We start from the raw sequence: 279,999 nt of genomic DNA on the forward strand, positions 1-279,999 counted from the left end.
GTTTAAGTAAGTTCTGGGGCTCTGAGGACAACCTCAGTTCCAGGGGGACAGACCAAAACACGCTGTGGGGGGGGTGGCTGTCGCTGGGGGGGGGTTGGCTGTCACTTGGGGGGGGTGGCTGTCGCTGGGGATGGGTGGCTGTCACTTGGGGGGGTGGCTGTCGCTGGGGGGGCGTGGCTGTCGCTGGGGGGGGGGTGGCTGTCACTTGGGGGTGTGGCTGTCTTACTGGACTGGAAACATGGGGTCCTTCATCCCCAGGCAGGACCCTGAGAGGTGGAGGGTGGGTTTCACAGGAACCGGGGTGGTTTTCTCACCTCCAGCCTCAATTGCTCGCTCAGCTTCCCTGCCGGCCTGGGGGCGGGGGGCTCCACGTGTGACAGCCCGCGCGGCGAGCCTACGCCACCCACACCAGGCCGACAGCCGGCCGGGTCGCTTCCTCCTCGCGGGGAGGGCGGCCGTGCTGATGACCCCACAGGCAGGTGACACAACCACGACCCAGCTACCTGTCGCCCAAGGGCAGGCGGTGACAGGCCAGGGCACCTGGCCCTTTGCACGTCGCCGTGAGGGCCCGCTGGCACAGCCCTCAGACCCCGGAACACCGACCCGAGCCTGGATCAGCCGTTGCCGCCCAGGCCACTCTGCCCCTCTGAGCGTCAGTCTCCCCCTCTGTAAAATGGGACCATTAACCCACTCCGCATGGGAGGGTCCTGGCAAGGAGGGAACCAGCCGGCACGAGGGAGGATACCAAACCGCACCCCCGGGCAGCCCTAAGCCCAGAGCCCCGCTCCAGGACCCCCAAGGTGGAAGCCGTGTGGGCCTCGAGTCCCGCCCAAGCGTGACGCGCCCTGCGCGACTCTTCACCAAACTCGAACACATCAACGAGGAACAAGTGCGCTGTCATCCCAGAACGGCCCCTAAGGCGCCAGGCGACCTCGGGCGAGTTCCGTGAGCGCTCCGAGCCTCGACCGCCCCACGGGTGACGTGGGCACGGTGAGGGACCCAGCTCGGCGGGCTGGTGTGCAGGGGGAGCGAGAGCACAGGCGGGGTCAGGATCAGCCTTCGCGAAGCCCCACGGGACCGTCACTGCCCCGGACGCGCGGCATCAGCTTGAGACACAAACTGCAAGTCGTCTACGCAGTGGACGTTCTGCCTCCTTCCGTAGTAACGAAAGGCTCCCTGTATTCCAGACAGCTGTGCACCCAGGGAAACACCTACGTTCCCCACCCTCCCTCGCGTTTAGGTATGGCCAAGTGACTAAGATCTGACCAATGAGACGGAAAAGCAACTTCTGGCAAGCCTCCCCGGGAAGTCGCAGCCCGAGGTTCTCCTTTCACCTTCCCCTCCTTCCTACTGCTGCTTGGAACTTGGACATGACGGCTGGAGCTACCGCAGCCATCTTGTGCCATGCGACGGTCTCGAGAAAGCAAGCTATGGACTAAAATAGCATAATGGGAAGTTACAAGGAGTGTGAATTCCCGATGGCTCTGGACTGCCTGCCTCAGTTATCTTTTACGTGGGGAAAAATTAACTTGTAACTAGCTAAGAACCACTATCATTTTGCGCTCGTCTATTGAATGCCACTCAATCTAATTTTTCTTCTTTTTTTTACGTTAATTTACTTATCTTGAGACAGGGAGGGGGAAGGGGTAGAAAGAGAGGGGGAGACAGAATCCCAAGCAGACTCCACGCTATCAACGCAGAGATCTCATGAACCGTGAGATCGCGACCTGGGCCGAAACCAGGGGTCAGACGCTTAACTGACTGAGCCAACCAGGCACCCCTTGACCTAAGTGGACATTGCGTATGTGGAGGTTACATACGTCCAGAGTCTTCGTTGCAAGGGACAGAAGAACAAAATTAACATGCAAAAGGGGGAATTTATTAGCTCTTGTAACAGAAAGGCCCAGGAATTAGCTTCAGGCATAGCTGGATCAAGGGGCCCCCAAAGGTGTCACCAACACCCTGTCTCTTCTTCAGTCCTCAGCTCTACTTGTCCTTGGGCTGCTTTCCTTCTCAGGCAGTGTCTCCATAAGGCACAGGTCGTCCCTCCCCATCCCCATCCCCAACAGCTCCAGGCTTATCTGCTCCCAGCCTGGCTTCCCAGCAGAAAGAGCTTCCTTCCCCAAGAGTTCAATCCAGGACTGACTCGCATTGACCCCAGCTGGGTCACATGCCTATCCCTGGGAACCGATCGCTGGGGCCAGGGGACTAGAATACGCCCACCCTGTCTGCACCGTGGAGCTGAGCTGGGGGGTGGCCCCAGGCTGAGGCCGTCCAGCTCCTCAAGGGACAAAAGCAGGTGCTACTCACCCAGGAAGGCAGTGGGTCCTGGTGCCACCCAGCGATCACCTCAGCTGTGCAAGAGACTGGGGACCAGAGAGGGCAGGGGCTGGGCAAGCCCCACCTCCACCCCAGGTGTAGGGGGCAGAGTAGCACGGAGGTGACCTCGTCTGGCCCCAAACCCAGCCCGCCCCTTCGTGATTACACCCCCAGAGCGGGAGCAACAACCCAGTGGTCTCAGAGGAGCCCTCTTCTCCTCTTTGGCCCTCGGTTTTACTCATCTGGAAAGTGGGATAACGAGGCTCCCAAGCAGTAAAGGAAGTGCCTCCCTGAGGCCCGCGTGGCTCACACCGAGCCTCTCCCTCCCTGGGCACCCTCCCCCGGCCCCGGCCCCCCACCAGCTCAGAGGGTAACAGCTGGGAGACCTGCAGGCGAACTGGCTGGGGGAGGCTGTCTGCCCCTGCCTCTGCTGGGTGCCGAGGGGAGAAACAGGTCCCGCCTGAAGGACCCCTGAGGAGCAAGGGGGCCACAGGATTCCCAGCACAGCCCAGTGTGTGCTGATCCCCACGGCGGGGCTTAGGCTCCCCCCCTCCCCCGGCTTGTCTAGGCAGGTGCCCCCCAAGCGGTGGCTTCCTGGGGAACGGGATCCCCGGAAGCGCAGCACAGAGGGGGCACGAGGTGGGAGGGAGGCGTGTGTTATGAGCCAATCATCACGTGGGCAACGGGAGTTCCATCCCACCGGGGAACACGCACCCCAAGTCGTCCCCAACTCCCAGGGGTGAGGGGGCGGGGGTGCTCGCCCAGCCCCACCCGGCCCTGCTCCCATGGGGCCGCTTCCGGGGGCTCATCCCCCGAGGCTGGAGGAAGTGAGCCGGGCGGCGGGCGGTGGCCCTTGGCAGCCTTCCGGCGTGCCAGGAGAACGTGGGTGCCCGCGACGTCCCGTGTCTGCGGCCACAGCCCTGGGCACGTCCCGCCCTGCCCTTTCTGCCCCCTTCTTCTCTCTGCCCCGCTGGCCAGGGCCCGGCCCCGGGGGCCAGGCGTCCAGGGTCACAGCCCTGCCATCCCTGACCCCTGACCCCAGGCCCCCTGGGGCCTCCCCCTTCCCCAGCCCCCGCCCCGTGCCCTCCGAGCCACCAGGCCCGGCTCAGTGCCTACTTCCCTCTTCCCTGGTGGGTCACAAGCGTGAGCCCTTCAACACACTGGCTGCTTCTGACACGCTTCACATGGACCCCAGACCACGGTGGCGGCTCTGGGCTTGTCACCAGCACGTGTGCGAGTGAACACGTGTGTGCGTGCCTGGGAGTCAACATATTTGTGTGCCCACGTGTGCACCTGTGTGTCTCGTACACGTGTCCGTATGTGTGTGTGTGTGTGTGTGCATCCGTGAGTGTGTGTGTATGTCTGGGGGGTGGGGAGAAGAGGGGACAGGGTGCTGTGTGTGCATAAACGTACACGTGTGTGTGCCCGGCCCACTGGGCGTGCGGGACCAGGGACGGCCTTACCGATGGGGACGAGGAAGGAGCCGGGGGGCCCCCGGGCCCCTCCCTGAGCCCGCGCCCCAGGCTGGCTGCGGGGGAGACAGCTAAGAAGGGACAGGGAGCCGTGCCCTCGGAGGACGGTCAGAGCCCGTTTCTCAAAGCGTCAGGCCCGCGTCCCTCGCCTCCCAGGCAGGTCACCTCCGGGGCCACGGGGACCCTCGGAACGTCCGCGAGAAGCGCCTGGCGCTGTGCCCGAGCCGGGTCAGCCCCGCAGACGTCCGCAGCTGTGCCCACCATCACTACTGACGATGACGGTGGCCGAGACTGGCGGCCACGGCCCCGGCCCCCCCAGCGCCACCGCGGTTCGCCCTGCTTCCCGCTTGGGGCGGGAAGTCCACTGGGACTTTGGCAACTCTGCCTGCCCTCCGGTTGCCACCATCCAGAGCCTCAGTCCTGGGACCCAGGAGGGTGTTTTCGGGGCTCCGAGGCCGGTCCCCGAGGCTGCCACCGGCTGATTAGCGACAGGAAATGGGCTGGCAGCGGATGGCCCTCCAGATAAGCCTGGCAGCGCCCGCAACCCCCTCCCGGCCCCCAAGCCCTTATCAGCTGCAGCAAGTGTCTCTGAGCTGGGAGCCCCACGCTGACCTCCCCGACCCCTAGCCAGTGTTGGCAAAGCAAGACCCGGCAGGCCGGGGGAGGGGAAGGCCCGGGTCCCCGGTAAGAAAAGCCAACACGCCCGGCAGGATCGCACCTGACTCGACCCTGGGAACCCCGACTCTTCCCTGGGCAGAGGCCGGGGTCCCGCACCACAGACAAAGGGAATTTGTAAATCTCCAAGTCAAAGTAGCTGGAAAAGGCCCCAGGAGGCCCCTGGGGGACCACCAGGGATGGTGCAGAGGGGGTGGCCCTGGCCAAGCCCCCTCCTCCTGTCGGGGTGACCCCATCTCACTTCAAAGCCAAGGGCGACCAGGGGAGCAGTCGGTGGGTTCTGGGGCCAGATCCAGCCTCGAGCAACTTCTCAGCTCACCACGCTTCCTCCTGCCCCACTCCCTGTGAGCACTGCCGTGACTGGTCTCCGTCCCTCCCTCTGTTCCCCTCCTGGTCCGGCCTCTCCTGGCTCAGGACCACCCCAGACACTCCACCCCGAATGGACGGTCCCAAAACTCCTGCCAGAAATCTCTGATGCCCACTCATCACCAGCCGGATCAGGTGATGCTTGCAAGCTTCAGTTTCCCTGAACTTAAACTTTTGGGGTGAGAGCTGGAGGAGGGACTTGGCCGGTAGAAGCTGCAGGACTCAACAGCACGTGCAAAGGGCCCGTGGTACGCTGTGACTGGTGTGTCCGGCGAACAGCGAGGAGGCCAGTATGGGCCTCACAGCACCGGCTTTTACTCCCAGGGTAAGGGGAGCCACAGAGGGCTCTGAGCTGGGAGACGTGACCTCTCTTTTGGTGACCGGGACCCCTGCGGCTGCATGTGGAACACGGACCGCGGGAAGACGAGGACAGAAGCAGCCAAGGGCCCACGGCGAGGGTCCAGGACAAGAGGGGATGGTGCCTGGGTTGGGGGCAGTTTCCTGATAGGCTTTGCTGGTGGAAACGTCGGACCCGGCAACGGGTGAGACGTGAAGGTGAGGGAGAGAGAGGAGTTGACAGCAGCTGGAATCTCTGGCCAGAGGGGGAGGTGACGTCTGGGCCAGATGACAGGATGGGGACGGATTGCACGTTATGGGGCCCGACTCTGCTCTGCGGGATCCGGGGAGGATAAGCCTGGTGCCTGGAGTGCATCCGGCCCAAAGGAGGCCCCACCCGAGACCTCCAAGCCTTAGCTCAAACCGGCCCCCTCACCAGGGTGCCCATTCCCTTCCCACTAGCTCCCCAGGAGCCCCTCCATCCCGCGCAGCCCAGCTGTGGTGTCCACCCCCTCCCAGGCTCAGGGGCCTCTCCGCTGACAGCATCGATCAGACAACACCGTGCTAAGCTTGTCGGGTCACGTGTGCACGCTGCTATCCCTCCCCAGACGGCAGGCCAGAGCAGGACCGCCCCTGGGTTTCCCCAGTTTCCTCAGTTCGGGTTCCATCACTACCCTAAACTTCGTCTCGTCCAGCCACACTGGCCTTCTTTTCCATACATCCTACCCCAGGGCCTTTGCACTTGCTGCTGTCTGCCTAGAACCCAGCCATTCTCCAGCACCCTGTGACACCTGCTTCACAGGGCTCAGCGGTATCCAAAATTATCCCATTTGTAGGCTTGTTAGGTCACCCTCACTAGATTATAAACCCCAATGGGATAGCATCGTGTCTGCTTTAGGACTCTCTTCAGTGCTTTGCCTCTGACCGGCACAGGTTTCTTGGAGTGAATGACTTCATCCTCTTTCCAGGCGGAACGCTTCCTCCGTGAGTCCCCCGTGATTTCTCCAGCATGGAGCTGTGGCTCCAGCAGAGTTCTGGGAAATGCCAGAACTAGCCCTGGGCTGGGCCCCCTCAGCCCCAGACCAAGACTTCCCTTCCTTGACCTCGCACCCTGCCTGCCTCCCAGCATCCCCTAGGGCAGCTGGCCCACACACCTGCTGTTCTCTCCTCTCAGCAGTCCTCACTCAGGTTCGTCTAGAAGCACTTCCCTTCTCCTGGGGACAGGTCCCCCCATCCCACGGGGTTCCGGGGAGCCACCACTCAAACCACCACGCCGGCCCCTGACCCCATTCCCAGGACGCTGCACACAGCTCGTCACCTATGCGGAACCAGTCAGCCCTCCCCTGGGTTTTAAGCAGACTGCAGGGGAGCAGACACCCAGGGCATGGGGGGGGGGGGCATCAGCTCCTTCCCTAGTTCGTGGAAAGGGGGGTGGTAACAGGACTCCGTGTGTCCGGTCACTCTGGATGCCCAGAGGCCAGTGCGGGCAGGTGCTCAGCAAACACTTGACTAAAATGCCCGGCTCCCAAGCTGTGACACCAAGTGATCACCGTGGCAGGGAGGGGGGGGGGGGGAGGGCGGTGGAGGGAGGGGGGGGAGGGCGGTGGGGGGAGGGGGGGGGCAGCGATGCCGGAGGCTCCCGTGCAAGAGAAAAATTACAGACCAAGTTTTTCTTTAAAGAAAACAAGTTTTATTTTTATAATCAGAACGTTCTAATAAAAATATTATTATAATATTAGCTACCTTTATTTTCTGGGCTTTGACTCTGTACCAGGCGCGCCGCAAAGTGCTTGCCCACGTCGGTCAGCCCCCTGAGGCCACCACTTCCCTGAGGTAGGTCCGAAGGAATACCCCCAGCGCCCCCCAACTTGGCGGCCCGCCCTCCCCAAACCCTCCCACGGGTCTCCTCCGCGAGGCTGCCCCTCGGCTCACTGCCCCCTCCTCTGAGTGGGGGCCACCGCACGGCCCACGGTGCTGTGTCCGGGAGCCCCCCCCCCCCCCCCCGCCTGGGGGCACCTCTCTCGCCCCACCCCCCACCCCGCCCCCAGACCGAGGCCCCCGCCAGGAGGCGGGACGTGTCTCTGCTCAATCCCAGGGCCCCAGCTGGTACACAGCAGGTGACGCCACGAGGGAGGGGGCGGGCAAGGCCGGGTGGTCCTGCACTCGGAGCCCCGCCCACTCGCGGGCCGGGAAGGTCGGTGCGCTCCGGCCCCGCCCCTCGGCCAGCATCACCTCGGGCCACACTCCCTCCTGCCCTTGGTGGCTGCCCGTCGCCCAGAGAGACCTGCCTGGAGACGCCCACCCTCCGAGGGGCTCCCGGGGCTGGCAGATGCTTCGCCGCGCGCGGAAATACCGCCACCGTCGCCTTGGGCGGAGCCAAAAAGTGAGTCTCTCAAAGTCAAAAATAGGTTCTGGATTCTTGGTGGTGGGAGTTCCCGTTGAAAAAATAGACTACGCTTCTGAAATCATCTTAGTAGCAAAACAAGGACGATAAGAAAAACGTTGCAGCCCGACAGAAGGGGATGTCGGCCGGCTCCCCGTCGCCAGCGTGGGGCGGGCTGTGGTCTAGAAAGTGCGAGTCCGGGGGGCAGACGGGCCCCCCGCACCTTCCGCCACGGCTCACCGCCCGCTTCGGCGGCCCTCTCGGGCTTCCCCGGAGTAAGGCATCTCCGAGCGGGGCGAAGGGCAGCCGGTCCGCGGGGAGGGGTGGGGGTGGGGGTGGGGGAGGGGGAGGGGGGGAGGGCCCCGGCCAGGCGCGGTGGGCACAGGGCCGTGGGCGCCTGGGGTGCGGGGAGGGGCAGGAGAAGGGGAAGGCGGAAGGCTGGCGGTGTGTGCGAGGTCTGGATTGTGTCTTCGAAGAGCGCTCGGCCGTCCCTTTTCCCCGAAGTCCTCCCTCAAGACGCGGCGGGTCCTGGATTTCCAGAGAAGCGGTCTCCGGCCCATCCGGGGCCAGGCGGGGCTCCCGCGGGGTCTCCGGAGGTACGTGTGCGGGCGCGCACCCCGAAGCCCGGCCGGCCGCTTGCCCGGCGTGTGGCCGACGGGGCCGTGACGCCAGGGGCGGGAACGGCCCTCACTGCATCCTGTCGGGCTGCAGCTGCGGAGGCTGGTACTGCACGAACGTGGCGCCCGCGGGGGCCGCGGCCGAGAGGGCCTGGGGCACGGTGGCCGGGTAGCCGTAGCCCACGAAGCTGGCGGCCGTGGCGGGCGAGGCGGCGTAAGGGTACTGGTCAAAAGTGGCCGGCGGGTACTGGGCGTAGGCCGGGCTGGCTGGCGTGTATTCGATGTAGGGGGAGGACAGCGACGGGACCGGGGCGGCCGGGATCACCACGCTGGGCTGGACGATGGCTTGTGGATAGATGTAGTGGGGGGTCAGCCTGCGGGGCCAAACACAGAAGGTCTGGGTCAGGGGACGGGGCGGTGGAAAGCTGGCTCCGGAGTGGAGGGGCTGGGTGATGCTGCGTCCCCGCTCCCGAGGACCGCTCGTCGGTCAGATGGGTATGGCAACAACGCATCTTCCTGGAACACACCAGCCGTGCTCCTACCACAGGGCCTTTGCACTGACTGTTTGCCCTGACTGTTCCCACTGCCCATAACACACGTTCTCCGGCTCTCCAGAGCCCCCCTTCCCAGTGAGCCCTTCCCAGGCACCCCCCCCCCAGCCCAACGCAACGCTCTGCACTCCAGCCATCCCCCCACGAGGCCCCCCACAGGGCCAGTGATTTGGGGGGCCCAGGTTTAAAAAGGATTTATAAGTTTCAGACGGTGACAGCAGAGCATCAAGTCTAGCGTGGGCCTTCTGAGCTCAGGTCCCCGTGTGACTGCCAGGTCACACCCCGGCCCTCCGCCTCCCTGTTCGTCTCCCCAGCAAGCCGCCACCACCGGGGGACACGCTGCGCTGTCCCGTCCTCCTCCCCAGCTCCGGAGCTTTGCCCTGGGCACCGACAGCGCAGAGCCCGGCCCACGGCAGCTCGGCGAGCCTCACCGAGTGAGGACTGCAGGAGTGAGGCACGAAGGACAGCAGTGAAGACAAAGAGGAGGAGAAGCCCTGGGAGCAAGGCCACCAACCACGCCCGGCACCCACGGAGCCGGGTCCGAAACCGAAACACCTTCACGCGGTGCCTGGTCGGACGCGCGCTCAGGCTGCCCTTCACGTCACCATCTTGTTTCACGACAGAGAATGGAGCCCAGAGGGTCAGTGGCTCGGCCAAGGCCCCACGGCGATAAAGTGAGGGGACCCTCCTGACCCACGCGTCTGTCCCATGCCGCAGGCTAATGTGCAAAGCCGTCCCCGCACGCCCGGGATGAGTCCCACGTGTCACGGGTGGGGAGACGGGGGCACAGAAAGGCGGTATCGGCGTGGGCCCGCTCGGCCAACCAGGCGCCGGGCGGCCCCGGGCAAGTGGCTGGGCCTCTCGGGGCCTCGCGGCCTGTCTGCTCCACGTCAGGTACCCGGCAGCCCCGTCGGGGCAGACGGCCCGGCCACGGGCATCAGTCTCTCCTCCGCCTCTTCTCGCACCAGCACGGGGCACGCGGGACCCAACTCCCTCCTGCACCTGTGGGGTGGGGCCCTGCTCCAAAGAGAAGCTGCTCGGAAAGAACAGGGCGCCCCGTTCTCCGACACTCAGCCGGGGCGGACACCGCGGCAGCACCCACAGGATCGGCGACAAGCCCGAGAACGCCAGAGGGTCACCTGCAGGGGCCGCAGCGGCATGCGATGTCCCTCCAGACGCACCACACGCGGTGGCAGTGAGACCAGGCGAATTGAGCTCGACCCCACGCCACTGCCCTCCACGCTGCCGGGAGGAAACCGAGCAGCGGACCCGAGATGCTGTTTATGCTGGGATATCACTGATGCTAAAGCAGCCAGATGCGTATTTCCACGCGGGCCAAGGTGGCTGAGGATGGGCGAGGCGGGCCGTAGGACGTAGGAAGCTGCCGTTTTTTACGGGTCCGAGAACAGACGTCCTACGCACGACGTCCTACGCACGACGTCCTGAGCGCACAGGCAGGGGCAGGGGCCGGGGGCCGGTGGAGGGCTCCGCGGGTCGTTACAGGGCAGATGGGTTCCCGCGCATAACCAGGAAGAAGGGGCGATATTCACGGGGGCCAAGCGCCCCCCACGGTGGGACAAACCAAGGGGGTCTCGCCACGCGGCGAACGGGAACTGACACGGGCCACGGCGTGGATGAGCCCCGAGGACGTGCTGGGCAAAGGACGCCAGACCCAGAAGGCCACTCCCCCGACAGGAAACGACGGGCAAGCCCGGAGGAAGCTGGGGCGAAGCGCCAGGGGCTCCGGCAGGGGGCGGGGCCGGGCCGGGCTGATGGACAAGTTCTGGGTCAGGCAGAGCGCGCGTCTGCACACGGCTGTGAACACACTTAAGGTCTGAAAACAGCTGTTCGGTTTCAGATGTTCAGATGTTCGGTGACCCGTCGTTTGCGAGAGACAAATCCCGCTGCGGAGTGAGCCGCCCGCGAGGGCACGGCGCGCAGGGCTGCGACGATCTGGCAGCAAAGCGGGCGGGAGTCTGGGGCACACCTGCCGGTGCCTGCGGGGGCCCCCAGCGCCGACCGCGCCGCCCTCCCCGCGGCAGCGCCCCAGTGTTCCCGCAGCAACACACGCAGGCCGGCGGCGGCCGTGCCTCCCCACCCCCACCCTCTGCCGCGTGTGCCCGGGCAGCTTCCGCCGGGATCCCCGTGCTCTGGCTCCGGGCCACAGCGCCCATCGCCCTCCACCGCCCCCATTCCAGGAGCCTCCGCCGACCACCTCCTTCCTCCCCCCATGGAAACCAGAGCCTTGAACAGAGCCAGGCCTGGGTTCGAATCCTGCTCGGTCTCCTGAAAAGGGCAACAGCGATCTCCCGTCTGCCGGGGCCAGGATACGGCCCCCGCAGCTCAGATTCCAGCGGGGCGGACAGACACACAAACATACCAACCCATGACCCGGAGGCGGGACTGCGGGGAGTGATCAGGGTAGGCTTCTCGGAGGAGAGAGCAGCTGCCCTGAGCCCCGAGGGTAAGACAGAGCTGGCCGTGGGGGACCAGCCAAGGCAAAGACTGAGGCTGGAGCCAGCGTGTGCGCGGAGGAGCCGGGCAAGGGTGCCAGGCTGTTGCTTTGAGACCACATCCCTGGGGGCTGCTGTCCCACCTCAGCTGCTGTCCCGTCCCAGCCGTGCCCTGCAGCACCTCCGACGCTCAAGGCCATCCCTACCCGGGTCTGTACCTGCCAGTGAGCCCTCACCTCCCCTGCATCTCCTGTGAGCCATGGGGAGGGCTCTGCCCCCACCCCCAGGGCCTCGCCCGAGGCCTAGCTCTGGAACGAGCCGGGCACACAGCGTGTTGATGGAACAACAGCTCACGGGGAACAGGTTCTCCGCTGAGAAGGTCAAGGGGCTCCCGCAGTCAGGACGCTGCCCGGGAAAGGAGCAAAACGGGGGCACGATGAAGCGTGCCTTGGTGCAGCACCCACCGGGACGTCCCTGGCACCACGAGAGCCCCCACCCGGCTCCTGGAGCCTCGGGAACATCTCTCACTTTGAGGCTCTGGAAGCCTGCAGCCCAGAACTTCTCCAAACATGGGCAGGGACGCCCCTGCCTTAGACACCCCCGAAGCATTTGCCAAAAAGGCAGATCCCCTGCAGACAGAGGGGTCAGAAGGGGTGACAGGCCCCCAGGGATCCTGATACACACCCACACTCAGAGCCACTGCCTAGACCCGGGCCTCACCCTGTCCACACAGCAGAAGGATCCAGGGCCACAAAAATGACAGGTTTCGGGCGCCTGGGTGGCTCAGTCGATTGAGCGTCCGACTCTTGACTTCGGCTCAGATCGTGATCTCACGGTTCGTGAGACTGAGACCCCGGGTCAGAGTGCAGAGCCTGCTTGGAATCCTCTCCCTCTCTCTGCCCCTCCCCGCTCTCGAGCGCGTATCCTCTCTCTCAAAATAAACTTAATAAATACACACGTAAGTAGGTAAGACAGACAAACAGGGCTCTGGCCGTATTTCCCCAAGGTCCAGCCGGATGAGGCAGTGGTCACATCTATCAGGTTCTGCACTCTCCGCTGTCAGGACCAGACCTCTGTCCCAGCCTCCACGGGTGAGGGAGTAACTGTCTCAGGCTGGGGAGGAAGGGAGACACCCGGTCCCTGACACCCCAGGATACCGCCCACCTGCGTCCACTCACCTGCTTCCCTTGAGCGCTCTGCCCCGCCCCCACTCTATGCAAAAAGTCCGAGATCACCCACAACGCATTTTAAAGCCACAAGAGGTACTGTGTCACCCGCAGTGGCAGAGTCTTGCCTCCTTGTCCATACGCTGCCTGCTACCTGAGCCCACAAGGACTGGCTGCTGGCTGGAGCCTGTGACCGGGGGCCCCCGTTGGGGGCCAGCTTGGGTCTCAAGAGGCCATCCAGGTGGCAGGGCAGTCCCAGTCCAAGGCCCAGCATCCACGCTGCTCAGTGGATCCACAGAGACTGGACCCCCAACAGGTGTGTGCACCCCAGACTGCGATCAAAAGGAAAAGAAGGAACGGGGGGGGGGGGGGGGGGGTCCTGCCGCACAGTGGGGCCAAGAGTCAGAGGGAGCCACAAAGCCCCAGGAGGCAGGGCACGCGCCCCAGGCAGTTTCCCTGCAGCACGGCCGCCCCTCGGCTCTGCATGTGGATTTGCAGAGGCTGACCTCAGGGCCTGCAGGGAGGACCAGGACCCCCCGCCAGAACGGCGACCTCAGCCAGGGCGACTCTGCCCCTCCGAGGGACACCGGGCCACGCCTGGGACATTTCTGGGTGCCACCCTGGTGGGTGGAGTCCAGGGAGGCCACCAATCCCCCACAAGGCACGGGACGGCCCACCGTGGAGACTCCTCCAGAGTCACACCCCTCACGTGCGGACCCTGCCGCAGGGCAGACTACAAAGCGAAGGGCACGCGCGCTCGGCTCTTGACCGCCCTCGGGGCCCGATGCCCCGGCCCGGCGGGCGCCGGGAAGGAGGCCGGGTGGGGACGGAGGGGCAGAGCTGCAGGGGTGTGTGCACATGCGCCCACGGGGACCCCACTGAGCTGCCGGGGGAGAAAGCAAGCCCAGCCAAACCCGCCTGAGCACAGCCCAGCGCCCCCCTCCCCAGGCCCGCACACACGGCAGGAACAGGAGGCCCTGGCCAGGGGGCAACGGGGGCAGGGCCCGCGTGCCCCGCACGTTCCTTGCCACCCCACCCCCTCCCCAGAAAGGCTGGGGCGCCACCAGCCTCCGCGTGCTCGACCTTCAGACCTCTGAAAAGGCCACAGGCCGCACAACACTCTGCGGGCGAAGGCTGGTCTGCCACCAGGGCAGGAGCCCCCGGGAGGACGGTCCTGCCCACTCTCCCTCCGCTGCGGCCCAGGCCCCCCCCCCGCTCCCCCCCCCCCAGTCCCCCAACTGTGTCTGTTCTCCACACCCCGCCCACCTCCCCCGGTCAGTCAAGCCTCCATCTACCACACCCCGTCGAAGCAGGTCCTCTGTGCCTGCTTCTGCCCCCATCCGGTGACCAGAGGGTCATCTTAAAAACATCCAAGACGGGGCTCCTTGGCTAAGTGTCTGACTCTTGATCCTGGCTCAGGTCGTGATCTCCTGGTTTCAGAGGTCGAGCCCTGTGTCAGGCTCTGCGCTCTCTCGCTCTCTCTCTCCTTCCCAAAATACGTAAACTTAAAAAAAAAAAAAAAAAAAAAAAGAATCCAAGAGACCAGCCCACCCCCAGGATCAGAACCCTCCAGCGGCCTCCACCCTCCCCAGAACCACACCGCTCCCCCTATGGCTTCCCACACAGCCAAGCCTCAACTCCCCCTGCAACTCCTCTCTACCCACTGTCCCTACTCTCACCACCCTGCTCCCCGGACGCAACGGGCACCTCCACCAACGGGCCCTTACAGCGGCTATTCCCTCTGCGTGCAGGCTTCTTCCCCAACCTCCAGCCTCACCTCCTCAGAGGCCTTCCCCGACCAACCCCCAGGTCAACGCCACCACATCCCACCCACCCCCGGCTTTATTTCCTTCTTACGACCTGAGACCCGTCATTTACTTTCCGTTCTGTTTTCTCGATGAAAATGTAAGCCCCCCGAGGGCGGGCACTTGGTGCCGACCGCCGGGTCCCGAGCACCTGGCACACCATCTGTCGAGTGCGGAGGGCCTCGGGCAGGCCGCGGGATCGCCGGCACCCGGAGAGCAAAGGAGCCTCCCTTGGGCATGCTGCCTGGGTCCTGGGATAGAAGCTGCAGCCCTTTAGAAGGCAAAGGAAGCAGCCCAGCTGGAAACAGCTATTGCCGGACGGGGCCCTGCTCGCAAGTGGGGGGGGGGCGGAACCTGGCGGCTCGGTTCAAGGCTGGCTCTGGTCCTCGCCAGGTGCCGGGCTGTGTCAGCGCTGCCTCTGTCGGGTGAGTGAGGTCACCCTCACCGCTAGGGCTGCGTGAGGATTTAACGCTCTGCGCGCCCCAGAGAGCGTGGCAGCACCAATGACCTCCTCGGGCCTGAGGGACGACAAGGGAGAGCCCCCAAGCCGGCCGGGACGCACAGAAGGTCCTCCCTCTCACGGCCACCTGGCCCCAGCCCCAGGGAGAGCAGACCAGGAACCCTGGAGGGAAAACCGGACCAGCCAGCAGGACAGCTGGGCCCACGGTCAGAACCTAAAGGTCAGGTGGCCCGATGCTCACCAGGCTTGCTCCGACCAGGCGTGACCATGACCTGCAGGACCGGGGGCTCGTGGCTTCCTGACGGCACATGGGGGAGCCGCGAAGTCTGCCGGGACCCAAGGCACGGCCAAGGGCACCCCAGCGGACTTGGCCCAGCGGAGGTTCAGGGGCAAGAGCCCTGAGTCTGGACCCTGGCCATGCCTGTCCAAGTCCCTCAGCCCTCTCTGGCCTCAGTTTCCCCATCTGTAAACTAACAGTGCCAGCCACAGAGCCCAACAGGGCCTCTGCTGCGTTCCCAGAGGCCCCTTCAGGAGACAGAGGTCTCGGGAGCCTGAGTGGCCCAGTTGGAGAGGCGGCTGACTGCTGCACACACTCAAAGCAAAACTCCGCTAAAAGGAATCACTACAGCCTCGGGGGACTCATTTTCTGAAAGCAAAGCCACCCCCAAAAGTAAGAACAAAAAAGGCAAATGAGCCCGTTTCACTTTTTCTGCTCCCTGGAGGTTTTCGCCAGCCGTGCTGGGGACCCAGGCAGCCACCGGGGGCGCAACTGCAGGCTTCTGGAAGGAAGGGGCGCGGAGTGGGACGCCAGCGCAGGCAGAAAAGCAGGTCCGGGGCTGGGAATCCCCGGAGGGGGGACGTGAATGCTCCCTGGGGCCGCCAGACAGCAGGCAGGAGTGGGGCGGCGGCACAAAGCAGGTAAGACGTGCCTCGGTGGGACGCTGCCAGGCCTCCCCCGAACTTGTCCAAACCTCGACGCACACCTGCGCCCTCTCCTCCAGGCCTATCCGGCCTTCCACGTGCTCAGCCCAAACCTCTGGAATCTTCTCAGGCTCCTCCGTCACACATTCTTTAAAATGTATCGTATTCGGGATCCCACAGCTGCTCACCCTGGCCCGAGCCAGCGGCCACCCCAGCTGCGTGGGGACCACGGCCTCCACCGCACGGGCCACGCAGCAGCCAAGGGGATGCTGCAAAGACACCAGTGACCCGGCCCTCAGCCACGCAGGGCCCACCTCAGTCCCGCGTCACTCGGAATACGATCTAAATGCGCCCCTGGGCCCCCCAACCCCCCCACTTCCTCCCCCGGCTCACGCTGGCGTCCCCGGCCCGGCCGCCCCTCCCCCCACAGCGCCTACCGCCACCGGGCCTGCCCATGCTGCCGCCAGGCTGCAGGCCACTCTGCAGCTACGATCCGGGACGGCGTGCGCGGCCTGCCACAGAGCTGGCAAACATCTGCTGAACAAACGGGCCGAACGAATGCCCAGCTTCCTGCTTCCACCCACGTGGGAAGGGTCGGGAGCACGAATGCTCTGCTGAGCCCTCGTCGCGTTCACATGGGAGGTGGGGAAACTGAGGCTCAAGGAGGAGAAGTCACGACGACAAGGGATCACACACACACACACAGGCCACGGAAAAGCGCCTCCGGGCTCTCGGCCCAGTGCTCTGGCCACGGCAACGCGAGGGGGCCGGCTGGGCCACCCGGGAGCCCTCCCGCCCCGTTCCCCCTGCTCCTCCCGCCCCAGGGCACACCCTTGGGGGTGGTTCAGACACCCGCAGGCCCGTCTGTGGCCAGGCCTCTGTCCCTCGGCTCCGGGCTTCTGGACGAGGCTCTCCGGCCCTCAGGCTGCCAGGGCAGCGGGCCGGAGCGAGGAGCTCATCCTTGAGAGGAACCCAAGAGCCACCCCGGAGGCTGGTTTCTGTTACGGCAGACGGGGACAAACAACAGGTGTGCACGGGCGGCCCACCGGGAGGGCCACGCGCCGGCCCACGCCTCGCTCCAGTGCCAAACAGGAAGCTACGGTGTGGGGAGCAGGGCCACCCCAGGCACCCTGAAAGTAAAAACAAGCCACGTGATGCCACAGCGGGGAGCAGGCACCAGCTTCCTCCCAGCCCCCACGGCCTCCCGCTCTGACCTCACTTCCTGCTGTGCCCCCCCCAAAGGTGCTGATCCCACGCCCGCCCCCCCCCAGCCCCCGAAGCCAAGCTCTGCGACACACCACCCCTGCCCCGCCCAGCCTTTAATCTACTTCGTATCAGGAAACAGCGGGAGAATCCCGAGGAGTTGCAAAAACAGCACAGGGAGGTCCTGGGTGCCCTCCTGCCGCGTCCCCCAGTGGGTGACGTCTTACACAACCCAGCGTGCGACCAAAACCAGGCACCTGATGCTGGCACGGTGCTATTAACCAGGCTGGAGGTCCTGGTCAGGTTTCGGCGGTTTTTGGGGGTGTGTCCCAGTGTGTCGTCTGATGGCCTTCCCACGGCTGCGGTCCCCATGGAAACCGCCCCCCCCACCCCCACCCCTGGTGACCCAGGTACTGGGCTCAGGCCCCTCGGCGTGCACACACCTGGGGCCTGGTGATGGCGGGGACAGCGGGGGCCTGCCCAGAGAGCGTAGGCGTCCCTGGACCCACAAGGCATGTACCGCCCCAAGAGGGTCCCATAGTGGGTGTCAGTCCTGGGGTGTCTGGCTCGGATTTGTTCAAGAGCTGGCCAGAGAGAGGTGTTGGGGCCTCGCGGAAGGAAGGAGAGTACTGGAGCCACCAAATCGGGCCCCCGGCCCCACACTGCGTGAGCTCAGACAAGTTTCTCCTCACCCGGTGCCTGCACGGGCAGCTCGGGCAACAGGCCTTGTCGGAGGGCTGCTAGGAGCTGGGTCCCTGACAAATACAAGTCTCTCTGTGGGCCGGGCCCCCGACCCACCGGCTCTGCACAAAGGCACCCACTCAGTGCTCAAGTCAGCCCCGCATCCTGGTCTCCATCCTGGTCCTCTCCGGGGAGATGAGCCCAGGCAGACCCTGGGATCCTGGCTCCAACACAGGATGAAGGATGACCCTGCTGTGTGGGACCTGGGGCCCGGTCTCACCCTGGCCACAGAACAGGACTTGCGGTGAATGGATGCGAAGGCCCCAGCAAGGCCCCCTTAAGAAAAGGGACGGGGGCTGTGCCCAGAGAAGCAGCTGGCCCTTCAAAAATAACCCAAGGAGAGGTTCCAAGTACAGCCAGGCCCAGGACAAACCTCAGACCCTGGCAGGTCTTAGGTCTAGCCCTGGACATATACCCTCTGACACCAGGAGGTCCCTTCCAGACAAGGCTCAAAGCTCTGCCCGGACATGTGCCCTCTCCAGACCACTTGGAACTTTCCTGCCTGCAGGCTGCTGACTGTCCCACCCGGGGGGGTCGGCCAAGAGATGCTCAACTGGATGGTCTAAGGCCTTGGTCATGTCCTCTCATGGTTAAGTCACTGGTCACCTGCCAAGGAAGGATTCTCCAAACCTCAGGCCTTGGCCCCACACATAGTTACATGACAGGAATGCACAGCCCAAGTTAGGTCCTGAAAGACCCCAACCCCCTTTAAAAAAAAAAAAAAACAAAAACCGAGAGCCAGGGAATCCAAGCAAAAAGTGTAACTTGTTAAGAAATTCTTTGGCGAATCTCCCACGCCGATGCTTATGGCCCCACAGGCGAGGATTCCGCAGTGGCCTTGCCCAAAGGTGGGGCCGTGCAACCTTTAGACCTGTGCAAGGCATAGGATCGGAGCCAGGAAGTCCAGGGGAAGTTCGGCCAGGCAGGAGAGGGGTTAACTGGTTGAAAAGGCCGAGCTGCCCAGCCCTGGCTCCCACCGTGCCCTCGGCCGGCGCAGGCCCAGCCTCACTGCCAGCCCGCAGCACACAACACTGACTGCTGAGTCAGGCCAGCCGCGCTCCCGCCCGATTGTTCTCGTTTGCAGAGACAAAAGACAAAAGGGACGCTGACGGCCCAACTCTCCCAACCGAGGGGCACTGGGGGAAGGCAGCTGACCCGGGGCCAGCCCGGCCCTGCCTCGCTGGGAGAGCACCCCCAGGGGCCCCTCCCGCCACCCCGGACCTCAGCGAGGCCTGGTGGGAGGCGGCGGGACCCTGAGAAGCTTTGGGCCACCGGCCGCTGGCAACGAAGACCTGGACGCTCCCTCTGACCCCTTGTCCCCGCCTGGGTCTCCGCCCCCTGGCAACCAACAAGAAGAGCCCGAGGCCTCTTCGTCGTCACAGGTATTAGATGCCAGCCAGAGATTTAGTTACAAGACACGGTCACCTGAAGTCGGGAACGCACGGCGGTAAGATCTGCGCCGACCCCCAACCACCCTCACGTGGGTGGCACTCAAGGGACCGTGAGGGGAAAGGCTGGGGCACCCTTCCTACCCGCCCACCCCAGAGAGCGGCGGCTGAGTGTGGGCTCGGAGCCAGTGGCCCGGTTTAAGTCACGTCACTTAGGTCACCCCGACGGACTGTTAACCGCTCTTCGCCTCAGTTTCTTCATCTAGGAAGTGAAGGTAACATCAGCGCCAACCTCAGAAGGCTGCTGCGAGGACAGGAGAGGATGGGGGGCAGGGGCACAGAGCACCCGGTCCCGCGTGCCGGCACCGTATGTGAAGAGGTCATTATTTTCGTCAAGGAAGTCACAGACGAGGAAACCGAACGCTCAGGAAGAAGACGCCACCTGCCATCTGCCAAGCGGACCCGGCTGGAATGTGGCAGAACCAGGGTTTGAACCCAGGTCTGCAGGCTCCAGGGGCCAAGTCCTGACAGTGACTGGAGTCCTGGAGGCAGCTGCGGCAGATCCGAAAAGAGCTCAAACGTGCTCGGGGTAGGAGCTGCTACATGGTAAGCAGGACAGAGCCGCTGATGCCCGCCCCCCTCCACCCCCGGTTCTGTGCAGCTGGCCCCTGCTCCAGGCCCTGCCCCTGGCCGCCTGGGACACACCTGGGGAACAGCGCCAAGGCTGTGGAAAATGAGGAATGCCCTCCTCACATGACCTGGACCCCAAGCAGGAAGAACTTCGGATGACGGCAGATGTCCCCAAATACCTCCCAAGACGGCTCCAGACATTTATGAAGCAGATGCCAGGGCGAGAAGGAAACCCAGAAGCACCAGCTCCCGGCCGCCCCCGGGCTCCCTCCCAGGAGAACAGACTGAGAGCTGGGCTCCCACGCATGCCAATCCACGCCAAGGCCACCAAGCAGACACAGACGCTGCGTGTCCGGGCGAACACCCCCAGATCGTGGGCACGCAACAACTCCTCAGCCATCTGTGTGACCTGCCCGGTCCACCCGAGCCCAGCTCCCAGCCCTGCCAGGGAAGCCAGGTGGTTCCTCGAACTGTGCCTCTTTCTAGGGCAGACACATGCACGTGAGACACACACACACACGCACACACGCACACACGCAGCTTGAAGCACAAAATCCAGAGCCTGGGATTTGGTTCTGACAGCTTGAGAAGCACCAACGTTCTAAAAGGGGCTGTCTGTGTTCTCACCGCCCTCGCCACCCCCAGGAGCACACCCCACCCCCGTCGACACGCTGCCGGCACTGGGACGCACAGCCAGCATCGATCACGGGGCTGGGAAGTCACACTGCATGGCAGGCTCCTTTGTGCCCCTGAAGTGTGTGTGTCCTTCCACAAGCAGCTGCCGGGACTTATTAGAACTTTAAAAAAAAAAAAAAAAAAAAAAAGCCAGGCAAGGGTGGGATGCGCTGAACCACAGCACGTCGGACAAAAGGCCCACAGGCCGGGCCCACTGGGGCTGGACAGCTGGCCCCGGTCCCATCTCACCTGCTGCAGCTTTCCTAAATACCAGACCCCGGATGGCAGTGGCCTGCTGGCACCATCTGTCAGGCACCAGAGCGGGTCACCCGGCACCCTGAGAAGAACGCAGCCGCCGGGCCCACAGAGCACGGGCAGCACTTCCGCAGCGTTCCCTGCCCTCCCTCCCCACAGGCCCCTCCCGAGGTCTCCGCTCACAGAGCTCAGAGAGGCCGCTACCATCCCCATTCCACAGAGGGAGCTGGGGAAACTGAGGGACAGACGGCTGTGTAGGCTGCCAGAGGTCACGCAACTGGTCACAGGGAAGCCAAGACTTGAAACCAGGCTCCGGCAGCCTCCGTGGTCTCTGGCAGGACCGGAGGAACGCTCTCGGCCTTCTCTCCGTCCTCCCGGCTGGCCCTGCCTCCCCGCCCTCCGAAGGCAATCAGGTTTATGGAAGATCGGAGAAGGCGACGGTTCGCAGACACGGAAAGGTAGATGCAAAGGGCATCCCGTGGGGCTGGTGGTCCTCGGATGAAAGACTCCCTCGGGCCAAGGGGCGCCCGGGGCCTGCTTGGCCAGGTCTGCTCACCCCCCCGGCCCCCCCAGCCAACAGTGTCCACTCACCCGTAAGTCCGTTGGATCAAAGTGGGGTGCAGCTGCTGTACTCCAATGGCAAAGCCTGAAACGAGAGGCCACGTAGGGGCTCAGCCTCACCCAAGGGAGCAGAAGCACACAGCCGTGCCCTCCCCCATCGGAAGGGATAGATAACTGGCTTCCTCTACACTCCCAGGCCACCTTCCCACAAATCCCGAAGCTCCCTGCCTAAGAAAGCCAACGGAGAAGGGTAACAGCGGCCTCTGGGTGTCTGTCCCCCTGATCGCCAGCCCCGGGGAACAACTTCCTCCTTCCCTGGCGGACGGCTGACAACTGGCTGATGCGCCCTCCTCGCCCTGTCCCGCTGGCACATGCACCTGGACGACGGGGTCCAGCTCCCAGGCTAGGGGATGACTGCCCAGGGACAGCTCTGCAAGCACATGATAGCTGACGGCCACTCCTGGGGCAGGGCTGGGGAAGGGGGGGGCCCTTTCCACCCCACAGATACCAACACTGAATATAGCAATCAAGACGAGCCAGGAAAGGAAAACACAGGCTCTCACCCGTCTGGAGGCTCCTCGGCTTGGCACCCAGATACGCCAGGTTCACGTTGGCCTTGCGGCCATCGATGTTGGGGTTCGGGTCTTTGCAAGCTCTCTCTGCCGCCGCCCGGTCGGCCATGGTCACCTAGAGGAACACAGATGCATCAGGGGTTTCCCTTACCGGTGGGAGGAGCAGAGCCCTCTGCTCCCGCAAGAGGCACTCATTTCCCCCTCCCTGGGGGGCCAGTTATTCAGAACCTCTGACCCAGTCCCCACCCCCCACCCCCACCATGGGGCCCTCCTGCAAAGGTGCCCCTGGATTCCAGTTCCTCCATCCAAGTTCATGTGCTGGGAAACCTAGCTTTACCGACAGAAATGATCCCCAGGGGAGACAAGGAACTTCCCCCTTTCCTCCCCAAGGAAGGCAGGGGCCCCGAGCTTGTCCTGCCTGCCTGTGGGGGTGCGAATTTCCTCGTGGGAGGGTTTGGGGGACACCGGTTAGAAGGAAAGTAGGAGACGTGCCTTCAAACCGTTTTTTTTCTTTTTTTACTTAAGCCGTTTGTTCTGGGCGTTTAAAGGAACTCTTGTAAAATCCTGGAGGGGAGGGGGTGCTAAAGGCCTCCAAAGCGCCCGGAGGTGAAGCCCCTTCTGCTCGCTTGTTGCTCCAGGAAGTCCTGGGAGTAAGCCGACTGTCCCCAGAATCTCGCCACAAACTCCGAAGCGCTAATTGAACACAGCGGCTCTCCCTTTTAACCAAGGAGTGGGGTGGGGGCAGGGAGCCGCGGCCGAGTAGCGGCGGCGGCGGGACGGGCTGGAGCGTGAACCTCCGCCCCCGAGCCCAGGAGGGGGCAGCAGGTGCCGGGGCAGCTGGGCGTGCGCCCGCCGGTGGACTCGGCGCCCCCGGCGCGGTAAGTGCGGGGCGGGGTGCGCGCCCGGCCGCGGGGCCACTTACGAAGCCGTAGCCGCGAGACTTGCCCGTCTGGCGGTCGGTGATGACCACGGCCTCCTCGATGTCCCCGAAGCCCTCGAAATACTTCCTGAGCGAGGCGTCGGTGGTGTGGTAGGGCAGGCCGCCCACGAAGATCTTGGTGAACGTGGTGTCCTTCTGCGAGCCGTGCATGGCGCCGGAGGCGGCCGGGGGCCGCGGGAAGCCCGCGCTCGGGGCGCACGGCGCGGGCTGCAGCAGCATGGGGGGGGGCGCCCCGCCGCCTACGGACCCGGGCCGCGCGGCGCCGCGCTCATGGGCGGCGGCGGAGAGCGAGCAGGACAGCAGCGGCACCGGTCCAGCCGCCGGGCCCGTCCACTGGCGGGCCGCCCCCACCGAGTGCGCCTCGCCGCGCTGCGCTGCGCTGCGCTCCGCTCCTGCCGGCGCTGCGGGCACTCTGCGCCCCGGCGCCCGCCCCCGGGCTTTGTAAGCGGCTCCGCCCCTAGTCCGCCGCAGCCACGCCCCAGCCGCGGCCCCGCCCCGCCCCGGGCGCGCGGGGCCTGCCGGGAAGCGTAGTCCCGGCCGCGCCCCGCGGCGCCGGGCGGGCGGGGAAGACTTGGGGCGGGGCGCGCACGCGAGCCTGAGTGAGCAGGGTCGTGTCCCCGCCGGCCCTGCCGGCCCCGGGGGGGGGCCCTCTGCGTGCCCGCAGGGGTCTAGTGAGTTAGAGTCAGCGACGATCAGCATGTTTATTGAGCCAGGGTGAGATGGGATACAGCAACATGTATTAAAAGCTGAAATGATTCTTGTTTTACATGCACATATGATTCACTCGATGAATATTTTTCAGGGCGTTTCATGCGACACTCCAGGATGGGGGCTGCAGGGACGCACAGAACTTACGCCCTAGCTCCGTGGAGCCTCTACGAATAAGACAAGTCAGCGCTAAAAATACAGTGGACAACCCGGAGGGACATAAGCCAGGGATCTGCAATCCGGGAGGGTCCAGAGTGGTCCCAGAGACCCCCCTGGAGGAGGTGACTGGGCAGAGGAAGTTGTTCTGGCCTCTTCCAGCTGATAGCAGGGATTCCTCCCTGTAGGTGGGCGACCCTGGGGGAAATGCAAGCTGAGGGCAGTCCTGTCTCTCTGTCCTTGTCCCCAGCCATGGAAACAGGCCATCCCGGAGCCTCTGTGTGCTCCACACCAGGCAGGACGGGCTACAAGAACTTGTTCAGAGTTGTGAGGAATTTCAACGAACAGGAGAGCAGTAAACCAAGCGTGGGGCCTTTCTGAGCTTGGGGCCCTGGAAGCTGGCCCTGGCACCAACATCCCCCACTGGTGGGTCACACCTTGGTGCAGAGGCCGACTCTGGGCACCTCAGATCCTCTGCTGTCCCAGCACAGCTGTGGTGACAGCTCCAAGTGAGGTCACTCCTGGCCCTGACCCTATGGCCTCCTCTGGGACAGTGGGATACAGGTGGGGCCTGGGGGGCTGGGAGTGGCACCTGGTGGGCTGGGGGGCGGGGCGAGTCGTGTTCCCTAATTTTTTCACCGGGCGCCTAGGGTGCTTGACTCCAGGCCCAGACAGACTGTCTCAAGTCCCTGGACCCTGACCTCGCCTTCTTCCCTCAAGCCTCTCTGCTCCAGGCCCCTTAAGCTGGGAGGGGAGCCCTCAATTTTCAGCAGGTCTCCCCGAAACACACACTTCTCCGTCCCAACTAATTCCTCCCTTGTCCTTTCGCACACGTTCCTGCAGCACCTGAGACACACTCCTGCCTCCTTTGGGGCCTTTGCCTCATCACTTGCCCTTTATCTTGCCCGTGTGTGTGTGTGTGTGTGTGTGTTGTGTGTGTGTTTTAACGTTTTATTTTCTGAGAGACAGAGCATAAGCAGGGGAGGGGCAGAGAAAGAGGGAGACACAGACTCAAAAGCAGGCTCCAGGCTCCGAGCTGTCAGCACAGAGACCAGCGCGGGGCTGGAACCCACACTTGAGATCATGACCTGAGCCGAAATGGGACCCTCACCCGACTAACTCACGCAAGCACCCCTATCCTGTTTTTTTTTAATTCGTTCAATGTACTCCTGTTTCCCGAACCCCTGCCCACCTGCTCATTTACAGCCTCTTTCTCCTGCTAGGTGGGCGGAACCCTGGATGTTTTGCTCCAGCTGTAAGGCCTGGCAAGCAGAGGGCCCTCGGGAAATGTTTGTTGACTGAATGCACGACGGAATGGAGGTGAGGAGAATTCTCCACCAGACAAGGGGCACTTTTAAGAGAGCCCTTTGGAAACTTTGATTCAAGGGTGGCCTAGATTTTTTCCTGGAGGCCAGGGAAGGCGGCCACTGCCCGGCCACGTGGTCTCGGGCAAGCTGAGTCCCTTCCCCGGGTCTCAGTTTCCCCTTCCGTGACGGACAAGGCCTCTCTGAGGCCGCCCTGGCAGTGGCCACGAGGGGCTCCGGCGGGGTGGGCGGTGCCTTTCCCAGCGGCGCAAGCCGCCCGGGCGTCCCGCCTACAAGTCCCAGAGCCGCCCGCGCGCGGCCCCGCCCCCCCCGCCCCCCCCCCCACCCCCCGCGCTCGCGGAGCCCCGCCGGACAAAACCGGGAGGACGCAGGACGGGAGCGCAGTTGCACGCGGGGCGGCTGGCGTCTGTCTAGCACGTGCTGGCTCTGCGGGGGCCTGGGGTCCCGAGCCAGGGCGGGGACACAGGCTCCGAAAAGGGGAAAGCGCGGGGCTCCGGCGGGGCGTTTGTGCACCCCGGGCCAGGCGGGCTGGCTGCGTGCACCTCGCGCTCCTGCCCGGCCCCGGAAGGGGCCGGGGGGCCGGGGGGCCATGTGTGTCTTACCGGGCGCTTGCCCGGGTGGGGTTTCGTTCGCTCGTTCATCCTGTGCCCCCTTATGCTTCCGCATCCCCGACCTCTCTGCCCATGGGGCGGCCGCACTTTCCCACTGCAAATAGGAGCCCAACCTAACGACCCACCACCGCCCTAAGAGCTTACATTTCAGGCGGAGTAGAGAGAGGGCGAATGAATGAATGGTGAATATTAGGTTTTATATTCAGGTAAATTTTTCTGGTTAGGCTGTGAGAAGGGAGCAAAGAGCAGGCGAGAGATGGCCAAGAGATAACCGTTCTTTAGAGTCAGGGAAGGCCTGTGGGAATTGGTAAAAGCCAGAGCCACTGGAGGACAGGGAACAGAGAGAACAGAATGAAAAGGCTCAGAGCGACTAACGTTTATCCAATATGTATTTTTTTGTTTAGTTTTTATTTATTTTTGAGACAGCAAGAGAGAGAGAGAGAGACAGAGGGTGAGCAGGGGAGGGGCCGAGAGAGAGGGAGACACAGAATCCAAAGCAGGCTCCAGGCTCCGAGCTGTCAGCACAGGACAGGACAAGGGGCTTGAACTCACGAATGGTGAGATCATGACCTGAGCTGAAATCGGCCGCTTAACCAACTGAGCCACCAAGGCGCCCCCCCCCCATATGTTTTCTAAAAAATTTTTAATGTTTATTTTTGAGACAGAGAGCACAGTGGGGGAGGGACAAAGAGAGAAGGGACAGAGGATCCAAAGTGGGCTCTGTGCTGACAACCCGATGCAGGGCTTGAACTCATGAACTGTGAGATTCCGATCTGAGCCAAAGTCAGACTCAACCAACTGAGCCACCCAGGTGCCCCATACCTAATGAGTACTGGGCACTTTTTTATGTGGTCGATCCTCACACACCACGAATGATAAAGATCATTTGTCCTGGCATACCTGTTTGGGGTCAGGTCCTTGGCTAGGTGACTTCCTATTAGATGATTTAACCTTGGGGTGCCTGGGTGGCTCAGTCAGTGAGACGTCTGACTTCGGCTCAGGTCACAATCTCATGGTTCGTGGGTTCAAGCCCCATGTCGGGCTCTGCACTGACAGCTCAGAGCCTAGGGCCTGCTTTGGATTCTGTCTCTCTCTCTCTCTCTCTCTCTCTCTCTCTGCCCCTCCCTTGCTCTCACTCTCTCTCTCTCTCTCTCTCAAAAATAAATTTTTAAAAATGTAGATGATTTAACCTCAAAACAGCCTTTGTCATATGTAGGTACACCCAGTTTCAAGGCAGTGGGCACTGAGGCTCAGAGTGGCTTCCCCAGGGCCACCAAGTGAACGATGGCCAATCCATGATGCCCTTTTATTCCCCCCACAGCATTTAAGGAAGATTTGTCCCCCCACTTTGAGGGCTGGGCAGGTGAGACCTCAGAGAGGTTAAGGGAAGTGATTATGTGGAAGTCTTAGGGGGAAGGCCCAGACTTTCAGGTCTGGAAACACTGGCCCTTGTCTGAGACCGTGCCTGGGTGTGTGCGCTTGTCACGGGTTGAATTGTGTCTCCCCCAAAATATGTCCAAGTCCTAACCCCTCTTGCCCACGAGTGTGACCTGATTTGGAGGGAAGGTTTTCGCAATCTAATCGATGTAAGAGACAGTCACATCGGATTCGTATGGGGCCTAATACCGTGACTACTGTCCTTACAGGAAGCCCATGTGAAGGCGCAGGGAGAAGGCCGTGTGACAACAGTGGCGGAGAATGAAGAGATATACGCACAGGCTAAGGAGCGCCATGATCCCTGGAAGCACCAGAAGTGACGAGAAAGGCACGTGTGGAACCGATTCTCCCTTCTTCGTGCACTCGGAGGGAGTACAAGTCCTGCCGCCACCTTGAGTCTGGACCTCTGGCTCCAGAACCACGAGAGAATAACCTTCTATTGTCCTCAGCCACCCAGCGTGTGCTCCTTTGCTGCGGCAGCCCTGGGACACTAACGCGATTGGAGAGAGGAGGAGGACAGAGCCCTGAGCAGGTGGAATCACACAGTTTGTCACGCTCGGGTCTCAGAACCGTCTTCAGAGCCACGCGGGGGTCCTGGGACTCCTGGGTGTCATTCCAGGCCCCAGGCCTGAGAGGCCGCCCTGTGCCTCCCTGGGCTTCAGCTGCTCAGCCGGGAAAGGTGGGGATCCAAGAAAGGATTCTTCTGCTTAAAACACCACCGGTTTATGTCCATTCCCGTCCTCACTGCCCAACCCCTACTGGGAACAGAACCGGCAGCCGCCTTCCCTGCGCCCCTCCCAGGTGTCGCCGGAGCCTGGGCTCTTTTCCACAGCGACAGCCAGGCTAGGACCTCACCATCCCCACCTGCGTCTCGGAGACACCATCTGGATGCAGCCCGGGGATCGACTCAGATCTATCTTTAGTTTTCTGTCCATCCCGGAACGCGGTCATCCCGGCGTTTGGATCAGTGGCCACTGAGCTGGATGCTCCCAGAGCCTGGGACTCAGGCTGCATCCAGGCCTCTCTTCTAGAATCCCTCAGAAGCCCGTGTCCCTGCCCCACGCCATCCTACACCTGCATTTGCCTCTCTATGGACTGGCGGTCTCCCCACTAGAGGTCACCTCCAAGAGGCTGCTGGCTGCTTTGTTCACTGCCACGTGCCCAGGGCCCGGCACATGGAAAGCACATGATAAATGTGTGCTGAGGGGGGCGCCTGGCTGGCTCAGTCAGTTGAGCGTCTGACTCCTGATTTCAGATCAGGTCATGATCTCAGGGTTCATGAGTTCGAGCCCCGCGTCAGGCTCCGCCCTGAGCGCCCGGAGCCTGCTCATTCGTTCTCTCTCTCTCTCTCTCTCTCTCTCAAAATAAGTTTATTTACTTAAAAAAAAAAAATCCTTTAATAAATGTATGCCTACTGAGTGAGCAAACACACGAATGAGTGAGCAAACACACGAATGAATGAACAGAAGACTGGGATTGGAGGTGTTGGGGGGGGGGAACCCCGAAGCCTGTCTATTCTAATGGAGACCCAAGCAACTCAGGCTTTCTGCGGATCCAAGCCAAGGTTGCCCCTCGTCTCAATGCCAGGCTGCAAGGTAGAAGCGTGCGGGCCACCTGCACCCACCCCACCCCCAACCAGAGGCCTGAGGAACCCTGAAAGAAAACATCAACACAGCAAATCGAAAAGGAAGCGCGGGCGACTTGAGGCCCGCAGACTTTGACGCGTTAGCGGAGCCCCATCTACCTGCCGTTTTCAGGTTTGCAAGGCTCCTTTCTGCTTCTCCTCGTCAGGTGGTAAAAAGCCACCCCGTGTTCTTCGCAAAGGCAGTGGCAGGGCTGTGAGGAGAGAGCAGAGGGCAGGCCAGGAGGAGCCGGCCCTACGTTCGTGAGCGGAGCCCATCGCACCCATCGCAAGCCTGCCGGCAGCCACCTCCCCGGGCCTCAGTTTCCTCGGCTATGAAATGGACGTGATGGTAGCAGCTTCCTCGTGGGGCTCCTGCGGGGCCGGGACACACAGAAAGTGCTGAGGTCAAACTCATACCGAGTAGGCGCTCAGTAAACGCAAACTCCTGCAGTTTTCGGTTTTTTACCAGCACCCCTCAGTTTCCAGCCGACACAGCAGCAGTCTGGGCCAGGTGGGGAGGTGGGGACCTTGTCAGCCCTCCCACACGTGCTCCTTCGGCGACTCCCGTTGCCTGTGGGACAGAGTCCCAAATCCCTTTGTTCGAGATGCCCTCCCGCCCCACCCCCCCAGTACAGAAAGGCCCCCCTCCCCGCTTCCCCCAGCCGTGTCCCCTCTCAGGGGCCCTCCCTTCTGTGTGGGCCTGGGCCTCCCCCCTCCCCCTGCAGTCTGCCAGGACCTGAGGCCTCTCCTCCGATAGATGGTTCCAAACGACAAAATGGCTAGAAATGTCACAGAAAACAAGCACATTCAAAAAACGCTATTAACGTGTTTACAAATGAGCAGTGATACACGAACGTGTGTGCCCTTCCGTTGATGCGCAAAGTACCAAGAACGAGCGGTGGCTTGGACGCTGCCAACGTTGTGGACGACCCGGCAAAATGGCCGGGACACCCGTGCTGTGCGTGTGGCTCAGAGCCGCTCAGGTTCGGGGTCACGGTGGCTGCTGAGGCTGCACGGCCTGTGGCCTGCGTCCACGGCTCGTCCGCGTCGGTCGGACTCTGCCGAGGAAGACTTCTTCCCTCGCCAAGTTCACGGGCCCTGAATTCTGTCCACGGGCCGGGTGGGTGTGGGGGCCCCAGGGAAGAGCTGCTCTGCGTCAGTTCCTTCGGTCGTGGGAACGAGTTCCGCACACTTCGTGGCTTCGGGTGACACAGATTTATTCTCGCATTCTGCTTACTCTGGAGGTCGGAGCCCAAGAGGGGTCTCATGGGCCAGAGTCGAGGTGTCGGCAGGTCTGGCTCCTTCCGGAGGCTGTAGGGGATACATCCGTCTCCTTGCCCCTTTTCGGCTTCTGGAGGCTGCCGCCTTCCTTGGCCGGTGACCCCTTCCCTCATCTTCCAAGCCGGCTGCCGGGTGGGCTCTCCCATGCTGCATCACGGTGACACGCTCTCCCTCTGCCCCCGTCTTCCAGCTGCTGAGTGGAAGATGGTCCCCCCATCACCGGCATAATCGCCCATCTCAAGGCCCAGAGCCCTGGTCACAGCGGCAAAGCCCCTTTTGCCACGTGCGGTAGCTCGGAAAGCAGCGGCCATCTGTGGGGCTAATGAGGGTGTTTCATCAGTAGACAACCTGGGGCACTGCCTCCGTCCACCTTGGAAAAGTGGCCACTGCTGATCTGGAAACGTGGATTATAAGCAGGGCAATTCCCCCGCTGGAGGCTGCACGCTTTTTACTTTTTGGCACTCTGCAGGCGAGCAGGTGTGTGTGCCGGGAATTTGCAGGAAGTCGCGTCCTGTAAATGGAAGCCTCTTTCCCCACCCCCCCACCCCCCACCCTGTGCGGCTAATCCCGGAGCTGCGAGAAACCCGTGAGAGCCAGTGCTCGGGAGAGGGCTGAGCCTCTCTGCAGTGGGAGTGAGGTGCCTGCCCGGGGGCCGGGTTTTCCCGGTGAGCACTGGTCCCGGGACCCTGCCCCAGCAGGTGCAGCCCGGCAGGTGCATCAGAGGCTGGCTCTAGGAGCTGGGGGGTGGGGGGTGGCGGTGAAGGTACGGCACGGACGTGGAGTCTATTCCGGGGCGGTGGTGGGGGCAGGGGGCGCCGTGTCACACAGCTGGAAGGCAAAAGGCTCCCTGGGAACACTGCCCTAGTCAGCTCGGGCTGCTGTGACTAAGGACCACAGACTGGGGGGCACGGATGACAGACAGTTATTTCCTCACAGTTCTGGAGGCCAGAAGTCCAAGATGGAGGTGCTGGGGGGCTGGCAGGGTGATTTTTCGGGGGAGGCCCCTGTCCTTGGCTTGCAGATGACTGTCTCCTCCCTGTGTCCTCACATAGTCTCTCCCGGGTGTCTGTGTCCTAATTTCTTCTTAGAAGGACAGCAGCCATATTGGATTAGGGTCCACCCCGGTGATCTTATTTATTTACTTTTAATTTTTAATGTTTATTTATTGAGAGAGAGGGAGACAGTGCGTGAGCAGGGGAGGGGCAGAGAGAGAGGGAGACACAGAACCCGAAGCAGGCTCCGGGCTCCGAGCTGTCGGCACAGAGCCCGACGCGGGGCTCGAACTCACGGACCACAAGATCATGACCTGAGCCGAAGTTGGACGTTCAACCGACTGAGCCACCCAGGCAGCCCCGTGGTGACCTCATTTAACTTCATCACCTCTGTAAAGACCCGGTACAGTCGCCTTTGATGCTCTGGGGGTTGGGACTAAACATAGGAATTTGGTGGTGGTAGGAGGAGGGGACACAGCTCAGGCCATAACAGGCACCTACTCTGCTTTTGCAGGCAACTCTCAATCGAACAGAATCATGCTTGGGGCCTCCCACGCTGGTCAAGGGGCCCCTGCTAAGTCCCACTGAGGCGGCCAAGAACTGGGGTCCTTGTCACACGAAGTCCCAGGAGATAAAGCGACCCCTGGCACCGCGAAACATGTGACAAATCCGAAGACAAGGGGAAAGCCATGCACGTAGTTCTCTCAGGAAAGTCCACTTCCATGGCACTTTGGCTTTAAAGGTCACCCCAGAATCAGAGGCGATGGCGGACGGGGGCGCTGGAGGAAGGGGTGGGGCGCAGCCCTGCAGAGACGTGCGGCAGGGGCAGGCAGGAGCCCTCGGGCACAGTGTCACGGCCAGCCCCTCCGGGCCCCAGAGCAACGGTGACACCAGGGGGCATCTGTGCTGAGACTCCAAAGCCGGGGAGTGTGGCCTCTTGCTTCTGACCCGCGGTGGAGAAGAACCGGGGACGGGACGCAGGAAGCGATGCCCAGATGACCCAGAGGGCAGTGTGGGCTGGGCCCCCGGCAGTGCCGGTGGATGAGTGTCTTCTAAGCACGTTTGTTCTCTCCCCTCCGCTACCTTCCCCCATCCCTCCCCCCCGGGGAGAAACTCAAACTGGTAAAATAGCTACTTTTCTTGAGGGGCTGACTCATGTGTTAAGGAAGTATGCAACCAGCGTTTTATTTGCTTTGGAAACAGCCCTTCCCTTCGAGAGTCTTTGTCCGTATTAGTGACACAAAATTCACGACGACTTACACACGCCAGGCTGTAGAATGGTTCACTCTGCTCATGTGAGCCTCGTGGTGATGAAAAACTCTCAAAACAAAAAACAAAAAACAAAAAACAAAAAAAAACAAAAAAACCCCCCAAAACTCTCAAAACTACAGCTGCCCGGCTCTCCTGCCTCCTCCCGCCTTCTGCTGCTTGAGCTGCATGAAATCGGGGTACCCTCGCTTTGCAGGCGAGCCCGCTGGCCGGTCTCGGGGGGCTCAACCCAGCCCCTCTCTAGGGAACAGGGTGCTCTTACTGAAACTGCTCCCGATAGCCTGCCGCCAGGAGGCATTTCCCACCCACTAGCCCAGGTAGGTGGAGAGGGTTCAAAGGCACCACAGTTCGTCTCCAAATGGCCCTTTTGGCCACCAGGGTCCACCTGGGAAGGAGATTTGCATTTCCTACTCTTTCCTTCCCAAACCAGGGCAGAGGGATGCATGCCAAAGGGTGAGTGGGTTCTCAGGATCGCCCACACCGACAGGCAACAAAACTCCAATGTCCCGTAAGGGAACCACGGCGCGGGGGGTGGGGGTGGGGGAGGCATTGAATTTTAAAGTAGAGGAGTCAGGAATCGGCCCTCTGAAAAAACATTGACTCCAGGATTTCCTACGGAGGCCATCACTCTCGGTAAAGATAAAGCGTATAGTTTTAAAGAACATTTTTCTAACGGGGCACATACTCCTTCAACCCCACTGACAAGCTTCACGACACCACCAAGCGGAGAGCCAACCCTCCCTTCCCGGAACAAGTGCGAGGAGAACACAGAACCGCCCCGCCCCCAACACAGGCGCCGGAGTCGCTGGCGCCATCTGCCGGCCGCTTTGAAACCCGCACCGGAGAGCCCAAGACGGCCCGGCGTGTGACTTCCGTCCCTGTAGGGCCCCAGGGGGGAAGGGAAGCGTCCCACGGATGTCATCCCACCTGGAAGTTCCAGCGGGGGCAGCAAGAGTCTGAGCACGTGCCGTGGGCCGGCCGGCCCCGGAAACACTTCGCGGGCCCTCACTCCGAATCCTCAGCGCCGGTCTTCCGCGAGCGCTGTTTTTTTTTTTTTTTTTTTTTTAACGTTTATTTACTTTTGAGACAGAGAGAGACAGAGCATGGACGGGGGAGGGTCAGAGAGAGAGGCAGACACAGAATCCGAAACAGGCTCCAGGTTCTGAGCTGTCAGCACAGAGCCCGACGCGGGGCTCGAACCCACGGACCGCGAGATCGTGACCTGAGCTGAAGTCGGACGCCCAACCGACTGAGCCACCCAGGCGCCCCGAGCGCTGCTTTCAACGTGTCCCCTTCCGCAGATGCGGTCGCCGGGGCTCAGGGAAGTAGGGATGACACGCTCGGGGCGCCAGCGCTGGGATTCGTCGCTGGGCAGCCCACGTTCCTCACGACGTACAACGCTGTGCGGACACTTCAAACGCCCCGTTTTAGTCGCTAGTCCCTCTCCCGTTTCGGGGGCAAAATGCAAGAAGGAAACCATTACGGCTGGTGCTCATGGCGGGTGGTGCTTGGAGTTACTGAGCCCCAAGGACTCGTCCTAAACCATGTAAGACGCAGCAGGGAGAACAACCCCAGTCCGGGACGCGATGACCGTGCAGAACGTGCCTGTGCGTAGACACGCGCGCACACGTGTGACGGTGGCACAAGTTACGCCGAACGATACTGACCGTCACTGCGAACGACGCAGCGGAAAATAGAAAATAAATATATTTTAACACGGCTCCGCTACACAAACGCCAGTAGCAACGACTCCAGTCACTTCACAACCTGCGCATGGATGTTTCATTTGGAAAATGCTGGCTCACACGTTCCCTAATGTGTTTGGCTCGTTTCTCACAGAACCCCCTCCTTTCAAAGGAAAACCAAACTCCGGGGGCCGCTGGGCGGCTCAGTCGGTTCAGCGTCCGACTTCGGCTGGGGTCACGATCTCCCGGTCCGTGGGTTCGAGCCCCGCGTCGGGCTCCGTGCTGACGGCTGGGAGCCTGGAGTCTGCTTCCGGTTCTGGGTCTCCCTCTGCCTCGTGCTCTCTCTGCCCCGCCCCTGCTTGTGCGCCGTCCCTGAAAAATAAATAAATGTTGGGGCGCCTGGGTGGCTCAGTCGTTTAAGCGTCCGACTTCGGCTCAGGTCACGATCTCCCGGTCGGTGGGTTCGAGCCCCGCGTCGGGCTCTGTGCTGACCGCTCGGAGCCTGGAGCCTGCTTCCGATTCTGTGTCTCCCTCTCTCTCTCACCCTCCCCCGTTCATGCTGTGTCTCTCTCTGTCTCAAAAATAAATAAACGTTAAAAAAAAAAAATTAAAAAAAAAATAAAATAAATGTTTAAACAAAATCAAATTTGGGTTGAATGAAAAAAAAAAAAAATGGTTTCCCAGGTGACTCCAAAAATGGCAGAGTTCCTACCAAACAGCCTAGAACATACGGAATAACGTCCCCTTGAGAGAATTTTCCAGAGCTGTACCTCGTCCCTTGAAGATGGCTTTGCGCGGTACGTCTTCCCTTCTGTCGTATTAGTTCATGGCTCGTTTTTACTGCTTTGTTTTCACTGTGTTAATTTTTATGGTTACCTCGGGCAAAAGAGAATCGCTTTCCATAGACTTCCTTTCTTTCTTGCAACTGATGGCGGTGGCTAATTTTTTTGCAAGGCAACCGTGTTGTTCAAAAGCGGATCCACTGAAAGAAGCGAGCAACAGTGCAAGCGGTGACCAGAGCGGTGTGCGCCTGGGACACCGCGTGACGACCGACCCCTTCGCACACGACCAGGCACTCGAGCAGCTTCTCGCTTGGCAGAACCCCCCTGCTCCAGAAGAGCAGCCGCGACGCGACGTCGTAAGCAGGGGGTTCACCTCGACCTACCGGATCCCACCCACGGCATCCGTTCGTCCAGGCGCACGGCGGACGAAGCCACCCCGAACACGGGCTGGGCAGGCAGGGGTCAGGAGACCCCCTTGGCCGCAGAGGGCTCTGAGGAGGCTCCCGGACGCGGGACACAAAGCAGGCCCGTTTTGCGGGCCCCTCCCGGCGTCTGTGCCCCCGCAGGACGCGGCGTCAGACCAACCGCCGCAGGAGCAGGGAGGGGTGTGGCCACCCTGTGCCTGCAGGACCCCACCTCGGACCCCCGGCCCCTCTCGTGCAAGGTCTCGCCGCCAGGCCGCGTCCGCGGCTCCCGCCAAGCGCGGGGTCACGCGCAGAGAGGAGAAAAGGCCCAGCGAGAGCAGGGGGGAACATTCGTGAAAGCAACGTGCCACCTTCGGAATCTACGTGGCAGGCCCGCGCTCCCGGGGAAGCCCTCACCTCCGTTTGGGACTTTGTGACGATCCAATGCCGGAAAACGTTAGGTGAGCGAGACGACGGGTCCTACTCTCTCCTCGCTCAACGAAGCCGGGACCTCTGGCTCGAGCCGCGTGCGCGCAGCGGCCTGACACTGGTTACAAGAGTCACGATCACACGCGTGGCTTTCTGGACTAGAAGATGCCAGCAAATCTCTTCCGCGTACCTACCGCATGCAACGCGCAGCTCGGGCGCCTGCAGCGATGACGTCTAAGGTGCGGACTTTCTCAAATACTCCGTGTGCCTTTTAGGAACCGTGAAAGCAAGCATCTTAAGTCCAGTGATTCAACAACTATTTCCTGGTGCATCGGCGAACCCCAAGCAGGCTTTAAGGCTCTAGGTTCTGGGCCCCGCCCCGGCTGCCAGGGCTCACATGTCTGTGGGCCCCAGGGAGCCCCCCTCACTCCTGGTTCCGCCACCCCACAGTAATTTCGGTAAATGGACCTTGGTAACAATGTCTTAAGTTGGACAGTGACTAAAACTACCTAGCCCCTTGGTCACGTGACAAGGCCCAGTCTTGGAAAAGAACGCTCTAGGAAGCTCAGCACTCGGGCCGTTTCGAGGTCCTTTTCAAGCATCGCCAGTCACGGACATACAGAGAATGAAGAAACTCCGGGTAAACGAACACTGATAAATCTTGCCCACCTGCCGTGAGGGTCAGCCACCGAGATAACCAAGCTGGACCTGGCAGAGCCGGCTACTTGCTGTCTCCCCCCGCAGGCACAGATCATAAAGCCCCACGGCTGATTCGTGCAGCAGGGAGAGAAGGGAGGTGGAAACGATTAACTTGAAGATTCAGACTTTTTCCCCCGTGCACCTGCCTTTCTCCCTCAAAAAACGCATCTTTCAATGCAGAGAGAGCTGAAGAGTTAAAGGGCCTGAATTTGCTTGGGATCTGACTACCAAAGAATTCAAACCATTGAGTGCAGGCGATCTCTTTCAGTAGAAAACTTTATTTTCATTGCTTTTTACGAGTAGGCAGACAAGTCTTACAATATTATGAAAGCCAGATTTCCGAACTCAGCAAGCCAGTTTACATCCCAGTCCCAGACAGTAAAGCATAAGATGCATTTGGGATCGCAGGGTAGGAACACAACAGTGGACTCAAAGGTCAAATGTCGAAGTTCAATTTCATTTCAGATACTTACCAACCAAGAATTTTCAAATACGAGAAATAAATAAAATAAAATAAAAATAAAAAAGCCACGCCTGAAAAGAAAACAGTTACCGGGCGTGAGTTCAGAGCATGTCTCATGCAGGGGGCTCGCTCCTAACTTGAGGGCCACACAAACATCACCCGCTTGGGTCTGCACACGGAACAGGCCCCGTCCCAGCCACCAGGACGTCCGCCCGCAGAGCCAAACGACACCGGGGACGTGGAAGACGGGACGAAAGAAGCCGGTGCTTGGAGAAGCCGCGGCCGGCCCCCCGCGCACGGCTCAGGATTCCCGCCCTCCTCAGCAAGACTGCTGCTCCCCCAAAGGCGTCTCACATCACAAATCAAAACCCATGATCATGCTGGGCAGGACAACCATGTGAGAGCTTAGGGGGCAGGCCAGGGGAGAGAGAGACAAAGGGAGCTTAGGAGGCAATCTTCAAAATATTTTATTACAAAATACAGTACAGCGTCCGTAGAATGTTCCCCAATGTTCTCTAATACAGACGTGGCTGAACGAAGCGCTGAAAGATGCCTGGCAGTCGCCCACAGGAATCTGACTTCTCTAATGACTTCAGTCCCCTCAGGGCCACAGCACAGACCTGTGACAGGCGGTCGCCGTGGCCGGCTGGGCTCCCGACTGCCGAACAATGATCGTTTTCTCCAGGGGTTGAAATCCACATCCATGGCTGACAACCTACCAAAAACTGGGACCCAAATTCGTACAAAGACGAGGCAGAGTGAGAGAGAACGACTCCCGACGGCCCAGAGGTCCCTGGCCGCTACTTCTTATTCCTGGGTTTTAGTTCTTCGGCTGCGTTGCGCAGGAAGATGTAATTTTTCTTTTGGGGATTATAAAATTCATGTCCCTAAAGGGAAAAAAACACAACGAGCTTATTATGAGAAAGCAAAAGTTAGCATTTTGTGGGCACTCGGCACACACCAAGTCCTGTGCTTCGTGCATCAAACAGAATCTCTCTGGGGGAACAAAACAGGTTTCTGGCGAGAAAGAAAAGGCAAACAAACGTTAAGCAGAAACCGGTTTCGGAGAAAAGGTTAAGGGCGTGGAGGAAGTCCGTCTTTGGTGTCCCCCTAGGACGGACCATCTTTTATGTATTTTTGGCACAGAGACTCTTCAGCCCACCCCCACTTCAAGGCCCGGAGGGCCGCCCACGGGAGGAGCTGAGCCTCCCAGGAGGACGGGGGAGGACTGGCCTGGACTTGAGGCCTTGAAGCAGAGCGGACGTCTGCTCTGAGGCTTCCCAGGCACGAGGGCAGGGTCCGGGACAAGCCTCCCCACGCGGACCCATAGAGAAGCGGAGGCACGCACGGCCGTCAGTGCGTCTGCTCGTGCCCGTGCTGAGGTGGAAGGAGATCGGTATGACTCTGGGGGAGCCAGAAAAATCTGGACCAGGCTGGACTCTGAAGGGCTGGGAAGGGCAGACAGGGGGGCTTTAAACATTATCCCACAGGGAAAAGGAACAGCAGCCACCAAAGTCATAAGTGGCATTAAGAGTGATACGGGGGGCTCCCGGGTGGCTGGGTCGGTTAAGCGTCGGACTCTTGGTTTTGGCTCAGGTCGTGATCTCACGGTTCGTGAGTTCAAGCCCCACATCGGGCTCTGTACTGACAGCGCGGAACCTGCCTGGGATTCTGTCTCCCTCTCTCTCTGCCCCTCCCCTGCTTGCTTGCTTTCTCAAAAATAAACCAAAAACAAAAAGAAAGAGAGAGAGACACATGACAGACCTGTTTCAGGGAGATGATGGGGGCGGGGCAAGGCAGAAAGGCAGCACTCCAGGGACCAGAAGCGTGGGAACAGGGAGGGGGGAAGGGACACTGACTGCCCTCTGCCTCCCCCGTGACGACAGGTTTTTGCTCATCCCTGGGCAGATGTGCCGAGGTGGCTCTAGAAGCTTTGCTCAGTGGTGACCATACGTTCTCATCGTAACACGCAAGGTGCAGCTCTTCTGGAAAGGTACACTCGGGCAGCAAACTGAGAGTACTAATCGTAAGTGATCACGGTCGCATCCCGGAGACAACGATCCTTAGACCAGAACAGGGTGAAATTCCCAAAGCAACTCCTTCCAAACGAGAATGAGGATTTAAGCAGCGGGCGCTACGAGCTGGCGCAACCTGTCCGGACAAACTCATCCTGAGCGGCTTTCACGGCGATGAACTTTCTCACTTCCTTCCACTACCAATGTTTCCAAGCCTGCGACACACGGAGCCCCGTGGAGAAATCGAGGCCTCAGGCCACGACCTGGCTCCAACACCAAATCAGCCAGAACCAGAAGTGCACACTTTGCAAAACTGAGCGTGTGGCTCCACGGGTGGAGGGACAGACACGCGGGGCACAGTCGTGCCACGGGCTGCTACACAGTGAAAAGGATGGACCAGGGATACGCTCCACGCTGTGCATGAATTCCACAATCATCACACTGAGTGAAAGATGCCGGGCAAAAAAAAAGCGTGTGGTGTAGGACTCCTTTTTTTTTTTTTTTAACTGTTTATTTACTTTCGAGATGGAGACTGTGTGAGTGGGGGAGGGGCAGACAGGAAGACAGGAGGGGCAACAGGCTCCCAGCTGTCAGCACAGAGCCCGACGTGGGACTCGAACCCACAGACCATGAGATCCTGACCTGAGCTGAAGTCGGAGGCTTAACCGACTGAGCCACACAGGGGCCCCTGTAGGACTCCTTTTACATAAAGCTCTAGAAACTGCAAACTCATCTATAAAGACAGAAAGCAGATCACCGGTTGTGTGTGGGGAGAACGATTCCAGCAATGCACACGGAAACTTCTGGGGGTGATAAATGCACTCTCTCGACTGGGGTGAAGTCTTCACCGGCACATATACGGATGCTGAAACTGATCACTCTGCACAACGACGACTGCATTGCAGGGACACGTCAGTACAGCTGCTTGACGAAAACCAAAGCGGCTGCACGGCCCGCATCAGCAAACGCTCAGCCACGGGGGCACATCTGTAGAGGCCGGGGCAGGCATCGAAAACAACGTGCTGAAGGGCGCCTGGGTGACTCAGTCGGTTAAGTATCCGACTCTTGATTTCAGCTCAGGTCACGATCTCATGGTTTGTGGGATCCAGCCCTGCGTCGGGCTCCGTGCTGACAGTGCAGTGCCTGCTCGGGATTCTCTCTCCCCCTCTTTCTCTGCCCCTACCCTGCTCGTACTCTCCCCCTCTCAAAATAAATTAAGCTTAAAAAAAAAAAATTAAAAATTATAAGAAACAATAACAACGTGCTGAACAGGCAGGGCGGCCACAGGCAGAGCGGCCAGAGACAGTGACTTCCGGCTCTTCTGAGAAAAAGAGACAATCAAAGCTGAGACCAAGACCTATGCCCCAAGAGAGCGGATGGTGACTGACACAGAGGTTGGACACGGGAGAGGCAGCAAGCCTGGAAGATAAAGGATGTGTGGGTGGGAGTCAGCAGGACTCTTCTCCCAAAGTGAAGGTACCCTAGGGCACCAGGTACACACATCCTGTCGGGACCATCCGGAAGAGCTCAGGAATCAAGTCAGAAACCGAAGGGTCACTGGTTTACGGTGGAGAACCCCGAGCAGAACCAGTCAGGCTGAGAGCTGACCAGGAGGGGCAGCATCCCGGAGGCGGCCAAAACAACAGAAGCTAGCAGGCGTTAACCTCTTCCGACAGGTCTATCGGTCAGGGGAAACTCGGATCCTCCTCGAACTCCGGCACGGCCCCAGGCTGGAGGACAAAGGAGCTGGCGGGGAGGGAGAGAAGGCGCCGGGAGGAGAAGAGAATGGAGTGGCTTGAGGGAGTCCTGCGCCTGTCTGCGGTGGCAGGAGGGCAGAAGGAGACGGGCCAGAAGACAGACACGTGTGCCGATGGGAGGGAAGACACGGTGGAAAGGCTGCTGGGGGAGGGGACGAGAGAGACAAGGGTCGAACAATCCAGGAGAACCAGCCGCTGAGAAGCAAGCACGTGGGCTGGCCGAGAGACAGCAGACATCAGCCAGTGGCCCGGAACTCAAGCACCCGAGTCAGGTCCCTCCGCCGCTACGCCGGGACGCCTCAAAAATGCAGCCACGATCCGGTCAGCCCCTCAACCCTCTCCCCAGATAATACACAAAAAAGCCACGCCTCCAGCCAAAGCTCGGTGACCTGGCCCTGCGGCCCCTGCCCCCTGCATGACCGCTTCCTCTCTGGCCACCGCCCCAGCCATCGCTGAAGGACGTGCGGCTTCCAGCTCCCCCTGCTTCTGGGCTCACGATGACCAGACCCTGCCCAGGGGCAGGGTCCCAGGGAAAGGCTCTACAGGTATGACTTCACGGGGTCTGCACACCTGGCGAGGAAGGCCTGCCATTTCCCTTGGAGGTGACGTGACGGTGACCTGCCAAGGTCACCAGCGAGTCCAGAGAAGAGTCACAGCTCGAGCCCGGGCCTTCCGCCTCCAGCCTGGCGTTGTCACCCGAGAGAGCCCAGGGCAGGACTGGGAATCCTCACCTTTGACCAGTCGTAGCTGGAAGCGTAGGCAAATATGTTCCCATTGTGATTGAAGCAGCAGGCCGATATGGGCTGATCTAACTGTTCCGAAGTTTTTAGTTTCGTTCTGGCATCTTTGTCCCAAAAGCTGAACCTGCCATCGGATCCCACAGTGGCAAGGGTGCCGTGAACAGGATGGAATGCGATCCCGTTTACCTGAAGGGATTGACACGCACAGTGAGAAGCGGACGACAGAGGAGAAAGCACGTCTCTACCAGGACGTGCTTCCTGCTGCACGTACGAAACAAAACATACAGACTGTCACTTTGTGAGAGCCGGCTGCCCGCTGATCACAGAAGAAACTAGCCATGCTTCCAGAATCAACTGCCAGCCCAGAATTGAGTCACGCCTCTTGTTGGGAACACAAGTCAGCAAAAATCAACAAGTATGCGGCTACTGACACTGCGGAGAGGACCCCACAGGAATGCCTTTTTCTTTCTCAGCAAACAGCAATTTCTGAGTTTTAGCTAAGCGAATCAACTGCCTACCAGCACCCGAAAGGAGGTGGATGGCTCCAAGAGCCCGAAGCGAGAGCCCGAAGCAGCAGGCGGAGAGCAAAGACAGTGTGTCATAAAAACAGAAACCCGGGCCCTACAGCGTAAGTCATCTATCTCTGCCTGTGACCCCTAATGACTCAGCCACCCACCTCCAAGTCTAGTTTCTAGACAGGTTCTCAAGGTTAAAGTTTCTAAAAACATACCGCGTAGATGTCCTGAGGAGCTGAGGTATTGGTTCCGTTCGAGCGGTGACATTTGAAGGTGAAGTTGTCTTTGGCACTGAAAAGCAAAGGCCCAACTGAGTTTTCCTTTCTGAAAGAGTCTCCAGTGAAAATCCACAAGCGAATTGAGCCCACTTACGGATTTGGGGGGTTGATGTAGTGAATAGCAACCCTCCCCTCGATACTTCCCAGAGCGAAACCAGTCGGCTTGTTCTGTTTATCTTTGAAAATAGCCACGCATCGATGCTACCGTTTGGAGACAGAAAAAGAGAACGTTATCACAACGTAAAAGACAAGATTTCGTAACTAAGTGAAAATAAATAATCTTCACCCCGTTTTTGGGTTTCAGAACAACCAGAACATATTATGTAACCAACTGAAGACAAATAATTTTCACCGTTTTGGGGTTTCAGAAGAACCAGAAACATATTATACAAATATGACACAGAAGTGACTGCTCGTCCTCCAGTAAACATCACTGTCCACCTTTTGGGAAACCACTTGTACTCGGCCACGTAACTTTGCGGATAAACCGCAGACGGCGTGCTTCCGTCCGGTGCCGCTCGGCCTCTGGCGCCACAAAGGCCTGTCACTCCCGCAGTTCGTGTGACCCTCGGAGCCCCACCACATCCTACCCCGGTGCCGCCCCATCGTGGGGCGGGGGGCGCACTCGCATCTCTGACCCACGGCCCACCACCAGGTGGGCTCCCTGTGGCAACTCACCCAATGCTTCTGAATCCGCTTCCCCAGGCAGAAGAGGGAAACGGCGTCTGCCCGGCAACCACAGGGGAAACCAGGGCCGAGCGGGACAGTGGATGTGACCGGCACTTTCTAACTGTGACCACACTATGCAGAAGCAACACACCGCACCCCATCTAACGCTGGGTCTGGGGACCCAAAGGAGGGTCTCCGGGACTCTACAGAAGACCCCACAGAAGAGCCTGGGACCAGCCCCTGTGACAGAGGACCAGGGCCTGGGTCTTCAGTGCCTCCTTCTATCCTTTCACCTACCTTGACAGAAGAGCATGCCGGCGAGTGGGGGTGGCGGGGAGGAGGAGGGGAGACAGAGAGAGAGAGAGAGAGAGAGAGAGAGAGAGAGAGAGAGAGAAAGAGGGAGAGAGAATCCCAAGCAGGCTCCGCGCTGTCAGCACAGAGTCTGGCGCGGGGTTCTATCTCACCAACTGTGAGATCATGACCTGCACCGAAATCAAGAGTCGGACGCTTAACCGCCTGAGCCGATCAGGCACCCTGTCACTTCCTCCTTCTAGATGTGACAACCTGGCCTACCCCCGAGAACCACCCACCCTCCCCAAACTGGACATTTCATCTTCCTAGAGGGGTTCGGGAGGCACGAGGGCAGCATCAGAGCCTGGGACGAAGCCATAGAAGAATGATGGTAAAGAGCAGTCTCTGTTACTGTAACACTTATTAGAGCGCACAAATTTCCTAAGTAAACAGAAAAGCACATGCTAGTTCTATTTCTGTACCATTTGCCTTTTTTTGAACAGAAAGTCCATTACTTCTTCGAGTAGAAAAAAAACTAATGTAAAGAGACAAAATCTGTAAGTTCTTAGAGGTCAGCAGGAACCATGGCTCGTCAAGCTGTGCCTCCCATGCTCAGCACAGAGCCCAGGAACTGCACACCTCTAGGGGGCACCATCTACAAGAACACAACCACACAGCAGCCCTATGCAAAGGCTGATGGCATGCCTCAACAAATGAAAGGCCAGGGTGCCTAGAAGCAGGAAGTGAAGTCAGATCAGACTAGGTTTTGTCAGGGAATCTGGGATTTATCCAAAGGGAAATGAGAAGTCACTGCTGGCTTTTCGGCAGAGGTGTGGCAAAGTCAGACGTGCCACTAGAAGAAAGAGCCCCCCCAACCCACGTGTGGAGAGCAGATCAAAGGAGGGCACAGACAGAACCTCTTACAGTCATTCGAGGAGATTTGGATTAGATGTGGTGGGAGGGAAGGAACAAAATGAACAGATTCTAAAACACCTGCAGAAGTGAACCTGGGGATCAGGGGGACAGGCGGAAAGGAGGGGGAGCAGATCAAGGATGCCTTTCCGATTCGCAGCATTGACAACAGCAGGTGGGTCTCGTGAGAGGCAGAGCACCTGGGGAGGAACATGCTGGGGGTGGGGGGCGGGAGCAGGTTAAGATCGTTGTTTTGCTCAGCAAACATCTACAGAAGCCTTCTACCCACCAGACCGGGCTGCAGCTGGGAACGAAGCAGCAACAAAGAGAAATGTCTGCTCTTACTGAGTTTACTTTCTAGTGGGCAGCACAAAACGAAACACACGAAACACATCACGCGTTTATCTCTAAGGTATATACACACACACGCACACACGCAGTTTGGGGGAAAAGGGCCAGGGAGAAGCCTGAGGAGGGGTAACTCCCAAATGAAGATCTGCAGAAAGTCGTCCCGGGTTTGGTGACGGATACTGTTGGGCGGAGACGTCGGGAGACACGTCAAGGAGCTGTCAGACTGGGGGTGTCCTGCAGGCATCCCGGAGGCGAGGTCTGTGGGGGATCTGAGTCCCCAGCCCACAAGGTTTACCAACATGACAGCAGGGACGGGAGAGGAGGTCCTGCTTCAGGAGAGGAGGCAGCGCGGCCAAGGGCAGACACCCGGGGCACCCGACACGCAGCAAGCAGCAGTGAGGAAGACGAAGCAGCAACCGCGAGGCAGGTGGTAAGAGGCGGGCGTCGCGGAGAACAGGGACGGGGCGTTTGAGAACATGTAGGGACAGTGGCGAATGCTGCTGGGCTGACAGAAGAGGACGGCTGGTCAGCGTCCACCGGAATCGCTGACGAGGAAGCCCTCGGTGGCCAGCCAAAAGCTGTTTCAGAGGAGTCACGGAGGCAGAAGTCTCAAGGGAGTCGGGTGAGAAGTGAGTGGGAGGTAAGGAAACCAAGAAAGCGCAGGTGAGATGCTTAACTGCGGAGGAAAAAGGGGTCCGGGAGGGACCAAAGGATGTGGGCCAAGAGTGTTTTCTCGGGTGAGGAAGACTAGGGCGCATGTCAGGGCCGGTTGTGACATCAGGAGGGGGTGGGAGTCCAGACAACCCCCGCCCCCGGAGGCGATGGGGACCAGCAGCACGAGGCTCCACAGACCCCCCCCCCCCACACGATGGGCCTTCCCCAGGGGCACACGTCCCCTGACTGGCGGGAGAAAGCGGGGGCCAGGTGCAGGCGCAGGCAGACTTCTAGGTTCAGCGGGAGGAAGAGAAGCTCCCCACCGCCGGTCCGGATGCTCTCTGAGCAGGAGCCGGATGGATGTGCGGAGACAAAGGTAGGGGAGGGAGAGCCTAGCAGTTTCAAGTGAAGAAAATCTAAGAGTCTGTGGCAGGTGAGCGGACGAGAAAAACCCGGTGACTGGGCGCGATGAAGGCACAGCGGAGGCTGGGAGCTATGCCCAGGACGGAACCAGCCCGCGGGGGTATCGATCTGATTCCGCAGCATCCAGCTGTCCGGGGCACGTCTGGAGAGGACAGAGAAGTCTGGCTTGTCCAGGGACGGACAGTAGTTACTCACTAAGTGCTCGCTTATACCCTTAACTTCACCCCCTTTGAAACTACTTGCCGGGGCGCCCGCGTGGCCCAGTTGCTTAGGCATCCGACTCTTCATCTCGGCTCGGGTCACGAGCTCATGATCTGGGAGTCCAAGCCCTGCATCGGGGTCTGTGTTGACAGCTCCTGCTTGGGATTCTCTCTCTCCCTCTCTCTGCCCCTCCCCTGCTCACGCTCACTTTCTGCCCAAAGAAATAAACTTTAAGACCTTTAAACAAACAAACTTTAAAAAAAAAGAAAATGCTTACACGTGTCTGGAAGCACAACCGTATCCCAATCGTGCGCAGTGAAGTGCGTGTGACACAGGCTCTAAGTATGTGCGTCCTGGTCACGCGACTCACCTGATGTTTCAGCGGGGATTCTATCCTCCTGAATTCGGAGGGCTGATTCTCTAGCTGGTAGACGATCAGTCCCCTCTCTGCAGTCGCCACCACGGCCATAGGGTAGATCTAGGGAATGGAGGGAGGCAGGGGCGTGCTTCAAATGAAGGACTGTGGTTTTTTTACACAAAACTATTAGATCGAAATTCTTTTAGAGTCACAAAAATAAGCCTGAATTTTTTTTTATCTAAAACAGACCACCGGTATCAACATGTTTCATGAAAACCTGCAGAAACCGTATCTGCAAGGAGAACGTCCGTTTTTAAAAGGCTCGTTTTTTAAAACCATGAAATACGACCACTTGAAAAGTACCCTGAGGAAGAGAGAAGAAATCAGTCACCTACACCATCCCTCCAGATGACTGACAGCTGTTGTCACTATCACAGCGTGTTACTGTGGCGTTTCTCGGAGCATTACGCGCACACAGGCACGTCCGTATGTTCCTACGTGACGTGGATCCTGCACTCGAGGTGTGTGTTCCGAGAACGCTACTGGTGACTGTGCAATTTTCCCTCAAACAAACACAGCACCGGGTCCGTTTAAGCTCCCTGGTCCTGTTGGCCCGTTAGGTCACATCCAAGGTTTCGGTACGTTACACAAAACAAAACGCATCTGCGTCATTTTTCTCACAATAAATTCCTAAAGGTGCGATTACTGGTAGTTCGCACAAAACTTTTAAGACTTATCACCAGATGGACGGAGAGAGTTCTTCGGTTTCTCTCCCGCTCACAGTCCCCAAAGGGCCCGTGCGACGCCACAAAGCTGTTGCCGGTTTTTCTACAGCAACCAAAAAGCGTTACAGCCCTGATGGCACGTGGCTTCCTGCGTACGTTCAAAACACAAGTGGCAAAAAAAACCCCGGCAGCAGGATTCAGTAATTTTGGAACAAATCCAGCACAAAAATCTCCTGATTCAAGACGACGGGAGATCTGAACTACATCCTCTGGGAACTTATTATTAAAATTCGAGAGATTTTTACATTATCCTCTAATTGCAAGAAGTCATCGAATTTTCTATTTCTCTTAAAAGGATACATATTGAGTCAGAAATTCCTCACCACATCGGCGCAGTAACATCTTTCAGGGAGTTGCAAAACCATCATGGGATTTGATGATCGTGTGTCCCAAAACTAGAAGGAAAAAAAAAAAACCAAAAAGCCAGTAACTGACCATTCAGAGCTTTAGTCCAAACAGCATGAGAAGGAAATGTCCATCCCGGTCAGGCCATGCAGTCCCCTCAATGGCATGATCATACCTTCAAAGTCTTATCCCAGCTGCCAGTCATCACACAGCTGTAGTTTGGAGCTTTGATCCAATGGATGGTCTTAACAGGAGCGTCGTGCTTTCGAAACAAAATCAGAACAGATCAAGATAAATGTAACCATGTGCCGAACGGCCCCAGTTCTGGAAACTCAGAGAAGGAATGAACTTAAATATCAAGGTCGTAGCAAACAAACACCAAAGGATATCCAAGCCTTTCCCCATGACCATGACATCCAATTTACCCCAAGAACATGTATCTACTTACCATTCTGACAAACGTCAGTTTTATTTCCCCCTAATTAGCGAGCACGTGAGGGTAAAAGTAAAACCCTTCCTAGGGAGGCATTTTCAGAAGTGACGAGTAGGGACTCCACCACTTTTGTTTATACTAAGGTGGCACGAATCAAGAAATCAAGGAGACGCTTCTGACACAGTCACACAGCCCCGTGATCTCGGAGTATGTGATGCCTTTCTGAAAATGTTTCCATGTCAAGGGGCCCTTCTCCAACAGGTCAGACCCTCTGGTTCTTGGCTCTCTTGCCTCCGTTACTCCTGCCTCAGCAGTCCTTCCACAAGGGCGTGCCTGCTGTCCCCGAGCAGGCTAACAGCTCCACGGGCGTGTGGCAAGTGTCTTTCTTACTCTGCCGCGTCTCTACCCCTACGGAAAGTGCCTGGGATACGGCAGGCATTCAATAAATACTTGTCGAACGAACGAGTATCCAAATACAGTTGGGAAAAGGCAAGCCGCACACGGGTGTTGGAATGTCAGATACGTGAATGTTGAGGCCCACGGGCACCAGCCTTTTGCAGACGCTGTTTATTACCTGTGCAATCTGTATTGCTTGATTACTGTTGAGGTCCCACATTTTGGCAGTTTTATCACATGATGCTGTAAATACTTTGCTCCCATCCTAAAAGAAAGTGGAGAAAATGTGTCATTGAAAAAAAATAAAATTTCTATCTGTATATTAAGTTGATCATATTGAGGCAGGTTTCGTTTTGCAATTTTTAAAAAAATTTTTAAATGTTTATTTTTGAGAGAGAGAGGGAAAGAGAAAGAGCACAAGTGGGGAGGGGCAGAGAGAGAGGGAGACACAGAATCCAAAGCAGGCTCCAGGCGCTAAGCGATCAGCACAGAGCCCGACGTGGGGCTCGAACTCAAGGACCATGAGATCATGACCTGAGTCGAAGTCGGAGGCTTAACCGACTGAGCCACCCGGTGCCCCTGCAATTTTTATTTTTCTAATTATCTGGGGGCTGGTATATTATAAACTACACTGTCATACCCAAAACGTGTTTTAGCTTCATTTCTTTATTACTGATTTATTTTTCTAAGAAATACCACATAAACAGGATGAAAACAATTCAAATAGCACTTGAAGTTATACAGGGAAAATGAGGTCTCCCACCCCTGACCCGGCTCCTTCCTTATGGGCCACTCACTACCCTCTGGGAGTAGTTTTTGCATATCCTCCGTCTGTGTGTATTACCAAGGGACGTTTATACATTTTTTCTTGCTTTGATTAATTTTAAGCTGTTTTTTTTTTTTTTTTTAATGAATTTCAAGCCCTCACAAAAGTTGCAGGAATAAAACCATGAACATCCGTAAACCCTTCACCTAGAATCACCAAGGGTAAACATTTACGGTATCTATGTAGACACACGTATATATCCGTAATGATTACACATTTGTTCGCCTATGTATCCAATAACATTCTGAAGTGCACACCATAAGACTACACTAATTCTTATTCTTTAAATTTCTTTAATGTTTATTTATTTATGAGAGAGCAAGAGTGAGCACATGTGGGGGGGCACAGACAGAGAAGGAGACACAGAATCCAAAGTGGGTTCCAAGCTCTGAGCTGTCAGCACACAGCCCGACACCGGGTTCGAAGTCACGAACCGTGAGATCCTGACCTGAGCCGAAGTTGGTACGTTTAACTGACTGAGCCACCCAGGTGCCCTTACGCTAATTTGCAAACATCACTGGTCCTATGTAAACTATAGAACAGTTTAAAAAATCAGCAATCACGGTGTGGTGATTTTAAACATATTCAAATACAGGGATGCCTGGGTGGCTTAGTCGGTTAAGTGTCTTGACTTCGGCTCAGGTCAGGATCTCACGGTTCGTGACTTCGAACCCGGTGTTGGGCTGTGTGCTGACAGCTCAGAGCCTGGAACCCACTTCAGATTCTGTGTCTCCCTCTCTCTCTACCTTTCCCCAACTCACGCTCTGTGCCTCTCTCTCTCAAAAATAAACAAATGTTTAAAAAAATTCAAATACAGAACTCATAAATTAGGTCAAATACGAAGAAGCACAAGATAAGTTTTAAAAAGAAAGGTACTAAATGGAAAGTTCTAGACCAGCGGTTGGCAAATTTTTTTCTTTAAAAAACAATTTTTTTTATGTTTTTATTTTACTTTTGAGAGAGAGAGAGAGAGACACACAGTGAGAGCGGAAGAGGGGCGGAGAGCGAGGGAAACACAGAATCTGAACGGGCTCCGGGCTCTGTCAGCACAGAGCCCGACGTGGGGCTTGAACTCACAGACTGCAAGATCATGACCTGAGCTGAAGTCGGACGCCCAACTGACTGAGCCACCCAGGCGCCCCACAAATTTCTCTCTTAAAGGGCCATTTATTTAGTGAATTTTCGTCTTTATAGGTCTCCGTTGCAACTCCTGAAGTGTTACACTTGAAGGCAGCCATACACACTATGTACATGAGGGAGTGTGGCTGTGTTCCAATAAACTTTATTCCCAAAAATAGGCAACGGGCCACAGTCTGCTGACCAGTGACCCAGATTATGTCATTTCTGGTTCCAAAGCTCAAAGGTTTACTGCCATTCTTCCCCAGCAAAAGTTTCTTCCCACAGAAAGTCACCAGTTCTGCAACTGAAGGACAAGATGCAACCTGCCTGTGTGTCAGTGACGTCGGAAGGCTCACTCTGTGAACCCTCAGAAAGACACCGACGCGTGGGACGGCCACCCCCAGAGCGAGGGACGCGCCGGCCTCTCCATCGCACCGGCAACGCCCATCCTACCAGCCGTGACCAGCACCACGCGGCAGCGGGCACACGAGAGCCCAGTGGGCGCCGACCTCGAGGCTAATCGACCCGAAGGCGGGGCAGACGACAGCACTCGTGTTCCCCGGCCCTGTGTTCTCCACCCAGCTGCTCTCCACGCTGCTACGGCCACGGAGCGAAAATGTCCTCAGAGGGCAAAGAATCATCTTCGCCAAGTTTGGTTTTTATGCCTCCATGGTCACCCTGGCTCTTTCGTGCTTCCGTGCCGTTACGTACGCGGCTTCCTCTCCCGGACGCTCTTCCCACGCTGGCCCATTTCCCTTCCTGTAGGCCTATGAGGGAGGCGGTCAAGCGCATGGGCTCTGGAGCCAGGAAGGTCTGGGTCTGGGCCTAGACTCGGCCACTCACTACGTTCCCTCAGGCAAGCCCGTCGTCTAACACCGTGCCCGTCGCTTTACGTACGTGTAGTCTAGCTGTCACAAGTTCTGCCACCTGGAATTCTTACTTGTCTCTACAGGTCTGTCCTAAGAGACCAGAAATTCCATGAATACGGTATTTGCCTACCTGGCCTACTTTGTTTTCCGCTCTATCCCCCCCACAATGGCTTTAGCTGACTAGAGGAGCCTGATAGTTACCTGCTGAATTAAATATGACCCGTCGTAATTATTATCACCTTCATTTTACAAACGAGGAAACAGATGGAGAGATCAGGTGACCTGCCAAACTGAAAACACTGAAGAGTAGAGCCCAAATTTGAACCTAGGCCTGGACTGGGTGACACAATGCTCAAAAAAACTAGAGGCCTGCGTGCAGTTCGTTTCTCTAACTCTTGTCTCTTCAGTGGAGCCTTCACGGCCCCCTCCCCAAAATTTACAGTTGCTTTCTGTGTTCCCCACTACCCAGCACCAGCACACCTTCTCAGAACTCAGAACCCTTCGTTACGGTGCTCAATCCCTCCAGCAGATGACGCACGACTCGGGAGAAAGGAAATAAGCTGTTCTCGTTTTTATATATCCCGAAGCCACTCAATACATCCTCTACCAGTTCATTTTACTTCTTACCTAGTTTGTAAGAAACTTTACATTCTGATCCATCACCAAATCAGAAAAAAAGACAAGCAAAATAAATCAAGTATTTTAAATTTACTCAAGTTATTACTTTTCCACGTGCAAATTAAAAATAAGTTGTGGGGCCCCTGGGTGGCTCAGTGGGCTTAGTGTCAGACTCTTGATTTCAGTTCAGGTCACGATCTCACAGTTCATGAGTTCGAGCCCCACGTCAGGCTCTGTGCAGACACCGCACAGCCTGCCTGAGTTTTCGGGTTTTTTTTTTTTGGAGAGAAAGAGAGAGCATGCGCGTGAGCAGGGGAGGGGCAGAGAGGGGACAGAGGATCCCAAGGGGGCTCTGAGCTGACAGGCCAACAGCAGAGAGACCAATGCGAGGCGTGAACTCATGGGGCTCAAACTCATGAAACCGTTAGATCATGACCTGAGCCGGACACTCAACCGACTGAGCCACTCAGGCGCCACGCCCCCCTTCCCTGGGATTCTGTTTTTCTCTGCCCCTCCCCTGCACGTGTGCTCACTCTCTCTTTCTCTCTCTCAAAACAAACTTAAAAAACAATAAGTTGTATCTGTAAAAAATGCATCTTTTCAAATTGTTTTCACAGATCTATTATCAGTCTCATACTAACCCAATCAGAGATGTCAAGAAAACACCTTCAGATGACAAAAATGCTCAGAGAAGACCATCACAGTTAATGATGAGAACAGGAGCAAGTCTGGCTCCTGAACCATCCCGAAATATTGATGAGTAGCAGACTCCTTTCTTAGTTAGAAACTAAGTAAGATCACGTCACTTAAAAATGACCACATAAAACAGGAGTAACTGGCAATTTCTCATAAAACATATACTCACCATACGACCCAGTAATCCATTATCTACCCAGGAGAAATGAAAACTTTTGTTCGTGGCAATTCCAGGACCCAAGTGTTTACAGCAGCCTGATTCCTGACCAAAATGGGCAACAACCCAAACATCCTTCTCTTGGTGGCTGGGTGAGCAAACGATGACCCGGCCACGCAGTGGGCCAAACCACTGGCACGACCACCTGCACGGGGCTCAAAGGCACCATGCGGACTGAAGGGGCACCGCGGGGCAGGGCTGTCTGCGCGACCCGGCACGGGGAGAGCCACGGGCACCAAAACCACACCAGTGGTTTCCAGGGGCTGGGATCGGAGGAGGACGTACCACATAAGGGCGGGGGGGGGGGCGGATTCTGGGGGCTGATGTTCTGTTTTTCGACCACAAGTCTCTGCAGTCTCAAAAACTGACAGAATTACACGCTAAAAAGGTTCCGTTTCATCGTCTGCAAATCATACCTAATGAATCTGACCGAACAAATGACACAGAAGGCCTGGGAGGGGCCGGAAGGCCTAGCCTCCCCAGCATGGGGGTACATCTGTCTGCCCGTCAGTCAGGCCCCTGTTTTCTTGCCTCCGCTGAGCTCAGCCAACCGGGCCACAGCGGTGGCGGGAGAGAAAGGCTGAGCTGTCAGTACCCCAGCCCCTCCTCTACCCAGGGGACCGGCCTCTCCGCAGCTGCGGCCCGCCACACCCACCTTCCCTTCTCTGCTGGGCCTTGTGAAAGATGTCTCCATTTAGACTCTCCCCAATCCACAGCAGAAGCTCAGAGCCACATTAACTTGGACATATTTGTTTATATGACTGATGTTCAAGATTTGGAAGGAAAAACAGAATTCTAAAACCCTAAAAAAGACTTCAAATGTCTGTTAATAGAAAGATATTATTTTTTTTCTCTAGCATTTATTTTCTGAGATACTAAATTTCCAATTTTAAAACAACATAAATTTATGGCATAAGGGTAAAAAAAGGTTTCCAGAAATTATTTAACCCTTTGCCCAAGGTACCGTGTCAATAAAATGATGAAGTTGTGCTTTTTTGTTTTTTTAATTTTTTAAAATGTTTATTTACCTCTGAAAGAGATAGACACAGTGCGAATAGGGGAGGGGCAGAGAGAAAGGGAGACACAGAATCGGAAGCAGGCTCCGGGCTCCGAGCTGTCAGCACAGAGCCCAAAGCGGGGCTCGAACTCACAGACTGCGAGATCATGAACCGAGCTGAAGTCAGACACTCAACTGACTGAGCCACCCAGGCACCCCTAAAATAATAAAGTTTTATGCAAGAAAAGCTTTCAGATTAACTAAAGCTAACATTAACAGACCACTTTAGGAACATCAACACATTCAGAAACTCAGAATTTCCAACAATGTGTACAGATACACGCTATGTGTGGTTTGGGTTATATAAAAGTTGAAACACAAACTCTGGATTACACACGATTTTACGCTGCAGAAAACACGAAAACTTGAATGAGACTCACATCACTCCAGCAGACATCTAACACCGGCCCCGTATGCATCTGCTGGGCTTTTGGGATCGTCTGTCCGCTATCTTGAACTTCCCAGCAGCGAACCTGAAGTGATACGACAAATGAGCACAAACAGCAAGCCATGGCACGCTGCACGCAGCTAACACCTGATAAGGAATGGGGGCAACTTACACATACGGAAACGTCTCCTGTCAACCTCATTGACTTTAACAACAAAGCAATTGAGGGGCGCCTGGGTAGCTTCCTCGGTTAAGCATCTGACTGTCTATTTTGGCTCAGGTCACGATTTCATGGTTCGCAGGATCAAGCCCAGAGTCGGGCTCTGTGCTGACAGTGCAGAGCCTGCTTGGGATTCTCTCGCTCTGCCCCGCCCCAGCTTGTGCTCTGTCTCTCAAAATAAACATTAAAAAAAAAAAAAAAAAAAGTTTGTTGTGCTTTGTCTTTCTATGCACACATTGTCTTCAAGAAACTAGATTACAGGGGCGCCTGGGTGGCTCAGTCGGTTAAGCGTCCAACTTCAGCTCAGGTCACTATCTTGCCGTCCGTGAGTTTAAGCCCCGCGTCGGGCTCTGGGCTGACAGCTCAGAGCCTGGAGCCTGTTTCGGATTCTTGTCTCCCTCTCTCTCTCTGCCCCTCCCCCGTTCATGCTCTGTCTCTGTCTCAAAAATAAAAATAAAACGTTAAAAAATATACATAAAAAAAAAAAAAAAAAACTAGATTACAGAGTACCTTCACTCTCGTCAGCACTTTTCTCCCTTGCATCATTAGTTGCCATTACACGTTCTTCTGACGTTTTTTAGTGACTCATTTGAAGTCTTTCCAGAAACTACATGTAGAAACCAAACCTGCTCAGCCATGGCTACCTTCCTCCCCTTGCTGTTCTCCTCTCTTCATCCCCCTGCCGCCCCACTGCCTCCCTGCTGCCGAAAAATCTTTTCCAAAACTTTTAAAATAGCAACCCAGCATACAAACATACCACAGAATACCATTATGAGTGGACTAGCACGGAGACTTCTTAAAATGAGGCGGTATCGGGTAGCGGCCAGGAGTCTAGACCCTGGGCCACATTGCGCGGGTCGGCAGCCCCGCCTCGCCCCTCCCTTACATGTGGGCCCTGGGCCAGTTGTTCTACTTCTGAGCTCACGAGCTGCTTCATAAGACGGGGAGGACAGTGAAGAGACCGCTGGAGAGTCTGCAAGAGACAGCCTGGGGACGTTCCTCACGCCCCACAGGGGAAGCACTAAGATGCAACGTACAAACTTAAGGACTTCTCACAGGTATGGCCGATTACCTTTCAGGAGCCCCGTAGCAATCTACGTACTCAGCAGAGGTACATGTACGGTTTCGGCTTATCTTTGCCGGGACCAAGCGTTACGCTTTTCTGCTTTTAATTTTCGGTAACGTGACGCAGTCTATCGCCTAAGTCTGAACTCGTCTGCTCAGGAGTGTGGTTGGATGGCTCCAGTCCACACCAAGGGGCCACCTGCACTCCTTCTGTGAAGTGCCTCTTCACATCCTTTGCTTATGTTTCTACCAGAGTTTTTCTCTTTCTGTGTACTGCGATTTTTTTGCCTTTCTTCTTGTACACCACAGGCTAAGTGTAACACCTACGCACGATCTGTGCTTTACCCGAAGTTAAACAAGCTTAACGTACGCCTTAAGAACATTTCAGGATAATAAAAGAAATTTACGTATACTACCACGGGTAATAGTCATTCTCAACGATACTACATTTGATCTGGGAATCCACGTCAAGTTACTGAACTAAGGTAGGAAATTTTTTTACGTACGTATGTATATGTACGTACGTAATCTCCACACCCAATGCAGGGCTGGAGCTCACAACCCTGAGATCAGGAGACATGTGCTCCACTGACTGAGTCGGCCAGGCCCCCCCAGAGGAGGAAGTTTTGAGTGATGCCTATGATCGTGCTTTCTTAACAAAAATCAGGGTAACAGATGATGTCAGTGCACTCAGAAGGGTCACACCCTCTAACCGATTTCTTTCTTCATTCACTTCATTCACTTGGGAAAGAATGGAGCCAAAAGGAAAGCTAACCCTGTCCATACAAAGAGAGAGGACTTCTAGAACATGCACGTAAGGAGCACTTACATCATTAGCCCACGATCCTGCAATAAGAAAGTTCCCGGGCAAGGTTGGTGGGCTAAAAGATAGACAACCAATGCTATCATCAGGAGAGGATGTTACTTCAATATCCTGGGGGGAAAAAGCCAGTGTTACAAAGTATGCATCATTAATTTCATTCAAAATTGTTTTCTTTCTCACTAAGCACTCAGGGTAGACTTTCCTTGTGTTCAAGAACTAAATGAACTGGACCTCTCTTACTTGGATCCCAAAGGGGAAGCCAGGGGAAGGACCAGCAAAGATGGGAGGGACCAGACCCAGCACTCTCTATGGAATGCCCATCATGATATCTTCCAAGCGATGGCCCACTGGTTCACTGTGGCCTCAAAGTGCTAGATCAAAGTCATCGCCTGTCCCCACCCCAAAGGAAATTCTAACTCAACAGTCGTGGGCTGGGCCCTGGGAACCCACAGTTTTAACAAGCACCGCGGTGACTTAAGAGATGGGGGAAGTTAGGGTGCCCGGGACACTCGTGCAGTGGACACAGCTGCCGTGCTCCCAAGTTGGAGAAAGTGGGCTAGACAGAGTTCCAGAGCTTTCGCCCCCAAGGAGGCTCCCACACCACTTCAGTGTCTCTCACTCGGGGAGGCCCTGGCGCGTGATTTCCTCCAAGTGGCATGAAGCTTTCCGAGGTACCTTCATGGGGTTGTGGTTATCTGTGCTTGTGCTGCCAAACATGCTGGTCCCACTGGTTCCGAAACCCGAGGTTGTTCCGAACAGACTCATTTTGGCCCTGAAAAGTAACGGAAAACGTTAAGGACGGGTCCTTCCTTCAGGAATCAAGATCACTGAGAGCTAACTTAAAGCTAATTCAGCCACAGAAGAAAAAGAAGACTCTAAATGAGTTGCTCTCTTCTCAAGACATCTAAACGTGATAAGCAGGTACTTTTTAAAGATGAACTTTCTACTTTAGGACTGTTTTTGACTTACAGGGAATTGTCAAGACAGAGTTCCCACACACCGCACAGCCAGCTTCCCCGTTTCCCTCGCACGTTTGCCACCGTTAGTAAACCAATACACTACGGCCGAGTGCTTTTCAGTCACCAGCCAGAAAATAAGTTCACCCATGTCTCACGTAGTTTGAGACGCTGCCCTTGGCACCAGGAACACAACAGTAAACCAGCGAAAGGCCCCATTCTTCAGGTCACCACTCAGTGGGAGTTTCGTCTCTTCTTACTAACTTCTACGCTGCTTTAGGTCAGCATCTCCGAACGAAGTCACTAAGACAAGCAACCAGTCCCGGCAAAGTTCAGCAACTTCTCCGTACAAGAAGTTTTAAACAGTACTCCATCGGGTCTGCTCGAGTACCCAAAGGCCTGGTATTACATCCTGGACAACACAGAATGGGGAGGCTGCCAGGGATTCTGGAAAGGCATCTGGGCTTCCCGACTTCATGAAGAAAGTGGGCGCCCAGCGACCTGGTCAAAGCAACAGCTATGATCCCGTCGGCATCTGAGAACAACTCTGAGAGAGGACGTTAAATGTGAGCAGTGCCCGGGCAACACCAGCTCAGTGCATGAGAACAAAGGAATCACAAGGCTTCTGCAGTCGGAGTCCAGGAACCAGTGGCTACACGGCTTGGGGCAGGTGGCTTAGCCTCGATTTCCTCAGCCCCGAAAACAGAGCCACGAATACCCACTTCACAGAACCGCGAAAAACAAGGGAGGTCGCGCGCACACACGCACGGCGCCTGAAAATTCTCTGTTCCTTCCGTCTCTGCAGCTCTCAAGTTGGGAGAGAACGCTTCTGCCACGTGGAACCCAGGGAAGGAGCAGGGGTCATGCAAGTATGCACCAGGCCACGGGGACCGCGTGTCATCCAGGACGCTGGGACCCCTCCAGTTCGGAGGACACGCGTCCAACGCAACCGCATCTCCCCGCCTGCGCCACCCGCTGCGCTCCAGCCGGGCTGGCTCTGCTGACGCCCTTCCTGCGCGTGGACACAGCAAGGTCCACCCGGCCTTGGAACATTGCTGCCACCTGTTCCTTCCGCCTGGGGTGACTCGCCCTCCCCCATCCCCCCGACGTCTCAGGCTGAACCTTCAGACCCCCGATTCAAAAGCTGTCTCCCGAGCACTTTTGGGGGGCGATGGAAACGTTCTAAAACTGGACTGTGGGGATGTTGACACAACCGTGGCCAACTTCCCAAACTCATCGGAAAGGTCCGCTTTAAAAGGGTTACAGTAAAGGCTGCTAGACCCGTCTGTTGCCAAAAGGTCACCTCCTCAGAGGCGTCCCCGTGTTCCTCATCTGACATCTCCAACCTCGGACGACATCACCCTGTTTTCTGGACGGCACCTGTCAGGGTCTGATACTGTTTGCAACCAGGCTCTTCCCCGAGAGAAGGTCAGCTCCGGGAGGACAGAGGGCTGTCCGGATTCTTCCCTGGCACACGCCTGACCCTCAGCACAGTGCCTTGGGCCCGGCGGCTGGGACTGAACAGATACTGGCCTGGGGGACGCGTGTCTCCGCGTGTACAGCAAACACTTGGCACAGAAGGCCGGAAACAAAGAGATCAGTTTCAGACAGTGGTCGGTGCAACGAAGAGAGGTTAAGGCGGGAGAAGACTAAAGGGGATGGATGCCCTTCTACACCGGCCGGGGAAGGCTCCTCCGAGGAGGTAGCATGCACCTGATAAGCCAGACCTGTAACCGGGGCGGGCAGAGGCGACAGACGCTGCCATCAACTCCGCGACCCTTCCCAGTGCCTCAGTTTCCCCACAAGAGGGACGAGGGGGTTAGGCCCGAGATGACTCCGAGGCCCCTTCCAGCTCTGGCGTCCCTCCCAGGGGCCGGTAACGAAGCCAGCTAACCGGCCGGCTCGCGCCCCGGCACCTCGCTGCGGGGCTCACTCCGCCGGGGGACCCGGCCTCGGAGGCGCCATGGCCGCGGGGAGCGAGGGAGGCGGCACGGGGCCTACCTGAGTCGCGCCGCGACGAGGGGGCAGGTGGCGGGGAGCGGGAGGAACTCGGGGGCCTGCGAGCCCACCCGGGCGAGGAGAAGGCGAAGGCGAGGTGGCGCGAACAGAAAACCCCAAGGCCGAAACACCCTCACGCTGGTGGAGGAAACTGCCCCAATTACCGCGGAGCCACTGCGCCTGCGCCCCGGGGCCACTTCCTGTGTCGCCCGGAAGGCAGCGAAGAAAGAGAAAGCCTTCCCCCTCTCGCGAGACGATGACACATGCGCAGAAGCGTTATTGACGCCGAGAAGCAGTCCCCGTGCCAGCAATTTGCGGATTGGTCGTAAGTTGGTGTGGCCCGCCTGCAAGTTGCCAAGCAACCGTTTTAATAAATTCGCCGCTGCCGCTCCCGCCCGCGGAGGATAGTTAGTATTTTCTCTCGAGAATTAAATGTCTAGCAGAATTCTGATTGCCGCCAATTCAAGTCCAAGGCCATCCTCGGAGAAGCTGATGGAATGCTGCCTCGGGCTGCGGTGAAGTCCGCCAGCCGGGGGCCCTGCCCTGGTCTCCTGTCTGCCGTCCGGGGCTCTTTGGGCCTCAGTTTCCTTTTGTAAAATTGGCATAACGATGCCTGACTTCAGGAAAGTTCTTAATTGGGGTCGAATGAAGTAACACACATGAAAGACTTTTGCCAAGTGTAAGATTCCATAAGATTGCTAAGGGGTTGTCAGGACACACACATGGACGCGTGCCAACTCCAAAGATTTCAGCTGGTGGCTGAATTTCTGAAGGAAAAGGAGAGAGAGGGATCTCCTGACTCTGTGGGACATACACCGAACCTTCTCCTTTGCTATTCAGTGTGGTCTGCGAACCAGGAGCCTTAATATCTGCAGGGGACTTTCAGACCCGCAAGACCTTTTTATAAAATGCAGATCGAGAAGGTCCAGGGGGTGCTGAGCAAATTCCCAGCTGAGCTGGCCGCACCGAGTCTAGATGAGGTATTCGGAGTCATTTGGGGTACCTTTTGTAAAGCTGTGCTGCCTGGGCCTCCCTCTCAGAGATTTCTGATTTAGTTGATCTGTGGTGGCACAGGGGGTTAATCGTTTTTATAAGCTCCCCAAGTGATCCTAAGGAGCAGGCAAGATTGAGAACCTCTAGTCTAGATCGTGATAATAATAAGAGCTCTTTATCTCCTATAATTTCCAGAGCAGCCCTATAAAGTAAGTACTGTAATCCCATTTTATAGAAAGGAAAGCGAGGCTGAGCGAAGCAACCTCCTTGTCAAGACGTCATACAGCCGTTAAGCAGCAGAGCCAGTGAAGCCTGTCCCGTACCGAAGTCCCCCAGCATAATCTTGGAATCATCTCTGACAAGTACTCCCTCCTCAAGGACACCTTTCCTCATTCTTTCCCAAATGGCTCATCTCATACCATCGCTTCTTGAAGACTGCTTCTCATATTCTGCCTCATAAGACGGCAGGCATTTGCCTCGTCTTGCTTGCTAGACTTTAAACTGTGTCTTACTCCCGTGCGTATCCTTTGCAGCACCAAGCTCTCAGTGTCTGACACACAGCTGGCGTGAAATCAGCGTTTGTTGAATTATATTTCCCACACCTGAGGAATACTCCAGAAACCTCTATCATGATACAGAGTCTTGCACAATCCTGGTGCTTCATCATATTTTTAAAACGATCTTTCTGCTGTTTCGGGGGAACTAATTGACAAGCTGCTTTTGCATCGACCCCCCGGGGAAGAATAAAAGCACGTGCACGCGAATGTAGCAACAGCGAACGTTCCTTGACTTTTCTAAAGTGTCATTCCAACAGTTTACAGGAGTTCTCTCATTTAGTCCTCACAATGAGACTACGGGGATATTATTCTTGTTATCTCCAATTCGCTGTTGACAAAACCAAGGCCAGCCACACAAGAAGCGAGTAGAAGGGGGAGTGAGATGCAAGCCGGGTGCCCCCCAAATCCGACTCGGCAGATGGCAGATGGCAGCAAATCACTGCCACTAGCAGTGGCATCTTTTCCACTGGCAACAGGAAGGGGGATCAAAACAACCTAAAAGCAGGGATAGAATTATCGAGCCATAAAGTGTAGGCAAAACATCATTAAAAATAAAACAATTAAAATTAAATTTCAGCTACGGCTATCATTCACATTGGTAAACACTTGCGCGGTTATTACGCAAGACAGGCTTTATGAAGGACCGCACAGTTTAGATTACATTTCTAGGTGAATACAGACTAAACAGGCTTATAATTTTAGTATCACTTCCTTTTCATTTAAGGTGACCTTTAACGTTGAAATTTAATTACGAATTTTTTTTCACGTTTGTTTATTTTTGAGAGAGAGCGCGCACGCGCAGGCAGGAGAGGGGCAGAGAGAGAGGGAGACCCAGAATCCGAAGCGGGCTCCAGGCTCCGAACTGTCAGCACAGAGCCCGACGGGGGGGCCAGAACTCGAGAACCGCAAGATCCTGACCAGAGTCGAAGTTGGACGCTTGACCGGCTGAGCCACCCAGGCGCCCCTGATTACAAGGTTCTAATGTGTTGTTTAAGCTTTTGTAAACAGCTCGGTTGCCAAGAAGCACAAAGTGCAGCTTCACAAGGAATCGGAAGCATCCAGAGCTGATGACACAGAATGAATTTTTGTCAAGTAGTACTCAGTCTCACACAGGAATCTTCGTGGTTTCCCCAACTTCTTTTGTCGCGTCTCAGACTCTTGTGCTCCATTCCTTCAAACGCTGACTTGAAGATATTTTAAAGAAACATCCATCCAAAAGAGTGGAAGGATCTGAGAGAACAGTAGAGTTTCTGCCAGCAGAGGACGCCCTTGGCTCGTGTTTAGAGGATTGTTCCCCCGGGTAACAGATTTTACCGGTGCACAAAAGTCCAAACAGAAGTAATGTTTCTCGATACTTTACTACAAAACATTCTGTTGCAAATATCTCTTAGTGCACATGTACATGTGGTTTAGCTTTGAGAGCAACCGTTCTTTTCGGCACCAATAAACAGGTGTCTACATCCAGCAGTTCAACCGAGACGCTCTCTTGAAAGGAAGGAAGTCATAGATGGAAATCCCAGAATGATTTTGCTTCTTCTGCAGAAACTGCAATATTCTCTCCTCCCATTTTCTTTTCCCAAATAACTGAAAAGTATTTTAAGTAAATTTCCAATCATAAACTTGAAATGACTGTAATTGTCTTAACTGAATGTATCCGCAAGCCCCTTTCAAATTTATTTTCCAACTTTTTTAAAGTTTACTTATTTTGAGAGAGAGAGAGCACGCATGTGCATGTGCAGGGAAAGGGCAGAGGGAAAGGCAGAGAGAGAGAGAGAGAGAATCCCAAGCAGGCTCCTCACTGTCGGCGTGGAGCCCGACCTGGGGCTCCACCTCACAAACCGCAAGATCACGGCCTGCGCCGACATCAGGAGGTGTCCACTTAATCGACTGAGCCACCCAGGCGCCCCTATTTTCAAACTTTAATTAGACTACTGTAGATGTTTCATTCCTTTCCATTTGATAGTCTATCCGAACGAATCCAGACATCGTGCAGCTTGACCATGTATTTCTAGGTTAGTAATGTTCTCCTTTACACGACATGTCAAAGTTCAGCGATAGGAGATGTAAAGGAAGGAAGTAGGGTGTAATTCGAAGAAAGATTTGTGAGTTATAAAAATGTCTTTACAATTCGCGATAGTCTCACAAGGCAATTTGGTAGCCTCACAGAATATTCTCAAAATGACACACCTGGTTCTGAGGTGACCACGGAAAATCACATAATTTTTGACACTACAGGCTTGGCATCAGGAGGACCTGACTCGGCCCCCAGCCAACGAGAACTGTGGACCTTCTCCGAGCAGTGTGCACACTCGTGCTCCACACGCGGAGCCCTTCACGTGTGCCGGTGTCGTGATGAGAGCAGGAGCCTCGAGTCCCAGCTCCGCTGCTTAGTAGCCGTGTGACTTTGGGAAAGGCTATTAGCATCTCTGTACCTTTGTTCTCTTATCTGTAAGGGGGGCTGATGAAAGTCCCTAGCTCATAGAGTTTCTGTGAAGATGACGTTAATGTTCAAAAGCACCTAGGAAAACACCTGGTGCGTAAGTGCTATACAAGTACTTAATTTTCTTATTATATTACCTCATTTAATATGTACCAGAACCTCTTGAGTAGGGCCAGCTTCGTGGGTGTGCAGTCACGCGGGCCCCAAGGGCCCTTTAATTCCCTGCTGCTAACTTTTGAACGAGGACCCTACAATTACATTTTGCCCTGGGCCCCACACATTCGGTAGCTGGTCCTACTCTTGAGGTAAGCAGTGTCACTGTCCCCTCTCTGCCATGTCCTGGCTACGTGTCCCGGGAGAAGCAACATCCCCCGTGTTCTCACCTGTAAGCTGCAGATGTAATTAACTACAGACGTGACGGGGCTCTTGGAAGCCTTAAGTAAGATCACGTGTAAGCAGTGATCAGCACATGTAAGTTCTCAGAAATGGTATCCACTACTATCATCGATGAAACATCATCACTCGATAAAATCACCAACATTTCTGTTCTCCTATGAATCTATATTCTTGCTTATAATTACAAGCAGTTCTTCAATACAGGGAAAAGCTTGCCGAAAGTAGAGAATAAAGCCATAAAACCCAACTCTGGAAAAATTAAGATAGGGTTAGGAGGGGAGAAGATCAAATCTTTACTGTCACAGAAAGACCTTATTAAAATTCGAGGCTTCTGCAAATCTCGAACATGTTCTATGTTTCATAAACACGGACTAGAGGAGAAGCCAGGGGACTTGATTTGGGGTGAGAACGGATAAAGCCCTGGAGAAATCTTCAAACAAATTATTACTAATAAGAGGCATACTCAGAAACGAGATTAAGTGCTTCGGTCTGCATCAACCCAAATATTTATTCATAATAAATTTTACCACTTTCACAAGTGAATGAATGGGTTACAGCCCCTACACCAGGAAGGAAAAAGAAAAAACAAAACAAAACAAAACCAAAAGCAGCTAAAAAGGAAATGCCGGACACTGATTCATTTGCAACCTCTCAAATCTAGGTTATTATTTGCTTTGATACTGAAAAGATACTTCGTGCCTTAACATTAGTCGTACTGTAGAAAGTAAATAAGGTATTTCTGTAGACCTTGATGACATGTACACATTGTTTTTCAAGTAAAATTTAAAAGTCAAAATAACTTCTACTATTTCTTTTATAATTTACTTTAGAACATAAGATAGAACTCAATCTCTACAGAGAAGGCCAAAACAAAGACTTCTAGAGAAAACTGTTTTGACAAAAAATATAACTAACGTAAAATTCTTTTACCTCTACAGAGTTAAGAATATACATTCTTTCCACAACAGTGTCTACTACTGAAAACTAATGAAAAGCCTCTTGGAATCACAAGGTATATTGTGATACGTTTTATATCCATCCTCCAAATTTTAATTTGTTAGGTAAGTACACTCTGGAAAGGTAATCTGATGAAAGGAAGGTCAAAGCTTGAATTTCTGCCTTCATTTTAGAGTCCGCCATTATTTCCATCTGCCAATAAAAGTAAAGTACAGCCGTAACAGGGTCCCGTGTGACACTTCTGTTGACTCAAACTAGTAAGTCTAGACTTGTTTTATTCTCCAAAACCGTGGGCAATAGCTTTCGAATCAGCCAGAATATTCCAGAGCTGCCACAGCAAAAAATGTCAGAAGAATACCCAGTATGGCTGTGTGTGATAACTAGGAATGGTCTGGGGTCTTTCTGATTTCTTTCTCTTCTTCCCCCACATCCCCATAAGCTATGTAAAGCCATAGACAATGGGTATACAACTATGATGAGGATAAACAGATCAGCTCCATCCAGCTGATCTTATCTATTGGCATTCCTAATTCAGTGTTTCAACAACCATCTACCGCCACACAACACCTATGCTAGTTGTTGGTAATATAAAATTTCAAGGAGGATATTTTCAAAATATTATGTGAATAGCCACTATGGAAGTTAAAGGCAATAAAATATACAACACTTGAATTTTAGAAAAAAAAAACCTACTTCTTTTCTCCAAAATGGTTGGCAAGTAACATAAGGTCGTTTCAGGACACTGTCCAGTTTCATCTGGTCCCGTTTTGTCAGTGGAATTAAAGTATCTCTAGGTATATTTAATCTGGAAAAATATATGAAAAAAAATCAGCAAAAACAAAGTGTTCCTATGACTTGAAGAACACATATTTGTTTGTATTTATTATACTATTTCAAGAAACTCTAAAATAACAGATAAGCAAGTTATTTTAAATTCAGAATTTGGGGGGATCTGGCACGTCCCAGACCAGCAAGTATTCGGGTTCACAGTGGAAGTCTGCTCTAAATTGTTTTTCTTCACATCACACGCACACGACAGTGAGAAGAAGAACACAGACATTGGTCACAGACACTAATGCCAACAGTGCTCTCACATCAAGCGTGTGGACACCAGTGTGGCTCCCAGAGCACTACGGCCTTGAAGCGGTGAGCTATTTAATGTGTGTGGCCAGCAGCAAGATTCACCGTGGGATCTTAGGCTCCACTGAGCGCTTCATTCTTTGCCATTCATCGAGAATTTTCTGGGCCAAGGAAGTTAGTCTATCACTCACTTCTTTTCACATGTGTGCACACACACACACGCGCGCGCATATCTAGTTTTAAATTTTCGAGAAGTAGGTTGTAATTTTTTTTCTCGGTGTGTGTTTTAAAAACAGAACATGAGGAGTCCAGGATTTATGGTATAGACTAACTTTTGAAGTGACAAATCCTGGATTTCCCAGAAGAGCTCCAGTTTCAAACAGTCGTTCTCAATGTCCCCACAATTATGATCAGTTGCCAGTGGCAGCTCCCAGATAGGGTGACAATTTGATTAGAAAGGGGGGCCTAGAGGATTTCCCATGAAGCTGTTTACATAGCTATCACATCTTTCCCCTTAGTTCGTTGTACATTTATTTGGAGTGGCTTTGAGGGCACTGATGGAATTTAGGAGCCGCAGCTACAGTTTCTGCAAGGCCCTTCACCTTAGTAATTATCAGATCATTTGTCCCGAATTCGTTAGGAAAGCTTTTCATACAGGCAGATCACCCCGAAGGGATTTTGACCATACACATACACCAAACTGAACAAAACTCTGAGTCACTGGAGCGTAACTATTCAAAAATCAAAAACTGAATGTTTTATGCCCTCATTTTTGAAGAAGTGGCAATCACCCAAAACCTGTTCGTGTTCCAAAGTTAGGAAATAAGGAGCAGTGACCAAGGTTTGCTCACTGCTTAAAGAAATCCGATAAACATGTTCTCAAGTTCATTCATGCCGGCCAATTAAAACAATAAAATATTTTTAAATATCACATTAAGCAGAGATGAGTAACAGTGATGATGTCCTATGCTGAGGGACAGGCGGGCTCTTACTCTCCAGGGAAAACAATTAACCTATCCAGAGGGCAGTCAACGTCTTAAAAATGTGCATACCCTTTGACCCAGCAATTCTGGGAATTCAGCCTTCGGGAGTAAGGGACTAATTAAAGATGTGGGCAGAGATTCAGTTACAGCAGGGTCCATCAAAGCACTATTTATCAGATTATTTGGAAACCACCCAAACGTCTGACTATGAGGCACTGGCTGAATAAACACTGGTCCATCCAGAATTGGAACTCAGTAACGGAGGACGTTAAAATGAGGTCACGGAACTGTATTTCTTGATACGGAAAAGTGATTTCATTGTGTTGTTGTGTGAGGAGAGCAGATTACAAAATAACAGGGTATGATCCCATTTTTGTGAAAAAGTGAGGGCTATGTACAGAGAGCAATAATAACGTACAAGGGTGAATAATAACGTACAGATGAACGAACACCGTTCATCTGTAGGTGATTTTTATCTTGTTACATAATGACATTTTTCCTATAGTGAACGTGTTATGTTCAACTCGCCAAAATTGAGGCTCCCAAACTTTAAGTAATCTTAAAATGAGATTTTCTTATGAAATTAAAAAATTTACATCTATGGTAAAATGGATTCAGGTGCAACCAATGATGTTGTCAATTATTACCATTTAACTACATGCGATGTCTTCTACTTTGAGTATAAAAATGCCACAAAATCTCTTAACCATAAAGGTAAAACAAAAAATACGTTCCAGCTGAGAGTTCAATTAACCAAATTCATTGAAGTTTTAGAAATTGAAACAGACATGGTGACTTTAACTCCTGATTCTCTAACCCTGAGTCACAGTGAACAACATAAAGACGACACACGAAGAGCTTTCCCTCGTAGTGGCTTTTTAGGCTCGTTGTTACATATTATGATGAGTCATCATTTCAAACACCCTGATTTTACTAAAACCATCTAACCGTTTAATATCAGAAGGGAGGAGACCAAGCCATCTAATAGCTGGAACTGTGAGATTATGGGCTTCAAAAGACATCGCCTAAAATAAAGAACAAAAGTACATTGGGTGAGGCTAAAATGCAGAAAGCTAGCATACTTGTTCGTGCAGCCTAATTTTTTACACATTAAGAAAGACGAGTAGTAAAGACTTCACATGCCCTGAGCCTATGGAACTAAGGAAATCACCAAGAGTTTTGCTAAAATGGGCTTTCAGTGAAGGTTTTAAAACTGCTCTAGTATTTCCACATTGGTTTTATATAAAGTGAAACCATAAATAACCTCTCTGACCTGCATTTATTGTTGTTTGTGGTTCTATATTTTAACATCTTGCTTCACTATCCCTTTTATGTCAATGTGTAGGTCATATACGTCAGGGATACTCCACGCGCATACCAGTGGTTCCCAAACTTTATCATGCAACAGAATCACTTGGGGCCCAACCCTAGACATTCCAATTCAGGAGGCCTGGATGGGGACCGAGATACACATTTCTAGCAAGTTCCCCGGTAATGCTAACACTGCTTGTCTGGGACCGTACATTGAGAACCACTGATATATGGTAGCTGGGGACTCCGGGGGTGGAATTTGGAAATGTTTTCATTTTACCATCTGGTGGGAGTGAAGGGAACGGGCAACGTCAGAATTCATTGTATATGACTTCCAGAGTTTATCTGGCAATGAGACGTTGTTGTTACGGTGAGGCCCTGCAGTCACTAGAACAGGCTGGGAGAGCGGAAGATAATAATGCCTCTTGCCCACAGCTAATCCCATTCTGTCATCTGTGGTCACGTTTGGCATGCCAGAAGCTGGAATCACGGCCACTGAAACAGAATGGCCTCAGACTAGGAGAGTAGCTCCCCTGTACATTTTGGGGGTCCTCAGCTAACAAGGGGCCAATACGTGGATACAACAATCACTCTGATGACTATGAACTACCTCAACAGTAGGAGAGGAAAAATACTTCTCTCTACTCACCATAGAGCCATACTTATAGATGCACATTATTTCTATGCCTGTTAAAAGAAAGTTACCTTTACAATTAGTTTCTTTGTATATTGCAGGTTAGATCATCATCAACGCTATATGTAACATCTGTAATTCTTATTTTCACAGATACTACCAATAAAAAACTTATGGTTTGGCTTCCTATGGCAAAAATAGCAAGAAATTGCCTCACGTGATCAGAGTCATTAATTTTAATCTAATAACCATATTCTTTTAATCTACGGAAGTGTTCTAAGAGCAGAAGAGCACAACTATGAATACTGTAAACAGGATTTAGTTAAGACAACTGCTTCCAATCATCCCCAACGATAAGTCACCGTGTGGGTCGGCATCCACAAGAGTGAAGACAGGAATGTGAAACGTATCCCACAGCTTCTTGACTAAAAGTCTCGTGTTCAGATCAGGTACCCCCTTTCCCTAAAAGCAAGATTGAAATGACGCAACTTTAGTTCCAGCAGAAGAAAATGGCAAAATCTTTTCCTTATTTTATTAATAACTTAAAAGTTAAAAAGTTAGAGTACTTTAAATTTCAGGTGGAAGACTGGTGTAGACTGAAAAAAATGCAGTCTACACAACAGAGGGAAAAAGGCCCACGTACGTTCATAACTATGACTCTACTATCCCAGTCCTGGGAAATAATCCTAAGGCAACATTTCGGCAGAAACGGGAATAACAACAAGTCGGACGCCTATAAAGATGTTCGCTGCGGTCTCATTCGAGATGGCAAAAACTATTCGAGATGGCAAGTAGCCGAAACAGGTAACAACAGGGACACGGGGAGGCAGCGCTGCACACGCCTCACGCTGCCTCGGTCCAGCAGGTGTCACGGATTATGCCAGTTTTGGTTTTTTTTTAAGTTGACTCATTTTTGAGAGAGAGAGAGAGAGAGAAAGTGGGCAGGGGAGAGTCAAAGAGACAGAGAGAGAGAGAGACACAGAGAGAGAATCCTAAGCAGGTTCTGCACTGTCAGCACAGAGCCCTACACAGGGCTCGAACCCAAGAACCCCGAGATCATGGCCTGAGCTGAACTTAAGAGTTGAACACTCAACTGGCTGAGCCATCCGGGGGGCCCTGATTATCCCAGTTTCATCAACTTCTCCCCCACTACCCTGTAGCAGGAAGCTTACCCCCTCTGCCGACTGATGCCTGTGGCCGCCTGTGTGTCATCTCAACGTACACTTCTGCGTTCTTGGCCGTTTTGGGCGCGTATATATATGTATGCATATATATGTATATAGAATCAGGCTCCCTTTGATGGAATTAATGCAATTACATGATACACAAACCCACGGGAGGCAGAACAGAGCAGCTCCTGTGCGTTCAGTCCTCTCCTCCCCACAGCCCCAGTGTTACCATATCACAGCTGACACCACGGTGGTAGGGGAATGGCGAGTGGGTGACTGAGAGCCTGTGTAAACTCACTGCGATATTGGAAAATCACTGGTATTTAAGAATTGGGAGCACCACCTTGATTTTAGTCAGATTTGAGGATGCTTAAATAAACACACTGGGGTGCACCTGGGTGGCTCAGGTCACGATCTCACGGTTGGTGCGTTCCAGCCCCACGTGGGGCTCTGGGCTGACGGCTCGGAGCCTGGAGCCTGCTTCGGAGTCTGTGTCTCCCTCTCTCTCTGTTCCTCCCCCACTCACGCTCTGTCTCTCTCAGAAATAAACATTTAAAAAATCTTTTAAAAAATGAAAAAAAAATAAACACCTTGGAAATTTTTACTCTACAACCATAAAAGATACACCATATTGCTGACAGAACGTTGAGCAAGCTGCACAGATGTTATAAACCCCTCCGGCCAATCCCCAAAGTAGCGTGCTAGCCTTGGAATCGAGGTCAAGGTAGGTAACATACCGTAACCATAATGCACGGAGACATCCTGTTGCAAAAGTTGTCATCCAGGAGTCGCTGAAAGGTCGCATCTTTTTCCACAATTAACAGAAATTTTGCATCTGTCATTATATCTGTGACGTTAAGGCTGATAATTTGAAGGCAGGAGTATTGCAATTTAATCACCAACTAAATAATGATGCCACATAAATCCATTCAAAAGCAGCTATAGATACAGTATTTTCCTTTTTACCCTCAACTATATAGGCCTATTCACGTATCTAGATATCTGTCTCTCCTACTAGTTGGGGAGCTCCTACAAGAATCGTAAAGCAGAAACCATGTGTGTTCATCTTGACCACGATAGGGTCTAGCTTGATGGTTACACATTATGAAGGCTTGGTCTATCGAATGAATGAATGAATGCCCTATGAGCTTAACTAGTTTCCCCACTCAAAGGATACTTCGAATACCTTGAATATTAGATGGCACGGCAACAGCCTAAATAACAAAACAAGATAGCTTTTATTTTAAATAAAAAGCAAGTATAACCACATTCAAAAAATTTATCACAGAAGCCCTACATTTTCATTTTCCTCTGGATATACCAGGCATCAGAGGTTTACTCCTCAGAAAAGAAACAGTAGGAAACAGATATACTCCTCAGTAAGAAAACAGACACGCCACTCAAACTACTTCCTTGCAGGTGAGAATCTCTTGGAAGCTTTGTGGAGATCCGGCTTAGGCAGCAGAAAGGGATGAAATTTAAGGCCTCCTTCTCTTAGAGGGCATGAGTGTCGTCTTGTGTGTTTCTAGACTGCTGTGCATGCTAGTGCTGTGGGCTTTCTAGGTGCCCAAGCCTAACAAACAGTTTAGCATTAAAGGTATCAATTTCAGAACCAGAAAACTGTGTAAAGATTACATAAAGAATCATGCTAAGATAGCCAAGCTACGTTCTACCTGAAAACAAAGGTACGTTTTTTTTTTTTTTTGAAGGAAAGCATATCTTTGCTTATTTCACTATGACATTGGACAATTGGCGTATTCTGAAACTATGTAATGTGCAGGCCCAGAAAGCATATGACTACTCACCATTCAGTTTTATTTGAAAATCTTAAACTCCAAACTACATAAGAAAGCAGGAAATAAAGCACATTTCAAAAACAAAGGATCTGCAAGGGAGTTAAAGCATGTGAAAACATCAATATGCTTACTGTTGTACCACAGGTACAGTGCACTTTGGTTCCGTCTTCCTCAATATACCTTAAGTTGCCAGCAATTAAACCTTTTGATGTGGATGACTGAAAAAATAATAGCCATACTTGAACACTTTTTCACTAACATACTTTATACTGCTAAGTCAATCCTCATGCTCACCCACCTGACTACATGCGTTTTAGCTCTGATTGGAATTTAAGACGTGAAGGAGAAAATACATAAGGTGTTTAGGAATAAAAAATATTTAGTAATTCACCTGTTTTGGTCCATTCATCCAAGGAAATATATTGAGAGTCGATCATTTAAATTCATAGTGAGAAAAATGTAGTACCAAATAATATCAGAAAAAGGCACAGATTACATTTATTTTTCTATTATAATTTTACACAAACTTATATTTTTTTAAGTTTATTTACTTATTTTGAGAGGGGGAGGGACAGCGAGAGAGGGAGAGAGAGAATCCCAAACAGGTTCCATGCTGTCAGCACAGAGCCTGACATGGGGCTCGATCCCACAAACAGTGAGATCATGACCTGAGCTGATACCAAGAGCTGGACGCTTAACCAACTGAGCCACCCAGTGCCCCGCAAATCTTCTATTTAAAAAAAACAGTTTTGTATTTAATGGTACTTACTATATGTAGACTCATCCTCGGCACTTTTAACATACAAGAAATGTCATTGATAATATTGTCCACAACCGTCTGGTTACCAAAAAGTTGGCTGTCGGTATAATATATGTCTCTATGAAAATTAAATATATATTTTTAATTAGCCATGTTCTCTTTGGAGTATTGGAGTATTATTTGTAGGAAGCTTTAATTGGATGAAACACAACATATAAAGAAAGTAATTTTTTACCCACAGTAGACTGTGGCTCTTATGTACCATTTCAAAACATAATAGGAGTTAATCTAAACTAACTCTCACATTGTGTCTTAGCAATTTACCAAAACAAGTATTTACCTTTTGGTTGCGTAAGTGTTGCTCTGTACCAATTTATAAATTATGGACAATATTTTAAGAATGAGAGCTGCAAGATAAGAGGCAACAAACAAGTTACTCATCATTTCTCTTATTAATTCAAAACATACTGCTATCAAAGATTTCAACTGCCCCCGTTACTATCCATGACATTAAAAAAACTGTCATTCCAAAACAGAAGTATTGAATACAGAATAATAATTTCCTGAAGGATCAGATAAAATGAATTGCTCTCTGAACAGCAAAACCAAGAGAACACTTTTTCACTGATTCATGTACCTTGCAAATCTATTTGGAAATTATAATCTATTTCCATGGTTATGGACCATGCAAGCTTCGGTAACTATACTTCAGGTGTAAGGGTGGTCTATGAAAGAACAACTAAAATTATTCAACTAGGAACAACTGAAACCCGGAAAACAACCAAACTTATTTATTCCTAAAAGCTAAGAAAGATTAATTTACCAAAATTTTTAACTGATTTTGGTGAATCACTTTTGATTTTTCTCCTAGTACAATGAGGGACCATCTGAAGACCCACAGAATCTTCAAACCTGTCATTTTGTTGAAAGGTAATAAAGCAAAAAAAAAAATAATTAACTTCTAATCACCGAACAACATACACTTAGTGTCCTCTTCCGCACATAATCTAAATCTTTATTTCTTCTCAGCAGAAGCTTTAGGACAACTTCATTTATAACCTTAGATAATTCCAGGTGTTAATTAGGTAATTAGCTTTGCGACACACAGAGGTACTAAAATAAAGTGTTTAAAATACGTGAATTAAGTACCTTTAAGTATAATGTGTGTTATTTCTTTCCTGGGAAGACATCAACTGTATGTAAACTATTATCAAATATTTCACAATTTTATTAGCATTTTTGCTTATTTTGCCCATTTAATAATTTTGCTCAATTTAACAAGTTTTGAAATATTGTATTCCTGATTTATCTCTAAAGTTACACTAAATGAAATGACAATTTGTGTTAGGTGGTTACACTGAACTCCCAGGCCTGTCCTAAAGGTGGCAGAAGGGCACCAGGCAAATAGGCCAGGTCTCCGCTGCTTCTGGACTCGATGAAGCCTATCTTGCAAAATGATGTAGAATGCGATTTAGTTTACAGTTTGTATTAATTACTGACTGTAAAAGGGCATTTAGTGAGTAAGGGGACCCCAAATTACTTTTATTCTGTTTCTGTAACCCTTATGAGAGCTACCACAGTGCTTTTTGCTATTTAGATTCTACAGGCTGAGCCCCTGGAAAAAAAACAAGCTATGTGAGTAGGTCAGAAGGCTTTGACAAAGTTGTTTGCTCATTTTAACCTCTCGGACACATGACTTAGCAGGGGGGAGATCAACCAGGAGGAAGAGCCTCAGAAGTGTGCTCTATGTTCCAGATACATTTATTTTCATTTCAGTATCAGGATTGGTTGTAGCTCCCCTGAGCAAGCAGTTCACTTTTACAGTATTTTTGCAGAATCCCCCCGGTGGTGTTTCCCCGCTTTGAGTGCTAGAAAAGCTTAGATCCAAGTTTGGAGCCTATTTTTAGCAGGACTGTAAGACTTCATCATATGCGTTTCAACTTCTAGCCTCTTTCGGTGCTTCCTTCACGGTTCCTAGCATTGCTTCCCTTTGCCTTACCTTCCACATCCACTTCTGGTTTAAATGACCTGCCTACGACGTACGTGTTTTTGTAAGCACCCTTAAATCCTTCCAGAAAGGGTAAACGCGGTAAGAAGAATGAAATCGGACTAGGACTCTAACTCGAGTAAATTAAAATAATGACATAGATAACTGTATTTAAAAATTAAAAAGGCAACATGCCCACTTTATATTTTCCCAGCTTGATCTGTTGTCTATTGTGAACACGGGAGCTTTATTTCTTGCCAGGCTGGTGATGACGTCTTGAATAACACTTTCTATAGATGCAAGAACCTCAGAACTGAAACAAGAAACACATTATGATTCAATCTTAATTCTAAATTAGGCCTTTTACAACATGTACCATTCCCCCAGATCAACACTAAAGTAAGTTCTTGTCTCCTTGATTGTTTTTTAAGACTAGGTAATTTCCCCTCTATACCACTCTCTCTCGCTTTTGACATCAGCATTGCATTAAAACAACTGTATGGATAGTGGTTACTTACAGAGAAATTTCATTTGCTTGTAATTTTACTTCCCAAATAGTTACAATTGAACTAAAATCTCCCTTTTAGACAGTGTTAATGACTAGACAATAGAATTTATAAATATATTTTACATCTCGTCATATTAACCTACTTAAATCCAAACTTGTTGGCTTGAAATACTGCTGATAACTGTTTTAATTAAAAATGATGGAATATTGGCTTTGAGTTGAATCTCTTCCCCAAAAAATGCAATGCAAAAACATTCCAAAAGCAGTATTTGTTGTAGCACATCGCCCTGATTGATCTCATGCCTTAAATCTGCCCTTTTGAATTTTAGTGATAGAATGAGAAAAAAGTTTAATCACTACCATGAAAAGACTTGGCAAAACCATTACACCACTTTACAGCAAAATATTAAGACTTAGCCCAGTTTTCTGTGAGCTGACTTTTAATTTCACAAGCCATCAGCTTCAAAAAATGTCGTTCGGTTATAAATACCATTAGCGTGCTGCCTAAGAAGGGAGATCAAATTAAATGTAGAAAATGGGCAAAATGTAGAATGTTCTAGTTTCCACAGAAACGTCAGAGCTTGCTTTGAAAATGCACAAATCAGAAAGTAAGTTTCAAAAGAATCAGTATTTTCTAATGGGGAGAGAAAAACGGACTCACATATCTGATTCATTTTTCCAGTTTGGGGGGAAAAAAAAAAGTTGCAAGATTAACGCTGTGACAAACCTGAAAATACAATTAGATTACTTTACATCGGAACCGTGAACACGGGACTTCCGTGCCCTCCTTCCCCTCACCCTCATCACATCTCTCCCAAACTAGTTTCATAAAAATTGGTTTGCTTGTAGGTATTCCACTTTTGTTGTTCGTTTTGTTTTGTTCTGTTTTGCTTCTGGTAGTCGGCTTAGCCTTAAAAATACGCTGGTAATTTGTTTAGGCTGAAAAACTTCGCAGAGGGGGGCCTGGACGGCTCGGTGGGTTAAGACTCTGACTCTTGATTTCGCCTGGGGCGGTAACCTCATGCTTCATGGGATCTACCCGGGCGGTGGGATCTGCGTTGCCAGCGTCGAGCCTGCTCGGGACTCTCTCTCCCTCTCTCTCTGCCCCTCCCCCTCCTCTCAAAACAAGCAAACGTCGAAAAACAAAAACAAAACAAACTTTGCCGATAAACCACAAAAGCCGAACTAGGAAAAGAACAACAGGGCACTTTAGGCAAAAACGATCCAGAACATAGTCTCTATAGTTCATTCCAAGTTGAGTAGCTGGAGACGCTCCGTAATGATTTCATCAACACCTCACCCTAACCAACTAAGCCAAGCCGCCAACTGCTTTGGTTTTCATTGAGGCGCGAACATCCCCTCCACTTCCAAGTTAAGTAAATCCTCGTCGTAGCGTAAACACCTTCTCCTTCACTTTGCTACAACCCCCTAAGCGAGCGGCAACTCCCAACATGCATGCTCCCTTTCTCTTCCCCACCCCCGCCTCCACCCCCACAATCCTGAAAGCTTTTTAGGTTAAAATGCTCTCCAATAAAAAAAAAAAAAAAAATTTTTTTTTCTAACAAAGACAAAGCCAAAGTTTAGGTCAGCCTAAACTCCCCGACTGCAGAGAATCTTAGGAAACCTGCGAGCCTCGCTGTGGGGACGCTCCTGGAACATTCTAGATGGCGAACATTCTAGAAAACAAGGGGGGAGGGGCTCTGTCACGAGGCTTTTTGAGTTCAAAATGAGAGCCGAGAGCGGAGGAGATGGAGCGCTTCCGTCAGGGTTCATGGGTGGCCTGTGAAGGACGTCGTCCTGTGGCCTCAACACCGCAGCATCTCAAGGGAGAAGGGAAGGGGCCCCAGCCACGTCCCCCCGGAGCGCCTCACGCCTCCACCCCGGGGCGACTGGGGACCCCCGCGGACCCCGCTGCTAACCGCCCGGCCTGCGCGCCCCGCAAGGAGCCCTTCTACCTCGAGGCCAGGCGCGTCCCCCCGTCCGCGGGCTCCCCACCGCCTCTCCTCAGGGCGGCCAGCAGCGAAGCCCTGTGTTGGTCCAAAACCTCGAAGAACGAGGCCTCAGGCCCCACCGGCGCAAAGGCCATGGGGGCCGGCAGCGACAGGAGGCGCCAAGCGCAGGAACCCCACCAGCGCCCGCCACGGCCCTCCCTGCTGCTTGCTGCGCATGCTCCCTGGCGGCGCGAGCCCTTCGCTGGCTTTCTGGCTGCGACTGCGCATGCGCACTGCCCAGGCAGGCGTGTAACGACTCTCGCCTGCGCATAACGACTCTCACCGACTTGAATTCGCCGTCGAGCAGGGCTCCATCGGGTGCGGTCCCACCTCGGGAGGCAAAGTGATGGGCCCGGTAGGGACCCATGTTTGGACTGTGGGACCCGGTTTTCCTTGAAATGGATTTATGGGTTATTTGGGGGGAGGGTGGTATCTAGGGAAAATCGTACCAGCAGTTTTTCATTAAAAGACATAGTTCCGGTGATCCACCTGTACACCAGATGCGGTGCAAGGCACTGGGTTCAGCTGTGATCAGGGCAAACAAATCTCCTGGCCTTACCAACATTCATAGAGCGGCCTCTTTCTTAATTCTCCTAACCGTCCCAGGAGGTTCCTGATGTGGTCATGGCGCTTTAGCAGGCGAGGAGGAAGTGAGGTTCACAGCTCAGTCGGGCTATGGTAACATCCCAGCTTGATCACTTGCAAGGATCGCCAGGTTTAGCAAATTGAAATACAGGCCGCTCCGTTAAATTTGAATTGCAGATGAACAACAAATACTTTTTTTTTTTTTTTAAAGGATAACTAGGTCCCATGCCATCTTTGGGACATACTCTTACTAAAAGTTTTCCGACATCCAGTATTTCATCTAGCAATCCTCACATTGGACCACACCCTTGCCTGGCAGATTGGAGATTGGTGAGTTGTGTCTCCCCCCCCCCCCCGCCCCCAGCCCCCCACCCTCTCTTGAAACCTTTGAGCAGAAGATAGGAATTCCAAAGCCCCAGAGAAGGACTCTTGCTTCAGGGGGAATGGTGCCCTTGAGAGAGAGGACAGCGGGGAGAGACCCTAAAGCAAGGTAGGTCCCAGGCCTCTGGGGGCCTGGTCCTACATGGATGGGAGCCTGAGGGCTTTGCCACGGAAGAGCCACCTGACAGCAGGCCCGCTCCAGAAAACCACTTTATTCCCTCACTTGCTGGGTATTTGATAGTTTTGAAACTAAAAACTGCTTTGCTGTCAGAAATGACAATGAACCCCCTCTGTTCATAATGGGCACTGAACTGAGGGCCTTTGTTATTATTATTATCACAAATACTTCCTTACTGCCTGCCCTGAGCTAGGAATTGTCGGGAACCGAGGACACTGCTGTGAACAAGGCAGGCAGAGTCCTTGCCCTTTGGGAGCTCACCATCTAAGGAGAGGATAGATAAGTGAAGGCTTGAGTAATCAAGTTGGCAGGGTGCATTGAAATCAACAACGCTAAGAGGTAAAAATCATTACCCCCATTTCACCGAGGAAGAAACCGAGGCTTGGGGAGCCATCAGTTGGTGCAAGATTGCACTCTGGTATGTAACAGGGGTGAGAGCGAAATCGTGACCCCGGATTCAAGCTTTGTATCATGGGGACAGGAGGCACCACTACAGGTCTGGCTGGGGAATGTGTAGTGTAATTTGTAGAGGCTTCTCTGGTGATAGAATTACCCCTCTGGCCTCAGTTCTCTCCACTTTGGGATGAGGGCGGTGCCACTCTAATTTATCATCCCCAACGAGGAAGAAACAAAAGGCCTTTGAAGGGAGAGGGCAAGTCAGTGACACCAGCTAGGCTTGTCTGCTGGGAAGTGCCTCTCTCCTGGGACTAGAACCATCTGTCCAGCTGTCTCTGGCTCTCGCGAGGACAGGCCGTTCTGTATCACAGAGCGCTAGGCTCAGCCAGGAGCCGGCGGCCTCACCAGATCTATGAAAAGTCCTGAGCTGGGCAGGGGCACGGGGAGGGGAGGGGATCGACACCGAGAAGGGAACAACCCGTAATAAACTTGGCATTCCTGCAGGGAGAAACCACAAGGGGCAGACTTGAAAGGCCTCGCTGTGTTCCCACCGCGGCAGACCAAAGCGGGAGGCATTAGCTGTCTTTGCAGGAGGCTTTCAGGTATCCAGCCTGCACTCAGGCGACTTGCCCTGTGCCCACCACCTTCACATCAAAGTCAACTAGCCCAGCCCCGGGGCCCTGCGAGGAAACCAGAAAAACCGATTCCGCCCCTGGCAACGGATCGCAAATGAAACTTGGCAAATGCCCTTTGCGCTTTGCGGGGCAGTCTTGGTATGGGATTCTGCCTACCTGCTGGCCAGCTGTGCTTGGCACAGGGACAGAGAAGGGTCACAAAGCCGCACTCAAGCTGCTCTTGGGAAAATGAAAAGCTTTCCCCCTACACCCTACTAGTGGGCCTTTCCTCCGAACCCAACCTGACATCCGGAAGCTTGTCTGAGGGCCAGAACCTCCGAGTGGGCTGGAAAGGAGCATTATTCAAGTTAGGCACAATGATTGTAGGGAAGGATGGGGAGGCCTTTCTAGCAAACTGGACAGGAGACGATGCCCCACTTGTTACGTTTAAGCAAGGTGGCTTCTTCAGCAGCTGTAAGTGGATTTTAACATCATATAGAGTGTTGAGGGAAAAAAAAGGTAAATTCCACAATAATGTCTTTATTTGGGGGGCTTTATCAGGTGTTTTTATTTTGTCTGTATGGGGTTTTTTTCGCTTTTAAAAAATTATAAGAAAGATATATGCTTTTCGTAAAATATTTACATAATTCAGAAATTACAAAATGAGAAGCGTTTTCAATTAGCAATAATTGCGCCTCGGATAAACCTCGTTGGCTACAATACTGCCCCCGCGCAGAGCCTGAAGGTATGAGATGAAAGTGAAAGGCAGCCCCTCTCCCAGCATCTACTCACTGCCTTACCTTCATTTGTCCTACTCCGCACTCTGCCATCCTCCGGACCCTGGAAGGATTCCTTCTCGCCCCGGGGCCTTTGCACATGCTCTCTAGCAGTTTGGAATGTTTTGTCTTCTTTCTCTCCTACTCTCCGCCCTCCCTCCCCTAAAGCCAGCTTTGCTAATTCTCCTGTATCCTTCAGATGTCCGTCTGGATCTCCCTGGACCACCCCCAAGTCTTGACCCTTGGTGCCCCCTGTCTCCACATGCCTGCATTCCTCTACCCTGTCAACCCCAGGGACTGAGCCCATCCGGTACCCCACAGTTCCACTGTGCCCAGCACACAGAAGGCACTCAGCAGTATTTGTGGAGCGAATGAATGAATGACGCCTTGCGGGATTCTTCTGTCTGTTATCTACTTGTAGTATTTCTGTACATCTTTCTGCACATGCCCACATAAGCATCCTTTTTTATATGAATAAGACGCTACATTCTCCTGGGATTCTGCCACCGGCCATAATAATAACTGCGGTTTGCTGATGCTCAGACCCTGAGCCGAACTCCATGCACGAAATCTCATTTCCTGCCTTTCATTGTATGGGGAGAAAGTCGAGGCTCAAAGAAGTACAATCCGAACTCCTGGCTTCAGAGAGAGGCATCTGACAAAGCTCTGATCTGACAAGAACAGTGTCTGTGCTGTGAGCTGCTATATCCTATTGCCTCAAAGTCGAGGTCATTTGGTGCTGATGAACGGATTCATTCATTTTTCGTAGGCAGGGTGATTATAGAACAGGATATATGATGTAAAGCCGATCAATACAAGGAAGATGATGCAAATAAGATCAGCAAAATATTCGTGAGCCTGTGGGTTATCTTACTGATGAAGGCCTGGAAGTTGTTTGTTTGAGAAAGAGAGTGTGCTGTAATATGTACCCCCAGGGACCCAGCATGAGCTTCTGTGACTCTGGCCAAACCTTTCCATCTACGTCCACCCCCTTCCCAACCCTCCCTCCAGATTATTTGGAAGCAAATCCTAGGCGTCGTATTATTTCATCTTAAGTATTTGAACGCGCATCTCTAAAAAATAAGGACTCTTTTAAAAATAACTATAATCCTGGGGTGACTGGGTGGCTCAGTTGGTTAAGCATCTGACTTCTGCTCAGGTCACGGTCTCATGGTTCGTGGGTTCGAGCCCTGCGTCGGGCTCTGTGCTGACAGCTTGGAGCCTGCAGCCTGCTTCGGATTCTGTGTCTCCTTCTCTCTCTGGCCCTCCCCCGCTCAAGTGCACTGGCTCTCTCCCTCTCTCTCTCTTTCTCTCTCTGTCTCAAAAATAATAAACATTTAAAAACTAAAAAAAAAATAACCATAATCCCATTTTCATACCAAAAAGAGCATATTTTACAATCATCCTTTAATACTTCCTAATATTCTGTCACTGCTAAAATGTCCCCAGTTATTCCATGAATTGTTTTTATAGTTTCTTCTCATCAAGGTGCAGATAAGGCCCATCCCTTCATGGCTGTTGGCTGATACAGCTCTTAAATTTCCTTAATTCTACACCTTCCCCCCCCCCCCCCCCCCCCGCTTTCCTTCCTTGCCATTTATTTGTTGAAGATACGAGTTTTGTCCCAGAGAGTTTCACGCAATTAACAGTTTGTGGATCGCACCCCTGTGGTGTCATTTAACATGTTTTTCTGTCCCTGGTATTTCCTGTAAGTTGGAAATTAGATTTAGGGGCTTAACTGGTCTTGCTTGGACCTACCTTCCTTCCTTCCTTCCTTCCTTCCTTCCTTCCTTCCTTCCTTCCTCCCTCCCTTCCCTCCCTCCCACCCTTCTTCCTTCCTTCCTTCCTTCCTTCCTTCCTTCCTTCCTTCCTTCTTCCTTCCTTCCCTATATATATCATAGGTAGTTTGAAATGTGTATATTTCACCATATTTCAGTCCACTATAACCTCCTAGGCCCTCTATGGCTGGAGCTTCCAGGTTGAGAAGCTCAGAGCTGGCCTGAGCCTCTCATTAACAGAAGGAGAAGCCCAGCCCAGGAGGCAGAGTCACGCTCAGCAAAAACCCTGCAGGGTTCAGAATCCCTCCACAGAAGACCAACCCAGAGGAGGAAATCCAGGGAGCGATTTTGCAGCCACAGTTTCCCTCCACTTCATGGAAGCGTCCTATGGATTTGCAGGGAAGGCTCTGCAACCTGGCTCCCTCCCGGCTTGCCAGCTCGCAGAGTGGCTTCTGGCCACGGCCCAGCCTGACTCATCCTCTCTGCTTTTTATTTCTTTCTGCCTCACACCCCAACTGGGCTGCTAATCACTCCCCTCCACCCACTAGTGTGTGTGTGTGTGTGTGTGTGTGTGTGAGAATTGCTGTAGCCATGGCCTAGAGGCACCCCACCACAACCGTTTCCCAGCCCTCCTCCAGCATCTAGTCTCGGCTTCATTGGAAAAATCAGTTGACACTAAACAGCGCCTTGCTTTGATTTAAGGGGACTTAAAAAAAATTTTAAAGTAGTTCTCATCATCCCTCTCTGCCACTCCTTTTTCTTCTTTTATTGTTTGTGTTTCATTCTAAAGCCCTCTTGGCAACTGGTTTTGACAGAAAGAGACCTTTTACCAAAGACCAGAAGGCACATTCAGTGCCCAAAACCAAGGTGATAAAACTCCTAAGGTGTTTTCTCCTCCAGCCCCCTCTTTACTACGCCCGAGTCCATACCAGAGGGCTTCCGGATTTACGTATTGACCTGGATCATCACACACACGCAGACAAGCGCCTCCCTGGTGCCCAGGGCCCTTCTTGACACCAAGATGACAAAGAGGAAGATCACTGGGGCACCTGGGTGGCTCAGCCGGTTGGGCGTCCAAGTCCGACTTCAGCTCAGGTCACGATCTCACGGTTTGTGAGTTCGAGCCCTGCTTCAGGCCCTGTGCTGACAGCTCAGAGCCTGGAGCCTGCTTCGGATTCTGTGTCTCCCTCTCTCTCTGCCTCTCCCCTGCTCACGCTCGGTCTCCCTCTCTCAAAAATAAATAAACATTTAAAAAAATTAAAAAAAGAAAAAAAGCACGATCACCAAGTGCCATGCACATGTTGCTGGTATTTTGGTGGGGAAGATAGATCATAAAGAGAAAAACGAATACACGACATAGAGTCAATAATGCTGTGTTGCCTGGAAAAGAAATGCCAGTGTTTGGACAGGAAAGAGTGAAGACGTGAACACAGAGAAGCTGAATACTAAGGAAGGGCCAGCCGCAGGCTGGGGGGAGCAGCACACGCCAAGCCCCTCGGGACAGATGGGATCAGAGAGCAAGGCAATGTTGGTGGAGGGTGAGAAGGACAGGAAGGTGGTGGAGAGGAGGGGCCGGGGGCCAGACCATCAGAGGCCTGTCCGCCAGCAGGAGGAGTTGGGACTTTGCTATAAGGCAATGATTCCAACTGGGGCAATTTGCTTCCACGGGACATTTGGCAATGTTGGGAGGTGTCTTTGGCTGTCACAACCTGGGGGGGTGGGGGGGGTTGCTACTGGCGTATGGTGGGAAGAGGGTGGCGTTAAACATCCTGCAGGGCACAGGGCAGCCCCCACAGCAGAGAATGAACCTGTCCCTGATGTTAATAGTGCCCAGGCTGAGAAAGCCTGCTGGAAAGGCAGGCGGAGGTCATCAGAGGGTTTAGAGCAAGGGAATGACATAAACTGAATCAAGAAGGGAGAATGGATCCCAGGGAGTGAGGGTGGAGGCAGCCAGACCGGGGATAGGAATTGCATCTGTGCAGGCGAGAGGTTCTCCTGGACCAGGACGCTGTCCTCCAAGATGGAGAGAAGGCACGGGCTTGGGGATGCTTTTCAATCAAAGAAAGCCATGGTCACACGTTTTGGAAACGCTGCATGCTCCACCAAGATAGCAGTCTGGCGTGAATCCCACAGCGAGACTGGTTGGGTTCAAACCTTGGCCTTGCCACCTGCTCAGGCTGTGTGATCTTGAGTAAGTGTCTCAACCTCTCTGTGCTTCAGTTTTTTTCACTTCTAAAATAAGACTAAGAATAGTACCTACCTCCCAGGGTCCGTGTGGGTTGATTTGTTAATATGTGTAAATGAGTTCGTATATGCCTGGCACATCGTGGACACTCAACAAACATTACCTGTTATTCGAGCGCGTCCCCATTAAGGGTGCCACCATGTGTGCCCACAAATGCAAGGCTGTGCATAAAAGTCTTACTGAACCCGTGTAACCCGCATTTGCCAAACTTCCGTTTTTCGTGCCTCTTCCTCAGCAACACGCAGAAAACCAGAAATCCATAGAACATTTTAAAATCTGTAGAAATTTTAAAAAACGGCTATCCTGAGACGTAAGTCAGCCGGCATGAAATCCACCCTCCCAAAGTTCACAGGGTACGTTCACAGAGCTGTGCAGCCATCGTCCCGATCTACTTGGAGAACATTTTTGTGTCCCTCCACCCGCCCCCCAAGAAACCCCCCGTCAGTCACTTCTCTCTCGTTGCCCCCAGCAACCTTCCGTGTTTATGGAGCTGCGTGTTCTGGACAATTCACGTAAATGCAATCCTACAACAAGGGGCCTTGTGTGACTGGCTTCCTTCACTCAGCGTGTTTTCAAGGTTCGTCTATGTGTGTCTGTGCTTTTTCTTCTTCCTGGCCAAGTAAATGTCCCACTGTATGGAAAGTACCATTTTGGTTTGCCCGTTCCTTACTTGGTGGGCGTTCAGGTGGTTTCCACCTTTAGGAATGACGTCGCCACGAACATTCCCGTACAAGTTTCCGCATGGATGTATGTTTGCATCGCTCTTGGGTCCAGACCTCGGACTGAAGTGGCCGGTGCGTGTGCGGCATTCTGCAGAAGAGGGCACTCTCGGAGATGGGTAGGTGCCGTCATTTTTGCCTGCCCTGCCAATTTCCTTCCTCCTCTTCCCTTCCTGCGCCCCCTCGCCCCACTCCCCTCACCCCCTCCACTCTCTTCACCATCCAGGGTGCAGGTCGGAACTTTGCCACTTGAGCAAGCGATGTGCACTTCGCTAAGCCTCCGTTTTCTCCTCTGTAAAGTGGGAATCGGACGAAAGGAGGCGGTTTGTGGAAAGCGCTCGCTCTCGTGTCTGAAGCCGGTATTGTGAGACCTTACTGAGAGAAGTTTCCTACCTTGGTAGACGTGGTTGCAAACGTGTAAAGGGTTCCTGGGCTTGTCTCCGAACAGGACACGGGACGTGCACGTCCTCACCTCTGCCGGCTTTTGCCAAACGAATCTCTGAAGTGACCACCCCGATGTCACTCCCCTCCTTGTCCGTGTCCTTGTCTTTTTTCCTTTTTGCCTTTCGGAGGGTGTGAAAGGGTGTGACTTTACGATTTTGATTTGGGTGCCTGCCACTTCCCTGGGACTGTTTAGCACCTGCAGACACCCTGTGAGGCAGACGCTGATCTCCTCCCCATCCTGCAGATGAAGAAACCAGCTTTGAGAGGTGAAGGGCTGGCCCGCGAGTTTGGAGCTCGGGCGGGCTGGCTCCGATGCCTCGGCTCCCTGCCTCCGCTTCACTGGGCCTCCTGTGGAGCCCGGCGCTGGCAGATAAACACGAGCGAGACCTCGCGGTGACTAAGACCATTAAGAAATCTAAGAAACATGTGCATCCTTTCATTCGACAAATATTTATTGAGCATTTACTCGGTGCCAGGCTCTGCAAACAAAATAAAGTCCCTGTCGCCAGGGCTGGCAGTCCAGCGGGGAGGGACAGAGAATAAATCTGTACCGTCACGTAAGCTCTGCGAAGAAAAACAAAGCAGCGTTAAGGAGCTGGAGAGGGAGAGGGGTGCTGTTTCTGTCGGGAGGTCGAGGAAGTCTCGTCAAGGAGGTAGCATTCGTACAGAAACATGATGAAGTGGGTCGCGAGCCACACGGGCACCGGCCAGGAGAGCTGTTTGGGGGGAGGGGATAGCACATTCGGGCTTCGAAGGAGAACGCGGTTGGGATGTTTAAGGAGCTCGAGAACCCTCCAGCTGGCCTCCCAAGATCCCCGCCCTCTGCTTATTCATCCAAACATGAATCTAGGTGCTGCCGTGCGCGGACTTTGTGTTTGTAATTAAAGCCCCAAGTCAGTTGCCCTTGGGATACAGAGGGAAGATGGGCACATCTGACCTCGTCAGGGGAGCCCCTGGGAGGCAGAAAGGCTGGAGGCCGGAGGAAATGTCAGAGGGCCTGGAAGCCGAGAGGATTTGATGTGCTGTGGCTGGCTGAGGTACACGGGACCGTGACATGGTGGCCTCTGGGAGCTGGGAGCTTCCCCGGGGGCTGAAAGCTGCCAAGGAGATGGGGGCTGCAGTCCTGCAACCACAAGGAACAGATTCTGCCAATGACAGGAATGAGCTTGGTGGGGCGCCCGGGGGGCTCAGTCGGTTAAGCGTCCGACTTTTGATTTTGACTCGGGCCATGATCTCACCGTTCACGAGTTTGAGCCCCGTGTCGGGCTCTGTGCTGACAGCTCGGAGCTTCCTTGGGATTCTGACTCCCACTTTACCCCTTCCCTGCTCAAGCTTACACACTCTCTCTCAAAGTAACTAAATAAACTTTTTTTTTTTTCTTTTAAGGAATGAGCTTGTAAGAGAACCCTCAGCTCCAAGAGAGTGCAGCTGGCCAACACCTTCCCTGCAGCCTGAGCGAAGGACCAGCCACGCTGTGCCGCACTTCCAAGCCACGCAACCGTGAGCTCGTAAAAAGGTGTTGTTTTAAGCTCCTGAATTTGAGTCGTTCGTCACGTGGCACAGAAAACGGATATAGAGGTCGCGTAACTACCACCGGGTGAAGCCCAGGAGGTGACAGGCCAGACCCTGCAGGGCCATCGGCCGCGGGGAGGACTTTGCATTTGTGCTGAGGGACCCAGAAGACCACGCCAAGTGCGTAACTCTCAGACGTCCTCGCCCTCTGTTCCCCCTGGCCCTTCTCTCATTTTCCATCCTGCCCGGTTTTCATTCCATCGCCACCCCCTACCTCCTTATATCTGTCTACCGAGGTGTGTTTGCGGATCACCCCGGGGCACTGTTGATTGTGAGTGACGGGAAATCTCACAAATTACTTAACCCCCAAATCCGGGGACTTCAGGAACGGCTGGATCCAGGAGCTCAAGGATTACTTTCAGAAGTCTGCGTCTTTCCCTCCCTCCCTCTACCTTGCTGTCTTCTGCCTTGTCTTCTGCCTCACCTTCATTCTCTGGCAGGCCCTCCCCACGTGGTGGCTGAGAGGACCACCAGCAGTTGGGAGTCGCAGCCTGTCACCTTAACAATCCAGTCAGAGACCTCACCTTTCCCCATGGCTCCCCTAAGAGTCCTGGGATGACCTGGAAAGGCGCAGCTTGGGTCACATGACCGATGCAGAACCAATCACAAAGGGCGGGGGAAGGGGAACTGCAGAGAGGAGGCCTCAGCCCCATACCTGTTCCTGGATGTGGGGCTGGGTGGGGGGGGGGGGTGCGGGGTGGGGAGCAAGGGGCCTGCAGGGCTACCTTGAAAGCCCCCGGACTGAGAAAGGGGAGGGGTGGTCCTTTGGGGCCTTTCGGGGGGTCACTGGGGTGCTGTGGATAGCGAAAGGCGGGGAGGCGCCGCGGGGGCCCGGGTGCCGTGGGCGATACGGCTTCTGCAGGGAGACTCCAGCCCACCCTGTGTTCGCTCCCGCTCCGGTTGTGGGGCCCTCGCTTCCCCCCTCGTTATCTCTGCATCCTATTAGATCCTGGCACAGGCAGCGGGCGGAGGTGGAAACGCCACACCAGCCTGCCTTTGCCCCGGTTGTTTACTGGGGAAATAAATAGAGAAAGAGACTCGGCAGAACAGATGCTTGGACCGACGCAGAGGCCCTGGGAGGCTCGTGCGGCGGAGTCGTCTTCGTAAACAGACGCCGAGAGGAGCAGCCCGGAAAGTCTGTCCAAGCTCCAAACAAACGAGGACCCGGAGCCAAGCGTGAGGCCAGCTGGAAGGTCCCAGCCAGGGAGGGAGAGCCCTGGGGTGGGGGCGGTCCAACAGGACGCCCAGCCCTTTGCTCTCGCGTGGGGGCGGGGGGTGGGGGGTTGGGGGGTGGGGGCGGGGCGCCAAGGCCGGTATCTTCCTCTTGCTGCTTTTTAAACGCAGTGTTGGAAACAGGGCTGGGAGGACAGGTGTGCTGGTTGGCTCAGAGACCCTCCCCTCCCCAGACACCAGCATGCACTGTGCTTGGCCTGACGGTGGCCTGTGAGGACGTGATGGGTGCCCCTCCCCCTGCCCCCCAACCCCATTCCGCTGCTGCAGCTACACCAGCCTCCAGGGCCTCCTGGGCTGTTCCGGAAATACACCAGTTCGCTCCTGCCTCAGGGCCCTTGCACCTGCTGCTCCCCCCCCCCCCACCCCCAGCAACACTCTTCCCACACACTGTCCTGCGCCTCGCTCCCTCACTTCCTTTAAGCTTCTGCCCCCTTAAGTCATAGGACTTTGGATGAGGCTTAGTTATGTGGCAGTTAGCAACCCCAGACTCCGAGTCTGCGCGCGGTGCAGGTTCACCTCTCACACACACTACCCATCCCGTGTCACGGCCTGGGGGGCGCTGTTGGTCACTCAGAGCCCCAGGCTGACCCAGGCGCCTCTGTTTGTATTTTCATGGTCACCGGAGCTGTGGGAAGTCACGCAGCGGCTCTGCAGTTCCTCCCAGAACTGGCACCTGTCACGTGTCTTTGGCCAAAGCAAGTCACGAGGGTCCGGAAGACATTTGGGGAACAGCTCCGTGTTACCCTGTTCCTGAGACACCCTGTGTCTGTGCCCCCCCCCCCCCCCCGCCGTGCCCTGGTTCTCTGCTGCGCCCCTCCCCACGTGCCGTTGGCTACAGCTAGTTGCTTATTTCCTTCTCCCCCTAAAATCTAGGCCCCCGGAGGGCGGGCTCTGTCTGCTTCTGTTCGCTACTATACTGCAGCACTTAGAACACTGCCTGGTATACAGCAGGCACTCAATTAACATTTAGTCGAGTCGATCAATAGTAGGATGGAGAGTTAATGTCTAAGGATGCTTACTGGGGGTGGGCACCGTGCTGAGTGCTGTTCGTGGGTCGACTCCTTCGTCCCTATCTCGGGCCTAGGGGGAGGCAGGGCTGCCGTGACCCCCGTTTTCCACGCATGGACACTGAGGCTCAGAGGGGTCAAGACACTTGCCCGAGGCCACACAGCAAGTTAGTGGGCAGAGCCAGCCTCCTGACCTCTGAGAGGTCCCGCTGGGCCCACTCCGTGTGATCGGGGTGGAGAGTCACCGCACCAGCTGCGGGGACGGGGCCGCGGGAGCACGTGCAGAAAGAAGGCAGGGTCACAGTGGCAGTGGCTTCGTCTTTATCGCTCGCCGGGTACTGCGCTTAGTGGGGCGCATCCCATTTCATGCTTGCGAACCCCCCCTCCGCTCCTTCCTGGCCCCGCTCACCTGCGTGAGACTGTGACTAGGAGCCTCCGTTTGCCCATCTGTAGAGTGGGGGTGACCGTCGTAGCTGCCGGACGGGGTTGTGAGGCTAAAATGCACCGACAGCGTGAAGTGTTCGATACACGGGAGGAATCCCGGTTTCTGAGACCTCGTAGTGGCACCGAGCGTCTGTCCTAAAACATTCGGCGTCTGCAGGAGTCGGCACGTTCATTGCCTCGCTGTTTGCAAAAGCAAGAACGTTGCAAACACTCAAATATTCTCCGGTACTTGGTGGACTCGGCCAGCGTTTTCCAGACACACAGCGGAAACCCGGGAGGCCGATGGTGGGCACGGGTACCAGCCGGGTACGCTTCGGGGGGAAAGCCGCGTGTGTCCCATAATCCCACTTCAGTAGATTATACTTTTGCCTTCTGTATTATACATTTCTGAAATGTTTAAACAGGTTATTTTCTTTTTTTCACAGAGAGAGAGAGAGTGAGCTGGGGGGTGAGGGAACAGAGGGAAGGAGAGGAAGAGAATCCCAAGCAGGCTCCCTACTCAGCACAGAGCGCGACGCGGGGCTCAGTCTCACGACCCCGGGAATCACGACCTGAGCCGAGATCAAGAGTCGGGCGCTCAACAGACTGAACCTCCCAGCCGCCCCTGTTTGGTTTGTTTTTTTTTTTTTTTAAGGTAGGGATTATTTTGTAGTGAGGGCAAATGGGAAAGTGTTGTGAGCCTCACATCATGCAAGTCAGTGAGGACCTAGGTATTGAAACTACCTTGAAAACTACCTCTCTTTATTAGGGCGGGAAGCCTTTCCCGCAAGGTGACAGTACGCAGGCCCCTGAGTCTCATCTGCCAGGATGGGGCATCAGCCAGACCAGAGTCTGAGTTTGTGCTCATATTGACCTACATTGTCATCACAACTCAAAGATGATGATGTTAATATTCACAGTGAAAGCAGTAGTAATAATAACGACGGTTAACGTTTGCCGAGTGCTCACCCTGTGCCAGGACCTGTTCTCAACCCTTTGGATGCATCATCTCATTTAATCCTTCAACAGCCTATGAGGTAGGTAGGTAGCCACGCCCATCTTACAGATAGAGAAACTGAGGCCCAGAGAGATTGATAATTTGCCCGAGGTCACACAGCTAATAAGCGGCAGAAGTTGGTGAGGACCCAGGCATTCCAGCCACAGAGCCTCTGCGAGGAGCCCCCAGACCTAGAGTGAACTGTGTCTGCATCTGGGAGGCTGGGCTACTCTGAGGGAGGTTTTCTTGTTTCTGCTCCCATCTGCCGCATCTCGAATGGATCTTTTATTTACTTATTCATCTGTTTTCATGTTTATTTATTTATTTTTGAGAAAGAGAGAAAGAGAGGACAGGGGAGGGGCAGAGAGAGAAGGAAAGGCGGAATCCCAAGCAGGTTCCGCACCGTCAGCGCAGAGCCCGACGCAGGGCTCGAACCCACGAACCGTGAGATCATGACTTAAGCGTCGGATGCCCAACCGACTGGGCAACCCAGGCGCCCCTTGAATGAATCTGTTCAACGAGATGCCCCATCCACCCCTTATCCGACGCAGCAGCAACGGAAGCCGTTGGTCACCGGAAGGCTCGTGGTTGTGGGGCCATCACCTGCGAGGTTGTCCACCCAGATGTGGTGACTGCTCTCCTCGGCCTGCCGCCCTGCTGCTCTCTTTCCAGAATCTACCTTGTCTGGACCACATGCTAATGAGCTAACTGAGAAGGTCTGACTTCCTGGCAGCGTTTCGTAATGAAACCCACTTGCTCCATAGAAGAGCTGGCACGGGCAAAGAGACCTGAGTGACAGGACCGTGTGTGGACGCCAAGCGGCGTTGGGACCGTTTAGTTCAAGGGGTTGTCCGGGTGCCGGCACCACCTCCACACGCGAGACTAACGACCGCGCCAAAGCGTGTGGGTGTGGTTTTCGAGGTAGTCGGGAGACGCGGCGTGGGAGGCAGGGACGAGGGGCCGACTCCCCTCGGGCCACGGGGGACGGCCGCACCCCACGCGGACGAAGCGCCAGTGGGCTCAGCACCGGCCCGCGAGCGAGGGGAGCCTGGCGATGCCCTTCCGAGGGGACCACGGTCAGACCTCCAAGCCCCGCTTGCGCTGCTTGTATTCGGCAGCAAATCAAGAGTTGCCCGAAACAGCAGCAATGAAGACTTTAAGAACCCCCCTTCCCCCCCCCCCCAGCTCCCTGAAGGAACTTGTCACATCTGTGTGTGACGCCTAGAGCTGCAGCAGCATCTTGTGACCGCGAGGGGACAGCCCCACCTGCGGTCGATGGGGGAGAGCAAAAAGAGCCCGGACCCTGGAAGAGTTCCCAGGGACGCTGGTGCCGGGTGGGACCGCCTACCAGCGGCCGTCACATTCGGCGAGAAAAAGCCACTTCCTCATCGTTTGATCCACTTCTACGTAGGTAGTCTTTTAATGTTTGTTTTTGAGAGAGAGAGAGCAAGAGAGAGCGTGTGATTGCGGAAGAGGCAGAGAGAGAGGGAGACGGCATCCCAAGCAGGCTTCTCGCTGTCAGCACAGGGCCCGACACGGGGCTCAGTCCCACGAACAGTGAGATCGTGGGCTGAGCCGAAATCAAGAGTCAGATGCTCAACCGACTGAGCCACCCAGGCCCCCTGTTTGATCCACCTTCAATCGACTGCCCTGGGCCCTCTTGTTGACGTACTCTCGCCTACGGAACGGTCCCCGTGTCGCAGACCCACTGCGAGAATTAAGTGAGGCGAGGAGGCTTGTGAAGCTCCGAGCCAGTCCCCCGTCCTGTGGTGTCGGATACGCGTCAGCCCCACGTGGCTGGAACTCGAAGCCCTTCCACATCGCCACCGCGATGACACGAGGGTAAGTCAGAGGCCCTCACGGAGCACAGGCCACGTTCAAGGCTCCAGTTCGCACGCAGGTTGGCGCTCCGCTCCGTCCCCGTACGGGGGCATCGGAGGCGCTGGCTGATAATCTTCATCTTACACACCAGGAAGCTGAGGCACAGAGAGGGTGAGGAACTTGCCCCAGGCCCCCAGCAAGAACGCACTGGAGCTGGGGCTCGAACCAGGCCTGCGTCCCGAGCTCCAGCGCGAGACCGCCCTGCCCGGTCCCGTCCCCGGTGGAGGCACTCCTGTAGGACCCGCGAGCCCTGCACAGGGACCTCGCCCTCCGCTCCTGGACGTCCCCAGCTCAGAGCTTCCACTCGTGTCTCGCCTCCTCCCTGTGTCTGCTTGGTCCCGAGGCGCTCCCCGGGGAGGCGGGCAGAGCCAAAAAACCCTGGCTCGCCTGCCTTGCTAATAGAACTAGAATGTTCTTGTCGAGATGGGTTTCTTTTGGGGATGGCCAAGCAAGCCACGTACTCAGCTGCTAGAGGCAGAGGACAAACACGATGTGTCATCGGGGACTCGGCCACGGCAGCTGACACTTGTCCCTCGCTCTTCGGGGCCGGCTGTGCGAGGAGGAGGCTGTTCTTAGGCCAAATCCAGCATCGCCGGGGGAGTTTTCATAATTGCTGATCACTCCGGGCTTCCCTCCTACGTTCCTGTCACTTCCCTTCTTCTCCTGAGGGGACTCGTAGGGTCAGCTTGGGGACCTCAGTCGCTGGGACGTCGCAGCCCCTCCCCCTGTGGGGAGGGGGCCCTGGCGGTCTTCTCTGCTCCCTTGACATCTCCTGCTTCAGGGAATCCCACAGACTGGGCGGAATCTGTGTCAGAAAGCGTTTCTGTTTGCTCTTGAACATGATCCCCGGCTCTCTGTGGGTTTCCTCGGCCAGCGTCAACCTGGAGGGCCGGTTCCCTCTGGAGCGCTAGACCCGGACGCTAGTAACATCGCCTCCGAGCTCCCTCGGGGCTGCAGCGAAGGGAGAGAAGCCGGGAGGCGGCCGCTGGGTCCCATCAGCCACGGCGCCGCGGCCCGCGGGTGCGGGTGACAGCATCCTGCAGGATGCGGCTCGTGTGCCTTATGACTCAGTGTGGGAGATAATTGCACACAGATCTGTTTTCTTTTTCTCCTTATCTGGTTGTCTGCAGCTCCAAGATACCCACCCTTCCCTGCACGATTTGCCATCAGGCAAATGTCTGTTTTGTTGTGTGCTTGTAAATCCCTGTGTTGACTTTCTCGCTGCGTCCAGCCGCTGTGGCTTGTGGCGGGGAGGGGCACGTCTGCATTTTGGCCCCCTCGGACATCCCGTCTTGGGGGTCTAGCTTCTTCTGTGCTAGTCACAGATGGATGACATCATATTTTGGGTTGTGCTGATGTTCGACGACTCAAGAGTGGGAGGAATACAGGATTCCAGGTGGGCGGCTGGGGGCTGGGGGCCCCGTCCTCACGTGGTGCCTTAGGCCGTGAAAGCCAGAGCGAGCAGGTGTGGTCTAAGGATTCTGCCTCCTGGGTCAACCCCATCAACCGTCTCTCTCTCTCTCTATCGCCATTTCAAGCCCCCTCGTGTAACTTTCCCTGCTACGAGATGGCACTGAATTTGACCAAGAGTGTGACCAAGTCACAAATACATTCCCTCTGGAAATGTCCTCACTGTGCCTCTCCTTCTAGAGAGTGCACTTTTTCAAGCAAACCAGACGTCATTCCCTTTTCAGCTCCTGCCTTCCTCCCGTCCTTCGGGCTGTTGGTTCGTTTTTTTCTTCCTACCGCCAGTTGGCATTAGGTCCCATCTGATCGTGCGGTTTCCTCCCACCGCGATGGCAGCATCGGGACAGATGCAAACCCGATGGGTGCTCCGCCCTCTGTGTTGAGAACTGTACCCCCGGGCAGTGCAGGAACTCAACCGGTACTTGGGGATCAATTGCATGGAGCCACTCACTACATGCGAATCGGTGACAGTCCCGTGGTGCACGTGGGGCACCGAGGTCAACTGTGACGAGTTGGGGACGGCTGGGTGAGGCGCTGTGCTGTATACGTGTTGCACGCCCGTGACCGTGTTCAACGGGGGGGGGGGGCGGGGGGGGCGCCGGGGCAGTCAGCGAGCGGGGCTCTGCGGTCCTTCCGTCTGGGTTCAATTCTGGCCCCAGTTCCCGGTACATCCCTGCCCTTGGGCAGGTTGCTCAGGCCCCTCTGGGTCAATTTCCTCATCTGTAAATCCCCCCCGTCTGGGGATGATGTTAGTACCTATCTCACCTGGACGTTGTCCAGATTAAATAAGGTAATGCGTGCAGCTCACTTAAAAGGTGCTCCGTGCGGGGTGTGGGCTCAGCAAAGACAGCCGTTACTAATCCTTACAGCAGCCCTACTAAGCGGGAACCACTATGATCCCGACTTAGCAGACTGGGAAACTAAGCAAGCTCATAAGCTGACAGAGCGAAACAACACCCACCCTGTGCTCAGCGAGTCTGCATTTAATATGGGACAAACGCACAAAAAACTCGGCTCTGCATTGCATTGTGCTTAAAAAAAAAAAAAAAGAAAAGAAAAGAAAAGAAAAAGCCAGATGCAGGCAAGGTGCTTCAGATCCCATTCCTTATGGAAGGACAGGTTCCAGAGCCCACGCTCGGGTCACAGCGCTATATTCCGTGGCTTCTGGGACGCCTTGGCATGAGTTCCGTGTCGTTCGAAGAAAATCCCCGGTTACGCAAGCACATGGGCCGGGGTGCGGCCTCAGGAACAAGCAGCGTTAAGCACGTGACACAAATGGGCAGCTTGAAGACGGCTCTGTGAGTGGAAGAGGCTCGTCACAACCCAGCGGCATCTGCAGGGACGGTTTGGGCTGGGTTCACGGGTTGGCTTGGTGATGGGGCTGCCTCATGGTGTCCGGCCCACGTCTGTTGACTGATGGTGTCCCGTTTCTGCTTTAAGGGCGCTGAACCTGGGCGCCGAGAAGACACCTAGCGGAGTCCCCAGGTGCTGCTTATGCCTGGAGCTCAGCTGAAATGCTCCTCGCGAGACCAAAGAGCAGCTCCACGCCCTGAGTAGCAAGCTGAGACCTGTCTTACACCGAGGGCCTGTGAGGGGTAGTCATTACCCGGCCTGGCCTTTGAATCTTGCCGATGGTGGTATTTATATTCTTAAAACGTGGCTGAGCAGGCAGCCATTTCCTTGGGGAGTTAAGTCATCAGCTAACAGCGTCTGCAAATGGCCCCACGGAGACTGCCAGGGAGAAGGTTGAAGGTCACCGATGGCTCTGGGCGTCACTGGGCCACGCGCGGGGAACGGGAAGAAAAGGTTAGCCGTAGTAGTCACGTGCCGTGCGTCGTGCACGACTTGTGTGTAAGACGACTCATGAATAGGAAGTATTATCCCCATTTTGCAGAAAAGCAAACCGAGTCTCAGAGAGGTGAAGTCGTCTGCCTAGGTCACACAGCTGGGATGCTGGATGTCTGAAGTCTGGGATATCTGATTCCAGATTCTATACTCTCACCCTCGGTTGACTCACGATTCTTCTGTTTCGGGAAACAGGGAAGAAGACGGCCTCAGGAGAAGAGGGAGGAGACTGTGAGGGAACGGGAGAGTCGGAGGAAGAAAGGGGCGCCGGTGTTGGGGAGTGAGGTTGGGTGGCCTTGATGATTTGCACAGGCCTCCCAGAGGAGCCCCAGCCTGTCCGGCAGGAGCGGCAGCTTGCAGCCAGCCACAGAGCTCCGGGAAGAAATCGAGGGGGCGTGGCCACAGAAGCCACTTCCAAAGCAACCCCGCGCGCGCGTTCTGCCCCTGGTGTCAGCAGGACACTCAGGTTGCAAGTGACAGAAAAGCTAACCAAGCCGGCTTAACAGAAAAACAGAAAAGCAAACATGGGCTCCCTCAACTTAAAAGTGCAGAGTAGATGGCTTCAGGAACGGCTGTGTCTAGGTGCTCCAACAAAGCTGCTCTCCGTGTTGTCTGCTTTTTCAGGCAGGCATTCTCCAAGGAGGATGGAAGTCAGCAGCCCCAGGCTTGTGTCCAACGCTTTTGCAGGCGGGAGGAAGTGGCTCCCTCACAGGAGTTCCAACAGAAAGTCTGGGACGGAGCGGCCATGAGAAGGACTAACGTTGCCGGGGTCACGTGCCCGTTCCGGAACCAAGCACTTTGGCCACAAGGGGATGAGATGCTCTGATTGGCTCATCCGTACGCAGAACCAGAGCCAGCCCCGCCAGAGCTGCCTGGACCGGGGCGGGTGCGTCTCCAAGAGAAATTTCCAGAGAAAAGTGTTAAGCATACTGAGGAGCGAAGACGGAAACCTCAGATGTCCTCTGCCAAGCTTTCTTTTCATTTTTCTTTTCAATTTTATTATTTTTTAATTTTTCAAAATGTTTTTATTTATTTTTGAGAGAGAGAGAGAGACAGAGAGACAGAGCGTGAGCAGGGGAGGGGCAGAGAGAGAAGGAGACGCAGAATCGGAAGCAGGCTCCAGCTCCGAGCTGTCAGCACAGAGCCCGACGCGGGGCTCGAACCCACGAGCCGGGAGATCACGACCTGAGCCACAATTGGACACTTAACCGGCTGAACCACCCAGGCGCCCCTTGATTTTATTTGTAAGTAATCTGTATACCCGACATGGGGCTCGAAGTCGCAACCCCGAGATCCAAGTCGCACGCTCCACTGTCTGAGCCAGCCAGGCTCCCCAAGCTTTTTCTTAGTAAAGTGACAGCACTCGTTCATCACCACCCTGCGACACTTGGCACTGTTATCACCACCCTGGCTACAGTAACTACCCAGACCCCCGACTGCTTGCGTGCTTGAGTCTCTTATAAACCACACGGCAGGACGCCCTTCCGAGGGGTGGCTCCGGTGTTATCTACCCCACCCCCCTGCACGTACCTTCGACAATATTTTCTCTTCCGTTTCCATTTTGTTCTTTTCTCTCTTTTTTAAATTTTACCTTTAAAGAGAGAGCGAGAGAGAGTGCAGGGCAGGGGGGAGGGACAGAGGCAGAAAGAGAGAGAGAGAGAGAGAGAAAGAGAGAGAGAGAGAATATCCCAAGCAGGCTCCACGATCCGCGCAGAGCCTGACCTGAGGCTCGATCCCACGACCCCACGATCATGACCTGAGCTGAAATCAAGAGTCAGACGCTCAACCGAGTGAGCCACCCAGGCCCCCTCCTGTGTTTATAAAGTAATAGGTGACCGTGTTGGAAAATACAAAGAATCTCACGCTCAGAGGAAGCCATTCATAGTCCATTCCAGAGTTTTTTCCATGTACTATAGGTACTTTTTCTGTAATTATAAGGTCATTTGATGTGTTAAGTTGTGTGCACTGCTCCTTCCCGTTAGTTAGTAGCTTAGCCATTTCTCTGCCTCCTTAAAAGTCCTTTGTAAAGACCATGGTGGCCGAGGCCCTGAGCCTTGCGCCCCACGCCGCGGCCAGCAGGTCTGGGGACGGGGATTAGCGGCCGCACCAGGACCACGTCGGGCGAGCTGCGGAAAAGCGGTTCCCGCATAGGAGGAGTGCTTCTGCTTCGAGCAGATGGGAGGGTAGCTGTTCGACTGCGTCGGGAAGCTGGCGCTGGGGCACTGGATTCAGACGAGGCGGATCCTGACCTGTGGGATGACGCGGCACAAGCCACCCCTGTGGGGTCAGCGGGGAGCCTCCTGGGCGTCTGAGCTCCTGCTTCAGGGCGGTGAAAACCACAGGATTGTCCTGATTGAAGGTGCGGTCTCAGTGCAGCCACGCAAAGCGAGCAGAGTCACAAGATTCATTATTTACAGGTGCCAGGACCGGGGGGGGGAGCGCAGTCACGAGCGAGCAGGGTCGCGAGCACTTAGTACTTCTAAGGTGGTTGGGGCGGAGGTCGTGAGCTTCTCGTGAGCCCGACTCCAAGAGGTTGTATTAAAAGGGGACTCGGGAAAAGCAAAGCAGAGACCGATGGCGGAATCCTAAACTCAGACGCATCTAAATGTCCAGACTCGGTGTGAGCAGGGTTGTCGTTCTATAAGTGACCAGGGCGGCGTCTCAGAAAAATAAAAGTTGTTTTCCTCATCACGATCGGGCTCCTTCCCTGGTGCCTACCTCCAACCTTCCTCCCGGCTAGAAGATGCACCGTCAACTTTTCTGGCCGCCTTGACTCCCGTACTCCCGTGAGGCTGTGTCCTTGCGCTGTCCCCCATCACATGTCCTCTTGTGTTTCCTGGCCGGGGCAATTTTATCTCGCTCTCCCGTCTGACTGCAACATCACGTGTGGCTTTGGCCTGCCTTGTCTTAGGCTTGTCTGGACACATGTCCACCTACCCCGGAGGCTGGACCTTATTTCAGTGGCTGCTTGATGAGCGTCTACCTGGGGGGGGGGGTGAGGGGGCACTGAGCTCCATGCTGAAGATACTGTGAAGAATAAGCAGACCTGGTCCTGCCCTTGGGAAGTTTACAGTGTAGACTGGTGGACAGACGTCATCACGTGAAAAGTGTTCTAGACCTTGAGGGCATGTTTAATGGGGGAGGGGGGGCCGGCGGCAGGGGGAGTGTTTGAATCAGGGAAGATTTCGTGGAGGAGGTGATACCTGAGCTGAGTTCTGAGGGGGTGTTATCTGGTCCAAGAGACAGAGAAGAGAGACCGAGGCAAAAGGAGCATGTGCAAATGCCCTGGGGGAAGCATGGTGACCTCAGAAGGGGGGTGGGGCTGGAGAGCTGGGGTGGGGGACGGGGGAAGGCGGACAGTAGGGGAAGGGGGCCAGAGAGGACCATGGGCAAAGGCATGCCGCGCCTTGGGGGCCCGGTGAGAATTTTGATCCCCGTTCTAAGAGCAATAGTGAGGTAGGGATTGGAATGATCAGAATGACATAGTATCAGTGAAGCATTACAGTGTGTCAGTGGAGTATCAGCAGACAATGAGGGTGGGCCGTTCCATTATGGTCACTGTCTTCTGGGGCAAACCTGTCTCTTTCGCCACTGACCCAAGTAGCACATCTACCAGCTTTTTGATCCAGGCATCTGAGCGACTTTTCAATGTCAAGAGTGTATCCACTCATTCGCTCGCTCATTCCTTCATTCAAAATACCGGCCGAAGGGTGCCTGCAGGGCTCAGTTGGCTAAGGGTCCGGCTCAGGTCATGATCTTGTGGTTCATGGGTTCGACTGCGCTGACAGTGTGGAGCCTGCTTGGGATTCTCTCTCTGCCCCTCTCCACCCTGTTCGTGCTCTCTCTTCCTCAAAATAAATAAATGAACATTAAAAAAACAAAAATACCGGTTGAGGTCCCTTCACGCGTCCAGCACTGGTGAAGTCCAAGCAGGCGTCTCAGGATATAGAAGAGGCTCGAGAAACATTTGTTGGACAACAGAGTGAATCTCTCAAGAGCTTGCCAGCAGTGACGTTCTTGGATGTCGGCGGCTTCGTGTTGTGATGGCTTCAACCCATCACGTGTCGAAATTCCAGCTTTTACATTTTGTAAAAACAGTAACTTGTATAAAAAGATGTACACGTTAATTACAAAGGTGTAAATCCCACCATCTGTGATTTGTGTGATTTGAGATAAATTATTTCAAAGCTCTGGGCTTCAGCTTCTTGACTATATGAAGGGGAATAACAGAGGTGCCGGGGGGCGGGTGTGTGGGGCTCAGTCAGTGGAGCGTCTGACTCTTGGTTTCAGCTCAGGTCATGATCTCACGGTTCATGGGTGCGAGCCCCGCGTTGGGCTCCACGCTGATGGTGTGGAGCCTGCCTGGGATTCTCTCTCTCAGCCCCCCTCCCCCCCTCAAAATAAATAAACTTGAAGAAGAAGGGGGCTACAACTAACCGCAGCGCGTGCGGAAATGAGCTCAAGTGAGGCTAACGTCTCACACAGCACCTGATAGCGGAAAGCCCTCAGTGACACTCGCTCAGGTTATGCTCGCGAGCGAGTCGGCTGTGCACCCTCTCGGGCACTCGGATCCGGAATGGCTGAGAGAGGTGTGTCCGAGGGAGAGGGGGAGGAAAGGAAGATTTGACCACCTTGGTCTTTCCTCTCCCACCTTCCAAGGCAGGGGGGCCCTCGGTGCCAGCTCCGAGCACAGAAGCCAGCAGATCTCTCTGGGTGGCCAGCGGGGACTGACCCGGGGCACGGCGGGTCCCATCTCTTGCTCGCCCGAGCCGACCTGCGAATAGCGAGACCTCTCCTAGCCCCGCTCCCCATCACCTACGTCAGAGTCACCCTCGGTGCACTGAGGTTCCTCTTGCAAAGTACAGGAGGGCCCTTTCCAGGTCAGTGCGGTGGAATTTGAGCCCTGGAGCGGGGCTCTCCCCTTTCCAGAGTCAGCCCCCTCCCTGGTTTGTTTCCATCCGTCTCTCGGGAGCTCAGTCTCTGCCCTCCTCTGAGGGGCGCGATTACGGCCATCTTCATTTCAGTGTATCTTTCTTATTATATTGTTATTTTTAGATTACACCAGCCAATGCACCCTCACTTCAAAAATACCGAAACACGAATCTCAAAGTAAAGCCCTTTCCCTAGGAATGAGCAGTTTGCGAAAAATTCTTTAGGAAGTTTTGTGTATGTTGACAGTATTTTTTCAACAAACACGGGTAACGCTACGCATATTATTTCAGTCTTTTTTTTTTTTTTTTTTTTTTGCCTTTAAGCACATCTTAGACGTCATTCCAGATCGAGTCCTTCCTGTTTTAACAGCAGCAAAGAATCTGCCGTGGGGACGATCTATAGTATATTATTCCCTCCCCTACAGGTAGATATTGAGGGGTTTTCTAATTCTTCGCTATGACAAACACTGCAACCATGAATAGCCTTATGCCCATGTCGGAAAGCCCCGGAAAAATCATGAAGTTGAAAGCTGGAATTCGAATCTGAAAAGCAGAATCAGTGGGCCAACCAATAGTCATAACGGGAATCAAGCCCTTACTAGGTCGCAGGCATGGTTTAATGCTTTCTGTTTATTAATTAATTTAATCCTTACAGCGATCTCTGCAATGGTCACTCTCAGCCCCATTTCCAGGTATGGAAACTGAGGCACAGACAGGCCAGGAAATCGAGATCACAGCTGCTAAAAAGTGTGTTTTAAATTTTGGCCCATATTCCGTTACTGACCCCCAGAAAGACCATATCCAACTATTCTCCTGCCAGCTGACCCTTTTGCCCTGCTCTCTAACAAAAGCGGGTCATTGATAACTGTAGCCCACATTTACGGAAGGCTTCAGACGCGCTGTATGCAGGGCACCTGGGTGGCTCAGACTCTTGATTTCGGCTTGGGACATGGTCTCGTGGTTGGTGAGTTTGAGCCCCACGGCGGGCTCTGTGCTGAGACACCCAGGCGCCCCCAGAGGGCACTTTCGCCTCCAGGTAACGACCAGGGGAACCCCCAGGAGGTTTTCCATTGGGGGCAGTCACCTCTGTGCCCCTCCCCGTGCTCTGCCCCCCCCCCCCCCAACGGCACTCTGTCAACTCATCTGCTTTGCTTTGTGGCCCTGCCACCATCCACCTCCAGGTAAGGCCTGTCTGTCACTCACACCTTAGTGTCAATTGCTTTACTCAGCTAATTAGCTCAGCACCGGGCCAGACTTCCCCTAAGGCCTTAGCAGGAAGGAGACAGACTTACTTCTGAGGGAAGGTAGCCCAAGGCTGAGTGGGGGTGACCCAGCAAGGACCAGGAGACAAAGCCGCCTTCAGGGAGCCCGGGAGTGAGCTGGGAATAGGGGGGAGAGGGGTGGCTCCCTGGCCACTTAGAAGGAGTTGGGGCGGACCAGAGGAAGGTGCCAGACCCGGCCACTGCTTGCGGGAGGTGGGGGGCAATAACATGCCCCCCCCCCCAGTGGTCTGCGAAGCCCTCAGGTGACAAGGTCACTGCCTTCACCGCATCAGGGCGGCCTGTGTGGAGGCTGCCCCCACTGGAATGTGGCCCCGGCCCAGGGGGCCGGTTCTGTACGTCCAGCCACAGGTCCAGCTTCCCTGTGGCTTCTTCGAGTCTCTCCTTGGGCTCTGTCTTCACCCGCTCCCCACCTGCCCCCTTGGCACTCTCCTGGAGTGAAGACAGCAAACTTCGGGGCTAGAGGTGTCCCGAGAAGTGGCCGGGGATCCCCCGTCTGCACACCGAGCTCCAGACTGCTCAGCACGGTGGACCTGGGGCTGGCAGCTCTTCGCGGCTCGGGTCCCCGCTCGTGTCCCCACACATCCCACCCTACAGCACCCACGGGCCCATGCTTTCTGCTCTGCCCCCCGGAATACTTTTACCCCGGGAAGGTAGGGCCGCCCCTTCCCACGGCAACCCTTCTCTGCCTCCCCACTCACCCCGCAGCCATGGGAACGAGTAGGGATTTGCAAGAGATGCCCTTGTGCCCTGATTCCGTGAGACGCTAACTTTAGGGGAACCAGTTAGGGTTGTTCTGGAACCTTCTGCACTGTGTTTGTAATTCTGCCAGTCTGCAATGACTTCCAAAACGAAAAGTTAACAACAAAGGGACCCTTCCTCCCGACAGTCCTATTGGGCCCCACGTGTCCTGCGTGATGGGACCTTCCTCTTTATCTTGTGGGTCAAGGTCTGACCTTTGTCCACCCGCCAGCCCCGTGCGCCCCCATGAATACAATGCCTGGCCTGACGGGAAAGCCACTCAACGGACACACGTGTTGCCTCCCTGAACCTACCCCCCCCACCCCCCCGCCCTGCTTTAGGCTTCTCAGGACTTGATCACAGTCGGTTTGGCCCTTAACCTGCTGCTTAAAACCACTTGGCTAAATGTCTCTGCAGTAGGTCGAGTCCCCCCGAAGTCGCCGAAGATGTGTGCCCAGAGGCAGCCAGACAGGGGATGGAAGAAACCGAACCCAGGGGTGGTTTCAGACACGAAGCTGGGCTGGGCCCGATCCCACTGGAGGTTCTGGACTGTGGAGGACGCTCAAAACCTGGCCGGCCTCGAGGCGGGGGGCTGGGCTGACCAGCAAAGGCCACGCGCTCTGAAGAGAAGGGCAGGTGCGGGGCCCCGGGGTGCTGGGGAGGGGAGAGCAAGGCAGATGCCGGGGGACGGACAGGAAGGGAAGGTGAACAGGAACGTGCTGGTACCTGCAGGCGGGAGCCGGAGGCCCCGAGGATGGACTGGAGCCCGTCCCCTCTCGTTCTCTGGCTGCCTGGTTCTCGCTCCCTCTGGCGGCGGTGACAAGGGTGCCCCGCAGCGGCGAGGCCCAACACCTGCCTGGCCCAGGAGTCGGAGAAGCTGAAGGAGCAAGAGGGGAGGAGGAGGGTCAGTGACGGGCCTGGCATCGCGGAGGTGAGCCAGCCAGCAGGCGAGTGTCGGTCTCTCCGACCGCCCCCCGTGATGGGCTGACTGTGTCCCCGCCAAAGAGACGTTGAAGTCCTGTCCCCTCGGATGCCCGCTCGGTGATCGGAACAGGACAGGGACGTTTGGACGCAGACGTGTAGAAGGACGGCATGAAGGTGGCTCCAAGCCAGAGAGGCCTGGGGCCACCGGAAGCCGGAAGGGGGAAGAAGGATCCTCCCCTGAAGGCTTTGCAGGGGGCACAGCCCTGCCGACCCCTTGATTTTAGACTTTGAGCCCCAGCGCCGTGTGAGAATAACGTCCTGTCTTGTTTAGCCATCTAAGCTTTTGGTTCTTTCCAGAGGAGCTGTAGGAAACTACTCCAACTCCCTCCCACACCCCACAGAGAAGGGGGTGCCCCCGGCCTCTTAGATGAACGGTACCTCCTCAAGGAGCACAGCTGAGCCAGGCCCTGCCCTGGGGCGTCGGGTCCCTGGGCGTCCCTGTCCAGCCTCCAGCGGCCCATTCGCTCCGTGAGGTCAAGCCTCCCATCCTGCTCCTTCTCTCCAGCTGCCCCAGGCCTGGCCAAGTGCCCCGCACAGAGTGGGGCCTTTTACACCTGACAGAAGGGGGCGGAGGCCGGCAGGGAGAGAGATGTGACCATCGCAGCCTTGGTGGGCAGGAGAGGGGACCTCCTCTAGCCAGACCCTCACTGGTCGGCAGACGAGACCCCAGCTTTCCTTCCTTGCTCCTGAGGGACAGACAGCCCCAAACCCTGGCTGACCAGGCCCCTCCGAGTGTTAGTTTATCAGGACAATAATAATCTTCGGGGTGATTGACGGTTTGGAGGGATTACCAGTCTATAGTGGGGAAGCTGATAGGCATTTATTACCTACTTAACCATTTAAATCAAACAAACAAAAAAAAAAGCCTTGTTGCCCAAAAGGTGATGAATGTTTCTGGGGAGACACCCTATGAAAATGATTCATTAACATGACCAAGAACTGCCTGGCCTCTTGACACAGGGAAGAGGTCGGATGATCCCACAAGAGCAGTGCTCTTGGGGGCCTGAGAGAATTCGGGGGTTTGTTTCTTTCTGCTTGGGGTGGGGGCGTGGGGGGCGGACGTTCACAGGTTTCAGCCAGGGTGCTTTGTGGGATTTGGGGTTTTGTAAGAACCCTGACCCGTGTTCACCTCTGACAGCAAAGCTGCTCGCTGCTTTGTGAGGGAGTATTGCCTTGAAAGAATCCCAGCGGCTTCCCCAAAGTCTCCTCCTTCTAGAACCATCTATGGTTCAGGGGCCAGGTAAGGATGTCACGACGGTGCTGCCTGATGCGGCCAACATGGGATAGAGGATGCCAGAGGTTTGATGTGTGGAAACGGGGCGGACAGGGACCGTGGTGACGTGATGGGCAGCGGGGGCTGGGGAGTGGCCGGCTCAGGTGCTCCCTCCGCCACAGCCCCTCCCCACACCCTTGAGGAGGGGACTGCTCTCTGAGCCTCGGTTGCCTCGTCTGCTCATACTCAGACCTGGTTCCTCGGGGTTTTGCGAGGGTTCGTTGAGAATCAGAGCAAAATTCCTGAGTCTGTTCCCAAGCGGGGCTGAGCACAGCACCTGGCACAGAGGGAATGCCGCGCAAAGTCACGCTGGGGCTCCCTTCTGGCTACTTCGCCACAATTCCTGCCTCCCCAGAGACCCCCACCGAGCCCGTGCGCTCCAGGACAAGCCATCCCCAGCTTGTTGCCGTTTTCTAGAGTCACAGGTGACGCTTATGCCAAGTGCTCCCACGGCTTTCTCTCTGAAGCGCAGCCAGCCCGTGCAGGAGGCACTGGCCCGAGCCCCATTTTCCAGGCTAGGAAAACTGAGGCCCAGCGAGGGTTAAGTGCCTCACCCAAGATCACGTGGCCGCTAAGTGATGAGTGCTCAGACTGCACCCTAATCTGTCTGAACCTTTGTCTTTGGTATTTACAAATGTGTCTTGCCAGCTGGGAGAGGCCGGAAATGGGTGAATGTTTCTTAAGGAATCAGGTACCAGAATCTTTCCTTCCCTTTATCTCGTTGAATCACCATGGTGGCCCTTCAAAGTGGGTATTTTATTAGTCTTGATTTATAGCTGCTTGCTTATAGAGCGTTAGTCCTTTCAGTACAAAGAGTGACTTTGGGGAGGCAGGCGGTTTTCGAGGTAAAATCACATTTGGGTTCAGCCTCGCTATGGAGCTGTGTGACCCAGGAGCAGTTGCTTAACCTCTCTGTGCCGCAGTTTCTCCCCCGGTAATCCTGGCACCCGGCTCCTACGGCTGTTTGAGGCCCAGTGACTTTACATCTCCACAGAGGGCTCACGGCAGAGGCTTTGTCCTTGTTGCCTGTGATTATTGGGCCCCGATGGGCTGGGGTCTGGCAATGTCGGTCCCCTTGTCATTGCTCAGCGGGTAGCAGTGATAGGCGGGCTTCCACCACCGGAAACTGTCCACGCCTATCTGACCCACACTGAACACTACTGCCAACAACACCCCTCCCTTTCTCTCTCTTATTTGAAGATGAAGTTCATATTTCTACTATCTGCTCTAGGTGTGCCTGAGAAGGAAAAAAAAAAAAGTAATTTAAAAGCCTGGAATTCAAAACCCGCAAACCTTTGAAGCCACAGCCAGCTGAAAACATTGCAGTCAACTGTAGTCACTCATGTTTATCAGGGGGAGAAAAAAGGTTCACTCCAAACAAAAGCGCTCACCGGGGAGAGGGAAAATATGAGAAGTATTCGGTCCAACGCTTCATTTGCGCCGGATTGCACTTCTGAGCAGCTTAACCAGCAAGGCATTTCACCCACTGGGGGCTCAGCTGCTTTCCCCCCCGCCCCCACCCCAGGAAGTTATTAAGTTGAAAATAATTAAGGTTGCTAAGTGATTTCATGCCCGTGAAACCACTAGAAAGGAATCCCATCCCTGTTTAATTAAGAAATGAAGAAAGAAGAGAGAAGGAAGGATGAGAGGAAAAGGGGAGGAAGGAAGGAGGGAGGGAGGAAGAGAAGAAAAAGGAAGGGAGGAAGAAGGAAGGAAGGAAGGAAGGAAGGAAGGAAGGAAGGAAGGAAGGAAGGAAGGAGGAGGGGAAGGCGGGGGAGGGGAGAAAGGAAAGCCAGTGATACTCTCAGGGGGATGGGGCTCTTCTGGGGGCTCCCTAGGAACAGCTCTTCTTATCACAGAATGAGCTCATTTCCTGCTCAACTGGAAAGTGGTTCCTGCCGCAGCCTCCCCCCCCCGGTTGCCCCCACCCCTTCATGGCACCTCCTTGCTGCAAACAGGGGAGGACAAAGAGATTCGGAAGTTCTCGTGGCATATCCTGTGCCAGCTTCTGAAGACTCGAAGGGTCCCAGCTAGAACACTGAGCAGAAGTTCTGGATGCAGACTGGCTCCAGTGTTCCCCAGGTGGGTGGCCTCGGGAAAAGGCCCTGACTTTTTTGCCCGTCTAGGATTTCACTTATGTGCACAAGATCAGTAGTATGGTGGTCTTGCCTCTCTGCTTAGACCAAACCCTATGAAACTACTGTTTTTGTAGGTCAAAAATGGCCGAAGGTCAGTGATTCCGTGTGATGGTACCAGAATCAGCTAAAAAGAAGGAGTGTGGGAGTGTTTTGAAAATGGCTACATGTCGTACTGATGCGAGAGGCGAGCTAATTCTACAGGTAGTCACCGACCGTCGCCGAGGTGCTGGTGCTGGGCTGAGTCGGCACGTTAACGCGGACATCACTCAATCCTTGCAGCAACCCCAAGGACGGATGCAAGTAATCTTCATTCTGCGGATAAGGAAACTGAAGCTCGTGTGGCCAAAATCACGTACTCTAGGACATTTGCCTGGGATGTGTAGCAGCCCGGATTTGAACCCAGGCAGTCTGGCTTCAGAACCCAAGCTCTCTACCATTAATCAATCATCAGCTATTTAAGTCAATCTGTTCATTCATTCAAGAAATATTTATTAAAGTCTTTTTTTTTCTTTCTCACGGTTCTAGGCATTAAGAATACAGTGATAGGGAAGATAGAGTCCCCAATTCTATGGAGAGAGAAAGGTAACACATAGCAGATAAGGAAAAAGGATTATAGATAATGGTAGCAACAGGAAGGAAGATAAGAGGTGAGGTGGGGAGGGGAAGGCTATGATATCATGGAAAATCCATATTTGGTCTTCATCCCTAGTTCCTGGCACAGAGATCTTAAAACCTTTGGGATTTCCAGAGTGATAGGGGGTAATAGGAGCATCTTTTGTTATAACATTTGGTCTTTGCCTCTGGTTCCTGGTACAGAGGCCCTAAATCCTTTGGAATTTAGTGAGTGGTAGGAATGTCTTTTGTTCTAATGAGGTGATTCTTGGCAGGTCCCTAAATAGCTTCATGATGGGGGCTGGTCACCCGAAAGACTAAATCTTGATTAGAAACTTGGAACTTTCAGCCCCATCCCCCAATCCCAGGGGAGGGGCAGGAGATTGAGTTAACAATTAAAGGTGGTCATGCCTATGTGATGAAACCCCCCATACAAAACCCTAAACGATGATGTTCAGGTTGCTTCTGGTGAACACATCCACGTGTTGGGACCGGGATGAACCCCCATTCTGCAAGGACAGAGGCTCCTGGGTTCAGGATGCTTCCAGCCCTATGTACCTCTTCACTGGCTGTTCATTTGTATTGTGTTCTGGGAGAAGTTATAACAAATTGATGAACCTGAGGAGGGGGTGTCATGGGTGCTTCCCCCATCCTCCCCCTCCCCCCAGTTTATGGCTGGTCTGTTAGAAGTATGAGAGGCCCAGGTTACCTGATGCAATTGGTACCTGATGTTGGCACCGTCTTTTGGGGCTGAGCCCTTAACCTGGGGGGTCTGTGCTAACTCTAGGTAATATCAGAATTGAACTGAGTTGCAGGACACCCAACTGGTGTGCAAAGAATTAAAGTATTGGTTGGGGTAGGAAGAAACATACATTTGGAGGAGAAGCAAATCGTAGTTGGTGTCAGAAGTGGGATTTGTTAGCCTTGCCCTAGTTCACGGGAACATGTGATTTGAAAAGAGAATGGATGGAAGGCAGGGGATGAGAGGCTGTGGGTTTCTGGGTGGCCATGTGGTCACCCCTCAGACGGAGCAGCCACTGTACTGTAGTCAGTTATTAAAGATAAAAGTTAGCAACAGAATTCAGAGTTGGATCCAACTTTTGGCGAGTTGGTTCACTGAATGCATAAGGAAAAGCAAACTAATAAGAAAAAAGCAAAATATGTAACCCCTTGGTTACTGTTATCTGTAATAGCTAAACTGGAGTTAAAAGAAATGCTGAGTTGTACCTTGATGCTAGACAAAGCTCAGATTTCAGGCAGTCAGAGGTTGGCCATCCATAAAGGGGAAAAGAGTAACAGAGAATACCCCTAAACTCTGGTCACCAAGAAGGTAGTCCATGTGACAGAAGGAAAAAAACCAAGAAAGTATTGAAACCAGGGGGTATAGTGTGAAGGAGTCTCAGTTTGTAGATCAGTATCATCAGCTTCCTGAAGAATCTTTACTAAGATAGATTTTGAGGGGCATCTGGGTGTCTTCAGTTGGTTAAACATCCAACTTTGGCTCAGGTCATGATCTCATGGTCCATGAGTTCGAGCCCCATGTTGGGCTCTGTGCTGACAGCTTAGAGCCTGGAGCCTGCCGAATTCGGATTCTGCGTCTCCCTCTCTCTCTGCCCCTCCCCCACTCACTCTCTTTCTCTCTCTCTCTCTCTCTCTCTCTCTATCTCTCTCTGTCCCTCGATCTCGCTCTCTCTCTCTCAAAAATGAATAAACATTTTAAAAATTTAGAAAAATAAATAAATACAATGGATTTAAGTGACTAACTCGGGCACAGTAACCTTATGCTGCAGAGTGGAAGAGGCTATTCTGATGGGGCCGTCTGGGTGGTGACATTTGAGGAGGAGGCTGGGTGTCAGGAACATCTGGAATACAGTGAGGGTGGTAAAAGCAGCCAGAGGGTGGGGTAAATGTGGCCCGTGGGGCTTTGGGGGATGCTGGGGAGGAGGCCATGGCCACGGTCCAGGCACAGGTGGTGGTGGCCGGGATCCAGCAGCAGGCAGGGGAAGTGGGTAGAATCCAGATCCACCTTGAAGGGGGGAGTGGTAGGATCTGCTGGTGGATGAGACGTGCCAGGAAAAAGACAAGGCTGTTGGCTTTGTTACTCCCAAGTCCACAGCTACCGCATTGGGGAGAAAGGACTAGAAACCCAGGCTCCCGACATTGGTCAAATACTCTCTCTGTCATCCGTTCATTTGAAAGCATTTATTGAGTTCTTGCTGTGTGCCTGTGCTGGGCACTGAGACCCGCTGTGTGGCCAGGGAGCTTCCATTCTCGAGGGGAAGGCAGATGCCAATCACAAGGGTCTTAAGAGCCCATATCATCACATGGGTGCAGAGAAGCTGGGTGCCCTAAGGACACATGTCAGGGGACCTCACTCCTCCAGGCTTCTTGCCGAAGGACAAAGCTGGACCAGAAAGACGGCCAACGCCTCTCAGGGTCCAGGGAGCACGCCGAACAATTTATGACGGTGCTCTCATGCCACTTTGGTAAGAAACCTACAAGGAAGGGACTATTTTTATTCCCCTTTTGCAGATGAGACAACCCAAGGTTCCGTGGGAGGGGGTTGGTTGCCCAAGGTCACAGCTGGCAGAACCAAGATACAAACCCTGGGATTTGGATCCTAAGTTTCATCCAGTTCTCTCTTCAAAATCCTCTGGTATCAGCCCCTTCCCATTACTGCCTGGAGAAAAATAGACGTGATTAATAAATCACTATGTCAAGTAATAACCATGTTCTACCTCGAGACAGTCCCCTGTGATAGAAGCAGGTGTGTTTTTTTTTGGTGGGGGGGGGAGGGGGAAGCATAAGGGAAACTTGATGAAAGTCCAGAATTTTCCCCGTGAAGTCCACATGACCTTTAATTACTTACAGATTTAATAGAATATCACTCCACATGATTTATTCCACTGAAAGATTGATTAGTAATACAACTTGAATTGCAGTTCATCTCCCCATGCAATTTAAGATGATTTAGTGCCAAATAAAGACTAACCCCAAAGGCCTTGCTTCAAAGAGCCGCTGTCTCCCTTGTTGTTCTAACGCATTTGGGAGAAATTGTGAGCCCACTGGTCAGAAAGCAATTCGATCTTTCCTAGCCTTCAACTAAACGAGGATCCGGATCCTTCCAACCTTGACGGGGGTGCGGGCTTGATTGGGGTCTGGGTCACTTTCTTCTGGCCCCGGGTCTCTCAGCTTTGGCATCATGGACATTCGGTCTGGACCCACCTCTGTTGTGGGAAACCATGCTGGGTGTTGTAGGATATTGATTAACATGCCTGGCCCCCACCCACCAGATGCCACTAACACCGTCCCCAAGTTGTGAAAACTGTAAATGTCCCCAGACATCGCCACATGTCCCCCTGGGGGGCGCAGAACTGTCCCTGGCTGAGAACCACTGATCTACACCTCACTAAAGTGGGGAGCCAAAGCGTATTCTTTAGAAAAGTAAAGAGCAAACGAGCACACTTACAATCTCACTTGCGCGTGTACAGTTAAAAGCAGAGAAACTTGGCATCTGGGTTCCTCAGTTGGTTGAGATTCCTACTCTTGAGTTTGGCTCAGGTCATGATCCCGGGGTCATGGGATCGAGCCCCACCTTGGGCTCTGTGCTGAGTGTGGAGCCTGCTTGGGATTCTCTCTCTCCCTCTCTCTCTGTCTCTCTCTCTCTCTCCCTCTCCCTCCCTCCCTCTGCCCCTCTCCCCTGCTCACTCACACACCCCGTCTCCAAAACAAAAAGAAAAGGAAAGAGTACATTTATAAAAAGAAGTGGGGAAGCTTTCTCCAAGGGATACTTCGTTCCCTTTCATTTCCTTATCTCTTTGGTCCCCGTTGTTACATAGACAATACCCTTCGGATGCCTCCAGGGAGACCCTCGGGGGACGGACACTGTGGACCTTGGGTTTCACCAGAGGTGTTGAGCAGGACACTCTGTGCCCTGGCAGCGGCTGGTGGGTTTCTTCCCTTCCGCATTCTGGATCGTGCCTGAACCAAAGGGACTCCCCAGGCCTCCGGATGAAAAGCCAAGTGGTCAGAAATGTGGCTCCCTTAATGCAGTCTGAGTTCTCGGGCCAGAGGAACACACGTCGTTCCATTCAGCGGCTAGACTGCACCAGCTTCTGGGGTTTCAGCTTTGGGGAACCCCTGTCCCTCCAGGATGACTTCTGATGGCCCTGTGTGTGTGCACGCACGCGAGCCCGAACACGTTGCAAACACCAGTCATGGAAATTTCTGGGACAGTCCTGCTGTTGACACCCTCTCCCCTTTTCCATCTTAGACAACAAATAAAACAGCCCAGTTCTCCTCTGCGGCAGGACCACCAAGGCTGAGCAAAGGGCCGCCAGCCCCCTCCCGAGGGTCCCCCTGCAGTCTGTTCCACTCGCCTCTTTCAAGGACGTCTCAATGAGTGGCCTTGTTGAGACGTCCACTAAGGCCCAGACTAGAAGGGACCATTAAAAACAGTTTAATCGGAACAAAAGAAGTTCTGTTCTCATTGTCCCCCTGGTTGCAGTTTGGATGCGGCAGCTGAAAATGTATCTGCACCGAGCAACAAACCGGGATCCAGCCACGCTGCCGGGTTCACCCTCCGCAGAGATTTCTGGATGGATCCTTGGAGGAGATAATTTACAACTAAAGCAAAACACAAGGAGAAGCCTTTTTATTTGGCACAAATGTTTCCTATTAAAAGCCTTCGAAAGCCCCCGGTAACTGGAGCTCTTCCCCCAGCCCTGCACAAGCTCAAGGTGACCCTAGTAAGGCACACAGAATTCTGAAAGGAATTCTTGGTTTGGATGCTGATCCTGTGTGCGAGGAACAGTGTGGAATTGGACCGTGAAAAAGTATACGGAGGCACAAGCATGCGAACGAGGAGTGTCTTTGGGTTGATTTTAAATGCCCGTCTTGAAATCTTGGTGGTGAGCAATTTTCTGCCGCTGAGAAGCTCCAAACAGGCAGGGGCATTTGTGGTAAACCTCCAGAGCCTTCCGGAAACAGGGAGAATTGCCCCAAAGTGGAGCTTTCGGCGGGTCGTGCGGGATGGGAACTCGCGGGGCCAGTTCTCTGGGACATCAGGTAAGTTCGGTGCCATCTGTTGTTTGGGACGCACCGCCTCAAAGAGGCGATTTTAAATGCTTTGGTTCTATGGGGCGCCTGGGTGGCTCAGTCGGTTAAGCGGCCGACTTCGGCTCAGGTCATGATCTCGCGCTCCGTGAGTTCGAGCCCCGCATCGGGCTCTGTGCCGACAGCTCGGAGCCTGGAGCCTGTTTCGGATTCTGTGTCTCCCTCTCTCTGACCCTCCCCCGTTCATGCTTTGTCTCTCTCTGTCTCAAAAATAAAAACGTTAAAAAAAATTTTTTTTTTAAATGCTTTGGTTCTCTTTTTCATCCATTTTTCATTCTCATTTTCATTTAATTGAATTCTGGTTTTGATTTTAATTTAAGATTTTATGTACAGGCGAGCATGGAATTTCTAAGGACGACTCTGTTCAGAAGCTCATCTCATCCGACCCTTGGATTCCTGCTCCACGCTTCCAGAAGGGTGAGCCCGCCCGGTTGTGGGCCTTCTCTCGCTGTGCGGGGGTTTAACGCAGCTCGGCACCTTTCTCGTGCAGGCTCGCGAGCAGACGGAAACCAAAGGAGTCACAGGCACCAGTCTTACCGTTTTGGGACTCAACTTGGGGCAAAAGGTGACCGCTAAGGTCTGAGGCGGACCCTTGATGTGCAAACACCCAGGAACTAGCCAGAAAGCCGCAGGGCCACAGTTGGACCAAAACCCTTCTGCGTGATGTCGGATAAAAGCCGCAAAGAGAATTCGGTACTGGATCGGTGTCATCGCTGTTTTCCCCCCAGTGCCCAGCAGCCAGGGGTGCGCAGGGACCCGTCTTCCTTTGACCCCCGAGGAATTCCTGAGTAGGAATTACGAGGCTGCCGCGAGGACCGATGCCGGAGACTCGCCACCATTTTTCAAGTAATCATCCTACACCAGGCGCTTCATGGACCGTCTCTCTGAGTCTTCCAGGCAATGAGAGGGAGAAAAAAGGAGCGTGGCGACTCTGCCCATTTTGCAGACGAGAAAATGGGGCCGCAGAAAGGTGCAGGCTCGCGCGGTTGGCGGCAGGTCCCGGTCCCCCAACCGCGCTTTGAGTGAGCAGGGTTTCGGGCAGGGGGTCAGTAAACGTTTTCCGTTTTCTGTAAGGAGTCGGATCGTAAATATTTCTGACTCTGCAGAATGTACAGTCTGTCACAGCTACTCAAATCTGTCGTTAAACACGAAAGCGGGCTGAGATAAGAGGTAGGCAGGTGGTCGTCGCTGCATTAGTAAAACCTGATTAAGCAAAATAGGCGACTGGATGTGGTGCGCGGGCCATAGTTTGCCACCCCGCGATCTAGTCCCTTGACCGCAGGCAAACAGTCGCCACGTCACGAGGACGTCGGGAGACCGGAACCAGTCAGGCTGGTGGCACGTCGAGACCGGTGTTGCCGTGGTCGCTGACCCCACGTCCATCCTCCCTCACCTCCTACCAGAACCGGCCAGAAATCCTCACCGGTTGGCCTCTGGGGCAGCTAATCGTGCCTCTGTGACCCCGTGCTGGCTGATGAGATGCCCGGAGCTGGGCAGCCCATGCAACCGTGAGGCTGTAGGCCATGGGCTGAGGGCAGCAGCATGGGGTGACCAGGGGGGAGGACGTCCTCCCCATATGCTTCCCGTGGGCGGAACGCACATCTCCTCTCACGTTTCCGACGCACACAGCCAGATGCGATCCTACGAGTTCAAATACCGGGTCCAGTGCTGGGCGCAAAGTGAATTCTTAAGAAGCAAAGTAGAGTCCCTTCTTGGTAAAGTCAGAAGGGAGGTCTCTGACCCTCTGGGGCATCCTGAGTGATGGGTAGGGTTGGAGGTGATACGTTCTGGCCTGAAGGCAACATCAGTGCCTCTTCTCCCCCCAGTTCCGGGAACAGTTGGGAAGCTGTCGGGGGAGTAGGAGGAGAGAGCCTACGTGTGCTCCTGCCGCGGCCGCGTTCACAAGGTCATGATTGTGGCTCTCCGTCTCTCGAAGACAGAGATGACCTCTGAATCATCTTCATGGCCCTGGGTGGTGGTACTGAAACTCACCCACCATGTGCTGTAGATGGTTGGGGTGGAGCCTTCTTACCGCCCCCCCCCCCCCGCCCCTCCCTAGGGATGGTTAATTTTAGGTATCACCTTGACCGGGCTAAGGGAGGCCCAGATGACTGGTAGACCATTATTTCTGGGTGTGTCTGTAAGAGTGTTTTTGGAAGAGGTTAGCCTTCGAATTGGTAGACCGAGTCGAGAAGACGGCCCTCATCGATGTGGGTGGGCATCTGATCCACGGAGGGTCTGAGTACTGCGACAATGTGGACGGAGGGCCAACTGGCCGTCTCTGCCTGATCTGGGACATCGGTCTTCTCCCGCCCTTGGGCGTCTATGCCGCTGGCTCTCCGGTTTTTCCTACTTGGACCAGAACTTACACCATTGCCTCCCCTGATGCTCAGCCCTAGACTGGATTATATACCGGCGTCCCGGTTCTGCCCCAGGGCACAGGTCTCTTGTTGGGTTGAACCAGTTCCTGACTCTGGGGTGGGCAGGTGACCCAGGCCAGGAAACTCAGGTGCTCTGTTCCTTGGCCCAAGACCCGGATGTCCTTTTTTTTTGGGGGGAAGCAAGAATCTCTCTGTCTCCACCATGGTCACCAGCTAGCACTGTCCATCTAGAGCAATCGGTGGCTGAATCCCCTCCCGCCCCCCGCCCCATGCAGAGGATGCCAGTCTGTGGTAGGAAACAAGGAAGCCAACACGAAGACAGATGCCAAGTCAAAGGACGGAGCTGGAGGGCTGGAGAGAACAGAGCTGCAAAGAAGAGGTTGCCCCGTGCACCCTGGGAGCCGGCACTGCCTGGACAGTGCTGAGCGGCACCCCTCTGATTTGGGCTCGTGTCATCGGCACTCAATGCCCTCCTGACTTAATATAACAGCTCAGGGAAACGCTGTACTTTAATTAAAGGCCGAGAAGCTCTGAAATGAAGAAACCTGTTTGTCTTTCTCCGGCTCGTCGTTTCTTAAGCTGACCTGACCGGGAAGTGCCTTTTCCATGTACCACGTTGCATACGTTTGATGGACGGAGAGAAAAGAGAAGGTGTTCCCGGCAGTGAGGCAGCAGAGGCGGGGAGGTGACACTCGCGACATCAAACTCCTCTGGGAAACGGAGCTGCGAGGTGGCTGCTCGGAAGCCAGGTGTAGAGAATGACCTCGCCCCCCCACCTCCCAGCTTCCTGTATGTTTTAGGGTTCTGCTCCTGAGTGAGATCTGTCTCCACGTGGGGCCATTTTCACAAGATGACCTCTGTGAGTCACATTCCATTGTTTTATCTTTAAAAATTCTGCCTCAGAGACAGACCCCCCCCCCTTTTTAAACACAGGATGGCTTTATCTTCTCAGTCTGTTTATCGCCGAATGCCAACAAGGATTTCGGAAGTCACAGATGCCTCGAACTAACCTCTAAGAGGGACTCAGCGTGGCCAAACTCAATTGATTTTTTTTTCCCCCTTCGAAAATGGAAATGAAACAACCAAATGAAATTAAATGTTCTGGTTATAACGAAGCTTTTGAGCCCCTGTAGATCATCCTTTTATTTCTCTGGCTCCCACCCCCAACCTCCAACAAGTTCCCACAAGGCATTTGGGAATCAAAGAATATTACCCCATAAAAACAAAATCAGGGCCGTGGTGCCAGAGACATGGGAGGACATGGGACACATTACAGCCGGGAGGTGGGGGTGGGGGTGGTGGCTCCAAGCGCTGACCCTGTCTACCATTCATGGGAGCCCCGAAGAAAAATCCTCCTCGGACTTGGTATCCAAACAGCAGCTGAGGAGGAGAGCTGGGTCTGAGGTGACCGCAATCTTTGCAACCTCTTTGATGTCTGGGAACGTCGTGCTTCCTGGTTATGCAACCGCAGATAGCTTCCTGGGAGCACACTCTTCAAAGGCGGCCGGGGATGGGTCTGGCTAAAGACGATCCTGGGCTTCCGACCAGAAGTGGACACACACATGCCTGTACCCGTGTCTGGACTCTGCTCCGGGACAGGGGCCCGGGCTGGGGGCATGGGCTGACTTCTTTTGGCTGTAAGGATGAAGCACCCACTCGGGCCAGCCCAAGAGGGTGATGGGGTCATACAGACGCCGGGGTCCGGGGGTCTGGGCACCGGGATCCATCGGGCCCCGGGAAAAGCTGGAGTTAGAAGGAGTTTCTGGGGTCAAGTGGTCCAGGTGCTCTTGGGATTCGTCCCTGGGTCTTTGCACTTGGCGTCGCCTCCTTTGGGGACACCCTTTCCCTGTTTGTCACGTGCCTGGCTTCTCAGACGTCACCTTGGCAGAGAGCCTCTCCCTTGTCACCTGAACACCCGAACCCATGGTCGTTGTAGTCTACACCCAACTGTCAAGGCCATTGTGTCACCCCATCCCCCCTAGGAACACCGGGTGCTATGGTGAGCCTCTCAGGAGCACCTAGCAGGGACAATGCTAGCTAGTGACAGCTGGCAGGAACAATCCCGGCTCCTGATTCGGAGACAGGTGGCGTTCCGGACAGAAACCGAGGTGTCAGGGAGTTCGTTCATTCTCTCAGCGGGCATTTGTCGGTCATGCACCACAGGCAGGATGCCTTCTGGGCTCCATTTATGGTGGTGCACAAGTCAGACCGAAGCCCATGCCCTCGTCCCCGTGGGGGAGAGATAAGAAAGCAATAAACGTGTAACCCTATGATATTTCAGGTGGCAGTAAGCATGTATAAGCGTGTCCCACACACTTTGGGACATACTTACATTTAAAAATTAGTCATCGGGGCGCCTGGGTGGCTCAGTCGGTTAAGCGTCCGACTTCAGCTCAGGTCACGATCTCGCGGTCCGTGAGTTCGAGCCCCGCGTCAGGCTCTGGGCTGATGGCTCAGAGCCTGGATCCTGCTTCCGATTCTGTGTCTCCCTCTCTCTCTGCCCCTCCCCCGTTCATGCTCTGTCTCTCTCTGTCTCAAGAATAAATAAACGTTAAAAAAAAAAATTTAAAAATTAGTCATCATCGTTGATCGGAAATTCAAACGTGCCTGGGTGTCCTGCCTTTTTGTGTGCTAAATCTGGCGGCCCTACTCAGTGGTCAGTCATCGTGTGAGCCACGGAAATAAAAGTTGCGGCTGGCTTTATGGAGAGGTGTGGGTGGAAGACAGAAGGCAGTCAGAAGCAGTTGGCCCAGGTTTTAAATGCCGGCACTGCCCTTTGTCCTGGCGAAGCTCTTTGACTTCTGGGCCTTTGATATCTTCATCTGCGAAACGGGAGACAGAACATCTAATTTCGGGCTGTTGGAAGATTCAAGATAATCTGTGATGCGCCCGGCACATAGTTTGTGTCGTCAGTACTGACCCTCATTATTCTTTGCATCATAGGTAACCTGAGCTCATATCTGTTCATCTTCCCGAACTATGTTTTTACGTGAGTCAGGACTAACCTATTTGGAGTGAGGGTTGATTAAGAGGGAGGCAATAAAGGTAACATTAAAGCAGAAGGAAGAGTATTTTTTTTTTTTTTTTATATAACAAATGCTGGGCAGGAACACAGCGAGGGAGGCCAGAGAAGGAAGAAGAAACAGACACGGAGACATGTACAATATGGGACAGTGAAGGGTTCCCAGGACCCTGGGAGCCAGAACCCCAGATTTGAATGCCAGCTCTGTCCTGACTCACTGGGAGACTTTGGGCCCCACACTTTTTCTGTGGGTCTCGATTTCTCTCTCTTCAAGATGAAGGACATGATACACACATTTGCAGGATTTGGGTTGCAACCGACTGAAACTCACTACACGGTGGCTTAAACGATCAAACGATCTTTTTCTTTTTTTTTTTTTTTTTTTTTTTTTTTTTTCTTCTTTTTTTAACATTTTTTATTTATTTTTGGGACAGAGAGAGACAGAGCATGAATGGGGGAGGGGCAGAGAGAGAGGGAGACACAGAATCGGAAACAGGCTCCAGGCTCCGAGCCATCAGCCCAGAGCCTGACGCGGGGCTCGAACTCACGGACCGCGAGATCGTGACCTGGCTGAAGTCGGACGCTTAACCGACTGCGCCACCCAGGCGCCCCTCAAACGATCTTTTTCAATAAACGAAGAAATAAACGTTTAGTCTCAGTACGTCTCAAATAAAGCATGGGACGTACTTAGACTGAAAGCCATTCATTATTGGGGCGCCTGGGTGGCATCCGACTCCGGCTCAGGTCACGGTCTCGTGGTTCGTGGGTTCGAGCCCCGCGTCGGGCTCGGTGCCGACAGCTCGGAGCCTGGAGCCTGCTTCAGGATTCTGTGTCTCCCTCTCCCTCCGCCCTTCCCCCACTCGCTCGCGCGCACTCTTTCTCTCCCAAAAATAAATAAAAAATTAAAAAAAAATCGTTCATTATTTGTCCGAAATTCACATTTAACTGGGCATTCTACATTCTTCTTTGTTAATCGCAGCAATTACAGCCGCCCTTCTCGCTCTGTTTAACCGGAGAAGCTCTGTTTCTGTTTTCTGTGTCGAGCATATGTGAAAAGCGTCCTTGATCAAAAGTTCCAGCTGCTGAAAAAAAGAGGCCTGTAAACTTTAGACGGACATGGTTCCCGTGGCCCCTTCCAGCTCCCTGATGCTGTACCCTGCAGGCTTGTAGCTGTAGGCAACAGAAACCATCTGGGGCTGACTGGTACAGGAAAGGAGTTCACCAGAGGATCTTGTGGGGCTCACAGAAGTTCCAGGAAGGCCAGAGAACCAGGTTGGGGGTCTCTGCAATTGGGAACATGGCCCCAGATGGTTCTGCAGAATGGCCCAGGCCCAGGCTAGCAGCATCTGACTGGCTGGGACCTGGTCACATGCTCTGGTTGCAAAGCAGGCTGGTCCAGGGCATCTCTCATCTGGGGGGGTGGGGGGGTGGGGGTGGGGGTGGGAGGCTGCTTCCCAAGATGGGAGATTCCCTGAACACAAGGGAGGACTCAGACGCAGAGGGGAGGAGGGAGACCCTTGGAGGCAATGGCAGTGAAGGCTTAGGGTCCTGGAGAGAGAATTCTGGATTTTGATGTTTGTGGGGGAATTTTCTGAGCTGGCGGGGGTGGGGGTGGGGCGCTGCTTTGAAACGCACAGACCTTGGGGTCCTTTGGTGTGGGGAGTGGGGAGGCTGCATACGCCCTCCAAACCCAGCAGAGACCTATACAGGGACAGTGGCAAACTGGAGTCCAGCATCTGGCTGGTAGATGGGTTTTCTTTGGTCTAACAGTTGAAAAACAAATTGAATTAGCTGCCCATACACACTGAGAGCCGTCACATAAAAGCAGGGTTTCCGCTTCTCTTGAAAGTTAGCATTCTGTGGGAACGTCAGAATACAATTCCTGGATGGCACCCCCCCCACGCCCCCACAGGAATGTGGCTTCCAGCTCGCCCTCTCCCCAGCCCTCCCTGTTAGATCTGGGCCCCGGGTCCCTTCCTTCTGTTGTGTTTGTCTCGTGTGTGGTCTCCTTTAGTGGAAGAGGAGGAAAGTGATTTCTAACTTCGGAAACAGAGTCCGCACACCCGGCGACATCAGCACCCCCTGGGAACCGAGCAAAGGTGCAGAATCACAGGGCCCACGGGGACCAGGGGTGTGGGTATGCGCATTTTGACAGCTGGGGGGGGGGGCGGATTTGGGAAATTCGACAGCACAGTCAGGATGGAGAAGGTTTGCTTTTGGATCAAGCGAGGGGGAGAAATGATCTGCTCCCAGGCCATTAAACCACCAGGTGCTTCAAAGCCCGGGCTGTGCAGACAGATGTGGCTTTGGATGATGGTCTCCTCCCGAATGAGTAGCGTGACACTCTCAGAATCCCGGTCTGTTTCTCTGTGGTCCGAGAAGAACAGACCCGCGCCTGGGGGAGGGGGACGTGGGCTTAGGCAGCGAACGGTGTAGCAGGTGCCCCGCTTCGAGCTTGCCAGCCGCTCACGTCTGGGAAGCAGGAAAGGGCTTCTTCTGCCGCTCAACCAAGAATAGTAAATGCTCAAAACCGGTTCCTTCAACTGAGGAAGAAAACAACAGTCGTGCCAGTAAGAAACAAAACCGAAGCTTTCTCCTGGCTCTTTGGGAGACCCTGATAAATAAATCTATCTGGGAGCATCAGCTTTCCCTGGAGCGAGTGTGTGTGTGTGTGTGTGCGTGTGTGTGTGTGTGTGTTTTCCATCTGCAACTGTGGCTACTGCCACATGCACTGAAGACCGATAGGAGCTGTTTCGTGTCTTACTCCTCTGTTGAAAAATTTGTGCAAAGCCCCAGGGAAAGTGAGCTTGAGTCTCTATCTCCAGCGCAATGAAAGGTCTGCAATGAAAGCCACATTTCATTACAGGAGTGCTAAAATAATTTCTTCTCTGGGGCAAGTGGACACACACACGCACGCACGCAAGGATCTGCACACAAGGATGTGAAAACCTGTGCACGAGGAGGCTCTCGGCCCCCTATTCCCGGCGGGCGTCTGACGTCCGTCCAGGTCATCAGGCCATGGCCAGGTGGGGAGACAGAGGGAACAGCTCGCTAGACTGGCCAGGCCGGGGGGAGGGTGCCCCCGGGGAGCCCCCAGGCCCGCTGAACTTCTGCCGGGACAGGTGGTACAAGGGTTCTGCTGGGGAAGACGAGGTCCCTACCTCCCGCTGAACCTGAGCGTCAGCAGGATGACTTTTTTTTATTGCCTTCGAGACACATGCTGACTTGGCCAAAATCGCTCCGGCAAGATGTGAGCGATGATGTATGAAATGAAAACTTGCCCCAGCGCTGAGAGCCGGGTGTGGACTCTCGGCTGGGCTGGCCAGACACAGCGATACCCCTCACGTTTCCAGGCTGTCTTTCAGCCAGGCGAAGCAGGCCCCAGGTGTGGAGCAGAGAGGGCGGATCCGGTTACGGCCGGCCGGGGAGTCCTGCGCCGGGTGCCCAGCTCAGGGAACCACAACCGGGGTGGGGGCTGGGGCACCGGCTGCTGGGAAACCGGATAGGCCCCCGGGAAGTTCCTGGACCCTGGATGGCACAGGAGGGGCGCCGGGGGACAACGAGGGGGGTCAGAATGCAAGCCTTGCCCTTTCTTCTCTACTACTGCGATGCTGCTCTGCTCTCACCCCTCACCCCGCCTCTCGATCTCTCATAATCGGGAGAAATGGACTTTTCTCTGCTTGGCCAAAACCAGACCCTCACGAAGAATTGTGTTGTTGTTGTTGAATTTTTTTAATGTTTATGTTTGAGAGAGAGAGAGAGAGAGAGAGAGAGAGACAGAGCGTGAGCAGGGGAGGGGCAGAGAGAGAGGGAGACCCAGAATCCAAAGCAGGCTCCAGGCTCTGAGCGTCAGCAGAGGGTGATGCGGGGCTCAAACCCATGAACCACGAGATCATGACCCGAGCCGAAGTCGGTCTCTTAACCGACTGAGCCACCCAGGCGCCCCAGGATTGTGGTTTTTTTTTAATTTTTTAAAATTTTTTTATTTATTTTTGAGACAGAGACAGAGCATGAGCAGGGGAGGAGCAGAGAAAGAGGGAGACACAGAATGGGAAGCGGGCTCCAGGCTCTGAGCTGTCAGTACAGAGCCCCACGCAGGGCTCGAACTCACAGACTGTGAGATCACGACCTGAGCTGAAGCCGGGCGCTTAACCGACTGAGCCACCCAGGCGCCCCTGTTGTTATTTTTGACTTAGAAGGCTTTCCTGTTAACATATTTTCCTTTTCATCCAGATCGTAACAGACACTTATCAAATGCTTTCTCTGTGCCCCAGTCACCTTGCAAAGCACTTTACGTGAATTGCATTAGCTTCCAAATCCTCCTGGGAACCGTAGGAGAAAAGTGACCCTAGGAAATGGGCGCTAGTAGCCTCCCATTATACAGACAGGGAAACTGAGGCACAGAGCGCTTAAATCTCTGAGACAGAAGGGCAAGTGGCAGGGCTGGGGTGTGAAACCAGACAGACAGGCTCCCAGGGCCAGGCTGCTAGCTCCCCTCTCCCCGCCTTTCTCTAAACAATCTCCAAGGTTCTGATGGTGTCTTCAGCTCTCAAACCAGCATCCCATACATTCCTGGCCAGATATTTCTCGACTGTGTGTTGGCATTCATTCATCCATTCATTCATTCATTCATCCAGCAAGCATTCGCTGAGGGCTGGGTGCAGTGCTGGGGACTCCTGTGGGGGAGGAAGCAGGGAAAATAAAGAACACACCCCCTCCCCCAGCGTGGATGGCAGGAAAGATAAAGCCGAATCAGGTTGTGGGAATTCGGAGGGAACCTTATCTTTGCCCAGATCTTGGATATGGAGAGCGTGTTTTCTCTTCGCCTTGCATGAGAAAAGACGGAAGGGTCTCGGGGTGAGGGGTCTGGGAGACACCTCGCCCTGGCGCCTGCATGGTCAGTCCTCAGTGAACTGTGCTTTTCAGGTATTGGCTCTGCTCATTTTGCTATTCATCCAATGGGCACTTACTGAGCACCTGCTGTGGGCCAGGCTCCACTGGGCTCCCGGTGGGATGTGCAGAGGGGTGAACCATAATCCTGGCTTCAGGGCCTTCCTGGGGTTGAGGGGAGCAGGGCAGATGCTGACCAATCAGTTGTTTTCATATGTAAATCGGTAGCACCAGCACCGGCCGCCCCCACCCCCTGCCTCCCTCGCTGGTCAAAATCCCCCTGAAAAACTTAAGAGTGGATTAAAAAGCAGACAGGGCTGCAGCAGAGGAAGAAAGTAACCTCCTTCATCTCAGCTGGTGACGGAAGTGAGCTCAGGGGCAACAAAGCCCCGCGTCTGTTCCTTGCTCTGCACAGCCTGTGCACCTGCTGGTCGCTCTGCCTAGGATGCCTTTCCCTGGCGAAGCTGGCTCTCCCTCCTCCTTCCAGGACGCAGGTCAACGGCATCTGGTCCAGGAGATCTCCTTCCCACTGCCTCATCCTGTTGACTTAGCCCCGTGGCTTATCACGAGATGATCTAGGGCGCGCCCCTCACCCGTGGACTCGGGAGGCCCGCCAGCACTCCTCTGACTGCCTCTGCAGGCCCCCGTGTTTGCTTCCTACCCACCACGATGCCCGTTTGGGTCTCTGCTCCCTGACCCTCCTGTGTTCCCTGTGCTGCCTGGCCCCGGCCGAGTGCACCACATCCTTCTCCGAGAGAATCAAGGGACAGCACTGCCACCCCTCCGGACCTCTAATCCCGTCGAAGGTTCCCGCTTCGTCTCCTCTGGGCTGAAAGCCAGCTTTGTGATGGAGGCCGCCGTGCGGGCTCGCTCTCTGCGGTGCCCTCCAGCCCAGCACTGTGCTTGGCACTGGGACGGGCGCGTAATTTGCAGGGCCCAGTGCAAAATGAAAACAGGGGCCCTTTGTTCATAGATTAGGAAGAATTGCAACACAGAAGCAGCAGAACATTAAGCCAAGCGTGAGGCCCTTTTGAGCTTTGGGGCCTGGGCGTCCCCACGGTTGCCCGCCCAGGAAGCCCACCCTGCCTGACACGGAGGAAGTGCTTCACAAACCTTTGTTGAAGGAAGGAGTTAATGGATAAAGGGCAGGTGGAGGGGGCTTTCAAAGGGCCTTGACTGACAGGTGGGCAGAGGGGCCTCAGGACCTGTTCCACCTGGAAGCCAGGGGCCTAAGAAACATGAATGGCTCTGACCTGTAAGCCTTATGGATCTCTTCTCCTTGCCTGGCCTCCGGCCTCTCTTCTCCGGCTGCGATCTTGTCTAAAAGCCCCCAAAGGACCGCATGGCAGAACCATCTCTGCTCCGGAAAACTCTAGAAGGCCAGGTTTATCTTGACCGACCCGGAGCTTTCTCCTGTCCCCAGGTGAGGCTTAGCCAGACTGTCCCCCCACCCCCCACCATCCGGGGCTCTTGTCTCCCCAACTCAATACTTTACCTTCCTCCCAAACTCTAACCCACCATCTGGGAACTCCTAGCTTCTGGATTTGCCTCTTTGGGGCAGTCCTAGGAGGGGACGGAGGCAAGGTTGAACTTGTACCCACGGCCTCACTCGCACTCCGGGGGAGTATTTTGCTCCCGTTTTTACGGATGAAGACGTCAAGGTTCTGAAGGGCAGTAATTCACTTAAGTTCTCCAAGCATCATCCAAGGCGTCCGTGTCCCTGCCCAATAGCGCTGGGCCCCGAGGAGCTCAGGATGTTTGCGGGGTGAGGGAAGGCCAGGAGGGAAGAAAGGAGGTCTCAGGCACAGAGCCACAGAGGGGAACTGGGTGCAAGGTGGATCCTCAGACAATGCCAAGCCAGGGGCTGATGGGGAAGGGCGGACATGGGGTGGGGTAGGGGCCAGGGTATTCAGTCCCAGGCTCCGGAGTGCTAGGAAGTAAACGGGAAGGGGGGGCGGGGGGGGGCCCAGAGGGGAGGAGGCGGGGCGAGTTCTGCAGCTCACACAATTTCAATCCTTCAGCAGATAATGATTGTGCGGCCACAGTGGCTACCAGGACCCGGGTCCAAGGCGCAGCGGGTACAGAGGAGGCTCAGAGAAGCCAGGCCTGGGTCTCCGGGGTGGGGGACTCCGTTTCCGGTGTGTGACGCGGGGCGGGGGGGGGGGGGGCACGGGACAATAAAGGCAGCACGAATAACTCAAAACAGGAATCCAGGCGGTGAGGGGGGAGTTCAAGAAAACACAAGAAGTGACCTTACCTCTCCTGGTCCGGGAGGAAGTGGCACCCGAGTGGCACCCGGAGGTGGAGGGTTGGCTATCGGAGCTAGGCACAGAGGGTGGGAAGGGAGAGAATTCCGGGCGGAGGGGGTGGCAAGAGCGAAGGCTGGCGCTAAGCGCTGGGAGGCGCACAGGGGTCAGCGTGGCTGGAGTAAATGGGGGGAGGGGGGCTGGTGGAGCAGAGGGGAGGGAGGGACTCGGGGTCACCTCCTCCGGGAAGCCTTCTCGGATTGCTGCGCGGCCTCCGCACCCTCCCCCCCCGCCCTCCCCCGCTTCTTCCCCGTCAGCCCGAGAAGAATCCCACCGGTCCCGCTCAGGCCTCCTCCCTGGCCGGACTCCGCGTCCCCAGAGGGCAGGGCCGGCTCGGATTCCTCCCTCCGCATCCCCGCGGCGTCCGGCCCGGCGCTGGGCACCCCGTGGGCACTCGGTAAATATTTGTAGAGCGCACTAGAAGGAATGAATGAACCCATTGGGCGCAGCTGGGGGGAGGGCGGGGCCGAGGGCAGGTGGGAGGCCGCGGGCGCGGGAGGGGCCCTTGGAAGCCCGTCCTCCTCCTCCTCCTCCCAGGCCCCAGCGCGTACCAGTCTGGAGCTCCCGAGGCGGCCTCTCGTGCGATCAAGGGCGCGCACCGCTGGGAGAGCGACTCGGGGCCCCCGCTCTCCGCGCCGCAGTTCGGAAGAGAGTGGGTCGCCGCCGCCCGAGGGCGAGAGCGCGAGCGGAGCGGGAGGAAGGAGCGCTCGCTCGCCCGCCGCCTCGCTGCCTCCCCGGCGCTCGCTCTGCCGGCTCCTAGGTTTGCCGGCTGCTCCTCCCACCCGCGCCCGCCTCCTCGCTCGCTCGCTCGCTCGCTCGCTCCAGCCGGTTTCCGAGCCCCGCGGTGAGCCCGGGCGAGTGCGGGGCGAGGGACCCCGGGGCCGGCGCCGAGCAGGGGGCGGGGGTCCGGGCAGCAGAGCGCAGCCGGCCGGGGAGGGGCCATGTCCGGCGCGGGCGCAGCGGGACCCGTCTGCAGCAAGTGACCGAGCGGCGTGGACGGCCGCCTGCCCCCCTCCGCCACCTGGGGCGGCGCGGGCCCCGGTGCCGGGTGCCCGGAGCCCGGGTCGCGCGTAGAGCCGGCGCGATGCACGTGCGCTCGCTGCGCGCCGCGGCGCCCCACAGCTTCGTGGCGCTCTGGGCGCCCCTGTTCCTGCTGCGCTCCGCCCTGGCCGACTTCAGCCTGGACAACGAGGTGCACTCGAGCTTCATCCACCGGCGCCTCCGCAGCCAGGAGCGGCGGGAGATGCAGCGCGAGATCCTCTCTATCTTGGGCTTGCCCCATCGCCCGCGCCCCCACCTCCAGGGCAAGCACAACTCGGCGCCCATGTTCATGCTGGACCTGTACAACGCCATGGCGGTGGAGGAGGGCGGCGGGCCCGACGGCCAGGGCTTCTCCTACCCCTACAAGGCCGTCTTCAGTACCCAGGGCCCCCCTCTGGCCAGCCTGCAAGATAGCCGCTTCCTCACCGACGCCGACATGGTCATGAGCTTCGTCAACCTCGGTGAGTGCGGGCAGGAGGGAGGGGGTGAGCCTCTAGGTCAGGAGGCACTTTGGGACGGGGAGGGGGGGGGGTCCCTTTTTGCACGCAGCCCGCCCATCTTTACACTCCGGGCGGTTTGCAAAACCGCAGTGCCTGGCGCAGGGTCCGAGCCCCCGTGGACCCCAAGCAGCGCGCGCCCCAGGTAGGGCGAGCCGGGCTCCTTCGGCCCGTGGGAGTTTGGCGGAGGAAGGGGTTGGTTTGAAGCCCCCTCCGGGTGAAGTCGGCCGGCCGCACCTCTGGGGGGCGGGAGGCGCCGGGCCCGCCGCGGCTCAGTTCAAAGCGCGGGGCTGGGTCATGTGAGCCGTGCCGGGCCCGCGCGGCCCCTGCTACCTGGATTTAAAGGGCCCTGTTGGGCGAAGCTGCCTTCCCGCCTTTTCGGGGCCCCTCTCAGCCCTGCCTGGACCTGGCATCGCCGGCGTCGCACCCCCTTCCCCGCCCCGTGAAGCCCTACCTGTCCCCTCGCGGTGCGCCCGCCTTGGCGTGCGGCGCGCCGCCAGTGTCTCCGGGCGCCCTCCTGGCGGCCGGGCGCCCCCTTGCCTCCCAGCTCTCCTGGCGGGAGCCGGGGAAGAAACGGTGCCATCGCGAGCTTTCTATTTTAAATATTTAATGATAGGTCCCGGGCGGGCAGAATCCATTTTCGGCGTTTATCACGTGTGGCGCGCAAACCGCGGGTTTTGGCGATTGAGTGGCGCGGGATCTCCGAGCAGACGCTGCCGGGGGCGGTCCCGGGGGACCTAGCTCTCGCCTGGAGCCGCGATGGCCCGGGGGACGGGAGGCTGGCGCTGCGGCGGGGGCGCGGGGGCTCCTCCAGAGCGCGCACGGTCGCCCGACTTGCTCAAACTAACCCCCGGCAGCGCGCTGTGGGACTGATGATCAAATATTTGGCTTCCCGAGATAACACGCCCCGATAGCGCCGTTTCCTGAGCCGATTTCATTCTACGTGTGTAACTTGCTGCGAAAACGCGAACGGAGCCAGGACAACAAACTCACGCCCACGGGCGCCGTGTCAACAGGGAGATGATACCGAAGCCCCCCGCTGGGGGCGCGGGGCAGGGAAGGGGGCGCGGGGGAGCGGGGATCAACCCTCGTGCTTCCAGCACCGGATAAGGTTCCCTGAGTTCCCGGGTCGCCATTGTCTGTCCTAATAATAGCGAGAAGTCAAATAGTGCAGCGACTCTCAGCTAGAAAAGGGTGGGAGGTTTAGATGCCAAAATAACTTCAAGAAAGTTTAAATTATACTAAGCAGCCTGTTAGAAGGAGGCAGCTCCATATGTCCTGATTTAGAACAATCTCCAAGATGTATGAGGTGGAAAAAAGCAAGGTGCAGATCAGTGAGGTTAGTATGTGCTTGTATATCATCCGTTCCCCCTGGAAGAAGATACCATGAACGTGAAATACATTTTATGGGGGGGGTGGGTAGTACTGGAGCTGGGGCTTAGGGAGTGGGAGCTGGGGTCTGAGTTTTCATTGTCTGCACTTTTGTCTGTGTGCCTTTTTTTTTTTTTTTTTTACAATGTGTATTTATGACCTACACCAGAACCTAAAGAAAAATTCCAAATATATTTATAAAAGCGGGGCTCTGTAACCATCCTGAAGCTGGGGGTTAGCCAAGGCCCTTTCTCTGGTGAGGGATTTATGGTATCTAATGCTCTCTTGGGTCCCCGTGACTCTCACTGAATGCAGCAGGTCCCAGGGGTGGCCCTCAGAGCTAGGCTGGGGTCATTAGAAAGGTGTATGTAAACCCTGGCTTCTGTGGAAGGCTTTGCAAACCCAGTGCAGAAAAGCACCCTGTTTATATGGATGAGCCTCGGTGGTCAGGGCTCCCCCCACCCCAGAGAAGGACTAGGCTGCTGACTGAGCGCCTCTGGGAACCTTGGGGCAGGGCTGTTTGCTCTCCCTTGGTGGTGGGAGCGAGCTGGGACTTGTTTGGGAAGGCCACAGCTGGGTGGTTCACCTCCTCTGGCTGAACACACACCTTTCAACCCGTTAGCCCCATTTCTTTCATCTTGAAAGGACAAAGACCGGCTTGTCTGAGCCTCTTAATCAGTCGGGCTGGCTTTGGGCTTTGTGGGACAGTCCTGACTTTCTCAGGTCTTGCTTTCTGGAACATCACTCCAAATTAGATGGCAGAGTGCCTTTTAACAGAGTGCGCTGACCTTGTTTTCTTTCTCTCGCCGTCCCTAAAACTCGACGTAATTAGTTGGGTGAAGACCTGGGCTGCAGTTTGGCAAGACTCCTCCTGTAGATGCTTTAAGGTTGGCCTTTAATTTCTGCTGAGCAACAGCACAGGAGTAAACCGCCCGTCCCTTCCATTCTGTCCAGGCTCCAGAATTTCTCCATGGGAGGGGCTTGGGGGTGGCAGCCAGGGGTGGAGGGGAGTCTGTAGGAGACTAATCTGGAGGCTAAGTTTGCAGAGGGAGCACATGGTTTTTCCTGGGGTTGCAAAGCGTAATTGATCTGTAACATACCAAGTTTTCTAAAGGTGCGTTTAGTCTCACTTTATCCAAGCAGAAGAAAATGTCATTTGTCCCTATCAGACCATTAGTGGGTATCATGCGGGGGACCTGGGGTGACGTTGGGGGGCTGTGGGTGGAGAAGCTGGCGATCTCCACCACCCTCTCCTCCCTCCACTCCACACCGCTGCTGCCCTGCATGCCGGGGAGACCTCTGCCTGGATTCTGAAGGCTTTTGCAGACCCAGTGCATTACTCTTGTGTCTGCAGCCAAACCCGGTTTTGTTCGTCTAGGTTGTTCTCCTTGGAATTCTAGCTTTTTGCCAGGCTGAGTGGGGTCTAAACTAGAGAAGGAGCTGGGAGAGAATGTACAACAAAACCAGGTGCTGAGATTGAGGACTTCAGACCCCACCTTATGACAAAGACCAGCCTGTCTGATGAACCCCCCCCCCCCCTCCCCGTGTAACGCTAGCTGAGCTGCGAGGGAGACTCACATCTCAGCCTGGGCCCCTTCGGTTCAATGGCGAGATTTGTAAACTGGTTTGGATTAACAAGCCCCCGATTCCTCTGTGTAGAACTTAAGTTTTTGAATTCAAAACAGGCTACCTTCTCTGAAGTTGTCCCCAGGCAATGTGAGTTCTGCAGACCGAATCCAGCCAGAGCCCCCTACCATTTTTTTTTTTTTTTCTTTTTGCCTTTGGGGAAATCCAAGCGGCCCCTTTTGGAACCTTCAAAAGAAGCCGGCTGGCATTAGGGGTGTATGATGGGTGTTCGTCTCCGGCCCAGGTTATGAAGGAAGCAAATTTGTTGAATCTTCGGAGCTGAATTAAAAAAAAGAAAAGGCTGGAAACCGGTCATTATTGGACTCCACGTCTCAAAGTGGCTTTTGTTAACGCAGCCAAAGAGCGGGGAGAAGAAGGCTGTGCAGTTTTTTGCTTTATGCCATCTGGCTGTCCTTTTTGTTGACAAGTGTTTGGCATTAAGATCTCTCCTCTTGCCCCTTAAGAACAGGCCCTACCACTGTAGACCATTAGAAAAAGATTCTGTTACAGTTTAAAAATTTCCTTCAGGGAGTGCTTCGAGAAGGGAGCATGGGCTGGAGGCATTTGCAGCTGTAACCTGGCTTGTGTTAAAATTTGGAAGGGGCGGATCCACATTCCAGCACTTGGAGCGCAGGCCCTCACTGGTGAGCAGCTGGAGGTTAATATAGATGTCACACAGGCTTTCCCCCTTCTTTCTAGCTTTCTTTTCTTGTTTGCTGCAGGGTGTCCTCACTCTAGGGCTGCACCAACAGCTGTGTGCTTCGGAACCCTCGCGAAATCGCTCCCCTTAAACCTCCTTTTCCTGCTTCTTAAATCACAGATCTTCTCCCACCCCCGCCCCCCACCCCTTTTCCCAAGGATATACGTGCCCCGGACTTGAACTTTCTTGATCTTCTTTGCATGCCCTTCGGGAATCCAAGCAGGTTGAGGCCGAGCCCTGGGTGCCAGCCTGCTGTGGCTAGTTTGGGGTTTTGATTCCGGGGCTCTGCTTTGGTTGTGGAGTGGGGCGAGGGAGGTGGCCCGGATAGATTGATTTCAGGACTGCAAAGGGACGATTCTGTGAATGCCCAGAGAGAAGAAACCGCTTCTAAAGCACAGCTCTTGGGACGCCTGGGTGGCTCAGTCGATTAAGCGGCAGACTTGGTTTCGGCCCAGGTCGTGATCTCACGGTTCGTGGGTTCAAGCCCCACATGGGGCTGTATGCTGACAGCGTGGAGCCTGCTTGAAATTCCCTCTGCCCCCTCCCGCCCCGACACCCCTCACCTTCTCCCCCCTCCCCGCCATCTCCCCATAAAGAAATGAACTCAAAACACAGCTCTTGTGAGCTGTGGATCAGGGGCCTTTCATCCCGTAGTAGGGCTCTCAAACCCCTGCGAGATAAACCCAGCTGGCGTCCGATCCCCTGACGGCCAGAATGCCTGTGATGTGAGCGAATATCACATGTCCGCTGAACTCCGAGACAAGTGATGACTTCATTCCGGGGAGAGTCCCATCTAAGTTGATTGATCACCCCTATCGCTTTAATATCTTTTTTCCCTATTGGGTAAGGTCATATTTGGCCCATTGCAAGCATCACAGTGTCCTAACGCTCCCCCAGTCCCCACCCTCCCCAGCCTGCCCATCCGTTTTGCCAGATGGATATTTTGAATGGAGGGCCCGAAGGGCTGGCCATGTTCGTTTCTTTGCAGTCACTCTTCAGACCTAGCTGGGGGCTGTCGACACACTGTTTCTGGCCGGCCGCCGCATCACTTTGCCTTCATGCCGTCAGGCAGTGTCGCGGGGGTTCGGGCGCAGGCTGGGATGCGTGGGACCTGTCATGTTACCGTCAGAAGGAATGCAAAGAAATGCCGTGAAAACGTGGTGGTGGGAGAGCAACGCAGCTGTGTATACTTCTTATAAAAGACTTAAGTCCCACTGGTAAAATCAATATATTGAATTGCATGACCCTCTGCTTTTAATTAGTTTAAATCAAATGTGCCGGTGCCATTTTGCCTCCTCTCGCCTTCATGGGGCGAGGAAATCCCAATATTTACATAGAAACTGTTAATTTGTGGTGAAAATGATGGCACATTTAGCTTCACACACCCAAATTGCTCAGACTTGATGGATCCCAGAGCAACGTGACGTCACCGGGGCGCGGGAGCAGGGCAGAGGCGGCCCCAGGAATGCGGGGTCGCCTGGACCCTGGACGTCGCGCGTGCAGGTGGGAGCTGCCGTGGGTGCGGGTGCCCGGGGATGCTGGTCTTTGAAGCATTTGGCCGGTTCTTACCCGGTGAGCCAGAACTGGTGAGCTTGACCCCGTGCGTCATCTAAAATCTTTCCTCGTGAGCATTCTTACAAAGCTGTTCAGCGGGCACTTGCCTTTCTGGTTGTTTTGCGTCCTTGCTCCCAGCATGCTGGGTCTTTTGTACGGGGCAGCTCAAGGCACAGTACTTTATTTATTCCAGAGCTTCAGATGCTTTTCTTTCCAATTCCTGAAACAGTTTATAGAGGAAGGGGGGGGGGGTTCTTTCGCTGCAAACGATCCCGTGTATGATCACGGCTATTATGTGAACCATTTGGTATTAGCTGGGTGTTCTTCCCCTCGCCAGAGGGGAGTGTTTATGATCTGGGGGGTGGGGGGGAGGACATCAGGAGCGCAAGAGTTTGACACTTACTTATGTGAAACTCAGAGCAGCATGTGCGATGCGGCCCTTCAACATTTGTAGCAGAAGGCATTGTTGGGAGCTGCGCAAAGCCTTTGCTGATCCGAGTGGAGTGGATTGAATTAATGACAACTCTGAGCACCAGTTCTAGGGTAATTGCTTTATTGTTTTGGAGCCAGGGTGCTTATAATCCGGTTCCTGTACAAACATGTTTAACGTGTGTTAATGCATTTGCAAACCAGAGCCTCTCAGCCCAGCCCTGCTTTCCATTAATTGATGTCGGTAGCATGGTACAGTGTTTCAAAGGGCTGGCCAAGTATAAACTGTGTTTCCAATTTCCTTCCTTTCCTGTGTTTGGAATGCCAATGTTAATTTGTTCCCTTGCGGGAGAGGGGGCTTCCAACTGCAGCCTTCTATAAAGGGCTTCACGGTGAAGGTCTCCAGCCCTTGCTGATGCTTGGGGCTGCCTGGCCAAGTTTCCTGACACTTTGCAGCTAATTCTGGGTGATATATGGAGTGGGGGGTTGGGGGGCTTCACTGCCTTGTAACGGAAGTTCTCGGTGACAGCCGAGGGTGTGACTTGGCAAGGGAGAACGGAAAGGCATCCGCCGCGATTTCTCTTTAGACACAGCTTAAACCCATGTGTCTGTTTCCTCTCTGGTTGCTGTGTGACCTTGAACAAGTTCCTTAACATCTCTGAGTTCGTGTCCTCGTTTTGTAAAGCTGGGTAACGATCCCCTCCTTCACAGATCCTCGCGAAGGCACAACCCTATCACACACGTGTAGAGCCTGGCACACAGTAGGTGTGCACGAAACGGTGGCTCTCGTTTTTATCGTGGTGGCCACAGCCCTACTCATTTTGCTATATTGGTCTCGAGGTGAGGTTTTTAAAAAAATTTATTTCTTCACGTTTATTTATTTTTGAGAGAGAGAGAGAGAGAGAACATCAGTGGGGGAGGCGCGGAGAGAGAGGGAGACACAGAATCCGAAGCAGGCTCCAGGCTCCGAGCCGTCAGCCCAGAGCCCGACGCGGGGCTCGAACTCACAAACCGCGAGATCATGACCTGAGCCGAAGTCGGACGCTCAACTGACTGAGCCCCCCCCAGGCGCCACCCCCCCATATGTGTTTTTTAGTACTTAAAATATTTAGGTTAAGCCACCCATGTTATTTTAAAGGTAGCAAGAAAATGGCCCCCCAAATGTGTGTGTGTTCGCACACACACGATTTCCTTCTTTCCGAGATTGATGAAATTTGAATGAGCACACCAAACTTCTTTGAGGATAAACAGAGCATAATGCTGACTATTTCTCTTGCTTTTAGCATCTATGGCTATTTAAAAATTTTATTTCCAGGGAAACTAAAACTTGGGTGAAGGTATATGGGAACTCTCTGTACTCTCTGTGCAACTTTTCTCTAAGTCAAAAATTATTCCAAAATAAAAAGTTTTAATTAAAAAAAAAAAAGCCCAGCACTGAACTATTTCTTCCCACCCCTTCTGGAAGATGGTCAAAGTACAAATTGTCTTTTCCTTCAAGGGAGTGACAAGCCCAAAGCATTCATTAACAGAACAGCACAGCCTCCCCACTCTTTATTGGAGCAGGTGCGAGGCTCTCCCCCACTCCCCGGCTGGGGGTTAGGCTGCAACAAAGCCCTGTGTGGATTCAGTGCGTTTAGAAGCCTCTGGAGACCCTGGGACGAAAGAGAACGTCTCCAGGGCCCGAGACGAGAGGGGTGGGCTTAATCACTCGAGGCTTCCCGTAAATTCCCTTCAGCTCTTTCTACACTGCTCGAAAAATCTGACTTAGTGAGTATTAGGTTTCCCTGCATCTTTGAGGTCACGTGTTATTCTTTCCCATCTTTATCTCCCCAGAGTGGCTTTCAAGTTCCAATCTTTTGTTGTCTGGCTTAATTAAATTTGGCTGTGAATAAAAACTTGCACTGTTTCCAAAATCGAGGACTCGCATGTTTTTTAAGCACTGGAGTTAGGCCTGTGCTGTCTTGTCATGCCAGCCTCTCTCTTGCTTTTATGTAGTTTGGAAAAAAAAAAAAATCTAAACACTTAGCGTGACAGTCAGCTTAGACTGGTTCTGTAATGGTCCCGGTGCTCATCTGCCCCGGCAATTTAAGGCGGCCAACAGAGGCAAGCAAGTTATTCTGTGGTTTCAATGACTTGTGTTTGGCCTTTGATAAAGGACTCTTTTCTTGACCGTTTTTTCAGACATTCTTACTATTTTGTTCTTGCACTGTCTTGCCAAATTCTCATGGCACAGGAGGTGATCAGATATTGGCTGCTTGTATGCATGAATGAGTTGAAGATGTTCTAAGGCAGCGGCTTCTGAATTTTTTTTTTTTTTGCTTTTGCCTCCCCACTTGTAAATTTCTGGGTCGATGCCCTAATTAGAACTAAGTCCTATTGGGGGCGCCTGGGTGGCGCAGTCGTTTGAGCCTCCGACTTGGGCTCAGGTCGTCATCTCCTGGTTTGTGAGTTAGAACCCCACATCTGGCTAGCTGCTGTCAGCCTGTGTGCACAGAGCCCGCTTTGGATCCCCTGTCCCCCGCCCTCTGCCCCTCCCCTGCTTGCACTCTCCCCCCAAATAAATATTAAAAAAAAAGAAATCCTACTCTTTTAGTTTTTTTTTCTTTTCTTTTTTTTACCTTATAAAACATATCTAAAATATAAATTTAAGGAGGAAGGCACTAAAGGTAAAAACATGGGGCGCCTCGGTGGCTCAGTCGGTTGAGCGTCCGACTTGGGCTCAGGTCATGATCCCGTGGTTCGTAGGTTCGAGCCCCGCGTTGGGCTCTGTGCTGACAGCTCAGAGCCCGGAGCCTGCTTCCGATTCTGTGTCTCCCTCTCTCTCTGCCCCTCCCCTGCTTGCACTCTGTCTCTCTCTGTCTCTCAATAATAAATGTGTTTAAAAAAAAAACAAAAAGAAAGAAAGACCCTAAAGGTAAAAACAATGCAAAATTCTGATGTTAATTGATACACATTTTAACTAATTGATCATTATTAATTAATACAAAATTGCACTTTTATTTAACGAGACACCTTCACCTAATTTTGCTCTCACGGGTGAGTTCATGTTGTGCGATAGAACTTGATGGCTTTCAGAATCGTGGCCCAGCAGTTCGGGATCAGCGAGCTAAAGGCCTGGTCCTACATTTTTATTATTTTGGCCCTCCATTTGCCTAATCAGCATAAGTGCAGTTGTCACATGATAACAGAGACCGCAGTCTTGGTAGGCTAAACCCACAGAGGTTTGTTGTTCTCTTGTATTAAGTTTGGCTCCATTGTGGCTTGGTAGGGGCTCCGCGCCTTGGCCGGGTTGGCAGGGGGCGCAGGTCCCCTGGCTGATGGGGCTGAACCCTGTCCGGTGTCACCTGTTCCCAAGTCGGAGGGAAAGGCTCTGTGAATCGTGCCTGGGCTTTGACAAGTGAATGCCCCACTTCTCACATTTCATTGGTCAGAGCTGGTCACGTGGCCACAGCTGACCCAAGGTGGGCGGGGAACCTAGAACCCCAGCTTAGAACCTGGGAAGTGCTGCACTATGGTGGGAAGGCTTTCTCCCAGGAAGACTATGGCAGTGGAAGAGAGGAACTGTTGGCTGAAACACGATCCTCACTTTGTATTTAAAAAAAAAAAGTTTTTTAGGGGCGCCTGGGTGGCTCAGTCGGTTGAGCGTCCGACTTCGGCTCAGGTCATGATCTCACGGTCCGTGAGTTCGAGCCCCACGTCGGGCTCTGTGCTGACAGCTTGGGGCCCGGAGCCTGCTTCCGATTCTGTGTCTCCCTCTCTCTCTGCCCCTCCGCCACTCGCTCTCTCTCCTTAAAAGATAAATAAACATTAAAAAAAAATTGAAATGGCTAAAATGGTGAGCTTTAGGGACGCCTGGGTGGCTCAGTCAGTTAAGTGTCTGCCTCTTGGTTTCGGCTCAGGTCACGATCTCATGGTGTGTGAGTTTGAACCCTGTGTTTGGGCATGGAGCCGACAGTGGGGAGACTGCTTGGGATTCTCTCTCTCCCTCTCTCTCTGCCCCTTCTCTGCTCATGCTCTGTCTCTCTCTGTCTCAGAAATAAATAAAATCTCTTAAAAAAAGATGAAAAAAATGTTTTTTAAATGTTTTTATTTATTTTTGAGACAGAGAGAGACAGAGCGTGAACAGCAGAGGGGCAGAGAGAGAGGGAGACACGGAATCTGAAGTGTTTTTATTTATTTTTGAGACAGAGACAGAGTATGAGTGGGGGAAGGGCAGAGAGAGAAGGAGACACAGATTCCAAAGCAGGCTCCAGGCTCCAGGCTCCGAGCTGTCCGCACAGAGTCCGACACGGGGCTCGAACCCACGAACCGTGAGATCATGACCTGAGCCCGAGTCAGACGCCTAACCGACTGAGCCCCCCAGGCACCCCAAGATCCTCGCTATTTATCTCATCCACCAGTTACACAGAGATTTTTATCAAAGCTTGGCTAGTAAATTTCCACCTTCCCTGACGTCCATCGGTCCTTGAAATGTACTTAATTATGATTGGAATATTTTCCCCACATCCCGGTGGGTCCCTCCAGCCTCCCCCAAGTGCTTGCACCCCATTGTGGAGACCAGTGTTTCTAGAAGTTTCTGCATCACTGAGGTATTGACATGGTTCAACAAGAAGAACCACTTCTCTCTCTTCCCACTCGTAAAACGACTGACCTCTTTAGGGCTTGTCTTTCAGCAAAAGCACGCTCCAGCCTCCGTCTGGTTCCCGACCCAGAGAATCAGGAGCCTGATTCTGGTCCTGGCTGGCGCTTGTCTGGCTTGTGCAGATTATGACTCTGTCACGAAGTCTTGCCCCGAGTGGGGGTGCTGCCTTTTCTGCCTGGGCCTCAGGGGCACTTCCTGTAGTCCGGGTGGGATCTTGCAGGGCTGAATGTAGGGACTGAATTCAGAGAGTCCTTCGTCAGCTAAATACGTCACTGAAATAAATCCTAGTGATAAAGGACACCATCGTTTTGTAGCAGCCGTGGGGCTCTTACACCCCTCTTTATCGGGCTTCTCATTTAATTCTCTCAACATTCTGCAAAACGAGTCGTTCCCCTTTTATTAGGGAGCAGGAAGGTAAAGGGGCCCCAACTTGCGTCGCTAGAAAGCTGTGGGGTTGAACGTAAAGCAGTGTACTCTTTTCTCCTCGCCCCATGGAGGTATGTGAACGGGGCTGGGGGACACGCAAGGGGAGTGGTGTTGGGCCACCGAAACACGCTGAGCCCTTGACCTTAACTTTGTGGTTTGGTGCATACCTTTTTCTGTCATCATCTATCCTGCTTATGATAACTCCCTCCTCCCTCTCTGGGACCTCAAACAAACTGCCAGGGTGGAGGGTCCCGAGTCCCGTGTACCGGGGCTCCTACATGCACCCCACTCCCCTTGGATGGTGAAATTCCAGAGACAACTAAAGATGGGTATTTAAAAATTTTTTTGGTGGCGGGGGGTGGGGGGTGGGGCGCCTGGGTGGCTCAGTTGGTTAAGTGTCTGATCGGGTCATGATCTTGCGGTCTGTGAGTTCGAGCCCCGTGTCGGGCTCTGTGCTGACAGCTCGGAGCCTGGAGCCTGCTTTCTTTTTTTTTTTATTTTTATTTAAAAAAAAATTTTTTTTTAATGTTTATTTATTTTTGAGACAGAGAGAGAGCATGAACGGGGGAGGGTCAGAGAGAGGGAGACACAGAATCCGAAACAGGCTCCAGGCTCTGAGCCATCAGCACAGAGCCCGACGCGGGGCTAGAACTCACGCACCGCGAGATCATGACCTGAGCCGAAGTCGGACGCTTAACCGACTGAGCCACCCAGGCACCCCTGGAGCCTGCTTTCAATAATTCTGTGTCTCCCTCTGGCTCTATCCCTCCCCCGCTCATGCTCTGTCTCTGTCTCTGTCTCTCGAAAATAAACATTAAAAAGTTAAAAATAAAAAAATTTTTAAGGTTATTTGTTTGAGAGAGATAGACACAGCATGAGCGGGGGAGGGACAGAGAAAGAGGGAAAGAGAGAATCCGAAGCAGGCTCCACGCTGCCAGCACAGAGCCCCACGCAGGGCTTGAACCCACAAACCATGAGACCGTGACCTGAGCCGAAGCCAAGAGTCAGATGCCCAACCAGCTGAGCCACCCAAGCGCCCCTAGAGATTGGTATTTTAATAGCAATACCTCAAGACACTCTAGAGAAGACTAGAATCACCAAATGCCTAAATGTCCACGAGCAGGAGATTGGAGAAATAAATCTGCAATCCGTTTATTTATAAATTTGTAATCAACCAGAAGGGAACGGAAGGACTTCTTTCTTATGTAGCAATACAGATTCAGAATGATGTCAGGAGGGAAAAAAGCAAGTTGCGGGAAGATGTTTAAAGGTATAACCATTGGACACTGTGTCGAACCACACACACTCAGGAGGGGGCACCAGGTCATACTATGGTATCGTCTGTGGGTCCATACGTATGAGGTCACACCAGGGGCACTCCCAGCAGCTGCCTCTCGGGAGGCAGGGAAGGAATGCGATTGGGGAGAAATTTCAAGTAAACTCCAACGGTTCCTGTCAAGTTTTCTTTCTGTTAATAAGAAACCGTTAGGAGGTACAGCGTATCCCGCATTAGATCTTGGAACAGAACGCGGACATCAGTAGAAACTGATGCGATTTGAAAAACAGTCTGGAGTTTTCGTTAATAGTAAATAAGAGATGGGCACTGGTGCTCGTTTCTTCGCTACGACAAGGGTCCCATGGTCCTGGGGGATGTTCACGCCAGGGGAAGCTGGGTGAGGGTGTTCGGGAACTGCACCAGTTTTGAGACTTTCCTGGAAATCTAAAATTATTCTAAAAGAAAAACTTTATAACAAAGGAAGCAACCACGATATTAACTCTTGGTAACTCTCTATTGTGGGTGTCTGGATATTGTTACACTTTGCTCTGTGATCTTTGTTGATTACATTTTTTTTTCCAGGCCCCAAGGACTCGGGGAAACCCTCCCAGAGAGCCAGTCTTAAGAGAATGTTCGGGGTATCATGCCCCAAGGGCCAATAACTAATCAATCCACAGACCCACTAGCGCGACAGGGACTCAGCTGGCAAATGAAAAGCCTGTGCAGCTGTGCCCTGAGACCTTTAAAACTCTTTCTGCCCCCGTTCATAAGATGCCCAATGTGCAGCAGACATTCGTTTATGAGCGCGAGAGACAGGGTGGGGGGGGGGGGTCATGTTAGGTCTCTCAGCGTTCCTCCTGGTCCTGAACTTTGTAAAACGCACCCCCCGCCCCCGCCACCTTCCCCTTTCTCAGGTTCCCTTTTCTGATTGACTTGACCTAACGTTTGTTGAGAGAGAAGCCCTTAAAAATGGCAGTGGGGCCTCAGAACCTTCCAGGGCTAGTAAATGTTTATAGGGTAGAGGCACCGGTTGGTCATTTCCTTTAGGAGGAAACAATAAATGAAGCTACTTGCCTTATACCTACTTGAACCCTGGGCTCCTCATTGTCTTAATATACTTGGGGGAGGGGGGGATGGGAAAGGGGGTCCAGAAACCTCTCGTGACCCAGACGCCCTGGGAACTGGGCGGTGCCTTCTTTGGGTGGATGTAGGGCAGGGTTTCCCAGTCTTGGCACTCTTCGATTTTTAGCCAGATGGCGCTCTGTGGTGAGAGGTGCCCTGTGTGTTAACAGGGTGTTGGGCAGGCCCTGGCTCCTCCCTGCCAGGTACCCGTGGCACTGCACCCCGAGGCGTTTTGTGTCCAGACATTGCCATTGTCCCCCGTGTGTGTGTGTGTGGGGGGGGAGTTGCCCCCAGTGGAGAACCACTGGTGTAGGGTACCTTTCCTCAAAGTTAGAAACTGATTTGAGAGCCTTTACTTCGAACCCGTCGGCCCATGGCGGTGAATGGTCGAAGCGGCATTTCTAGACCGATGGATCATTTTCCAGTCGAAAGGAACACGGACTGCAACCAAAATGTGAGCCCTCTCATGGGAGCACAGCGCTGCCTGGGTCTGAAACACCCTGGGGACAAAGAGGGAGGTCACATCTCTACAGAGTGGCATCATCTCCCAGGAACCAAAGTAGTTTTGTTTTGTTTTGTTTTGTTTTCATACTTATTTTGGGGAGAGCACAAGTCGGGGAGGGGCAGAGAGAGGGGGACAGAGGATCGGAAGCGGGCCCCGTGCGGACAGGCTGACCTCAGCGAGCCCGATATGGGGCTCGAACTCACAAACTGGGAGATTGTGACCTGAGCCGAAGTCGGACGCTTCACCGACCGAGCCACCAGCTGCCCCACCAGAGCATTACAGTGACTTGTGCTCGGTGATGCTGAAAGGCTATTAGATGCACACTTAGAAGTGGCCCCTCTTTTTTTGTCACCCAGCTTCCCTCAGAGGCATTAGGGTAAAAACGTCTCTTACCAGGTAACTGTCCTCCTCTCTCGGCAGGTAACTTAGGGGGTGTAGCAGAGAGGTGGTGTTTCTGCATCCGCCGTAGCCCAAAAGCTGATTGAAGCAGGGAGACCTGCTGGCTTCCGGCCACGGCCCACGGCCCACATCTGAACCTCTGTCTGTTTTTGCGTAGCCTGTGAGCAAGAGTGGTCGTTACATTTTTTTGAGTTCATTTTTTTAAAGTAATGTTTACACCCGACACGGGGCTCGAACTCACGACCTCAAGATCAAGAGTGGGATGCTTTTCTGGCTGAGCCAGCCAGGTGCCCCGGTTTTTACATTTTATTTTAATGTTTATTTTTGAGAGAGGGAGAGAGAGAGACAGAGCTCGAGCAGGGGAGGGGCAGAGAGGGAGGGAGACACAGAATCCGAAGCAGCTCCAGGCTCCGAGCCGTCAGCACAGAGCCCGACGCGGGGCTCGAACTCGTGAACCGTGAGATCACGACCTGAGCTGAAGTCGGACGCCCAACTGACGGAGCCCCCCGGGCGCCCCGGTTTTTACATTTTTTTAAAAAGCAAGACACATAATCCAAAGAAGAAGACGACTTCGTGACATCTGGAGATTAGAGGAAATCCAGGTTCCGGTGTCTGTACGGTTTGCTTCGAACATGCTCGTTCGCTTACGTGTTGTCCGCCTCTGCTTTTCCACCGCAGCGGGAGTGGAGTCCTTGCAACGGAGTCGATGTTCCCCGAAGCCTTACGGTGCTGACTCTCTGGCCTGCTGGAGAAGGTCGCTGACCTCTGCTTCCGGCTGCCCACACCCTCTACCTGGGAAGGGTGAAAAACGAAGCCTGAGTTTTACGTGTCCCCCTTTGTCCCTCTGCAGACGACCAATGACACAACGCACCCCGTCTCCTCCCGGCTGTTCAGAGGGGCCCCTCTGATTTAAACGGATTTCTCCGCCGACGGCTTCTCGGCATCCGTCACGCGAGCCATGCGTCGTGCTGGCAGCTCAGAGCCTAGAGCCTGGAGCCTGCTTCGGATTCTGTGTCTCCCTCTCTCGCTCTTCCCCTCCCCTGCTCAAGCTCTGTCTCTCTCTCTCAAAAATAAACATCAAAAAAAAAACATTCTCGTAAAACATCTCCGGTGGTAGTTAAGACTGGCTCTGGGGTTGGACCTTAGGAGTCTAAATCCCAGTTCTGCCACTCGTTAGCTTTGTGACCTGGGGCAGGTGATTATACTCCGGGTCCCCATTTCCTCGTCTGCGTGAATACTGGCACCTGCCTCCCGGGCAGCTGGCGGGACCCCCTGGGCGGAGGAGAGAGGAGAGCCGGGCATGGTGCCTGCGGGGCATTGGATGCCCAGGAACGTTAGCTGCCGGCAGTGACGGGCTCACTTGCCGGGCCAACGCTTGGGCCACCCGGAGCGGGCTGCCTGTGCTGGCCCCCAGCGTGGCGCCTCTGGGCCCCCAGGGCGGCGGGACCCTCCGTCGGCTTGTGCCGAGGGTCACAGTGGGCTGGACGCTGAGCTCTGCAGGCTTGGGGCTGACGGTGGTCCCCCCTTAGCCGCGATGACCCCCCGGGAAGCGGAGAGCCCGTCTGAGTTAGCCGGACGTGAGACAGACCGGGAAGCTGGCTTTCTTATCGCAGATCCTGTTATCCCCGAAAGTCACCCCTTGCTGACTCCGATCCCTACTGATCGGTGCAGAGTTTTAGGGAAACACGGAACCCCCAGGCCCAGTCTGCATGTGCCGTCCAGCTCAAGGCACAGACAGCCCTTTGGATTTACACACTTGGCTGTGGGCTGGTCTACTCGTAAGAGATAAAATTAATTAATTAACTTAAAACTCACAGTAAAATTGTGCCTTTTTTTTTTTTTTTTTTTGGCTTTGGTTTTTTTTTTCCTGAACGCCACTGATGTCACACTTCGTGGGGTGGCATTTCTTGTGTCCCCTCATGTTTTTATTAAAAAAATTTTTTTTTTAACATTTATTCATTTTTTGAGAGACAGAGACAGTATGAGCAGGGGAGGGACAGAGAGAGGGAGACACGGAATCCCAAGCAGGCTCCAGGCTCCGAGCCGTCAGCACAGGGCCCGACGCGGGGCTCGACCCCACGAATTGTGAGATCGTGACCCGAGCCGAAGTCGGACGCTGAACCGACTGAGCCCCCGGGCGCCCCTGTGTCCCCTCGTGGTTTGATACGAATCCCTGATACTTCTCCACCTTAAGTGACCACCCCCCCCAGCTGTTAGCATGCTTTCCCACATTCATTATCACATGCGAGGCCAAGTGGGGGTCAGGCTTGGCCACTCACTTGTCTGGCTTTGGGGACAGCAGGTCCGTGTGGCTTTGAGTCCCAGGTCGCTGGTGTGTGACCTCAGGCAGGTTACTTAAGGCACCCGGGCGCTCGGGGCCTCGGTTTCCACCTTAGTCAGTCTGGGCCATCGCAAAGGGCCACAGACCGGGCGGCTTAGACCGCAGACGTTTGTTGTCACAGGTCTGGAGGCCGCAGGGCTGAAACGAGCCTGCCAGTGTGGCTGGGTCTGTTTTTCTCTCTGGCTACACGCGTCCTCTCAAGGCGAGGGCCGGAGCCCCGGTCACCTCCCCCTCGTATGGGGACGCTGACTCCTGCCTGGGGCCCACCCTCACGGCCTTCTCTAAACCCAATCCCTCCCCAAGACCTGTCTCCTGATAGCATCGTTTGGGGGTCGGGCTTCAACACGTGGGTTCGGGGGGCACGATTCAGTCCACAGCACTTTCCCCATCAGGTGGGGCGGCTGGGGGCTCGGGGCCACAGAGACCGAGTGAGATGGTAATGGGGAACCCTCAGGAAACGAGGGGCTCCTCCTGGGGCTGCCCTGGGAGCCCTTGACTGCTGCAGAGTGTCTTCTAGGCCCTTCTGGGAACATGGTGATGAACCAGCCCCTGACGTGTGGACCCGTCTGCCCGGTACAGCTCACTGGGGGCGCCTGTGAGTCCCTCTCCACCCCCCGCCTGGGCCCCTCCTATCCAAGACCGCATTTCCATAAGTGGCTTCACATTTTAAAAATTATACTTCTGGGGGCGCCTGGGTGGTTAAGCGTCCGACTTCGGCTCAGGTCACGATCTCGCGGTTCGTGAGTTCGAGCCCCGCGTCGGACCCTGTGCTGACAGCTGGGAGCCTGGAACCTGCTTCGGATTCTGTGTCTCCTCTTCTCTCTCTGCCCCTCCCCCGCTCACGTTCTGTCTTTCTCCCTCTCTCTCTCTCTCTCTCTCTCTCTCTCTCTTTCGAAAATAAATAAACATTCAAACAAATGATACTTCTGCTTTTTTACTCCCCTCCTATTACAGATCTTGACAAGAGGCCTGGACCCTTGCAAAAAAGTGTGAAAAAAAGTCACCCCTTCCGTGGGGGCCAGGCGGAAGGCAGCGGGTTGGATAGAAGCTGGGCAGAGTGAAAATTACCCTTGAGATCCCTTAGGAAGCTGCCACGTTGGAGACAGACGCGCTCAGCGCCCATAGTGGACCCAAACGCTTCTCTTTAATCACTAGCAACACCCTCCAGGACAGCAGATGGTGCAAGGCATATATATACCTCCCAAAGCCTGCTCTCTGCTTCTGTGGAGAGGAACGATGTCTCATCTAGGACGTGTTCTGAGTCACAGAACACCTGCCTAACAGTGGCTTTGGCGCTAAGACATGTCATTATCTCCCATACCAGCAAGACCTCAAGGAGGTGATTCCGAGTTTGGGGGTGGTAGCTCAGTGGTCTCATCCAGGTATTCGTGAAACTTACGCCTTATCTTCACCACCTTCAAATTCCTCGTGCCCGTTGCCTCGTGGTTGCAAGATGGCTGCTACAGCCCCAGACATCACATCCTAGCACAATCTCACGTTCAAGGCAAGAGAAAGGGGATGCGTTCAAAGAGCTCCCCTTGCTTGCCTCGCTCTTCGTTTTCTAGAATTCTCTAGAAGATTTCTCCTTAAGTCCCAGGAGCCAACCTGGTTCATAAGGCCAGCTGTTGCTGCCAGGGAGGATGGGAAGGTATGAAAGTGGCCTCTAGCCAACGCAGTGGGAAGGGGGTGATTTTTGTTTCTCTCTCTGACACAGCCCCGAAGCTAGTTTCTGGTCTCCAGACAATAGTGTGCCGCCGTGAATGTATGAGAAGGCCGGTAGCATGTTGACACGAATTCAGACCCTCTGTGGCCCACGGAGAGACTTGAGCTTCTCTTTAGGCTCACCCCCCTAAGTAGACACAAGGTGAGTCCTCAGGACTCTAGCCAACAGCCACTTGTTTGCTGAAAACAAACTTTATCTTATCAGCTCAACCCTCCTGATCTCCTTAGACAGGGGAGCAAAGTGTTTGAAAAGTCCCGAGAAGGTCAGGAATCATTGTCCCCTGGGAGGAAGCAGAGGCTGGGCCCGGGGCTTGATCTGAGCTCTGCTTGTGGGACAGGTGGCTCCTGTTTCCCTCTGGACAGAGGATGAATCGATCCAGATACTCGAGGCATCCTAAGAATCCGTGTCGCACGGTTTGCTAGCCAGAGGTGGAAAGCTGCTTGGAGAGAGCCTGCTCAACCTTGCGCGTATGCTGAGAGCCGGAAAGAACTTTCAGGAAGTGGGCTTTGGGTACTAGGTTGCTTCTGCTTGCCCGCAAGAGAGTAATGCGCGAGGGTCCGAGTGTATCCTTGGGTTCGCCGGTAGGAGTTGATGATCAGAGGCAAAAGAGGTGGCAGGTATTTTCAGGGATCGTTTTTGGGCAGTGGGTGTTGGGTGTGAACAAAGGTACCCATAACAGAATTCTTTGGTCCAGGCAAAATAAACCTATTCAAACTAGCTTAAGGGGGGAAAAAAAAAAAAGGAAGTCAGTGCATCCCAAGCCTTGGGGAAGGACACGCCAGCAGCTTGCAGGTCCTTAGAGAATCCCGGGGTTATTCTCTCTGGGTCCCTCATCTGTCGCTGAACAGCTCCCCTCTTGCCCCTCTGCCTCACTGGTTTCCTCTGCTACCCTGTCGGTTGGGAGAAAGAAGGCCACCCACAGCAACTTGTAATTATAACTATCTGGCTAGCCACATACTTGCTTTCCCAGCTTCTCCAGCAGGTTGGGATAGCCACAGGATGCTCTCCGAACCAGTGAGACACAAGAGGAAATTTGCTAGCGGAGGAATGGGGTAGGAGGTGGTTCTGAAAAATATTTTGCTTCCAGATGAGTGACAGCTGAGCAAACAGAACTCTCTGTACTACTTTTTTTTTTTTTTTTTTTTCCTGCCATGAATGTGGCTCTGTGAAGACATGATGTTTGGAGTCGTGGCAGCCATCTTGTGACCATGAGGCAAAAGGCCTAAGGATTAAAAATCAACATGCAGACAGTGGCAGAGCAAAAAGACCGAAGAAACTTGGGTCCCTGATGGTATGGTAGACCTCTGCACCTCAGAGAGACTCTGAGGCAGCTTGGATCACATGGGTACTCGTGCATCAGTTGGATCTAGATGGCAGATCGTGCTACATGAATAAGGTTGCTGGGAGTCAGGTTCTGGTCCCTTGTGACTGGGTTGGGGATTGAGGGTGTGTCTACTATGTAGTTATATCTGTGTTAGCCATTTTTTGTTTTAAGTTTTTTTGAGTTTATTCATTTTTGAGAGAGAGACCGAGCATGAGCAGGGGAGGGGCAGAGAGAGAGAGGGAGACACGGAATCCGAAGCGGGCTCCAGGCTCCGAGCAGTCAGCACAGAGCCCGACGCGGGGCTCGAACTCACGGACCGGGAGATCGCGACCTGAGCCGAAGTCGGACGCTTAACCGACCGAGCCACCCAGGCGCCCCCGTGTTAGCCGTTCTAATAATCTAAGTAGGTACCATTGGTCAGGGGCTTACTATGTGCCAAGCATCCTTTATCCTCTTTACCTAAATTAACTTGATGACTTTTCCTAACAACGATTTCAGGTGGGGGCTATTATTATCTTCCTATTTTATAGACCAGAAAACTGAGCACAGAGTGTAAGTAGCTGGCCCAGGATACATAGCCAGGAAGTGAATTTAAGTTTGGAGGTCCGGCTCTTGAGCCGTCCCTCTTAAACTTGATCCTGAAGTGGTCCTCGGGCTCGAAAGATGGGTTTAGAGCAGGTTAGTAAAGCGCCTTGCTAATGGGCAGGTCATCTGCGAGGGCAGGAGGAAGCCGCAGAAATGTTTTACAATCGAGTCCTTTAGACACAATACCCCATTTCTTTGATTATCGGCGTTTCTGAAACCAAAATGTCATAAAATCGATCAGCGTGTTGGTATCTTTTCCCCCAAGAGCCGTCATTAAGTTGATCACACCTCTTACAATAGAGGAGATACGGTAATAAATACTCGTGTTGTATTGAAGATGGATAAAGCCAGCCAACCTTTACCACGCACACTGTTAACAGAAGTGTAACCGTGTACAGCACCGTGCACGAATCAAGAAGCAGAACACGATCAGCTCCCAGAACCCCCTCGCGCTCCTCCCCGGGGGTGACCCCTGTCCTGTCTTCCCATGGCATGGATTCGTCGCCCCGGTTTTAAAACTTTACGTAAATTCAATTGTACAGGAATTCTCTTCGATCGCTACTGATCCTTTCCAGTGATTTGTAAGATGTCCCCAGGTAGAACCGGCTCATGTAAGCTGGGGAGCCTCCCTCTGGAAGTCGTTTGCACCTCTACGGATGATGTGCAACAGATTTCAAAACCATCCTTGGGCTTGATCGTGGATTCTCCTTCCCTGACCAGAAATAGGTGCAAAGGACAACGGTGTGAGCTCGAGGGCGTTTTGGCGTAGTTCAGTTTGGGGATCCAAGTTCGGCCTGTTGACAGTGTGAATAGCGAGGCACTTGGCTGGCTCGGTGGAGCACGTGACTCTTGATCTCGGGCTCGTGAGTTCCAGCCCCTCGTTGGGTGTAGAGATTACTTAAAAGTAAATAAGTAAATAAACGTGGGAGAAAAAAAAAAACTGGAAAATGTGAACGTCAGACGGATGGGGCTCCTGAAGATCGCTGGTTCCGGCAACCCTCCCTCCCCCCCGTGTGGTCCAGCCTTTGCACACCTCACGTACACTATCCTGTGTGCAGCGGTCACCGTGGATGGCTCTGAGGTTCGGTCCAAGTACTGGGCTTTAGAGAAGCTTTTATTTTGAAAGGGAGATGGGAGCCCAGCGTGAAGGAAACGCACAACAGTCTCTTCCTTAGCTGCACCTGCACGGCGGGGGCCTAATGAGTTTGGGTTGATGGAGCCCAGACCTCAGGAAGGATTATAAATTCTCATTTGATTTGCTTTGCTTCTAAAATACCTTAAGCCAGCTGTATGTGCCCAGCTGACCCTGGAGTCTTTGGCTGCTTTGGGGCAAGGTCTGGAGAGGCTCCCTCCTGTCCCAAAGCAGCTCCTCTCCGCAGTAGTGGCCGCCCTGGGTGGTGGTGGGGGGGGGGGGGCTGCTGTGGTTAGGGCACATGTGTCCCCCTCCACCCCCTGCCTCTGTGACCTTGAATTCTCAAAAGGCCCCGTAACTGGAGGCCCCTTAATGTCTCCATTTTACAGAGGGGCAAGCTGAGCCTCCCAGAGATGGGTTAACTTGTCCTGAGTCCCTGCTGGTGGTTGGCAGAGCCTGTGTTCGAACCCGTGTCTCCCCCCCCCCCCCCCAGACCCAGTTATGTATTGCTCTTGAGCTGAGTGAGGCGAGGGTGCCGGTTGGGGAGGTTTCTGAAGACTCTTCACTGAGATACTGGAGAACCTGCCAAGAGTCAGGCAAGCGACAGAGCAGATGGGACAGTGGAGAACAAGCAAATAGTGACAGCTAACATCGTTCAGGACCTCTCTGGGTGGTGGCATTCTACACACAGCCTCTGTCCTAGCGGTTCTCAGAGCGGGGCCCCCAGACCGCCAGTATCTCCTGAGAATGTGTTAGGAATGCTGGTTCTTAGGCTCCACCCCAGACCCCCTGAATTACAAATGCCAGTGATCTCTGTGTTAATGAGCTCCCTGGTAATTCTGGAGCGCACCGGAGTTGGCCAGTCCCTGGTCTATTTTGAGCCAACAGCAACCCGATGAAGGGTTGATTGATGGATTGATTGATTGGTTTTTGACAGAGAGAAAGAAAGAGAGCATAAGTGGGGGAGGAGAAGAGAGAGAGGAAGAGGGAGAATCCCAAGCAGGCTCCACACTGTCAGCACAGAGCCTGACATGGGGCTCGATCCCATGAGCTGTGAGATCATGACCTGAGCCAAAATCACGAGTCGGACGCTTAACCGACTGAACCGCCCAGGCACCCAGAATTAAGTATTTCTAGAGCTCTCCCATTGTATAGCTCCACGGTTGAAACCTGTTAATGTCCTGTTGCTCAGTGTGTATACTCTTGGAGTTAAAACCTAGAAGAGGAGACCGTTAATAAACAGGTCAGCAGGCCCATCAAACTAATCAGAGCAGTTCAGTTCTAGGCGGGAAAGAAAGGGGCAGGTGGGGGAGGGGAGGTTAAGGGATGTTAAGCCCTGTGGGGCTGCGACCATCGAGACGAGCCCAGCTCCCCACGAGGGAAGGGGCTGGGGCGCCAGGGTGACCTAGAGCAAAGACAGAACCCAGAGCCGCGGAGCCACCAGCCTCCGTCCCAGGCCTCGCACACAACTCAAGGATTAACCTCTCCCCGTCTCCGTGGCATTTTTCACAATGGGGGTGTCTTTGAGCTGGGGGGAAAAAACCTCCTCTCGTATCTCCGAGAACATGTGTTCAGACCCTGGTTTGCAGTGAGCTTTACACATCGTCTTGGCGCTTTAAGAAGCCAGCACACCGATACGGCGAAGCATGGCTGCCCAATAGAACCTTCTTCCCGGACGGAAACGCTCTGCGTCTGTGCTGCCCGATACGGGAGCCGCTGGCTTCACGTGGCCGTTTAGAGTCAGACGAATCAAGCTACAATAAATGGAAGCCTTCGGGTCCCAGCAGCACCAGCCACGTGTCAAGGTGCCCCGCAGACACCTGTGGGTTAGTGGCAGTCATATCGGAAGCACAGACACAGAGGTCAAGCGTAGAGGCGTGAGGTTGAACCCTTATAGGTCAAAACTGGTAGAACGTTGGCAGCTTTCCACGGTACAGCCCTGATGGGAGTGCAGGGAGGGGGCGAGACCGATGAAATCCGTCCCCTCGTTCTGCAGGGAAAAGCCGAGGTCCAGGGTGCCTGGGGTCCCGCTCACCTAGCCGAGAGCCCGGATGGGGCCAAAACCCGGGATTCCTGACTCTCTTAGGAGTCGTTTGCCTGTTTGCTCAGGGAGTCTCAACTCGGCGTGATTGACAGTTGGGGCCGGGCCATTCCCTGAAGGGGTGGGGGGCTGTGCTGTGCGTTGCAGGATGTTTAGCAATGTCCCTGGCCTCCACCCACTAGCTGCCAGTGGCAAATACCCCGTCAGTTGTGGCAAAACAAAACCGAATCCAAGCATTGCCCAATATCCCTTGGTGGGGTTGAGGGGAGGACAGAATCCCCGCGGTTGAGAATCACCAGTCGAGCCGAAAACCGCGACCGGTTTCCGTTCTTTGCCTCCGCTCGCAGTTGACCAGGAACGGGATTTGGGGACCCGGAGACCCCCGGGGGCTGGCTTCCTCCCTCCGCGGAGCTGGGGCGCCCACGAATGAGGGCTGGCCGCCTGGGCTTACGGCAGGAGGCTCGACATGTGCTTACAGCCCATTTTTCTTTCCAGTTCCACAGCGTCTGGGTCTTTTTAGGCAAATAACTGGCTTCAGCCCTAGAGATAATTAAACCCATCTTTTCTCCCTCTCCCCACCCCATCCCCTAAACCCTTTGGTCCATTCAATTCACAATGATAACATTGTTCGAGCAACACTGAGCACATGTTGGCACTGAAGTGTTTAATCTTGCGGTACAGTAATTCCCCTGCCCCACCCCCACCCCACATCTGTGCCGCGCAGGATGACAAACGCCTGGCCTGCCAGCGGCCTCGCCTCCGCGCCTGGGTCTCTGGGCATCTAACAAGGAGGCAGTGTCTCCAAAGACCCTCTCGGAGCGCCCGGCGCTGGGACCCCAGGTGGTCTCCTCGGCAGCCCAAGTATTTGGTGGAAAGTTCGAGAGTTGAAGCAGCGGTTTCGGGGGCGGGGAGACAATGCTGCTTGTGTGCCCTCCGCCAGGCGGGGGGCTAGGGAGGGACGATGGGGAGACGGGCCAGTCTTGGAGCTGTCGGCCTCTCTCGGGGGCGGCTCTGGCCTTGGGCAGGAGCCGAACTTGCAAACTGGAGAGGGACCCGAGTGGGATGCGGTCTTCAGTCGCCGAGCTTAGCGTGTAAGGAGGCGGATGTGGCGAACTTGCTGTGCTTCCGAGCTGTGTCCTTACCTGATGATCTCCGCAGCTGTGCGGGCGGTGGCCGTGTCCAGCGTCAGGGAGGGGGTCCCGCGGCCGGTGATGCGGGCACCATGTGGGTGTTCGGACCGGCTGTGTGGCTCTGGGGAAGCGACTTGACCTCTCTGAGCCTTATCGTCTTCATCTGTAGAATGGACCTGATTCACGTGCCTGCCTGAGTAGGGCTTCGATAAGGGTCCCGTGACATCCTGTGTGTGACCCCTGTGACGCGGCATCCAGGCCCGCGGGAGGGCCTGTGTAATCGTGGCCGTCCAGCGCACTGCCATCCGCCTGGCTGCTGTCAAAACGGAACGCCAGAAGACAGCAAGTCGACCCTTCCTGGTGAGGACAAGCAGAGACCAGAGCCCTCGAGTACGGTTGGTGGGACGGTAAGACGATGCAGGCTCCGTGGGAAACGGCACGACAGTCCCTCGAAAAGTGAGAAATATAGTTACCGAGGCTCCTGGGTGGCTCAGTCAGTTAAGCGTCCGACTCTTGGTTTCTGCTCAGGTCACCGTCTCGCGGTCCGGGAGTCCCAGCCCCGCGTCGGGCTCTGGGCTGACAGCTCGGAGCCTGGAATCTGCTTTGGATTCTGTGTCTCCGTCTCTCTCTGCCCCTCCCCCGTTCATGTTGTGTTTCTCTCTGCCTCAAAACGAAATAAACATTAAAAAAATTTTTTTTAAAAGATGGTGAATCTTATGTATGTTTTAAAATATTAAGTGATTAATATTAAATTACATTGAATTGCAATGAAATAATACAATCTATAAATGAATATGATAATATTAATAACGTATTACTGTTTTTAGTACTAAATATTAAACATAAAATTTAAAAAGCGATAGGCATTACCTAGCTCAGGGATTAGGCAGGGGACAGAGCTTCGACCTAACTGGGCTTTTATCGGTGTTTCTCGAATCTCAGGACAATGGAGCGCTCTCCCACACCCCGCTGGGGTGGTCAAGGAGCATTTGTTGAGCGAGTGCATTGGGGTGCGAGGAGACGCTGAGCTATTTTCCCGGAAGCGTGTATCATTTTACGCTTTTGCATGCTATTCCTTCACTGTGCGTGCGGACAGCGCCCTGTCTTCTTCTGGAACGGTTGCACAGCCGAGTGCCAACCGTCGTGTTACTAAGAGAACCTCTTCCTCTGGGAGTAGTTGGGTACGCCTGTTCCACTTTCCAGAGCTCCCGATTTCTGGCATGCCTCGGGCAGCTTTCCAGACTCCGTCATCTCGCCGGGTAAATCTTCGAATGAATGTAGAGCCATCCTGGAAGTTGACATGCCCAAGGCTTCCGGGCCACCGGTTGCCTTCCGACAGCTGCCTTGGTAACAGTCAGCTCCAGGGAGTTCCGGACATGTGACAGAACCTTCCGGGTGAAGTATATCTCTGTAGGAAGGAAAGGAGCCTGGGTTGGAAGTTTTAGAGTCAAGTCAGGATGGGGGAGGTTTCTGACGCGTGGGATCTCGAGCAGTCAGGCGTCCTTGAGAAGTCAGTTCTGGCTTCTGGTTATATTGTGGACTCTTGATTGGTTCTCTTGCCTCCCGGAGCGTCATCTTTATTAAAGAGGCTCAGAACTGGAGATCTTTGGACCAGTCTGTCTCCTCTGCCCACGGTGCCCTTCCCTGTCCTCTGGGGCTGGTTGTCCCCATCCTTCCTCAAGACTGGATTCACCGTCTTCCGTGTGAAGAAGTCCCTCAAACGTAAACAAATGCACTGGGGTCTACAAACAGAAGCTAAAACGAACTGTTCCTCTGGGGGCTGTCTCTCATTTGGCCCCGTTGCCGTTACCCCCACATTCTTGACATGGGAACAGTCAGGTGCATCTACCGAAGACCAGCGATTACCTGCCCGCTGACCTGCTGTCCCGCGTCAGAGTGTTTATCCAACAGAAACGTGTTCGCCAAAAGGCACGCACCAGGATGTTCCTCAAAGCAGGGTGTGTAACAGCCCCAGACTGGAAACTACCCTCAAAGAGGAGACGGGGGCCTGTACCCACAACGGGGTTCTATACAGCAGTGCAGACGAATGACCCATGACTACACACAGCCACACGGGGGGAGGCTGAGTGAAGGATGCAGACGCGGAAGGGTAAGCACCCAGCCGGCTGCGAGAGTCTGCGTGTCGGGTGTCGTGACCGTGGTCACCTGCATGGGGCAGAGGTGTTCCCTGACGTGTCAGCGGGTGGTGAGAAGGGACGCCCGGGTGGGTGGCTTCCTGTTCCCACCTGCCTCTGCTAAACAGATAAATGTCCATAAACACTGACATTCTCCCACCCAGAATTACCCCTCCCAGGACCAGCGTGGGGGTTATTAATTCCAGCCTTTTGTAAAAGGACACGAAAATCGGCTTTGGGGAATGGTGTTTCCCGGAATCCGTCTTCTTTGGACTTCTCTCTTGGTCTCGGAGATCTGGGCCCTTTTCATCTTTGAAAGATGAAAGTCTTGGTTAATGCCCGGGAGCTCTCTTAGCCGGTGGGGTGCTGGAGTGCAGAGGTCAGTGCAGAAAAAGCTAGATTCCTAGGCTCTGGGTTCCCTTTGGAAAGCTTTTCTGTATGGACAAAGGGAGATAACAACTCTAGGCAGTTATTTCAAAACCCAGGTCTTGGGTAATCAGGAATGGTGACGTGACAAGGAAATGTGAAGACGTATTTACTCCCTCAAAGTACATGCATTTCTCTGCTTTCGCGGCGAGAGCTGAACCGTCTTGACCCCTGAGATCGAAATGGTGTAGATTCTGTGCTGTGGGGCGACTGCTGTGTAAAATGGAAGCCTTGGAAATACGAGATTGGGAGTTTGGTCTGGACTTTGAATTATTAACTGCTCTTTTTTTGGGGGGGGGAGAGGAATGACTGTTCTTTCTTTGATACATCACAAAGTTATTTTTAAAACCCACGATGCCGTGGTCTTAGGAAGCACAGGAGGTCCGTGTGGTTTATGCTGCTCATTGCCCTGAAATAATTAGCGAGGGCAATTTGCTCAGAAAGCCGCCCCAAAGGGCCTGCGAATGTTTGCAAGAAATGTAGCTGGACGCTCGGTGCCTGTATCGTTTTAACAAAAGAAACCGTATAACCCTGATCGCTTCACTGTCTTCACAGGTAAGATGCATTTTTATCTTAGGCGTTTAAAAGGTTATGTGTGCACCTGCTGCCACAGATTGAGCTTTGGGATTATGCATCAGTCTTTTCTCTCCTTGTTTGGGGGTGACTTTAGTGATGGCACCTGTGCTCATGTCGTGCTTATTCGCACATGTCTTTAGTGTTCGGTCTGTCCGCACCCTTTTTCAAATACAGTTGTCAGGTACCCACACGCGCATAAGGCTCCTCCTTCTGCACCGACCGTCGTTCTCTGGGCTCATCGTTTGAGAGGCCCAGGACGGGAATTGGTTGTGTTTGCCCAGCATTGCTGTTAGGTGCTGACTCTGGACAGCTCAGCGAGAAAGGGCCGTTCTCATTATTGTCCCCGGGGCAAGGGGAGGCATGCAGAGGTTAGGGAACGCGGTCAAGACCACACAGCTGATAGACACAGCTGAGATTTGAGCTGAGCTCACCTGGTTCCAGAAAGTGTAAAGCTCAAGACCGTGGGCTTCCGGAGGCCAGCCACTCACTTCACTTGTAATCTTGGGCAAGTCCCCGAGCCTCCGGTTCCTCATCTGTAAAATGGGGATCCATCCTGCCTCACCAGAGTCGATCAGATGATGCTGGAAAGTGCCCAGAGCTGGTGCTTCGTGAACACCCAGAACTTCTGGGTTCTTCAGGCATCTTTGCTGCAAGCTGGGGGTTCTGCACCCACGTTCTCTCGGGGAGGACAGAGGCCGATGGTTGGAAATGGAGACTTGATCTGTGCAGTCTGTCGGCATGGGGGGAGGGAGGGGGGCCGTGGAATGCCCCTCTCATATTCCACAGCCCCATGGGACTTAAATAGGACTGTGTAAGGGGACATTTCAGGGGCGCCCGGGTGGCTCAGTCGGTTGAGCGTCCGACTTCGGCTCACGTCATGATCTCACGGTTCGTGAGTTCGAGCCCTGCGTTGGGCTCTGTGCTGACAGCTCGGAGCCCGGAGCCTGCTTCCGGTTCTGTGTCTGCCTTTCTCTCTGCCCCTCCCCTGCTTGTGCTCTCTCTCTGTTTCTCAAAAACAAATTAAAAAAAAAAAAAACAAGTCGAGTACAAAAGAATACGTACCGTGTGAATCCCTATTTATAATATTCAAAAACAAGGAAAACCAGCCTGTGGCTTGAGAAGTTGGGGAGAGCAGAGGGGTGCTGGGGGGTGATGCTCTGTCGATCTGGGAGGAGCTCCGTGGGGAGGTTCACCTTGACCGTGTGCAGAACCGCACACACGGTTCGAGCGCGTTCCGGACGCGTGCTGTCACGCAATGAGAATGTTCTGACAACAGGCACAGGAATTGGTCTTGCGGGGCTGTTGGCTCAGCCACTGAGATGCGTGGCTGGGATTCGGTGGGGCCTGGGTTCGAGTCCCGGCTCTTTGGCCCCGGGCAGGCCACCCCACACCTCTTGGGTCTCAGGTGCCTTCCCTGCCAATGTAGCATTGTGCCCACCTCCTTGGATGACCTGAAGGTTGAATGAGCTAGAAGGATGACAGAGGACCGGCCCCGGGCATTTCCCCAGTGACAGAGTCGAGGGTCTTTGCTGTGCCCCCTCCCGAAGCTCCCGTGGTCCCCAGTGGGCTGTACTTCCTAGAAGCTACCACAAAGACCCCTCCCTCCACACTTCCGCATATCAGAGTTGGGGGACTGGTGACACGTGCCCATCACCATTGTTTGCCACCCAGCTCAGCCTTGCCCGTAGACCGGGTCAGAAAGGAAATGTTCTACAGATCCAGTGGTTTCTGGAGAGGTCACTCCTGTGCCCAGCCAGAGTCCCCTGGCCTTGAGGGCTGCCCCTGATGAGTGGATAATTCCTCAACACCCCTGCCCCCATCGCAGTATCTTTCAGAACTACTATTAAGGTTTAAAACAGATTTTTTTTTTTAATAGAGATCTGTAGGAAGGGCCTTTGGGCTGCCACTGTTGGGGACCTTCTTCCTCAAAGGCGTTCACGTCCTGCTCGCAGCCGGGGTAGCCCTGACCCAGCCTGAGAGCTTCTAGAGTTCATTAAGCCAAAGCTCTAGACGAAGCTGGCATGTTTCTCCTCTCTTCTGGCCAAGCTGGTTCCACTATTTTCCCTGCCTGTCTGGTCTCTCCCCACCCCTCCCCTGTTCCATTTTGGACCAGAGGATGCGTGCACCTTGGGAATCACAGGTCCACTCCCAGAAACACCCATTTGGGGCTTATATCATTGGGGCGTTTATTATCGATGCAGCGGGTATCATACCTGAGGCTAGGATCGCCGCCAGAATGAAGCAGGAGCACTGAGGCCTTTGCCTTACTTTATCCAGAAGCCATTTTCAAAAGCCACGTCCCCTGACCTTGCCGTTCACCTCTTTTTTCTGCTTTCACTCTAAGGCTGTGGTTGTAAACCCTGGTGGCCGTTAGAAACATCTGGGGTGGGGCACCTGGGTGGCTCAGTCGCTTAAGGATCTGACTTCGGCTCAGGTCACGATCTCACAGTTCGTGAGTTCGAGCCCCGCATCGGGCTCTGTGCTGACGGCTCGGAGCCTGGAGCCTGCTTCCGATTCTGTCTCTGTCTCTCTGTGCCCCTCCTCCCTCCCGCTGCTCGCATACTCACGTGCACTCTTTCTCTCAAATATAAATAGACATTAACAACCCCCCCCCCCCAAAATAAACACTCCTGCTTATGAGAATTTGGTTACTTAACTCTCACAACAACCCACGAAGGAGGACTATTGTCCTTATTTTTAGATGAGGAAATCGAGGTCCAGAGAGATGATTTGGTACCTCGTGCAGGCCAGCTCCTTAGCGGCAGAGCCCGGATTTGAACGCAAGCCTGAGCTCCCGTGAACCCGAGTCTGTCCAGGGTCCCTGGGACGGCTGGGTCTGTGCCCCACTCTCCCCAGCGGGTTGATGGAGAGTCATTGCTGTCGTTCAAGGCGGCCGTAGGGTCTGTGGCTGCGACCCCACCCCCACCCCCACCCCGGCTGCACCAGGTCAGCGGGAACGGGCAGGTGGCACCGGGGGGGCCCGGCGGTGGGCAGGCTGGGACGCTGAGCCACGAGCGTGAGAGCCGGTTACTAACGAGCTTTCGGTGCCCGCGTGTGCTTTCTTCCTCTCTAGTGGAGCACGACAAAGAGTTCTTCCACCCACGTTACCACCACCGGGAGTTCCGGTTCGATCTTTCCAAGATCCCAGAAGGGGAAGCCGTGACCGCCGCCGAATTCCGGATCTACAAGGACTACATCCGGGAACGCTTCGATAATGAGACGTTCCGGATCAGCGTTTACCAGGTGCTGCAGGAGCACTGGGGCAGGTGGGTGCTGTGACTGGTCCCTGGGGGGCGTCCTGAGCTTCCTTCAGTGGCAGAGGAAGACGGGGGTGGCGGCCGGGGGATGGGGCCAGTTTGGGGCAGGGGGCAGTCGTGGCCGCTTCCGTCACGGGTCACCCACCGTGTGCCAGGCCCCCTCCACGGAATGTATTTTTTCAAGAAAGTTGATGGTGTATGTCGCTGTGTCTTAAAACTAGCCCCTGTCAGCAGATTGAGTTAGGAATCGGAGACAGCCAGGTGAGCCACGTGGGTATTTATGGGGGGGTCTGGGTCTGGCATGCGTTCATGGGCACCGAGGGGACGCGGGTAGGGAAGAGGGAGAAACATTTTGGGGGGAGGTCTACCCTGCGCCTCACTGCGAACCCCAGCCCATGAGGTCAGGCAAGCAATGAAGGTGGCCATTTGTAATAAAATGTTGGGGGAGCAGAACCTGACTAACCAGGCAGAGAGAGACCTCAGGCTTCCGAGAATCACGGAGTCAGGAACCAGAATCTTGCACTGATTTAGTTTTGAGGTCTCCCGGGGGGGAAGAAGGCTGAGAGACGGGCTGGAGCATCGGACAAGGACATGATGGGCTCCCGAGGTGGATGTGACCCAGGCGGTGACACCCAGCGGTCGGCTTTCAAGATGGCTCAGGCTGGCAGACTTTTATCGTCTTCTGTCGTCGCCCGATGCCACTTCGTCAGTAACTAATGGAGGGGTTCATGGCGCCTCCTGACGGACAGCCCTTATTCGCACGTGCAGCGGGAATGGGGACCTGTCACCACACTAGGGACCTAGGAACCATCACCACCTCCCCAAGCACCGCCACGTTAGGGGTCGTCTTAAACACGAAGAAAACCGAACTCTTCTTTCTTACTTCCACTGGTTTGCATGTGTAACCTCATTCTGCGTGCACCGTAGCCCTCCGGGATGGGGACTCCTCAGTGACGTGGGGAGAATTAAGAGCTGAGAGCAAAGGGTGGGCCGTTTCCCCCCACCACCCAGAGAGAAAGTGGCCAAATTAGGGCTTGAGCCGGGGGGGGGGGGGGCGGTATACAGAAAGTGCTTCTTTTGAAGATACAGGTTTGAGTAGCTAAGACGCGCGGACGTCATAAAATTCAGACGCGAGGAAAGCAACGAACGTGAAAATTGAAGCTCCCGCCCAGCTCTGAGTCCCAGGGGCCCGTCTCTCAGGCAGCCTCAAGTTCAGTGCCGTGAGCTTCCCTGAATCCGCAAACGCGTGTGTGCGAGTGTGTGTCTTTCCAGGGGGCGTCTCTTCATATTCTCCCTCCTGCACCTTGCTTTCTTCGCCTCACAGCAAGCCTTGGGCGATCCCGGGTGGGTTCACACAGAACGTCCTTTTTCTCTTTGTCACCATGCCGTGAGGGACTTAGCCAGCTTCCTGCATGTGCGTGGCGGGTTCCCCACCTCTCTGTGTTACAGGCGGACGACACGTTTTTTTTAGGGACGCATTATTTCACGTCCGTCGTGTCTGTCGGATACGGCTCTAGAAACAGACTTGTGCGGTCCGAGGGTACACGCATCGGCAACTGATAGGTTTTGCTGAACGGCTGTCCTTGGAGGTCATGTCCGTTTATACCAACCACGTAGGACAGGAGGCCTGTTTCCCAAGCGCTCAGGACGCCGTCTCTCATCGAACTGTTTGGTCTCTGTCAGTCTGACGGGCGACCAGTGGTATCTCAGTGTGGACGAAATTTGCACTTTAGAGCCCCCACTGGGACGCAGTGCCCTACACGCCGTCCTGGAGGGGACGGTACCAGAAAGGGACGCGGTGTGGCGTGGGGGAGCTGGCACCCAGTCCTGGCAGTCGCCTCCGAATCTGACTGTGGACGCTCAGGTGCCCCAGGTAACCCTGACGGCCTGTGCCCTGGCCCCCAGACTCATAGGAAGAAGCGTGGAGTGCATTCTGGGGGTGCGACACACGTTTGCTCCGTTCGCTCACAGATTGCCCCAGGACCCTTGAACAAAACCAGATGTTTGACTTTTCTCGTGAAGGCTGATGCGCTGGAGGCGAGGCAGAGGCCGTTGGTCGATAGCACTCCGTTGCCCCCTCGTGCAGAAACCCCGAGTGAGCCCGGCTCGCTCCCCAGCCCTCCTGGCAGGCCCCCCACAGCCGCCTCAGAAATCTCCATCAAGGGGCTTCACCTCCGGAGCGTGGCTGCTCCGAGTGGGTCTGGCTGAACGCGTCCGCGAGGGTTGGCGGCTGGCACCTGTGCTGCTCTTTTTCCGGTCCCTGTGCAGGAGCGCGGTGGCCCTTCCCTGGCCGCCGGTCCCCGGGGGTTCTGGCCGGGATGCCGCCCCTTCTCGTGAGCGGGAACCTGCTCCAGCACTGCCGGCTCGCGCCCTCCGGGGCCGGGCTTGCTGCCAGGGGTGTCGCCACCCGCCGGTCCCTGCACTGCTGGGGGACGCTGGAGGCTGAGAGCGGCAAGCCCGGCTTGACGGGCACGGGACCTCCTTCGTGGGGGTGCGAGGCCCCTGCACTTGGACAGAGACGCGTGAGCCCAGCGATCTGTTGCTTCCACCGCCTTGAGCGTCCAGGTGCCGGCCTCAGAACTGGACCGTGGGGACGAGCAAGCTCAGATCACGAGGGCAGGGCCCATCTGAATGGTGGCTGAGGAGTGACCTAGGTTTCTGGGGCGTCCTGACAGAGTACTGCGAGGACAGTAGAGAAGTGCTCAGTGCCGGAGGCTGGTCGTCTGAAGTCGAGGCAGGGCCGTGCTCCCTCGGAAGCCTTTGGGAGGTGGTGGGGGGCCCTTCCCGCCTCTGCCAGCTTCCGGGGCTGGCTCTCCACTGTCGGTGCCCTTGGCTTCCAGCTGCGTCCGTTCCCTCTACCCTGTTGCCACGTGGCTCTGCTCCTTCACGGGACACTGTGTGTGTGTGTCTCTCTCAGAAGGAAACCAGTCATCTCGAATTAGGGGCCCGCCTTCCTCCAGTATGACCTCATCTTACTCCACGGAGGGTCTGCAAAGACCCCCTTTCCAAACAAGGTCACACTCCTAGGTCCCGGGGGGAGGACTTGAGCGGATACAGCCCTCCCCGCGACGGGGTAGAGAAGGTGGACGGGAAACAAACGGGCCGCGTGGCCTGGCAGAGTGCTAGTGGTCATTGATGGCCTTGCTGAGCTGGGGATGTTCGAGTGACAGGAAGGATCTGGCCACGGGGAGTGGGAGAGAGCGGGGAGAGTGTCTCAGGGGAAGTGCAAAGGCCGTGGTCCTAAGTGAGGGACAAGTGTGGGTCGTGGGGAGGACAGAGGCACGAGATGCTGCCCGGGCAGGGTGAGCCACTCAGTCCTCGCTTAATGGAACACGAGCCCTGGCCTCCCGTCCCCCCGGCTGCCAGCAGCTGCTCCCCTCTCTGCCTGTCTCAACCTGCTGGCACCGTGGGTACCTGTCCCATCCCGGATTGAGGCTGCTGCCCCCTCGACCCTGGCTTAGCTCCGTGGAGTGGCTCCAGAGGCCCCAGGGAAGGGGAGAAGGCCCGCGTCGCTGTGGTTGGATGAGGGATGGGTGGGACGGCTGTCCGTGGCTCTCTAGCAGGGGGCCAGGGTGGGCATGGCAGGTTGCCCCCGATGAGCAGCTTGGCCACAGGCAATCTGTGGGGCTATGAGCCTTGCTCTGGGTCCCTGACTCTGGGGGGGCGCTTGGCTTGCTGGGACACCCAAGTCCCTTGTCAGCAAACGTTTGAGTACCCGCTGTGTGCCGTGCACCAGTGGGAGTAACCAGACCCAAGTCCCTGCCCGCTAGGAGCTCACGATCCAGCAGAGGAGATAACATGACAGGTGCAAAGTACCAAATAGGCGGGCAGTGGAGTGACAGGCGTGAGGAGGCAGGGGTGGGGGGAGGCGGGGGAAGGGAATGCTATCTTTAGATTTCTAAATTTCCTTTCCGTACCTGAGCCAAGGAGACGAGAGCTCCATTCTCCGGAAGTTAAAAGGTTAAAAAAATTTTTTTAAATTATTTATATCTTTTCCTGGGTGGGTTGTTTTGTTTTTTTTTTTTAATACAGAAGCAAAATGATTCTGTTGTGTAATTCCCCAGGTAGGATGGCCCGGCTAGTAAGAGTGTGGGTTCAAATACCAACACTATCTACCAGTAACCCTTGGAGCCTCAGTTTCTTCCTCTGTACAATGGGGATAGTAATTGCATCTACCTCCCAGGGTTCTGGTGAGGATAAAGTGGGTTAACATACTTATTTATTATTTATTTGTTTGTTTATTTATTTATTTTTTGAGCCGGAGATAGAGCGTGAGCGGGGGAGGGGCAGAGAGAGGGGGAGACACAGAATCGGAAGCAGGCTCCAGGCCCCGAGCCGTCAGCACCGAGCCCGACGCGGGGCTCGAACCTACGAACCACGGGATCATGACCCGAGTGGAAGTCAGACGCTTAATGGACTGAGCCACCCAGGCGCCCCGACATACTTATTTAGAACATAGTAAGTGCTCAATAAAGGGTCACTGGGTTTAGATCATCACTACTGCCACCACCATCACCACCTTCTTCACTACGATCACCGTTGTCACAGGGGCTGCAGAGACCCTCAGAAGAAAACGGGAGCTCCCGGTTTTGGCTGCAGCACTGCTCCCCCCCCGCCCCCGCCGAATCTCTTAGCTTCGCGGTCTCTGATGGGGATGAAGGCCTGAGCTTGTGTGGAGGCGGGGCCCCTGTTGGCGTTTCCCCAGCTCTGCCGGTGGGGTGGGGTGGGGTTGGGGACACGCATCGTCTTCGAGAGCTGATCCCCAGAGGAGCCCAGGTCCTGCCCCTGCCACCCCACCGTGTGGCCAGCCTGCCCCCTCTGCTGAGGGGTCTGTGGCTTTGCTGCCACCAGCCGCCCAGCTGCGTGGAGCTGGGCCATCTGGCTCCCTGGCGAGCCTCTGCCGGGGCTCCAGGGAGGCCCCGGGGTGCCGGGGATTAGCTGGCTTTGGGGTAGCCTCAGCGTCTCTCCCCTCGTGGCAGCCACTTTCCACCAAGTCCTCTTGATCTCTCGGAATCCAGATTAAATTCCGATAATGAGCCGAGCTGGAGGCCTTCCATAGCCGTCGGGCCCTGCTAGCAGCTGGAGAGGCCGCCGGAGCCGCCCTTGGCGGCCTGCGGGATGAGTGGGGGCTGAGGGGCAGGTCTGGGGACGGGGGCCTTGGCTCCAGTGGCTTTGCCGGGGGACCTGGGGGGCCCGGGGATCGGGGCCTGCCCTCCTTTTCTGAACCCCGAGCCTCAGGCCGGACCGGCTGGGACCCGGCTCTCCGGAGCTGGATTCGCGTCCGTGTGGAGGTCGCACGACTGAACCGGTTTCGTTCCCGAACGCTCGACTGGGCCTTTCCATCCTGACCCCCTCCCAGCCCTCCCCGCAGAGGCCCCGGCTCGCCCCCCCCCCCCCCCCAGCCCGTGCTGCCTCACCTGTGCGGGACACAGGTGCTCTGTGAGACACGCCCTTGGGGGACCACAGGCCTGCCGGGGACGGCAGCGCCTGTTCGAAGGGGGTCAGTGACTGCCAAGGTCGAGATGGTTGAAAACTGTCCCTCAGTCAGTCTCAGGGACTCGGGGTGCCAGGGGAGGGACCTCAGAGCGGTCCCCGAGGCCAAGGTTGGATCGGCCGCAGCCTGAGCCACCGAGGAGGAAGGAGCTGTCCCCGTGACGGGCTGGAGTGGGGACCGAGGGGCCGCTCGCCGAGGCGGCTGGCGGGCGAGCGGAGGGAAGAGGCGAGCCTGTGTCCCTGTGCTGCCGGATGGGGGTCTTGGACACGCTTCCCCCCCCCCCCAGCCCTCCCCGGGGACCCCCAGGGCTCCCGGCTGCCATCAAGGAGGGGGCATCCTGTCTCCTCAGCGGTGCCCTCACCCCTCCCAGAACTCTCAGACCTGCCACGGCTCTTACCTTTTCGTCTCGAGAGGGGAGCCCCGGAGCATTCTTGCCTTTAACAGTTCAGTGACCAGGCTCCCAGGATCCGGTGAAAACGTGGTCGAGTCTGCCCTTTGCGGGGGCAGGGCGAGGGGGGGCTGACCTTGTGCATTTCTGACAAGCTCCCAGGGGATGCCCTCGTGATTTCCATCCGTGGGAAGCAGGGACAAGCTGCCTGCGTGCTGGGGGCAGAGACTGTCTTACTGGGAGAGCATCGGCGGCTGCGGGGCGCGGGGCGCGGGGCGCCGGACCCTTCCCCAGTCTCCCTCGTGTTAAAGGTTCAGGACTTGGGAGCGAGGCTCTGACGTTTACCTGATTTTGAGCTGAGCATGTCTGGGCAGAGGGATATGGTCACCCACCAGAGCACATCCCCACCTGTGTTCTAGGTTTGTCATCCTTTGGTGCTTTCTGGATGTGACTGCGTGTGCTGGGCCTTTTAGCCTCATCGTGTCCCTTGGAAAAGATCCTAGGAAAACTCACTATCCCCATTTCCCAGGTGTAGAGACTTCCTCAGAGAGAGGGTGTAACTTACCTGAGGTCACACAGCTAGGACGGGGCAGAGTTGAGACTTGAACTTGGGTCTCCGAGATTCCAGGGCTCACGTTCTTGGCCGTGGTGGCACCGTGGTGTTTCTCGCTGGTACTGATTCCCTCACGTGATTGGGATCTGAGCTCTGGTTCTCACCCTGGGCTGGGGGTGAGAATCACCTTGGGGTGGGGGGTGGGGGCTTTTACAACTCCGGATACATCAGAGTCCCGAGGGTCGAGGCTGGGCATGTTTTTTACAGTTTCCAGGCTGTGGGCAGGTGGCGAGAGCTCCCTTCTCTCTGGTCTGTGAGCCGTCGTATCTGCCTGAGAGATGGAACGGGACCGATTCCCTCCAGTCCGGGCCTCCATGTTCCCTTTTGCCTGGTCTTTCAACGATGACCGTTTTTCTTCACAGGACCGAACCCAAGTGCCGTCCAGACCCCGCTTCACAGTCTCGGCGGCACAGGCGAGGGGCTGGCTGAGGGTGGGGAGCCCTTCAGGCTCTGGCTCCAGAGGCTTCCGGAAGCTTCCGGAAGCTTCCGGAGCCTTTCTGCTGCTCCTCAAGGCCTACGTGCCTGGTTCCCCGTCTCCTGGCTTGCGCCTCCTTCCACTACACCTCGGCCCCAGGGCGTGAGCTCTGGTTTTGAGCTGCTTTTACAGAAGTTGCCGATTCAGCTCCCCAGTAGAATCTTCAGAGGGCAGGGAAGGAGCAGCTGGCTGCCTGGGCACCCACCGGCTGTTCCGGAAGGTCAGGGGAGAGCATGCCCGGGGCAGTCTGGTCAAGGACACCCTGGCAGGTCTCCTTGCTGCCTTTCTGTAATCCCAGCCCGGAGCTGCCTCAGCGGGAACCAAGTCCCCCCATGCCTCTCGGTCCCCCTTGGGGTCCTCTCCCGTGTCCAGAGGGACCGTTCTGGAAAAAGCCCGCATTCGGGGACAACCCGCCGGGTGGAGACGGCCGGCACCGTGTCCAGTCCAGTTAGCGCCATCGGCGTCCTGCCCTGAGGGCTGACGCTGGCGGGCCTTGGTGGTTTTTCTGATCTTTGGGCCTTTGTTTCCTTCCATAATTCATCCCAAGCCTGGCTTGGTGGGGAAGCCATGGTGACAGTTTCCGTCGGTCACGTGCTCGCAACAGATCCGGTCAGTGCTTAGCAAAGCGCCCGCGTCCTCTCTTAGTCCGCACGATGACCTCGAGACGTCCGTATTCTCCCGCTGGGTGGATGAGGTCGCCGGGGCGCAGAGTGGTCACATGAGCCTCCCAAGGTCACACGCTAGAGGCGGAATTCAAAACCAGGCAGTGCAAGTAAAACTCGGCACGCTGGAGCCCCACCTCGAGAATTCCCACGGACTCGGTCCTGGCGTCACCTTGATAGTGACACTGACTTGCTCCCCGCCCTTGCTGTTCCCTCGAGGATCGGTGGGAGCTCGGAGGAGTCACTTCATCCCTTTCACGGGGGTGCAGACTCCCGTCCCGCTCCGCCCCCAGGGGCTCGAGGGCTGTGGGAGGTGCAGCGGGGTGGCGAGTAGGGCTCCCAAGGTGACTGGAAGGGTCTGGCCGTCTTTCTGCGAGGGGACACGAGCGATCCCCTTGAGGTCCACTTGGGAGGCGCCTCCTACCCATCCGCCCCAGTCTGATCGCTCTAGGTGGGCCTCACACTTGGCGGCTAAGGTCACGGTGAGCACGGGTCCCCTTGCCTGCGGGCAAGGGCTGCTGCTGGGCACACCTGCATCGATTCGGCCGGTGCCTTCCATTTCGCCCACCCCTTCTTTTTTTCTTTTTAAGTTTACTTATTTATTTCGAGGGGTGGGGGTGGGGGGAGGAGGGGCAGAAAGAGGGAGAGACAGAGAAGCCCAAGCAGGTTCTGCATTGACAGCTCAGAGCCTGACACGGGGCTCGAACTCACAAACCTTGAGATCATGACCTGAGCCGAAACCAAGAGGTGGACGCTCAACCGACCGAGCCCCCACCCCCACCCCCCAGGTGTCCCCTGGCCCTCCCCTTCTTGAGAACGCCCCTCTGAACGGAGAGAAGAGACGGCCACCTTCTTGAACAGCGATGATGACAAAGCTAGCTTCCTTGAGTACTTGCCAGGCGGCGGTCTGTGGTCCTTCGCATCACACCCCCCGAGGGAGGTACCGCCAGGCAGCTCGGCTCACAGACCAGGACACTGAGGCACGGTGCCGGGTCAGGGAGTAAGGAAAGGAAGCTTGCATCTGTCTTTAGTCCCATCGGGTTTTCTTCCTTGGCCGGCAGGTACGCTTTTTCCTTTTCCTACACGGCAGTCCTAGGAGTTGGGTAACGGTGGGGAAATCCGGTTTCCTGCCCGAGGAAACTGAGGCAGAGAAGACAGAAGACCTGGCCGGCTTATTCCACAAATCTGCATAGTGAAGAGGGAGAGACTGGGGGGGGGGGGGGTGCTCTGGAGACACCTGGATCCACCCCTGTTCCACCACTGGGAAGCTGCGTGAACTTGGGTCGGGGGGGGGGGGGGGGGGGGGGGGGGGGGGGGGGGGGGAGGCGGCTCATGGACCCTGGCTGAGCCTCACCGGAGATCTGAGTGCCAGCTGCTGAGACGGTGGCGGTTGCCCAACAGCAGGGGCGGGGACGGGTGCCTCGAGAGGGCAGGGGTTTGCTTTATGTTGCCCATTGTCATGTTCTTCGCGCCTGGAGTCTGACACAGAGCCGGCGCTCGGTAAAACCTGTGTGTGTGATTGCCTGACGGAGAATCCGGCCTTCTGGGGCGTGGGCTTCCTCCCGAATCCCGGGACCACGGCCGCCTCTTGCCTCGAGGTAGTCCCGGCACCTGAGCGGTGCCCAGTGTGGAAACGCACGCCAACAGTTACCTGTTGGCTGAGCGAGCGCCGCCGAGGAGCCCCGGTCCAGCCTCAGACCGGTCCGTCCCGGCGTGTTCTCTCTTCCGGAACTGAAACCTGAGAACGTCTTGTTTGCACTCTTTCCTCGGCATCTGAGCCCAATTTCCAAAAAGTGAAAATTGCCCGTAATTATAATACTTTTCGATCTTAGGGACGTTTCCCTGTGATGATTATAATTATATTATTTAGAGCTGTGTGCCAGTGGGTACCCAAGGGTGGATTGGTTCTCGTCTGCAAACAGGGGACATGTCAGCGTGGGTGCCGCGGCCCTGGGTTTCCTACCCTGGAATGAATTTGGAGAGGATGGCTTTCGCATTGGGGGCTGGCTGTATAACTTGATCTGGCGCTTTAATTCCAAAAGCACTTCATACTTGGACCTCTGCTCGCCTATAGGAGCCTGTTTTTCCAAATGTATTAACATCTGTGTTTCATATCAGGGCCTGTAATTGCTTTAGCCTTTTTGGCAGGAGACAAAGAGAATTAATATTTTTCAATGTGGTGGTGAGCGGTCATCTGTAGCTGGGAAGAAAAGAACCCAGTGAGGACCGGGAAGGCAGGCTTACCAGGAAGATCATGTTTTAAAGGCGTCAACCGCGCTTGTGGAAGTCCTCGGTTATTTCAAGTTCGTGGCGGAAGGTAGCCATCCGGGCAAGTGCTCAGGGTTCCTCCAGACCCTGGGTCTCCCTTCCTCCGTCTTCTTGCCAGCCTGTCAGCACCATTTTCTTCTTTTCCCCTCACAATGCCCTTGGCTTTCCATCCTGCCGCTCCCAGGATGGCGGAAGGAAAGCAGACACCCGGCCTGCACTCCCCCTCCTGCCCCTCCGGCATCCGAGGCAGGCATTGCTAATGGATCGCGGCACGCCCTCCAGCCTGATCGTCGGCACAGGCCTTCGCTTCGCGAAGCGGTCGAGTGACCAGCCGCGGAGGGAAGCCGGCCGGCCCCCGGTCTCAGGTCCGGTTTCCTGGAAGCTCACCCCGACACCAGGGTTATGGGTGAAAGTGAGTAATTAGAAAACGTTTCCGGCACGGAGGAGTGGGCGGGCAAAGGCGGGCCGCCAGGCGCCCTAAAGTCTCCGTGGCGGGACTGTGGCTCCCTCCGCCTGCAGGGGCTCCTGGAGACAGAGGTGCAGAGCTCTGCAGGTGTTGAGGCCTCCAGGTCCGTCAGTAGGGGTTAAGGGCGAGTGTCGCAGGCTTGGCAAGCCTGACCTGCCGTGGACTCAGTGCGGATCACCGTGTGAGGGTGGGTCGGGCCGTCCGGGGCCCTGCTACCCGGGAGATGGCGCCACCAAGTTTCAACAACCCCCTAACGTGTCCAGACGTCGTCATATGCCCCCTGGGGGCAGAGTGGCCCCCGAATGAGAAGCGCCCGGAGTGGAGCAGGGGGAGGTCGGTCCCCAGGCACTTCCACTCTAGATGCTGCTCGGCGAAGGGCATGCTGGCGTGGGGGAGGGGAGGCTCATTGCCGCCCCGGAGCCTCCGAGGAGGATCTGGGGTGCTGGGCCAGCCCCAAGGGGTGCTGCTGGCTCTGACCCACGCTCGGAATAGGAATTCTTCACCACCCTGCCTTGTTCCTCCTTTCCTCTTCATCTTGCTTACCGCCGTCTGCCCCTTAAAATACTGCTTAGCCCCTGCCATGCACCTGCTCACAGGCTTGTATCCTTCCACAGTCAGGGATGATGAGGCCCAAACCGAGGTGTCATCAGAACCACTTGGGAGCACATTTAAAGAGGAAAACAGAGGGGCACCTGGGTGGCTCAGCCAGTTAAAGGTCTGACTTCGACTGGGGTCATGATCTCGCCGCTCGCGGGTTGGAGCCCAGTCGGGCTCTGTGCTGACGGCTCAGGACCTGGAACCTGCTTCGGATTCTGTGTCTCCCTCTTCCTCTGCCCCTTCCCTGCTCACACTTTGTCTCTCCTTCAAAAATAAACATATTTTTTTTAAAAAGTTTTTAAAAAAAGAGGAAAGTAGAGATTACCATTTTTTTTTTAAGTTTATTTATTTATTTTGAGAGAGAGAGGCAGAGACAGAGGGACAGAAAATTCCAAGCAGGCTCCGTGCTGTTAGTGCGGAGCCTGACGCGGCCCAGGGGCTCCATCCCACGACTGTGAGATCATGACCTGAACCAAGCAGGGACTGGAAGTCTTCATTTGTATTCTACTTTTTAAAAGTTTTATTTTAGAGCCGTTTTCGGTTCCCTGCAAAACTGAGGGGAAGGGACAAGTTTCCTCTATGCCCCCTGGCCCCACACATGTACAACCTCTCCCGTTATCAACGTCCCCAGCCAGAGTGGGACGCTTGTGACATTGGATGAACCTATTTGGACACATCATAATCACCCCCGGTGTGCTGTTTACACTAGGGGTCACCGATGCTGGTGCACATTCTCTGGGCTTGGATAACTGTCCAGTGACGTGTGTCCACCATTATACTGTCATACTGAACGTGTTCACTGCCCTAAAAATGCTCTGTGCTCTGCCTACTCCTCTGTCCCCTCCCCCATCCTTGTTTTTATTGTCTTCATAATCTAATCTTTTCCAGAGCGTTCCGTAGTTGGAACCGTACAGGGTGTAGGTGTTAGTATTGAGAACGAGCACCTAGGACTGGCCACGTGATTTGTGAGACCTAAGGCAAAATGAAAAGGTCCTGAGGATTTCGAGACGGTGACGGGAGAGCACACAGAGTCCACGCACAGAGTCCTTCTGTGTGGGGGACCCTGAGTGATGGGACAGGTGCCATGCCCGTGGGGCTGGCCCTGCAACGTCTCCGGGTGTGGATATCTGTCCGTTATCTCTGTGCGTTTGGGTACCTTGTGTCTGCAACTTGATTCCGTGGTCTAGCTCCAACCTCATATACACAGACACACGAAGATGCACACACACGTACACGCGCTCTCTGGTGTGGCCAGGTTGACATTTGCACCCCCTTTTTTTCTGGGGGCACCTTGTTTTCAGGCCTCTGCGTTTCTCACCCCATTTCCCCGTCCGTCCGGTCTTCTACTCTCTTAATTCCCGCCCCTACACCCTCCCCCCACCAGCTTTTTAAGAAATACAATTTACTTTTTATTACCAGGTTTTTATTTATTTCCTTTTAAAGTTTATTTAGTTATTTTGAGAGAGAGAGTGGGGGGGAGGGGCAGAGAGAGAATCCCAAGTAGGATCCGTGCTGTCAGTGCAGAGCCTGATGGTGGGACTTGATCCCATGAACCACGAGATCATGACCTTAGCTGAAGTCGGATGCTCAACCGACTGAGCCACCCGGGTGCCCCGATGTTTGTTTATTTTTGAGAGAGAGAGAGAGAGAGGGCATGCGTGCGCATGAGTTGGGGAGGGGCAGAGAAAGAGGGAGACACAGAATCCGAAGCAGGCTCCAGGCTCCGAGCCATCAGTACAGAGCCCGACGCGGGGCTCGAACCCGTGACCCGTGTGATCATGACCTGAGCCGAAGTCAGACACTTAACCCACGGAGCCACCCAGGTGCCCCAACCCTACCTACTTTAACCTCCAGCTCAAGCCCATCATTGTGGTCTCCCTGCCTTTTGGACCTGGACATGTGGGGGTCAAGATCGCTGGGTCCTCAGCTGGAGAGCCTTGTAACCTTTGGGGCTTTTACCCACCGTCCCTCCAGTGCCTGGCACAGAGCAAATGCTTCCTTGAGCGAAGACTAGACTATGAGAGTCTTTTAAAGAAGATGATTTTTTTCCTTTCGGACTCTTTTTCAGGGCCTAGTTAAGGAATCTTTAAAAATGATACTTAGGCCCCAAAGCAGACTTCTTTTTTCTCCTCGACGTTGTGGGTTCAGGGATTTGCATTCAACCTTTGGCTCAGGGATTGGGCCCACAGGTGGGGGAGGAGGAGGAGGAGGAGGAGGAAGGGCAGGGTCGTTTGTGAGTCAGGTGGGACCAGGAGTCAGAACCAGGAGCCTCCGGGGCCGGCTTGTCAAGGGAAAGGAAACGGGGACTCTCGGGAAGCTTTAGCCGACAGAGCCGTGCTTCGGGTCCCTTTACAAACATCAGGGGGCCCGGGCGCATCTCTGGACCCTGAATTCCTGGGAGAACCCGTGAGGCCCAGTCTTGCTTCCTGGGCAGTAACGGGGGGCTGCTGCCTTCACCTTCCTCGCTCTCTCCTCGTCTCGGGTGGATGTCCCTGCCCCGAGTCTTTGAAGCACTTGTTCCTCTAGCCTACGGCGGCCCACCTTGGGGGGTGGCTTCTGCCACGTTGGTCTCGCCAGCTGTGGCCGTGGACAGAGCCTCTGTCCCTCCTCGGTGAGATGCCACAGACCTGGATGCTCCTACCCAGCACCGGCCCCTCCTGCCCGAGGGTCTTCTCTGACCCTGGGAATGTTTGCAGCCCGCGGAGGAGCCAAGGCCCCCGGGAGCAGCCCCCCCGTTGCTGGTGGTCAGGGATAAATGGTGGATAAATGCCCCAGCCTCCTGTCACCTTGGGGAGCACCGCGCCGAGCTGTGTTCGCGCCGTGTCCCCGGGGCGGGGCGGGGGGGGGGCTCAGGCGTGTGAGCCCCCGATGCACACAGCTTCCTGTTTGGGCTTTTTTTCCATCCCTGCCTCTCTTTCTGCCTCACCTCCAGGTGGTTCCCGGGGTCACCTCTCAGGCTACTTGCATTTAAGTCCTTGACTCAGGATGTGCTTTTGGGGGTGGGGGCGGCCCCTGAAATACGACAGAAGGTATGACAGAGTGGCCATGAGGCATAGCGTGCGCTTATTACGAAGAGGGAGCTGTTTCCACAGCCTTCCGTCCAGCCTCCACTCTTCCGGTTAAGGATCCACGGTCGGGATGAAGTCCGAGACACCCCTTCCCACTCGGCATCGAGGTGCTCTGATCTGGCCTTGGTTTCCGGACCTCGAACTTGGTAATCGCGTTACGCGTTTCTGTCTGCACACCCAGCTGTCGGGCTCCCTTCTCTGCTGGCTGCTTCCTTCTCTTCGCGTCTCTGCTTCTGGGTTTGGAATCTTAAAACAGGCTGTGGTTCTTTTTCAGAAAAAAAAAAAAGAGAAAAAGAAAAAAAGGCAGGAAAGATGACCCAGCAGGAAAACGGTGTTTATGTTGGTTTGTTTATTCCCTGAGTGTGCGTGAAAGAGGCAGAATTTACCTCGTTCTATTTTGGTCTGGGGCTGGAGGCTGGAGGAAGTGAGGCCACCAGGGAAAGTCTCGAAAGATGAGTCTCCTGTCCGTGGTGTCTCGCCCGCCCGCCCCCACGATGCCAGATGCACGCAGCTGCCAGCCTCGGGGGGTTTCCAGAGCCACCCCCAAGCCCCACGGTGCTCCCCGCAAGGCCTGGTTTCTCTGGGGCGGCCCCGGGGCCCTTTCTGTTTCACCGCAGATAGGTTCCCCGGCACTGAAGTCAGCAGCACGGCTCTCCTCTCGTCACTTGCTGTCTGGATGGCTCGTGCCTGGGTGAACGGAAGGAACGACAGGGTCTCCAGTTTCCGGAAACTCTGGGGCCCAAACCCTGGAGCCTTGAACAAAGGGGGACAAGAGTCAGGTCCAAAAGTAAACTTGCAGTTGGCTTTTTTCCCAGCTGTGGCTTCCTGTCTGTCTGTGTCCTCCCGGCTCCCCCTGGACGCTTACAGATAAAGGGGCCAGTGCTGACAGTGACAGGGGTGCAAATATGGGGGCGGTGAAGCCCAGACCACCAGGCAGTTTCCCACCGGGGGTGTGTTCGCGTAATCTGGTAGCCCCCCGGTTGCACAGGCAGGCCTGGAGGGTGGGGTGTGCAGTGCCCGAGGCTAATCAGCCGGTGTTGTCGGGAGCCTGGGTTCCCGGTGGGTACCGGGGTTGGGGTGGGGGGCAGCGGGCTGGGGGTGGATCCATTGCCGGAGGTGCTTGGGTCGTTTGGAAAAAAACATGGACTTTTCCTCTCTTAAAGAAACATTTTTTTTTTTTAAGTTTATTCATTTTGAGAGAGACAGAGAGCGCTGGCGGGGGAGGGGCAGAGAGAGGGGGAGAGAGAATCCCAGGCAGGCTCTGCTCTCAGCACAGAACCCAACACGGGGCTCGATCCCACGACTCCAGGATCATGACCTGAGCTGAAATCAAGAGTGGGACGCTTCACTAGCCGAGCTACCCCGGTGCCCCGACTTTTCCTCTTTTAATAACACAGATAACAGAAAGTGATCCCAGAAAGCCCCCTGGGCTGGTAAGAGGACTCTGAAGATACTCGCACGTTCACTCGACGTAAATTGGAGACCTACTGTGCGCTGTGCCGTGTGTTAGGTGCTGGGGCTGCAACGAATGGCTGGCAGAGCAGGACTGTTTCTTCCGGCCTTAGGAGCTTGAGGTCTGGTAGGGAAACAGGGAAAACCCAAAGAACCGTGCAAACGAACTTAAACCCCAGCCTGAGTTCTCGGAAGGGAGAGGCTCAGAGGGCGTCTAGAGACGGTGTGCCCATCAGGGCGTCGGCAGAAGCTTCCTTGGGGAGCCGAAGGCTGGGCAGGTGTGTTGGAGGTAAAAAGGTGAGGGACGGTGTTGCAGCGGCCGCACGTGCGGAGGCCTGGGGTAGGCTGGCGTCTAGTCTGGATGCGAGCCTGGACGGAGGCTGGGGTGGCTGAGGCCGTGGGGGCCAGGCAGCGGGCGTGTGGGGTGACGGGGGGAACACATTAGGGAATTTTGGCTTTTTATTCTAAGAGCCACTAGAGGGTGGAAAGCAGGGCAGTTGTGTACTCAGATTTGAGCCCCGGAAAAGCCCTCGCAGGTTGCTGGGGGTGGGGCGGGGGTTGGGTAAGGACGGGTGGGAGTAGGACCCCCCCGCCCAGGCTTTCCCCCATCAGAAGCGTTGCTGGCTTCCCTGAGCCTCAGCCTCCCGCCTGTGGAAGGAGACAACAGCACCGACCTCTCAGGTGTGGTGGGAACCAGCAGGCTCCCTGGGTGACGGGGTGCCAGGCCCGTTCTAAGATCGTCGCACCTTGAGTGAGGGTCGGAACTTGGTTGTGAGCTCCTTGCTTTGGGGCTGGGGCAGCTTAAATCTGGGGTGGGGAAGATTCACGTTGACGAGGAGGTCCGCTCCGGCCTGGAGCCTTGAGCCTTGGACGCTGGCGTGGCATCGGGAGTGCATCGTTCTATTGAATCCATTTTTAGAACAGTCCTCATAGTTTGCCCCACTTTATAAGTAAAATAACACGAAAGACAGAAGCTGGCTCGTCCAGGGTCGCTCCACTGGGATTTTACTCTAACTTTCCTGGGACCCAAAGCCTTGTGTTGTAATGCCTACATCCCTGCCCGCCCAAAGTGTGGCCCAAGGACCAGCCTGGGGGATTCTTCGCAAGGTGGATCCTGGGCTCCGCTTAGACCTCCTGATTGTTTTCTCCTGCCGGTTGCTGCATCCCTGACCGGGGAGAATCTTCTATTTTTAGCTGACCTCCTCGTCCACCTCCTACCCCCACGACCCATGTGTACGCACACATTTGAGGGGCTCTTTATCACACACCAAGGTCAGAGTAGGCGTTTCTTTGCAGCAGGACTTGTCAGAGCCTTTAAAGAGCTGATGCACCTTAAGGAGCAATGGTCCTGTGGTGCATTCCACCCTTGTGTGAGAGCCTTTGGATTTTTGACCCTCTCGTTTTGCTCTCTTGGGTGTTCTATTAGCGGAGGCAGTTGTTGAGAGCTTGGTAAACACATCCGTCCTCTTACGTATGGGGAAACTGAGGCCCAGCCCTTGATGGCTCCTGACTGACTTCCTGACTTTTGACAACATGGGCCTCCTGGACTGTGGACAGGAGTCTTGTTGGCCCTCCTGCGAATGCCCAGGCGGGGGACGGGGGAAGGGAGAGGGACCGACCGACAGACAGACGGACAGACGGCCCCGGGGTGGGGAAACCGCGGGCTGGCGGCTCATGCTCCGGCCGTGGGAGGAGGCTGTCATGCTTCTTTGTGTGTTTTCCCACCTTCCTCCCAAATGACTTAATTTTAGCCTTCCTGGATGTGCGTATGGTCTTCACGAAAGTATTTAAAAAAAGCCTCTCTGACTTCATCTTCCCGTCCCAGGGATGCCAGGGACCGTTTGGGCAGCTTGGTAGAAAGGCAGGGCATTCCCCGAAGCCCCCGGGTGGGGTGCTGGGGAGCCGGGCTGGGTCCTCCCCAGCCCGGGGCTCTGGAGGGGCACTCCCCACGGCACCACGCCCCGGCTTCCTCCCTGGGCCCTTTGATCTCCTTCCCTGCAGGGCTGGTGTGCCGTCCAGGTGCGAGCAGGGCTGCTGGCTTCCCAGCCTGACTCATCCTTTGCAGCAACATGCCCGCTCTCCCTCCGTGACTTCCTGTCAGCCTGGGGCTCCCCGGTGCGCGCCCTCCTGCTCTCCGGCTTCTGGGGCACGTTCTCAAGGCTCAGCGGCGGTCAGTGACGTGCGGAGTTTGAAAGCGCCAGGCCCTACGGTGTTCCAAAGAGCCGCGGGCTGAGGGTGAGGGTCAGAGCAGGGGTGAGGGAGAGGAGGCTGCTGGTGACCCTTCATCGTGACTCCACCCCCCGGCTGGAAACTTTTCCTAGCTTCCCAGTCCTCTTCAGACCAGAACCCACCCCCCCCACCCCCACCCCCCGGGGCCGGAAGCTCTCCCCGCCTCTCTTACCTTGCCTCGCACACTCTGTTCCCTCTGCTGGAATGCCCTTCCCGCCCTCCTGGCTGCATTAGCCCTGCCCATCCCTCTGACCTGCCTCAGGAGACACTCTTTTCCTTCCTCTGGGGGTAACAGGGGACTCCTTCCCCTCCTTCGGGCCAACCGACCGGGATTTAATTGCCTTCGCCTCGTGAGGCGCTCAGCCTCCGGAGTCCAAGCTCTGTCTCGGGCTGACGGAGCGGGTGTTGGGGGAGTGAGACTCCATTCATTCCTGTGGCTGCTGGACCACACATTTAGCGGCTCGAACGCGCACCCATGATGGGTCTCGCCGAACTAAGGTGAAGGTGCCCCAGGGCCGCGGTCCTCCTGGAGGCCCCAAGGGAGGATCCGTTTCCTTGTCCTTTCCGGCTTCAGATGCCGCCCCCATCGCTCGGCTCACGGGCTCCGGCCAGCAGTCGCGTCCCTGTGACTCCGCGTCTGTCCTCACCCCTCCGTCTCTGGCTGGCGCGCCCCCCTCTTTGGGGCCACCCGCACCACCCAGGATCCTCCCCCAGCTCAGCATCCTTCGCCACATCTGCAGAGTGCCCTTGCCTGGACAGGTCACGGGTTCCGGGATGAGGACAGGGTCTTCCGGATTGGGGGGCGGGTGTTATTCTGCCCACCCCATAATCCGAAGTCCATTTCTCTCTGATGGGGGTCGCTTGGCACTGGGCCAGCCACATTCTCCTGGCTTCTCTCCACGCCCACTGACCCCTGGGAGGATTCCTGGCTTGGGGGGGGCCCGATGGGAGGGATTATTCATGTCGCTTTCTGTCTGGGGTGTGCTCCTCATTGGCTGAAGACACTTTTTGTGTAACGTTTACTTACTCTTGAGAGAGGGAGAGAGAGAGAGAGAGACCGAGCAGGGGAGGGACAGAGAGAGAGGGAGACACAATCCAAAGCAGGCTCCAGGGTCCGAGCTGTCGGCATAGAGCCTGACGCGGGGGCTCGAACATACGAACCGCGAGATCACGACCTGAGCCGAAGTCAGACGTTTCACCGGCTGAACCACCCAGGCACCCCATTAGCCCCTCATCTGTAAAGCAGGGGTCACGGCTCTGTACCCCGGTGAAGGAGGAAGGATTAGGTGGGAGAATGTCACTCAAGCCTGGTGGCACAGCCGCTGCCCAGGCCTCAGTGTTGGGGTGCCGGGGCCCCTCGCTGCCGGGCAGGACTCCTGGAGAGACCCGGATGCCTCCCGATGGGGCCCTTCCAAACCCCGGCCGCGGGTGCTCCCCGAAGGTTGTGGGCTGTGTTCCTGAGGGACCCCCAGGGGGGACAGCCAAGCTGGGAGTCGGGCTGTGATGGCACGGGCAGTCCCATCGTACCCTACGCTGAGGCCCAGAGCTGGCTACCCCCACGCAGCCGCCGGTGGCCTGCACACAAAGTCTGGGTTTCGGCGCCGAAAATGAAAGCAGCGGGAAGAGATTTCCGAGGCCCCAGGCCGCTGGGACCCACCGGCGGGAGCGGGAGGCAGGAGGTGGAAGGAGGCCCGGTCCCCTCAGTGCTGCAGGATCGAGGGAAAGAGGAGGGAAACTGGGTTCTGAGACAGGACAGGGGCTCTCCAGTGCCAAGGCCGCGGGCACTGGGGAAGCTGGCTGGGATCTGTTTCCTGTGGCTCCTGCCCCTGCCAGGGGTCCCCCGGGGCCAGAGAAATCCTCCGGCTTCCAAGCTGGCCGTTCGGCGGGGCCCAGGGGCTGTATTCTGTGGGGGCCGTGTTTGCGTAGAGGGCCGATCTCTGAGGTCCCGGTCCGGGGGTGGTCCCCCCACATTCCCCCGGGGATCCCCACCGCTCTGGGAGGTGGGTCGTGGTGAGGCCCTGTAGATCACAGTCTCGGAATAGTTTCTAAGGAGCCAGAGGGCAAAAAAAAAAAAAAAAAAAAAAAAAAGGACTTTCCGCCTTCCCACGTTGGATTAAAAATACCCACTTTTCCAGCGTGGTGGAACTTTCCGGGGCAGGTGGGCTGTGAGGCGCTGGAAAGCGACTCTAGCCATGGCGTGTGGCCCTCCTGCTTCTCTCTGGGGCTTAGGTTTCGGCTGGTTCTCAGGGCTGGTTCTCTCCCAGGAGAGGAGGAGCCCACAGGCCCCGGCCACACACTGTTCCCAGGCCGGTGGTTAAATATTAACACCCCTCCGTGCCACGAAGCCGGGGTCACTGGCGGTTCAGGCCTCACAGGGAGCACGGCTTCAGGGGCTCCTGGGGGTCAGGAGGGAGAAGGTGACCTTCTGCGTCTTCTGTCCTCCTGCCGCTGCTTTCGTCGGTAGCAGCGGGAGAAGGTGAAGCGAGGCCACATCTGCATCTCAGCTGGGCTGCGCCCCTGTGCGCTTGCAGGGGTGGGCACGTTGTCCACACCCACGAACGGGGGCTGAGAGCCGGGCCAGCGCCCCCTCCCCGGTTCGTAATGCGGATCGGGCCGAGCGGGGAAGTAGGGTTGCCCCGCGGAGATCTGGCTTCTTCCAGAAATGGAAACAACGTGCCAGGGGCTCCTCGGGGGGCTCAGTGGGTTAAGCGTCTGACTCTTGGTTTCGGCTCAGGTCAGGGTCTCTCGGTTCGCGGGTTCGAGCCCCGCGTCGGGCTCTTCACTGGCGTCGCGGAGCCTTCTCGGGATCCTCTCTCTCCCCCTCTCCCTGTCCCTCCCCCCCTAAAAAATCAAAAAGTAAACCTGAGCACGTATTTAGAAGATACAGAACGGGCCAGCTGAATTGGGACAGCGTCGATGAACACGCGAGGAGGGGAGCCATTTGGGGGAGAGTTGTAGCCGAGACACGGTGGGTGGGCGTGGGAACCTGAGCGTACTATTAGCATGATGGCTCTTTGCTCCGTGTTTTAGGCCTACGTTGGCTCTACCCGCGTCACGCGACACGGCTTTATTGAGAGAGAAATCGCATTCTGTACGACTCACCCTTGTGAAGCCTACCGTTCGGTGGTCTTTAGTCTGTTCAGAGGTCTGCGGCCGTTACCACTGTTCCACGTGTTCATAAGCCCAAAAGGAAAGTCCGTACCCACCAGCACCCCCCGCCCCCCCACCCGGCCCCCTCCCCCACCCGGCCCCCTCCCAGCCACCGCTCGTCTTCCCGATTCTCTGTAAACTTGCCTCTCTGGACAGCTCACGTAAACGGAATCCCCCCGCGTGTGGTCGCGTGGCCGCCTTCCTTTACCCGGCAGGATGATTTCAGAGTTCGCCCATCGTACCAGCCGGTTCTTTATTCTGTCTTACCGCCAAGTCATTTTCCGTGGCGTGGATTTACGACACTTTGTTTATCCACGTAGCAGTTGATGGGTATTTGAGTTGTTCACACTCTTTGGGGCCACATTACAAATAATGCTGCCGTGAACCTCGGCGTGTCGGGTTTTGTGTGGGTCTGTGTGCGCGTTTCACGTCCCCACGAGCGGTGTGGGAGCGCTCTGGTTACCGCGTATCCTTGCCAACACGCGTTACCGTCTGTGTTTTTGGTTTTAGCCGTCCTAGCGGGCGTGAGGGGCTGTCTTACTGTGGTTCTGCGTCGCATTTCCCTAGTGGCTGGCGATGTTTTCTTCCTTCCGCGTGCTCCCCGGCCATTGGTATGTCTTTGTAGAGCTGCCGTTGACATGGGCCTTGTCCGTCGTTGGAGTCCGTGGCGGACGAGCTTTCCCCACCTTGTCCTGTGCCATTGTCTTGACCCATTTGTATAAGCAGGAATTGTCCATTGATAGTTTGTCAATTTTGGTCAAGGTAGTGCCAAACCATTTGGGGTTTGGGGGTGAGAAAGGCTATTTATTCCTGTTTCAATTCTTTTTTTTTTTTCTTTTGAGAGATCACGGGTGGGGGGGGCACACTTGTGCAAGTCAGGGAGGGGGCAGAGGGAGGAAGAGAGAGAGAGAGAGAGAGAGAGAGAGAGAGAGAGAGAGAGAATCTCAGGCACGTTCCATGCCCAGCACAGAGCCCGATGAGGGGCTCGATCCCACAACCCTGGCATCATGACCTGGGCTGAAACCAAGAGTCAGACACTCACCCGACTAAGCCACCCAGACGCCCCACGTGTTCCAATTCTCAATGCATTTACTTCGGCTCGAATTCTCTGTTTGTTTTTTTCCGCCATCTTTAGCATTTTGTATTTCTCCGGAAACATACGTGCTACGCATTCTGTTTTATAGGACCTCTTTGCTCGGTACCCTATTTCCCCCTTGTCAAGCAGTGTTGATTTGCGTGGTCCTTAGAAGCCACTCCATGGGACTTGTACGCGCCGTAAGGTTTTACTAACGTCTCTTAGTAAGTAGATGGTTTGCGGTTTTTCTGTAATGCGGCGTGACTGCTCTTGGGATCCTCTCTCCGGGAGGGACGGCCTCCCCACGACACAGCGGCTGAATCGGCAGAGTCCTATTTTGCTCAGAAATCCAGGCAGGGCTCAGCTGGGAGGTTCTCGTATCTTCCGTAGGGTCTGCTGTGGTCACTGATGAAGCTGGCAGCTTGGCTGGGCCAGGGACACCCAAGGTGGCGCCTTGTCTGGGGGCTGGCTTGGCTTCTCTCTCTCTCTCTCTCTCTCTCTCTCTCTTTCTTTTCCAGACCCTCTTCCCCCATGGCTTCTGCCCCCTTGCACGTGGTCTCTCTTTCCAGCACAGCAGCCAGATTTCTTGATCCAGTGGCGAGCTTCCCAGAGAGCAAACCCAGAGCTGCTGAGCCCCTTACATTTTAGTCCCCAGCCTAGCCGGGCCTCGCTTCCCCTGGGTCCCACCGGTCACAGCAAGTGGCAAAGTCGGCCCAGACCTCAGAGGCGGAGAACAGACCCCACTGACTTATGGGGGAGCTTCATGTGGGGGCAGCAGTGGGAGGAGTTGCCAGTGGCCCTATTTGCAGAAAACCTACGACTGGAAACATCCTAATACAGTTGCCTGATGCACTTTGGGGTCCAAATGAACATTCTTTGAATGGATACGTGGTCTGTTGACTTGTGGCTCTTGGGAAGTCACGGAACATCTGGGGCCAAGGCAGGTTGAGTTCCGCGGTCTCGCAGGGAACCGGCCCCTGCGTGGCTCACGTCAGCACAGGGAGGCCCCGCGGAGCCTCGAGAGTCTGGTGCTGAGCTGGTCTTCACTTGGGTCTCCCCGTCGCCGAAGAAGGTCGCGTCATCCCCATTTGACAGAGGAGGAGACTGAGGCCCCGGGATCGGCTGGCTGGACCTACTCTCCTCCCTTCCCCACCACCCAGACCTCATTACCCGTCTAGTATTTTCTCTGCTCCGCTGCTGTGCTGTGATGGGAACCTGTGTGAACGCGGCATCCGACCACCTCCCGTGTCTCTTGTCCTCTGGTGAGAGGGTGATTTAAGGACGTCCCAGGGCTCGTGTGCTCAAGTTCCGGGGGTCAGACTTCCGATGCTGTGCCCGGTCCTGTCGCTTACCAGGTCACTCGGATGGACAGTTGGCTTCGCCTGTCTGGAGCTCACCCTCCTCATCTGTAAAATGGGAACACCGCTCTTACCGTCGGGAGCCCCAGAGAACTGACGGGAGGAAAGCACCGGGGCGGGGGCGGGGGGGTGGCCTTCACCCTGAGCCTTTTCGGCCTCTGCTCACGCCTGGGCTGGCTCCAGGAGGCCAGCGTGTTCAGGGTAAATGCCACGTCACCGAGGGCTTCTCCGGTTCCTCCTCTGCGTGAGAGCCGCTGTGCTCTGATAAGACGCTCGAGGTGCCGGCTGGAAATGGCCAGTCGCCCACCTTTCCCTCCAGACTTGGTTGCAGAGCGACCTCTCCGTTGCTTCGTCCGGGCCCGCCTCGTGCCCGGACCGTCGGGGCAGAAGCAAAGCCCGTGTCCGCGTCCCGCTCTCCCCGCCTCGCCAAGGCTCTCCTGCCCCAGTGCCTTCGAAGACGACTCTGCCCCTGCCAAGCAGGCCTGGAACAGACTGCAGCCCGTGGCTTGGGGGCGGGGAGTCGGTGCGTTCCCGCTGATTCACGGATGAGTCAACGCTCCCTGAACATCTGGCGCGGGGTGTCACGGCCTGTAAGAAGAACGTTCAGTATCGTTTGGCAAGGCGTTCACCGTTCGAAGGCCTGATTCTGTGGCCCTAAGTGACTCCTCGTGGTGTTTTCCTGTCCGTGAGGGCCTCTCCGGATATCTGGTCGCGTTTTCTTGCAAACAGCGGCGTCCAGCAGAGTCACCCCCGCCCCAGGTTTGCGACTTCCGTGCTGTGGTGTGGACGCCTCCCGCGAGGGCCCCGGGAGCCTGTGGGAGCAGGGGAGCTGTGTTGGCGCGGAGCGGTGTTTCTTCTCTGACTGTGGCTCGTTGGGAGCAGCTGACTGGTTCCCTGACGGTGTTGGCAGCGATGCATGGCCAGCGGAGCCATCGAGGCACACGGGGAGCGAAGCCGGCGGGAAACTCTCCTTTGTAAGCTGGCGATCTGCCTGGAACATCCCCCAAAGCAGTTCTGAGTCTGCCTGTAACGGGGCGCCGGGCAGAGGTGGAAGTAAAGCGGTCAGGAAAGACTGTCTCGTCGTTTTTGTTCAGTTCAGACGTGACAGTCAAAGCTAGGGTCTTCAGAAAGACTTCGGGGCTCCAAAAAGCCGTCCCTGGGGCGCCTGGGTGGCTCGGTCGGCTGGGCGCTGACTTGTGCTCAGGTCACGATCTCGCGCTCCGTGAGTTCAAGCCCCGCGTCGGGCTCCGTGCTGCCAGCTCGGAGCCCGGAGCCGGCTTCCGATTCTGTGTTGCGTCTCTCTCTCTGCCCCTCCCCTGCTCGCGCTCTGTCTCTCGCTCTGTCTCGAAAAGAAATAAAGATTTTCAAAAATTTTAAATTGCTTAAAAAGGACAAATACAGATAAAATGAAAAGCTGTCCTTGCTTCCATAATCTCTCTGCGTCAGCGAGGGGACTGAGATCCCCGGGGACTTCCGAGTGGCTGGCCCCATTTCTGTCTTCTGGTCCGGATGATGCTGTCACTGTGGAGCGCCCAGCCCTCCCATGGCCAAGGGCTGGGCACCAACTCGACTAAGACAACAGGGTTCTCTGCTCTCAGACTTTGGGATGGGGTGATGCATAGAGAGAACTAGAACTCAAGTTCCTGCCTTCGACAGCTGGGCCGGATGAGACAGCCCTGCACCCTCACACCTGCCTTGGCTCGTGCTGCTTCCCCATCCCTGTGTAGGCTTTTCTGAGTGACCTGTTCACCTCCCCATACGTTTCCAGTGGGTTCTGCGATAAAGGAAATTGAAACACCGGCTAAAGTCACTGATCTAGTTTCTGCGTGCCTTCTCACGACTCTCGTATACATTAAGGGGCTTGGTACATGTCTAATGCGTTACGGCACGCAGCAGAGGTAGAATTCGGCCGACCTCACAAACGTGGAGTCTCCGGGCCACACAGAAGAGGGATGACAGGACATGTGTCCCTCATCTAAGGTGGGGGGACGTCTGCTCCTCGGTGCCAGCCGATGGCTTAATGGCTTGTATTACAATGAGTTTGGTTTGCCAGAGGTTCTGAAATGAGGACAATCACACCCGAGCAACGGCAGCGTCCAGATGAACCGCGTGCGTCCCTGGTTGCAAGCTTTGACTGGCAGGTAGTCTGGTTGGATTTCGATCCCACCTTGACCGTGTTTCAGCACACAGTGACCCCTGCAATCCCAGGCAAACAGCTTTGCCTTTCTGAGCCTCAGTTTTGAGATCTGCACAATGGCACAGGTAATTTTATCCACCTCATAGAGTTGTTGTAAGGATTCAGTGCTGATAGGATGCTGGTCAGGCATTTCAACCCAGAGTCTGGCACATGGTAAGTGCTTAATAAACAGTCACTCCATCTCAGGCCTTTATGTGTGAGCAGAGAAAATTCGCCTTAATTCCCAGGAAAATTAGATCACTCCGGGTTTGATGCAGATTGTCGATGCCCCAGGGCAGGGGCTGGTTAGGGTGTTGTTCACCGTTGTACCCCAGTGTCTGGCACAGTGTGGGGGTTCAAATTTTTTAACTGATTGTTGAAGGACTCAAAATGTTGAAACTTTCAATTCTTACGAGTAAAAGTGTGCAGAATGTTATGAGACGTTGTATACTACAATTCTATTAACAATGAATGTAAAAATTCACCCATCCATCCATCCATCCAACCATTCATTCATTCATCCATCTATCTATCCATCCACCCACAATCCACCTATCCATCATCCACCCATCTATCCATCCATCCATCCATCCATCCCGTATATCCCTCCCTCCCTCCCTCCATCCATCCCACCATCTATCTGTCCATCCATCCAGTCATCCATCCATCCATCCAACCATTCATTCATCCATCCAACCATCCATCCATCCATCCATCCATCCACCCACCCACCCATCCATCCATCCATCTGTCCATCCACCCACCCATCCACCCATCCATCCATCCATCCATCCATCCATCCACCCATCCACCCATCTACCCATCCATCCACCCATCTATCCATCCATCCATCCGTCCGTCCGTCCATCCGTCCATCCATCCATCCATCCATCCATCCACCCATCCACCCATCCACCCATCCATCCATCCACCCACCCATCCATCCATCCGTCCGTCCATCCATCCATCCATCCACCCATCCATCCATCCGCCCGTCCGTCCGTCCATCCATCCATCCATCCACCCATCCACCCATCCACCCATCCACCCATCCATCTATCCTCCATCCACTACAACATCAGTTGTAGTTTTGACCATTTTGCTACTGCAAAATGTGAGAAAGAGAGGATTAAAGGGTTATCTCTATTAATGCCCATCTAGGCGTCCACCACCTCATACGTGGTGGGCTTAGGAGGAAGTTGCACGGCATGCAAATGAGGAGTGTGTGTACCGGTGCTCGGTTGCCTGAGCTCACACCCCAACTCCTGGCTAAATGACCTGGGGCAAGTCATGGTTTTACCATAATCATGGCGATGATAATATCCCTACACCTTAGAGTCGTGAGAATTGAATGAGGTAATATGTGTATTCCAGGCCATGCCTGGCAAATGGTGAGTAATCCAAAAAATGTGAGCTTCTATTCCCTGAGAGTTCAGGCAACACAGAGGCTGCAAATGCCTGCCTTCCTGTACTGTCTCCCATTGGGATCCCCCCTAACAAGTGTGAAGGGTGAGCTCGCCTTGGAGCAGCGCCCTGTCCCCTGCGTGTATTCTCTGTGCCCCTTCTACACTCCCTTTTTCCATCACAGCTACTAAGGGGTCTTCAGCCCTGGATCTTGCTCTGATGTACCCGCTTCTGGGGGCCCGGTGGACCTCCTCCCACCTCCCCTACTCCCCATGGTCCTTCTGTCCAACGGTGGCTGGCTGGTGACAGGGCTGACCGAGCCATGACCTGCCATGCCTCGTGTCTCTCCTCCTCTTTTGTAGGGAGTCAGACCTGTTCCTGCTGGACAGCCGCACGCTCTGGGCCTCGGAGGAGGGCTGGCTGGTGTTCGACATCACGGCCACCAGCAACCACTGGGTGGTCAACCCGCGGCACAATCTGGGCCTGCAGCTCTGCGTGGAGACCTTGGACGGTAGGTGTCCCGTCACCACCCCTCTGGTTCCGACACAGCCTGTGCTCCTGGACTCACGTAGGAGCTCAGCAAGTTCATGCTTGTTCCCATCCAGGGAGGGCTCGCTCCTCTGACCCCCACCAAGCAGTGCTCGCTCTCCGCGTTTTGATCCCAAGCAAGAGTAGCACCTGCCCCTTTGCAGGAGACGATGACACCGTTGGCCACACCGGGTTGGGCGAGGCCTCATTGTGCAGAGCAAGGTCCCCGCACCAGCGGGCTGGACATCCTCGCGGAAACACAGACTCTGGCCCGTCCCAGGCCTGCACTGTTAAAACCGGCACTTAAAAAAAATTTTTTTTTTTTACATTTATTTATTTTTGATAGAGACAGAGCACAAGTGGGGGAGGGGCAGAGAGAGAGGGCGACACAGAGTCCAAAGCCGGCTCCAGGCTCCGAGCCGTCAGCACAGAGCCTGACCCGGGGCCCGAACTCACAAACCGCGAAATCATGACCTGAGCCGAAGTCGGACGCTCGACCGACTGAGCCACCCAGGCGCCCCTAGAACCGGCACTTTAACTGGAGCCCCAGGTGATGCCTGAGCGCACATAACTGTGTGAGACGCGCTGACGCAGGCACCCCGACCGGGGACATGGGACATCCTGGGTGTCCCGTGCATGGCAGGTTGTTGAACCGTGTCCCTGGCTTCTACCCACTAGAGGCCGGTCTGCCCAGAATGTCTCCAGCTGTTACCGAATGTTCCCTGAAGAGCCACATTGCCCGTGGCTAAGGACCTCAGCCCTGGTGCAAGGCAGGAAGCCCCTTCCGGGAGACCCCGAATGTGGTTCTGAGCCCCCAGGACTTGGAGACTCCGCTGTTGGCTGCGTTCCCCGGTGCTTTCCGCGCCCCGCCTTAGATCCACCGTCTTTGACGAGGGCGGACGGAAGGCGAGTGGGAGCCAGGGTGGGGTTAGCTGCGCCCATTTCTTCCCCCGAAATGTGTTTCTTATTAAGTTGGGGGGCGGCTCTGGGGTCGGTAGCTTCTTCCTTACGCCAGCTTTAAGGAAAAAAAAAAAACACACACCCAAACGAAGAACACATTTCTTTCAGAGTGGATAATACTTGCCAGTGGCTCCAAATTCAAGTCACAGATGGGTGCACCCGTGTGGACTTGCCCCGTGACCTCCACCTCCAGCGCCAGTGCTGTTCCCCTGGTAGTGGACATCTTTTCAGAGGTGCCCTCTGGGGATTTACACCATCGCACGTACATTCTGTGTTCCTTTTATTTATCTGTTTTCCCCTGCGGGCAGTACCATAGTCTAGACAGCGTGGGCCGCCTGGCTTTTTTTTCACCTGGCGACTCACCGTGAAGGTTGGGCCTTTTCAGCCGTTCAAGAGCTTCCCTGTTCGTGTGAAGGCTGTTGTGGGTTTGTGTACGTGTGGAGCGTTTGTAGCTCTTCTGCTCGCTCGCCGTGTGACTTTGGGCAGCCTCCCTGACCTTTCCCAGCCTCCTCATCCCCAACGCCCAGGGCTCCGGGGTGGTTCTGAGATTACGTGAGTTAATACAGAAGGGGTTTTAAAATAGCGCCCCAACGGGGCGCGGGGGGCAGCTCGGAGAGTCCGACTGTGGATCTCGGCTCAGGTCACGATCTCGTTGTTGGGGAGATCGAGCCTCGCGTCGGGCTCTGCGTGGACAGGTACGTGCCTGCCTGGGATTCTCTCCCTCCCTCTCTCCCTCCGCCCCTCACCTTCTCTCTCTCTCTCTGTCTCTAAAACAGACTAAAAACAAAGTTTTAACGATTAAAAAAGGGGTGCCTGGGTGGCTCAGTCGGTTAAGCGTCCTCGTCCGCTTGAGTGAGTGTAGCCCTGGGATAAATTCCTGAAAGGGACGCTGTCCGTGCTTTGGATCAATACACCCCCCCCCCCCAATAAGCAATGCACGAGGGCAGCCGTTCCCCCTTCTTTGACAGGACACGTTTCCAAACTTGCCCATCTTTGCGGATCAGGTAGGTGACAAATGGGACCCTGTAGGTTTGCTTTGCTTTTCTCTCTCACGTTTGAGGCTCCGCCCTTCCTCCTGTGCGTGGCCTGCAGTTTTCCTCCGCGTGCCATCCGTTCATACCCTCTGGTAGAGCGTTGGTCTTTTTCTTTGTATTCTACGGACAGCTGGCCCTTTGTGCTTGGAGCTGCAAATTCTTTTGCCCGTTTTTAGTTTTTCTTTTTACTGTGGTTAATGCCAGGTTTTACCCAATGGATTTCGGTGATGCGCCCAGTTTGTATCTCCTTTTCGTTTACGCCTCCTGGGCTCCTGGGCTTGGCCACTTTTCTTTCCCATCGGAGGCCACCGCTTTGGCCTCGGGCTGCCTTCTCTGCCTGAGATTTGCCTAAGACCAGGTACCATGTGGGACGGGCCGCAGAGTTTAGGGCCACGCTTGTCTTGTTTCCAGTGGTTTTCTTTCTCCTGGTGGAGCCCTCCCCCTCCCTCCCCTTCTCCTTTCCCTTTCCATGACACTTAAGGTCGGGCGGGGGGGGGGCGGTTCCTAGAAGAGCTGAAGTTTTCCATTGCTACATTTCGAGTTGGCAAGCTATATGTCTGATGGACCAAATTCAGCTTGCAGCCTGTTTTCCTGTGGCCTGCGAGCTAAGAATAGTCCTCACATTTTTAAATGGGCAAGATATCAAAAAAGAAAGACTATTTCATGACATGTAAACTTCTATGAAATTCACATTTTGGTGGCCATAAAGTTTTATTAGTACACAGCCACACTTACTGATTTACATGTTGTCTAGGCCTCCTTTTGTGCTATCACAGCAGCGTCGAGTAGTTATGACAGAGACTCTGGTCCACAAAGCTGAAAAATACTTACTATTTTCCGATGATTATTTACAGACAAAATGTGCAATCCCTGTTGTATGCCAGAACTTCTCAAACTGTGTTCTGTGAAGTGTTCACGGATGTTCCGGGGTAAAGGAAAGCATTTATGATCAGTGAAGCGTGAGAAATGCTAGGTTGGAGACACTCAGCAGGTTTCTCTGCAGGACTTATCAGAACCTTTATTTTGCGAATGTCCATTGGGAGTTTCCTGATGAGGAATATAGTGTAGAGGAATTCCAAATGTATTTGGCAATAGAGTCATGCAACTCTGCTTTTTACTTACAAGCTTTTGAGGAGCAGATTGGGGGGGGGGGTGAGGTTAAAAAATGAGGCTAAGGTAGGCTTGATCCCTTTCCCTGGACTTGTGGATCCTGGCTAGACCTTCCAACTTGACCTTAAGGGGTCCTGTGCTTCTCTGCCCTGCTGGCTCGAGGCAGCCCAAGTTTGGTTTTTCTCTTAAGGGACAACCAACCCCGTTCCCTTTAGTTTTTGCCACTGTCTTTCTCCCCCAAAGTCTGGGGCTTTGTACGCTTATTTCCTCCAGCTTCTGCTCCCCCCTAGCGTGAAGGGGAGGCTTGGCATCCACCGAGATGGCACAGCCTGCTGGTTAAAGCTTGGGCTCAGGAGGCCAGACTCCCCGGGTTCAAATCCCACCTCGGCCGTGTGCAGCCATGTGAGCCAGGGTGAGTCACTTAATGTCCCTCCTCTGGAAAGTGGGGTTAATAATAGTTTCCACCGTCCAGGGTGGTGGTGAAGGATCAGATGAGCTCATGCAAGTGAAGGGCTCAATTGCTCAGCTTGAGGCAGCAGCCGAGCACAGAGCGCTGTCTGCCGTGGTCCCTCGTAAGTCCCGCCACGGGGCCTCGAGGCAGATGCCGCCGCCGTTCAGCTCCTCATGGCACAGGGGAGGACGCCGAGGCCCCTGAGGGTGTGCGGCTCCCTCTTCTGGCGTCCACCTGGGAACTCCTCTCCGTCTATGGGTCGGGGTGTAGCCTAGTGGTCATAAGCTGCTGCCCAGAGTCAGGGCGAGGAGCAGAAGCTGTACCCCTGACTCCGGGCCCGTCTCCTCCCCGCCCGTCCCCTCCCACGCCGGGCACCGGTTGCTGGGCGGGGATGCCGCCCCCCGGGGACTTGGCTGGTCCGTCCAGGCACTGTACCTGCCACGGAGGCAAGTTTGGCCTGGCTGCCTGGGTCAGGGCAGGACCAGCCACTCAGCCCACCGGGGAGGAGCCGAGGTATGCCGTGGCCAGTGGGGGCTGTGAATTTGGGGATCTTCTCGGGGATGAGACGAGAGGCAGGTGAGCCCGGCGGTTCTGAAACCACGGGCTCCTGGCTCTGCCGCCCCCCCCGCCCCACACCGGGGCCTGGCCCAGGGCTGGCACGCTGGCCAAGCCGTGCCCTGTGTCCCATTGCGGGGTACCCGCCGGTAAGATGGCACCCAGGCCGAGCGCCCCGTTTGGGTTTCGGGTCTCACCCGCTTTGTGTTAAACGTCTGTACAGGTGCGACAGACGGGAGCCTGCCGGGGCGTCCGTGCGATCTGGGCTCCGTCTGCTGGCACCCCGCTGCTGTGTCGCCTGCAGAAGCAGCCGGGCCCCTGCCCCCGCGGCTCCTGCTGAGCAGCGCAAAGTCCAGTCCGTGAGCATCACCGCCTCCTGCGGCCCCCGGGGCAAGCCGAGTTCCAGGCGTCTCCGGCCCTCGGGGAGGGGAGGGGAGGGGGCACCGAGCCAGGTACAGCATCTCGCCCTGGTCCAGACCCTAGCAGCATCTTGCAGCCCGCCGGGCGGCTGCCGGAACAGGGAGCCCGGGCCCTGTCGGGGGCCTCAGTTTCCACGCCCGTACAATGGGCGTGATGCCAGCAGTGCTGGTGAGGTCGCCTCCATCCTGGTGAGGCACAGACGTCACAGGTCTCCTCTGAGAAGCTTGGTGCTTGGTGTGGGGTGAGCCTCCCGCTCGCGGGGTCTCCGGATCCCTCCCGGGACCACCCAGGAAGTTGGCGTCCGGTCCCTGTCCCTGCAGCCGCGCCTTCCCGTGGGTGCCCCCGGGGGCGGCACGGCTGGGGCCCGTGCGGGGGAGAAGCTCGTAAACGCTCCGGGCACCTGTGGCTCATCAGGAGCCGACTGGGGAGCGTCGTCTCGTCCGAGGGCAGGACGCCGAGGGAAGGAGGGCCGGCGTCTCCCGATCTCTCCCTTCGTCCAGAAGGCAGGAGGAGCGGCGGCCGCCCCCAAGCCACCCGGGCTGCGCTCCCCACTCCTGGGGCGGGTGGGAGAGGAGCCGAGCAACCCCCGACGGAGGGGTTCCGACGCGTTCCGGTGCCACCCGAGTGGAGGGCTGGCCCGCTGACCGGGGGGCCGTCCCTGCCGTGCCAGGCGGGCCGAACCCTCGCCGTGGGCCAGGCGGCCGGTGCGGGGCTCCCGCGCCGAGCAGAAGCGGGACCGGCCGGCGGCACCCCCGCGGACTCGGGAGCCGACGGCCCCAGTCCCTGCTCCTGGGGCAGCTGGTTCAGCCTCTCGATGCCTCGTCCTTTCGTCCGTTCCACGGGCGCGGTGATGGCCGGGAGGAAGACCTGAATGGATTTGCGGTAAAATGCTGAGTCCTGGGCCCGGCACCCTGGCCAACCGCACGTGTGCTCGAGATCGCCGTCGCTGTGCTCGCTGCTCGCGGGGGCCCGCCCGGGTGGCTGTCAGCAGGGGAGCAGGGGAGGAAACCGAGGCCCAGCAGGTGGGGTAACTTGCCAGAAGGCGCCCAGTTCCCTGGGCAGACCGGGGGCTCCGCCGCGGGTTCCCAGTCCGGCGCCCCCGACCTCGCTCTTTGCGGGACCGCGTCCGAGGAATGTGGTCAGCGGGGCCCAGGCCGGGGGAGGGTTGTGTGGTTCGGTGGGTGCCCGCCGGGTACACGGCCGGGCCGTCCGGACAGACAGCCCAGGACCGTACAGCCTCCCGGTCCCTCCTTGGGAATGAAGCTGTTTGAGAAGGAACCCGAAAGACCGTGGGCTTCCCACAGGACCAACAGAAGCGGCCAGGGCTGCATCTGACTTTCGTGGACTCCTTCTTCCATTAAAGAAAAAAAAAAAAACACCAAAAATTATGTTCTATGACCACGTTAGTATAAAGACGAATATAATCCTGGCCGGATTAAAAATGATCCCAAAAAGTTTTCTGCGATCCCAAAAAGTTTGTGTTTTGTCTTCCGATCTTAAGAGACATTAAAACATTTTCACGGGCCCCTAAAAGTACCGTGGGCCTGGGCACGGTGCCCTCGGACAGCTTGGCCCCGGGCCCTGCCCCCCGGCCGGAGAGCGACGCCGGGCTCTCCCTGCCCCGTCAGACCTGCTTGTTAGAACCAGCCTCCTGCAGCTAAGAGCCCCTCCGCCTGCACTGGGTACACGTTTCTTCACTCAACAAACATTTGATATGGCAGCGATTTGTTGTAGGCACCGGGCTACGGCCTGAAGGATTTTGCCGTCACCTCGCCCACATTCTTGTAGGAAGGCGGAAAGCGGAGAGACCGTTTGCTGAGGGTCAAGGTTGAGGCTGTGAAGACAAGTTCAGAGCCTCAGAGGTTCCCAGGAGTGCTTCTGGCTGCTTGCTCTCCAGATCGGGGCCCGTGGTTCTCCCAGGGCCGCCTTCCGTCTCCAAGCTGCCAGGAGACGATGGAGACATTGCTTTGGGCCAGAGATGCCTCTGTCCTTACAGACATGAAAACACCTGGTCCCTTGTTCCCAAGACAAGGACTTCAGCATTTGTCCTTCTTTATAGGGTCCTCCTCCTCCCCCTTGTAGAGAGAAGAAATCACTTGGAGGCCCAGGAGGGCAACGTCTAGAAGCCCTACCCTTCCAGTTCGAGAGGACGATGCGGTGGCCTCACTGGCCCGTCTCACACTTCTGGGGATCGCAAGGCATTTAAAGGATTGGGGGCGTATGCTGTCCCAAGTGCGATGCTCGGCTGGGACGGGACCAGGAGGTGAGCCGTTCGCCCAGGGCCGCTGGGGAGACAAAGCCCCAGAGAGCCAGGTTGGCGACTGGTCCCGCCCCCAGCGCAGCTGGCTCCAAGGTGCCTTCGCCCTTGGTGCTGCTTCACATCCCGTTTCTCCAGAGGCCGAGCGAGAGAAAACAGGAGGCCTTGATGACCCAGAGGCTGGGAGGGGTCCTTCCAGGGCTGGGTGGGCCGCAGGGGCCGGGACAACATTGGGTAATTGAGGCCAGGCCGATGTCACAAGCGTTAACTGCGTTCTCACTTGTCACTTGGGCCTTGGGCCATCGAGACAAGTGGCTGGAACCGGCGTTTTGCACAATCAACAAAGCGCATTCTTACGCCTCGGGCCTCCGCAGGGGAGCCCGTGGCTCTGGGCCTGGAAAACAAGGAAACCACAGGAAAACCAAGATGCTCCTTCTCTGTGATGAGGCTGTGCTCTCTCCTCTCCCGAGAGGCCCCCGTCTGTGCCCCGGGCCGGTTCTGGGGGGACGTCCTCTCTGCTCATGCCATCCCAGGACCTGCCGGCGGTGGCTGTCGCCCGCCCCCGTGCCTTGGCGAGCCCTCCCCTGCCGCTTGAGGCTCCGCGTGTCACCCACATCCGTGCCTGGGCAATCTTTCCTCCCTGCGTCTCCGTCCACCCGGACTCAGCGACGGTCTGATGATTAAGTTCACAGCTTGGAGCCCGCTTCCCCGCCCGTAAACGTGGGGTCAGGAGGCCGCTTGGAGGGGCACGGAAGGGGCTCAGCGCAGTGCCTGGCGCAGAGCAAAGGGGCCGGAAGGACGGTTTCTCGTCCCTCTTGTGAGCCACCAGCCGCAGAGAACCAACTCTGTCGGGAACGCGTCCATTGGCAGGTAATAGACAAAGTGTCGCATCTCGGGGGCAGGTATGGTCGCCTTTACGGTCGGGGTATGTGGAGGCAGGGTCGGTTAGAGCAGAGGTCAGCAAACTTTTAAGGACCTACAAAGTTCCTGTAAAGCACCGGGTAGCAATGGTTTTAGGCTTTGTGGGTCAGAGGTGCTCCGTCACAGGTCGTCCACTGTGCCATTAAAGCATCCAAACAGATGGTGAGTAGGCGGTAAACGGAGGGAGAGCAGGTCTAGAGAGCAGAGTTTCTCTACCTTGGCGGTATTTGGTTTTTTTTATTTTTTTAAGTGTTTATTTCTTAAAGCATTTTTTTAAATGTTTATTTTTGAGAGAGAGAAAGAGACAGAACGTGAGCGGGAGGGAGGGGCAGAGAGGGAGACACAGAATCTGAAGCAGGATTCAGGCCCCGAGCCGTCAGCACAGAGCCCGACGCGGGGCTCGAACCCACGAACTGCGAGATCGTGACCTGAGCCGAAGTCGGACGCTCCACCGATGGAGCCCCCCGGACGCCCCTCCACCTTGGCACTGTTGACATTTGTCGTCCTCTGTCGTGGGGTCATCCTGACTGGGGGCCGCTCTGCATCCTGACAGAAGTGGTGATCACGTGAGTCTTCTCACGGCTCCGTATACGAGAAAGGTCTATTTTACTACATGCTCACTTACCGGCCAAGCCCTCACCCTGGATCCATAACCTGCCCGTCAGGTGGACCAGATGTCCCCGCCATCCTGTTTGTTTTCCATCGGGAAAACCTTTCTCCCCTAGCTTGCGGGGCACCTCTTGGCGGATTCAAATACAGGACGCCCCATCAAATTTGAATTTCAGATCAAAACCCAACAATTACTCCGTGTGTGTCCCACGTGCTGCAAACATGGTCATTTATCTGAAATGCACATTTAACCAGGCATCCTGTATTTTCATTTGCAAAGTCTGGCAACCCTGGACTTGGGCAAATCCTCAGGTGTTGTTCCCCCCCCCCTTTTTTTTTTTTTAACCTATTAACTCTTAGCCACACTCTAGATCGTTTCCGACTTCCCTGAGGATACAGACCTTATGGTTAAAGTATTGGGTTTCTCTGCCCTCCCTGCCTAGACCAGGTATGTCCCCTACCTCCGTCCCTCTGCCTGGTGCATGTGGCCCGAGTCCGTATCTAGCGTGAGTCGCCCTGGACACTTAGAAACAATCAAAATGAGCATTTGTGCTTGTGTGTGCTGTAACTGTGACATCATACACTGAAATCGAATTCTTCCCCCAGCCCACCCACGTGTCCCGTCCTTCATTCGAGCCTTCCTTGGCCCTTTTGGGGGGACATTAAAATAGAAATACACTTTCCGCAGGTACATACCCACGTAGGTTGGCATATGCGTTAAATTTCCTCTCTCCCAGGTGTAATCACAGTAGATCTTGTTCTGTTCCTCCTCTACGGGGCCCCGCGGGAGCCTGGGCCTGTCTTGTTCCTGCTTATAACCCCCGGGGTGCAGAGCAGTGTGGGGCTTTGGCCCGCGCACTGTTAACACTTGTGAAAAGGTGAACGAGGGGCGCCTGAGTGAGTCGGTTAAGCGTCGGGCTCTTGATTTCAGCTCAGGTCACGATCTCCTGGTTTGTGGGATCGAGCCCCACGTCGGGTTCTGTGCTGACAGTGCGGAGCCTGCTTGGGATTCTCTCTCTTTCCCTCTCTCCCTGCCCCTCCCCTGCTTGCACTCTCTCTCTCTCTCTCTCTCTCTCTTAGATAAACTTAAAAAAAAAAGATGAATGGTTTAGATGGTTTAGGTGCCTGGTCGGTTAATTGTCTTGGGAAAACGCCACATTGTCTCTAGGATTCTGTAGCTAAAAACTGGACGGCAATGACTTCCGGTTGTATGTCCATCCAGGAGAACAGGTGCTTACTTTAGGGAAGGCGTGGGTAAAGCCGTGGCTCTCCACTGGGAATGTGGCCTCCCAGGGGACACTTAGCGATGTCTGGAGACAGCGTCTGTTGTCAGGACTCAGGGAGGGTGCTCCTCGGGCACGTCTGCCGTGCTGAGGTGCCCCCCCGCTGGCCTGAGTGCCTCCTGCCATCGTCTGTGTGAACGTGCTTTGGCCAGTGTCGAGCCCTGTCCTGTGCCGGGACAGTGAGTGGAGGGGACCACCCTGCCCTGAATTGCCGGGCTGGATGGAGGGCAGCACAATGTGTGTGGGGCCCAGAGAGGCCACCCAAGTGCGGGGGTCTAGAGGAGAGCACGGGGGGAAGGGGCTCCGTTCCAGATCACCATTCACCCCACATACCCCCCTGAGCGGGCCTCAGAGGTTTGGCCATGTCCCCCCTCTCCAGACCCTCTGTGGCCGCCATCGTACCTAGAATGTGATCCAGAGCCCCCGCCAGGGCCCCCAGTGACCCAGCCTCATCGTCGGGCCCCCTCCCTCCCTCCCTCTCTCTCTCCAGCCCCACTGGCCTCCTCCCTGTTCTTTTTTTAATTTAATTTTAAGTGTTTATTTACTTATTTATTTTGAGAGAGAGAGAACAAGTAAGTGGGAGAGGGGCAGAGCGAGAGAGGGAGAGAGAGAATCCCAAGCAGGCTCCACACGGCCAGCGCAGAACCCAGCGCGGGGCTCAAACTCACGAACCACGATACCACGACCTGAGCCGAAATCAAGAGTCGGACGCTTAGCTGACGGAGCCACCCAGGCGCCCCCGCCTCCTCCCTGTTCTTCAAACACACGTTTGTGTGTGTTCCTGTCTCCGGGACTTGGCATTTCCTGTTCCCTCTGCTGGGAACATTTCTCTCCCAGGACCCCTGTGACTGTGCAGCCTTCCCTGACCAGTCCCCCTCGTCCCTGTCCCTGCCCCTGCCCTAGACTGCTTCTCAGCCATCACCACCGTCCCTCAGCTCATCCCCCCCCACCCCCCGCCCCGGTGGGCCCCCAGGGGGTCGTTCTGGCCATTCTACGTGCACACCTAGCACAGGGCGGCCCACGGCAGGCGTGCCGTCGATAGTTGCCGAATGAACTAATGAGTCAGTAACAAGGTGGTTGTCGAAGCCTGGAACACATAACGCAAATGTCCACGGGCAGGAGAGGATGACGTAAAGGCCTTTCCAGATGTGAGGCTCCTCTGCGGCCACGAGGGATGAGGTCAGTGTGTTTCATCGATGTGGAAAGATGTCCACAGTGTATTGTGTAAAAACCAGGTTTATAGGAAACGGCAGTAACAGTACGATCCCAGTTATGAGGACCTGTGCACAAGCGTGACTGTGGACACACGTGCAGGCAGCTGAGACTAAACAGTCACGGGGGGTTTATTCATCTCGGTGGTTGGGGCGAGAAGCAAGCTTCAGGACCGGTTTGATCCAGTGGCTCAGGGATATCACCGGAGGTTCCGTGTCCGTGTCTCTACTCTTCCTTCCACCAGGGCGGTCCCACTCGAAAATGTCACCCACTTGTGGTCTCTAACTGGTGGCCATTTCTGGGGCTCCATCCACTCCTCCTGCCTCAGTCTTGTCCGGGGGCTTTCTGGAAAGGAAACTTCCAGGGTGCCTCCCCTCCGTTCGTTGGCTGAGTTGGGTCACGTGCCCGCCCCCGAGCCGGTCGCTGCAGCTGGAGGGCTAGTTGTTGCCTCGTAGGCCCACCCCTAAGGCACAGCTGCAGAAATGAGAATTGGGCCGGGTACCAGGGACAGGAGCCATGGCATCATCCCCATCTTACAGATGAGGAATTAGAGGCCCCCGCATGCAGCTTGACCTCCCTCGGCCCACACGGCGTGGTCGGTGGCAGCTGCGGGTTTAAACCCCCCCGAAGACCCGCTTCCTTCCCCTCTGCCCGTTTCGCAGCCGAGGCTGTGCTCCAACAGCTGTGAGGGCGAGCTCGACCCCCTCCCTGCAGACAACTGCTCACGGCGCTCGCGTTTACTGTATCTAGATCGGCATCAGCTTTTCAGGCGAGGCATTTTTATTTTGCCCCGAAAGCCTTCCAGGTGGGGGTGGGGGCAAGATGCAATTCCTAGGGGCTCAGCTTTAATGGTTTCTTTTATAGAATCGTTCGAATTATAAATGCATGAACTCGAGGAAACCCTGCTGAAGAATGCAGGAAAGCCGAACGTTTAAAGGGGTTAAGGTAAAATAGTGGTGGACGGGGGAAGTCTGCTCTTTTAAACGCCGGCTGTTAAAAAACCAAAGCGAACCCCCTGGTGCTGGTCTGGTCCCTGGGAGGCTGGGTTTCCTGACTTGGGCCCGTCTGGGGGGCTCCAGGTGAAGTTAATTCCAGATGTGGACGGGCCCGCGGCCTCCAGAAGCTCCGCTCCCACTCGCCTCTGGCTCCCCTCGCCTAACTCGGGGTGACGCATTCCTGTCGTGGGTACGCAGCCTGGGCTCAGATTCGGCCCGGCCCCTCCCCAGCCGGGTGGCCTTGGGCAGGTTATTCAGCCTCTCGGAGCTCTTCTCTCGCGAGTGAGATAGGCTTTCTTTGCCCCCTGTCTCTTGCTTTATTCTTCTTTGGAATACTTAACCACCAGGAGGCAGGACCTCAATCCCTACCGGCCAGTGGCCTGCTTGTTGCCGCAGCCGAAAGGTAGACCGATCCCGGCTCCCATCCTACTGCACCACCCATCAGCGGAGCACAGGACACCGAGATTATTCTGCCCGCCTTCTCCTCTCTGCCTCCAGGACCCCATATCCTCTGGGTGTCCCCCTTCCTCCTGCCCACACTTCTTCTAGATCCTTCTGACTGGGCACCCCTGTCCTCTCGGTGGTGGAGACAGGATGCCTGGGCTCAGCCCTCGTAACGCTTGTCCAGCTACACGCCCTCCCCAGGTGAGCTCCTCTCTGCCACCCGGACGGCCCCCCGACCTCTGCCCTGAGCCAGCGTTTCTCCAGCGCTTGGGGAACGCAAAGCTCTGCTCTGAGGAGCGTCTGGGTGTTGAGCGGCAGAGGCGGGACTTGAACCCGGGACGTCTGGCACCGGGCCAGAGCACGTTTGGCCCCAGGTCCGTCTCTGCCCCCGGACCAGGAGCCGCACCCAGGCTGGGATGCTGTGCTTCCCACGCTCCGGCTTCCCTCCCGCGTCAGGTGGGCGTTGCAGACAGCGGCCTCGAAACCACCTGCTTTCGCCCTCCACCCTCCCCTCCCTCCCCGGCTGATTCTCTCCCCCCCACCCCCACGCCCGCCTCAGTTTCCCCACCTCCATAAACGGCCCCTCCCTTCCTCCAGGTGCCCAGGCTCAGAGCAGGAAGGTCAGGGATGAGTCCCCACCTCCTCACACCCTCTCTGTCCGGTCCCTCCGCAAGTTCCGTCACTTGTGTCTTCTCACAGTCCCTCCAGGATCTGCTGGTTCCCAGCTTCGGAGGTACTCCCGTGATGCGACCGCTGGGCGAAACTGGGGAAGGAGCGCGGGGGGCACGTCCCTGTGCGTTTTCTTCTGCGACTTCTCCTGTGAATCTGTATAATTATTTCAAAACGAAACACGAAAAACGAATTCCAGAGATGGAGTTGAGAAACGGACCGTTGAGGAGCCCCCCGTCCCCTCTCCCTGCCACTGCCCCGGTAGCCTCCACCGGCGCCCCCACCCGGTCCCTCCAGGACACCCGGGCTGCTCTGTTACACGCAGCAGGTGGCCGTCTCGGGGTTGCCACTTCACGCCATCGCCTCGGTCTCCTGGGGCTACCGGGAGGCCCCAAACCGGGGGCCGCAAAACAGCAGGCCGCACCTTCCTAAAGCCTGGAGACCGCAGGCCCCGGGGCCGCACCCCTTCCGAGGCCTCGAGGAATGAGCCCTTGCTTGCCTGTCCCAGCTTCTGGGGGCCCCTGCTGTTCTTTCGTGTTCTCTGGCCTCCTTCCCTCCGGGTGTATGCACGTGGGTGTCTCTGTGTCTTCACGTGGCCTTTCTCTGAGGACACCCTCCAAGCCCATGTGACCTCACCTTAACTGATTGTGTCCGCAAAGGTGCTGTTTTCAGTGAGGTCACATCCTGAGGTTCTGCACGGACTTGAACTTGGTGGGGGCTGGTGGGGAGGGGACGCTGTTCGACTCGGTAAACAGAGTAAAGGTAAAGTGCTTGCTGTTGCCCACAGGACCCGACCTTACCTGTGCTCCTGAGAGTCCCCCACGATTCATCCCCCTGACCCCTCGTTCTTCCCTGCTTCCCCCCAGGCTGTGCTCCAGCCAGGCAGCCAGCGTCCTCACTGCTCGTTGAGAGAACCCTCCTCACTCCGTCCTCCCAAGCATTCGCCTTGGTAGTGCCCTCTGCCTGGAACGCCTGTCCCCAGACATCCACATGGCGCCCCCCTCCCCGTCACGCAGTCCTCCGCTCACACGGCCCCTCCGTGCCTAGGGTGGCAGTCACCAGGGCTGTGTGCAGCTGTCCCCGCCGTCCTCGGGCAAGCAGGCTTCTCCCACCTCTTGAGATAGGCGGATCGCATGACCAGCTTGGGCCAATGAAATGTAAATGCAACTTCCGCTAGCCTGAGACCTGCAAACCTCAGCCTGCCTGCCCCACCTGCCCGCACGCCCAGAGGGCAGGAGGTTTTCTCTGTGCGGTTCCCTGCTGTGTTCCAAGCTCCTGAACAGCATGGCACAGAGTAAATGCCGAATAAATACCCGCCGGGTGGACGGATAACGGATGCATGAATGAACCGTGAGGCGGGAAAGAAATCGTGTCCGGGCGGCCCCTCCCCGCTCACCGGCTCACCGTTTCTCCCATAATTGATCTTCTGTGCATTTGGCTGCTTCCGGTCTAGGGCAGAGCATCAACCCCAAGTTGGCGGGCCTGATCGGGAGGCACGGGCCCCAGAACAAGCAGCCCTTCATGGTGGCCTTCTTCAAGGCCACGGAGGTCCACCTTCGCAGCACCCGCTCCACGGGGGGCAAGCAACGCAGCCAGAATCGCTCCAAGACGCCCAAGAACCAGGAAGCCCTGCGGGTGACCAACGTCGCAGGTACGCCGGGCTGGGAGGGTTAATGCACAGCCCCTGAGGATCCCACAGGCCCCCGCAAGACCCCAGAATTCATCCTGTACTCAGCAAGTGACCCTCGAGCCAATGCCGCGGGAAGCAGACCCCACAAAATCCTGTGCTGCACAGATCCCACTGCTTTAACTGGATAAAGTAGTAAGTTCGTGTAGAAATGCACGTGGCAGCACATTCGTACATTCCGTTAGTATACAACGTATACTAGTGTGTTACGTTAGTATATGTTAGTATAACAAGATGCCGGTCACATAAATTTCCAAGTAGGGAGAATCATGGCCCCAAATAAATGAAAGCAAACTCTGAAAACATGCAGAGCAGGAGACGCCACCCCAACATCCCCAGGAAGGCCACCCCTTGGGAGAGGAAAGGAGGACAAACGGGGAGAGTTTGCTGTGTCTTTAATTGTATTTCTTAGGTGAAACAGATTTGAAACTCCTGGCTCGCTTTACTGCTTGTTCCACACGGGCGGCAGCGGGGCTGTTTTGAACGTTATTTGGGATACTTTGAATGTGTGTTTGAAGTGTCAGAAGTAAAGAAAAAAAGAGCATTAACTCTTTCAGTGCATTTTGGGGGGTACTTTAGGTTCATTGAAATGTTGCCTTGTGACGAGTAAACACAAACTGGAAATAAAGGGAACATGTTCACAGCAAGCAACTCAGAGATGAATAGCAATCCTGAAGGTAGTGAATTCCGCAACAGAAACTTCCAGGAGGTGCTACATTTATGTACGCTGTGCTTCTTGAGGCTCTGAGGCGGACGGCCTCCCGTTTTGAAGAGGGGGCGACAGTGGGGCTCAGAGAGGTTAAGTCACTGGTCTGGAAGTGCACAGTGCAAGTGTCCGCCCTGGGGTTTGAGCCTGTTGATTTTGCCGGGAGGCGTCTGCCTGCCCTTGATGAGCTTTGGTTCCTCCACAGTCCTGTTCAGTGTTTTCTGACAACTCACCAGGTGCCTGCTGAGCCCTGCCCGGGCCTGCCTTTGTGCCGGCGTCGGGGCTGGGCCGAGACATGGTCCCTTTCCCTACCGGCTGATCAAGCAGCAGGATGTTGATGGCATCTGGTGGCCTGGGGTCGCTGGGATGAGTTTTGGGGCTGGGCTGGCCTGGACCGGCCTCTTCAGCACGGTGGACGCCTGTGGCCTGCGTGCCCACACCCTGGCCCGTGCCACGTTCTCCTGCATAGCAGACGCTGCCTCTGTTAGGGAAAGATGCTTCTTGATTTTTTCCCCCAGAGCAAAAAGAAAATTGCAAGTAAATTAAGTTGGCCCGCAGACCACGTTCCCAATGGGCTGCAGAAATGACCCACCGCCTCCGAGGAGCCCAGCTTCTGCCCTGTCCCCCTCGCCTTGGCTGGGTGCGCTGCTCTCCAAGGGGTATCCCTTGGCTCCTCAGGAAACTATTTGCAGAATAATGCCCCCCCCCCGCCCCCGCCAGGCCTCCGATGTCCGTGTCCTTAATCACCAGAACTGGTGACTGTTTCCTTACATGGCCAACGGGACCAAGGCTGCCGATGGAATCCAGGTTGCTAATCAGCTGACCTTAGGATAGAGAAGCCTGGACGGTCCAGGTGGGCCCAGCGCCGTGCTGTCCTCACGTGGGTCCTTAAAGGGGGCACATCTCTCCCCGAGCGTGGTCAGAGGGGCGGCGAGGCGCGATGTCACTGGCTTTGAAGCTGGAGGCGGGGTGGGGCGCACGTCGCGAAGGCGGGCTTTTCGAAGCTGGAAGACACCAGGAAACAGAAGTCCCCCTGAGCCTCCAGGAGGAACGAGGCCCTGAATTCGGCCTGTGATGCACTTTCCGAGCTACAGAGCTAGAAGCTTATAAAGTGGTGCTGTTTTCAGCCGCCGTGTTTGTGCTGATTTGTTGAAGCAGCCACAGGAAACCCAGCCACCGTGTTTGCAGAGCGGTTGACTCAGCAGACAGATGTGCCGGAACACGTCCCCCCGAGGCCATCACGGAGCTCTGGGTGGGCTGCGGGGCAGGGCAGGGTCTGCAGCGGGGACCAGCCTGCCCGCCGCGTGGGGAGCTCTGAGCTGAGCTCATCGGCTCTGCCCGCCGCTGGGCCCGGAGCTGGCCCGAGAAGCATGCGGGGGGATCACGGGGGTGTTCAGAAATAGGGTGGTAAGCCGGCAGAGCGGCCCCGACCCCCAGATTGACCCCGTATTGTCATTAGCTTCTTTGGCCTCATGTAACCAGTTTTTAAGTGTCTGTTCGTTTTCCTTCTCGAAGAAGAAAGGAATGGTTGCTGTGCTTGGTAAAGCTTTCAGAGTCGGGTTTCCTGACCCCCCCAGGGGCCCCTGGATGGACTCCAGTGGCCCTGCAGACCATGTGCAGGGGATTTGCAGGGAGTCTTTTCTGGCAGTTGGATCCACCCTTTTTCAGGCTTCTCAAAAGGGTCTGTCATGCCCCCTAATTAAAATCCAGCAACCGGGGCGCCTGGGGGGCTCAGTCGGTTAAGCGGTTAAACATCCGCTCAGGTCATGATCTCGCGGTTTGTGAGTTCGAGCCCCGCGTCCGACCCTGTGCTGACAGCTCGGAGCCTGGAGCCTGCTTCGGATTCTGTCTCCCTCTCTCCCTGCCCCTCCCCTGCTCACATTCTGCCTCGCTCAAAAATAAATATCCAAGAACTGGATCCCTTCCTTTGCATTGGAAGCCTCCTCTATGCTGGCCCTGGGGACGGGGGTTCAGTGGGGAAAGCCCAGCCACCGTCCGTCCTCGGGATTTGGGCCAGGCTGGAGGTTGCTGCCGCTCCCAGGCACACTTACAGGCCTGAGAGGCAGGGGGTGGTGACTAGGGACGGATGCATTGGGGGAGGGGACTTCAGGAAAGACTGTCCCCCGAGAGCTCTGGGACCAGCAGGTGCCCTTGAGGCCTGGCTGGGTCGGCTGGACCAGGGTGACCCAGGGAGCGGGCACAGAGACTTCTGGCGGGAGGCGATAGGGCGCCTTCGAGGGGAGACATGGTGGCTGGGACCAGGGGACGGCGGGGCTGGCAAGGTGAGCCATATCAGGCTCTTGGGAGCCCCGTCTTGAGTTTGAACTTCATCCAAAGCAAATTTGGAAGCCTTGGCAGAGTTTTAAGCTACGGTGGGGGGCGGGGAGGGGCAGGGGTGATGAGACGATCATTCTGGCTGTTCTGGGAATGGTGAGGAGCAGGGTGGGGTGTCAGAGTAGGGACCCCCGTTAGATGTCTTTCCATATCAGCCAGGCAGGAAGCACGGGCAGATTCCTTGCCAGCCGACACGCAGGTGTGCCTCAGGAGGGAAGGAAGAGGGACCAGGCCTCAAAGTCTTAGAATCTGACACCCGGTTTCCCCCACTGCATCCTCCCCAAACACTCATCGGGTCTCCATTTACATAACCCACAGGACGGGGCTCTCACTACCTCACGTGGCACCTCTTCTAGCTTGCTTGCGGTCTGCCTCCTTCCCGGGGCTTTCTACTTCCTGGCCCTTTTTGAAGTTCGTCTAAACCCTTCCTGGACATTTAGTTTAAAAGCCATAGCAAGGCCTCCCCCCGCCCCGCCCCACCCCAACAGACTTGGTAAACCAGAATGGCTGAATGTGTGAGTACATTCATTCACACCTTTTGAAGTGCTTGGCCGCGTGTGCTGGGCTGGGAATCCTGCTCTAGGGCCCTCCAAGCTGAATTCTCTCTCATACGCAGCCCTTCATGTGCCGGGGGGGCGGGGGGGGGCACATGCTCCAGCCTGCTGTCCGCCACGGAGCTTTCTCTCCTGCAGGCTCATCCCCCCCATTCCCCCCTACATACACCCTAGAGCCTTCTACTGCTCGTGGACGGTGTGGTTGGGGATGGAGAGCCTGGGCCCCTGGCCTCCCTTCGACTGTCTTCTCCCCACCCCCCTGGTAATTAGGCAGCTCCACCAGATGACCTGGGGGGGGGGGGGTGTAACTTGTCAGCCGCTCAGGCAGGGGCCGGTGGAGGCGGATGAAGCCGTGTGGGGTTCGGGGGGATAGGGCAGACCAGAGGGACAGGGGCGCTGGGAGTCATCTCTTCTCCCCTGTCCTAGCCTTTCTGCTAACACGCGGTCATCTCGAACCAGGACTTCTGACCGCTTTCTCCCAGAGCAGCCCAGCGATCCAAGGAGGCCCGGAGGTACAGTGCAGGCGTCTGGGTCTCTGGTGGCAGGGCCGGTGCCCCCCCCCCCGACACTTACACCTACAGCTGGCCTCACACGCTGCTCGCAGCCTTGGTCTGTTGGGCCTTGGGTTTCAACATCAAGCCAGATATCATTGCTTCGCTTTAAGACAGGATTGGGGAAAGTGGCACTCAGGCCGACCCTCGCCCTTCCTCTGCTCATGGCAGACATTACTAATCGATGCTGGCACCTTCTCCTCACTGAGCCTCGCGTGGCTTCGGATCCTTCGTTACCCAGGGCATCGGGCAGCCAGCAGTGTGAGTGCTCGACAAAGCTTCGTAGCCGCGCCCCTGTCCCAAGTTAACGCGCTCAGTCCTCTGTCTTGTTCAGGCTGCTCCACGCTGGGCTGAGGGGAGGCTCCTCCTCCCTCCCCTCTACCTTCCGGCTCCCCACAGGGAAGGCGGGGAGGGAGGCCTGTGCATTGAAATTGCTGCCTGTGGCCACGGGCGTTGGTTGCCACAGCAATGGAGGCCATCTTTGCATTTCCGCTCTGCATTCCAGACAGCATTGTGAATGGTCCGTCGATTTCTGGGGCTCTTCGCTGATGGCTCCCTTGACCTCGACCGTCACGTGTTGAGTGCCACTGGGCCCTCCAGAGGACCCCTGCAGCCGGTTCCCTCTCTCAGCCCTCCGGCTGCCAGGCCCAGAGGTGGGGGAGGGGAGCCCGACCCCCCGCTGCTGCTCTGTCCTCCCAGCCACCCCTCGGAGCTCGGTCAGCAAGGCCCACACTGCCTGCTGCCGAGCCCCGCTCACCCCTCCTCGCTCCTGGAAGGTTCTGGTGCCTGGCCCTCTGTCCGTCTGTCGGCTGCTGGGGCTGTCAGGGTTCTCGCTGACCTTCGCGGTCACGGACGGCACGCTCCTCTCTCTCCTTCTGCGTCCTCGGGCTGGAGCGTTCCTCCTTTGGGTGCCTCTCTGGCGGACTCTCGCTCCCTTTCGGTTCTCGTGCAAATGTCACTTCCTCCCAAGGGCCTTCTGTGAGGACCCTCCCTCGCAGGGCCCCCTGGCGACACACCCCCTCTCCGGCCTTACTGCTCTCCTCGACAGGACACACCTCAAGCTGACCCACTGATTGATCATCTGTCTGTCACTGGAAGGCGTAGGCGCCCGGGGCAGGGCTTTGTTGTGTTGGCGCCTGTGGCTCTAATGCCTAGAACAGTGGCCGCAAACTAGTAGACAGACCCCCAGGAACAGATGGCATGAGTCAATGAATGAATGAGGCACCAGACAGTGACCCTGTGTCCCCGCCCACCCCCCCCCCCCCCCCGAGGTCATTTCTGTAGTTGCGAGTGTCTGTCGTGCTCAGTCCAACGCAGTTTTTCTCACCAGTTTGTAAATCTGTAAAAACTGCCTTCCTGGGCGCCTGGGTGGCTCAGTCGGTTGAGCCGCCGACTCTTGGTTTCGGCTCAGGTCACGATCTCAACGGTGTGTGAGTTCGATCCCCGAGTCAGGCTCTGCACGGCCAGGGCAGAGCCCGCGTGGGATTCTCTCTCTCCCTCTCTCTCCGCCCCTCCCCCGTGCTTGCGTGCACACTCGCTCGCTCTCTCTCTCTCTCAAAATAAATCAATAAACTTAAACAAAATAGAAAATAAAAATTGCTTTCCTGGACTATAAAGATATGTATAAAATCGGGAATATTCACAGAGGCCGACGAAGGTGGAAGTCGCGTGCGATTAACCAGGCCAGCCGTGAACACGGGCTCGTCACCTAAGCGTTTCCGGAAAGCCCGTCTGAGACCGTTTTCTGATGGCTGTGCCCTCTGCCGCCCTCCCCCTGCCCTCCCTCCTCCTCCTCTCGTCCAGTATTGCTCTGCCAGCCCGACCCCATCCCTCCTTCTCCTTTGTCCTTCCCATCCTCACTCCCGCCCCCCTCCATTTCGCTTCAGATTTGTTCTCCGCCTCGGGGTGGCCCAGGTGGCCGTATGTTTGGGGTGTCTGGGACAGCGTAATATCTCGCAGGTGTCCGAGGGGGTTTCCCGATCTGCTGTGGCCGCCACATGTGACTTCCTAGAGAGCCGCCCCACCCACTTCCCAGATGGGGAAGTTGAGGTCCAGGGAAGGGAATTCAGTGATACCCTTTTTATCTGACTATTTCTCATGAACCTAGAAGCCACACGGGGACAATTCTCGTGAATCAGAGGAAGGCGGAAAAGTGGTGGACGTTTCGCTTCTTGCCAAACGGGCGTGTCGTGGGATTTGGAGGAAACAAGGCATTTGCTTTAAATGGCTGAAGGGTGTCTGTGTGAGTGAAGTTCGTGGGGAGTGTTTTTTATTATTTTAAATTCAAGTCAGCAGCGAAGTCTGGGCTTCAGGAGCAGGCCCCTCCCTCGCAGGTGGGCCGGAAGGATAAGGATCAGCAGCTTGTCGCTATGAGCCGAGTGTTGTGCGAGACTGATTTGAACGTTCGAGGCCGCCCCAGTAGGCACTGGATCCTCGGCGAACGAGGAGCCCAAGGTCTGGGAGAACCGGGATGTGACTCCAGAGCTGGAGGGGCACCACCCCCTTCCCTGGTCCACACCCACTGGTCAGACTCCACTTGGGAGCCGGTGCGCTCTGGGGTCTATACCTCCGGGGTCTGTCCCTGGGCTCCAGCTGACCACCAGCCCCACACGGGGACACACCTTCCTAGGTGGGACCCGCTGGGTGGTTTGGCCGCAAGTCTCAGAAGCACAGATCAAGTGGCGTCAGCCGCCAGGGAAGCCATCGGCTCGCGGCGCCAGGGCCGGGTGGGCGCGAGGGTTGGTTGGTCCACAAAGTCAACGACAGTGGAAGCCTGGCTTTTTCGACCTTGCCCTTCTGGGTTCCGAGTTGGCTTCTTCTCAAGGCTGTGGCTGCGTGGAGCCATCAGGCTTCATTCCTCTTCTGCTCCCGGGTGATAGGGGGGGAAGAGCTGAGCACCGTATCCCATGCGTCTTTCTTAGGAATCAGGAGACTTTTTCCAGAAGCCCCCAGCACGCTTCCATCCACGTGCTGTCGGCTTGGATCGGGCCGTTCGCTCTTACCTGAACCAGTCCTCACTCCAACGGTGGGAAATGAGCTGGTGAGCTCAGTCCTGGGTTCTCAACCAGGGCGGGGGGTGCTGGGAGCACCTGAGGCCTCCAGGAGGGCCACTCCCCTGGCCATCTGAGAGGCCTGACCAGGCAGCGGGAACAGGGTACGTCTGGAAGCCTCCCAGGTGCGGGCCAGGTGAGCAGGCAGCCCCGGTTCCTCCTTGTGTCTCTCATCCACTGGTTTCATTACCTTCTGGGACACTTAGGCCTGGAGGCATCACAGCAATGGACAGAAGCTGGGGCACTAACCTCTCCTTTAGTTGTGCGTTAATTACACAAATATCAGTGGACACTGGGCTCTGGGGATCCAATGGTGACCTCGCAAGACCTTTTTGAAGGGGCGACATTCAGACAGGCTTCAATATCAAGTAGATCCAGGCATACAAAGATCACAAGAAACATTTCAGGTGCAGAGAACAGCAAGTGCAAAGGCCCCGAGGCAGAGACAGGCTTGGCATTAGATTCACAGCACAGAAAGAAGGCCGGTGTGATTAGAGCTTAGTGCTTGATGCTTTAGGAATCCGGGTTCCATAGGACCTGACAGGCCAAGGGCAGGAGTTGAGAGATGTTGCTCGAAGCATGCTAGAAAGTTTTAGGTGGGAGAGAGACAAGGCATGGTTAAGGAAAACGATCCCTGTGGCTGCAGGATAGAAGATGATGTTGCAGTAGCAACAGAGTGAGTGTGTGAGAGAGAGAGAGAGAGAGAAAGAGAGAGAGCGCGTGCGATTGAGAGAGAGAGAAAGCCGAGGGTTTCTGCATGTTCACAAGTGCTCAGGCCCTAACCCAAATGCCAACAACCCTTACATACTTCCGGAAAACCCCAGTGCGTAGTTTCGACTCCTCAAAGCAGCCTCAGGAGAGTGTTCTTCTGGGAGGTCAGTGGGATCGGACTTCCTGCCCTCTCCTTTCTTCCTGGTGGTGGGGGCCTTGTCCCAGGCCCCGTCTGCGCCCCCTCGCGCCCTTTCTTGCAGGGTGAGCCTCGCCAGTGGGCGGGCCTCACGGAAGCAGACCCCTTGAGCGGGCTCCCGGGGCCAGCGCGGCGGCCTGTGGCCGTAGTTTGATTCCCGCAGGGAATCTGGGCCCGTGTCTGCGTCTGAACAACACGCGTGGACAAAGACACCCAGGGTCCGCAGAAGGGTCCAGAGCGTGGCAGGAGCTAAGGTGGCGCGGGAGGAGGGGGAATGCGGGCACGTCTCGCGTGGGCCGTTCGTCGGGGACGGAGATGAGTTTTAAGTTGAGTTTTAAGGCTGCGGGTACTCGAACAGCTTCTGTGTCCGAAAGGTCGCCTTCCAGCTTTCCGAGTCTGACCGTGCTCACACCATTGCCTGAGACCGAGGGAACTCTAACGCGCGCGTGTTTCCTTCCCTCCCCACCCCCCTGCCCTGCACCTCTGCTTCCCGTCAATGCAGAAAACAGCAGCAGTGACCAGAGGCAGGCCTGTAAGAAGCACGAGCTGTACGTCAGCTTCCGAGACCTGGGCTGGCAGGTAAGGGCGGTCGGCTGGGTCTGCCGGGTGGGGGGGGGCGGCTCTGGGCTGGGCTTCCCCCAGGCTCCCCCGCCAGGGCGGTGAGGGCTGTGTCCCACCCGTACGGTGGGTCAGGTTTCTCACCTACTCGCCTTGAGACTCCAGCCTCAAGGGCCCTCGCTAGGGTAGAGAATCCAGGTTAAGGATGCAGGGACGCCTCGTGAGATCCAAGAGCGGGAATGGAGTCAGGACGCAAAACAGAACCAGGAGCCCCAACGCTCCGGACCCTGAGCCTCGTTCTCCACGTGGGCTCCATTTCCATCCTGCGGCTGGCTGGCTGCTCTCAGACGCGGGGGAGCCCGTGTGCCAGAACGCAGCTGCCTGGAGGGCCCACCTCCTGCCCTGTCTGTCCCTCCCTCCCCCTTCCGTGATTCAGTTGTGTGGGGCAGGGAGTTGAGGAGCCAGCTCGGGTCAGGTGCTTGATCCTGAACCGGTCGGCTGTTTGGGGGACGAGATCATGTCCTGGGACCGTGACTGCTCCCTCCGGAACCATTCGGATGGAGTGGGGTGAAGGGCAGGGGGCGTATCCTAGGACGGGCATGAGGGTCATACGCTGTCGTGATTGTTTGTGAGTGTCTCCGACATTCGGGGCCCTCTTCCGGGCACCGGAGATGCAGCCGTGAGCGTTAACAGTGTGCCCGCCCTCGTGGGGCTCGGCTCCCCGATGGGGCGTTGAGATCACCAAGGCCACCGACTTCGTTCTCTCCTCAGTGAACTTGTGGTTCGGTGGGCGAGGCCAGATCCTTCCCTGGGGATGGCTCCCAAGCGCACCTTCAAGGCACTGGCCCACGGCCAGCGTGGAGCCCTCCCCTGGTTCTGGCCCTCGTACCCACGGCTCCCATGCTCCACGGGGCACCCGGCCGGGCTGGAACCGAGCCCCAGACCCCGCTGCTGGAAGAATCCGTGGGCTTGAGTCAGTGAGGGGTGTGGGTATTGCTGGGACGGCAGTGCTGCGCTCACCCGACCGTAAAGGCAGGCACGGCCGCGCGTCCTTCCCCAAGCCGCTCGCGTGCACCGGGCGGCTGGGCTGGCTCGTCGACACTGTCCTGTATCTGTTCTCCCCGTGGTGGGTGGTTATCAGTCTGTGCCCCACGTGGGCGAACTGGCCGACGGAGACTTCGCCGAACGCAGACCGCCAGCGTGTAACCACCTGGCAGTGCTAACGTGGACGTCCCCTCGGTCGTGCTTCTCTGCGCCACCTTCCCACAAAGCCGTGCGAGCGTCCGCTCCGGACTCAGCCCAGCCCCCGGGTGGCCTTTCCTCCATTCTGCCTTCAGTGGGGACCGTGACAGCACATCATCACCTGTTTGTCCTGCTCCGGCAGGACGGAGCGGGGCCGGGTCTTTGTGCCCGGGAGCGCGGAGTGTGGCCCGCAGGAGGCAGTTTGGACGTGGAGGTTAGCGGGCCGTACGGGGCCCTCGCTCGCCCTGATTCGCCCTCTCTCGCCCGCAGGACTGGATCATCGCTCCCGAAGGCTATGCTGCTTACTACTGCGAGGGGGAGTGTGCCTTCCCTCTGAACTCCTACATGAACGCCACCAACCACGCCATCGTGCAGACGCTGGTGAGTGTGGCCCGCCCGCCATCGGGGCGGCCGGACCCTGCCTCGGGCTCCCCCAGGCTGGGGCCCCCACCCCATCCCGCCTGGGCCCCTTCCTCCATAAAAAAAAAAAAAAAAAAGATTAAGAATCCTCTTTTACAACGGCATCGGCATAACAATGTGTACAACAACCTCTGACCCTAAAGTTCATGTATTTCTCCCAATTTTGAAAGAAGCGAGAACAGTTTCCTGGACTCCTAAAGGCATCTCGGACAACGGTCACTGTGCCTAATGGGGAAGTCGGCCCTGGTCCTGCCTCTGTCTGGGGGACTGTTCTTGGCTGTCCGCACGTCTACCCCACGTCCATAGGTCCTTCCCCGACCCCCCAAATCCGCACTTCCTTTGGCTCATGCTGGCTCGAGAGCCTGTCCCCTTCCCGAGTTCACGTCTTTGCCTCCTACCCTTGAACTCTGGGGGTTCAGCCATCCTAGGGCGTCTCCTGAGCATCTCCTGCATGTAGACCCGGACTGGGAACAGCGGCCACCGCAGGGAACAGTGGCCACCGCAGGGAACAGCGGCCACCGCAGGGAACGGCACAGATGGGGTCCTTGCCTTCGGGGCCTCGGTTTCCAGGGAGAGAAACGGTCAAGTAGACAAATGAGGAAACCTGAGAGGAGTAAGGGACAGGAAGGTGGCAGACGGGACGATAGGACAGAGAGATGGGGTGGAGGGGGGCCTTTCAGGTGGAACTTCCCTGGGGTCACTGGAGGATTCAGTGTGATAATAAGCTAAACTCTTACCAGGGTGCCCAGCACTGGGACCCCTGGTGCATGTGATTTTTATTACTCTCCTGAAAACAGCAGTAGTGATAAAAATTAGGAACTTGGTTCTTCGGTGTAGAATCTGAGGCTCAGGGGTCTTGATTATCTAGCTCTCTGCCATGAACGTTATTGGGGCCTTTCCTGTCAACCGGTCGTCCTCCCTGGCTTGAATGCTCCTGGTGACAGAGAGCTCCCTCCTCAGGGCCATCCCCTCTGTCCTGCAGTTCTGTTTGTGATGGACTTTTTGGCTTCTTTTGTTTCAGAATAAACGTCTCTCTCTTCCCTTGTTACGTCCTGGAGAAAAAGCTCCTTTGGTCCTTTCGCTTGGGCCGCGGTCTGCCCTTTGAAGGAAGGCCTCTTCTTTTTAGCAGTGCTTTTGCAAGGTCCTTCCTCCCCCAGCAGTAAACTCCGGAGCCCTGTTCAGGATTGAAAGTCCTCGGGCTGGAAATGAATAGTGCCCCCACCCTGTTCCTTGGCGCCCACGTGCCCCCTAAGTCCTGTCCTGAAGCCCCTGGGAGGTGCGCCGGGGGTCTCCCGGGCTGCCACGGGTCTAGCTCTTCCCTCCGACCCCTGCTTCATGGCCCACACAACAGGAGCCTAGCCGTCCTGTGACCACCCGCCCCGTCCGCTCGTCACGAGGAAACTCTGGGATCAGAGCGAGCCCTCCGATTATTCCGAAAAGATGCTTCTGTGGTCATGGTTAAAAGGGGGGGTGGGAGGGGCGCCTGGGTGGCTCGGTCGGTTAAGCATCTGACTTCAGCCCAGGTCATGATCTCACAGTCTGTGAGTTCGAGCCCCGCGTCGGGCTCGGTGCTGACAGCTCGGAGCCTGGAGCCCGCTTCGGATTCTGTGTCTCCCTCTCTCCCTGCCCCGCCCCTGCTCACGCTCTGTCTCTCACTGTCTCAAAAAAAAAACCAAAAAACATTAAAAAAATAAAAGGGGGTGGGGGGAGAAGCCTTGCCTGCCGAGAGTCCTAGTGAAATACAGAGGAAATGAGCTGATGTCTGGGATTTGCTTTCAAATGATTCAAGGGTGGAGGTGGGGGGGCGGTTAGATGTGTAAGGTTTGAAATGGTCCGTCATAAAAAGTTACCAAGTGTGCTGGCTCATGTCAGAGGTCACAGGCTGGAGGCCTCTACAGGGTGCTTTCCCTTGGCATGTGCTTGGAAACCTGAAGTTTGACATAAAAACAAAGTTTGACGTAAAAACTCCTGGCCTGTCCCGGGCACTCGGCACATTCAACTCGCTGGCTTTGGTTGGCCGCGGTCAGCTGGCCGCGTCCGCCCTGCGGTCTGCCCCAGCCCTCACTCTTCCCTCTCGTCTGACTCCCTGCCTGCCTCGCTCATCCGGGACGCTTGTGTGGCCCCTTCGGGCCCGGGGCGTCGTTTGCCACCAGCCCTGGTCTCTGTAGGGTGCAGAGACTCCCACGAGCACGAAGGGCAGTAAACCTGAGCAGCCAGCCGGCCTCTGTCTTCAGTCCTCCCTTCCCGACCTTCTTTCCTGATGATGTCCAAGCAAGCGTCCGCCCCGTTTTGTCCTCTTAACTGTCACTACTAACGAGGCAGGACGGCCTCGTATCGTTCAGATCTGCACCCTCCAACACGGTAACCCCATTTACACGTGGCTCTTGAGCACTTGAAATGGGGCCAGTCTGAATCAAGAGGCGTCGGGACTCTAACACACACCCTGCGGGCGCCTGGGTGGCCCAGTCGGCTAAGTATCCGACTTCGGATCAGGCCATGATGTCTGGTGAGTTCGAGCCCCACTCTGGGCTCTCTGCTGTCAGCGTGGAGCTCGTTTGGGATCCTCTGTCCCCCTCCCTCTGCCCCTCCCCCCCTCAAAAATCAACATTACAGTACGATACGATACGCACTAGGGGTGCGCCTGGGTGGCTCAGTCGGTTGAGTGTCCAACTTCAGCTCAGGTCACGATCTCACGGTCTGTGAGTTCAAGCCCCGCGTCGGGCTCTGTGCTGATGGCTTGGAGCCCGGAGCCCGATTTCGGATTCCGTGTCTCCCCCTCTCTCTGCTCCTCCCCCACTCATGCTCTGTCTCTCCCTGTCTCTCCCAAAAATAAATAAATATTTTTAAAAAATTTTTAAAAGAAGGTGATGGACATCTGGGTGGCTAAGTCAGTTAAGCATCCGACTTCAACTCAGCTCGTGATCTCACGGTTTGTGGGTTCGAGCCCCGCATCAGGCTCTGTGCGGACAGCTCGGAGCCCGGAGCCTGCTTCGGATTCTGTGTCTCCCTCTCTCTCTGCCCCTCCCCCGCGCATGCTCTGTCTCTCTCTCTCTCTCTCTCTCTCCTTCAAAAATAAATAAAAACATTAAAAAAAAACCCCAAAAAATAAAATACACACTAGTTTTTGAAAACTTGGTACCCAGAAAAAGCACAATACGTCATTAATGATTCTTTACGGTAAGTATGTATTGCAACGGTAATATTTTTGAAACCCTGGGTTAAATTAAATAGATTATTTGAATGAATTGTACGTGTTTCTTTTCCATCTTTTCACATGCGGCTGCTAGAACATGGGAGATTACATGTGTGCCTTGCTTTCTCCTTTTCTTGGACCGGGCAGGTGAGCCCGGGGGTCAGCCACCTTTTTCCGGACAGAGTCAGGCAGTAGATCTTTTTAACCTCGCGAGTCCTATGGCCTCTGTTGCAGCGACTCAAGTGTGCCAGGTGCAGCCCTAGGTGCCAATAAAACTTTATTCGCAGGAGCAGGTGGTGGGCAGGATTCGGCCTGCGGGCCCACTCTGTCCCCACTTGGGGCAATTTTGCCGCCCCCCCCCAGGGGACATTTGACAGGTTCTGGAGACATTTTTGGCCGTCGCGGCTGGGGGTCGAGTGCCCCTGGCCTCCCAGAGACCCCGCCAAGCCCTCCGCGCTGTACAGGCAGCCCCGCGGTGGAGACCCGCCCGGCCACGCGCTTCCCAGCCGTGTGCTGTGTCGACGTCGGTACTCTGGTTCCCTGCCGTGGGAAACGGGCCCTCTCAGAACCGAGCTAGTCCCGTGTCCGCCCAGGAAGCGCCGAGGGCGAGCCCCGCGCGCGGTCGTTTCGCGCAAGCCACGCGTGAGCCTTCTAGAAACGAGGCGGCCGGGGTGGGGGGAGTGACGCGACGCGGCTCACCGCTGCCGCCGTTTGCTCGTTCCAGGTCCACTTCATCAACCCGGAGACGGTGCCCAAGCCGTGCTGTGCCCCCACGCAGCTCAACGCCATCTCGGTGCTCTACTTCGACGACAGCTCCAACGTCATCCTGAAGAAATACAGAAACATGGTCGTCCGGGCCTGTGGCTGCCACTAGGCCCTCCCGGAACTCAGATCCTCGGGGGCCACGTTCTTTTGGGATCCTCGGCCTCCCGCCACCCCCTGCCTTGGCAAGGCACCAGCAGACCCGCCGCCCCTCGAGAGGCCTGTCCCGCCCCCGTCCCCAACCTTAACGGTGTAGGCGTATCAAGGAATTTGGGAGGTGAATGCCTTTTGATCAGGTTTTCACCGGCCTCCTATGGACAAGATCCTACAAGCTGCTGCAGGCAAAGCCTGAAGGAAAACAGTACATATATAAAGAAAAATTGCCCGGCCGCGATCATTGGCTGTGAAGTCTCTGCCGTGCACTGACTCGTTCCCAGGGGTAATTAGGAGCGCCCTTCAGCCGGGCCCCCAGCAGCGGGAGGAAGGGGGCGCAGCGAGGGGTGGGCGCGTTGTGTCTGTGCGCAAGGAGAGTTAACACAGAAGTTCCTGTAATAAATGTCACAATAAAACGAATGAACGAAAATGGTTAGGATGTTACAGATATATTTTCCTAAACAATTTATCCCCATCTCTTGGTTTACTCTGGTTTCGTAAACAGAAGCTGTGGCCGGGGGAGGATGGGGAGACACCCCCCCCCCCACCCCGTCATTCCAGTCTGGTTTCATTCTGAGACTTGCAGAGGCCCACTGTTTATATAGACTTGCCTAAATCTAAGATTTAGCCGGGCAGGGAGACAGCAGATTTCTGCTCGCAGGAGGGGGGGTGTTGACCTTGAAGGAAAAACATGTTCAGCTGGGTGTGTGTGTGTGTGTGTGTGGTGGCAGAGATTAAAATAGCCATGTGGAGTGCTGGCAGACTTTGGAACCGGTTTCCCGGCTCTCCTCACGGTAGGAAACTCGATGTGGCATGCCAGAGTGGACGGGACAGCCACCGGGACAGCACCTGCAGCCACACCTGGAACTCTAGCCACACCATGGCCCCATTTAAAGGAGTGCCAAGGAAGCCCAGCTCTAGATTGGGGTGGGGTGGGCGGGGGTGCTGGCCACCGCCCCGGGGGGCTCCCCCGTTGGGCCGTACATGGACAGCAGCGTTCTGAGGTCTAGGGCTCCCAACCGGGGCCCCCGGTGGCCCCTGTTGAGGGCTCTGCAAACAATCAGCTCCTTGAAGTAAGGAGCAGATGACGTGGTTTAGACCTGCTGGATGCCAATCTCAGATGGAAGGATCTAGAAGCCGCTTTGGGAGTGACGTCCTAATCGGGTGTTCCAACTCCCAAGTTGCCATTTCTGATGTGGCTCTTGGTGTGAGCCTCCCTTCCCTTGGCCAGTGGGTCCCCTAAGTGGCTGTGCACCCAGCCACTAGCTGCCACACAAGCCTTGGGGAGCTCTGGGCAGTCTAGAGCAGGGTTATCCAGATGAGGCTAATCCACATGAGGTTTCATCCAGATGAGGCCTGTGCCCCTGGAATCCCGTCCAGCAGGGGATTGTTTTCTCCACCTTGATTAAGTTGGTTCCTGGAAACACCGGAGCCCCCGTTTTTATCTTCTTTTATTTTTCTTCTTCAGTAGCTTAGGCTGCAGCCTTCACTCGGCCCGGTCAGTAGGGAAGACTCACTGTCTTTGCTGTGCTTTGTTTTACCTGTTGGCAGATCTGGGGATTTTTGTGTGATTCCCTCTAGGTGCAAGTTTTCTGGCCACTTGTACCCCAACTGGCTTCTGGCTCGCATCGTCTGTACATTGAAACATGTAAATAGTTGTTACAAAACAAAGGAAATTATTTATGTCCATCGGAAGCTCACTTTACACCCTCCTTCTTCGGTCCCTCGTTCAGGATGATGAGTTCGCTTCCCCACCCCACCACCCCCCCCGGCCTGTTTGTTTTCTTATTTAAGACTATTTATTAACGGTCAGACCATTGTACCTTCAGCTGTTGCATAGAGCGGTCCTCAGCGAATTTTCTGTATAAATAGACAAAATAAAGAGGGTTTTTGCCTTTTCAATAAAAGGAGACATTTGGTTCTGATTCTTGGGGCCGTGGATGTCGGGTTCTTTCCCTCTTAACTCCCGGACGTCGCCGCTCCCTTGGTTTGCTAAGAACTCTCCGCCTTGGCCCCCACCATCAGCGCGCTGTTCATCAGCCGGGCCCTGGGGAGAGCGGGGCGCTCGTCAATACTTGGTGCAGCTGTGTGGGGCTCCAGGCAGGAGGGATGGAACCGAACCACAAATGTGAGCCGGGGAGGCTCGACTACAAAGATCCTTGATTGAATTACAGTGCAGCTGTCAACAGCTGTTTCAGAGAGGCGGGGGGGTAAATGAGCTGTGTTTACTGCTAACATAGTTTAAAGATTTAGTCATCCCAATAAAAGAGAGGCACAAGAAGGAAACAAAAAAGGCAGGCTGGGGGCGGGGGGGGGGGGGGGGCGGGGACGTGCACACCCAAAGCCGAAGCAGCAAGGGCCCCGTCGCCAGCATTGTCCAATGCAAATTGTTTCAGTGGTTCGGGGCCAGGGGGGGGGGGGGGGGGGAGCTGTTGGCTCTGGGCTCGAGCCGGGGAGGGACGGACCGGTGGGGGCCCGGGGGAGGCAGCCAGGGGCCCACCTCCTTGCCGTGCATGCGGCAGCGCTCAGCCGTGCAACATCACCGGTTCCTTTGTCACGTTCAAGTGCACCCAGAGGTCGCCCGGTGGATGTTAGGAGCCCGGCTGTTACTTGGCCAGACGGCCCGCCCTTCCCCGTTGCCTCAAACAAAACCGCTCCCGGCAAGTTCCAGCCCCCGGGATCTCCAAACCCTCCTGTCACTGTCCTGATGCACAATCTAGCTTTTGTTCCAGGTCCAGGCCAGAGACCGGAGCCGCACACCGGAGGGCCAGATGTGCCCGCGGACGAGCCTGACTCCCCGCCCCGCCCCCCCAGCATGGTGTTGATACCTCTTCAAAAAGGGAGTTCATGGCCGTCATGGTTTTTGAAAACTAGAAGGTTGAGGGTGAAAAACACATTCCCCAGTTCTGGCTCCTCTTGAGAAAGGGGCAGACCTGCCTGCCGTGGGCCGCATTCCCGCATGGAGACTCTCGGCTGGAGCCAAACAGCGCTCGTTAACCACAGTCCTCACTACTCCCAATCGTCTGTCTCGTGAGGCTATTATTCATAAGGGGTGAATATCAGTTGCTGTTTTAATCATTGCAGATGGCTATGGATTTGTATCCACATGTCTACTAAGAGCAGGAAAGTAAAAGCCACACCTTCCGGAAGAAGCCGAGAGGCCAGTCTCAGAGCGACCTGCTGGCCCGCCTCCCCCGTCTGGCACCTCTTTGGGCTCCCTTGGGCAGGGGTGTTGTGGCCAAGGCAGCGCACGTGAGGTCATTTGCCTTCCCGGTTTCCACCCCTCTTGCTCACTTTCACCTCTGAGCGGTTTCTCATCGCCTGCTGTCCCGCCCCTGCTCTCGAGGCACCTGCGTCAGGCACCTTTGCTCCCGCAGCGCGGCCTGAGGTCCCCGCTGGCCATGCCGAGCAGGCGCAGAGAGGTAAAGGCGTTTACTCGAAGTCCCCAGCCACCAAGTGCCGCGATCAGAATTTGGGCCCCGCAGCCTGGCCTCCACCGAGATCACCGCAGCTACGATCGCCCGGGGGTGCTTGTAAAAGCGGGGTCTTTGGGCCCCCAGCCCCAACACTCCCAAAGGCCCCCGGGGCCGTGTGTCAGTCCCCGAATCCGTGCCGACTTCCTGGACCACAAAGGGCAGGCCCGGGGTCTCCCTGCCGTTTCCAAGCCGCCCGAGACCTTCGTTTGTGAGAACTCTGAGCGCAACACAAAGCTTCCTCCCTGGCTGTGGCCGGCGGCCTCTCCCGCCGAGCGAGCGAGGCCTTCGCTCGGAGCCCTCCCTCGCCTGCCGGTGACGGACTGTGTGTGGGCCCTGCTGAGAGTCTGAGGGTGTTGGCCGTGGCCACTGAGGCCATCTGCTCGGAGAATCCTCACATGTACGTTTGGAGTCCTTCCCTCTGTTCAGATGTTTCGGGGAAGGTGAGCGTGTTTGTGTCCCGGAGCTGCCGTAACTGATGACGACAGTGGTGGCCGAAAATAGAAGTGTTTGCTCGCAGTTCCGAGGCCAGGAGTCAACACTCAAGGTGTCTGCAGGGCTGTGCCCTGTGCAGGGACTTCAGGGAGAGTCATTCCCAGCGTCTCCCAGCTTCTGGGGCTGCTGGCTCCCTCGGCTGGTGGCTGGGTCACCCGTCGTCACATCTCTCCGTTTTCCTCTGGTCCTTCCTGGGCCTTTTGTCATTGCGTTTAGGATTCGCTGGATAATCCAGGACGATCTCATCTCAAGATCCTTAATTACATCTGCAAAGACCTTTTTGCCAAATAAGGTCACATTCGTAAGGACGAGGCGTTAGGCTGTGGACAAGTCTTTTCTGAGGCCACCATTCATCCCATTACGGTGAGGTTCCTGTCTTTCTCCCACGGCCTTGTCCCCTTCTGCCCCCACGACGTTCTGGAGCCTACCAGAACTTCCCAGCAGCCTCAGTTAGTCCCAGCCTGCCTCGTACCACACGTGCTGCCGCTTTCTGCCCCATCCCGTGGCTGGAGAAGGGGCTGTGGGAGCCCAACCCCCGCTTCCCCCCACTTCCCGCCCTTGGCCCATGCACGACGGGAGCCACCGTCCTCCGGTGGGGCCGATGTGGCACAGGGATCCAGGAGGAGTAGGTAGACCACACACAAGGATGACCACGGCCAAGGGCAGCCAACCCGCGCTGCCCTTTGCGGGAGCGGGGATCACTCCGAGGAAGCACAGCCTTCCTCTTCGGCCGGAAGCATTCGTTCGCTCGTTTGTTCATTCACTAGTTCATGGCACCACCATGCACCAGCCCCGCTACGGCCACTGGAGAGGCAGGGGACGAGGCAAAGCGTCCTCACCACGAAGCCTGCACCCGGGGAGCACGGGAAACAAGTCGTAACTGGCGCCGCACCGTGGCCGCGTGGACCCCCTCCTTCAGGCAGGATGACGCAGATTCTGTTACGACTGGGTTGGAATGGCAAGTAAGTCAGGCTGAATCCCATCCATTTCTTACCTTCTGATTTTAAAAGACGTGAAAACACCTTGGGGGCCCCTGACAGTGCCGTGAGCCCTGGGCACTGTCCACCGTGCCTGATGGACAAGCTGGCGTGGACCGTGAGCACTTTAGTGGCGAGTAATGATGTGTATCAGGAAGGAACAGCGAGCAGGGGAAGGAAGTGGGGGGTTGGCTTAGCTTGGCTAAGCTCCTCGGACGGAGTGGTCAAGGAAGGGGTGGGCCCCCGAAGGAAGGACAGAGCAGTGGAGTGACCGCAGGGAAGAGCATCTCTGCCTCAGGGATCAGCACGTGCAAAGGCTCCGAGGCCCCAGTGGAACCTGTCCTGCCTCCTCATGTGCAGAGGCTGGAGGGGGTGAGCCCCGAGGCCCTTCACCAGGCGTTTGGGGTGAGAAGTGACACTGGTCAAATTCACCGGTGGGGGCAACTGGCAGGACACTCACTCACCTGCTCTGGGGGAAGTCCACTGCTGCTTTCTTACAAGTATCTGTTTGACGTGGAGGAGAGTTCTCACGCCACAGAGTCGGAGGCAGTGCGTGTTGGGCACAGGGACCCGGGGCCAGTTATTTAGTTAGCTGTGGGATCCCCACTGTGGGCACGTCTCTACCTTCTCTGTGACCTCAGTTTCCTCCTCTGTGAGATGGTATGGTGCCCACCGAGATAACGTAGGGTGAGCATAAGCGGTACTTAACCGCCACCACAACAAAACCCCCGAGTAACAGTGGCTTAAACAGGATAAGAGTTTCTCATTTAAAGGAAGTCTGAAAGTCAGCTGTCCAAGGTCAGGATGGCAGTTCCACCGCACCATTTGGGGTCTAGTCTCTTTCTGCCTGTCTGCCCTGTCGTCATCACTCATGGCCTCCATCCTCCCCGTCCACTTCGTGGCCCAACATGGCTGCTGGAGCACCAGCCATTATATCTGTATTCTAGGCTATATGCTTCCTTCCAGTAGCCGTCCTAACGCGTAGACACAAAATATCCAGTCATCCGCCAATTAGCAAAAATACAGTCACATGGCCACACCCAGCCGCAGGGGAGACTGGAAACTATAGTCTTTGGTTCAAGGTGGCGAGGTATATACTCAAAAATCAGCAGTCAGTGTTTTATTGCTCTCAGAATTTTATGGATGTTGGAGACTGGCAACTACCTATTGGTATTAGTTTTCTCTTGCTACAGCACAATTACCCAAACTTGTTGGCTTAAATCATCACCCATTTATTATCTTACACCTTCTGCGGGTCAGAAGTGTGGGCAACGTGTAGCTAGGTTCTCTGCTCAGGACCTCACGGGGTGGTAAGCAATGTGCCAGCAGGTGCGTTGTTTTGTTTTTTTTTTTTATGTGTATTTATTATGTTTATTTATTTTGAGAGAGAGAGAGAGAGAGGGAGAGTGTGAACATGGGGGAGGGGCAGAGAGAGAGGGAGAGAGAGAGAGAATCCCAAGCAGGTTCCGTGCAGCCAGCGCAGAGCCCGAGGCGGGGCTCGATCTCATGAACCTCGAGGTCATGACCTGAGCGGAAGTCAAGAGTCAGACGCTCAACCGACCGAGCCCCCCAGGCACCCCCCCCCCCCCGTGGCTCCATTCTTACCTGGAGCTGAGGCTTCTTCCAAATTCATCCCAGCTGCTGGCCAAATCCAATTCCTTGCGGTCGTAGGACCGAGGTCCCCATTTTCTTCCTGGTTGTCAGCCCTGGGTCACTCTCGGCTCCTTTACAGGTGCTCCCCTCACAACACGGCCGCTTCGTTCTTCAAAGCCAGCAGGAGGACCTCTCTTCTTTTAAAGATTCATCTGATGAGGTCAGACCCACCCAGGAAAATCTCCCTTTGATTCGCTCAAAGTGCGTTGGTTAGGGGCCCTAACTGCACCTGCAAAATCCCTTCACCTTTGGGAGCGATCATTCTACGCCGGGCAGAAATCCGGGGGCTATTTCAGACTTCTTCCCTCGCACATCACCTGAGCTACCCCACGCACCTTGGGTTATGGAGGACGTTAGGGGTAGCACGGGCACAGAAAGTCCCTGGCAAATAGCAGGCACGCGAGAGAATGATCATGGCTATAGCTGAACACAGAGTCCTCCCACGGGGGACGCCCCCCCTGCCCCGATCCCATCCAGTGAGTTGAACGATTTAGGTTGTGACCTACAAGTGCCCAGAATCATTACCTGTCGTCCCCAGATTCTTTGTAAAGTCCCTCATCACCTCAGCTACTCTCACATGTGCCCGGGATCGATGGTGGTGTGACCTGTGTGGATCTTTGCAAACCACAGTGTGAGCCCTGGAGTGCTCCCTCCGGGCCAGGGGCCCCGGCCGAGGCACATGAAGTGCGTCGAGCTCGTGCAGATCCGCGGGACAAGCCTGAGAGCCGCATACGCTGACCGCCCTCCCCACTTGAACACACGGGGAGGTAGAAACCGTCACACGTTTGCTGGGCGTTAGTGAGCTGGGCCCTGCACACCTCCAGGGGGCGCTGTTTCCCGGGAGGGGTCGGGGAAAACAGCACCTCCGGGGTGGGGCAGTGCGGAGGCGGCCCTGGATCCGGGGGCCTCCGATGGCGGGACGGAGCCTCTGTCAGGGGACCCGGTCCTTCTCCGGGCTTGTCCCCGCCCTCAACGTGAAGTCTGTCCATCCCTTCCAAGGGTACTTGCAGTGACCCCTCGCAGACACGTTTCCCTTCGCCTGTGGATCGGTCCACCGTGGCTCAGACCGCTTCGGAATCTGGCACTGGCCTCTCTTGGTCTTAGATTTGAGGAAATAAAAATAGAAGAGGGAAAACACAGAACTCGCCAAAGCCTTTCGCAGCAGCTGTTTGGACAGAGGCAGAGTGCACCTGGCCTGGGCGAGCGGCGCCCTCTCCGCCGGCCCTCTCTCAGACCCGGCGGCCAGCAGGCCCAGGAGCTGGCTCAGGAGCGGGCCCGCTCGAAGCGCCGTGACACTGAGGTGTGGCCGCCACTCTTGTCCCAGCACCGCGGGCCAACGTTTCGAGACGGTACGAGCTCTCCTCTCTCCGGCCGCGTGTCCTAAGCAGCCGCACGAGCCTCTGTGCTCGGAACGGCCCCTTGCTGATTCGAATGGGCTGTGGTCATCGTCCTGAAGTCCTTCCTGCCTTTTGAGCCAGGGCCCCACCCTGGCTGGGCTGTCCTGTCCTGTCCTGCCGGGCTGTCCTGTGCTTGGGGACTAGGACAAAGGCTTCGGGGCCAGGCCCGGGGCCCAATTCTGACTCGATACGTCTGCCATCCAGCAGGTGCGTTTTGAGCATCGACGCACTGTAGGCGGTGTTCTGGGCACCGAGGACGCACCGTGACCGAGGGGGAGATGAGGGCCCCGTGCTCGTGGATGGTGGTGCGTCCGGGGGCAGAGGGAGCAGAACAAGTAAGCAACCAAGGGAAAGGGGTGACAACGTTGAGCGTTGGGTGGGGATCGGTGCAGGGGAGCGGGGCGGGGGGCAGAGAGAAGGCACTCAAACCAGGTGAGGGGGGTGTCAGAAAGGGGATGTGACAAGGGGCGCAGGCAGAGTGCACAGAAACCCCATGTGTAACGCCCCCATGGCCACAGGGCTGCCCGCAGACCCCGAGGCGGGGACATGAGGCCAGTAGACGGGTGATGGGCAAACTGTGATTCTCGGCCTCGGCTGCTGCCGTTTGGGGCGGGGCACCCTGCACACTGTAGGCTGTTTAGCAACATCCCTGGCCCCCATTCCTCTCCTGTCCCCCAAGTGGTGATGGCCATTAATGTCCCCAGACATTGCCCCGCGTCCCCTGGGAAGACAGTCGCTCCCGGTTGAGAACCACTGATGGAGAAACAGAAGCCGGGCCAACAAGACAGAAGCCTGGGAGCTCAGGGGAGATGTTAAGGGGCGGGGGCCCCTCCTGCCTTCTGGAAACCCCCCCCCCCCACCGTGGTGTCCACTCGGCGGATTGGTGACAGAGTCTGTGTGGCAGTGCCTGCCTCTCTGGGAGAGCCGTGAACACCCGCAGGAGGCAGTGAGGGGACAGCAGACGGCTGGACATTTATTCTAGGGGACAGTTGAAGGAAATCTGCCGGGGCGGGGGTGGCCACCGATCGAAGGACCTCGTACGCCCCACCAGGGGGAGAATTGGAGCCTCTTACGAGCGGGCGCACCTCGAGGCACCGCACAGCGACCACGGAGCTCCCTGAAGCCCCAGCTTCCTCTTCTGTGAAATGGGCACGGTGCTCACAACCTCTCAGGGACATGGGGAGGCATTAAATGAGATGACGTAAGCAGAGCACTTAGCTCAAGCACCGGGCTGATGGCCGCAGCCAGTGATCCTGTTAAACCCGAGGTCTCTGCCCAGCACCCTCCCCGAGCCCCACCCTTCTTCGAGTCAAATCACCCCAAAGGCCCCACTGCATCTGTCCCTTCCCCGGTTTCCTGGGCTGCTGCGACAAATGACCCCTAACTCAGCGCCTTACAGCAGCACGGATTTACCCCTCACAGTTCGGGGGGTCGGGAGTCTGCCCAGGCCGCAGGAGAGGGCTGGTTCCTTCCAGAGACTGGAGGACCCCCGCCTTTTCCAGCTCCTTCAGCGCCTCTGCTGTCGCCCCTCGGCTTGCGGCCCCTTCCCCAGCCCCAGGGCAGGAGAGTGGCGTCCTCAAATCCCCCCACGTCTTTCTCTGATCCGACTCCTCTCTCACACGGCCCCTTGTGATGATGTTGTGCTCACGCAGTCCAGGACGATCTCCCTGCCTCAACGATCCTTAACCCAACCACATCTGCCGAGTCCCTGGTGCAAGGTGGGATCGAATAAAAAATAAATATTTGGTCTTTGTCCCCGGTTCCTGGCACAGAGCTTCTAAAACCCTTGGAACTTCCTGAGGGGTGGGAAGAAGGGGGTTTTGAGATGTCGGCCGATTCCCAAAAGTAGCTCCCTCCAGCCACGTCTGAGTTTATTATGCTGAGGAGGTGACTCTTGACTGGCCAGAGGGACGGACCCCTAGAGGAGGGCTGGAACTTCCAGCCCAAGCCCCTGACCTCCAGGACGCTGGGGACCGAGTTCATCACCACCGGCCAGTGATTTACTCAGTCCTGCGTACTTAATGGAACATCCGTTTAAAAAAAAACCCTGAAAAATGGGGTTTGGGGAGCTTCCTGCCTGGTGATCGTATGGGGGTGCCGGGAGGGCCAGGAGCTCTGAGCCCCTCTCCCCCCTCCCCCCCATGCTCCGCGCCAGGGATCTCTTCCATTTGGCTGTTCCTGGCTTGTGTCCTTTACGGCCGGTGCTAATAAGGAAAGTAACTTGAGTTCTCTGAACAGTTGGAGCAAGTCACCCAAGCTGAGGAGGGGTTGAGGATATCCGCCCCCCACCCCCCGTTTATAGCCAGTCGGTCAGAAGTCCAGGCGACAACCTGGGACTTACAACGGGCGTCCGACGCAGCGGACCCCCTAACCTTGGGTCTGTGCAAACCCTGGGTGCTTAGTGCCAGAATCGAATCGAATCATAGGACATCTGGCTGGTGTCTGAAGACTTGAAGAAGGGGCTCCTCCTAGGGTCTAGGGTCTAGGGTCTCCTCCGCTTCACCAACACATTTGGTGCCAGAAGTGTTGTGGGTGAAAATGGCAGACGCTAAGCTACATGTCAGCTCTGTAAGGTACCATATGCACAGAGTCCGGGGACTGGGACGTGGACATCTTTGAGGGGCCCTTATTTGGCCTCCCGCACCTCACCCCGCCCCCTGTCCCTTTATGTTCTCTGCTACGGCTATGCATCCTCCTCGCTGTTCTCAACACCCCAAGCGGGCTCTGCCTCAGGGCCTTTGCACCGGTTCCAGCCTGTGCCGGGAATGCTGTTCCCCCAGACAGCCACAGGCTGTTCCCTCAGCTTCCGTAGGTCTTCGCCCCAAGTCGCCTCGTGCGTGAGCCCTGCTCCTGGCGAGGAGTTTGGTCACTGCGGTGTCCCCAGTGCCCAGCCCATGGCTTCCCTCGCATGTTTGGTGAACACATGTGATTGTTGTCATCAACAGGCCTGGAATCAGACGTGGGGTGTGCCCCCCGTGGCTGCACGACCTCGAGGAGGCCTTCGCCCTGGCCCTCGGCGTCCCTCCCTTTCAGATCAAGGCTGGGGTCAGGGGATCTCGGTCGGCCTCACCCCATGGGCACATTTGACGCCTTTGGGGATCATCAGTGAGAAGTCTTCTCAGGTGTGCCCGGGCGTGCCAACGGAGCAGTGAACCTTCCCGCTGACTTTCATCCCAAACCCGTGGCTGTCTTCTTTGCTTTTCCCGCTCCGTGACGGGCAGTGGCGGGGAGAACTGGGGACGATGCATCCGCCCACGTTCTCCCAAACCTGTGGCATCATTTGAGGCAGCCGGCCGGCCGCCGAGTAGAAGATGACACAATCCCCAAGAACAGCGTGTGCGTGTGTCCGGTGGGGGTGGGGGAACGGCGGGGGCCGAGGTGGAAGGGGTGGGGGATGGAGACGCGGGCCCCAGTCGGCTCAGAGGCCCGCACCTTGGCCCTTGACCCTCAGCGCCGCGTATCCCACTTAATTATGTTATCGAGGTGCGGGATGTAGACGGTTTGAAGTAGGGAAATTCCACGTTTGGGCCCTGACCCTCTCTAACCGAGTCCAGATCTGGGATCTCTTTATTTTAGGAGGTTTTTAGCAGAAGTCACCTCACGCAGCCCGTCCAGCCCGGGGTTGGGGAGCAGACCTTGGCCTCGGGGGGCGGGGGGGTGACCGCCCAGAGGTGCCGGGGAGGAGGATGGAAAGCATCGCTCTGAGCAGATTCCTTGCCCAGACGCCTTTGGGGAGGGTGGTTTCCCCAGGCAAGTGCTGGTCTTTGTTGGACGCTCGCATAGCGTGTTGACGAAGGAGAGGATGACAGATGGCTGGGTCCCATCCCATCCTGTCCTTCTGAGCGGTCCCTGAAATAACACCATTCGTGGGGCCAAGCGGAGGCCGCTTATCTTCAGAGCCGGCCTGCTGATAGCGCTGAGCGGGCCTTCTCGGAAGCCCGGGGCTGAGATGGGGCGGCGGTCGCGGGCTTAATGCGCCACAAGGCTCTTTGCTTCCTGGCCCTCCTGGTGACCTCCCAGGGGTATAAATAGTCCAGCGGGCCGGGGGCCTGACTGTGTGGGCGTGGCGTTGATGGCGGAGTCTGGCACGCCTGGTCCGTGACCCCCACGACCTGCCACGGCTTCTGCCCGCGTGTCCTCACCCACAGTGGGGCCCTGGGCTCAGCGGTGGTCTCACCCCGGACGGCCTTCCTTCCAGCCTTTGCCCAGCTGGGACGTCCTGTCCCCGCCGTGGGCTCCGACGTGCTCCCCTTCAGCGTCGTGCCCGAAGCCTCCGTCTGGCTGCCGGTTCAGCCTCCGAACGCTCCTTTGGTTAACACGGATTGTTCCCAATCTTAGATCCGGAAACGAACAAGGGCTCGGAGGAAGAGGTCGAAAACATTGCCCATCAATCCAGCCTTCTCCTCTCGGCGGACGGAAAACAGGACGCACGTTTCCCTTCCTCTGGTCGGTTGAGAAACGCCTGACTCGTCCCGCCCAACACACACACGACAGCCGCAAGGGCTTCATCTCTGACACTGCACCTGGCACTGTTCCAGAAAACAGGCACGCGGCAGGCCGGGCCGTGAGAGGGATAAGGCACAATCCACCACGTCCCCGAACCCGCAAGTGACAGTCCCCCAGCCACAGAAAGCGGCTCTGCCGTCAACAGGAGAAACAGCGGCTCGGCCGGCCGTGAAGGGAGACTTACCGGGGGCATGGCGGCATCGTGGCCAGCGGTGAGGCCACCTGCTAGGACAGGTGCTGAGAGACATTTCGGCGGAGACGGGAGGACAAGGGGGGCTCACCATCGGCCCAGGCCCCCACCGCCCCTTGGGCGAGGGAAACACAGTCAACGTGATGTAATCGCATGTATCCGGGGTTTGCTGCTGAAGAATGACACCCGTGCGGGAAGGAGCACCAACTTTGCAAGAGTGAATATGCACCAAGTGACCCCAGAGTGAGGGCCTCTGCCCTGGGAATAAATCAAGAAATAGCATCACCCCCCCCCAAGAGGTCTCTTCCGGTACAGCCCCGTCTCCTAGGGTAAACACCTGCCCAGATTCTCACCCCAAAATTGGTCTGGCTGTCAGAGAAAGGGAGGCGGACAAAGTCGAATTGATACTTGTTCTTGGGTGTCTGGCCTCTTTCCCTGAACGTTGTTTGTAAGATCGACCCATCTCGCTGCATTTACCTGTAATCGGTTCATTTCCTCCGCTCTATAATATTCCATTCTGTGAATGGAGCCGATCAGTTTATCTGTTCTTCTCTTGATGGGCGTGTGGTCGTTTGGAGTTTCTGTTTGAGAAGGAGACGAAGGGTTGGGGCGCCTGGGGGGCTCAGTCGGTGGAGCGTCTGACTTCGGCTCCGGTCATGATCTCACGGTTTGTGGGTTCGAGCCCCACGTCGGGCTCTGTGCTGACGGCTCGGAGCCTGGAGCCCGCTTCTGGATCCTGTCTCCTTTCTCTCTGCCCCTCCCCTGCTCACGCTTTGTCTTACTCTGTTTTTCAAAAATAAATAAATGTAAAAAAGAATTAAAAGAAAAAAAAAGAAGGAGATGAAGGGGTATCTGGGTGGCTCGGTCAACGGAGCGTCCGACTCTTGATTTCGGCTCAGGTCGCGATCCCAGGATCGTGAGCCCCGCGTGGGGCTCTGTGCTGAGTGTGGAGCCTGCTTAGGATTCTCTCCCTCTGGCTCTCTCTCCCTCTGCCCCTCTCCCACTGTCTCTCCCAAATAAAAAAGAAAAAGGCAATAAAAAAGGAGATGATGCTGGGAACATCCTTGCCTATCTGCCTCTTGGTGAACATATGCACACAAGTCAGCGAGTCTAATCCTAGGAAGGAGATCAGAGCAGCTGGGTCGGACGGGGACTTGTGCATCGTTCGCTCTAGTCGATTCCGCCCCCCTGTTGTCCAGGGGGACACTAAGTCCCCAGCGGCAGCCTACGAGAGCTCAGACCCTCCCCAACACCTGATATGTCTGTCTTTCTCATTCTGCATACTCTGGTGGGTTGTACCATTCAATTTTGAATTTCCTGTTTTCGAGTCTATTTTTTTGAGGGGGGCGCACAGCCACACCAAATTCTTTAGGGGCAGGGGCAGAGGCCTTACGGGCCATTAGTTGCCGACCCGAGTGCCGCGTCCAGGTGCTGGTCTGGGTGTTTCCACCCGCTGTCCCCGTCCGGCCCGTAAGAGAGATGCTGTGATCGGCCCCCCGAGCTGTGCGGAGGGCCACATCTACTGAGAGGGCCACCTTGTCCCTGTTCACACAAAGGCGCTCGGCAGGCGTGGGGGTGGCCCCCGGAGAAAAAGGGTGTGGGCCCAGAGAGAGTAATTCGGGCTTGAGAGCTCACTTCGCCCTGGCAGGGCCCCCCACCACGGGAAGCCGGGCAGGTCCACTGTGAAAGCCGCTCTCGCCAGGACAGCTGTGGAAAGGAGAGTGATGTGTTTATTTATTTAGGATTTATAGACCGACTGCTTCCCAAAAAAGGTTCGGTGGGAGGCTTCACAAAAAGCTTAAGCGTATGAAAGATGGGAAGATCAAAAATACAATCAGAGTAAAAGTGTGTGGAAAGGGGCCGTGAGTCAATGACTCAGGCACCTGGCAGCGGGGGAGGGGCGACCACACAAATGTGCGAGGGGCCACCCCGTGAGACGTGAGCATGACGTCGACCCCGTGGAAGGCAGACCAGAAAAGCAGAAACCCCGGGGCCCTTGCTGGGGTGACCAGCGGGGAAGCAGGCTCCAGGCTCCGAGCTGTCAGCACAGAGCCCGACGCGGGGCTCGAACTCACGGAGGGTGAGATCATGACCTGAGCCGAAGTGGGACGCTCAACCGACTGAGCCACCCAGGTGCCCCACGCCATTCTGAACTTTATTGTACTGGGCACCTGGTGGGCACTTTCAATGCGGGAAGAAACCACTTTTTCACTCTTTTGGATCTTCTCATATATATACCTCTGTATTTCTAAAAAATATACCCATACTGTTCTTTCTTGACTTTCTATTTTATTTGATTATTTTAAAAAAATGCTTATATATTTATTTCGAGAGAGAGAGAGAGGATGCACACACATGCGTGGGAGAGGGGCAGAGAGAGCATCCCAAGCAGGTGCCGTGCTGTCAGCACAGAGCCCGACATAGGGCTCAGTCTCACGAACCATGAGATCATGACCTGAGCCAAAATCAAGAGTTGACGCTTAACCAACTGAGCCACGCAGGCACCCTGTTTTATGTTTTAAACAGTATTCATTAAGTTAGACATTAATTTCACATTTAAACATTAAAAATGTTCCTGTTTTAAACATTATTCATTGACCTCTCCTATGAAAGATGAGGATTGAACACCTTACACCATCTGCATATACAGACTACTCGCGTACATCCTCTTGGTCTATTGATCCCAATTTTTGGTGAAATGTATGTTTAGCATTTGCACAATTATGGCCGTGGAAATACTGTTTAACCTCGACACCATGCGGTATATTACGGCATCATTTCCTTTCCTGCACAGACTTTTGTTTTTCCTGAAGTTTATGATTGCCTCTAGAAGACAATCTGCTCAGCTTTCCTCGTGCCCCCATCTCTTTCTCCAACTTTCCGAAAGAATTCTGAAGTTTTTTCAATACATCAGGTAATCTATTGGGTGACTTTCTTTTCGTTCTGGTTTTTCAATTATTCTTCCTGGTTTCCTGTCAGTGGCTTCCAGGCCTGCTGCACGGCTGGGACTTCCCCACCTGCCACCCTGGGACGAGTTTTCACCTCCCTCCTGCAGTGCGTCCCCCCCCGGTTCCTGGATCCCGTGTCTTTCATGGTTTATACTGTTGTGTGATTGGGACAGAGGCCTCCAGGAGCTACTGGGATAAGATACACGGGAGGCCACTTTCTGAAACTTCCAATATCTGAAAACATCATTCTGTCTCACACGTTGATTACTTAGCTCAATAGAAAACTTCTCGCTTGAGAATAATTTTCCTCCAGACTTTTGAAGGCCTCGTAAGGCTCGGCTCCTGCTTCTCAGAGATGGAACATTTCCAGGATTGTTGTTCAGAAGTTCAAGGCTATTCCGATTCCTGTTCATTTGTATACGAACTTTCCCCTCTTTCTCTGGCAAAACTTGGGAGTGTCCTTTTTGTCTCCGGTTTTCCAAGAACTGTTAATGCTATGATCATTTCTCCCTCCGTCCTATCTCCTCTTTCTAGAACTCTTGCCAGTTGTGAGCCGGGTCCCAGCGTGGAGCCTCTGACTTCTGCTTTTCCATCGCCATGGTTTTATGCCAAGCTTTGGGATATTTCTTTGCTTTTTATCTCTCGAATATTGTATTGACTCTCTCATTACAGTTTTACAAGAGGACATTCTTACTTCTCCAAAAGGTCTTTTTTTTTTTTAATCACATTTCATTCTTGTGTGAATTCAATATTTTATCTCTGTAAGGATATTACTGATATCAGTAAGGATATTAGCTGATATCAGTCAGCTAAGTGTCTGGCTTCGGCTCAGGTCACGATCTCACGGTTCCTGAGTTCGAGCCCCATGTTGGGCTCTGTGCTGACAGCTCGGAGCCTGGAGCCCCCTTCAGATTCTGTGTCTCCCTTTCTCTCTGCCCCTCCCCTGCTCACGCTCTGTCTCTCTCAAAATAAATAAACATTAAAAAAAATTTTAATAAAAATTTCTTTGTCACCTCTTCAGCAGGGGCTCTGGATGGAACAGAGGAAAACACACCTGTTCGGTTCCCCGGGTTCGCCGGGAATAGGGTGACCGACTCTTCCTGATCTGCCCAGGACTTTCTTGGACTTAAAACTCAGAAGCTGCCACCCCAGGAGAGCCCTCCATCGGGGGAACTACCCTTCTCCAGGGGTGGCTTCTGAGTGTTTCCCCCCCCCACCCCGGACTGTCCGGACCCACCTGAGTTCAGTGTTCCCTGAACGGCCGCTAAAGGCAACCCCGCCCATCCAGGCAGTGGGTTCTCGCGGCCTCGGAGAGTGATGGAGACCGAATCACTCATGTCACAGACACTCACGAGTGTCTGGAAAAGTCCCTGTATTTCTGGAAACCCCAAAGATAACCGGCGTGCATGACTATCATTACTGAAATTGCTGGCTGCGGCCGAGACGTGCAAACCCACTGGCCTCCTGGCGGCACTTCCCCCGCCCACACTACCTCTGTAATTATAAGAAAGCATTTTAAATTGTTCCAGTCCAAACAAGACCTGGAAGTGCCGAGAACAGTCTGGTCGTTGGGGCTGCAGATTAAGGGCCGCCGTGGAAGGGCCTGGAAAGACTTACTCATGGCCAAGGGCAGGGCTGGAGGTGATGCGCTCACCGCCTCTGCTGCCATAGGGTTTGTAGATGGAAAGAAGGCAGCAGACCCTGCTCAGCACCCCTAGTCCCCCCGCAGGAAAGGGCATGTGGGAGGGGCCCTTTAATTCGGCTGGTGCGTCTCTGCATTCTGAATAAGGATGCATTTGGAAGAACCAGAATTTGGTAGTCGCTCACACCTTAGACTAAATTAATGTACACAAAGACGGAAGCAAGCCCACGCCAAAGCAGTTGCTAGAGGCCAGGTGGGACAGTGGCGGCCAAGGAGGTGCTGGTGGGGAGGGAGGACCGAGGCGTGTGTCCTGATGGCGGACGCCCCCGCCTTTCCATCCCAGTGTCCACCTGCTTCCTGGCTGTGTTATTTGCCTTCCTGGAGCCTCAGTTTCCTTATCTGCAAAATGGCTATAATTATAGCATCTGCTTCATAGAGCTGTTGTAAAGATTAAAAAGAAAAATAAGCCCATGTGCTTAGCATATTATGATAACATGGACCATCACAAGTGCGCAAGGACTGGTGCCGTCATCATAATTATCAGGCTTATTTGGCCATCCTTCCAGGGACCCGCCTGACGCTGCCCGCGGAAACGATCCCCACTCCGCTGGAGGTTCCCGCCGCCCGAGACGGAAGGCGCGGGAAAGAGCAGACCGTAGGCCGGCCTCAGCTAAGTGAGACCACAATTAATTGGAACTCAACTGAGCCGGCTGCCCCTTTAACCAGATCCCGCCTCCCCCACGTGTCTACACCCCACGATGAGCACAGAACAAGCCAAGCGAGGACCTGCCCAGCAGGTCCTGGGAGAGGGCGGGGCCTGGCCAATCTCCTGGAAGCATCTCTGTCTGCCCCTGTCACTGGAGGTGACGCTCCAGGCTCTGTAAGAGCAGGGCCACGAAACGGGGGGTCCACTCAAGCCCTGTGGGTCGCCACGGAGGAGAGCCCGAGCAGGGCATCACAGCAAGATGCCGGCCTCAGGGGGTCATGGACAAAGTGACCGGAAACGTTCCTTCCCTCCATCTCCTCTGGCTCAGAGATTTCTGCTTCGTTGAGCTCTTCCTGGTCAGGGTCCTTCTGATGAGCCCACAGTTCTTGTTGAAATGAGGGAGGGGATCGATGGGGGTGCGGGAGAAGGAGCGAACGACGAGCTAAAACATTTGGTCCGGTGGGGGTAAGTGAGGGTGTGGTGGAGGCCCGTGGGGCCGAGGGACCAGAACCCACACAGCTGCCTACTGGTCCCCCTGCCCTGCCAGCCCTCCACTTCAATTTCACAAAAGCCCAGGCACAACCCGGGCTGTTTTTAGAGCACGGAACAGAGGAGAATACCGAGCAAGCGAAATACAAAATTCTTTCCGGCGGGGTTGCTTAAGGAAAAGAAGGGGCATCCAGACATTCACCGATTTGAATCTCCGTCACAAATACCTGGGAAAATATTTTGAGGCGTTGATTAATGTTCCTTCTGCCTTTTCTTCCTGCCTGGAACGTGGGCGTGCTGGCCGGAAGCTCAGCTGCCACCTTGCAGCTATGAGGTGACAAAGGTGCGGATGAGGGAGAAATGGGGACAGATAGGGAGAGGACCAGAGGGTCAGAGAGGGACACATGCATGAGCACTGTAGGGAGAGAGAAGTCCCCCAAAGGAGGGACAGGGTGAGGGGACAAGCCCATATGGGCCACCACCACTTTATCGGAACGCTGACTGCTCTGGGGAGCCCCCCATCTGGGCACCACCGTCCCGAGCCCTCTGCCGTCTGCGGCCTGAAACAAAACGAGGGGGCCCTTACCTCCTAGCAAGGTCCGGGAGTGCTAAGGAGGGTCTGGAGGGCCCATGTCACATGTTGTCCCACCCGGGACTCTCAGTGACCTCTGCTTCTGCTTCGGAATGTGGGAAGGAGGGATCCCTCCTGGTTGGCATATTTCTTTGAGGCTTCTCCCCCGGGGGGCCTGGCGGGGGATGTGTTTTCCTGAAGGTGAAGAATAAACACGGAAAATATGCAGGGGAGTGGCTCAGGTCTGGCACAAACGCGGCCAGGACCACGAGCGTGGTGGGTGTGTGCGTGGGTGTGCATATGTATGTGTGCAGGTGCCTGCGTGGGTGTGCGTGTACGTATGTGCAGGCAGGGCCACGATCGTCAGAACAGCCGTCGTCCAGCGCTGTGGAATTTGCAAGGCACCTTTTCAAAAATATACCATTCGTACAACTCGGCCGCTTAAAGTACGCGGGTCAGTGTTTTCGGTGTATTCGTGGTTGTGCACCCGTCACAGGCTCGCAGAGGGTTTTCCTGGCCCCCAAGAGACACCTCAGCCTCATCGGCAGCCGCTCCCCAGTTCCGTCCCCCCGCCCCCACTCTAGCCCCACCCCCTGGCAAGCACTGATTTCAGTGTCTGTGGAGCCCTCTCTCCCGGACATTTCTCGCAAGGGCAACCACACAGCGTGGGGTCTGTCTGGCTCCTTTCGCCCCGTTCAGCCACCTCGTCGCAGGGGTACCATCGCTCCCCTCGCCTGTGTGGCTGAGTAACGTCCCATCGTAGGACAGACCGCGGTCTGCGCGTCGGTCGGTGGGTCACTGGGTTGTTCCCACTTCTGGCTTTTGTGACTCATGCTGCCGTCAACATGCGCGTGCAAGTTTTCGTGTGGACTTAGGTTTTCGTTCCTCTCGGGCAGGCCCTGGGCGGGCCTGCCGGGCCATAGAGTAACCCTCCACTTTAACTCTTGAAGAGCCGCCACACTGTTCTCCGGGGTGGCCGTGCCGTCTCGCGTTCCCACCGGCCGGCCGCCCAGAAGGGTCCCGATTTTCTCCGCGTCCTCGCCAACGCTTGCTTTGGTCCGTCTTTTGATTCTGGCCGTGGTAATGGGTGCCGAGGGGTATCTTACTGTGGTCTTGATTTGCATTTCCCCGATGGCCGATGGCGCGGGCATCTCTTGGTGCGTTTCTGGGCCACTCGTCCCTCTTCTCTGGAGACGTGCCTACTCGGATCCTTTGCCAGTGTTTTCGTTGGGGCGTTTGTCTTTCTTGGCAGAGCGGTTCTACAGACCCACACTTGAGGCCCACGTCGTGGCTGCTGGGCTGGGTCCATTCTGTTGTCCCCGCATCTTACAGACGAGGGAACTGACGCCCATCGAGGTCCCACAGGGACGACTACATCATTTGCGGCCTCCAGTGCACAACACAGAACGTGGGGCCCTTTGTTCACACTCGTTACGAATGTGAAGACAGTGATGGCAAAGCATTAAGCCAGGCGGGGGCCTTATGCCTGCACGGCTCTCTCACCCGGAAAGCTGCCCCGTGTCTACCTGACTGTAAAACTAACCGCTAACATGTGTTGAGCGGTCACTGTCCGCCGGGGTCTGTGCGAGACACGCCCTACAGAACATACCGAGTCTTGAGACTAATGCAGCGGCTGCCGTTAGAGTCTGCATTAAAAAAAAAAAAAAAATTAACGTTTATTCAATTTTGAGAAGAGAGAGGGAAACAGAGCACGAGCAGGGAAGGGGCAGAGAGAGAGAGAGAGGGGGAGACACAGAAGCCGAAGCAGGCTCCGGGCTCCGAGCCATCAGCACAGAGCCCGACGCGGGGCTCGAACGCACGGACTGTGAGATCATGACCGGAGCCAAAGTCACCTGAGCCAAGTCAGCCTGAGACAGCAACCACGTGAGGCGAGCAGTGTGCGTGGGGGAGACTCGGGAGTAGGGAAGTCAGGCAGGGAGGGGAGGCGGCCGACAAAGGGACACCTATGGCTGCGGGCAGCTGAGCTGCTCTTGCTGGGGACTCCAGGGGACAGGGTGGAACATGCATTTCAGAGCCGGGAGGATACTGGCTTATTTACCCCCCGTAGCTCAACCCCCCCATAGCTGCTCCCCTGGGGGGCGCTGGCTCCCAGAGGGCTTCCTGAACGCATCTGATCCTCTCCCCGACCCCGTAAGGTAGTCAAGGCATTACGCCCATTATATAGATGGCAAAACCGAGGCTGAATAGCTTTTGAAGGTTATGATCTTCGTGGTCGGTCAAGCTGGGATCCCCCCCCCACACCCTCGGGGCCCACGGCCCGTGCTCCGAAACTCCGCTGGCCTCGGCCCCGCCTCTCCGCGGGCCACGGAGCAGCTGCACCCTGGCCACGGCCCCGCTGGCCGACGAACCCACGTTCTCAGCCCCAAGATGCAGGGAGCCCAAATGCTCAGTGTCCTCCCGGACCAGGGCTGGCTCGGGCCTGCCCCCCGCTGGCCCCGGCTCCGTGCCTGCAGATGGTGACGGCTGTGGGGCCTGGGGTCTTTATCACCGTGCTGTGCCCGTCCTTGGTCCCTCCCGCCCCGGCCTGGGCGCCCGCCACTTTGATGTGGTTTCTGCTTCCCGTCCTGCATCTGGTCTGCACATGGAGGGGTGGGCATCTGAGCTTGTCCCCACTCGGCGTCCTCGCTGCCGCTCCTCCAAAGCCGTTCGCGATCCCGGCATCGTCCAGGTTCTCTATTCCGGCTTGGGGCTCTGCCTTTGGAGGCGCTTGGGAGTCAGGGCTTGGGGGCGGCTCCTGGGAAGACACGGGAAAGCCGTGGCGCCCAGCCTGCTCTTCCGGGCAGAGAACAGGGCCCGTGCCCACCACGGCGGCAGCAACAAGCTGCGAGTTGGCAAAGAGCGTGGCTCTGAGCCCCCCGCGTGCCCCTCCCGTCACCCCAGGCCCCCCTTCCTCCCCAGTTCATTGTCTAAACGAGCAGCATCTGCACAGCGGGGGAGGCCGGCACCGCCCTCCACCCGTGCCCTGTTGTATGTTTGCACATGCACCTTGCAGCGTGGGGGGGAAGGCCGGGCGGTGTGCACGTCTAGGGACACTGCAGGGCCACCCCGTGCGCCCACCGGTCACAGCTGCCGGCCACGGAGTATGACCAGCAGTGAGCACATCCGTGCCAGTGCCTTCCGGGGGCCTGAGTGCCTGGGTTGGAATCCCAGCTCCTGCTCTCAGGGCTGTGTGACCGCGACCGAGTCACTAAACCCCTCTGACCCTTCCCTTTTGCATCTGAATGGGCAGACTGGTGCCCTCCTTGAAGGGCTGCTTAAGGGAAGCAATAGGCCCCTGCCTCCGCACCCAGCAGAGAGAGAGTCAGCGCTCAGAACACGGAGCGTTACATATACACGTAAACTACACGGGTCCATCCGGGCTGATGTGTGACCTCTTTTGAAGCTGAGCCGATGGAGTTTTCCACACTCTGGTGGATGTAGCTGCCCAGCATGATTTTGAGCCGCGGGGGCTGACAGCACGGGGCTCTGGAGCCAAGTTGCTGGGGTCGCAAAGTCCAGCCTTGGCTGGGCGGCCTCAGGCGAGTCACTTAACCTCTCTGTGCCTCACCTTCCACATCCATGAAGCAGGAACAAAATCAGTCCGTCGATCAAAGGATTATTGTGGGAATTAAGTTAATGGGAAGATAGAGAGGGCCTTGGCCCGTTTTCTGGCACAACATAAGCTCCCTGGACAAGCTGTTGTTTCTTTATTATCTCTCCGTGGAATAGGTGTGCCTTCACCTCTGTAGTGTGACTTCCCATGAAGCAACTTGCCCACAGCTGGCATCTGAAACCAAGCCCTGTCTGCAGGACACCAGGGCCCATCCAGCTAATCAAGGAAACCTAGAAGCTTGAAACCCTGAGACGGAGAAGCCAAAGAGGCACGTCACGAACCCCTGAATTGCGAGGAAATGCTTTCTTGTAATACAAAGGGACTCGGATCTGGCATCAGAGTTCCAGCCCGGCTCTCTCTCTAACCACATGATCTCGGTTACATCATTCCCTGTCTACAAAATAGGCATAGTGGAAGGATCTTGTATTTCTTTAGTATCTTAGATGTGTTCTGAACCAAAGATGCCAACGTGTAAAGGCAGAGAGTGTAGGGAGAGGACAGCTCTCTGGCAGAAAGCGCTGGATTGGGCTCGCAGATTAGCAGCCACCTCCCCGCTACTCAGCAAGGCAGTCCAACGGAGGCTCCGTTTCAACGGGAAGGGGACAGAGCCATCTTCCCGAGAATCAGACGTAGGTCAGATGGTGTCCCCCTAACCCGGGAGCTGTTGCGATTGGCACAGGGTCGCCAGTACTGTTGGCCTGGTCTCAGTGGCTGCGGAGGGCACAGCACTTCCCCGGATGGCTCAGCTCAGGCCCCGAGAGTCCCCGTCACTCGTGACCCTGGGAATGGCATAGCCCTGGGCCACTGAGGATCAGTCCCTCCTTCCCAGAGGTTAAAAAATGATCAAACCTGAGTGTTCCCTCGGCAACCGTTCTGTCATTTACTGACGGTGGAAAGAAGCCCCAAAGGGAAAGCTGCGTGAGACGGTCGGTGAGGCGTCCGACTTCGGCTCAGGTCATGATCTCATGGTTTGTGGGTCCGAGCCCCGCTACGGGCTCTGTGCTGACAGCTCAGAGCCTGGAGCCTGCTTGGGATTCTGCGTCTCCCTCTCTCTCTGCCCCTCCCCCGCTCGTGCTCTGTCTCTCTCTCAAAAATAAATACTTTAAAACATTTTTTTAAAAAATCTTGCACATGAACGTTCATAGCAGCATTATTCACAATAACCAAACCGTGAAAACAACCCCCGCTCCCGTCAACAGAGAAATGGAGAAGCAAAATGGGGTCTATCCACACAACGGAACGTGATTCAGCCGTAAAATGGTGGAAGGCGTGGGCACCTGGCTGAGCCTTGAAAACATGGCGCTAAGTGAGAGAAGCCGGACGGAAAAGACTCGAGGTTGTACGATTCCGTTGACAGGAAGTGTCCAGAACTGGCAAGTTCATAGAGACAGTAAGTGCTTAAAGTACTAAATTTTGTGATATGATTTTCACCCCAGTAAAAAAGCAAAAAACCCCACTACGTACCCCCAACGAGAGCTGGGCCTGACACGAAGAAACACCCACAGTGCCTGGCATAGAATAAGGACTCGCTGAATTCCGCTCCCTCCAGGTAAATGCTCAGACTTGCACACTTCTAGCTCGTTCACACCATCAAATCTGAGTCTCTCGCTCAGACCGGCCGACAGGCTGTCCTGGGCTCGACAGAAGCCATCTCCACGCACCCCTCCCGTCCGGTTTACGTGGCACCGAGGACTCCAAGGAAATTAAGGCCAAACAGGGAAATCGCAGGACAAGTGACTGCAAGAAAGGGTATGAGCTGGAACGGGGCAGTGTCCTCTTTCTTCACGAGGACCAACTCAGGAAAAATGAAAGCCTCTGTGTGACATGTTGTCCCCTCGTTTAACAATGAAGATAGTTAAAGTGAGTCCCATAGAAGATATATATTCTTACAATTTAGGCTACACTAAAAAACACTGAAAAACCGTGCAGTCGAGAGCGCAGATTGCTGGGGTCGGACCCCGCCCCGGAAGCACCAGCTGTGGGGCCTCAGGCCGGTGGCTTCACCTCTCTGTGCCTCAGATACCTCCTCCGAGCCTGATGGGGTGCTGGTGAGGACTGCACGCAGAATCGTCGGGCCAGTGCTTAGCACAACACGAAGGCTCTACAAATGTTAGCTCTTATTAAAGATATGAGCCAGGGTGCCTGGGTGGCTCAGTCGGTTGAGCGTCCGACTTCGGCTCGGGTCACGATCTCACGATTCGTGAGTTCAAGCCCCGCGTCGGGCTCAGTGCTGACAGCTCGGAGCCTGGAGCCTGCTTCAGATTCTGTGTCTCCCTCTCTCTGCCCCTCCCCGGCTCGCGCTCTGTCTCTCTCAAAAATAAATAAATGTTAAAAAAAAAAAAAAAAAGATATGATTGCCATTCGTATAATATTTTCCTCTATTTTTTTTTTTAGCCAAAAAAAAAAAAAAAAGTTAATTTCTGGGCAAACTTGAGGAATGCCACAGAGAGACATTTCTAATCCTTCCGTCTGAGATTGTGAAGTGAGATGGGTCATCATTATTACAGAGCAGGGATTCTTAACCTCAGCACGGTGGACATTTGGGGCTTCATCCTTTGTTGTGGGGACTGTCCCGTGCAGGGCGGCAAGTGTCGGGGCCTCCCTGGCCTGCACCCACAGAGTACTCACCTCACCCCCACCCTCTTTGGAATGTTCCCAAATGTTCCCTGGAGCCACATGACCGCAGGTTGAGAAACACTGCTACCGAAGGAAAAATGGCGATGAATAGACAATCGTCACAGTTTGTCGGTTTTCCCTCTGCTTGCAGAGAAGTGTTGGGAAAGCCTAGGTTGGGGTGAGTCTGTAAAACTCACATCTTAGGGTGACAGAGGACTTCTCAGTTTGGTAGAGGTGACAAAACTTTTGAACCAAGAGTTTAAAAAATACCAGCATTTGGGCCCTGGCTCTTCATCACCGTCGGTGTGGCTTGAGACGCGGATTTCTACTGCCCCCCCCCCCCCCGTCTGTCTCGTCCTTTGTCACCCGGAGAGAGTGGTACACGTCAGATGGAATCTCCAGGCCTTGGGGCCATCCACTGAACAGGGGTGCCCCACACTGCTCTCACTCACCTTCGTGATTTTTACCTGTCCCCATAAAATAACCACATTAAAAATTTTTTTTGAAAAATTTTTTTTAATGTTTATTTATTTTTGAGACAGAGAGAGACAGAGCATGAGTGGGGGAGGGGCAGTGAGAGGGAGACACAGAATATGAAGCAGGCTCCAGGCTCTGAGCTGTCAGCACAGAGCCTGACGGGGGGCTCGAACTCACGGACCGTGAGACCATGACGTGAGCCAAAGCTGGCCGCTTAACTGACAGAGCCACCCAGTTGCCCCCCTCCTGTGTTTTTTAATTCAGTTTCTCGATTCAGTTTCTCAAACCGGTTGGAAGTTGGAATTACCAGGGGGCCCGGGGCCAGATCCCAGGCTTTCCAGTGATTGCTCTGGGGTGTGGCCCCAGCATCTGAATAACTGAGAAGCTCCCCAGGTGAAGACTGAGACGCAGCCAGGAGGCCCCCCTGCCTGACAGACAGGTCCCCTCCGTCTGAGCTCTGGGAGCATGCATTCAGCCACTCATAGCCCCGGGGTCTCCTGGCTGACATGGTTCTAGCTCAGTCATAAACTTGGGTGAGCGGGGGGAGCATGGGAAGCTTCCAGAAGCCACCACGCACCTGCCCCCTCCTGGTAGCCGGGTAAGATTTCGCATACTCGCTGGTCAGCCAAGGAACCACAGCAACGATGGCCATGGCTCACATTTGTCCCCTGCTTAGCACAGGGGTGCAGTTAGGGTTGAGGGGGCACCAGAACTTCAGTCATCCAGGTAAGCAATATTTTCATGCAATGTTGTTGTTGTTGTTTTTAAATCAAAAGTAACATAAAAACATCCCGGATGAACAAAGTATCAAAACTGTAAACAGAGACAGGATGGGTCCTAGGGCTGTGCCAACCCATCCCAGACCCTAAGGCAGGAGCAAAACTCAGTAATGCCAAAGGTGTCCTTATTCACCTTGAGTCCTCAGACTTGTGGCAGTCCCTCTCCCCCATCCGAAACTTGGCACTTGAGGGGAGTGCCCGACACGGTGGGTGACGGCCGGGGGCTGGCTGCCTCAGTTCACGGAGTCCTCCCTGGCTGGACAACACCAGGACCCGAGGGGTCTCCCCGATTGCATTGCCCCCACTGGTCCCGGCAACCCATTGTCTACCCAGAGCCACAGAGATTTTTTAAGTGAACATCAGCGGTGTGGGGGGCAGAGGGGACGCCTGGGTGGCTCAGTGGGTTGAGTGTCAGATTCCTGATTTCAGCTCAGGTCATGATCTCACGGTTCGTGGGTTCGAGCCCCGCATCGGGCTCTGCCCTGAGTGTGGAGGCTGCTTAAGATTCTCTGTCTCCCTCTCCCTTTGCCCTTTTCCCTGATTGGGTGCAGGCGCTCTCTCTCTCTCTCTCTCTCTCTCAAAAAAAAAAAAAAAAAAGAGTGAAAATCGGATCCTATTCAGACTCTTTCAGTGGAAACTTCACACTCAGAACAGCAGCCAGACTCCAGAGCCTCCAGAGCGAGCCTCGCGTGTGACCGTCCCCTACGTCGCCAGCCTCTTCCTTCTCCCGCCACCTCCCTCCTGCAGCTCTAGCACATGAGCCCCTTGGCATCAGCCTGGACGCCCCGATGCCTTTCCCTGCCTCCCGGCCTTTGCACGGGCTTCGGGCTCTGCCGGCACATTCCATTCTAGACTGTGTGCCTAGCTCACCCCGTCTTCGCATCATTCAGGGCTCCACCCCGGCGCCACCGCTCCAGAGAGGCCTTCCCTGACCGCTCATCTTGGTCCCTTTGGGACACATCTTATCGTTCGTTCATCCTGACCCGGAGTTTTCTTATTTGCTCATCTGTTGGTTTCCTGACTGGCGAAAGTGTTCTCGTCCAAAATGTGAGGTCCACGAGGGTAGGGACCTGGTCTGCACCCCGCTGGATCCCAGTGCACAGCCCGGCTCTTTAACTGTTTTCAGAATGAGTGAAGGAATGAACGAGGTCCATTTTTCCGGTGAAGAAACTGATCCCTGACTCTCCCCGAAGTTCTCAGGAGCCCGCTGTGAGTTCTAACGCGGGACCCCCCCTTTTCCAGGCGGTCACTGGGCTTTTCTGTTTGGAGATCCCTGTCCCCCCACCATCGCAGCCCCGCACCCTCAGTCTGGCTCTGATTACCGGTCGCTGCCACCCGCCCGCAGACTAACAAACGTGGAACAGCTGTGCCACAGGAAATCGCCTCCAGCTCAACCCCGATGCTGCAAGGATGTCTTTAGTTAACATAAATAGGCTTTTAGCTTCATTTGTTTTCTCTTTGTGCAAAATACCTATCATTAATTCTGACTTGGGAGATCAAACAGTTAACAACGTGTTGATCCTAGCTTACTTTCAAGTGATGTATTGTATCATTTCGGAGAGTTATGGGGGGTTGATACTTTCTTTGACAAACACATCTAAGTCCACCAGAGAAGGGCTAACCAGCATCCCGGGGAAGGAAGCAATTAACAGCTCCACCCCGAGGGTTCTGAGCGCCATTACGTCATTCCTCTGTGTTTTATTAAACACTGCCTTTTTCTTTTGCATTCTGCTTTTTTCTTTTCTTTTTTCTCTTCTTTTCTTTTCTTTTCTTTTCTTTTCTTCTTTTCTTTCTTTTCTTTTCTTTTCTCTTTTCTCTTCTCTTTTCTTTTCTCTTTTCTTTTCTTCTTTTCCTTTTTTCTCTTTTCTTTTTTTCCTCTTCAACCAAAGGAAGTGAGCTTCTTCGATCCATCACTCCGAGCAGGAGCAGAGGCAGAGTGGAAAATAAAAAGGCTTCACGAGCATCGTCTGGGCTTTTTCCCTCCATGTTGACGTGACTCTGCCAGGCTCTTTGTGAACACGCTTCACTTTCTTCGTGTTGTGGCCAACTCTGTCTTCCCGGGGAGGACCCCGTGGCCTTTCAGCCCTTCGTACCCCCAAATGCCAGTCATTTCAAGGCAAGAACACATACCCAGTGCCTCCGGGGCCCAACTGAGCCCATAAACCAATGACATAGTCTGGGCGTAAGACACTAGGGAGTGGTGGGGACTTCAGCACCACCCCTGGGAACCACCTGCACCACCAGCACTGGGAACCCCTGCCCAGCCAGAAGGGGCCTGCCACTACTCAGGGCCATGTGGTGGCTCTTCGGGGAACCATTTGTTCAAGAGAACATGGAAATCTGGATTATTTTCTTATGTTGGTGAAAACTTAAAAACACTACATAAGCCATAAAAAATTAAATTAAAAAAAATACTACAGAGGCCAAACAAAACCAAAGGGCCAGAAGGGCACCCGTTTACAAGTTCTGCTGTCCAACAGAGCGTCTTAAACTGGAGCATTTTAGCCTCCGGGCACAGTCAGGGGGTAAAAGGAGTCAGAAACGCCCAGAAGAAATGAGGTACATCCTCTGGGAAGGCAGATTGCATTAGAAGTTCTTTTGAGAGGAAGTTTGTGGGATTTCACTGATAGACAACCAAAAACACCGTTTTTATTTTTATTCATTTATTTATTTTTAAAATGTATTTATTTACTTTGAGAGAGAGGGAGGGAGGGAGAGAGAGAATCCCAAGCAGGCTCCACACCTTTGGCACAGAGCCTGACTCGGGGCTCGAACTCATGAATTGTGAGACCGTGACCTGAGCCAAAACCAAGAGTTGGACACTCAACTAGCTGGGGCACCCCCCAGGTGCCCCCAAACATCATTTTTTTTAATGTTTATTGATTTTTGACAGAGAGAGACAGAGCATGAGCGAGGGAGGGGCAGAGAGACAGAGAGAGAGAGAGGGAGACACAGAATCCGAAGCAGCTCCAGGCTCCGAGCTGTCCGCACAGAGCCCAACGCGGGGCTCGAACTCACGAACTGTGAGATCATGACCTGAGCCGAAGCCGGACGCTCAACCGACTGAGCCACCCAGGCGCCCCCAAAACATCATTTTTATATTAAAAAAAAAAAACTATGTAAAAATGTGTGTAAAAATCAAATCAACATACACATGCACACAGAACTTCAAAGAAACGCTGCTTTTGCAGTGGGTAGATTTAGGAACTGCCCCCCTCCAGGTCCCCAGCTTCTATGTTCCCCTTCTTCCATTATCAGGAGTATTTTGATAGAAACATTGAGAAACCCGAGAGACTTGGTCTTCTCATCCGTGAACTGGGTATCATAACCGTGCCTGCCTTGTGGAGTCATTTTGAGGAATCGATGAGATAACTTGGGTGCCTTTTCCGGCCTCCCCTGCATGCCACCCCTCCTTCCAGCCTACCCTCTGTAAGTGACCCTGAGTCCCTCCCCTGTCCCCTTTCTACCCTGAGTACTAGGACAGGGCCGTCGACACTCAAAGCCTGACTTGGATTTGATCTGTCTCCGTGAGAAATGGGTGAATCTTTTTTTTTTTTTTTAAGTTTAATTGTTTATTTTTGAGAGAGAGAGAGAGAGAGAGCTGGGGAGGACACAAGCTGGGGAGGGGCAGCGAGAAAGGAAGACAGAGAATCCCAATCAGGGTCCGAGTTGTCAGAGCCGAGCCCGATTCGGGGCTCGATCTCACAAATCGTGAGGTCACGACCTGAGCCGAAATCGAGAGTCGGACACTTGACCGATGGAGCCGCCCGGGGGGCCCGGAGAAATGGGTGAATCTTAAACTGACTCGGAACGAAGGGGAGGGCCACCTGCGTCTCCCTGTGTCCCTGAACTTCTTCCGCCCCCCGTGCGTGAGGCGCTGGCTTCCTCTGGGACGCGGAGTCACGTATGGGACACGGCTGCCCCGGGCTCCGTCCAGCACTAAGATATAGACTGACACCCAGTAGGAGCTCCTAGAAATTTGGTGGAAATAAAAGCATGCCAAATTGGTTTCCCAAACGGGCCATCTGCTTCGGGGAAAATCATTTCTGGCAGAATTTTGATGAGATTCAAGCATGTTGAGTGATTTATGGAGCTGTTAAATATACACTAAATCCATCTGCTTTTTTTTTTTTTCTTCTCTAAGAGTGGGGGTGGAGAAGCGACATCCTTAAGGGAAAAATAAAGTCTCTGCAAAATAAAGAATTTGCAACCTGGGGCCTGACGTTGCGCAGAAAATGGCCGCTGCGGTAACACGAACCCAGCCAGTCGATTCGAGTGTGATAGTTCTAATGTTCCCCGAATCTTGCAAAATGTGTATCCAATTAACCACTACTGAAGGCCCTTATTTATAAAATAATACTTTTGTGGTCAGGTTGCACTTCTTCCATTCGTTTCTGGTGCACGGGGCTCAAGTTGCAGATTCTGCCTGTGATTAATGGAGACGGACGTCGCGTTTCTGCTGGCATCCACGGTGCTGGGTGGAGTCCGGCCGGAGTAGTTCAAACCCGGGGACTGCTCGACGCGGCCTCTCCCGGGGAACACGGGGGTGAGGGAGGGCTGTAAGGAGTGCTGGGCAGGGGGTGGGGTACGAACGGTAGGGGGAAAAGTCATTTTTCTTGGACGGGGACGGGTACAAGCTCCCTGTGATCCAGGCAGGCCCCTGGCACATCCCGTTGGCTAATCGGAGGGGGAGGTCCGAAGAACGTTGCAGTACGTGGGAAAGGGCCCCCTGGCCCACTCAAGGGTCTGGTTTCCTTTTAGGAAGCCAGGTTTACTCTTGTTAATGCTGTGCCTCGTTCCCAAGCCTCTGCCGAGCGAGTCTAACGGAAGCGGGGTTCGGGAGGTGGGGGTTTAGCATTTGAGGCGGCGACGTTTTTTAGGCAGGGGTCAGCAACCTGTGTCCGCTAAGGGCAGGTGATAGCCATTTTCTGCTCTGCGGGCCAGACCATCTCTCCTGCCCCTACTCCGTCCTGCCTCCGTGGCCCTGGACGGTGCGGAAACAAGGGGGCATGGCTGTTCCAATAAAACTTTATTTACAAAAGCAGGCAGGAGGCTAGATTTGGCCCGCGGGCCCCAAGTTGCCAACCCTGGTCGAGCCCTGCGGGGACGGAGACGTGGGATTGAAGCAAACAGACCACTTCAGCCAGGGGTGAAATCCGTTCTCTGTCCGCAGCGGGCGTGAACTTCTGTCTCTGGGGAGCCGGGACTGTCACTCCAGCTCAAGGTACTTTCTCTTTCAAGTCCCCTGTGTCGGATGGCAGAAACCTCGTTTGGGGGATTTGGGCTCCTCCTTTCCCTGGAGTGCTGCTTAGGGAGGCCACATAGCCCCGGACGTGCGTGCGGTACCCGGTCCGGGCGGTCCCCAGGTGCCCGGGCCCCGGCCGAGCCTGCACTGTCCTCTCTGCACTGTCCTCAAGGCTCACCTGCCACACCAGTGCCCTCTGCACCTCGGGAGCAAGGCCTCTCCCAGGGTGCTGGGTCCCGGGGCCACACCTGGCAGGGCACCCCGAGGGCCCACAGGGAGCTTCCTGGATACCGTGGAGTTCTGTGCTGAAGAAACTCTACGAGGCTGTCAGGCGCACCGGCCACGCGGTCCCTCTACAGCGGCCCCTTTTGCGCGTCTTGGGAAAGCGCCGGGAGCTGGCTGGTTCCCCGGATCCTTTTCCACAAGTGACTGGCATGGGTTTTCTTGTACTCTTGGGTCCCCAGAGTAACAGCAAGTTCTATCGCCCCCCTCTACCTAACTTTGGGAGTCCTGGGGAAAGGGAAGGGCACAGACCTGTGGCACGTTCATCACTGTGTTGTTAGTCACAATCGACACAATAATGCCACATCACACACCGGCCAGTGGCTCGCACGACAAGAGGGGTTGACTGCGGCTCGGCTGACGCAGGTTGAGCTCTGCTGGGCTCGGTGCTTCAGGCCGAAGGTCTGCCGGGCTGGCTTACAGGACGGGGGTCGGGCTCGCTCAGCCCCCGGGCGTGTTTGCTCTGAGCCCCAGGCTGAAGGGGCAGCAGGTGACCCCGGGCGCGTTCTTCTTACGGCGGATCACTGGGCACAAGAGCCAAGCCCTTTGGGGGCCACTGCCTGTGGGACATCCACGAACGTTCACTGATCGAGGTAAGCCACGGCCACGGCCAAGTCCACAGTTAACGGGGGTGGGGAGGGATACTCTGCGTGTGCTGTGAAGGAGGGAGGGCGAGTGGCTGCTTGCCCAACAATAACCCATCAGCAATGATCACGACCACCACGCTGCCCGTTAGAAAGCCTTTGATCAGCAAAGACTGGAACGCTCACCTGAATGTAACGTAAATCGTGGATTCAGTAAACCCACCAATCAGCTGCAGACAGATGGTCCCAGCGTTGGTTCGGTGCCTTAACGTAACATCAGCAATGGCCTCCCGAGCCCCTGCTGGCCTGCCACCCCCTGCGGTTCTCCCGGTGGCATTCCCGGCGGGACAATAAGGCAGAGACATTCACCACTCTTGGCTCTCTCTCGTCGGGGAGGAAAAGTCCTTGCAAGCCCGACCCTTCGCCCCCTGGTCTCTTTGGTCCCGGGTCTACGAGCACAGAGTCTCTGAGGCAAGAATCATCTGGGACGAGAAAGGATACGGCACTGTCGGGGGGCAGAAGGGCCCCCCAGAGATGCCCTCCTCCAAATCCCTGGAAGCCGTGGGTGCGGTAGGTTACCCGGCAGACTGGACTTCGCAGAGCTGCTGCTGAAGGTTACAGATGTTAAGAGAGGGGGTCTGTCCCGGGTTTTCCAGGTACACTCACTCTCATCCCATGAGCCCCTAAAAGCAGAGAATTTTCTCTGGCTGGAGTGGGAGATGTGGCAGGTGGGAAGACAGATCTGAGGCAGGAGGGGCTCGATCCGCTGTTGGGAGAAGGGGACCACGTGACAAGCACGAGAAGGCACATGGGAGGCGTCAAGGTGCACGGACCTGTCCCCGGCTGTCGGCCGGCAGGGAACGGAGACCTCGACGGACTGAGTTGGCCAGCACCCCGAATGAGCCTGGAAAGCCGCTTCTCCCCTGGAGAAGAGCACAGCCCTGCCGACAGCCGGGTTCCCGCCTCGTGAGAGCCGAGCAGAGGACTTCGGACCAGCAGCTTGTCGACAATAAACGAGTGTTGCTTTAACCATTGATTGGGTGGCGGTTGGCTTGGGGAGCGATCGGAGACTAATATAATGGCCTTTCTCCTTCCCACGTCCTGGCTGGCCACGGGGAGACCGCAGGCGTGATCCCTGGGTCTTGTGAGCGGGGACACGTGCACACATTCTCTTCGGAGAGCGGCCCCTGTCCGGTGGGAGCGTCTCCTCTGCAGCCCCGCGTTTCCCAAGATGTGACCCCTGCACGCTTAACTCAGAAGCGCTTGGGATGCCGGGTGGGACGGACTCATGCCTGGGCCCACCACGGGGGACAGGGGTGCCCTTCTGAAATCCAGATTCCTGGGCCTAGGGCACCGCCTCCCCGCCCGTACCTCGAAGCAGACGTGCAGGTGTCCCACAGCCCCTCTGTTCTCTGTCCCTGTGCCGGAGGAGCCCGCACGCCTTCCAGCTACAACCCCCCCACCCCCCCCCCCCCCGCTGCCCTAGCCTCTGGGCCCTGCCTGGCAAGTGACTGGGTTGGGGGCTGATCCCAGGACGGACCAGCCGCGTAGCTGGAAGTGAGCAGGCTCCTGCTGGGGGCATCTGGGTGGGGGGCGGTCTAGCAGAGGCCTGGGGGCGACCTCGTGGGACATGCCCGTGGGTTCTCTGCGAGGAGCCCCGGGAGCGATCCTGGGAGTGCTTGCGGGCGCTGGCACTGGAAGCTGGAGGGATCACACGCCCAGGAAGCGTGAAGGCCAAGGGGATACGGCGGGCGAGGGGGACGGGCAGCGGCATTCGCTAGAATCTTCTTCGTCAGTCGCTCCGCCACCTCCCTTTGGACATAAAGCGAACGTCTTCCCGGGTCGACGAAGGCACTTTCTCCACATCCGCTGCCAGGGGCTGCAGAGCGTGGCCTCGTAAAGGCGGCCGTGCCGGGGCATACGACATTGGGCCGCCTCGTTGTCCTCTCCGGTCTAGCCGCTCTCAGAGCGACGTCTTACAGGTTTCTGAACGTTTCTTGTCCGCTCAAACAGCGACGTTCTCGCCTTGCCCTGCGTGCGGGTCAGGGGGAGCGCACAGATCCCGGCTTGCTCCTCTCGGTCCCTGTGAGCGACCCCTAGGCGAGAAAGAGTGTCCCGGACACCAGGGCCTCTGGAGCCCCCGCTGGGGTTGGAGGCGGCAGGTAAACCCTCGCAGAGAAGGAGCGTCGTCTCCAGGCGAAAGGGGGCCGTCCATCTGAGAAACGCACAGATTTCCGGAAACACGATGTCATGCATTTGTTTTATTCTCTGGTGGGAGTAAAACTGACCCCGTAAAAATAACAGTTTGTCTTCAGGCCTTGGAATCCACGCAGCTCTAGGGAGGTGATCAAAAGAGAGTGTTCGAGGGAAAGAGAAACACCTCCGAGGTCACAGATCAGCGCAAAGCCCTGCTTTCTGCAGTGTAATCAAGCGTCCTTGGGGCCCCTGGGTGGCTCAGTCGGTTGGGCATCCGACTTCGGCTCAGGTCATCATCTTGCAATTCGTGAGTTCAAGCCCCGCGTCTGGCTGTGCTGACAGCTCGGAGCCTGGAGCCTGCTTCCGATTCTGTGTCTCCCTCTCTCTCTGCCCCTCCCCAGCTTCCACTCTGTCTCTCTCAAAAATAAATTAATATTTTCCAAAAATTGGGGCGCCTGGGTGGCGCAGTCGGTTAAGCATCCGACTTCAGCCAGGTCACAATCTCACGGTCCGTGAGTTCGAGCCCCGCGTCGGGCTCTGGGCTGACGGCTCAGAGCCTGGAGCCTGCTTCCCATTCTGTGTCTCCCTCTCTCTCTGCCCCTCCCCCGTTCATGCTCTGTGTCTCTCTGTCTCAAAAATAAATAAACGTTAAAAAAAATTAAAAAATAAATAAATAAATAAATAAATAAATAAATATTTTCCAAAAATTAAGAAAAAAAAAGAGTCCTTGGACCCCGCGGGGTAGCGTGGACATCTCGCTGTGAACACACGCCCCGCGCATGCTCTGCCTGGAACCTTCCAGCACAAAGGCCTGCCTCCCTCTGCCCCTCTGCACCGCCCAGACCCACCAGCTCCCCTTAGCTCCAGAGAAAGAGCCGACCGAGCCCCTCAAAGGCTTTCTGTCTCTGTGGGTCCCCCGTTCGGCATGTTTCCCGTGAATGGGATCCTTCACTGGGTGGCCTTGTGCGTCTGGCTTCTGTCATCGCCCCACCTTTTCGAGGCTGGAGCTCAGATTCAGGGCGCGGGTGCTCCTGGGGAGGGTGAGGCGCTGTCTGGCAGGACCGCCACCGAGTCCTTCCTCGAGGGGGCGCCCGAAGTTCCCGGGCAGCGATCTTGCAGCGGCGGAACCCTCGCCCGTGGAGGTTTTAAAAGTCCACGTCTACGTCGGAGGAGGCCCCCGGACTGAGGGCCTCTGGGAAACGTCTTTACTTTGCACCCCACCAGCTCACTGTGCAACAACGTGCCTGTAAAAATCACATCGCACATTCCCCGTCGCGATAATAATCGAGCCCCGCCCCCCATCCCCCCTCCGCCACCGCCGTTTTCGGGACGAGGACGCAGAGGCCCGACGACTGGCTCACGGTTACCGAGCGCCAAGCTGGGACCGGAGCCAGATCCGCTCGACTCCCCCAGACCTCACGAGTTGGGGGAGGAGCATCTACAGGGAGGGGGGAGGAGGTGCGTGGGCACAGAGACGGCCCCGCCACCGTGGTCAGCACAGCCCTTTGGTTTTCCTCCCAGACCCCCAGGAGACACGGGCTTGGTGCTGTGGTGTGACCGGTTTGCCCGACACGGGGGGAGGCACGCGGGGCCTCCCGGAGGACACGTGTCCTCACCTGCTCCCTTGGCCCGTCGGCCTGGGAGCCACAGAGCCTCAGGACGGGCGGGCCCGGAGAGCTGACCGCGACTTGCAGGTGGGCCCCCCGAAAGACTGCTGCCTTCACGCATTCAGATACGGGCGAGAAGGAAACCTCTGCCGGAGGGACTCGTCCCCAGCGGCTGCTGTGACAAACGACCACAGACGCAATGGCTTGAAGCAACACGGATTTATTATCTTACAATTCTGGGGGTCAAAAGTTCTAGGGGCGCCTGGGTGGCTCAGTCGGTGACACGTCCGACTTCGGCTCGGGTCACGATCTCGCGGTTCGCCCCGCGCTGGGCTCTGGGCCGACAGCTCGGAGCCTGGAGCCTGCTTCGGATTCCGTGTCTCCCCTTCTCTCGGCCCCGCCCCTGCTCGCACTGTCTCTCTCTGTCTCTCAAAAATAAATAATCATTAAAAATAAAAGTTCTAAAATCAAGGTGTTGGTTATCTGGGTTCCTTCCGGAAGCTCTAGGAAAGAATCTCCTTCCTTGTCTTTTCCAGCTTCCAGAGGCACCCTCACTCCTTGGCTCCTTCCTCCATCAGCAAAGCCAGAAATATAGCGTCTTCAAAGTTCTCTTCTCTCATTGTCTTATCTTTGACTCTGACCCTCACGCCTCCCCCTCATGACCACCCCTGGACTCACCCGGGTACTCTAGGGTAATCGCCCCATCCCAAGATTTTTAATTTAATCACATCGACAAAAAATCCTTTTTGCCACGTAAAATATACTCACAGGTTCTGGAAGTTAGGATGTGGTCACCTTTCAGGGGACCTTCTTTCGCCTGTCATACTGCTTTAGCCACCACACTCGGGATTGTTTGTCCCAGCAGCACACAGGGTTACTCCTACTACTGCCCAGGGGAGTGAAGGTTGACCACCCAAATCAAAAATCTCTACCTTCTAACTGTGCCACGCTCAGACTTCATGCAAACCAGGGAAAGTGAAATGGGTTTTCCTGGAAGGACAGGGATTCCTCTTTGGGCGGAGTGGATGCCCATTTGGAATTGCTCTGGAGAAGGTTCCAGTCACCAACCTCAGGTGGCAATCGGTGAAAGGAAGACTGGGCTAGCGTCCCGGAGAACGTACCTCTCATTCCCACTCGTTCGTACCTCTCCTTCAGCTACCAGAGGCTCAGAGCAATTTGCTTTCCCTCAGAGCGCCTCATTAACCTCCTCTATAAAACGAAAGGCTTTGTCAAGTTCAGGGTCGGAAACCACAGGGCACCAGGGCTCCCCCTGTATCTGTCTGTGCCCACGGCAGACATAACCAATCGATGACAGCAGAGCCAGAGCGATCTCTCTCATCCTTTTCAGTGGGGCGCCAGCCCTTGGCCAGGGCAGCGCTCCAGGCAGCGGCTTAAGGGAATCAGCATTCCCCAGATGAGATCCCTGCTGAATTCGGAGCCCAGGATGGTCTCCAAGCTCTATTTTACTCGTTGCATCCTATGAAATCCCGATTTTGTGAGCAACCCAACCCCAGCGGGAGGAAAGGCAACCAGCTTGTGGAATTGGAATTGGAGAACCTTTCTCCCAGCAGTCAGAGCGGCTCCACTCCCAGACCTGCCTGAGGAGGCCCCGGGCGGCTTTTCCCCCAGGGGAGTCAGGTCCTCCCACGTGTAGCCCAGCTTCTAAATTACACGGTTCAAATTCCCCTTCCTCTGCTTCGGGATGGGGGAGGGCCAGTCACTCTACAACCGTGGAACACAAATAATACTTCTCTTGGAGAAGTTTTTCATTCCCAAGGCCGTCTCCCTGAGACCCAAGAGTTCAGAGGCATCACAGGGTGTTGCTGAGTTGTGTTTCTTAAGCCCACAGAGCCCCACTTAACGTTCACTCGCGCCCAAAGCGCTCCAACCTAGGTTGATGCCCGGACCGCAGCCGCTTTACCACGTCTTACGTTCCCTTCTGATCAACCTAGTTACACTGGCTCCTGGGGCCTGGGCCGGGTTCCCCGCCGCCCCCTGCCCTCGGCAGGACCGCTGATCGGTGAGAAACACGTCCTTCCGCTCTCATACCTCTGTGTGTGCCGTTTTTGCCCCAGGTTTTCTGCATTTGCCACAGTCAGTGTTTTACAAAGCAGTGATGTTTGAATGTCCATGACTTGTTCGAATGTGAGATTTTTAAAAAAACGGGGTTTGCCGATGGTCTGATCCTACTTAACATAATTGACATTGATGAAGTCTAATTAAACTGAATTATATGATAGGGATTCAAACAGAGGCAGGCTCTGGGGGCGGGCTATCAGGTGAGTGACCTTGGGCAAGTTACTTAATCTCCCCAAGTCTCAATTTCATCCCAAAATGAGGATAATAATAGCACTTGTTCGTGGCAAAATCTACTAATTATCTCTCACTTTGCTTCCCTCCTTCTCCCTTGGCAAGGAAAACCCTGACTCTTACTTGGACCTGTAGCCAGCTCAAATGGAAACCGTATTGTGCAGGGGTTTTTGTTTTTTGTTTTTGTTTGTTTGTTTGTTTTCACCAAGTCCTGTGACTAAATTCTGTTAAAGGGAGCGTAAACTGATATGCATAGAGTGTGTCCTCAGGGAGGATGCGTGCCCTTCTTTGTTGCCTCTTCCTTTTTGTTGGCTGGAATTTTATGTAATGGCTGGATCCCCAGCAGCCATATTGGCCTATGTGGGGGCGGGGGGGGGGGGTGACCTTGGGAATGGAGGCCACACACAAGGTAGACCAAGAGGGAGGGGGTGGGAGTCCCAGTCCCAGTCTTGCCCTGCTTACCTCTGAATTTTAAAATTGTATTGAAACCACCGATAGTTTGGGTTTCCTGTCACTTACATTGGACTTGATCCTAATGGATACATACACACACTGCAAAAGGTTGCCGTGAAGATTGCCTGGGTGAAGAGATGGGCTAACAGCTTTAGGATGCTTAATACGTGGTCTCGGACAGTGAGCCCTCAGTGTGTGGTGGTTATGACTTGTGTTATTCTTTAAGCAAACATAGGGGCACGTCGGAGTTCTTGTATTTCTCACAAAAGAAACCCAAGCTGACTTGTCTGTGGCACATGAGTCTGTAATGTCCTGAAAGTGCGCCACGGCCCCTGGCCCGTTCAGATGAACCCTGACCCCAGATTCTGTCCTCCAGAGCCCTACTGAGGTCGCCGGATAAAATATAGAATGCCCAGTTACATTTGAACTTCGGATCAACAAGAAATCATGTTACAGGGTGAGTATGTCCCGGCTACGGCAGGGGGACCTGGCTTGTGCTAAACCTGCATTCACTGTTGATGGGAAAGTCACGCTTAACTGAGAATCCTGAATTTGTATTTGCTACATCTGGCCCCCCCCCACCGGCCTCCCCCAAACTGGAGCAGGGATCGTTACAGATCGGGTTCCTGAGGAGGCCGACTGGGAGACAAAATTAGTGTGTGGGAGGTTCACGGGGCGTGGTTGGGAGCAGACGTGTGTGTGTGTGTGTGTGTGGGAGGAGAAGGTGGGGCGGGTTCTGGTGTGGTCACAAGGAAGGCCTCACTGACCCCGCGGGGAGCTCCGGGGCGGCGGGGATGCCCTGAAGAGTTCTCTGGAACAGGGCGACGGGCCTGTGCCTGTCTCCCTGCTCTCTGGCCAATCACTGGACGGCACCCACCCGAGATGGGGCCCGACCGTGGGGGTTGTGACTGTCAGAGGCTAAAGGCAGTTCCTGGAGAGGGACTCAGCTAAGAAGCGTCAGCCACTGACACCCCCAACAGCCCTAAAGGACGGGTCGTGGGCACATCGTGGCGCCCGCCGCGGGCCTACGTGATCCTTGCAGAAGAAGCTACCGGCGGCCCGGCCAGGACAGCTGTGCCTGCTTGGGGCAGGCGGTGCCGTTGGTGATGGCCAGTCAGCTCGTGTCTCTCAGGCAGCTCAGAAAGGAGCATCCAGAAGAGAAAGGCCGTGGCTGACTCACAGTGGTGACCCCTTAGAGTAGGGACACGAGAAGCCCATTTCTACGTGGGAAACCGTATGCCTGGGGCCCTAGAATGATCTGGAATTCCAAGTAAGCTTCTTACTCTGCGGCGTCCGGCTTTTAAGATTCTTCTCTGAAGTTCTCACTTCCTGGGAATCCTGAAAACAGATCCCCGTCACCCGAGGTAACCTGACCGCACCTCCGGTCCGTGTACCCTAAGAGGCATTGACAGTGAGCCCTCAGAACAGCGGGGCCCCACGTGGCCCAGTCTCAGCAGAGACTCTCATACAGAGAAGCTCAGGACGGGGGCCAGAAGTTACAAAGAAGGATATTCTGGTAGCCACGGGCATCTCTACCAGAATATGGACAAGTGTCCAACTCACGATGCATAACCTCACTTCTCGAACGCTCTTCCCCCCCCTCCCCTGCCCCTGGCACCGCTCAGCCCATCCGAGCCTCTCCCCTACCCACTTGTAAACATGCCACTGTCCCTCTGTGTGGCTCTTTCTGAGGTCGACTGATGGCTTTTCTAGGTGGATCATGGCCACTTTTGTCCCACCTTTCCGATCTTGTCTCTTGTCCCATTCTTCAGTGTTTCACTCATTTGGCAAAGACATCAGGTTGAATTGATTTGGGGAAGTCAAGATGCAGCTGGGGCAAAAACGTCTTCTTTTTTTTAATTTTTAAAAAACGTTTATTTATTTTTGAGAGAGAGAACAACAGAGTGTGAGCAGGGGAGGGACAGAGAGAGAGGGAGACGTGGAATCCAAAGCAGGCTCCGGGCTCCTCAGAGCCTGACGCGGGGCTCGATCTCCCGAACCGCGAGATCATGGCCTGAGCCGAAGTCAGACGCTTCGCCCACTGAGCCACCCAGGGGCCCCGAGACATTTTCATATTAATAAATCCAGCTCTCACCACAAGGATGATTTAAAAAAAGAAAAAAAAAATCCCACCATTTATTGAGCACATACTATGTGTCAGGCACTGACCTGAGTATTTTTCCTTGTCTACGCCAATTTAATCTGCACATCGAATCCCTGATTTGTGGAGAATAACCACCCGGATTGGAGCCCAGGTGTAGTGAACGCTAAGGGTCACCCACTCCGTGCCCCTCTAAGAAACAAGCCAACCCCTGTGATCATGAATTTGCAGGACAACCCTCTGCGCTGCCTCTTGTCTCCACATCACCCCGCCTGTCTGCTCTCTCCGTAGCCTCACGGCTCCGTGGAACCCGAAACAAACACAAGACAAGCCAGAAACACCTCCCCCGAACGCAGACCATATTCCGGCGTTCCTTTGAAGCAGGAAGATGTGCCTGTTTTCAGGTAGATTTTAGGAGAGTCCTAGCAAACGGGAGACGTAGCCTTTCCGAAGCATCATTTGCCTGTTGCGTAGACGTGCACGGTGACTCGGGGATAAATATTTCAGCTCTTCGTCATGGTCACTGTTTTTCTCTCCTGCTTATCACGAGACATTCTTTAAAGGCTGAAATTACAGTCACCTTTGCTGGAAAGCAGGATTCCCGGGCAGGCGATAGGCATCAGAATAATCTCCAAATCGCGGAAAAAGCCGCTCCCAGGAATGTTTCCAGTTCTTTCGTTACGCCGCCTCCACTTACCCTCCCTCTGGTAACTGTGTCTCGTTGCCCTTCCGCAGAGCGGCCATCCTCCCCCAGTCCCAGTTCACGGGATCTGAGCAAAGCTTATCGTCCGCCCCTCCTTTTTGTAAAGGCTGAGCACATGACTGGGACTTCACATGCTCCTTGCCCACAGGGGTTGGCCGTGGGACGTAGGCGCTGCCCAGCCGGAGCCTGCGATACAGGGATTCTGTTCCGCTGGAAGTGCGAGCTTGAAGGGGATGTACCATCTAGCGTTGCTGGCAGCCATTTTGTTGCTATGAGGGAAGAACCTGAAAAGAGAACCAACAGACAGAGAGAGAGAGAGAGAGAGAGAGATGGGCTTTGTTGATGTTATGTAAGGTCCCCATCCAGTCTTCCCTGCCAGACTTGCCGTTCCATTTTTCAGTCACGTGAACCAATACTCTTTTCTTAAGCCAGATCAAGGTCCTCGTCACGTACAACCAAAGACATTGCAACTTATACAAAAGGGAAGGGAACGGAAAACACCCGCTGGGTGGGAAGCCCTACCACCAAATGATATCTCCCGGGGCGCCCGCGTGGCTCGGTCGGTGAAGCGTCCGACTTCGGCTCCGCTCACGAGCTCACAGCTCGTGGGTTCGAGCCCCGCATCTTGCTCTGTGCTAACAGCTGGGAGCCTGGAGCCTGCTTCGGATTCTGTGTCTCCCTCTCTCTCTCTGCCCCTCCCCGGCTCCCACTCCGTGTGTGTGTCTGTCTGTCTCAAAAATAAATTGAAAAGAATGATATTTCCAAATCGCAAACTCATTCTGCAGGATAGATTTTGAAGGAAGACTTGGCGGGGTTCACTCATTGGATACGGGGTGTAGGGAAAGGGTCTGTCGGGAATAGCCTTCGGGTTTTGGCCTGAGTTGCTGCAAGAATGGGGCAGCCCTTAGCTGAGATATTCGTGTGGGATCACGCGTCCCACTGGACGAATGGAGCTTTTAACAGAACGCCCACCCGTCATATCCGTTTTCCAAGTATGGATTCCAAACCTGCGGGGAGTTTCTACTGGCTTAATCAAAAGTGCTTTTATTTTGCTCTGGGAGAACACGACTGTGCCTGGCTTCTATATGCAAAGCGGTATTTCAGCCTTTTCTTTCTGGAAAAGTGATTTTCTCCTGCTTATGGGTTAACCGCTCTGGCCCGTTGGCCTTCTACAATGTCAGCAGAAAATGGAATCCTCTGCAAAAAGCCGTCTGCCACAAGATTTCCTTAAAGCTTTCATCCTGACAGAATTCAAAGCATAAAGAGCCCGCTGGGCACTAGCCGGTGTCCTTGGTCCCCCTCTGGAGGGGACAGGAAGTGAGGATGGGGCCGGTGGGGAACTCCCAAGTCCCCCGATTTAAAAACAGAGAATCAGAGGCCTGGACAGGGGTTGGGGTGGGAATTGAGGCCAGAGGAGGCCCGAGCTGTGTTCTCCGGGTGCAACCCTGCACGATGGCAGACCCCGTGGCCGCGCGGGATAAAGGATGGTCTGGAGGCCGCCTTCCCTTCGAGAGCCCGTGACCCAGGACGGGCGGGCTGTGGTCCACCCCAGGGGGTGCCGGCCTGCGGCGATGTCCCCCAGCCCCGGGGGTGCGCCCTCGAGGGCCCCCAGGGTGCAGAGGCATCTGGGGCGCTCTGGGGCGGACGCAGAGCTCCCACACCATGTGAGAGTGAGGGGCCCCCGGAAGCCACGGGTGGAGTTACGGGAAAAAGAGCCTCGCGTTTCCTCCTGGGCATGACATGGGTGCCTGACTCATGGTGGGGCTTGTCCAGGATGGTTAGGAGGTGTCCGCGAGCTTTCTGTGAGCACGTGAGTTTTGTTCACTTGGGATATAGATTCATGTCTCTAATAAAAGTCCACTCGGGGTCACGGGGCTGCCCCCCACCCCCGGCCACGGCCCGGCCTGTGCCTGCCTTTGGGCTTCGGGTCAGTGGGTGTCGGGTCCTGCACTTTGACGGTCGGCACCTGCTTTCCCTGCCCACCCCTGCCCATCTTGGCCTCTACCCCTCCTGCCCTGACCGCTCCCCAAACCGCCAGCCCCAAATTCTTCTCCCCGGGTTCTGCAGAGCTCCCCCCGCTCAGGTCCTGCCTTCTGTCACCCGAAGCCCCAGAGGCACTCGGAACCCGAAGGCCTGCAACGAACAGAGTCCCTGCTCAGAAGCCCCTGGAAGGATAGACCGCGTCGGAGGCAGGCGGCAAGCGGCACCTTGCACACGGCAGGTGCTCAGCCAGCGCCGGCTTCTCGCTCCCCCACGGCTCAGAGCGAGAGGCATTTAGGGGGGTGTGTGGGAACCTCTCCCAGCCTGTGATGGAGCCCAGCTGGACGGGAGACAGCATATCGTCCCATCCCGACAGCTGGCCTTTCTCAGCCTGGTCTTCAGGCCCCTCCTCCGGGGCCAGCTGACATTTGCCATGACTGCGGGTGCTGGGGGTTCAGGGAAGCAGGGCAGGGAGGGGGCAGTGTAGGGGCACAGGCCCGGGGAGGCTCCCCCTGGGAGAGCCCCTGTTCACATGCAGCCATGGAAGGGTCCTGAGAGGAAGCCATCCCTGCAGGAGGCCGCCAGCGCCTGCTTTTCCGTGTCACACACGGACCTGCCCCTTCCCGGGAAGGAACTAGAAACTCACCTTCCTGGAGCCCCAGGCCAGGCAGGAGCGACCCAGCTGGGGCACCTGCTGGGTGGGATTCCCGGCTGGGAGGGAAGGGGTCAGAATCCCCACACTCTCCTTGACAGGAGCAGGGAACCCACTCACATTCTGGGATCGGTTTGTACCCTGGCTGATCCTTGACTTCTGGTGGCCCCAGCAGGGCGCCCATGGTTAAAGACAGCTCTGGAAATAATGGGGCCGACACACAAAAATGGTATTTTTATTTTTATTTAAAAAATTTTTTTAACGTTTATTTATTTTTGAGGCAGAGAGAGAGCATGAACGGGGGAGGGTCAGAGAGAGAGGGAGACACAGAATCTGAAACAGGCTCCAGGCTCCGAGCAGTCAGCACAGAGCCCGACGCAGGGCTCGAACTCACGGACTGCGAGATCATGACCTGAGCCGAAGTCGGCCGCTTAACCGACCGAGCCACCCAGGCACCCCTATTTATTTTTAATTTTTTAAAAAATGAGCTTTCATCATGTTCTTTAAAAAAATTTTTTTTAATGTTTATTTATTTTTTTAAGAGAGAGATAGAGTGTGAGCAGGGAAGGGGCAGAGAGAGAGGGAGATACGGAATACGAAGCCTGAAGGCGCCAGGCTCTGAGCTGTCGCACAGAGCCCGACGCGGGGCTCGAACTCACGGACCGTGAGATCGTGACCTGAGCCGAAGTCAGACACTCAACCGACTGAGCCACCCAGGCGCCCTGAAAGATGGTATTTTTAAAAGACCCATTCTGAGTTGTGGGACTCAGATCCAAACTGAAAATACCACTAATGCCCAGTAATAAGGGATGTTAAAAAAAAAAAAAAAAAAGTACCACAATTACAAAAAAAATTGCCAAAATTACAAGCCAGTCATCGGACACCAGTGATGCGGCTGGTGAAATGATACACCATTGACCTTTTCATAGATCAAAACGGCTGGATATTGGTGATGTCTCGCGGCTCGAACTTAGCTCTGTGTTTCGACAGGTAATGTAGGTCAAGATGCAAGTTATTAACAAGGAAAGTAGGAATTCAGTTTTGTACAGCAGATGTATTCATATGTGTGGATTTCCACATATATTGTAAAACATATATATATTTAACTTTGCTTTTATGCCGGTTCGTATTTGATCAGACTGCTTTTACCGTGTAAATTTGAATTCTTATGGCCAGGGAGCAAGATTTCGTTTTGGGCGGTAAAGAAGCAGGAGAAACCGGTGGGTGCCCGGGGTTGGGGGGGACTGCCCCTCCCCCACTGCCCTCGCGGTCGCAGGGGTGGCTCCCAGCAGCACGTGGCCCCCTCCCGGCTCCGGTGACCACGGATGGGGCAAGGGTGGGTGCTGGCCCACACTGGGCCGGTCAGAGTCGCTGCCCTGAGGCTGGGAGCTCGGGCCCGGTAAGAGGTCGTGACTTCGAGCCGCGGTTTGGGGGTTTGCGAGACAATCGGCACAAGTACTTCCCTGTGGACGGAGCCCTTACCGCGTCCCAGGGACTAGGCACTTCTCACGTCGAAGTTCATCCACCCTCCCCGTTTTGTTTTATATTTTATTTTATTTTTAAATTTAATTTAATTTTATTTTTTAATGTTTATTTTTGAGAGAGAGACAGAGCGTGAGTGGGGGGAGGGGCAGAGAGAGAGGGAGACACAGAATCCGAAGCGGGCTCCAGGCCCCCAGGTGTCTGCACAGAGCCCGACTCGAGGCTGGAACCCACGGACCGCGAGATCACGACCTGAGCCCCCCAGGCGCCCCCCCATCCTCCCCGTTTTAAAGACAGGAAGCTAAATCTAGGTGCGGCCAAGACACCTGCTCACTTTGCTGGCACTGGTGCCCCTGGGACCCAACCCCCCAGCTTGTCTCTCGGCTCCCCCCTCGGGAGGGCCACTTGCCCCCACCCTGCAGGTGCCCAGCTGGCTGAGAAGACCTGCGTCCGCCCCTGCGACCCCCACCCCCACCCCCGCGCATTCTCAGAGGTGGGGCTTGACGAGGGGGGCGTTCCTGAGGTCAGAGACTTTGAATCGTCCGTGACCCCCCTGTTACGCTCACCCATCACGGGTCAGCGAGGGCTCTCGGCTCCCCTCCTGAGATGCAGCCTGGATCTGGCCCCCCAGTCGCCAAGTCCACCACCAGCCTGGTTCCCACCGCCACCTTCTCTCCCCAGTGACCCCAGAAGTTCCTGCCCGACTCCGGCCTTGCCAAACGGGCCCCCGTGAACCCCCCTGCACAAATGCTCTGAGGGCTCATCTCAGCCCTGAGATAATGTCCACTGTTCGGCAGCCTGAGGATGTAGGAGGTCTGGCCTGCCCGCCCCCCTCACCCCGACTCCAGCTTGAGCCCCGCCCACCCTCCACTTCCGGGTTCGGTTTCACCTTCGGGATGGTCCACACACCAGCCCCCTTCGAGGAGTATAGACACAGCAGATAACCATCATTTGTTGAGCGTTTACCAAACCTCAAGGACACTACTAAGCACTTTACATTTATTATCTCATTAAAACCTCACACTGGCTCAGTCACCTCTGCTGCGTATTTCAGCAAACAGAAGATTAGATGAGCCCCTAAGTGTGCCTCTCGCAGGACCCCAGGCAGCCTGGCTCCAGAGTCTGGGCTCCCACCGGAGCACCACCCTGCCCGAGAGCCCCCCCACGGCCCCCAGCCGATTGTCTAAATCTGCCTTTCCAGCTCGGAGCGAGGCCCGTGTGAAGGGCAGAACTGCGCCCCGAAAGCCTTGTGACCGGCAGCGCCTTGCGGCGGGAGGGACGTGAGGGTCTAGAGCCTGGGCGGGCCTGGGTCTGAGTCCAGCTTTCCTACCTCCTGGCGGGAGGGCCCGGAGCCAGTGACCTCACCTCTCGTGGCCTCCGTCTCCCCTTCTGTAAAATGGACACTGAAAACATTACGTCACCGCCATGGCTGAGGTGGAGGGAAAGTGGGGTAACGCACCGAAAATCCCGAGCGTAGCCGGGATCGCTCTTGTCTCCGTGATTACGGTCATGCTTCTGTCTGATCAGAAGCCTGCTCAGACAGCCCGCTGAACTGCCGGTCAGGTCTTCAGGAGGCCTCTGGCTCTTTCTGGGGGCTTGCTTGCGTCCGATGGGCCCCCTAAGTAGAAACGCTATCTTCCATTTTCTGAAGATGTTTTTCTAGATTGAGAGCCGGGGCTGTTTGCAGGGGGGAGAGCAGCCCCGACCCTCAAAGTCCATTCCTCGCCAGGCGCCGACCACACGGTCACGTCACCAGAGACTTTAGGGTCCCGGGCACCGGCTGGTCGTTCCTTGCTGGGGCCCCCTCCCCATCTGCAGGGAGGACCTCACGGACACAACCGGATGAGACAATACAGGTGGAGTGCCCGGCCCGTGGTGGGCAGCCAGGGCGTGCCGTTTAGTTTAGAAGATTCGGCACCACCCTCTCATTGGGTGGCCTTGGGCACAGCCCGTGGCCTCTCTTGGCCCGTTCTCATTGACAGAGGGGCTGAGCCCTCTTTTCCAGGGCGTGTCCCCGAGTGTCTCAGCACCAGGACTGGACAGAGAGCACAGCTTTCTCATCGCCGGGCCGGGAGTGGCTCTGCTCTGCGCCCTTCAAGCCCCCGCTGTGCCCCCAGCCTGCACTCCCCATCAGGGCGAGTGTTTACTGAGCCCCTGCGTGTCTCCTCCTTCCTCCCCGCAGGGACCTGGACAGCGAGGGGTCTGCGGCCCTTCTAGCGGACGACCAGCAGGCACCCAGAGAGGTTAGGTCCGTGCTCCGATCCCAGAGCTGCGAGCAGTGAGCCCAGGTCTGACCCTGGAGCCACGCCATCGACGGCCGAATGGTCACCGCGCGGCAAACGAAAGGGCTCGAAGGCCCTCGGGCCCCACCGCAGCCCCCGCGGGCCCCACAGGCTTTGCCCCCGGCTCTCGGCCTCTCCCCCTCCCGCCTTCCAGAAGAGCTGCAATCTGTTTCTCAAAGTGCCGCCCCGCAGCTGCCCCCGCCGACTCTGTGGGGACTGGGAGGGACACTGAGATCACAGGGAAGGGCCGGCCCCAGGGCTGGCGGCCTCACCCGAAGCAGCTCTGGGGACCGCTCTGGGCCTTTGTCAGCCTCACGCACTCATTAAACTGGGTTGAACCAAAGGTCAGGTTTTACTGCAAATCTAGAAAGATCCTTGCTGGTCAGGCCAACCCAGAAACCAGCTCTGTGAGAGGGCCGTGGGGGGGGGGGGGGGTTCCCGGCCATTTTCACGGAAGCTCTTCCGACTCGGTGGGGGGAAAATTAAGGGCTGGCTCCCTTCGAGTCGGCAGCACGCTGGCCCCAGAGGTCGGGGAACTCCGGCGTTGGGGCAGGTCCGCCCAGCACAGGCGACCTGGGCTGGAGTGACAAACGATGACGCAGGACGGTGGCAGGGGGACCTTGACAGAGGGAGAACCGCCCGACGAAGTCAGGCCTGGGGCCAGGGGAAACTTCCCCGCAGACTAGGGGTGAGAGAGAGAGAAGAACCTGGTGGCCTCTCCGTTCCTCCCGCTTGTGCTAGATTTTGTTTTAATTTGTTTTAATGTTTATTCAGCTTTTGATAGAGACAGAGCGTGAGTGGGGGAGGGTGAGAGAGAGAGGGAGACACAGAATCGGAAGCAGGTTCCAGGCTCTGAGCTGTCAGCACAGAGCCCGACGTGGGGCTCCGACTCACGAACCGTGAGACCCGTGGCCTGAGCCGAAGTCGGACCGACTGAGCCAGCCAGGAGCCCCTCTATCTTTTTTTTTTTAAAGCTTGTTTATTTATTTTGAGAGAGAGAGACAGAATGCGAGTGGGGAGAGGCAGAGGGAGAGAGAGAGAGAGAGAGGCAGACACGGAATCGGAAGGAGGCTCCGAGCTGTCAGCACAGAGCCCGACGTGGGGCTCGAACCCACGAACCGTGAGATCATGACCTGAGCCGAAGTCAGACGCTCCACCGACTGAGCCCCCCAGGCGCCCTGAGTGGGATCATTTTAGACCAGCTGGCCCTCCGCCTACCTTCGCAGCTGACCGCAGGCCCGAGACGAATCCCAGCCTTGATCAGCGGAGACCATCCTAGGTCAGCAGAACTTTCCAGCTGACCTTATACGTGTGCAAAACCATACACGTGGCTGTCGTTTGAAGTCACTGAGCTTCGGGGCGGTTTGTCAGGCGGCAGTAGGCAAGCCACACAGACCACCTGTCTCCTTCCCTTTTGCCAACACCCCCGTCCCGGCTGTGGACACCCCATGGGGGTGGGGACCGGGTCCACCCCGTTCACTAGAGCATAGCATGGGGCTGGCATATATCGGGCCCTGAGTAAGCATTGGTCGAGTGGATTCAGTCATAGATCGGCTGGTGCTTATTTGGTGTGATATTTAGGGACTGGAAGCTCCGTGAGGGGACCCTGTCTGTTTCGATCTCCTCTGTCCACTCCTTAACTCAGCGCTAAGTTCAGTGTGTAGCACACAGTAGGTGCTTCATGAACCTTCAACGAAGGAGGCTCCGTGTGTGTGTGTGTGTGTGTGTGTGTGTGTGTGTCTGTGTGGGCAGGTAGGGACTCCACTTTGTCCCAGCTCACTGCAAGCCCCAGTCTGTCCCTCGAAGCAGGTTTTCACCGGCATGGGCTGCGTGGAGGGCGATACAGGCGGCTGGTGCAGTAACCTTTCTGGAATACCGGCCTCCCGAAATGTCCACAGCCCAATCCCTGAACCCTCCGAATATGTAACCTTCCGCGGAAAAAGGGACTCTGCAATAAGATATGAATAAGTTCAGGGCTCCGAGGTGGCAGGATGAGCCTGTGGGCACCAGGGTCCTGACGGGGCGGGCGGGAGGGTCCAGGGCAGACGCCCTGCAGCTGGCCCTCAGGATGGAGGAAGGGGCCAGGGGGCGAGGGCTGCGGGCGGCATCTAGAAGCTGCAAAAGGCAAAGAAACGGGTTCTCCACCCCCCCCCCGGAGCCTCCCAGCCTGCTAACCCCTGCATTTCCCCAGGAGACCCGTCTCAAGCGTGTGATCTCCCAAACTGTAAGAAAACACGCTTGTGTGGTTTAAAGCCACCCCGTTTGTGCTCATTTGCTACGGCCGCCCTCACCTTTGACCGCTTCCTGCAGCGAACAGGTACTCAGGTGTCCCCCAGGCTGCGCCGAGGGCTGGGGCCGCCTTAGGGACCGCGGAGAAGGGCTCGGTGCATCACCCGCCTCTGCGGAAGTAAACGTGAACGCTTCCCTGCAGGCAGCCCACGGTTCGGGAGGGGACTTTTCAGACGCTGCAGAGAGAGGGGTGGGGGTGGGGGGGGAATGGGTCCACGCCCGGTGGGCAGCGTCCGTGCAGGCAGGTCCTGGCTGGCTCGGGGGACCGGGTGGCTCCTGGTGCCCAGCGGGGACTTCTCCGGACGCACTTACAGAAGGCAAACCTCCTGGATGGTTGGTCGCGGGAAGTGTAATCCAGACTCGGTAATGGATTTTTTTTTTTAACGATTTTATTTTTAAGTAATCTCTACACCCACACGGGGCTTGAACTGACAACGTTGAGATGACGAGTTGCGTGACCTACCCACTGAGCCAGCCAGGGGCCCTAGAGACCCTGTAATGGATTTTGTGAGGATGTTTCCCGGTCCGGGGTCTGCTCCCCTCATTCCGAAGGCACCTGCAGGCTTTTCTTTGGGGAAACACCCTTCCCCCAGGGCCAGCGGGGGTCAGGAGGGCTCACATCACTCGCCTCCTTGGGATCCAGGTGAGATTGTGCCACACGGGCTCAGCCGATCCGTGAATCCCACCCCTTGGGCCACAGGGATTGGTTCAGGGGTGAGCTTGTGAGCCAGGTTTGTCCGAGCAGGGCCAACACGGACCCTTTTGCCCGAGCTCCGGGGCGGAGGGAATTGCTCTTTGCGGTGGAGGCTCTGGGAGGGCAGCGTGGAAGTCTGGGGCCACTGGCGGCCTCTTGCCTCCCCACAGGGAGACTGTGCACAAGAACGGAGGCAACACATAGGAATGCAGAGCTGAGGGGTGGAGGGGAAAACCCTGGCAGGGGCGGGGGAGGATTGAGAGAGAGGCAGAATGGGCGACATCGTCAGAGCCCCTGGATGGAGCCATACCTGACTCCGTCTGCTTCACACCTCCCGGGCCGGCCAGGAAACGCCTCCCTCGTCCTTCCCTAACCCAGCGTGAGTGGGGTTTTCTGTCATTTGCAGCCAAGAGAGCCCTCGCTAGTGCAGCACCATAATGGCTGAGCTGCATGCGCCCTTGGACGCCGTTAGGGGTAAGCCCGTCCTTTTCTTTCTTTTTTTAACGTTTATTTATTTTTGAGACAGAGAGAGACAGAGCATGAACGGGGGAGGGTCAGAGAGAGAGGGAGACACAGAATCTGAAACAGGCTCCAGGCTCTGAGCGGTCAGCACGGAGCCCGACACGGGGCTCGAACCCACGGACCGTGAGATCATGACCTGAGCCGAAGTCGGCCGCCCAACCGACTGAGCCACCCGGGCGCCCCTGAGTAAGCCCCTCCTTCCTCGTGCGGTTGGAGAAGCAAAAGCCCAGAGAGGCCGTGATCATTGCATCAGGTCACACGGCAGGTTGTGCCAGAGTCCAGACTGGACCCGAGGACGTAGACCGTCCCCGCTTAGGATTCCTTCATCCACCCTGTGGTGAGGAGGGTCGGTTGGCCTCCTTCCCGCCCACCAAGCATCCTTGGGGGATCGACCGTGAACGTGAGAAGCAAGAGTTGGTGATTAGGCTGGATTCGCGTGAGGCCGTGCAGAGACCCCTGTGGATCCGAGAGCCGGAGGCTGGCACAGGAGATCGGGGACGCAAACGAGGAACCCTCCTCCTCGTTGGTAAACGCGGCCGACCCGTAACGCCAGGGTCTTTGTTTCGACGGTGTGACTAACGCGTGTTGTGCAGCTGCGGACGTCAGGCACGGTGCTGGGCGGTGGAACTTGGGGCGCGCGAGGGCCTTGCACCCCTGCCTGGTGCCGCCTCTCGGGGGTGATGCGAGGATTAAGTGAGACCCCGTGCAGCCGAAGGAGTCGGGTGGGGGCCTCTGCACCCTAACTGCCAGGCGGTCCCCTGGCCCTTGGCGTCTGTCAGAACCCCCAGACCGCACGCACGGCCTGTAAATTCTAGCTCAGTAAATGAAAGCTCAGTAAAGGAAAACATCCTCTCCCTCCACGAGAGTAGTTGGGCTTAGGCTGCAAGCCGAGGAGAAAAGCTTTCCGTGCCGGGAAAGCCAGGCTCCTTAAAACAACAAAAGAAGTGAGTTCAGGAAGGAGGAGAGAACTGACGTCAGACGCTCTGGCCGCAGGGGTGCAGACCGGAACCGCGGACAGCGTCGGGGACAGCGCGTCGTCGCCGGGACCGAGCGCGGTCACACGCACCGGCTATGGTCCCCAGCAGGGCTGCTGTGGCTCTCAGCTGTTTTGGATGATCTGTGTCGTGACTCCCGTCCCCGAGCTGAGGTCACCGAGGAGGGACCGCGGCTCGGGGCCCACGCCCGCAGGCTTTGCAAAGCAGCGGTGACAGGTGGGACAGCTAACGGGAGGGAGGTCAGCCACGGGGCTGCTTACCAGCACCCAAGCCACCGGGGACCTCTTGGCGAGTGCAGGCGCGAGGTGGGCGGGGGGCGTGGGGGGGACGGGCCGGCTCCCCGCCCTCGCCCGCTGTCCCTCACCCCCTCTCTGGCTGCCCAGCACCCCGGAGCAGGAGCCCCAGGAGGGCAGGGACTCTGTATGCAATTGCCCGGCCGCTGGCCTGAATTCTCCGATGAGGCCAGGAGCGATGCGACTCTAAGCGTGACGTTCACACTCCCGAGGGGGAAGAGATGAAATTAAAAATTCAGCCTATGAAGCGAGGCCAGCGAACGGAGAAGACAGACGAAGGCCCGGAGGAGGCCGCTCTGGGGAGATGCCACTCTTGGGCACGAGCCAGAAGAAACAGTCAAGCAGGTGGGTGTCTGAAACAGAATCCCAGGCGGAGAGACTGGCTGTGCAAAGGCCCTGAGGCGGGAACGTGCCCGCCGCGTTCCAGGCACGGCCGGACACAGAGAGCTGGGGGACGACGGGTCAGACGCACGGCAGGAAAGCCAGATCACGAGGACATGGGCCCCAAAGTGGCACATTGGGGTTTATTCCGAGCATCTCGGGGGCCAAGCTTTGAAGAGTGAGAGAGCTGAGGCAGGGTTCTTCACCCCAGCGGGCTCCGTGCAGAGCTCAGAAGGTGCCATAAACAGCCATGCACACCGGGCCACAGCTGGCTTCTACGCAGAGGCTCTTAGTGCCCTGTCAGAGTCACCCGCGCTTCCTTCCCGCCTCCAGGGTTTTCTACCTCGGGAAACAACACCAGGGCTGTATCTGGAGGTTTTGCTTTCCTTTTTTTCCAACGACATAAAAAAAAAAAAAGCTGACAAGTGACAATAGGCCTTTCCTCCTCGCCAGGCCCCACGTATGTCCGTGCGTATCTTCGAAGGGATCACCTGCCACGAAACGTGAGACCAGGCCCGGGGCCACGGATCAAATGGATGTTTCAGACTGTCAGCGCGATATGCGTCCATATTTGCCAACAAGTGAAAAAAAATTATGTTTCGGGGGATCCAGGGTTTACACGCTGGGATCTCGATGGTGTCTCCTTTCTCCCCTTTTCTGTCCCAGCAATCATCTGAAGTCCTACTCAAAACAAAGAGCTCCCTGTTGGCAGTTAATCCTCAAAGGGAAAGCTTTGTTCGAGACTAAAAAAACCTCATTCAACCCTGTTGGCAAGGAGCTGGCATTCCTCGTGCCAACTCGGCCTGGTATTTCCAGCTCTGACCGGGAGCCTACATTTGAGAGCTTAAGTTCGTTTTTTTCACCCCGTGCAAGGGGAGCTCTGTATCACATGGCGTGTCGGCTGAGCAGGTACTGAAGGGAATAATCGGGGAATTAGAACAGTGGCAGGAATAAAGCCCGGGCGAGGGGGTAGGGAGAGGTGTGGATGTGCTGGGAGAGGTTTCCCGGAGAACGGGAGCCCGAGGACAGTGCGGGCAGCTGCGTCTTCAGCGGGCTTCCTCCCGGCTCCGTGGACGCATGAAAAGATTGCCCCTTGTATTAGCTCTCGATGCCGTGTAACAAGTTGCCCCAGACGTAGTGGCTTAAAACAACACCCGTGTTTTTTCTTCCTCATTTTTGTGGGACAGAAGCGTGGGCACAGAGAGGCCGGGTTCTCTGTCTCACTGGGCTGAAATCAAGCTGTTGGCCGGCCTGTGTTCTCCTCTGGAGCGTCGGGCCCAAGTCCTGTCTGCTTGTTGGGGAGAGCCCGGGCTCCCTCCACTCTGAGTGGCCTTATTCCTTGCTGCACGGCCCCTTCCGCTTTCAAAGCCGGCCGGCAACAGACGATCTCCTTCGTGCTGAATGCCCTACGTGCTTTGAATCTCTTTTTCCAGGAAGGGCTTCTTCCCTTTGCAGGGCTCACCTGATTAGGTCAGGCCCACCAAGGATAATTTTCTTTCTAGTGTTTATTTATTTTGAGAGAGAGAGAGAGAGCACGCACGCAAGTGAGGGGGTGGGCACAGAGAGAAGAGGAGAGAGAATTCTAAGCAGGCTCCTCATTGTTAGCACAAAGGCGGACGCAGGGCTCAATCCCACGAACCGTGAGATGGTGGCCTGAGCCGAAATCAAGAGTCGGACGCTCAACCGACTGAGCCACCCAGGCGCCCCCATTTTCTTCCTTAAAGTCACTTGTGCCCTCTAACACAACTATGTACGTACTCACGATGCAGAGGATCATACGAGGGTGTGGAACATTGAGGGGCCGTCATGGGATTCCGCCTGCCGTATCTTTCCTCACGGTCATTAATAGACGTTCAGAACCACTTGCCAATTCCAGGCTTCAGAAGCACTGCCTATGGGCCCAAGAAAGCCCCGGACTCTCCACTGAGGCAGGATGCTAGGGGCTGAGGCCCGGGAGTCAGAGAGACTTGGGTATGAGTCTGGGTTCTTGATCATGTGACTGCCTCAGTCACGACGGGCTGGATTATGCTGTGGTGACAAACGTCTCAGTAGCTTAAAACAACACAGGTGTACTTCTCACCCATACCACAGGCGCGTCGCAGGCCGGCAGAGGGATAGCACTCCGCGTGGCCCCTCAGGGACCCAGGCGGACAGGGCGGCTACCCTCGCAAAGGTGTCCCGTAGCCAGGCCAGAGGGAAAAAAAGAATATGGCGGAAACAAATCACGTGGCCACACCTACCTCCACAAAGACAGGGAGGCGCCCTTGGAGAGACAGCGGTGATCTTTGGTGAGCGGCTCCCCGTCTGAGCCTCAGTTTCCTCTGTGAAACAGACCTGAGAGTGTGGTCTGTAGAGGTGGGGATACGATGAGAATGAGAAACTAAGCCCCAGAGAAATGAAGGTCACGCAGAAGGCAAGAGGAGGGATCTGAATCCAGGTAAACCTGGCCTTAAAGACCCGCCACTTGGAGCCCTCCCTGTCACGCCCCGGGGGGACCTCTTACTCCGCTTTCGGTCCCTTCCCCCTGGCTTCTGGGGTCAGCTCAGCACGTGGCTCTGGGCGGCGATCTGGTCAACCACCGCGTCTGGCCTGAACAGACACTCCATCTGCCTGGCCTTCAGCTAGACACAGCTGGCCGCAAAGGGACTCACTTTATAACACACCGCCAGGTCTATACGGCCGGCACGGACGCGAGAAATCTTCTAGGCCGGCGGTTGTCTCTATCAGAAAGGGAGAATGTGTCCGTTGGATGCTCATGGCGGGGTCCCTTAAGGTGTCTTCAATCCTTGAGGAGCACAATGGGAATGGTGTGCGACCTGCAATGACATTTACCGTTGTTTAAAGCGTAAAGTTGCACTGGGGACCGGGGCAAGAATGGGGGTGGCTCTTAGTGGGTACAAGGACTGTTGTGGGGGGTGATGAGAACGTTCTGGAACCAGACCGTGTGGTGACTGCACAGCCTTGTCACCGTGCTAAAAACCACAGAATGCACGCTTTGAAACGACAGACGTTATGGCACGTGAAGTCTGTGTCAACTGAGAAATGTCAGTTGGGGCGCCTGGGGGGCTCCGTCGGTGGAGCGTCCGACTTCGGCTCAGGTCGTGATCTCGCGGTTCGTGGGTTCGAGCCCCGCGTCGGGCTCTGGGCCGACGGCTCGGAGCCTGGAGCCTGTTTCGGATTCTGTGTCTCCCTGTCTCTCTGCCCCTCCCCCGCTCATGCTCTGTGTCTCTCACTCTCAAAAATGAATACATGTTAAACAAAATATTTTTAAAAAACATATCACACACAGACACGCGCAAAAGAAATGTCAATTATGAGAAGTCTGTCTCAATTAAGAAAAACAAAAACAAAACACAAAAACAACAACAAAACAACAACAACAAAAGAAACGTCAACCTGCTTGCCGTTCCGCCTCTTTGCCTACTTTCGCGTTAGGAGTGTCAACTCTTTTTATGTGCCAGTGTCTGTCTCCCTGTTGGTTTTTTCCGACGGTGCCCATTTTTCCTCTGGGAAACTACACTTCTGCCATTTTCCTTGGCCCCAGTGAGCCTGTCCCCCCACAACACACCCCCTCTCCAGGTCAGATACGGCAGATGTCCCCGTTTGATTTGTCTCCATACAGACATGGGTTCACTGGAGGCCATGTGACCCTAGGGGAGCCAATCAGAATCCTGCCCTGGGACTGCTAGGAGAGGGCGGGGAGGGAGCAGCTCTGTTTTCCCCGGAGGGAGGCAAGTCTGGGGACTCTTCTTTGCCTTCATAGAGGAAGGCCACCTGCAGGAGGAGAGGTCAAGGTTAACACAGAGAAGGTCCCAGAGCTGAGACATGGAAAGATGGACAGTCTGGAAGACTTGACCTTGGTCAGGGGTTCCAAAGGGGTGTTTTGCCCTCCAGTCGACATGTAGCGATGTCTGGGGACATTTTCGTGTGTCACATCTGGAGCAGTGCAGGGGTGGGGGGCGTGGGGGGCGCCACTCACCATCTAGTGAGTAGAGGTCAGAGGTCGGGGTCGTTGCTGAGCTCCCGACGATTCACTGGACGGCACTCACATCCAAGACTTACCCAGTCCCCAAATGTCAGTACGGCCAATGTGGAGAAACCCTCATCTCCAGCCGTGTCTGAAGCCAGGTGCCCACCCACCCCCTCCACATTCCAATGACATGAGCCAGTAAAGTCCCTTTTTTTTTTTTTTTTTTTTTTTTTTGGCTTAAGCCACCACCACGAGTTGGGTTTCTGTCCCTTGGAATCAGAAGAATCCCAACTAATACACTGGTCAGGGGCCGCTTATGAATCAGCTGGGCTCACACACTGTTCCAAGGATCAGAAGCCTGGGGCTCTTTCTTGCTCAGACAGCGAGACGACTGGAAGGGGGCGGTTGCCATTGGTGCAGCAGCTCGGCGATGTGAGATGCTGATGCCTCAGTGATTCTCTTGGCCTTTTCCTTCAGGTCACAAAATGGCTGCTGCAGCTCCAAGCATCACATCAGTAGGCAAGGCGGGAAGAAAGAAAGAAGACACGATGCCAGTGACATCTGTTCCTTTCAGCAGGAAATCAGAAGTTTTCCCAGGACCCCAGCGGACTTCCCTTTATGTTTCATTGGCCAAGACGATGGCATGCGGCTGCGGAGGAGTCTGGGAAAGGGAAAACTTAGCTTTTCCAGCGCTTAGAGTGAAAGGGGAGAGGAATGGAAGTTGGATCAGCTGTAGGAGAAGAGACGCGCAACCCCGTGGTTAATCCTGGTTATCTCATCCGGAACCCCCCGACTTGCCAAGACATGTTTGAAAACCAAACATGGGACATGGGTTACTACATACAGATTGATAAACCCACCTTCAAGACATGTGATGCATGCGGGAAGAGAAATAAAAGCAGAAGGGGTGTTTGAGAGTGAAATGCCCACATCATAGATGAGAAAACTGAGGCCAAGTGATGTGTTCCAGGCCACAGCAGCAGCTGGACAGGGGACGGAGGTGTAGACAGAGCCTTGTCCGGGTCGTCTGGGGTCTGGGTCCAAATCCAGGCCTGGCCTCTCCGAGCCCCAGTTCCTCAGATTCCAGAGGACCTGTAACGTGTAGTTACTGACCTCCTGCACCCAGTTCTCAGCCCCGTAGTTCTTTTCTCCCCCCAGTGTTTATTTATTTTTGAGAGAGAGAGAGAGAGAGAGAGAGAGAGAGAGAGAGAGCACACAAACAGAGGAGAGACGGAGGGGGGCATGGACAGAGGATCCGAAGGGGGCTCTGCGCCGCCAGCAGAGAGCCCGACGTGGGGCTCGGACTCACGAACCACGAGAGCACGACCTGAGCTGAAGTCGGACGCTCAACCGACTGAGCCACCCAGGCGCCCCTGAATCTATTGTTTTTCAACTGAGGTGAAATTCACACAGAAACTTAACCACTGGTATTTAGCGTCTTCATGAGGTTGTACAACCACCACCTCTATCTCGTTGCGAACCGTTTTCACCACCCCCAAAAAGAAACCCTGCACCCGTGAAGCAGATGCCCCCCATTCGCCTCTCCCTCCAGCCCCTGGCAACCCCCAGTGTGCCTTAGGTCCCTGTGGGTTCATCCCTAGTCTGGAGATTTCACATAAGTGGGATCCTACAGCATATGGCCGTTTTTGTCTGGCTTCTTTCGCTCTGCATCTTGCCTTCGACGTTCATCCACGTGGCAGCCGTCTCACGCCCCATTCATTTTTATGACTGAATAATATTCTACGGTGTTTATTCACCGCGGTTTATCTATCCGTTCGTCGGCTGTTGGACATCTGGTTGGGTCCACCTTGCGACTGTTACGAACAGTGCCGCTGTGAACGTGCCTGTGCACGTACGGGCTGAGCACCTGTCTTCAGTCGTCTGGGGCATGTACCTGCAGGCTCACCTGGTAATTCTAGGCTTAACCTTCTGAGGAAACACCAGACTGTTTTCCACGGCGGCCGCACCATCTCACGTTCCTACCCGCAGTGGACAAGAGTTTCCAATTTCTCTACACCTTTGCGGTCGCCTGCTGTTGTCCGCTCTTAAAAATGACAGCGCATCCTCGCGAGTGCACTTTTGTGGCTTTGACTTGCGTGTCCCTAACGACGGGGGACACGCAGCATCTCTCCGTGTGCGCGCTGGCCATCCGTACACCTTCCCCGGAGTCCTTTGCTCATTTTTCAGTTGGGTTGTCGGTCTTCTTGTTGTTGAGTTGCAGGCGCTCTTTACATATTCTGGATGATGCTGGATCTTTATGCAGTGTTTAACCTCTAAAGCTGGGAAGCCCACGTTAACACTTAAAACTGATCAGAGAGTACTCGAACGCCTGCTCCTAATGGCCATCCAAGTGGGGTGTGAAGGCAGCGGTCCCAGTCATAAAGGCCCAGCCTGTGTCCAGTCAGCTGTCCAGGCCACAGAGCAGGACGCCTGTTAGAGCAAGTGTGCCATTCACACCCGTCTTTTGTGTAACACTTTAGATACTAACATTACGAATCTCTGCATTCCCGATGGCCGCCTTGGTCAGAGAGGGCGTTACCTGCCCTCTTGGTCTCATATTTGTTTTATTTTATTTTGTGAAAAGTGAATCTGTTTTTATTTGACTGATTTTTTATGAACTTAAAAATACCACTTTATTTTATTTTGGGGGGACTAAATCGTTAAGGAAGCGGGGGAAGCCCCGTGCCCCCTCCCTAGCCCCGGGCCGCTGGCTCCTTTGGGAATTGATGTCATGTAACTGCTTTCCTGAGGGATCTGAAGCAACTCAAATAGAAAGCACAGATACAGTTAAACGCTGACTCTCCTCTATCAGACTACAGGGCAGTCAGAGTAGGCGATCAACGTGCTTGGGCTCACTTTCTTGCTCCTGGGCTCCCGGAGGTCACTTGAATTCTGTCACCCGTCAAGGTCATATCCCCGGCCCGGCTTGGCAGGGAGTGGGAGCAGCCAAAACATTACCTCCCTGTGGCAGGAAGGAGATGGTCACGGTCCGGTGTGGCCTCTTCGTGGGCATGCATGTGATTCAGACACTCAGGAAAAGGTCTCCTTCACGCTTGGTTTAAAACTTCCTGTCACCATCTTGGAATTCTTCATAATTAATTATGTAGCCAGTCCTACCCACTTAGGGTTGCCAGATGTAACAAATAAAAAACACAGCTTGGGGGGAGGGGGGCGCCTGGGTGGCTCGGCCGGTGGGTATCTGGCTTCAGGTCAGGTCATGATCTTGAAGTTCGTGGGTTCCGACCCGCGTCCGGCTGGGTGCTGACAGCTCGGAGGCTGGAACCTGCTTCAGACTCTGTGTCTCCTTCTCTCTCTGCCCCTCTCCCACTGGCACTCTGTCTCTCTCTCTCAAAAATAAATAAACGTTAAAAAAAAATAATGATAAAAAATTTAAAAACACAGGAGGGGGGCACCTGGGTGGCTCAGTTAAGCAGCCGGCTTCGGCTCAGGTCACCATCCCGCAGTTCATGGGCTCAAGTCCTGCGTGGGGCTCTGTGCTGACGACTCAGAGCCTGGAGCCTGCTTTGGATTCTGCGTCTCCCTCTCTTTCTCTGCCTCTCCCCTGTTCTCTCTCTCTCTTAAAAATAAATAAGCGTTAACAAATAAATAAAAAGAAAAAACAAACCAAAAAACACAGGACTCCCAGTTACATTTGGTTTTTACATAAACAAATTACTTGTTAAGTGTAAGTATATCCCATCCAATATGTTAAAAAAAAAAAAAAAAACCACAAAAACCTATCTGTCACTTATCTGAAGCTCAGGTTTAATTGTGCAGCCTGTTATTTTTATCTGGCAACCTTAAGGCCATCTCGTCCACGTGACAGGAAGGGGCGTGGCTGGGGGCGTGGCTGGGGATGAGGTTTTGAGTCCCGGGAAGAACAGGAAGGGGACCCAGCTTCGTCCTTTCTGTAAAATTGGTCCTGTGGGGAAATATGTGTCCCCAACTTGCACACGGAAAGGACCAGGGTGCAGGGTGCCCCCTTCCCACCCTGAGATGGTCCTGCTTGCAGCCTAGAGGCAGGGACTGCAGGCTGTGGGTGACCGAGGCCTCCACGCCTCTGCTCTTTCCCTCTCGGTGACTGTCGGTCTTGGGGCGGCCACTCCTTTGTTGGAGTGACTGGGTTTGGTTACACTCTAGTCTTCATTACGGTTTTATGTGCGATTGTTAGGCCCCTTTTACAGCTGAGGGCGCAGGTAGAGCAACACTGCCAGACTCCCCGTGTCGGTCAGCGTCCAAGCAGAGGAGCAGAACCGGTAGGAGACAGATCATAAGGGATTTCTTGCAAGGAGCTGGCGTGGGCCTGGGGGGCGCCTGGCCAGGCAGGTCGGAGTCCGCGGGTCAGGCCGTCAGGAGGCGCCGGGGTCCTTGGACACCAGGTGGGGCTGCTGTCCACAGGCAGAGTTGTTTCTGCGGGAACACTTCAGCCCTGTTCTTAAGGCCCTTCAACTGATTAGACCAGGCCCACCTGGATCCTCTAAGACACTCTCTCTACCTGGAAGTCACATGATTTTGGAGACTGTAATTACTTCCACACTACTTCCTACAAGTGCCTAAATGAACGATCAAGTGAATGACTGGGGGCTATGGCCTCACCAAGTTGACACATGCAATTGACCATCGCGACCTAAGTGGTGGGCCCGAGATTTGAACTGAGGCCTGACCTTGAGCTGATTTTGATTACCACGAACAACTAATTAATCCTTATAACAACCCATGAGGCAAGCAATATCCCCACTCTATAGACGAGGAAAACAAGACCCGGAGAAGATAAGCCACCAGCCGACTTACGCATCAGCTCTCAGCCGGCATTCAAGAAATAGTTTTTGAATGAACAGATTTCCTTAGCCAAGATTCACAGCCTGTCTTGTGTGGCACCTGATGACTGACCCTCCCACCCTGGCCCATCCTGCTCTCGTCTGTCAGGAGCTGCCACGCCATCTGAGCAGTAGGGACTTTTATTCTGGCGAGGGACCCTGGGGTAGGAAGAACCTTTATAGAGAGAAATGGGAGAGTGCAGCCCAGACCAGGGTGCTGACCAAGCTCGAGGACGACTGTTGGGGTCTGCGGCCTCTGCCCCTGGGTCCCACAGTGAAGGGGAACCCGGCAGGAGGGCCACCCTCTCCCAGATAGTAACCACGGACAGCACTTTGTCACTTAGCACCTGGCATCTGCAAGCAGAGGAAACACCGTCTGGCCCTCGCCGGCCCCCTCCTGACCACCCACCAGGACGTGCCTGGGGAGCAAAGGGGCATGTGTGTGTGGACGAGACTTTGATGCCCGGGCTGGGGGTGGGGGGCCGGTGGGGGAGCCGCCCTCCACAATTACCTAGACGACCAGCTTGTGAAATCAAATATGAGGGATTGGAAGACTTTTATGGGGGGCTTTTCTGCTTCCAGCAAATTCCAGGGCATGATTTTACAATCCCTTGATTCCAGGCCTCCCTTTGCCCCCCACTCTCCGTTGTCTGAAGGGAAAGGTTGGGGCTTCCACGGAGCTTGGGGTGGGGGGGACGGGGTGGCCCAGTGAGAAGCCAGGGAGGGAGCAGGGCGGCTGGGCAGGGAGCGCTCTGGAGGTCGGAGATGAGGCCTTCAGCAGAGTCTCAGGTCAGGCGACTCCAGCCAGTGCCCTCGGGCCACCGCTGGGCCACCGCTGGGCCCCCTTCCTCCTCCGCCAAGACCTGGGACTTGGTCCACGTTGTAGGGAAAGTTCAGAGACCCGGGGACACTGAGTTTCCATGAGGGACTTCAAAATACGTCCACAGGGTGAGCGGGGCCGGGGCCGGGGAAGCACGTGTGGGGACGCGGCACAGGGACGGACAGACGCAGTGATGGGGAGACGCACAGACACACGGGGAGAGGGGCAGCGGTGGAGAGAGAGCGAGACCGAAAGAGCGGCGGGAACAGGGACCCACAGTCAGAGAGAACCCGGGCGCAGGAGAGAACAGGGGCGGCCTGGCCGGACTGCGGAGCCGGCCGGGCCCCTGATCGCGTGTTGTCCGAGGGCGACAAGTTAGTACAAGAGGCAGGAGGCGGCGCTGCAGTCACACCGCTGGGGTTGGAAGTCCCCCCTCCCAGCACGTCCCCTAACCTCTCCGGGCCTCAGTTTCCCTCCGGGGCAGGGAGGACGGAGCGGTCCCCAGCGCCCAGGGTTTGCTGGGAGGACGACACGAGTGGCAGTCCCCAGGCGAGGCCACCGTTGCGGGCCCTCCCGGCAGGGCCGGGGATCGGCGGCCACCAGGCACGCCGGGGCCACGAGTCCGCCGCGCGGCTACGCGGGCTCCCGGTGGGGGGAGCAGGACGGGCCCGTCCACGCCTGGAAAGGGGTGTGCGTGTGACTGTGTGTGTGTGAGTGCGTGCAGGCCTGGGTGTGAGTGTGCCGATGCGTGTGAGGGTGACCTTGGCCGGGTCCGCTGGGAAACGCCATCTGTCTTTGCGCGCTCTTCCCCGTGAGTCACAATTCGCACACAGACCGCTGTCGTCGTCGGCATCGTCAGCAGCCACATGGCCACCGTTTACTGGGCAGGCTGCACCTACTACAGCTATGCGTCCTACCCCTCACTCATCCACCCAGCAGTGCTTTCTTGAGCACCTACTGTGGGTCAGGGGCTGTGTCACCGACAAGAACGTAACTAGCGTCACTCCCATTTCACAGACGAGGAAACCGAGATTCAGAGAATTTAAACGACTTCCACGGTTATGGCTGGTGAGGGTCCCAGCAGGGTCTAAACCCAGGTTTTTTACCCCTTAGCCTATGCTTTCGCCATGGCTGATCCCCTGGCACCTCTGAGAAGCCCCTGTCCCTGTCCCCTGTCCCCTACCCCTTGGCCCCTCGCCCCCTGCCCCCTGCCCCATGGCCTCCTGTCCTCTGTCCCCTACCCATGGCGCCCCCTTCACGGTATTGCCCACTGCTCACTGCAGGTGCTCACACCTTGCCTGCCTGGCCTGTCTCCCCTGCTAAGCCCCGAATCCCAGAGGGTGTCACTGTATCCTCAGCTCCCAGCCTACGGCCCAGGCCATAGTAGGTGCTCAGCATGTGGTTCTTGAATGACTGGAGGAGACCAAAATCTCCCCTCTCCCTCCTGCTTGGCTACCTAGCTCCTAGTTTTGAAGGCTTCCCCTCCTCCAGGAAGCCCTCCATGGTATCCCTCCTGCCCCCAGGCTCTCCAGGGTCCCGGGCCCCTGGCTCATCCCTACACACCACAAATGTCTGCCTCCCCCACCGGCCTGTCTTGTTCACTATTGCATTGCCTGGCACATAGTAGGCGCTTAGTAAATACATTGAAGGAATGAACGAGTGGCTGAGTGAACGTGTGCGTGAGTGAGTGGGGGCTTCCCAGGAGGCAGGTGGGTGGGGACAGAGTTGAGGGGAGGCTTGAGAACTTTGGCCAACAGGGAGAGGAAGGGCAATCCTGGTGACCTCTTCCAGGTTCTAGAAGCTGCTTCATTCCTGGGATTCTGGCCCCTTGCCCCGACTGTCACAGCCAGCAACGGCCTCCAGCGTTTTCCTCACACTGCGCCACTCCGGCCTCTGCTGCCACGGGCACGTCGCCTTCTCTGACTCTGACCCCTGCCTGCCTCCTCTGAGGACCCTCGTGGTGACTCTGGGCCACCCAAGCGCTCCGGGACCGTCTCCCCATCCCGCGGGCCTTGGCTGAATCACATCTGCACAGTCCCCTTTTGGGGTGCAAGGTGGACACGGTCACAGGGTCCAGGGATCGGGATGTGGACCTCATTGGGGGCCACGATTCTGCCCACCACTCGGAGTACATCGTGCCCCTCTGCAAACCTCGGCCTCTGCATCTCTAAAACGAGAATTTGGGGCTACCCACACCGTCCTTGCGCTCGGGGGTTCGCCGGAAGTCCCAGTGTGGTTAGGATGCGGACCCTGCCACCGGCCCGCCGAGGGACCAGATGCTGTCCGTGCTGGGCCACAGTCCAGTGCCTGCTGCAGAGACAGGGAGGCCTGTGGCCATCATGCAGAGCCCTCAGCCCTGCCCCTAGTCAACGCCCTGAGGATCCCCGCTGCTGTCACAATGTCAGGGCACAAAGGGCACCCGCATCGGGTCTGGACCCCGCTGTGGGTGCCTCTGCCGTGAGGCCTCCTCTGCTCCCGGCCTGGGTCGCCCTCCCTTACGGATGCATTTGCTGCCCTCTGCTGGCTGTGACGAGCTCTGCCCGGCTCCCCGCAGCTGTTGGGGGCTGCCTCTCCGAGGTCCTCCCTCTTGGTGGGGGTGATTCCTCCGGGTCCCCACCTTGAGGTGGGCTCAGGCATATGCCCCTGTGACCTACTGCCAGCGCTGTGAAGAGTAGAAGGCCATTTCCCAGGATGAGCCGACACAGTGCGGACAACCCCCGCCTCTTCGCTGGGACAGGAAGGACCACAGCTCGGTCGGGTGTCCTCGTGGCTGTCCGGTGGTCTCGTAGCCTGGGGTCTACCTGCCGGCAGCTTAGAGCCGCTCAGACCTGTGTGCCAAGCTTGGGCCTACCGCTTCCTGGCTGTGCGTCCTCGGGCGAGTTACTTAACCTCTCTGAGTCTCAGTCTCCTTTTCCGAGACATGGCATTAATTCTACCTTGATATAAGAGCTAATATCTGTCCAGTGTGGACTGTCTACGCGACCCTGTCCTGGACACTGGATCACCGTTTAAATCTGAATTGCTCTCATCAAATACTTGCAAGAACTTAGGAAGGAGGCACTGTTTTGGTCTTCATTTTACAGATGAGGAAACTGAGTCTCGGAGAGGCACAGTCTCCTGCCCCAGGTGTATGCGGCCAAGAGTGGAGAACTAGAATATAAATTGGGGTCTGTCTAAACCCACCGCCTGTTCTCTCTGCCTTATGCCCCTGGGTCTCTGGTCGCGGCAGAAACCCCCAGTGGCCAATACATGTGTTCTTGATTGTTGTTGTTGTTGTTTTAAATAAAGGAAAATAAATCAGTTAATGAAAGCATTTTGCTTGGCGGTCATTTCTTCTCCATACGTGGGGTGGCTGTGATATTAAGAAAGATTCTTGGGGGACAGTGTTGGGACCCCAGCCTTCGATACTTGCCGTGCGTATCCTCAGCCTTACATCCCGTCCAGCCCCCCCCCCACCTCGACCTCCAACCCACAGCAACGTTCCAAGGCAGGGAGACACCCCTGGACTCTGAAACCCCCAAGAAAAGACACCCCTGCCACCCACCGTCGCCATGTTGCACAACTTTCCTTTGGCGTTTTTATTGTCAGCCCTTTCTGCTTTTAAGAAAAGCTCCTAAAACCAAAGCCAGTTTGGGTAATTTGACGTTTGTGAGAGCAGAAGCGATGTTTTGATTCCAATTAGTAAACCACAAATCCCTTCGGCAGCCTCTCTTTTGGGGTGAGCCTAACAGCAGAAAACCCATTAGAACATTCCTGAAGGGAACAAAAACACTCTAGGGTCTATTTTGTGCTGGGTGCCTTCCGTCTATCACCTCATTTAATCCTACCAGCTGTGGCAAAGCGTTTTACCTCTGACAGACGGGGAGCCGAGCCTGCGAATGTGCAGGGGCTCCCCAAAGAGGCAAAGCGGGATCCCACTAGACATCACTGGGTTCCTGCCCACACCACGCCTCCCTCCTCTCCATCCCCTCTCTCACTGGACAAGCCTCTGTGCGCAGGGCTGGTC

The 279,999-nt window shown here is 55.6% G+C and overlaps 4 protein-coding genes, 2 long non-coding RNA genes and 1 pseudogene across 14 annotated transcripts; 3 read left to right on the forward strand and 4 right to left on the reverse strand.

The window, feature by feature from the left end:
* Nucleotides 1-7,895: 7,895 nt before the first annotated feature.
* On the reverse strand, nucleotides 7,896-22,884 carry RBM38 (RNA binding motif protein 38). The gene is made up of 4 exons (XM_042980092.1): nucleotides 22,472-22,884; nucleotides 21,541-21,664; nucleotides 21,008-21,062; nucleotides 7,896-8,542 (listed from the first exon to the last, which is right to left on the reverse strand). The coding sequence occupies exons 1-4, from the start codon at nucleotides 22,706-22,708 to the stop codon at nucleotides 8,239-8,241; spliced, it is 720 nt and encodes a 239-aa protein (XP_042836026.1). The 5' UTR covers nucleotides 22,709-22,884; the 3' UTR covers nucleotides 7,896-8,238.
* A 13,921-nt stretch (nucleotides 22,885-36,805) lies between these two features.
* On the reverse strand, nucleotides 36,806-58,518 carry RAE1 (ribonucleic acid export 1). Of its 4 annotated transcripts, none has more exons than XM_042980096.1 (12): nucleotides 58,494-58,518; nucleotides 56,051-56,147; nucleotides 55,382-55,486; nucleotides 53,260-53,352; nucleotides 47,656-47,742; nucleotides 46,824-46,910; nucleotides 46,627-46,698; nucleotides 45,531-45,638; nucleotides 41,754-41,860; nucleotides 41,597-41,672; nucleotides 40,858-41,052; nucleotides 36,806-37,241 (listed from the first exon to the last, which is right to left on the reverse strand). In XM_042980096.1, the coding sequence occupies exons 2-12, from the start codon at nucleotides 56,138-56,140 to the stop codon at nucleotides 37,155-37,157; spliced, it is 1,107 nt and encodes a 368-aa protein (XP_042836030.1). In that variant the 5' UTR covers nucleotides 56,141-56,147; nucleotides 58,494-58,518; the 3' UTR covers nucleotides 36,806-37,154. The 4 variants fall into 4 exon arrangements, with proteins under 4 accessions (XP_042836030.1, XP_007087108.2, XP_042836031.1 ...); XM_007087046.2 differs by lacking the exon at nucleotides 58,494-58,518 and adding an exon at nucleotides 58,333-58,469; XM_042980097.1 differs by lacking the exon at nucleotides 58,494-58,518 and adding an exon at nucleotides 58,059-58,234.
* A 4,685-nt stretch (nucleotides 58,519-63,203) lies between these two features.
* SPO11 (SPO11 initiator of meiotic double stranded breaks) lies at nucleotides 63,204-76,080 on the reverse strand. Of its 3 annotated transcripts, XM_042980093.1 has the most exons (14): nucleotides 75,525-75,811; nucleotides 74,562-74,627; nucleotides 73,592-73,705; nucleotides 72,229-72,317; nucleotides 71,746-71,812; nucleotides 71,415-71,523; nucleotides 70,777-70,863; nucleotides 70,027-70,063; nucleotides 69,587-69,696; nucleotides 68,043-68,142; nucleotides 67,696-67,733; nucleotides 66,684-66,760; nucleotides 64,366-64,477; nucleotides 63,204-63,864 (listed from the first exon to the last, which is right to left on the reverse strand). In XM_042980093.1, the coding sequence occupies exons 1-14, from the start codon at nucleotides 75,671-75,673 to the stop codon at nucleotides 63,745-63,747; spliced, it is 1,275 nt and encodes a 424-aa protein (XP_042836027.1). In that variant the 5' UTR covers nucleotides 75,674-75,811; the 3' UTR covers nucleotides 63,204-63,744. The 3 variants fall into 3 exon arrangements, with proteins under 3 accessions (XP_042836027.1, XP_042836029.1, XP_042836028.1); XM_042980095.1 differs by lacking the exons at nucleotides 74,562-74,627; nucleotides 75,525-75,811 and adding an exon at nucleotides 75,856-76,080; XM_042980094.1 differs by lacking the exon at nucleotides 74,562-74,627 and having other exon boundaries at nucleotides 75,525-75,809.
* Nucleotides 76,081-76,133: 53 nt separating this feature from the next.
* On the forward strand, nucleotides 76,134-86,238 carry LOC122237144. Of its 4 annotated transcripts, XR_006215352.1 has the most exons (5): nucleotides 76,164-76,246; nucleotides 76,688-76,806; nucleotides 83,314-83,421; nucleotides 83,530-83,682; nucleotides 85,394-86,238. It is a non-coding gene; the product is annotated as an uncharacterized LOC122237144 (long non-coding RNA). The 4 variants fall into 4 exon arrangements; XR_006215350.1 differs by lacking the exons at nucleotides 83,314-83,421; nucleotides 83,530-83,682 and adding an exon at nucleotides 77,936-78,033; XR_006215351.1 differs by having other exon boundaries at nucleotides 83,314-83,682.
* LOC122237566 lies at nucleotides 78,681-78,785 on the reverse strand (annotated as a pseudogene).
* A 65-nt stretch (nucleotides 86,239-86,303) lies between the features above and the next one.
* On the forward strand, nucleotides 86,304-88,664 carry LOC122237145. Its single transcript, XR_006215353.1, has 2 exons — nucleotides 86,304-86,755; nucleotides 87,438-88,664. It is a non-coding gene; the product is annotated as an uncharacterized LOC122237145 (long non-coding RNA).
* Nucleotides 88,665-125,121: 36,457 nt separating this feature from the next.
* BMP7 (bone morphogenetic protein 7) lies at nucleotides 125,122-214,710 on the forward strand. Its single transcript, XM_042980100.1, has 7 exons — nucleotides 125,122-125,607; nucleotides 156,180-156,372; nucleotides 183,601-183,749; nucleotides 198,140-198,337; nucleotides 206,978-207,054; nucleotides 208,546-208,656; nucleotides 212,613-214,710. Exons 1-7 carry the CDS (start codon nucleotides 125,190-125,192, stop codon nucleotides 212,760-212,762), a joined length of 1,296 nt encoding a protein of 431 aa, XP_042836034.1. The 5' UTR covers nucleotides 125,122-125,189; the 3' UTR covers nucleotides 212,763-214,710.
* Nucleotides 214,711-279,999: the final 65,289 nt, after the last annotated feature.

Source organism: Panthera tigris, chromosome A3 (genome assembly GCF_018350195.1).
Source record: "Panthera tigris isolate Pti1 chromosome A3, P.tigris_Pti1_mat1.1, whole genome shotgun sequence".
NCBI lineage: Eukaryota > Metazoa > Chordata > Mammalia > Carnivora > Felidae > Panthera > Panthera tigris.

What these genes read in the sequence shown, in the direction of transcription:
- RBM38 (XM_042980092.1), bottom strand. Translation starts at nt 22,708, where the DNA reads ATGCTGCTGCAGCCCGCGCCGTGCGCCCCGAGCGCGGGCTTCCCGCGG. An exon ending in AGTCTCGCGGCTACGGCTTC is followed by an intron (nt 21,665 to 22,471) that starts GTAAGTGGCCCC and finishes GTGTTCCTCTAG; the next exon opens with GTGACCATGGCCGACCGGGC. An exon ending in TTGATCCAACGGACTTACGG is followed by an intron (nt 8,543 to 21,007) that starts GTGAGTGGACAC and finishes TTGGCCCCGCAG; the next exon opens with GCTGACCCCCCACTACATCT.
- RAE1 (XM_042980097.1), bottom strand. Translation starts at nt 58,096, where the DNA reads ATGGCAGCGTCTGTCGCCTCTGCCCGCCCCGGTTACAG. An exon ending in TCTGCCCGCCCCGGTTACAG is followed by an intron (nt 56,148 to 58,058) that starts GTCTGGCTTATC and finishes GTTACTTTTCAG; the next exon opens with GGCCAAAATGAGTCTGTTCG. An exon ending in ATAACCACAACCCCATGAAG is followed by an intron (nt 55,487 to 56,050) that starts GTACCTCGGAAA and finishes TTTTCCCCCCAG; the next exon opens with GATATTGAAGTAACATCCTC.
- SPO11 (XM_042980093.1), bottom strand. Translation starts at nt 75,673, where the DNA reads ATGAACCCTGACGGAAGCGCTCCATCTCCTCCGCTCTCGGCTCTCATT. An exon ending in TGGAAAAATGAATCAGATAT is followed by an intron (nt 73,706 to 74,561) that starts GTGAGTCCGTTT and finishes TTCTTGTTTCAG; the next exon opens with TTCTGAGGTTCTTGCATCTA. An exon ending in CTCCCTTCTGATATTAAACG is followed by an intron (nt 64,478 to 66,683) that starts GTTAGATGGTTT and finishes ATATTTTTCCAG; the next exon opens with ATTAAATATACCTAGAGATA.
- BMP7 (XM_042980100.1), top strand. Translation starts at nt 125,190, where the DNA reads ATGCACGTGCGCTCGCTGCGCGCCGCGGCGCCCCACAGCTTCGTGGCG. An exon ending in GCGGGTGACCAACGTCGCAG is followed by an intron (nt 198,338 to 206,977) that starts GTACGCCGGGCT and finishes CCGTCAATGCAG; the next exon opens with AAAACAGCAGCAGTGACCAG. An exon ending in ACGCCATCGTGCAGACGCTG is followed by an intron (nt 208,657 to 212,612) that starts GTGAGTGTGGCC and finishes TGCTCGTTCCAG; the next exon opens with GTCCACTTCATCAACCCGGA.